Genomic DNA, 288358 nt, shown 5'->3' with positions numbered 1-288358 from the left:
TTTGAAATCAGAAAGTGTGATGTTCTTCTTTCTCAAGATTGCTTTAGCTTCAGAGTTTTTTGTGGTTCCATAGAAATTTTAGGATAGTTTTTCTATTAAAATACCATTGGACTTTTGATAGGGACTGCACTGAATCTGTAGATTGCTTTGGGTAGTAAGGACATTTTAACAATATTAATTCTTTCAATCCATGAGTACAGAATTATCCATTTATTTGTGTTTTCTTCAATTTCTTTTATCAATGTCTTATAGTTTTCCGTGTATAGGTCTTTCACCTCCTTGCTTAAATTCATTCCTAGGTATTTTGTTCTTTTAGATGCCATGGAAATATTTTCTTAATTTCTCTTTCTGGTAATTATTAGTGTATAAAAACATAACTGATTTTTGTATATTGATATCATATCCTGCAACTTTACTGAATTTATTATAGTTCTGAGAGTTATTTAGTGGAGTCTTTCGGGCTTTCTATATACAGAATCATGTCATCTACGAATGTCATGTTACTCTTTCCTTCTTTTACTTGCCTAATTGCTGTGGCTAGGACTATGTTGAATAAAAGTGGTGAGAGTGGGCATCCTGTCTTATTCTTGATCTTAGAGGAAAAGCTTTCAGTTTTTCACTATTGAGTATGATGTTTGCTATGGGTTTGTCATATATGGCCTTTGTTATGTTGTGGTATGTCCCATATATACTCACTTTGTTGAGTGTTTTTGTTATATATGGATGTTAAATTTTGTCAAATGCTTTTTCTGCATCTACTAAGATGATCATATGATTTTTACCCTTCATTTTGTTAATATGATGTATCACATTAATAGATTTTCAGTTTTTGAATCATCTTCACATCCCTGGAATAAATCCTGCTTGATCATGGTATATGATCTTTTTAATGTATTGTGTTCAGTTTGCTAATATATTGTTGAGGATTTTTGCATCTATGTTCATCAGGGATATTGATCTGTAATTTTCTTTTCTTCTAGTGTCTTTGTCTGGTTTTAGCATCAGGGTAATTAATGCTGGCCTTGTAAAAGGAGTTTGGCAATATTCTCCCTATTCTATTTTTTGGAAGAGTTTTTTTTTTTTTTTTTTTTTTAGATTTCATTTATTTATTCCTAAGAGAGAGAAAGAGAGACAGAACAAGAAGCAGGCTCCCCGCTGAGCAGGGAGCCTGATGTGGGACTTGATCCCAGGACCCTGGGATCATGAACCAAGCCAAAGGCAGACGCTTAACCATCTGAGCCACCCAGGCACCCTTGGAAGAGTTTGAGAAGGATTGATCCTAATTCTTTTAAAAATATTTAGTAGAAGTGTCCATCAACTGATAGATGGATAAAGATGTGGTATATGTATACAATGGAATATTACTCAGCTAGACGGGTGATGGGTATGGGGTATTAGGAGGGCACTTGTTATGATGAGCACTGGGTGTTACATGTAAGTGATGAATCACTAAATTCTACTCCTAAAATCAGTATTACACTATATGTCAACTAACTAGAATTTAAATAAAAATTTGGAGAGAAAATAAATAAATAAATAGAAATAAAAAATATTTGGTAGAAATTAACAGTGAAGCCATCAGTCTTGGGCTTTTGTTTGTTGGGAGGTTTTTGATTACTGATTCAATCTCCTTACTAGTAATTGGTTTATTCAGATTTTCTATTTCATGATCAGTATTTGTAGGTTGTCTGCTTCTAGGAATTTCTCCATTTCTTCTAGATTGTCCAATTTGTTGGTGTATAATTGCTTAGTCTCTTATGACCTTTTGTATTTCTGTGTTTTCAGTTGTAACATCTACTCTTTCATTTCTGGTTTTGTTTATTTGAGTCTTTTTCCTTTTTTTCTTGGTGAGTCCAGCTAAAGTTTTGTCTATTTTATTTTTTCAGAAAAACCCATCTCTTATTTTCATTGATCTTTTCTCTTGTCTTTTTAGTCTCTATTTCATTTATTTCCATTCTGATTTTTGTTATTTCCTTCCTTCTACTAACTTTGGGCTTCATTTGTTGTTTTTCTAGTTCCTTGAGGTATAAAGTTATGTTGTTTGAGATCTTCTTTTTTTTTCTCTTAATGTAGGCATTTATCACTTTGAGCTTCCCTCTTAGTACTGCTTTTGCTGCATCCCTTAAGTTTTGGTGTGTTGTATTTCCATTTTCATTTGTTTCAGGGTATTTTTAAAATTTCTTTGATTTCTTTGTTGACCAGTTGGCTGTTCAATAACAGGTTTAATCTCCTCATATTTGTGATTTTTCCAGCTTTCTTCTTGTAATTGATTTCAGGTTTCATACCATTGTGGGTGGAAAAGATGCTTAATATGTTTTCCACCTTAAACTTTTAAAGATGTGTTTTGTGGCCTAACATATGATTTATCCCAGAGAATGTTCCATGTGTACTGTTTCTTTTGGATGAAATGTTCTGGATATGTCTGTTAAGTCCATCTGGTCTAATGTGTCATTTAAGGCCAAATGTTTCCTTATTGATTTTCTGTCTTAATGATCTATCTATTGATGAAAGTGGGGGTATTAAAGTTCCCTAGTATTATTGTATTGCTATCTATTTCTCCCTTTAGGTCTGTTAATATTTGCTTTCTATATTTAGGTGTTCCTATGTTGGGTGCATAAATATTTACAAATGTTATATCTTGTTGTTAGATTGTTCCCTTTATTATTACATAATGTGTTTGTCTCCTATTACAGTCTTTGACTTAAAGTCTATTTTGTCTTATATAAATATAGCTATCCTAGCTTTCTTTTGGATTCCATTTTTATCTAACATTCTTTCCCATCTCTTTACTTGCAGTCCTGTGTATCCTTAAAGCTGAAGAGAGTCTCTTGTAGGTGACATATAGTTGGGTCTTGTTTTTGTTTTAAATCCATTTAGCCATTCAATGTCTTTCGATTGGAGTATTTAGTCCATTTACATTTAAAGTAAGTATTGATAGATTGGACTTTTCGCCACTTTTAAACTTGTTTTCTGGCTGCTTTGTAATTCTTTTGTTTCTTTCTCCTTCTCTTGCTCTCTTCCTCTGTGATTTGATGATCTTCTGTAGTGTTATGCTCATATTCCCTTATGTTCTGTGTAACTACAATAGGCTTTTGCTTTGTGGTTACCATAAGGTTTACATAAAATAGCTTGTAACAGTTTATTTTAAGCTGATAACAACTTGAGTTCCACTGCTATGCTCTGTCCTTTTTCTTATTAGATTGTCTTTTTCTTTTCCTCTTCTTCTTTCTCCTCCTTTTCTTCTTAATCTTCTTTCATAAATTGTTTTATGAGCATTCTTTTTTTATTGTTCTTGCAAATTCTTCTGCTCTGTCATTGGTCTTTTAATTTTGTTTAGTGACCTTTTCACTGTATGAATATTTTAATGTAATCACATATGTTGTAGTCATTGTTAATTCTGCACCTGACCTTGATTTCTTAATTACAAAGGCATTCCCCAACCCAAGATTAGAAACACGAGCCCCTCTGTATATTTATAGTTCTATCTGATCAGATAACATGAGATGGGGAACACTAGATTTTGCTCTTATATAGAAAACCAGTGGTTTCAGCACATTTATTATGGTAAGACACATTAGGGGAGGGGCCTAAGACTGAAGAATTTTCTTAATCTTTTAAAATTGACATGGACACATTTTGTTATACAGTTGATCCTTGAACAAGGTGGGGGTTAGGAGCACCAATCCCCTGCACAGTCAAAATCCACATATAATTTTGACTCCCCCAAAACTTAACTACTAATAGCCTAATATTGACTGGAGGCCTTACTGATAACATAAACAGTTGATTAAAACATATTTTGTATGTTACATGTATTATATAAAGTAAGCTAGAGAGTAATAAACTAGAGAAAAGAAAATGTTAAGAAAATCATAAGGAAGACAAAATACACAGTACTGTACTATATTTATATATTTAAAATGCACATATAAGTGGACCTACACAGTTCAGACCTGTATTGTTCAAGGGTCAACTATATACAATCAGCTAAAAGTATCATAAAATATGGTTCTACACAGTGTAATGTTGTAATACTGTAAGAAATATATATTTGGTCTTTGTCCCTGATTCCTGGCATAGAGCGTCTAATGTAATACAATAAATTAACATTTGGGTTTTGTCCCTGATTCCATAAACAGTCTAGAGAGCTAAAGGTGAAAGGAACATCTTTTGTTATAATATTTGGTTTTTGTCCCCAGTTCCTGAAATAGCTCTGGAATGATAAAGGTGAAAGGATCATCTTTTGTCATTCATAACAAGCCCCTTTCAACTACACTGGAGTTTATGTTAATGAGGTGACTTTTGGAAAGCCCTTAAGGATGGGGTCTGTTTGCCAGGGGAGCCAGCCATGTGATTAGGGGGTTGAAACTTTCAGCCCCATCCCCTGACCTTTGGAGAGGGGAGAGGAGCTGGAGGCTGAGTTAATCAATGATTTAATCAATCATACCTATGTTGTGAAGACTCCATACAAGCCCCAGGACTTGAAAGGATTTGGAGAGCTTCTGGGTTGGTGAATGCACAGAGGTGCTGGGAGGGTGATGCACCCAGGGAGGGCAAGGAAGCTCAGGCCCCCTCTCCCTTACCTTGCCTATGTATCTCTTCTATTTGGCTGCTTATCTCTTTTATTGCATTTTTTCATAATAAACTGGCAATGTAAATATCTTTCCCTGAGTTCCATGAGCTGATATAGCAAATTATTGAAGTTAAGGAAGGGAGAGGTTGTGGGAATCCCCAGTATGTAGCCAAGTCAGTCAGAAGTATAAGTGACACCCTGGGACTTGTGATTGGCATTTGAGGTGGGAACCAGTTTTATGGAATGATCCCTTAATCTGGGATCTGTGCTAACTCCTGGCAGTTAGTGTCAGAATTGAGTTAAATTGTAAGACACCCAGTCAGTATCTATTGAGACTTGAAGAACTGCTTGGTGTGTAAAACCTCATTCATTCAGTGTCAGAATTGGTGTGAGTAGAGGAAACAGAAGTCTCCTTTACAGAGGTAAAGTTTGCTTTACCTCTGTAAAGGAAACTGTTTTGAATGGTACAATATGAGAGTTTTTACTGCTTATAATCCTTTTATCTATGTTGAAAAAACTTCCTGAAATTGTAATAAATATTTTCCCCGTATTTATTCAGCATAGATTTCCTTAAGTTTAAAATGATTTTCGCATTAGATACAACTGAATTTTGATTCTATAATAACACTCTTCCTTGTGGAATAGTGGATAAGAAGAAAATTTTACAGTTTGTTCTAAGAATAATTGTTGATATTTCTCAGCATTTGAGATGTATTATTATTTTCATGAATTTAGATGATTTAGATTAAATTTGTAGTAGTACACTGCAATACAAAATGCAATCTAAACATAGTCATAGTTTTATTATAATTCTATCTGTATTACTTGTAACATACTCCTATTACAGTTATCAAAGATGAAGGTGACATGATAAATTTCTTCTTGCTTTGTTGCTGAGTCCAAAGCTGGTTTAAGTCTCATTTTTTTGATTATCTGGAAATCTGAAATAAATAAATTACAAGATTTAATTTTACATTGAGGCAGAAAGTAAAAACAGTCACTTGAAAGACATTTTGTTTTTTGTAATTTTCAGACATAGCTTAAAAGATGAAAAACACTTAACATTATGTGATATTTAAAAGTAAATCTGAGACTGTTTTTTAGATTGTGTTTCAGTATTATCAAGTACTAGATGAAATTATTCTTCTTGTGTTTGGAGAATCAGTTTATACTTAGACTCTTGCCTACTTTGTATGCAACAGAAACTTTTTACTTGATTTACCATACCTACTACGTTCTTCTTCCAAATTTTCTGGGACTTGATGTAAACTTTCTATTGTGGATTTTCTAGATTCTCCTACAGGAAAAAAGATGTAGAAATTTAATGGTTTATCACAAATGCAATTTACAGTTATGTTGAGCTTGAACCTGGGAATCCCTTTTCAGGGATATCTACCCTTATCATCTGTATGATAGAAGTCTATGTATCACTTATGTCACCAAGGCAGATTATATTGGTCAAAGATGGCCACAATATCTCCCACTTTGCATGTTCCTCAACAGTATGAGCTTGTCACTCCTCCACCCAGAGGTGGAATCTAATTCACCTTCTGTTGAAACTGTGCTAGGCTTAGGACTCTTGTAATCATTAGAATGTGGAGAGTGTGGCTACATGATTTCTGAGGTGAGGTCAGAAAAGGCTGTGCAGCTTCTTACTGGTTTTCTTGGGGTGCTTGTTTTGGAGAGAGCAAGTCACCATATAATAATCCCTACCACCCTGCCATCCTGGAGAGGTCACATAGAAGATGCTCCAGTTGACAGTTCCAGCTGAGTCCAAAGTTCCAGCCATCCCTCTAAGGCTCCAGTCTGTGTGGGAAGCTGTCTTGGATCCTTCAAACTAGCCCATCTGTCAGCTGAGCACCACCACTGGGTGACCTCAACTGGTGTCTAGCCAAACCATGCTTGAATTCCTAACCCACAGAATTCTTGTGATACATAAAATGGTAACAGGAACAGCCACCTTTTGGGGGATAAAATGATTTGTTAAAGCAATACTTGGAAGGAAAATTAATTTAGAGAGCAATATAAAGTGTCCAAATAATTAAATCAGATATGGGAAGTTTATACATATAAATAGGCATGTTAATTTTGTACTTAACTTTTGTATCTGTCCTTTAATTTTTGAGTTGAATCCACTGGGATTAATCTAATAATATGCTCTTTATTCTTGCTTATCACAGGCCTCGGTCTCCAGATCCCCCTTCATTTCCTGTATTTTATTTTCTATAAGGCTCTGTATTTCGTCCCCATCTCCTACCACAAGTCCTGAAACATTTCCACTGTACCCTTATTCCATTTTCCGAAATTCCCATTACTTTCTTGCTCTAACAGAAACGTGGCTGTCCTCAGAGGTAACTGCCAACCCAGCAGCCTTTTTTGTTTTTCTTTTTCTTAGTTTTGCTACCATTGGGCCTGGAGATTATACTCTACTGTTCCCTTTCAGGACACTCACTTTTTTTCCTTCCCTTCCTGAAACTCAGTCATCAGTTTATATAATCAACTATTGTGATTTACCTACAACTGGGATCATTCTCAGTTGATTTTATCATTGGCTCATTGTACCTTACTACTACTTTCTTAATTTAGCAATTTAAATTTACATGCAGAAGAGTCTTCACCCTGGATCTCAATTCCTTGAGCTCTGTTCTTCTAGATCTTGTCCCACACCCTACAGCAACTATTGATTCCCATGGATATACTTAGACCTTGCCATTAGCAATAACTTCAAGCCCCGCTCAAATTCAGTTGCCAACATTCAACTACTTGACTTCTAGCTTTATCTTTCTAGATCACTCCTTCTAGTACCCCAACATCAGCAATTCATCTACTTCCCTGGGACTTCCAGTCCTGCCACATTTTTATTGTTCCTCCCCATTTTGGTCCCTTCTCTCCCTTCTTTATTTAACTTAAATGCTATGGCCATTCTCCCCCTTGCATATAGCCTGACCTCATTACCCTTTTCCCACTTTGTCATACTCACTCGACAAAACTATAACCCTAGATAAATCCAACTGTCTCCTTATTCCTATCCTGTACTATATACCTCAATGTGACTGGAAAAAAAAAAATGTGTAACCAGGCCTCACTTTAAATTCATAGCCATAGACATTAGGTGGCCTTTTAATGCTTTCAGGCCATCCTATTAAACACTGCTGGTCCATTCATTCTTCTCCTCTCCTAGATGGCTATTCAGCTTTTTCTTCTATTTTTCCCAAAATTCTAACCCTGCCCATGGCTCATTGTTTTCAGCTGATGATGTATTTCTGGTTTCATGGAGGAAATAAAAGACAATAGGAAAAACTTCCACATGCTCTGTGTTAACAGTTACTTACCTACTTGTTTTTGTTCTATATGCTCTATCTTACCTATGTTCTCATCTAAGGCTAACCCCAGACTTCACCACTTCTTGCCCACACAAGACATGGCTCCAGTAATTCCTTCTGCCTCCCACTTATCAGAGTTGGTTTTTCCCCCCTCTTTATTAGATCTTCTTATCAGCAAATAAATATTTAGTTGAAACCACATGACTAAATTCTCACCAGTGAATGTAAACGAAGTAATATATACTGCTTTTGGGTCTGAGTGTTAGACACTGGGCATTTATTCCTCCTTAAATTTTCCCTTTTCCTCAATCTTGGACAATAGAGCCATTACCCCATGATTCAGTTTCTAACATGCAGATGATGACAACACCCTAGGCCAGTGGTTCTCAGCTGGCACCGATTTTGCCCCACAGGTGGCTTTTGGAAATCTGGAGACATTTGGTTGTCACAACTTGTAGGTGGAAATATTACTGGCATCCATGGGGTAGAGACCAGGGATGCTGCTACATACCCTACAACGACCATGACAACCATACCCCAGCCCCCTCACCAACAAGAAAATCATCCAGCTCAAAATTTCAATAGTGCAAGATTGAGAAACCCTGCTCCAGGGGATGGTGGAGCAACAGAATGGAAGATCATGGTCCCCTAAATGCCTGTGGAACTACCTTGTGTATGTAGACTGCTCACTTCAAGGTTAAGGAAGAAACAAATTTGTATATTCTTAAGCTACTGTACCTTGGGGACTCTTTGTAATGGGAGCTTAGCCTTTACCTTAACTAACACCATTCTTTTAGGTAAGGAACTACCTTGGATTTCTCAGTTTAGTATTTGTCATTGTATGACAATATATAGAACATCTTAACATCCTAATACCAATTTTGTACTATCTAATGTCTTAAACTCAGCATTCCCTTTGGTTTGGCAGGATGTAACAATATCTTTTAAGCTGGGGAAATCTTTTCTGGATTTTCCAAGTTTAAAATTATGCCTGGTTTGTCTCAAATAACCGTTTTGCATTCATTCCCCAGATGTTGAGGAAAGACGATTTTTATTGGGAATATTTCCCAAGTAGATTCTTTGAGAATAGCTTATCTTTAGCTATTCTTTTACTCAACTTAGGCTACAATTGCTGGTTTAAATAAAAGACATTCACACGCTCTCTGTGCTAGGAAGCCTTAGCAGTGATTAATTTATATAGGGGAACACCTGAACTCATCATTCAGGTGTTCTGATACTTCTATTCATTTGCAACAAGATGAAACAGGATTGTTTGTTCTTGGTTACATTGTTGCAAAAGCACTCATTTTGATTCCTAACCTAGGTTTTGCACTGTGGGTTTGACTTAGAATATGATTTGTGATGTTTGATCTGTAGGACTTCAAGGAAGCTGGAAAATTAGGACCATTACCACTCCAACAAGGAGACCAGAACCAATACAAAGTGGAGAGTATGTTATTTGCTTATACTGTCTACCATTTCAGTAGAAACAGGCACTTCTCTGTTGCTAATAGTAGACTCTCAAATGCTAGATTCCCTCAGGTGGGCAACAACAGGATCTTATTTATACCACCACTTAGCCTATACTGTACCAAAGAGCAATAGAATAAGACAGCAAATGCTGAATTGCAATCAATCTAACATCCCACCCCTTCCCTTGAAAACAATGGCATATAATTCTCATATAATACAGTGCTTTATGCAAATGTAATTTTTAAAATGCTATTGGTAGAGGAATGTGAATTAAAATGGAGGAAACACTGACTAGTAGTTTTGAGAATGAGAAGGTAAATGAGTTTTTATAATTTTGGCATGCAAAACATTTTTAGTGGCCTTATGCTAGAAAAGGGTAAATAATAACTCATACATAAAGGTTGTGTCAGAGTTTATAGACTAGACCCCTCGTAATGGATTCAACCTTTCCACAACAAATCAGAAGTATTGTTGTCTGCTCACATGAATATACAGTAGTCATTACCTTAAATTTAAAACTCACTATAAGCAGCAAGCCCATAGAGCAAGATATGAAGGCTGTATTGTATCAGTGTGGTCTGCAGAGAATTTCTTCCTATGGTTTTTGCCTTGTTGAAATATATGTTGCAGTTCAAAGCTAAAGGGATTACTTCTGAATAGTCATCACAGAAGTTGATTATGTTCATATATCATATTTAGCTGGACCCTGCAGGCTATTATTACATTAGCTATGCTGGTCCTGCTATTGTCAAAAATTTGATCACCTAATGTTAAAAGATTGTGCTTTCTGTTGACCTTATCAAAATGACTCAAAAGGTTTTGTTAAAAAATAAAACTCAGATTGTGTTTTATGGAAGTGATTAAGAATAAATACTATGTATAAAAATGCTCATATCTTATGGGTGATCTTAGCATTATACCATTATTAATGATAAAATTATATTTTGCTTTAGTATTTCAGCATACTTTACCTAAAATCATAGGTTTAACTTTAGTAGAAATAGTTCTTTCTTATTGATAGTAGAGAGTGTCAGAAACTGATTTCTGAAAAAAAATCTGTGTCTCCCTCCCTCCCTGTATTCAAATCATATAAAATTAAAACCATGGAAGTAAGCTCAGTATAGCAGTATTTATACAATAGTACATTTACAATGGCCTAGTTACAACATGGTTTTATAAGACAACAGTACTGAGGAGAGAAGTGTTTTGTTTGGAGGAAATATGTAGAGAAATGGAAAGTCTGTCATTCACACTTGATAGAAAATCACTTCAAGGGGCACCTGGGTGGCTCAGTCGGTTGAGCATCCAACTCTTGATTTCAGCTCAGGTCATGATCTCAGGGTCTTGAGATCGAGCCCCAGATTGGGCTCCACACTGGGCATGGAACTTGCTTAACATTCTCTCTCTCCCTCTCCCTCTGCCTCACTCCTCTGGCTTGCATAAGCACATTCTCTCTCTCTCAAAAAAAGAAAAAAGAAAATCACTTCAAATAATATATATATACTATATATATATATATATATATATATATATATATATATATATATATATGTATGTATTTTAGATTTTATTTGTCAGAGAGAGAGAAAGAGAGAGCGCACAAGCAGAGGGAGGAGCAGGTTCCCCGCTGAGCAAGGAACCTGACATGGGGCTCGATCCCAGGACCCTGGGATCATGACCTGAGCCCAAGGCAGATGCTTAACTGACTTAGGCGCACCTCAAATAATATTTTAACTATTTATTCTTTGAACAACGGTTGTGTAGTTTCACTTATTTACTCATAACAGTTGAAAAATTTTAAAGAAATGAGCTAAATATATATTCTTATAAACCCTGAATCCCATTACCAATATAAGACATATTTCGATAAGCTTTACTTTTTTTTTTAAAGATTTTTATTTATTTATCTGACAGATAGAGAGACAGCGAGAGAGAAAACACAAGCAGGAGGAGTGGGAGAGGGAGAAGCAGGCTTCCCGCTGAGCAGGGAGCCTGATGCGGGGCTCGATCCCATGACCCTGGGATCATGACCCGAGCGGAAGGCAGACACTTAACGACTGAGCCACCCAGGCGCCCGGATAAGCTTGACTTTTAACCTAAGTTATTATGAATTATTTACAGATTAAGTAAGCAAATGAAAGTGTTTCCTTTACGAATATATTGAGAGGTATGGCTTTATGATTTAAAATGCTCCATATAAAATTTTCATTAGAATCACATTACAAAAGCTGTCTTTAGGGAACAAAGGATTTTGAAGCTATCTCAATGAACTGCTAGTTTTTGAAATATGTTCCCAGAAATGGGGAGGGACTGGCATAGAGTCATGTCTCCTTTTTGGCATGGTCTTCCTTGTAACTGATGGTGTGTAAAATGGCTGGTCAGGGATACAGCCTGTAGTCCTAGAGCACAGCCAGACACTAATTTCAGCCTCATTAGCATTGTTCTCTAATCAACTGAAGTTTTCAGCAAGTGGAAGTTTCCTAATATTTCTTGTACTTGCTTGCCTTTAGCCACCCCAGTTGATACAATAGAGAAGGAGAGGGTATCTGTCAGGGGGAAACAGATGGCATGTTCAACTGGGATTTTGAAAAGACTTTAATGAAGGGACTACTGGGAGCTGAGGGCAGGACTAAGGAACTGACAAGGGATGCTGAGGCACCCAGTGCCTCACACACAACAGAGGGACGCCATGCCATTATCTTCCCTGGGGTTGAAAGGCAAAGGGGAAGAGGATGTTGTTATTGCACCCTGAGTAAGAAATGGAGATTTAGAAAAGGGGTCTTCCCATAGAAACTACAAGCAGCAGCTGTAGAGCGTCATAGCTGTCAAGACTGTGCTGAAGTCAGGGACAGAGGAATCCCTGACCTCTCCACCTTCCTAACCTCTGATCTCCTTCTAACCTCTGATGCCCTTTGGATAAATCCAAACCAGGAAGCCAGAGGTAAATGAACCTGTGACATGCAGTCTGAAGTCAGTTTTCTGGGACACAGAACAGACAAAGTGGGAGAATGGATCTTGGGGTGTGTGTGTGAAAGAACACATCTCAGTTTTTGACCTTTAAGAGAATATGCCCAGAGGTGCCTGGGTGGCTCAGTTGGTTAAGTGTCTGCCTTCGGCTCAGGTCATGATCTCAGGGTCCCGGGCTCCTGTTGGGCTTCCTGCTCAGCGGGGAGTCTGCTTGTCACTCTGCCCCCCTCCTGCTTATGTTCTCTATCTCAAATAAATAAATAAATAAAATATTTAAAAAATTAGTTAGTGAAACTGAAGACAGAGTAGTAGAAACTACCCAAAATAAAACAAAGAAAGGCAAAGAATGAAAAGATAAGTAGAATATCATTGAGTTGTAAGACTGCTTCAGGGAGTCTATTCTTATAAATGTTATTGGAGTTCTGGAAGGAGATGGGTAGAAAAATATTTTAAGAAATTATGGTTGAAAATTTTTCTAAACTTGAACACCACAAACCCATAGATCTAAGAAGTTCAACAAACTCTAAGCTCAAAAAACTATAGAGTACTAAAAGAAAAATAACCCATCAAGTCCAGAATTCTATACCTAATAAAAATATGTTTCAACAATGAAGACAAAATGAAGACTTCTAAGACAGACAAGCTGAAGCAATTCCTCAATTGTGCAAATTGCACTGTAGGAAATGATAAAGTCCTTGAGCAGAAGGAAAATGACACCAGATGGAAATTTGGGTCTATGCTAAGTAATGAAGAGTTAGAAATGGCAAGGAAATGGGCATTGAAGATTTTTAAAAATTATTAATTCCTTCAAATGATATTTGACTGAATAAAAATAATAACAATATATTGTGGGATTTACAATATATATAAAAGTACAATATATGTAAAAGTATAATGTATGACAATAGTAAAAAAATAGAAACAAAAGTATGTTATTATAAGGTTCTTATACTATGTGTTAAATGATATACTGTCACCGGAAGGTCTGATGAAGATGTGAGCTGGTCGTTACTATTTTTTTTTTTTTCTGGTTGTGGATTTTTTAAATTGTTCTAATATATACAAAATAAAAATTTTTCATTTAAACCATTTTTAAGTGTGTAATTCAGTGGCATTAAATACATTCACAATGTTGTGAAACCATTACCATTATCCATTTCAAGAATATTTCAACATCCCTAACATAAATTCAGTATCTATTAAACAATTCCCCAACCTCCCCACCCTGCAGATCTTGGTAACCTCTGTTCTACTTTCTGTATATAAATTTGCCTATTCTCAGTACCTCACATAAGTGGAATCAGACAGTGTTTGTCCTTTTTTGGTCTGGCTTATTTTACTTAACATAATGTTCTAAAGATTCATTCATGTTGTAACCTGTATCAGAATCTCATTCTTTTTTTAAGGATGAATAATATGTCATTATATGTATATACTGTATTTTGTTTGTTCTGTTGATGAACATTAGGTTGTTTACAACTTTTGACTATTGTCAATAATGCTATGAACATTGGCATACAAGTATGTGTTTAAGTCCTTGCTTTTAATTTATTTGGCTATATACCTAGAAGTGGAATTTCTGGATCATATGGTAATTCTATGTTTAACTTTTTGAGGAACTACCAAACTGCTTTCACAGGATCTGCACTATTTTTACATATCAACAAACAATGCACAAGAATTCTAATTTCTCCAGGTCCTTGACAACATTTGTTATTTTCTATTATTTTGATAAGTCATCCTAGTGAGTGTGAAGTGATGACTCATTTTGATTTTGATTTGCATTTCTCTAATAAGTGGTGATGTGGAACATCTTTTCATGAGCCATTGGCCATCTGCATATCTTCTTTTGTGAAATGTCTACTGAAGTCCTTTGCCCAATTTTTAATTGGGCTGTTTGTTTTTGTTGATTTATTTTTTATATATTCTGGATATTCAACCTTTATCAGATATATGATTTGCAGATATTTTCTCTGTATTTTTCACTTTTTGATAGTGTCCTTTGATGCACAAAAGTTTAAAATTTTGATGGATTCCAATTTATTGTTTCTTTTTTTTGTCTGTGCTCTTGGGTGTCAAAAACAAGAGATTATTGCCAAATCCAATGTTGTAAAGACTGCCCATTATGTTTTCTTCTAACAGATTTATAGTTTTAGCTCCTATCTTTGATCTAGTTTGTGTTAATTTTTGTATATACAGAAGGTGTATACAAAGGTAGGGGTCCAAGGTGTATACAAAGGTAGGGGTCCAATTCCATTCTTTTCTTTTGCATGTGGACATCTAATTTCCCCAGCCCCATATGTTGAAAAGACTATTCTTTCCCCATTGAATGGTTTTTGTACTCTTGTCCCAAATCAATTTGCCATATACATATGAGGGTTTATTTCTGATTTGTCAGTTCTATCCCATTAGTTTATGTGTCTGACCTTTATGCCAGTACCATCCTGTTTTGATTACTGTAGCTTCAAAGTCAATTTTGAAATAAGGAAGTGTAAATCCTCCAACTTTGTTCTTCTTTTTCAAGATTATTTTGGCTATTCAGGGTCCCTTTCAATTTAATATGAACTTGAAGATTGCTTTTTCCATTTCTGCAGAAAGCCTGTTGGAATTTGATAGGGATTGCACAGAATTTGTAGATCACTCTAGGTAGTACTGCCATGTTAATATTAAGTCTTCCAATCTATGAACTTAGCATGTGTTTCCATTTATTTATGTCTTTTTAAATTTCTTTCATCAATATTTTACAGTTTTCAGTGTATAAGTGTTTCATTTCCTTGTTAAATTTGTTCCTAGGTATTTTATTCTTTTGGATGCTATTGTAAATGGAATTTTTTCTTAATTTCCTCTCAGATTTTTCATTGCTGGTTTCTAGAAACAAAGCAGTATTTATGTGTCGATCTTGGAAGCCTGCAACTTTGCCACATTTGTTTACTAGTTGTAGTTGTTTTTTGGTTTGTTAAAAAATTCTCTGGGATTTTCTATATTTAGAATCATGTCATCTGCAAGTAGGGATAGTTTTGCTTTTTCCTTTCCAATTTAGATATCTTTTTCTTGCCTAATTACTCTGGCTAGAAATTCCAGTCTCATCCCACTTTTACATACCTTGATCAGATTTCAAAGTCCTGTAAGAAAAGATCCAATTTGCCTTATTGAGATTATGTGCCCATCCCCTGGCAAATCCAAAAAATACTGCCAGGACCAATGTCAAGGAGCTTACCATCTATGTTTTCTTCTAGGAGTTTTATGGTTTCTGGTCTTACATTCAAGTCTTTAACCCATTTTGAGTTAATTTTTGTATGGTGTAAGATAGTGGTCCAGTTTCTTTCTTTTGCATGTGGCTGTCCAGTTTTCCCAACACGGTTTATTGAAGAGACAGTTCTTTCCCCATTGTATATCCTTGTCTCCTTTCCAATGAATTAATTGACTATGTATACATAGGTTTATTTTGGGGTTCTCCATTCTATTTCATTGTTCTATGTGTGTGTTTTAATGCCAATACCATATTGTTTTGTTATAGATTTGTAGTATAGTTTGAAATCAGGAAGCCTGATACCTCCAGCTTTGTTCTTTTTTTTTTTTTTAAAGATTTTATTTATTTGAGAGAGAGAGAGAGACTGAGCAAGAGGGCACAGACGGGGTGGGGAAGGGGCAAAGGGAGAGGAAGAAGCAGACTTCCTGCTGAGCAGGAAGCCTGATGTGGGGCTTGATCCCAGGACCCTGCCATCATGACCTGAGCCAAAGGCAGACACTTAACCAACTGAGCCACCCAGGTTCCTGGCTTTGTTCTTTCTGAAGTTTGCTTTGGCTATTTGGGGTCTTTTATAGTTCTATATAAATTTTGTAATTATTTTTTATAGTTCTATGAAAAATGCCATAGAGATTGTATTGAATTTGTAGAATTTTTTGGGCAGTATGGACATTTTAGGAATATTTATTCTTCCAATCTATAAGCAAAGAATATCTTTCCATTTATGTTTCCTTCAATTTCTTTTATCAGTGTTTTATAGTTTTAAGTGTACAGTCTTTCATTTTCTTGGTTAAATCTATTCCTAGGTATTTTATTCTTTTTGATGCCATTGTAAATGGGATTGTTTTTTTAAAATTTAGTTTTCTGATAGTTCATTATTAGGGTATAGAAATATAACTGAATTCTATATATTGATTTTTGTGTCCTAAACTTTACTGAATTCATTTATAGTTCTAACAGTTTTTTGGCAGAGTCTTTAGAGTTATCTGTATACAGAATCATGTCATTTGAAAATAGTGACAGTTTTACTTCTGCCTTTACATTTATTTCTTTTTCTTTCCTACTGGTGTGTTTGAGGCTTCTAGTACTATGTTGAATAAGAATGGAGAGAGTGGGTATCTTTGCCCTGTTCTGATACAGAGGAAAAGATTTCAGCTTTTCACCATTGAGTATGGTGCTTGCTGTGGGTTTGTCATATATAGCCTTTATTATGTTGAAATATGTTCCTCTTATCCCCATTTTGTTGAGTTTTTATCATAAATGGATGTTGAATTTGGCACATATTTTTTCTGCATCTCTTGAGATGATCATATAAGTTTTATCCTTCCTGTTGTTAATGTGCTATATCACAATGATTGATAAGCAGATGTTGAACCATCCCTGCACTCCTAGAATAAATCTCAATTGTTCATGGCGTATAATCCTTTTAATATATTGTTGAATTTGGTTTGCTAATATTTTGTTGAGGATTTTTGCATCTATGTTCATCAGACATACTGGCCTATAATTTTCCTTGTAGTGTCCTTGTCTGGTTTTGGTATCAAGGTAATGCTGGCCTCATAAAATGAGTTTGAAAGTGTTTCCTCCTCTTCAGTTTTTTGGGAGAGCTTGAGAAGGATAAGTATTATATCTTCAAATGTTTGGTAGAATTCATTAGTGAATCTGTCTGCTCTTGGACTTTTGTTTGTTAGGTTTTTGATTACTGATTCAATGTCTTTACTAGTAATTTGTCAATTCAGATTTTCTATTTCTTCATGATTCAGTATTGGCAGGTTGTATGTTTTATAGCAATTTATCCATTTCCTCTATGTTGTCCAGTTTGTTGTCATATAATTATTCATAGTTGTCCCTTATGATCTTTTGTATTTCTGTGGTATCAGTTATAACTTCTCCTCTTTCATTCCTGAATTTATTTGAGCCTTCTTTTTTTCTTAGTGAGTCTAGCTAAAGGTTTGTCAATTTTGTTTATCTTTTCAAAGAAGCACCTTTTAGTTTCATTGATCTTTTATATATTTTTAAAGTTTCTATTTCATTTATTTCTGTTCTGATCTTTATTATTTCTTACCTTCTACTAACTTTGGGCTTTGTTCTTTTTTTTCCTAGTTCCTTTAAGTGTAAAGTATAATATTTTCCCCAGATATTTCTGGGTTTTTTTTTTTAAGGTAGGCCTGTATTGATATGAACTTCCCTGTTAGAACTGCTTTTGCCAAATCTCATAAATTTTGGGTTGCTGTGTTTCCATTTTCATTTGTCTCAAGGTATCTTTTTGATTTCCCTCTTGGTTTCTTTGTTGACCCACTGATTGTGCAGTGGTATGTTATTTAATGTCCACATATTTGTGATTTTTCCAGTTTTCTTTTGTAACTGATTTCTAGTTTCATACCACTGTGGTCAGAAAGATGCTTGATAGGATTTCAATTTTCTTAAATTTATTGAGACTTTTTGTTTCGTGGACTATCCTGAGGAATGTTCCATGTATGCCTGTGAAGAATGTGTATTCTGCTGCTTTTAGATAGATGTTCTGTATATATCTATTAAGTCCATTTGGTCTAATGTGTCACTTAAGGCTTATGTTTCGTTATTGATTTTCTGTCTGGTTGACCTATCCACTGATGTAAGTGGGGTATTAAAGTCCCTTACTATTATTGTATTGTTGTCAGTTTCTTCCCTAGGTCTCTTAATATTTGCTTTATATATTTAGGTACTCCTATGTTGGATGTGTAAATATTTTCAAATGTTATATCCTCTTGTTGGATTGATCCTTTCATCATTATGTAATCCCCTTCTTTGTCTTTTGTTACAGTTTTTGTTTTAAAGTTTATTCTGTCTGATGTAAGTATAGATACCCCAGCTTTCTTTTCATTTCCATTTGCATGGAAACTCTTTTCCATCCCTTCACTTTCTCTCTGTGTGTCTTATAGGCTGAAGTGAGTGTCTTATAGGCAGCAAATAGATAGTTTTGTTTTTTAACCGTTCAGCCACTCTATATCTTTTGGTTAGATGGTGTAGTCCATTTACATTTAAAGTAATTATTGATAGGTATGAACTGATTGCCATTTTGTTAATTTTTTTTCTGGATGTTTTTGTCATTCCTCTCTGTTCCTTTCTTCTCTTGTTCTTTCTTTGTGATTTGATGAATTTCTTTAGTTCAGATACCTTTCTCATTATTTCTTGGGTATCTATTTTAGGTATTTGCTTTGTGGTTATCATGAGATTCATATATAACAACCTCTCTTTCTAGAGCAGTCTATTTTAAGGTGTAGCAACTTAAATTTGAATGTATTCTAACAACTGTACATTCTTATCCTCCCCCTATTTTGTGTTTTTGACTTCATATTTTACATCTTTTATTTCATGTATCCTTTAACTATTATAATTATAGTTAATATTACTACTTTGTCTTTAACCTTCATACTAGCTTTACACATGTTTAACCCAGTATCCTTACTATATATTTACCTTTACCAGTGAGATTTTTACTTTTATATGCTTTCTTATTATGCCTTGGTGTCTTTTCTTTTCAATTTAAAGAAAACCCTTTGACATTTCTTGTAAGGCCTGTTTAGTGATGATGAACTCCTTTAGTTTTTGCCTACCTGGAAACCATTTTAGCTCTCCTTCAATTCTGAATGATAGACTTGCTGGGTAGAGTATTGTTGGTTGGAAGTTCTTTCCTTTTAACACTTTGAATACATCATGCCATTCCCTCCTGTCCTGAAGAGATATTGCTGAAAAATCAGCTTGACTAAGAGTCTTATGGAGATTCCCTTGTATGTACTAAGTTGTTTTTTTCTTGCTGATTTTATGATTCTCTCATCTTTAGCTTTTGACGTTTTAATTATAATGTTTCTTGGCATGGTTCTCTCTGTGCTTTCTGGACCTAGGTGTCTGGTTCTTTCCCCAGGTTAGGGAAGATTTCAGCAATTATTTCTTTAAGTAAGTTTTCTGCCTCTTTCTCTCTGTCTTCTCTTTCTGGGACCCCTATAATCCAAATGCTGTCCCATAGATTTCTTAAGCTATCTTTACTTTTTTAAGATTTTTTTTTCTTTTTGTTGCTCTATTGGGTAAGTTCCACTGCCCTGTATTCTAGGTCACTAGGTCTCCTACTTCATCTAGTCTGCTGTTGAACCCTTCTAGTGTATTTTTCAGTTCAGTTATTGTATTTTTTAGTGTTGTGATTTCTGATTGGCATTTTCTTATATTTGCTGTCTTTGTTGAAGTTCACTGTATTCATCCATTCTTCTCCCAAGTTCAGTGAGCGTCTTTATGACCATTACTTTGAACTCTTTATCAGGTATATTATCTCTTTTTCATTAAGGTCTTTTTTTGAGGGTTTGTCTTGTCTTAGTTTGGAACATATTCCTCTGTCCTGATTTAGCTTGACTCCCTGTGCTGGTTTTTATGTATCTGGTGAAACAGCGACCTCTCCCAGTCTTGAAGGAGTATCCTGATATAGGAGGTAGATCTTATTACTTTGCCTTAATACTTGGTTGTCTCTCACTCTCAAACCTTTGTGATTGTCCAAGTAGCCTAAATTATTCTTAATAGATCTCAGTTGTTGAGGTGTGTCAGGACTTGACAGTGTTCTGAAGGGAGTGTTCTCAGTTAACACCCAGATTCAGGCTGATTGGAAGGCAGATCCTCAGGCAGAAGCTTTTAAAGTATGCAAATATACACAGTACTGTAGGACTGCAATTATAGACCTTGCTGACCTCTACACCAGGATATCTGGAGGCATCCTCTGGGCAACAGTTATAAGAATCAGGGCTTCAGATGAGCAGAGAAGCTCCTTTCTGAGAGGTACCAGCTAGCTGTGGTGAGGCCAAGGGAGATGGTGTCTCCCTGATTGTGTTTCCTAAGAGCACCTCTGTAGCCTTTAAATTTGTGGTAAGCCTGAAGTCTGTCCCTCAAGTTGAAGCTCCAAAAAAATTAAGTGGGCCTTTCTCATGAGCAGACTGGGGATGTGTTTCAGTCTGTGGTCTGTGAAATGCCTGGGGGTGGTATCCTGCCTAGAACTGTCTTTTTGATTGTTACAGTTCTGTGGGGTCCAGAAGTGCAAGTCTCTCTGGCAATAAGAACCAGGCAATAGGAATATGTCCCCTATGTGGACTATACTTGTCCACTGGCTTTAGCTTGGCTGCAGGAGAGTATTGTTGGTGGGGAATGCCTGTGGCTTCAGCGAAGCCTGAGATGAGCACTGGGGGGTGGGAGATACCTGTGGTTTTAGCAGTGCTGGAGAAGAGTGTTGAATGTAGGCATGCCCTCAGTTTTAGTGAGGTTGTGTCTTTTGTGTCTGCCTGCTCTAGCATGGTAGAGGGAGAATGCCAAAAATAGTGCTCTTAGTACCTCCATCCTTGAGGAAAAGCCCAACTACTTCCTGGTCCTCTGTCAGATCCTTTAAGACTAACAACTGAATCACTTTCACATCTAATCCAGTCACCTCTCAAACTGGATGAGTGAATCCACACATGAGCCCCTCAAAAAGAGTAGCTCAGATCCCTACAGTCCCCTGGGTTCCCTGGATAGAAGCCCAGTTGGTTTCCAAAGCCAGATATTTTGGAGGCTTCATATCTCTGGTGCAGGTACCAAGGGTTGGGGTGCCTGGTGTGGGGCACAAACCCCTCACTCTTCAGGGAGAGGCTCTGGGCCTTAAAGACCCCTCCCCATTGTGTGTTGCTGGGTAAGGATAGGTTTTTTGGTAAGACCATATCTTGGCCTCTCCTACCCATCTTGATGTGGCCCTTTTATTCCTTGTTGTGGAGGAAGCAGTTTAGTTAGTTTTCAGTTCTTTCTCAACAGGAATTATTCCATATGTAGTTGTATATTTGGTGTGTCCATAGGAGGAGATGAGTTCATGGTATTCCTATGCTGCCATCTTGGACCATCTCTCTACTTTTGCTTTGACATTTTAGTCTATACTTTTTATTTTAACTATTTTGGTTAAAAAGAGAAAAAATACCCAAGATTTAAAAAACATTCCTCAACTCTGAAAATGAGAAAATCTCTGTCTAAGCATTCATTTGAAAACCTATCCTTTTCATATATTTTTCTAAATTGAAGCTGAAGGACAAGTTAATGAATTAAAAGCAATAACCATTTCATTATCACTTCCAAAGTTTAATTTTTGTTGACCAAATTAGATGAAATATAATATATGTAGTAGGAACCTAAATGCTGATAGATGGATTTGCATTTTTTTTCCTGGTACTTTTGTAGAGATAAAAGAGTTTGGAAAATACACAAACTCCATGTTCTTCTAATGAACAGACTACTTCAGGACAGAGGATTATATAGGGGATGACATCTTTTTTTTTTTTTAATATTTTATTTATTTATTTGACAGAGAGAGACACAGTGAGAGAGGGAACTCAAGCAGGGGGAGGGGGAGAGGGAGAAGCAGGCTTCCTGCTGAGCAGGGAGCCCGATGTGGGGCTCGATCCCAGGACCCTGGGATCATGCCCTTAGCTGAAGGCAGATGCTTAATGACTGAGCCACCCAGGCACTCCAGGGATGACATCTTTAATGACTAATCTAGAGATGTAAAAATTAATGTTTTTGCACAAATTGAATTTTAAAATGTATGCTGAGATTGTCAAACGTAATGCAGGTATCCAATATCCAGTCCAAATATAGTTAGATGAGTAAATATGTACCTTATCAGCAGCAAGGTAGTTCCTAGAAATAAATCTTCCTTGAAAAACAAAACCAATTCCTCCACCAAAACCATATTAAATCCTTATAGATCTCAGATGAGGTAGTCTTCCTTTTTAATTTTTGTAAAAGTGAATGGATTTAAAATAATGACAAAGAAAAAAAATTAAAATAATATCATTTTGCAGGTTATTTATATGTTTCTAGTCTCTCAGTGTGTTCTCCAAGCCAGCAGTATCAGAATTACCAGGAGTTTATTAGAAATGCAGAATCCCAGGCTCAGTATAAGTAGTGGTAGCTGCTTGTCTTTAGTTCAGTAGCAGCATCCAGATCATAAGTAAAAATTAGATTTGTTTCCATGGATTCAGAATGTATTTTGTACTAGGTAATGGGATAAGGTCTTTTTAAAACCTCCAGACCACTCTATGTTCCAGGTATTATTATCCCTGGTGTATAGATAAGGAAACCAAAGATTGAAGAAGATTGCTCAATATCATACAACTGATAACTGAGTGAGTGGAGAGTCACACTCAGGTCAGTTTAGATCCAAAGTGCATGCTCATAACTTCTGCATTCACTCTCACTCCAGTGAATTCAGAAGGAACTTATAACAAAAAAGCCTCTTATGCATCTGTTTTGTGTCAGGCCTGCAGAGGTTGATTTACTCGACTTTGTGCAGAACCACTATGGAAAGCCTACTTATTTTTTAATCGTTGTTTGTCTATTCAATTTCTTGACTTCTAGAGACTGTTTCTAATGCTGCAGTTAAAAAAAACTGCCACATGCCCCAGGGATCTCCTTGCAGACCACTAATCCGACACCTAGGCCAGGACAGCTGAGCTTGGACTAGGGAGAAACCTAATCCAGGGTTTCCATCACATGAGTTGTTGCCTTTTTTTCATTATGCTTTGACTTGACCCCTAATGGATTCAGCTTCATAAAGTCAGAAAAAGAGGGAAAGAAAGCAATTTATTCATGTTTTCACTGGAGCTCACTGCAGACATAAAATTTCTCTAAAAATGCAAATCATTTGGTACAACACAAGTGAAACTCAGTAGCTAAAGCTCTTAGAGGAGAGCGCTTTCCCAGGGCTAATGTTTTTATGCCCAGTGATTGAATAAATCGATCCATTTATTACAACATCTTTGCTTAAGTTTTTTATTCCTGGGTGAATGTGTCTAAGGGTACTGGAGGACTTTTCTTTATCACTAAGAAAATTGATTACACTTGTTAATTTGGCTTTTAATCTTAGATATATCAAAATAAATACCATAAACAAGTGTAGAAGAAATCAATGTAGATCTGTTTGATATCAGATTGATCAAAGGAGGATTTAGTAAGCCTCTAAGATGTAAAGACTAATGTACAAACTAAGCCCTTACTTATGTAATATGACTTTAGACAAGCTCAGTATCTGAAAGAAACTATTTCTGAAAACAGAAATGGTGCGCTTTTGTTGCATTAAAGAAAAATCCCCAGAAGGCCTACCTATCCAAGGTATTTAATGTGAACATTTGTTTTTAAAAGATTTCTTGTCTTTTGTCCAGCCATTCTTGTTAATTCACGGGGCACCATATCACAGATTTTTTTTTATGTTACATAAAGCAATAATTACACTTAACAAGTGTAAGGTTGGTCATAAAAAATAGATAAAACACACTCTTAAAAGCTCAGATATCACAAGGAAAGGCGATCCATCATTCTTTTCACAGGAGGTGAGGACAATGAGAAGTAAAAATATTACACAAAGACCCCTATAATGCTACATAGACCAGCTCTGGGCCACTATGATGTGTTTTGTAGAACCCCAACTAGCAAACCAATTGCTCCAGGGATACTCTTTTGATTAAACGTATTTTTTATTTCACTTGTATAGTAACGAGTGAGACAGAGATTCATGCTACTCCATTCTTAGAATGATACAAATTTTAAACTGCTTTACCAGTAGTGAGTATAGTTTATGATGAACATGCACTGTATCTTTCAACTAGTAAACTCAATTAATTTGTCATTCATTCAACAGAAATTCATTGAGCACCCACCAAATGAGAAACACATTTGTGGGATAGCTGCTGGTGGACAGTTTGACGCAGTGTTCACCTAATGTGATGAATTCAGAATACCTGGCCAAAGGGGCAGCATGGAGCTCAAGTGCAATCATGGCATTAATTCTCTGGAATAGTGCCTGATCTTCAGAGAAGAAATGAGAATTTTATGTACAATTTCTCAAAGCAATTAATTTAGGATAGTCTAGTAGGGGGCACAGAGTTTCAAAATAAATAAGAAGACAATAACAGAATACATATAAATGCATTTAAATGCTTGTCTCTGCAATAATAAGCCTGCTGGGTTTTCCATGGTGGGACTCAGATTCTTCCATAGCTTGATTGGTTGGTCAAAAATTTGAAAAACAGACAATCTCTGTGTTAGAGCATGCCCCTTCAACGTGTGTACATTATATAACTGTGCATATATTTTGACTTAGAGATAATCAGAAGTCATTTTTGTAAAACTTTTTGTGGTTTGAATTTAGGTATAGGATCACCATTTCTTTGCGGTCTTAAAGTTATAGACTTTTCTCTTTTGAAAAGTATTATGTTCATCCCTGTACCTGCAGTATCTTGCATGATGTCTTAGAGACAGTACACGCTTAATGTTTCTGAATTTCTGAATGAATGTTTGTAGCTTATGATTTACTTTTGAAAATATGACATGATAAAATATTGCTTGGCCCATAGTGGATAACTAGTAAATGTCTGTTGAAAGAAAGACAGAATGCATGAATATGTCTGTTCTTAAAAGTTAGCTGAGAACACAAAAGATATATAATTAAGACAAAGCTATTGGTTTGAAGTGCCAGATAATTAAAAAAAATTATTCAGCAAGATCTATGGACAACTCTTTAATGAGTACATAATAAATAGTCCGTTTTTAAGAACTGGTTTTCCTCTTGAATGTACTATGTACTTGCCAGTAAAGTAGCAAAAGTTTAAACTTTAGTCACAATTTCTGAAGTACTTCAGAGAAGAAATGAGATTTTTATGCACAATTGCTTAAAATAATTTAAAACGATTAAGTTTAAAGAAATACTTATTTAATTTTTCCTTACTGTCTTAATGAAAGAAGGTTTCAGCTACACAAATTGTATTAATTTTCATGGATTCAGTATTTTAAGGAGCAAAGAGACTATTGAGTCTACTTTCCTCATTTCAGTTATGGTACTATAGTATGCATGGTTACAGAGGGGAGAAGAGAGAAAAAATAGCAGAATTGGAGGACTGTTTATCTCTACAACACAAATAATCTCTGCTGTTCAAGTATATCTTCTTTGGCTCTTCACTGTGGTTAAGAAAAAATAAAGGTACTATGTCTTAAAACCAGACATATTTTATGTGGAAAGATACTACTTAACTTATGCTTTAATGAATGGGAAGATATGAAAAATAATAATACATACTCAGATAATAAAAGTTACTGGAAAAAGACTACTTTTTTATGGCTAATTCTTTTTGGATAGAGCTACCCTATGACCCAGCAATTGCACTACAGGTATTTACTCCAAAGATACAGATGTAGTGAAAAGAAGGGGCACATACACCCCAATGTTCATAGCAGCAATGTCCACAATAGCCAAACTATGGAAGGAGCAGAGATGCGCTTCAACAGATGAATGGATAAAGAAGATGTGGTTCGTATATACAATGGAATATTACTCAGCCATCAGAAGGGATCAATACCCACCTTTTGCATCAACATGAATGGAACTGGAGGGGATTATACTAAGTGAAATAAGTCAAGCAAAGAAAGACAATTATCATATGGTTTCACTCATACGTGGAACATAAGGAATAGTGCGGAGTACCACAGGGGAAGGGAGGAAAAACTGAATGGGAAGAAATCAGAGAGGGAGACAAACCATGAAAGACTCTGGACTCTGGGAAACAAACTGAGGGTTACAGAAGGGAGGAGGGTGGGGGGATGGGGTAACTAGGTGATGGGTATTAAGGAAGGCAAGTGTGGTGATGAGCACTGGGTGTTATACACAACTAATGAATTGTTGAACATTACATCAAAAACTAATTATGTATTATATGTTGGCTAGTTGAACATAATAAAAAAATATAAAATAAGCTTTTCAGTGATAAGACAATATCAAATTTATACATTTGCATATATTTATATGTGTATATGTGCATATTTATATTTAAACACATAATATATACATATATAAATATAATATAAATGTATTAAAATACATATAAATATAAAATACATTAAAATATATGTTCATTACTCTTGATTTTTTTTTAAATTCTTGCCATTTTTATGTTAACTAGGAAACTGAGAATAAAAAAACAAAACACTAGGGGTGCCTGGGTTGCTCAATGGGTTGAGCAACCCACCCTTGGTTTCGGCTGGGGTCATGATCTCGGGGTAGTGGGATCCAGCCCCTGGTGGGCTCCACGCTCAGCAGGGAGTCACTTGATTCCCTCCCTCTGCCCCTCCCCCCTGCTCATGCTCCCTCTCTCTCTCTCTAAAATAAATAAATAAATCTTAAAAAAACCACAAAACCATGGAGTTTAAAGTTTGTTGATTTGCTCTTGCAACATACAACATTTCATCATACATACTGAGACAGTAAAGTAAATTACATATTAACTTGAATAGAGTCCATTATATCTATACACCTAAACTACCTATTTAATAAATTTCCATGCCGCAGCCTCCGCCCTCCTATCTCAGTTATTTCCTACTCTGGCTGACCTGTTTTCTTATTTAAATACTGTTACATAATTATACTTTTCTCTTTGGTACCTGTTATCCTACCCAGGGTTGAATGATACTTTTCATTTAAGATGGTATACAAACAACATACTTAGAATGACATTAAAGAGAAGTGATATGCTCTATGCATATCACTGTTGACTCATGGAGGCCACTTTTTCTAAACTATAAAAATATAAACTAAGTGTAGTAAAGAGGTTTAAACTTTAGAAAGTAAAGTGAATAGAATATTCTTACTGCGCAGACATTATTACAGAGGAAGAACTTTATTAAATCCTTTGTGAAAGAGTGAAAAAATAATAGGCCCTGATATAGACTGTTTGTGTCTCCCCTGAATTCACGTGTTAAATCCTAGTGCTAAATGTGGAGGTATTTAGAGGTGAGGCCTCATGAACGGGATTAGTGTTCTTATAAAAGAGGCCCCAGGATCTCCCTCACCCTTCCCACCATATGAGGACAGAGGGAAAAGGATGACACACTATATACCAGAAAGTGGGCTCTCACCAGACCCTGAATTTGCCAGTGCCTTGATCTTATCTCCAGAACTGTAAGAAACAAATTCCTGTTTTTATAAGCTACCCAATCTATAGTATTTTTGTTATAGTAGCCCAACAGACTAAAACAAGCTCTAAGAATCCTGTAATTATTCCTTGTTCATCTTTAGTTTAGAAGTTAATTGTTTTTTTGAATGGGTGATATATGCATATGGTACCTCTTTTTTTAAGGTTGGACAGTGAAAAATCTGTCTGAAATCTTTGATCCCCAGGTACTTACTTCCCCTCCCTAGAGGCAATTACTGTTACTATTTCTTGGGTATCCTTTTAGAAGCATTCTGTGCATATGTAAAAGGATAAAAAATATATATATTCACATAGAAATATATAAGACACATTTATGTCTTGTTTATACACAAATGTCACCATACTGCACACCTATTTCTGTACTTTTAAAGGAACAGTATTTATTGGATATCATTCTCTTTATGTTTTTTTTTTTTTAAACATGGACTTTATTTTTTAGAGCAATTTTAGGTTCATAGCAAAACTGAGTGGAAAGTACAGAGTTCCCATATACCCCATGCCCTTACACACACTGCCTCTCCCACTATCAACATATCCCATCAGAGTGGTACAATTGTTATAATCAGTGAGTCTACTTTGACACATCATTATTACCCGGGTCCATAGGTTACATTAGGATTCACTCTTGGTATTGTATATTCTATGGGTTTGGACAAATATATAATGACATGTATCCACCATTGTAATATCATGCAGAATAGTTTCACCTCCCTAAAAATCCCCTGTGCTCTTCCCTCCTTCAACCCTAATCCATGACAAACACTGACTTTTTTTCTTTTTACTGTCTTCATAGTTTTGGCCTTTTCCAGAATGTCATAGAGTTGAAATCATACAGTATGTAACTTTTTCAGATTGGTTTCTTTCACTTAATAATATACATTTAAGGTTTCTCCATATCTTTCGTGGCTTGATGGCTCAAATAAGATGTACGATGGCTGGATGGTATGATAAAACTATGTTTAATTTGTACCATTTTGCATTCCCACCAGCAATAAATGAGAATTCCTATTGCTCCACATTCTTGTCAGCATTTGGTGTCATCATGTTCCAGATTTTGGCCATTCTAATAGGTGTATAGTAGTATCTTATTGTTTTAATTTGCAATTCCCTAATGACATATGATGTGGAGCATTTTTTTATATGCTTATTTGCCACTTGTGTGTCTTTGGTGAAGTGTCTGTCCAGGTCTTTGTTCCATTTTAAAAATCAGGTTGTTTTTGGGTTTTTTTTTTTTTTTCAGGTGGTTTGTGTCCTTGCTGTTGGGTCTTCTTTTTTAAAAGATTTTATTTATTTGACAGAGAGAGAGAGAGAGAGAGAGCACAAGCAGGAGGAGCAGCAGAGGGAGAGGGAGAAGCGGGCTCCCTGCGGAGCCTGACATGGGGCTTGATCCCAAGACCCTGGGATCATGACCTAAGCCGAAGGCAGATGTTTAAGCGACTGAGCCACCCAGGCACCCCTTTAAGAGTTTTTTTTTTTTGTATTTGTTTGATAGCAGTCCTTTATCAAAATTGTCTTTTGCAAATATTTTCTCCCAGTCTGTGACTAGTCTTCTCATTCTCTTGATTATTCTCTTTTAATACCAGTGGAGTTGACTCATTCGTTGATAATAGTGGAATAGTATTCCACATATGGATGTACCACAGTTTAACTCGTCACTAAACGTCTGGTCGGACATTTAAGTTGTTTGCAATCTTTTATTATTACAATGGTATAAATCAACCCTTGAACATTTGTGAGGCTTTTGCATTAGCTTTTCCTTCAGTCTGGATTGTGTCCCCCTGAGAGATGCTTATGGTTCACTCCTTCACTTCATCTAAGTCTCTCTTAAAATGTTACCTCCTCTGAAAGGTCTTCTTTTCCATTCTTCCTAAGGTAGAACTGTTCCATTCCATCTCTCTTTTTCTATATCTATTCTATATCTACATATCTCTATGTAAAATTTATATATGACACATTTTACTACTTTCTATATTACATTATACTATATATATCATGTTATATGTTTATTTTTTTAGCTGTCTAGATTCCCCTCTAGTGAGTAAGATCCATAAAGGCAGAGATTTTGTTTTGTTTGCTGCTGTATATCTAGTGCCCCTGACAATGCTTAGCACAGAGAGATCAGAGAGATATTTAGTAAATAGTTGAGGGAATGAATGAATGAATGAATGAATGACAGTGTTTTTCTATCTGTTGGATAAACATAGAATTACTGGGTCAAAGCTTTGTGCATTTAAAATTTCTATATTGCCAAACTACTCTTCCTAGATGTTGTATCTATTCTTTCATTAGTAATATGTGGGAGATCCTATATCACCACATGCTCACCAACATATTGCATTATCAAACTTGCCAATTTGATAGCTGAAAATTTCTTCTTATAGTTTTAATTCACATTTTCCTTATCATGAATAAATTTCAGCACATCTCACATTAAAATTTACTTTTTAGTAAATTCTCCATATCCTTTTCCCACTAAAATAAAAAATAGGTTATTGGCCTTTTGCCTATTGATTTATGAGATCTTTGTATGTAAAAGAGATGAGCCCTTTATGACATTTGCACATTTTTTTCCAAGTTCATTAAAAAAATTTTTTTTTAAATTTGTTTGTGGTATTTCTGTTATGCAGAAATGTTTTATTTTTATAAAGGCATGTTGTCACTTTTTTCTCTTCTGGTTGTAGAGTTGGGTTGGTTGCCCTGTGATCTTAGGTCCCTTATGGGTTCAAGAAAATTTTGTTTTGTAGATTTTCTAGTTTTTTGTTATTGTTGTTGCAGTAAAGGTAAGAATGACATTCTTTTCAGCTTTCTACATTTAAGCAGAAGCGAGAAGACTACTGATTTTTACATATTAATATTGTACCTAACCATCATATCAAGTCTCTTATTATAAGGTTTTTCATTTGCTTTTCCTTAATTTTTCAATTCAGCAATTTATATCTATGTAAATAAGTGTACACTCTTCTCATCCTTATCCAGTTCTTATATATCTTCTTTCTTTATAATAATGTTAAATGATAGCAGTGATCATGGGACTCCTTGTTTTCTTATTGTCTTTAATAGAATTATTCCTAGCATAAATCATGAATTTATTAGATGTATTATGAGCATCCATTGAGATGATCATGTGATCTTTCTCTTTTCAATTGTCCATTCATTCAACAAATACTTGTTGTGTGCCTATAATGTGTCTATGTTCTAAGCTTTGGGGATACAACACTGGGGAAAGAAAACAAAGAATCCTTTTCTTGTGGAGCATATAATTCTAGTGGTTAAACAGACAGTATTAAAAAAGTAAAACATGGTATTCCGGATAATATGTTATGGAGGAAAGGGCATATATATATAGGGAATGCACATATATGTATGGAAGCTGGTTTGCAACTTTAAAAAGTCTGATATTTGGAGAAAATTCCAAAGGAAGTAAGCCAGGTACTATCTGGAAGAACACAGGCAAAAGGAACAGCAACTACAAAGATTCTGAGGTAGAAGCATGTCTGGTATGTTCCAGGAACAGAAAGAAGACCTGTGTGGGAAGAAGAGTATAAGCAAGGGTAGAGGGGAGGGTAGTAGGAATGACTACCAGAGAGGTAATAGAGGGCCAAGTCATGCAGGGTCTCAAGCCCATTGTGACTGTGTTAGCTTATACTCCATGTGAGATGGGACACCATTTGGAGGGAAATCTCAAGCAGAGAAGTGACATAATCTAACTTGTATTTTAAAAGAATTACTCGGACTATATGGGAATGTAGTTGAGAATAGATGATATGGGAAGCTATTTAAACAGTCCAAGTAAGATATGCAGTGGCTTGGACCATGCTGGTGGTAGTGGAGACAATAAGAGTTTCCATGATACTGTATATATTTTCAAGGACTAGCTGACAAGTTTTGTTGGCAGATTTGATGTGGTGTGTGAAGAGATTAGGGATGACACTCAGCTTTTAAATTTGTGCAAATGGAAGGGTGAAGCAACCATTAATTGAGACATGAAAGCCTGGGGGAGCTCCATTTGGGTCCATTTGAGATGAGTGATGAGAATATGATTCTGGACACCTAAGTCTGAGATGTCTATTAGATATCCAAGTGAAGATGTCACGTAGGAATTTGTGTATATAAGTCTAGAATTCAGGGGAGAGCTCCAGGCTGTAAATACAAATTGAGAATCATTAGTGAATAGGTGATATTTAAGGCCATGAAATTGGTTGAGGTTAATAAAAGAATGAGTACAAATAGGAGAGAGAAGAAAGTGAAGCTTGGGCCATGGGTCACTATAACATTTAAATATCAGGAGGATTAAGTGGAACCAGCAAAGGAGATTGAGAAGGAGCAGCTAGTGACAAAGGAGAAGCCAGTATGGGAAGCCAACTGAAACTAATACTTAAAGGAGAAGACAGTGATCAACTTTGTTCAGTGTTGCTGAGAGGTCAAATAAAAAGAGGAGGATGGGGAAGTTACTACTGGATTTGGAATGTGAAAGTCATTGGGGAGTTTGAGAAGAGCAATCTGAGTAGAAGATGGGACTAGAAACCTGACATGAGTGGGTTCAGGAGAGAATGGGAAGGGAGTAATTAGAAAGAGCTAATATAGATGATTATTATAAAGAGTGTTGCTATGACATGGAGCAGAAAAATGGGACAGTAAATGGTGGGGATTGTGAGGTCAAAAGAAAGTTTTTGAAGATAAGAGAAATTACAGCATAAACTATATGCTGATAAGAATGACCTATAGACCATTTGATGCAGAGGGATAAAGGGGAGAATTGCTGGAGGTAATGGCTTTAATAACATGAGAATGGATGAGCTATATTTTACAGGTGGAGAGACAGTCAATCTTTAGTAACAGGAGACAATGTATATTGAGCAGATATGTAGGTGGGTGGGTGGATGTTGGGATGATACTTTATTGAAGTTCTCTTTTGATTTTTGGTGAAATAGGAAGGAGGGTTATCAATTGAGAGTAAAGATGTGAGAAGAAGTGTTGGAGTTTTGAGTAAAGGGGACAAAATATGAAATAGTTGGCTGGGAGAAGTGAAGGGAGAATAAACAATGGGGATGCAGGGATTGGGGTTAGCATTAAGGACCCACTTCAGCTTAGTGACCATGATCACTTAAAATGGTATCAGTCACCATGGGGATGTATGTTTTTGAAGCAATATTCAGTTGTATGAATGCAAACAGGAAGTAGTTGAATTGAGTGAGTGTTATGGTTTTGGTTTTACCAGGCAAGTATGAAGAAGAAAGAGGGGCAAGAGATGGGCCACAGACTTTAAGCTGCTATAGACAGAGTGGTTTCATGCAGCAATTTCTTCCTGGAATATTTCAGGGAATTTGTATGTTTTACTGAATACTGAATTGCATTATAAGAGATAAGTTGGGAAAACAGATAAAAGTATTATAATTCCCTGGTGAGAATTAAAGCTTAACAATATAAAGATGTTACTGTTTTTTTTGTTTTTTTTTAAAGGAATCCACTAGAACCAAGTTGAAAGCAAGCATAGGAAATGCTGACACTTGGATCAAAGTTAAAGCTGACATTCCTGGAAACTTAAAGCGAACATGTAAGAGAGAAATAGTCATGATCTGGTCCATCTTGCTTTTAGTTATTGCCATCTTATAAGTATGTGTGGCACTGTCTGCTACTGATGATGATTTGTTTTTGCAAATGAAATAAATGTTATTCAGCTTACATGAGTAGTATACTTGATACAAATTCTATGAGTGGTATTCCAAGAAATAAGGTTTTGAAACAAAAAAAATCCTTAAATTCGTATTTTTGATATGTGATTCTGAGTAGCACTATGAAACTGCAAGGAGATTGGAATGTTATGTTATTTGAATACTTACCCAGTAATGTTTGGTTGCATTTTCTGGTGTTTGGATATTCACTATAGGCAGTAATTCTTTGTAAATTTTACTCAACCCAGTATTTCTTTAGATATCTATATTTTTTAGATTATAGACTGTTTTTTTAAGATTTTGTTTATGTATTCATATATTTATTTAGAGAGCGCAAGCAGGGGGAGGGACGGAGGGAGAGGGAGGGAGAGAATCTCAAGCAGACTGCGCACTGAATGTGGAGCCTGATGCGGGGCCTGATCTCATGACCCTGAGGCCATGACCTAGGCTGAAATCAAGAGTGGGACAGATGCTTAACCAACTGAGCCACCGAGGTGCCCCAGGTTATAGACTTCTTAATTTATCAACAATAAGTCAAGAGTATGAAGACTGTGGAAGTATTTTAAGAATAAGTTATGATTTGGGGAATTCCTAGAAATTTTGTTTCTCATTCTTAAGTCCCAACAATTAATGTGTGCTGGGAATTTGGCAACACTAGACAGAAGGATGGACAGGAGGGAATGGAAGGAAAATGAAAAGGTGGTAGGATCAAAGGATGACATAGTTCTTGTTAGAAGCCTGTTTATTATATGAAGCAAACTGGAGGGCCAGGAGATCAGGGGAAGCTTGAAATTGAATTTGTGAAGGGCAGTGCAGTTATTGCTATTGGCAGGTCTAGGTTTAACTATGAGAGGGTAAGATAAAATGGAAGACAAGGCCATTGAAGGAGAAAAGGCCTAGAAGGTGAGAGAGGAAAATATTGGAGGGATTAGTATGTGGATATTGAAATTACCAAAAATGAACAGGCATAGGGATGGATAGACAATGAACCAGGAGCTAAAGGCTTCAAGGGATGAGAGGGGAGACATGGAAATAGACAACTGCAAACCAGAAGAGGTTGAAGAGTACAGTTGCATTACTTGAGATTTACAGGTAGGGTTTTAGCCAGCAAGAAGGGGCAATATGGCCAAGGCTATTTGTCATTTTGTAGGCTCAATGGCCCCCAGGATATGGGTGAGAAAATGGCCATTGCTTGAGAGCACTGCAGAGAAAGCGGTGTCCTTGGGGGATAGCCAGGTTTGGGTTTGCATGAGGCAGCAAAGGGAATATTGGGAGAAAAAGTGGAGGATGTTGCTTTTCTAACCGTGTATTTCTGAGGGCTTACTGAAGGATTTCAGTAGTTGAAGAGGGTTGAGAGATGAGACTGGAAAAAAGTATGTAGAAAACCTTATGGATATGAAAGTCTTGGGAGATCAGGGATTTTTGTCATCACTGCTGTAGACAGTTACAGAGTTAGTGAGATTACTCCTGAGAGCCTCAGGCAGATAGTGGGGGCAAAGCTGGGAGTGATAAGCTGAAGCAAGGGTAGGGGTTCTGCCTGGAGCTCACAGAAATTGAGGTGCCCTCTTTATGCCTGCCAATTTTGATGTGGAGGCAGAGGTGAAGTGACATTTTCCAGAACACCTGGATCTCTCACGGACTAGGAGGAATCTGAGGTCCATCTTAACTCTTGCAGTGGAAAGATAGGCTTATTCCAATTGCAGTGAGTTGTATCAATAGATTAGCTAATATTGGAGTGTCTTTACACTCCTGTTACAAACCTCAATTGGCCATGGTGTGTTATTCTTTTAAATAGTCTACTTGATTCTATTTATTCAAAATTTTCTATCATTGTTTGTGAGATTGGTCTATAATTCTTTTTTAGTGTTTAGTCAAATTTTTGTATTAAAATTTATATTAGTTTCATAAAAACAATTGGATCCTTCCTTTTTTCCCCCCATAATCTTGAAAAGTGTCAACACCACTGGCATTATCTATTCCTTAAAAGTCTGGTAGAACTCAACTGTGAAAGTTTTTTATATATTAAGGATTGAAATGTTTCTATTATTTGTTTTTATTATATCACATTATTGGAAAAGAGGATCCATGGTTTGTCTTTGTAGCCTTAGCACCTAACTAAATGTCTGAAATGGTCAATGTTGTTATCATCAACATTACAAATTGTGATTCATATATCAAAAAGAAAAGTGTAAGTTAAAATATCTTAATATTAGGATTTTTATTAACCATTACTTTGTTTTCAAGGCTTTCACCTTAATTTAGCCTTTATTACCTGACTTACTATAGCAGCCTTTTAACTGGTCTCCCAGGCTTCTTTCTTTCTCTTCTTCAATATCCATCTTGCATTCTGCTCCAAGATTAATCTTATTAAAGGGCTGCTTTTAGCATTTGACTTTTTACATAAAAACCTTGAGAGCCTCCCAATGACTAAAATACAAGCCCAAACTTTTCAGTGCTGTCCACCTTAATGCAGCTCACCTTCATTTCCCACTATTTCCCCCCACAAAATCAGTATTCTCTAGTAAACTATTTTGATATTGGCAAAACTATAAAAAACCTTTTTTTTTTTGCCATTTTCCACAGAATTTTTGAGTTTTTTTTCATTCTGTCCTTTGTTCATTCTGTTCCACTAATCTAGACTTTTTCTTCTATTCCCCTGGCCAAAGAATCCTGCTTATCCTTTAAGTTCAACCCCTCCATGATTCCATCCATAAAGACAGAATTCTCTCTCACTGTCCTTCAAAACACTCATGTGTTCTAACTTAAATTCTAACTTAAAGATCTTTATAATGCTTACAGTATTTAGTCAATAATTAATTTTCAAATAAGCAAATTAAACATATATGAACTGATAATGATTTATTCTAATAATTTACAGTAAATTCCAAACATTCTAATTTAGCATGGATTTTAAATAATATGGAATTTAGCATTACATTTTGATTGACACATGAATGTTTGGATGAAATATTATACATATGTTTTATAAACCTTTGTAAGTATGATATATATCACAACTGTAAACATTCATGAGTTTATGTGAAATAATGGCACTCACAGACCTATTTTCAAACTTGTTCTCTTTGAAAAAAATAATAGATTGATACTTAATAGACTTTAAGATGCACATTTAAAAATATTGTTAGACCTATTATTTAAACAGAATTTATATCCTTATCCTACTTTATGATAGTGTTATCTAGCTATAGAAAGGGGTGACTTACTGTTTAAAATCAACTGGCTTTCATCTTAAGAGTGGCAAATGCCTACCAAAAATCTCTTCCTGAGTGGCTTTATCAACACCTCAAATAAGAGCTTGAGGAAATAAAACTATTAAATGATTTTCAGATAAGTACTGGAGTAAGCCAGGCTGTTATTAGCATGGGAACATAATACTATATCTTTTCAGTGGACCTAGACATTTACTTCTGTCTGGGAGATCCCTAGAGTCTCTTTTTTACCGTATCAGTGAGATAGTTTTAAAAAACCAGATATGAATATTCACAAGACTGTCTAGCTTAAACTGTAGCCCGAACTGCATCTAGTGACTTGCCGTGTTTCTTCATCATTCTAAGGAGAAAACAATAGAACAAGTCTTCCTCTCTAAAAATGGAAATATTAGATAACTGAGAAGAAATGTTAGGCTATTGGCCAAAGGAAAGCTATAACCTTTTAAATCCCAGCATCTCTTTAAGTAAAATGATTGGTCAATTAATGATATTTTTCTTTGATTTCTCTATTATTGATTATTGTATTTCTTCAAAATTAATAATTTTGAACACAATTTTAGCTACAAATTTTTGTTTTGAAATGCTTTAGAAAACACAAACATGTAACTTTCACTTTTCCAGATTTAAGGAAAATAAATGTCAATTTCCAATAATATTTAAAGCCTATTACATTGGCTGGATAACTAGATTATATAAGCTGTTCACTCATATTAGAGGATGAAGATTACAAGAAAATTTGAAAAAGGTGGACATGTCTTAGAATTCAACAAGAAGAGTAGGATCTATTGACTGTTATAGAAGATGATTTTCTGTGTTTACTGAGGACAAAAATAATAAGTAAATTTTAAGGTTTGACTTCACTAGGAATCCCAGATACTGGGAGAAGCCACAAAGTGAAATTTTAGACTATGAACTTTAACTTGATAATGGAGTTTTATTAGTAAAGAATAATCTCAGTGTTATTTGTTGAAATCCAGACAATGGCCTTTCAACTTTTTACCTTGCACATGGTAGGCACACCCAATGAGCATTTGTTTTGCTGTTTGGCTGAATGAGTGTGGTAGGTTTTGATATAAAAGTGTATCACCCCTGGGAATCCTATGCTTTCAAGATTTAATGTTATTAAATAAAGCATTTGAAGATTTGCAGCTCCTCTGATACTATTTGTATTTGTTTTATCAATCCATATTTAGGCTACCATTTATCTGTAGTTTAAAAAGTTTAATGCAATATTCATTTTGATAATGTATAACTCCCTAATCCTCACACACACCTCTTGTTTTCCTGTTTTGATGCCTTTGCTTATGTTGTTTCTTCTGTTGATCTATGTAGGCCAATGTAACCTTCAAGGCCCTGTTCACATGCCCTCTCCATCATGAAGTCATTCCTTATGCTTCCAATTTAAAGTTATCTTTCTGTCTTTTGGAACTCCTGTAGTACTTTCTTCTACAACATATATTATGTTCTACCTTATATTCTGGTTATTTGTGTGCATTATTTTCTTCCAAATTATGACTGTAAAATCCTTGAACTTAAGATTCAAATTTGTATCCTCCATCCCCCAACTCAAATTCTAGCACAGGGTTTTTCATAGAATAAGCACTCAGTAAATATTTATTGAATGATTTTCTAGAACTGCTCAGAAAAAGACTATTGTAGTTTGCTTGGACATTTGGAGTGGGGGGTAATTGATTCTAACATATCATTTAAAAAATCTGTGTAGGCTGACTGTTTCCAGTATTAGAATGAAGAGCAGTTTGTGTTCATATATTCATATTTTTCCATAAAATTCCCACTTTTGACTAATAAATACATTGTACCTCTGTACTCTTTTCCTGTTGTACAGATGGTAGTTGTAGGTAGTGGTGGTGGAAACTGCTAGCTAGTCACTAAATTCTTCTCTCCCCATTTGGGCACACTGCTAGACTACATCTCTCAACCTTCCTTTGCATTTAGGTATAGCTGGGACTAGGTTACATCCAAGAGAATATGAAGAGAAGTGAAGTGTTCCTCTTCTAGACCTGGTCCCATACAAAGCCTCTCAAGAGCTTTCCATCTCAACTGGTTGGGTACAAACAATGATGGGTTCTAGGGGATGATGGAGCTGCAAAATGGAAGGATTTGGTGTCTTTGAATGGTCATGAAGAACAGAGTCTCCACATGCCGACCTGGAACCTCTTTGTCCTGTTAAATAAACAAAGGCTAAATTTCTGTTGTGTGGATCCACTGCATGTTTGCATCTTTTTGTTGCTACAATCTAGCCTACCCTAAATGAACCCAATAGGGAAAATGATGGTGGCTGCAAACTACATTTCACTGGCCTGGAAGAAACATGTCCCTGTGTATAGCAGCCATGCTTTTATTGTAGCTCAAGAGTAACAAAGAGGATGTTTGAAGGAGCTAAAGGAATTGGGTTATTACCATAGGATACAGAAGCCTGAGAGTGAGCTAAATAAGAATCTTTAATTATGTTGGGTCTGTTTTGCCTACCATTGCCCAAGCTCAGAGCCTGGCAGAAACATAAATTTAATGAAAGACTATATTTGAATGAGTAAATATATAGACACCAAGTCTTCATGTTTATTGATAAGAGTGTTCAAAAAACTAGGCTTAAAATTCATTAGAGAAAATTTAAATGATATATTAAACCATCCTATGTCTTAATGATCCCAGACTTTAAGTATAAATTGATCCTTCTGGCACAGAAAAGCCACTCAGTGCTGTGAGCCTTACCTGCCCTCAAGTGAAAGAACCTGTGGTTTGACATTTTGATAAAGAGGCCATGTTAGCACAAACACATGACACATAAATAATATTATTTTAGATAGAGGGTGTGAAACTTTTCCATGACTACACAGAAGCTCATTTTTTTAATACTGAAATAAGAATTGAAGAGTTTTCTGGTTACTTTATTTATCCCTTTTTATCCATGCCTTCCGACGCTGTCACAGTTCAGGTCATCTTCTCTTTCGGGATTATCGCAATAGCCTCAACTGGGCTCCTTGCTTCTGGTCTCTCTTAGTCTCCAGTCCAACCTCTATACCGCCACTGGCGTCCCATGTGTACATTCCCAATAAGTTGCAGCTATCCCTAAAATGTTCTAGTGACCTGTTCAAACCACAATACCTTAAACAAGACATGGTTTCTCACAAGACTTGACCCTTCCTCGGTCATCCTTTCCTTCCAGCTATTGGATGAATTCCTAATCGACATTCAACACAACTCAAAACTTCAAGTCTGTGAAGCCTTCTCTAAATGGGGTGACTCTCCTTCGTTGTTCATGGCACCACATATCTTGATTTTAGATTTTACTGGATTGTGCTAGGAGGCCCAGGGACCTCTAACAATGGTAGTCAGCATTCTGGGAAACTAGTGGGTTCATATGCATTGCCACATTTAATTTATTGGAATAATATGCAGAGGGCCAAAGAGCCCAAGTGACACAACTGGTAAATGATGAGGCCATGATTTGAATCTAGGTTATCTGATCCCAGAAGTGGCACTTTTCATCACCATTCCATTTGCTGAGTGAATCCCTACTCTACAGAGTCTTCTTTACCCATCTCTGTCTTGTCCAGACTCTGCTTGGGGTATCTGAGCATCCAGCCTGTAGTGAATAGTTATTCCTATTTTACTAGTGAAAAAACATTGTGCCTCATATTTGTTTTGGAAAATGCCAAGAAATCAGGGCTTCTACCTGGCCTTTCTGGGTTTGGGAAGCCCCAAGGGGTTCCAGGGTGGCCCTTTTGCTTAAGGGTATAACTGGACATGTTGCTCTTGGGTGGTCAAGGTCTGACTTCTAAGTTATAACCAAGTATATATTTTGTGACACTAGACTCTGCTATAGCCCAAGTACAAGAATTTGTGGCACTTCTAGAATAGCAAGAGGAAGTGTACTGTTGGGGGCCACCGAAGAACTTTTAGAGGGCACACATGAGGATCCTACTTTCAAAGAGATACCTCCTTTACAGTCAGAATGGCATATAAATCAGTTTGTTAAGCAAATATACCTAATAATTATAAATAAAAATACTTTGAAACACTGAAAAACAATTTTGTTTACACACCCAGTTTGAACTAACCTTCCTTCCTCCCTCCCTCCCTCTTTTTCCTTTCTTTTCCTTTCCTCCCTGATCTTCCTCTTTTAAAATAAAACAGTTTATGGTGTAAGAATATGGTTCAGTTTCATTCTTCTATATGTGGCTGTCCAATTTTCCCAGGGTGACGGGCAATAAGGAGAACACATGATGTGATGAACACTGGGTGTTATACGCAACTGATAAATTATTGAACACTGCATCTGAAACTAATGATGTACTATATGTTGGCTAATTGAATTTAAATAAAAAAATAAAACAAAACAGTTGATCTGTGTGCCAGATTAAAGTAAAAGTCTAGATTAGATTAGGCTACATACATACAAGATGCTTTAATGATATCATTTTCTGAAAGAAGAGATTTTAATGAAAATATAAAACAAACAAAGAAAATACAAACACAACGCAAAATAAATTCCTCAGCTAGGACTTTGTTTCAGCAAGAGCATTAGCTAACTTCTCAGGCTGACATCACAAGAGAAATCAGTCCTTAGCCCTGAGCCTTTTACTCTCCACCTACATTAGTCAAAGGCCTTTTGTCTTAGCAGGAAAGGCCAGGCAAGGTCTCTAAATCTCATGTGGGAAATGTTCTCGGGAACATGGGTTTTTAAAAAAGAAAACATACAAAAAACCTTGAAGAGTATCTTCTAATAAGCCTTAGGAGGATGGGAGAATGTAGTTCACAATTAACTTTAAGAAAACAATCAGATTTCATCTGAATAAGTGTTTTAAATGTTCTACTTCGGAAAATTTCTATTACCTCACTCACAGATCACTGAAAATAAGGGCCTGGCCATGCTGTACCCAAGGTACAGTCACTCCGTGTTCAAGCTCAAAACAGATATTGATTTTCATTTCAAACTCTAATGCCAAAATTAGCGGTGTCAGGTTGAATTAGAGGTGGATGCTTTATAGAGTTCAAAACTGAACAAGCAGCATTGCCAGGCTGCACTTTCTTTTATATCTTTTTATAGTTTTCTTTTCCTTTTATATCTTAAAGACAACAGAGCATGGAACACAAGATATCCTCCAGTTTCATGGTGCCCAAAGAAATATTTAGTCCAATCCCACTCCTATGCTTTCAGCACATAGGTTTCCAAGTATCCATTCAGGGGGGAAAACACCTAGTTTCAGGATTATTACAAATTGCTTTGATTTCCTTCTGCTGGGCATTTTGCTTCTTTAGCTTTTGAAAAACAAATTTGTATAGCAGTGTAAACTGACAGAGCGTTTCATCTACATTGTCCAATAAAGGGGACAGACCCACAGTTACTGAATTGCTCCATCAGCAGAGTATGGATCCTTTACATCTGGGATTAACTGAAGGGAAATAACTACAAATTGGGTTTGTGAGAGCTTCCTTCAGATGGAGCAGTTAATCAAAGGAATGGACAGAGCCCTGTTATAGGGACATTTGGGGCATTCATTCACTATGAGGAACAAATGCCCACAAACTGAAGTTACCCAGGCTTGATTTATCAATAAGGAAGAGTGGCTTATTGATAAGTGTGGCTTATTTTTCAATAAGAAAGAGTATTGCCAGAATGGCTTTGGGGGTGGGGAGGGAAAGCAATGAGTATTGATATCCTCTGAGATACCTCTCTGTACAGATAATATCCCAAATATCTGAATGTTGTGTATTCTTACTCTGAATGAAGAAGGTATTCATTAGATGTTTTCCAAGCAGAGATTTGTGTTTGGAGTGTGTGTGTGTGTGTGTGTGTGTGTGTGTGAGAGAGAGAGAGAGAGAGAGAGAGAGACAGAGACAGAGACAGAGAGGCAGACAGAGACAGAGACAGAGAAGAAAGGGAAGGAAAGGCAGAGAGAGATGAAGCTTGAATGGTTGAACAGCAGAGATAGAACCTAGAGATTCCTCAAATACAGATTTCCAGGATGAAAAGAGATTTATGTAATAAATGCCTACAAGTTTCTTCAGCTGTCTTCTCATATACGATTTGTCCCCCAAAGGGCATAGCACAGTTAATGATTTCTCCATGAGCACAGTGTGGAGTACAGTAAGTATCTCTGATGGGCAGGATGGGTGGCAGCCTCTCTGTGCCCTGACAGGTGTTATGTGAGCCCCTCTCATTAACTATCAATGTACGTTGTCACCTGCTTACTTGTCTTTCATGGCAGGGATTGTATTTCATTCATCTTATAATTCCAGGGCATAGGAAATGTTTGGCTTATAGTTTCTACTCAAGTTTGATGAATGAATCACTAGTAGGCTAGATGGCTACATGTAGGGATGTGTGAGTATGAATTAGAGATGGAGAGAGGGAGTGGTCCCCCACCCTACAGTATTTTAGGAGTGAAAATCTGAAAAATTAAGAGGAAAGTGGAGAGGGAATCCCTGTTATTCATCATCAACAGCCGACTTGACCAAGATTCAGAGAGCAAACTATGCTGAACACTGACATCCGGATGCCTGGTGTGGGTATTGGACTGTCACCAACTTGATTAAGCGTATGCCATATTCACAGTTGAGGATATTGGACAAAGGGTCTGAGGAAGACAGTGGAAGAAGTTGCTGGACTGTTGTGTAAGCAGGAGTGGGGAAAGAGTTTAGAGAAAAAAAGCGCCTGGGGCACTCTGAGCCACACGGGAGAAAGTAGAAGAAACTTGTTGGCAAGAACTAAAGCCTCGTGGACATAGGAAGGAAAAATGACATGCTGGCAGTCATGGTTTTTATAAATAAAGTATTTGAGTACTCCTGTGATGGAGCTGGGCCTGGCACGTAATGTGGGATGTTGAGGGAGCCATGGCAGTGTTCTCTGTGGGGTGCAGCAAGTAAAGCCTTGCTGGGCATTAGTGAGACAGGGGATGAAGAACGACTTTTCTTTCCTGTTTTAGCTTTTAAATAAAGTTTAGTGGAAGTCCGAACTATAGACTAGAGTTTAGCTGTTAAGTCCAGTCATGCTTAATATTCGTGGATGGAAGGCTACTTAGACTACAGCTGATAGGAACAATCTTTGTGTCTTTCGAGGTCCCAGGTCTTCTGATACAGAATGCGGTGTCCTTCTGCCCACCTTGCCTTGACTCATGCTGGCCTACTGTTTGCAAAAGCATGATGGAGCTGCAGAGTCACCGTCCCTAGTGCATAAACCCTCGTCAATGTTTTGAAATATATTGATAAGGTTTCTTATTCAGAAGTTGATATAAAGCTGGTAAAAGGTTTTTAAAAACATTTTTTTTCTTTTGCCTTTAATACTGGCCTCTAGCACTCCCACCGCAAGAAAAAGCACAGTTACCCCACAATGTACTTCTCTTTTTGTCTAAATAATGCCACAACAGGAAAACCTATCTGCAAAGAGATGCTTTTGCTTTCTATATTGCAGTTGGGAAGCACGGCTAGTTTTCTCTGTCTAAACTCCCAGCTCAGCGATTGATGTTAAAGAAAGCTCAGTCTCCTAGAGTGAGTGGAGTTTACAGACTAGCCTTCAGCTTGTAGATCCTCTGTACCAGCCCTAAGGGAGGATAGATTTTATAAATAAAATATTTGTGAACAGCAGTAGTCACAGCATTATTACAAACTTTAAAAAAAAGATATCAAAGGGCATGGTTACATGAAGCGAGCAACAAGTCAGTGTTTGCTTCTCTGAACCATCCAGGGCCACAACACCACACAGGACTGATTAGTATGCTCAAAAATGGATAGACCTATTAAAAATTAGAGATGTTAAAACTGTCACAAATTCCAAATATACTTGTTGCCGATTTTCCAGTTGGCCTAGTGTTGTGATGTCAGGTATTTGTATTTGTGAAGCAATTATGTGGTTTGTTGGTGAAACTTACCCTGAGAAATTAAAGTAGTTGTGATTTTTCCCTTTTATTTGATCCTGCTGCAAATATGCGAGCGTACTGAAATAATAGTTTACAAATAATTTTGGTTTAAACAAAAAACACTACTTTCAGGTAATTTGGGGGTATTGTCGGGGATGGGAGCTGTAGTTGCTGTCTCCCCCTGCTTCTCTACTGAGATGAAAGAGAAATGCTGAAGAACAGTTCCTCACTTCTACAGTTCTGTTGGTTGCTCAGGCTTCTGCCCCATTCCAGGCAAGATTGAGATATAAATGTAAGATTCTGCACCACAGGTCCAAAGGTAGCGCAGAGAATGACCCAGAACCAAGTCTAGCCTACGCTAGGAGTTCATTTCTCTCTGGAAGCTTCAATTCAAAAACACTTTTGGTCTTCTTAAAATGAACGTGTATCTCCTGATTCAACATATTATGTATAGTTTACTGAAATTCACATCTCATATTAAACAGAATCAGACCCTGAGGTTTTCTTTGGTAAAGCCTTTAGTGAGGTTTGGATGTCTACTTATTTTATTATGCTCATGTTTCAGAAATCCTATTAAGTGACATTACAGCTATAAAGATTAAAATGATGCATAATATGGATAGCAGTAGCAAAACAATAAAATTAGTTATCTGGTCTAACATAATTTTGTCCACAAAGTATTCTGTGGTTCGACTATCAAAAGTTTTGTTGTTTTTTTTTTTTTAAGAGTTTATTTATTTGACACAGAGAGAGAGAGAGCACAAGCAGGGGGAGCGGCAGGCAGAGGGAGAGAGAGAAGCAGGCTCCCTGCTGAGCAAGAAGCCCAGTGCGGGGCTAGATCCCAGGACCCCAGGATCATGACCTGAGCCGAAGGCAGATGTTTAACCGACTGAGCCACCCAGGCGCCCGTTTCATTGCTTGTTGAGGGAGACATTATCAAGACTAAAGGGATAGCCCTCTAATAGGATTAAGAAAAGTTGCCTCCATATGGACAAGTCCATTTTCAATACAAAACTAACCATCTTCTACACCATTTAATTGCAAATACAATCTTAGATGGTTGGCGGCTATGAGGTGCCTTTATCTCTTTTTATAGTCTAGGAAATAACCCTCAATTACACAAATTAGAGTAGGTCAATTAAAGAACACGAGGGCCTAAAGATTATGGAGAAGATTCTCTTGTGTCACAAATTATGCATGAAAAACAATTCTTCCTCCCTTATTCTTTGGTAATTGGTAATCTTTCTAGAACAAATATATTCAAGTAAGCTTCCAATGCACACTTTGTACATTGCATGCATAATCAATGTTGAAATAAGAGCTGGATGTTGGTGAATGATATTTTTTGAGTCAGGGGGTCAAAGCTGCCTTGTATTCCTCTGGGTAAGATGTGGAAGTTGCAAGGAGATTTTAGTTGAGTATTATCCCTAAACAGATTTTTTTTCATAGACTTGTCTCTGTGCTCCCTTTTACTTACTCTTTCTTTAGTGTGGTGTAATATACATAATTTAAATAACCAGGGAATGTCTCTGGGCTCAAAACCACCTGCTGGCTTATATTAGCTAATTAATGGTGATTTATCTGCGTTACTAATTTGAATGGAGCTGATTGCCTTTAGGAATTTGGGAAACGTTGTAAGAATTCTGATTAAAATTATGGCTTTGTGATGGACAGTCTCCTTAAAAGGCTTAAAAATGTTGCCTGTTAGCAGATTAAAAAAAAGACAAAAACAACTGCCAAATCGGTGACCTTGTGTTGTTTTCTGGGTCAAATCATGTCTTATGGAAGCTCTCCTTCCTTTGCGATTCAATTTTATCTCTGCCAGGCTTCTTCTCATTTGGTCTCTTACATAGGGTTTATTTGCCTTTGCTTGAAAAATAGAACTGATTTCAAATCCATAGAGCTTAATCATTTTCACAAAAGCTAATACACTAGATTCATTTTAGCCAAACTTATGTGTCAGGCTGGCTTGATTCCCAGGGCCTGAATGTATGAATTTAATGGTAATACAATGTCTGAGGTGAGAATATAATAGAAAGCTCTCAGCAGTATATCTATTGGATCAGTGTAATTTCTTTTTTTTTTTTTCCTCTGCTGGTCTCAACGTCTCTTAAGGCAATGTAGTCTGTAGACAACAAAAGCTGGCCATCTCTCTACTGTGATCCCACTGCCGTTAAAATCAACCAAGCTCCATCTCAGATTAAGTGTATAGTAGGGCAACTGTTAAATACACAATGAAGACTCACCGAAACCTTAATTCTGTTAACTATGTTCAATTTTGATTTCAGAAAATGTGCAGTAATGAATACATCATTACTGCTTTGAGACTTTTGGATTTAGGAATAGTTTATCTAACCTAGGCAACCCTCTCATTCCTCCCCCCTGCTCTGCACCCTCCCCCCGCAAAAGTAATTCAAGTAATGATAAAATGCATACAGTGCTTAATGTATAAATATTTTCAGTTTCTACTTATTAACTTCCACAGATCTTTTAAGGAAACAACTATTTTTCACATATGCTTGTTATTATAGTTAAAAAGTTTAACTTTTTTAAATTGAAGTTCAGCTGACATACAATATTATATTAGTTTCAGATGTACAACATAATGATTCAACATTTATATACCTTATGAAATGCTCACCACGATAAGTCTAGTCACTCTCTGTCACCCTACAAAGTTACTACAATATTACTGACGACCTTCCCTATGCTGGACTGATCATCCCTGTGACTTATTTACTTTATAACTGCAAGTTTATACCTCTTAAATCCCCTTCACTTATTTTTGCCCATCCTCCCAACCCTCCCCTCCGGCAACCACCCCAAAATTTAATTACTGAAAAGTAGTCATCAAAGAATTCAGGGCTAAAAAGGAGATGAAATTGAGTTCTTAATGACCCAGGCATAATTTGGCTGGCTTGTCTAATAATGGGTGTAACTGAAATATGATTTGCCACTTTTTCTAACTTCTAAGACACTGCCCCAACACGGAAAAAAAAAAAAAATATATATATATATATACACACAATGCGGTACTGTACATGTACAAAATTAAGAGAGTAGATCTCATGTTAAGTGTTCTTACCATACTATAATAAATTAAAAAAACTTTTTTTAAAGAGAAACAGATGGTAGCTACACTTGTGATGAGCACAGCAGAACGTATAGAGTTGTCAAGTCACTATGTTGTACACTTGAAACTAATGTAACATTGTGTGTCAACTGTACTTTCATTAAAAAATATACAGACAATATATACCTGGATTCTACATCAGTTATCAAATTTGACAACCACACAAAGCTTTGCTATTTCAATTTCGAGGTGCAAATGTTTAGCTAAAGTTATTTCTGGATTTGGGGCTCTCAGTGAGTTCCCTAGGGATGAAGTTTCCATAGCAGTGAATGACCTCTTCAGTTACTTAGAGTTGGGACTTTTGGTGCCCAGAACTCCTCTCATCTCTCTTTATTTCAATTGCGTAACTCAGTTTCTTAGGACCTGCAAGCCTCTTTTGTCGTGCTGAACTCATTTAGCTCTCTTCTCTGTTGCCTGGGTTCTGCTGCTGTTCTCTTTCCCTTCCGAATTACGACTGCTTTAAGTAAGTGAGAAGCTTACTTCTTAATTTCTTTGTGGAGATACGGATGAAAACATTTTCCAATCTCCTCCACTGGATACTCGGTTCTCCTATTTCTGACTTTACCAAGTACGAGGCATTTTTGCTGTTGGCATTTCCAATTCCAAGTCCGGCTCAGTGCTTGGTGGTTACAGAATTCAGGTGTCCCTGCTTTAACCGGAATGCAGTGTAGGGCATGGCAAAACACAACATTTGTCCATATTCGAATTACTGTTGGTATAAGTATTGTAGGACCAAAAAGGGTTTGTTACAGGTGATGAGCAACTGAATTGAAGTTAGTGCTCGTAAGGTAACACAGGGAGCATCTGTGCTTGTCTCATAACTTTCATATAAATTTCGTTCAAGGACACATTTTTTTGAAAAAGGTAAAATCTTTCAGTGGTTAACTGATTGACAGCAGAGAGCATAATGACGTGCTACCAGTTTCTTCATCTTAGTCACCACCTATAGTGAGTTCTGAAAGTCAGTCATAGACTGTGATCTTCAAACTTGCTGCACTTACAGACTTAACCAAAAAAGCCTCTTTTTTTTTTTTTCAATCTGCACCGTATTCCTTTTTCAGAGATTGTGCGTTAATATTTATAGGCTGACTCCATGCAAGTTCTAAACTAGTTCTAGAGAAAAGATCACACTAAATAACAGGGTTGGTTATTGCTCAGCCAGAGGGGAGGACGGTGATGACAGCTACCTGAACTTAATTCGCATATTCCCAGTCTTCTCCCATGGCAAGAGATGTTTCCAGAGCACAGAGTGGAGGATATACCCAAAAAGCAGGTTATTCAAACCATTTTTTGAAAGTTTAACATATAGATCTATAAGTGATTTCTAGCGCTCAGAACTAGCGTGGCATTAAGTATTCAATCAACTTGTGATCCGTTCCATTTCAAGAGTGGTAGAGGGGAGAAAATAGACTCCGAATCATAGCTACTGTCTTGTGCAAGGTTCTTATTAAAAACAGCATATTCCTGTAGCCCAGAGGGCTGACAGCTTCTTCCAAAGCAGAAGCACTGTTCTAAGCTAACCTCAAGGGGCTACTCGAGAGAGAGATGCAGCCTTCATCCCTCTTGCTGGGGGGCTGGGGGCCTGATAGTACCATTGCCTATCACAACTCCAAGCCTCAGTCACCCCAATGAGAAATATTCCTTAAGGCATTACTAGCAGGCAGTTCCCTGGTTAATTGGTTTATAAGTATTTTATAAGAATACTTAATTTTAAAAAGAAAGAAAACACTTTAAAATAGAATCAGCTTAGGGGAGTACATATGCCTAGGCTAATTTAGGTAAGGGATTTTTCTTTTTTTTTTTATCATGTTCAAACATAGATATCATTTGCTTCTATTATATCACTTGTGCTTGACATTTTATCTACAGATGATCAAAATATAATTTGGATCACCTCCAAACTGAGGCTCTTAACAATGTTGAGTAAAGCGATGCTTGGAGACATAGTGCTGAGGAACAGAAATGTACTGAATAAATTCAGTTCAAAAGGATGATCATGTCCTGAGGTACCACTAATGTGTGTTTTTTCTTACTGTCTGCTAAAAGTGACAGCAACTATAAAGAGGTTTTTTTTTCTTTTTTCTCATTTTTTTCTCCATGAAGATCATCAGTTTCCTATTTACAGATTAGACTATTTCACTTCTCATGCATAGGCTTACTGACTTTAAGTTTGGCCATAAGCGTTATGTATGTATTTTTATGTGTTACCAAAAAAAAAAAAAAAAAACCAAACCCAAAAATACTTCATTAATGTTACAAGTCAGACTTTCATGTACTAGTTCATCATTCTATAGATTAAAAAATACAGTTAAAGGTTTGGAAGTATTTTAGGGATTATTTAAAAATAATTAAAGTATAATTGTCTGCTATTTTTAAAATTTAGAACATTACATCATCAAAATAAAAAAAGAGAATTGTATCAAGTCAAAGTCACATGAAAGAGATAAGATTTTCATAGAAAGTAATTCTTTATAAAGTTAAATTATAATTTAAATGTCCCATTGTTTCTTTAAAAGAAACCAAAAATCACAAGTTAATATTTAGGTAAAATGCATTCAGCTTTCCAGGTTTTAATCTTTAAATCAAAGAATGGGCTAAATTTGGAACTAAAACTCTTTTAATTTTTATCTTACCTACAAAAATGAGAGCATTATGTATAATTTCTTTTGGAAGCATTTTTGCATGTAAATATGTGATCCTTCGGTGATAACAAGGTATCACTGTTCCTATTTCAGCGCACTAACACAACTGATTTGGTTTGTAATGTGACCCCAAACCAAGTGAATTGATTAGACAGACAGCCTTCAAAAGATAGGCAGACCTTGGCATCTGCCCAGATTTACCATTTTAAATGATACTGATAGTCTATGGCTGGGGGAAAAAAAAAGAATCTTAGTCAGGAGTGCAAATTCAAAGGATATAAATCAACTGTCAATAACACTGACTGAAATGTTTTTAAAGCTTTAACTCTCTAGAGGGGACCGTTGCTCAGAATATATAGCCTCTGCCATAAACACATATGCGGGTCAGATAGCTGAATTCTCAAGGAGAGCAGAACACGAAGGGCAAGTTGGGGGTTTCAGAAATAGAATAAATCTGGAGAGCAGCGAGATCTTAAGTCAAAAAATTATTTACTCAGACTCAGTGTCTTAGTTCAGCTAGGCTCAGCTAAATGTTAGGAAGCAAGCAACCAGAGTAAGCCAATCAATTCTAATGTATGAATGGCCATAACCTTCTTACACATGTTTGCACTTAAGAACAAATGTTTGTTAACTTAAATCCCTACTTACTGAACCTCAAACAGAGAAGCAAAACATATGTAAGCAAATCATTCTGACATGTGAGGAAAGACGCCTTTTTTTTTTTTTTTTCTTAAGAGAGAACGGGCACATGTGGGTGGCAGGGGAACCAGGGAGGGACAGAGGGAGAGGAAGAATCTTAAGCAGGTTCTATGCCCTGAGCTGAGCCCAGTATGGGGCTCCATCTCTCAACCCTGAGATCATGACCTGAGCCAAAACCAGGAGTCAGATGCTTAACTGACTGAGCCACCAAGGCACTAAGGAAAGCTGCTTTTGATGAGTTCATTATTGTGAGCCTCATCTTTGGGTTGGTATGTACCACAGAAAAATTCCTCCTTTGGCTAGTATTTTCATGGCTGCTTCTCTTTCTCTACTTCTATACCAATAAGGATTCTCGAATATAAAGACAACAATTCTTTTCAAAACATTGTTTTGGCATTGATGGTGGCTGAGAAGCTTCGTTGTTTGGGTGGGATAGGTAGGGCTACATATTTCTAAATAAATAGAAAGTTTTAATAATATATTTATTGCGCATGGACTATCTGTCTGGTAAAAAGAAAATTAACAAGAAAATTGAATTAGTATATTTTTTAAAAGTGGGTTTGTGATAAAGCCATTAGTCTCATTATTGCTAAATTCCATTGCAATGATTTTCAAAACTGGGTTAAATGACATTATGTATAAATATACTTCAGCATTAGGTTTTATGGGATCTTTGGCAGAGGATGAAATCACAAGGTTTAATGAATTGTCAAATAATTTTTCTTCACAATCAATTTATAATCCAAGAAGGAAACAGAGCCTCTAGTTAGATCAGAAGAGATTGTTAGAAGGATTGAGAATTGATAAGAAGCCTTGGTGGGTAAGTTGGTACTATTGGAACTAGACATTTAGAAGTTGTTCAGTTCTTAAATGAATTGTCAAAGGTTAGAAAGATCATTGACAAATTCCAATCAGAGTTCCTTTAGAATCATTCCTGGGATTGTGCTGTAAATAAAACATTTTGTCCAACATTGCTTTAGCAAGTTGGCATCACGGTTCTCCACTGCATCCTTAGATTTCCTTCATAATATGTTTCACCTTCAGCTTCTGACATGAGAAAAGAATGTTCTCTGATGATCTTAGTGCAAAATTTCATCCTATTTATGATACTGTAAATCATTCTCCTGGTAGTTAATCATATCTGGTCTCCGGAATCAGAGAGCCCTGGTTTTAGTCCTACTTATTTCACCCTCTGGGTGGGTCACTGGGGTCAAATTACTTAACCTCTCCAAACCTCCATTTTCTCACTTGTAAAATGGAGCTTCCCATCTTCTCCACTTTCTTTCTGCTATTTTTAACCACTGCCCTTGGTGCCTCACTGTTTGGCTCTAATTGCCAATGCCTTAGATCTTTCTCTACCTTTCTTCTCCCCCAAATGAAAACGTATTGTTTTATCCCATTGCCTCAAGGCCTTGTTAATGTGTTAGCTAACTAATAATTCCCCTCCCAGATAACAAAATGCCTTAATTTAGTGGGAGCAAACATTCCTTCTTAATGATAATGACTTATTATTTGTATAAAGATTTATAGTTTACAGTGCTTACACATATATAATCCAGTTAATTCACAGGGCACCTCTGAAGGAGGGCATTAGTATGTACATTTCGTGGATGAGGAAACCGACACTGATGAGAGGTCAAGTGATTTTTCTCAAGGATATGTGAATACTTTGGGATTCAAGTTCTAGGTCAGCTGGCCCTAAATCGAGAATTTGTTACACTTTACAGCTGTAATCAATGAAGTACTCAAGTAGTATTGAGAAATATGTGAATTTCAGACTCAGGGATGGCTGATACTGAAAAAATAACAATGCAGAGGTTCTAGCAGTCACTCAGCCACGTGTGTTAAGCCTGCCTGGGCCTCAGTTTCCTCAACTTCAAAATTCAAGGGTTGGAAAAAATGAGCTTGGAGCTCTACTTCAGCTTTAATAATCCGTGATTCTATGAACATATGCATTACAGTTGCAATTTCTACGCCAATTTTCATTTTCTTTTCCGTTTATATTAATAGTTTGCACGGAGAATTTGGTTATCAGCAAGTACAACAGTTTTTTCCAAATGTGTTATCATATATCCTATTTTTAAGAGAAGTGAAGAAAAAGCACAGAAAATCGAGTATTAAATTTGAAGATTCAAATAGCAGAGTGTAGCTATCAATTTCTCTGGACAAAACAACTTCAGTGGGACTCTCCTCTGTATCCAAAAGTGTTTAGTTTTAGGAGGGATGTCCATGGAGTAGTGAGGAAGGAAGGTGACACCACTTAGCCATCCCCATCAGCTGGGTCAACTTCAGCCATCAGTAGGGTAAATGCTGTGGAAAGAAGATCCTCAACATGCTCATGGATGAAATTTTAAAAAGTCAGATGCAAAACGGTATTAAGCCATGTAGTCAATACTGATGCTGCCTAAGTTAAATACAATTCTCTATTTATTATTATAAACCGTCCAAGAAAATCTGGCCCGATTTTATAGGACAGGCTAAAAGCAAAATTAAAGAAAAAGATGACATTTTGAAGGTTTTTTCCCCCCCATTAACACAACTAGGCTGGCTGAGCTGTGAAACTGTGATGGAAATATTAGAGCTGTTGTGCCTGAAAAAAATGCAGTGATCATTTCATTCTTCCTGTCTTTTAATGCTCCAGGGTTTTGGAGACGAATAGGAGCAATAAGTTCACTTTGCAGAATTAATGCAGTAATTCTTTATCATAAGAGCAGAGCATTACCTCAATCTGATTTTGCTACAAAATGGTTCAAAGTCTATTTTTAATGATGGCCCTAATTTGTTAACACCTTTTAAATTATTAATCCCCTTTATATTCAAGTAGTTATTGCATGTCATAACAATGTATCTATGCAGGGAAATTTAATAGTATTTTCTAGATGTCAAGAAAAGGCTTGTTCTGCAAAATGCTATTAAAACTGATAATGAGCTAAATATTTGCCATAGCAAACACTGAAATTACTATATCAATCAGCATTGGGCTCTCTTATTCAATAAACAGAAATTAACCTATTAACTATGCCTAACTTTCAGCAACAAGACGGTTGCTTTCAAGCATTTCTCTCCTCTTCAAATCTTTCTTTTTTTAAAACTACATATTAGCCTATAACATCAGAGTTTTGAATCAAATTCTTACTCTCAGTATTAATGGTTGAAATTCTAAGGTACACAAGATAGAATATGAATGTTTTGCTCTGGTGATTACAAATGTTTTTGACTTTCTTTTTAGATGACATCAACTTACACACAATAAAAATTACTGTATCTGATAAAGTCAAATACTCAAGCATTTAGAGCACCTTTAAAATATTTTTCTGATTTTGAGGGTTAAAAAAATGAATTATGGGATTTTACTAAGGCATAACTACAAGAAATATAATAGTGAAAAGTAGTGAAAGTGTCTATCATTGGTGATTTCTAGCTTTTAGATACTTAAAAAAAGAAATATAATAATAATATATAAAGGATGCATTTTTCATGCATGCCCCAAATAAAGATGTTGATCCAAAAGCACTTTACACATCATTAAAATGAAAGTCCCAATTTCTGCTGTGATTTAAGCAGGACAAGACAAAGGTATCTTCATATAGCGGTTATGTCCTAGTTCCAATTACCAACTTAGTTACACTTTGGGCTGATAATTAGTGTCATACAGAAAGGATGCAAAATTGGCTTTCATTTAGACACTCTTCTGTTAATCCTCATATAGTTTAAAGGCTTTTATATCTTCAGTTGCTTTTATAACTTCCAAGTTTCTAAACAAATTCCGTTGCACATTCTAAGTTTTTTTAAAATAAGGCTAATGTTGATGTTCAAATGATGAACTTTAGAGTTTACACTTGCAGTTAAACACAATAAAAATAATAAAAATAATATGCACATTGTGCTTTAAACTTTCTCAAAGCTTTTTGTGTCTGTTTTGTTACAACTCCTCTGAAGGAGAAGGGTATATATTATCTTAGCCGAATAGATCCAAAGGCAAAGTTAACAGAAGTTGTATGATTTGTTCAGCTAGTGGAGGCACTGGGGAAAAGATGTAGACTCGGTCATTTCAGGCTTATAATTCTAGTTCTCAACCCTAGCACCTCCTTGGAAGCACTTGGGGGGTTTTGGGTGCCACCCAGTTATGTCCATTTAAATCCAGATCCCTGGGTGTGGGCTATAATCTACATCAGTTGTTATAAGAAGCTGACAGAGGCAATGATATTGTACTAGTGTCATATGAGGACAAATGGGAGCTACACTTGTGAACATGGCATAAGGTACAGAGTTGTGGAATCACTATGTTGTACTCTGAAACTAACAACTTTATGTCAACTATACTAAAAAAAAAATTATGTATATCTAAAAAAACTGACAGGCAATTCTAAACTGCAGCCAGGGCTGAGAACCCTGAAGATCTTGTTAAACATGCAGATTCTGATCCAGTAGATCTGGGTAGGCCTGAGCTTCTGCATTTCTAAGATTCCCAGGTGATGTCCACATTGCCAAGCACAGACCACATTTTAAGCAGCAAGAGGAACCACACTTCCTCCTTCATATTAGTTTTCTATTACCACCTTGATGGGGAAACATTTTCACTTTTTTAAAAAGAGAATCTCTAATACTTAAGGAGTTAGGGGAAAGGATTTCCTTGAGTCGGTCTGTAATTTCTTTGACTTATGTAAATTGTAACTGCTTGACAGAAATACACTCAGCTGAATTCTGATCTTCAAGAAGTTCAAAATTAAGCATAATCTAATAAGAGATAGCATCCCTCAAATTCAGAAAACTTGGGATCAATGACCAAACCAGGCAAAGGTTGTGACTCAAAGCATGGATTCTTTTTTTTTTTTTAAGATTTTTTATTTATTTATTTGAGACAGAGAGAATGAGAGAGATAGAGCACATGAGAGGGGGGAGGGTCAGAGGGAGAAGCAGGCTCCCTGCCAAGCAGGGAGCCCGATGCGGGACTCGATCCAGGGACTCCAGGATCATGACCTGAGCCGAAAGCAGTCGCTTGCTTAACCAACTGAGCCACCCAGGCGCCCTCAAAGCATGGATTCTGCAATCAAACCTGGGTTTAGATTCCAGCTCTGTCACTCACTAGCACATCTCCTAATCCCCCTAAGCCTCAGTTTTTAATGTCTAAAATGGTCACGATGATATTTGCTCATTTGTTTGATAAATACATTCAAAGCCTACTCAATGCCAGGCACTGCTGTTCAGTGGTGAACAGGATAGACAGCCAAGGTCCCTGCCACCAAGAACCTTACCTGTACCTAACTTGTAATATCTTTGTAGGAATAAAAGGGACACTGCATAGAAATTGCTTAGCATAGGACCTAACATGTAAGGGCTCATAAATGTTAGTCATTATTTTATATTAGCTCTAAAGTCTTAGCAGTTATTATGTCCAATTAGCATATACCATTTTGATATGTTGATAGCCCCAATAAGGACAGAAACCATTGATTAAATATACTAATCATAATTTTGGATACAGAACAGAGCTTACAGGCACATTATGTGAATATGCCCAGGATCAGAGAGCTAAGCCTTCATTATTAAAAGAAATGCGTGGACTTTAGTTCTTAGTTTTATGGTCAATTTTTGGTCAAAGGCTATATGTTGTTTAGATGTTTCTAATAAAACTGATGAGTATACCTATACTTGTAAACGTGAACAATAAATTCAAGTGATGGTGATATTGCAAAAATATTTAAAATGTCCTTGAATGTACATTTATTGATAAAAGCTTTGTATATCTCACTAGCTTAGTATTTTTGGAAATGGTTCATTTAATTATGAAATATTTTCCTTTTGAAGCAGATTTTCCATTTTTTCTATTTTTAAAGAGATATTGTTTTTAAGAGACATAGTTTAAAATCTGAAATTTCTCTCAACTGCAGCTTTAAATGTGGAAAGCATAAAAGGAGGTAATTTTGCTAAAACAGCCTCTAAAGATGGTTGGGTATAAGAAGGGCACAGGATTAAAACACAAAATGTCAATATTCTCCTTTTGTATCAGACTTCAGGCAAGCTGGGCCATTTTCATAAGTCAGACTTCACAGGGGTGAAACACAGAAATACCCCATTCTAACAAATGTAATGACAGATATATTTTATACCAAGCTCCTGGTTTGCAACTTGAAGCACCTACAAGTTTTCCTGGATGAATTATAGATGTAGGGTACTAGGGCCTTCCCTGCTCTGTTCTCCTGGAATCATGGCCCCTCTGAGGAAGAAGATACTTCTGTGACCACACTAAGTTCACCGTCCTCGTTATCGAAAATAAAACTGAAGCACAGAGTTGTAATGCCTCTGCCAACCCACCCACCAGGTGGCAGAGCCAGGACTAGACCCCCAGTTGGTTCTTCATACACCGCCTGACTTTTTTTTTTTTTTAATTAGTAAAGAGGAGTTTATATCATTGTTGTTTATGTGCCTTGGATATTTTTGATTTGAGCAGAGAAGTTCTAAGAAGAGAAAAGATGTGTTTGTTCCAATAACTAAGATGGTATTTGAAAGTATAAATACCCACATAACCTTCCCATTTCCTTCCCATTACTTTACAGTAGGCTGTTTACCCTTCATTTACCTGTTCTTTGCCAACTCTCTCTTCTCTAGCTCCAATTTCCTAAGCTTCTCATTCTTCTCTTGTCTTGCTAGAGTTTGAGTTCTATAACTCCAAATATAGGGTATCTTTGCGATAGAATAGGATAGAATGCATGTGAGGTTTTTCCACTTTAGAGAAGCCCCTGAGCTACCAAAACAGTGAAAGAGCCAATAGGTTTTGTTCACTAACTGGATGTGGGCCATGAGGAAAGAGAAGTCAAGACGACTTCAAGAGTTTTGCCTTGAGAAGCCAGAATAATGGATTTATCATTTAACTTAGAGAAGATTGTTCCAGGAGCAAATCTGGGGGTGTGGGATGAGTGTGTGGGGATGAAAAAAATCATTTGAGATTCAAATGGCGAATAGATATCACTGAAAAGATGTCAAATGGGCAGTTGGCCATACTGACCTAGAGTTCTGGAACTATTTCAGTGGACACACAAACTCAGTTATCAATTACACTTCCCTTTTTATCTTTGTAATCTACTATTTCATTAATTTCTATTCTTTTTTTTACTATTTCCTTTTACTTTCTTTAAATTTATTCTGTTTTTCTAACTTCTTAATTTTTATGTTTAGCTACAAACATATTTTTATGTTTAGTTCATTAATGTATACACTGCCTCTTTCTTTTTTTTTTTTTTTTAAAGATTTTATTTATTTATTCATGAGACACAGAAAGACAGAGAGAGAGAGAGAGAGAGGCAGGCTCCCCATGGAGCAGGGAGCCCGATGCGGGACTCGATCCTAGGACCCCAGGAACATGACCTGAGCTGAAGGCAGACGCTTAACCAACTGAGCTACCCAGGTGCCCTACACTGCCTCTTTTTTAATACAATATCCAAGGTTATAAATTTCCCTTTAAGAGTTGCTTTAGCTCCATCTCATTAATTTTGGTATTTTCAGTTATTCAGTACTAAGAAATTCCTGATTTCCTTTCTGACTTTTTTTTTGAAAATGCTATTTAGAAATTTTTTTGTAATTTTCAAACAAGTTTTTGTTTAAATTATCCTAACTTAATTGTGCTGTGGACAGCAAACATTGTCTGTATGATATCAGTCCTATGGATTCTGTCAAGGTTCATTTCATGGACATTAATTTTTAAAAATTACTTCCCACTATTATAGTTTCATATGTGTTCATTACATCATTTAAAAATTTGTCTGTTTGAATCTTTATTTTTGCAGATGTTTTGGTTTGCTTAATCAGTTACCAAGAAAAAAATGTGAAGGTTTATATTATGATGGTAGAATTGAAATTTCTCCATGTTGATTCTATTTTCATTTTATACATTGACATGCTTTGATATTAGGCAAATTTACATTTAGAATATTATATCTTCCTGGTGAATTGAACCTTTTGTCATTATGTAGTAACTTTCTGTCTCCAGGGCTTTTGCTTTAAAGGCCTATTTTATCTAATAAATAAAAGATACATTGCTTTCTTTAGTATTTGCATGTGTATCTTTTCCTATTCTTTTATTTTTCATCCTTTCTTGTTAATACCATAGAGCTAGATTTGTTTAATTCAGTCTCATTTTTTTTTTAAAGATTTACTTATTTATTTGAGAGAGAGAGAGAGAGGCGATGGTTGGGGGGAAGTGAGGAGCAGAGGGAGAAGGAGAGAGAGACCTAAGCTGACTCTTTGCTGAGAGTGGAGCCCAATAGGGAGCTCCATCCACGTCTCTGAGATTGAGACTTTAGCTGAAACCAAGAGATTGCTTAACTGACTGCCTCACCCAGGTGCCCCTAATCTTTGTCTTTAATAGTGCACAAGATAGTTTAATAATTTAGTAAGTTTTTACTCATTGCTATTATGGGTTTAATTTTAGTATATTATTTAATGCCTTTTATTTGTTCTAATATTCCCTGTGTTTTATTTTTTCCTCTCTTCCCTCTTTTTAGTTTGTTTGGGCTTTTTCACCTCACTGCTTTCTTCCCCTCTACCAATCTATTTCTTTTAGTTATTATTTTAGATATGATATATAATCTAGTTTAAAAAGCTAAAAGTAGGGGCACCGGGGTGGCTCAGTTGGTTGTCTGACTCTTGATCTCAGCTCAAGTCTTGATCTCAGGGTCTTCAAGCCCCACATTGGGCTCCACACTGGGCATGGAGCCTACTTAAAAAATTAAAAAAGATTAAAAAAAGCTGAAAGTAAATTAATTTGTTTAACCTACCTTTCCATCCTGAATTATATGTAATTATTGCTTAGAAATTTTCCATCTTTTTTAAATCCCTCAAATTGATTTTATAATTTTTCTTTTTTAAAAAATGTTTAGTTGTACTTAATGATTTAGATTTACTCATATGTGTATCTTTTTCTCACTTTTCTTTCTGAATCTCAGATCTTCTGAGATTGTTTTCCTTTATTCTTTTTTTATTTTATTTTATTTTATTTTATTTATTTATTTGAGACAGAGAGAATGAGAGACAGAGAGCATGAGAGGGAGGAGGGTCAGAGGGAGAAGCAGACTCCCTGCCGAGCAGAGAGCCCGATGCGGGACTCGATCCCAGGACTCCAGGATCATGACCTGAGCCGAAGGCAGTCGCTTAACCAACTGAGCCACCCAGGCGCCCAGTTTTCCTTTATTCTTTAGTACATACTTTAGGATTTGTTTTAGTATGGTTCTGTGAGCATTGATTGATTGATTGATTTTTTTAATCTGAAAATCTTCTACCTTTGTTCTTGATAGATAGTGTCACTGGATTTATAATTGTAGATTGATTGTGATTTCTCTCATTATATTGAAGATATTATTCCACTGTTTCTTAACTTCCGTTGTTGTTATCTGTAGCTGACTGTGAATCTGTCATTTTCTAAAGATAATACTTTTTTTTCTTTTCTTTTTGGCCACTTTTAAGATCTTTCTTTTAATCTTTGATATTCTGAAGTTTTACTCTTATGTTTCCAAATCATAGATTTCTTCTTATTTACTTTGCTTGGAACATGTACTTCTTATATGTGAGTTCTCATTTCTTGGCAATTCTCAGCCATGATAGCTTTAAGCTGTTGCTTCTCTCCCATTTTCCATTATGTAACTTCAATTATGGACATTTTTACTCTATTTTTTGTGATTCTTAAACACTAGTCTATATTGTCTTTCTCCTTTATCTTTAACATGTTCTATTCTGGTATTTTCTTTAGAACCATTTTTCATTTTATCAACTCTCCATTTAGCTGATATCATCTGATGCTTAGCACATCTATTGCAGGTGTTTTTTTTTTAAGATTTATTTATTTATTTGAGAGAGAAAGAGAGAGAGGGAGAAAGAATGAGTGAGGGGAGGGGCAGAGGGCAAGAATCCCCAAGCAGACTCCCCACTGAGTGCAGAACCCAACATGGCGCTCGATCCGACAACCCATGAGATCATGATCGGAGCTGAAAGCAAGAGTCGGACACTTAACCAACTGGGCCACCCGGTGCTCCTCTATTGCAGTTTTAAAAATATTTTTATTATTTATCATATTAATTGGTCCTTGGCATACACCTTTAATTTTTTCCCTTGACTTTTAAAAAAATTTTGTGTACTTACTTGGTAAACACAACCCTAGGTAAGTCCAACTACCTTCATACTTGGCACCCTGTACCAGAGAATAGCTTAACTTGGTTTGAGAAAACCCCAAAAATGCTGACTGGTCTTTATATTCATGAACATTAACCTCATGTGGTCTACTAGATTTCCCTCAGAATAATCCTGTATTGACCTAGTTCTCAGATTCTTTCATTCTTCAAGAAAATAATTTCATACCTTCTTTTTTATCTTAAACCTCCCAATCTGATCTCTAGATAGTAATGATATTTCTTATTTCATTAAGAAAACTGGGGCAATTAAAAGATAACTTTGATAAACTTCTAGCACATCTACTCATTTAACTTGCTGTGCGCTCACACTCTTGTTTCAATGGGGATGTGTCCATGCTGCCATCAAAGTCCATCCCTACTATTTGTGTAGTAGATCTCATTCCCTCTTGCCTAAACAAGAATATCACTCCAACATGTCTTCCTGTTTTCACCATAATTTCTTCCATTTCTATTGGATCATCTCAACCATGAATTCTGGGACCTCATATCCTATCACTTGTCTTCCCGCTCACCTCTCTTAAAGCCAAAATGACTTCTTTGCTGTTTCTCAAACATAAAAAAGCATGTTATATTTTAGGCCCCTAGGTATTTTCCTTACTTTTTTTTTGCCAGCTTAGTCATTCACTTTTAAGGTCTTTAAAAATTTTGTTCTGCATTTCAATGGAAGTAAAATGTTTCATGGATATATAGTCATCTGTGCTTTTTTCTCCTCTCCACCGTTAGCTGCTCCTCTAGAACCCAACCTTCACTTAGAGAATGAGCCTGGTCTGAGACTTCAGCCATTTTTCCCTTTTCTCTTTATGCTCTCTCAAAGCTATTTTGTGAAATACCACCACTTCAAATGCTATCCATAAGCTATGACTCTCAAATCTGTGTCTGTAGCCCAGTCCTCCCCTCTGAGCTCCAAACTTACATATCCAACTCCTGCTTGAAGTCTGTAGTTGAGAATCTGTCTAATAACATCTTAAACATCTAAAACATAACACATCCCAAAGAGAACCCTTGATTTTTCCCAGTCAAAATCATCTCCACCCAGTTGCTCAAGCCAACAATTTAGGAATCATCCTGAATTTCTCTATTCATCTTCAAATGTAATTTATCACATGCTAGTTCTGTACAAAAATATATCTCAAGTTTCAGAGAGGGACAGAACTACAGTATGCCATTTGCTCTTTCTTTTTATTTGATTTACTTTCAGCGGAAATTAAGTTGGAAAATCTCTTTTCCACTTTGCTTTCTGTATTCTGCATGTTGAGGTTCTTACAAATTCCCTGTTGCAGAAAAGCAGCCGCACAGGTACACACACCCAACGGCAACAACTATATCCACATCCAGGCACAATCATTACCCCATGTTTCCATCTGTACATGTGTGAGTACCCATTTCTACATCAGAAAATAAATAGACTATACATTGAGTTTGTTACTAGAAATGATGGACAACAAAGAATGACTTTGTAAAAAACAGTTTCAAAATGCTGTTCTAAGATTTATAGGCTGGGCAGCAACAACCTTGAACAATGAGAGGAGGAACTTAAGTCTGAAGTGTATTTGGGTCTCGATATAACCTGGTTAGAATCCCTGTAAAGATAAAGTATAAATACAAGAATAAAATAAATGTCTCATCCCAGAATTACTGTGTGAGAACTTTTGAAAAAGATTTTATAATAATCATTTATTGCCAACTTCAGTGAAATATCCTGGTTATAATTGATAGCATTTCCTTTATAATTTGATTCCTTCCAATAAATTTCCAAATTTTCCCCAACAATTTTTAGCAATCCCAGTGTTTAGGTATGGTTTGATATCATAAACAAATAGGAGCAATACATTTTTAAAGGAATTCACTGTAGCTTAGAAAAAGCTTTGAAATAGTATTATAAATTGAATACAAGCAAAATATGTGGTACATTCTTAAGCTACTTTCATTGGTAAACATTATATAATGCTTGATATCTATTAGCAATTAAAATACTGACTTAATTAACTAAATGTTAAAATAAAAGTAATAGATAATGTGATTCTCTGTTTTAATTTTTTGCCATGATAGCCATTATAGTCTGGGATTTTAGAACAGATTAGAATTAGATTAGATTTGGTTTTATCTGGCTCAGTCTGGGCATCACTACATTTACTCCCCAGTCATTGGCTCTCAACTATTGGTGAAACTGCCAAGGGCTCATTTTACTTCCTTTACATTGGTTCTGAATCTCCTCTTAATGGAAGACTACTCTGGAAGCTAATCAAAATAAGATTGAATTTATAGGTTTTCATGTAGAATGGAACCACCCGCTATTTCCACTGCTTTTCGAGCCTCTTATAACTAGATAGCTGAAGCTAGAAAGTGAATCTTAAATTCAACACTACATTCAAATAATCTTTTTGGTGGATAAGATGTTATATTTCACCCCCACCCCATCTTAATAATGACATTTATAGCTACTTGGGATTCTAGACCTGTAGAGGTTCTCAAAAGTTGGAATATTTTACAATTTGAAAGTATTATATATAGTTTTACTTTCTTTGAAGTGTCGAGGATAGTAAACACAATTCTAACTCAAAATTTTAGCTTTAAGAGAAAGCAAAGAACATTTAAATGTGTATCAATTTTCAGTATGGGAGATAAAAGAAAATGTTTAAAGCATAAAGTTACCTACTTCCTTCTAAAATCCTCCCATTTAAAATAAAAGTGACAGTATGCTTTGTAGTAGACTTTCACAATATTTTAATTGAATTTAGTTGTGAAAGGGCAATTCTAGAGAGATAAAATTTTCAGATTTGCTAAAATTGACCTGCTTCCCCCAAATTAAACTTCATGGAATATTCTTTTTTTATTTTTATTTTATTTATTTGAGAGAGAGAGAGAATGAGCATGAGTGGGGTGAGCGGCAGAGGGAGAGGGAGAAGCATGTTCCTCACTGAGCAGGGAGCTCGACATGGGGCTCTATCCCAGGACCCTGGGATCATGAAGCTGAAGGCAGATGCTTAATTGACAGAGCCACCCAGGTGCCCCACTTTGCGGAATAGTCTTTTTAAAAGTACCTTTCAGGAGTCCATTGTGAAGCAACAAAGGGAAACCTTGCCTCATGGGCTGGGACAACCCATTCCACCCCTACTTCGCCACCCATACAAACAGAGCAGACAAAAAGATGGTCTTGTAGGGCTCCTATGGTGGCCCCTGAAGAACCCATGGCTGCTTCTCACTGGGCCACATGAGCATCCTCAACCGCCTGTCCATGTTCTGCTCACAGTGCCTCACTCCTGGGCCAGGTCCCTATGCCAGTAAGGGCCCTCATGCTGTGGTCCCATGGGCCACCTCTCCCAGGTCTGCCGTCCCAAGCAGAGACGCCAGCTCTATGAGGGATCACCTTAGAAATACTTCCTGGTGCTGCAGTAATATGACTCTGCTCTTGCCAAGTTCTTGGCTAGGACAGCATCTGAGTTGTACCAAGACTTGTACCCCAGACCCAAATTCCCCCAGAGCTTTGAGCGCCTCCCCACTTCTCGCCACTTGGGGCTCCACTCCAGAGCCACCTTTTTGGATGAGGTCTTCTCTGCTCTGTCACTGTAGCCAAAGTAACTCCCTGCTCTCCACGACTTCTCCCCATCTCACACCCTGCTTTCATTTCTGCAGAACAACTGCTACTCTCTGAAAGGATCTTCTCTATTTCTTTATTTGCTGGTGTGTGTTCAAATGCATTGAATTTTTAAACACTGTAACCCCTGCACCTAGAAAAGTCTCCCTAGCACATGGCTGGTGCTCAATAAATCTTTGTGGAATGAATGAAAAAAAAAAAAAAAAGGACTTTTCAGTCACAATGCATGGGTGGAGACCACAATGTCTCAGTCATCTCAGTAATACATAGGGTTAGGGATCTTAATGGGTATAGCATGGTCAAATGAATAATTTTCTGAATTAACCTTTCTAAACTTGGTGTGTATGTGTAGGTGGTATGGGGACCTTAATTTTCTGCATTAAAAAGGCACATTCTTATTATTTAAATTGCTTAAACTGTTTAGTAAGAGCAAAAATAAGAAGCATGTTCTGTTGTGCAATCTGTTGAGGTCAGCAGTTTGCAGCTGTCTTCCAGGGATCATGGGTCCCATTTGGGCAAATAAGATGAGACATTCAGGCACGTACATAGTGGGGCAGTATCTGTGGGAATTTCTCTCTAGGACTAAGTGCTCTTTCTTGGGATAGTTTCTGCTTCTACTGTCTGAGGTTTCTCATAGCTCTAGATTTACCTTTTCTGGAGTCTACCTCTTAAAATGCTGAACTAAATATTTATTTAATATCTTATATATTAAATATATGTGTATATCTCACTGCACCAGGTTTTTCACACTCAATTCTTTCCATAGTTCTGTAAAGTTGAAATGATTTCCTCGTATAACAAATTACAAAATGGAAGATCGATAGTAAATGGCTGGGCCTGTATTAGAATCCATTGTCTCATTATAAATAACTTCTTTTGATTGCATCCTGGGGAACTGGACTTTATAGATTTGCATGAGTCTCACAAACAAAATATCCTGACAATCTGGGATTTGAGGATTATAATAGTCAGATAAATTTTGTGTAATTTACTAGTTAGACGTGCATGTGCGATATAAAGTATGCAAGAAAGGTAATGGCTTATAAAAAAAGAAAATGGCAGCAGACATACTTTGTTATAAAAATACATCCTCGGGTGCCTGGGTGGCTCAGTTGGTTAAGCGACTGCCTTCAGCTCAGGTCATGATCCGAGAGTCTTGGGATCGAGCCCCACATGGGGCTCCCCCTGCTCTGCGGGGAGCCTGCTTCTCCCTCTCCCTCTGCCTGTCACTCCCCCTGCTTATGCTCTCTCTCCGTGTCAAATAAATAAATAAAACATTAAAAAATAAAAAAAATAAAAATACATCCTCCCCTTCTTGAAATAATAACATATATTCAGAAATACATTCGACAACATATTGTCTGGAGCAAAACGTGGAATGCAATGAAATATATAACCAGATGTGAGTAGAAAAATTGCTAGGTTGGATAATCCAGTATTAGAGGGCTTGATATTTTTCCAAATCAAAAAATATATATCCCAACCCCCCCCCCAGAGATTACATCATATTGAAATGAATTAACTTTCATTTCAACCTCAAGAAAAGGGATTGTAAGAATCGCGCTCTGAACAGAAGATTCCTTTCCTTTAACACTCCTGAAGCTGAGATTTTGAAGGCACAGTAAAAAATACGGCTGAACTCCAGTATCTCTAAACAGATGATGGTTGAAAACACATGTCATTTTATAGTTTAAGGCTAAAATCTGGAAATGTATATGACACATGGGTACACTGTAAAGTTTGCTTGGCACAGTATTAAGTTAATGTAAGGACTATATAATGAAAGATTTATTCAATAAAGGCAAACATTATATAAAACCCACTCACTATATTGGGGGTTCGGTAGGACTTCATTACAAGCAAGGTTCACTAATGTGTTACTCCAATACTGCATTATCTCAAATTATTCACCTCTGGTATAGGACTACCAGAAAATGAAATTTTATCACAGGAGTATTTTGAAATGTTTTCACTTTGGTATCTTTAGAAAATGAAATCCACCTAGCTGTGTACATGCTGTGCCTCTCTACAGGTCTTTTTATACACGTATAGATTATTAGATAAATTCGACAGAAGAAATTCAATGGTAAGCTAAACGAGAATTCTGATAGCTACAAGAAAATCTTGACTTTTAATTTTTTTAATAAACAAAAAACTAAAATGAGAACCACAAGCAAATTTCCAGACCAGTTGCTACTAGGAAGCAAATAAAATAAAAGACAAAACAGGAACAGCTATTAAACATGCTATTTAGCCAGTAACACATGGTACCTACAATGACATCTTTTTAGATGTAAAACACTTATTCAAAAGAGAATCTGTGGTGCAACTGTCAATTGAAAATTCTACATTTTTATTTTTACTTCTACAAGTTAATTTCTGAAGTTCGGATTTAATACACACAGAAAACACTGAAACTTCTACTGCTTTGTAGCACATTTCTTCACTTCTTTTACACAGTAGTCTTATTTTGTCTCCTAATAGTCCTTTCCCTGCCACCTTTGTGCAGAAAGCGACCACTTCAGAATATTTAGTTCATTATTTTATAGATAATAAATATTTTGTCTTGGCCATTCATATGGGAAATCCTATTTAAAATTAATGGGTTATTGAAAGTGCATTAATTATCAAGAGAAGGGAACAAGTAAAATAAATACCAAGATAAAATGATTGTTAATTACATTCCTATAAAGTTACTTAAGAAGTAAAATATTTATTATGTAACTAGTTTTCTGAGGTTACTGTGTTAGAGAAGTGTACAGAGAAATAAATTAGGGAATACCACACTGGATGCAGCAACCAACTCATTGTTTTGTTTAGTAAGAAATGATAGTGAATGATGATGAAAGCCTTTTCTTTTTTTTTAAATTTTATTATGTTATGTTAGTCACCATACAATAGATCATTAGTTTTTGATGTGGTGATCCACGATCCATTGTTTTTGTGTAACACCCAGTGCTCCATGCAGTATGTGATCTCCTTAATACCCATCACCGGGCTAACCAATCCCCCCTCCCCAAAGCCTTTTTCTTATGTCAGTGTAATCTATTCTATGATATAAAATGCTATCCATCATAGTGTTTTGTTGGTTTTTTGTTTGTTTTTGTTTTTTTAATTTTTTTTATTATGTTATGTTATCACCATACATTACATCATTAGTTTTTGATGTAGTGTTCCATGATTCATTGTTTGCGCATAACACCCAGTGCTCCATTCAATACATGCCCTCTTTAATACCCATCACTAGGCTGACCCATCCCCCCACTCCCCTCCCCTCTAGAACCCTCAGTTTGTTTATGATCTCACTGATATGTTTTGTTGTTTTTAACACAACCCGATAATACCAGGGAAATGTCTAGGAGAACAGAAAATGACAAATCCAAATCAATTTATTTTGTAATTATTACTTCGCTATGAATGACTATTTACTATAGAATACAGAAGCCTGAAGGAAAGGGACTTTGTCTAATTTAAATTGATCCAAGTTTTAATAACCATGGGTATCCAAGTTAACATCAGAAAAAAGAGAGAGAGAGAGAGAAAAAAAAGGAAAAAGTTTTGAATTGAAACAGATAACCTGAAAAGACTTTATAAACCTGGAAACCGGTGTGGTCCATGATTTTGTCCCAGGAGGGGAAAAGGAGTCCAAACAACAAAAGCAGTTGAAGTATAATTCAAATTCTTGCATTTTTCAGGTATCATTTACAGAGATTCATTCATAATCCAACATACCACATCATTGTCTCCCATTTCCTTTTTTGCACTGTTCCTTTACTCTCTCCACACCACCCCACGACTCCATCACACCAACTTTGTCTCCTCTTTCTCTGGCTCAGCATCTTAGTCTCTAGCCCCATTCACCTTCTTCCTTCTCTTATGAGTGACTTAGCCTCTATGCAAAACAACTTAGCCTTTCCCTCAGCCAATGAAAATCCTTTTCCTTTGGGTTAGAGGAGGAGGAGAAGGGAAACTGAGCTTGTAAGAGAATGAAGGAAGATGGTAAACACTCACCCATTAACACTTTTGTTTAAGGCACCATAGGAAGAGGTTTTATTGCAAAATGTAAATTTAAAATAACCTGCTATGCCTTAACATAACCTCACTATCTGTTCTGGAAAAAGATAGTCATTTAAAAGGTGCATTAGTAGAGTCCATGGTTTCAACTGTTCATGATATTTTTGGTGTTTCTCAACTGAGAAAGGAGCTGAATCCCAAGAGAAGAAAGAGCACTGACTGCTTCCCCTCTAAAGTGGTAAGGGGCAGCTTCTTATTTTTAGTATTACAGTAATATCTCTGATATTTGTCTTTTCTATTTGTGCTAAATAATACCATTTGTTTTAGGATACAGCAGGACACATTTTACAAATATCTTAATTACTCTTTCAAGATAAAAAGGGGAAGATAGGATCCACAGTTAATGAAAATATAAGAGCAATTAACCTAGGACCTTACTCTCAAATGGCATTTTTAACTAGCCAGCTAGACTCATTTCTATTCCTAAGCTACCTAAAGACTTGTGAAATCGACTGAAAAATTAACTCAGTAGCTTGAATTCATGATTGAATATAGTATCCCCTCATTTTTCCAACATCTTTTTGGATGGTAGAGGGTAAACTTTTTAAGTAACTTAAATTTACTCCACTAAAGTACCAAAATTGAAAACAAAATAAAAAATAGTGGAATTGTTACAGGCAGTACAGTAAAACGGAAGGAGGGTGAGATGTGCTCATTATAGATATGCATTTAAGTTCTCATCCTACCACTTACTCTGTCTGGCCTGGGGTAGGACATTTCACCTCCCGTGAATTCAAGTTTCTTCATCTGTAAAATGAGAAACTGAACTAAAAATCTTGGGAGTCTTTTATATCACTAGAGTTCTGTTAAAGAAAATTTCCTTAAAATTCCTCTGCATTTCCAAACAGACTAATAATGAATGTAATTTAATCTTTTCTTGGTGGCTGAGGGTCACCAATAGAAAAATTAATTATATGATATAGTTAAAGGCTGTTGAGTTTATAAGATCTCTTGTTCCCACACAAAATGGCCTCAGACTGCTGAGTGCTTATATAAGTGGTTGTGTGTGTGTGTGTGTGAATCCTCTTTTTATTTTCAGCTATTGTTTACTGATGTTTTCACTGTGTCTGTTCATAACATGCTGCTTTGTTTTTAATACATTTATTGAGGGGTAAAATACTCTTCTATAAAGTAGGTTGCAATTGCCTTAAGCAATAGCAGCAAAGTAAATGTTTGGTTTCTTGATGTCACCAAAGTTTGACTAACAGGTGAGGTATTTCTTTTACTCTCAAACAGTAAATCCATTTTCTTTTGTTCTGTCCTCCAAGAAGATGGAGGATAGTCATTACAGTATCCTTTCCTTAATGCCACCTGGTTGAAGACAGTGATTAAGTCATTAGAGAACCTTTCCCCACTGTCCAAACTAGTCTCAACCTTTACTCAGGTGTCACATTTTCCAACTAATTCTTCTTCATTATAATTTGATAAATTGCCCTCAATGCTTTCACGTGTTTCTTAAACTGTCTGATTTCAAAATCAAAACTACAGTTTAATAATAAAAGATTTGCTAATTTCTATTAACATTTCTGCTAATATGTCTTAAAGTTCTTAAAGTGATGTTAACACTTTTGATATTATTTCCATTTTACTAATGATAGATATGACAATACACACATACTCCCAACTGAAATAGTAAATTTGGTTGGCTGGGGAGACTGAAAGAATGTTCCTAATAGTTATTTATAAAGCTTGGTATTAGTAGCTTCAATTCTTCTGAGAAATAAAACTGATGAGTGGGACTGTGTTTTGGAATCAGGTCAGAATTTTACAGCAAGAAGACTCTCCCTCTCCTTCTTCCTCCAGTGTGCTATCTTTAGAAGTCGCCTCTCACCTTATGGGTATGTGTACGGTATAATGCAGGGGTGGTCGCTGTTTGTTCTGCTATAATAGTCTGACAGTACCAGGTAATACTTTGGTAATAATTAAAGCTGTGTTTGAAATACGTGCTTTAAAATAACATATTTGAATCAACTTGTAAAGCTTAATCCATTCTACTTATACTTAATAGAAAGATTATTTGGATCTCACCTCATTTGTTTTAGGCACACAGAAAACCACAGCACCATGCTCTGCCCTTTGGACCAGCAAAATTTCTACTAAATTCTCCCCACTGAAGTCCTACTCAGAAATCCCAATGCAGTAAAAAAAAAAAAAAAAAAAAAAAAAAAAAATCCCAAGGCAGTCTCATATCACCACCTTCGGCACAATGAATTAAACCTCAGTTTCATTTTGAAATCCTATTTGTTTTTCTATTTTGACATAGCATAGGGGAACAATCTGTTTTCCTTTCTATAGTCTACTACTATAACATCTGTAACTATTTGGCTAACATGGTGATCAATGTCCCAGAAACAGTGTATAGGAATTGAAAGAAGTGACTGAATACCAGTGAGAAAATCTGTATAAAATTTAGGAGCTGATATTTAGGTTCAGAAAAAAAAAAAAAAAAACCCAACTATAAGAGTCACATAACTAAAACAAGGAAAAATCACATTTTAGATATGTGGTTTTTATTTAAATATTATTTAAGATAAAATCTGTTTCTGAGAGCCATTGAACTCCCTTATAAAGAGAAGACAGAAAATTGTTCAAAATAATATGAAGGTAATGGTACATGATAAATTTCAGGATAAATTTCCAGTAGTCTGAGTTGTTGGGATAAATTCCCATAAGCTTAAAAGTGGGACCAATGAAAGAATCTTATAAAAATCATGCTCAAACATAACGCAAGATAATTTTATGCACACCTATTATATTTCTCATATGTCATCTTATAAATTTTGTGAGAGTGTGTGTGTGTGTAGAGGGTTGAAATGGTGGTAGTGATAGTGAATTTATTAAGCCAAATATTTGAGCTGTTCTCCCCAAAGGGGGGGGGGAATTGATTTCCATGATTGTTTGCTATTAAGACTCAAATACATCCACCATGCTTAGGTTTTCTCTTATGCTTTTCAATTTTTGACAGCTGTCAGTTTTCAGATATAATTACTTTACCTAAGCATCACAAACACTGCATTAGTATCTTCAGAAAATATACTGTGAAAGTGCAGTTTCACTGTCCCAAATCAATTACTGCATTCTTAAACTTGCAGTATATTCATTTGTGGGTACTGAGGCAGCCAGCGGGAGGGTGGTGATTGGAGTATAATGTCATGTGTAGCAGGAGAGAAAGATGAAAAGTGTTTTCTGCTTAATGGGTTGGTATTAAGTAGGTGGGAATGGCTTCTAATTAGCCAACAATTGCTGTGTTTTCCAGTTTCCCTCCTTTCCCTCCTCCTGTCGGTCACCAGCTGCCAATCTGCCCCCATTTTTTTTTTTTTTTTTTTTATTTGGAGTTCATTGCTTACTGCAGTGAAAGCCTTTGTTTAAGAAAGAGGGCTCCCAGGGTCTCAGCTGCCTGGGTACAGCTTGCTGCCTACGATGAGTAGCAACTGTCAGTTTATTTTACCTCAACCTTTTCATCATTCTGTTGAAACTGATCGACTGAAACCACCTGAGAGACCTGAGGATTCCGTCCCTATAAGTCATTAGCTAGGGCTGCAGTCTCACACCACATAGCAAGTCAACTGAACACTTCCTGAAATACAGTCCACTTTAACCCCATGTTTCCCCATGAACACAGAAGGATTCTGTCCCTTTTTTGTTTTTGAAGCTGAGTCGATGGGAGGCGATTCCTTTGATGTACAGACATAAAAGTCAGGATATTTCACTTTGGCCAAGGGAGGAGGATAATGTCCGGGTGACAGGCTTTGCTACAGGGACACCACTGATACTGGGATGGGGAGCATTGTTTCGTCCACAGCAAAAGTGAATATGGAAATGGAAAACATTTTACAAAGTGACTTTATAACAACGGGGTCTTCAGCCCAATTCTTTACCAACAGCAAATGGGCCAGACTGAAGCCTGATTTTGTATGCGTGTGATCCATACTATAGCTGCTTAGCGGGCTTCCTATTTCACTTTAGAACCTAGGAAAGGAAAATTTCCCACACACTTTAATGATACTTTGAAAACCTTTTTAAAGAGGTGTCATCTAACCTGTTGTATCCAGAATGCATCAAAACAGAAGGACATAATGAGAAATTCCTGGCATGCCACAGTGGAGGATGACGTTTAGTGAAAATCAATGATGTGCAAACCTAGTGAAAAATGATGCTGTTATATGCCACTTAGAATTGGAGCGTTGTGAATAGGTGCTATTTAACCACATTTCAACATGGGTAGCGAGGCTTCTTGGGGAAGTGAAATTTTCAAAACATTTGAGGAGAAGGGAATGGTAACTGAGCAGAGAAAAAGACGATTATTTCTGATAAATGATGTGAAGTAACAAATAACAATTGGGATTACAGAGGAAGAGTTCCAGGTTCGCTTGATTTCAAAATAAATACCTAAAGCCTGTGAAAGGAACAGGTGTACTTATTTATTTATTTATTTATTTTTAAAAGATTTTATTTATTTATTTATTTATTTATTTATTTATTTATTTATTTATTTATTTGAGAGCGAGCGAGAGAGAAACAGCATGAGAGGGGAGAGGGTCAGAGGGAGAAGCAGACTCCCTGCTGAGCTGGGAGCCTGATGTAGGACTCGATCCCAGGACTCCGGGATCATGACCTGAGCCGAAGGCAGGCGCTTAACCAACTAAGCCACCCAGGCACCCCAGGTGTACTGATTTAAAGTGCTTTTCATATTTCATATGTGAATGTAGAATTTTGCTGAGAAATGTTATCTGAAGACCCACTCAGTGGGCTTACAGACATGTGTGAAATATCACATATTCATGCAGAAAAGCTAACCTGGCATTAATGTCACTTTAAAAACTGAAAACACTTTAGAGCAGTGCTCACACGTAAGAATCACCTGGTGAGCTCGTCAAAGGCAGATTCTCAAGCCCCCGCACTGGAGATTCATAAATCTGTGGTAAGGCCTGGAAGATGCATTTATAACAACTCCTCCCACCACCAATCAGGGCAAGTGGTCCTTGAGTTGCACCCTTGAGAAACTGCCTAAGGCTTATCGTGAGGTTTAATTTTCCACAGGTATTTTAAAATATTTGCATCATAATAGAAAATGCAACAAACAGAACAATTTTAATTTCAATGTCATTTTTTCCTCATAATAATCTTTTACTTATAATTGCTTTAAAAATCATGAAAACATGAAATAGACTAAGCTAAACTGCAAAAGAGAAATCCCCAAGAGCTTCATATGTCGTAACTATTGTTTTGTGAAACTCTAGATTCAAATACATATTCTATGTCACAAGGCAACATATATTTCTTACTGTAGGTTTTCGTCAAAAAGGCCACTGCTTTACAACGTAGTCAGAGTCCCAGCCTCAGAACTCAGGGAGAATGTTCTATCACAGCTGGAATCCAAAGTCGTCACTATGACCCGAAGGGCCTAAATTAACTGGGGCCTGCTTGAAACTCAACTCTTCCTTCTCTCCTCCTCACTCAATTTGCTCCCACCATACTGGGCTGCTTCTTGTCACCTGGATGTCTTCTCCAGGCCCTCCTAGAGAGTCACACGCCTTGCTCTGTCACTTCAATCAGGTTTCTCTGCAAACCACGCCTCTTTTGAGGGGCTTCTCTGAAACTTCTCTTTAAAGCAGTACCCCTCTCGCCCAATCACTGTCCTCTTACCCGCTTTATTTTTTCTTCATAGCTCTTAGCACTACTTCTAGTGATTGCCGCCCAGCATCTAAACCTCCTTTCCAATGTTTAAGAAATTCTCTACTTTATAAATTTCAACGGAAACCTGTTCTCAGTCCGGGCACTGAGAAGTCAGCTCGTACTCACTTTCCCAGCTTCCCTTGCATCTGGGCAGAGTCATGTGAGCCAGGCCCCACCAATCAGCTGCATGCACACCAAACTCGGCTTCAGGAGCTGCGGCTTGTTGAGCTGGGCTGCGCAGAATCCAACCCGGCAAGGTGTGGCGTCAGGCAGGATTCTGTATTGTAAAGCTTCCTTAATAGTTCTCATGACAAGAAATTAACTTGCCAACGTGTATGTGCTAGTTAATTTTTTTTCCTAGACATTGGCTTTAGAACAAGCAAATCTGAAAGACTTGCCATATACATTTTTATTCATAGACTAGTATCCCTGTTACCAAGTTTGTGTAAATATTTACGTGTCTCTAGTTACTGAATTAGACTTCAGTTAGATCTATTTGTGAATATAGATCATTGAGTGTCTAGGTATTTAAAATTTGCTTTAATTTTAATATAAGGCTTGATCTTTCTGTTTTACTTCAAATCAATGTGCTAAAGAGAGTAAAAAAGAGATCCTGAAGAAAGAGCAGTAGATAGGTTTTGGTCCACCTATCTTTTACAAATTATATTTTTCTTGGCATGTACAGAGAAAGCTACCCAGTACAAAGCTGATTTATTTTTTTTAAAAAGGAAAATTCCTATGTTAGATATAGAAGGTGACAGTATTATGCATAATTATCTATGCAATTACACTTGCACATGCTTGAAAATTTTTAGCCAGGAATGCTTAATAACATTTGCATGGTTAAATGAGACAGCAGAAACAACTGGAAAGGCCTCAGGGCATGGTCATCTATTTAAGCATCCACTTGGATTTTCAACATAATTAGTCATATAATTGTGTGCCTAAACTTAGTAGATTCATGTAAGTAATTATAAATTATTAAAAAGCTGTGCATGTGTTTTGTTCTCTATTTCCTGCCAATCAAATTACTAAGGAATATACTATGTTCACATTTCATCATATAAATCTCCAAATAAAATTACAATGTAAAGCCTTGAATGAAGGTGAATAAACAAGTGAATCCATTCAGGTGAGATATAGTTAATATAGTTATGTGGACATCCATATTTGTAGAAAGAATTCCTATAATCAAATCACAACAGAAGTCTGTTCATCTATCCCTATTAAGAGTTCTAAGAAAAATGTTTCTTTTGCTTATGTTGTATTCGACACAATGAATTTTTTATGTTTATTAATTTTGTTTTTTAACTTGAATTAATAGCTGAAGGTTGGACATAATAGCTTCCTTTAGTATAGCTGATTTCCTTCTTTTCATAGATCTTTTAGTGGGTAAAGGTAAAAACTTAGGCCAAATAAATCTGAACAGTAAAAAATATTAACCCCCCAATTTTATGATGGTCATTTGATCTAAAGTCTCCCAGTTTTTCTCACCAATTGACTTCCTGACTACTGATTTTGAAGCTTCATTTTATTTCATACTTCTCCATTGCTTTTTTCCCCCATTGTCATTTTAATATCTGGGTTGAAAATGTGGAGATTTGAGGAAAACTGTGTATCCCTTCTCAGGAGCTCATCTAATAAACAAGACTAGAAGACCTCTGAAAGTGTTGAACTAAATTTCCTTTGATAAAAGTGCAAATTACACCTTATTAACTGCTGATACAATGGAACACATAGTCTTAAGATGGAGAAATCAGACTTATTTCACTAAAGGCAAACATTAACCAGCCTTTTTCTCATTTTGGGTACCTGATTCCATGTTAGAAGTCAATAAATGCAAGCCCTTAGAGGCATCACACTTAAATGAGCTAACTTTAGTTTTCCCTCTTGGTTTGACAAAGTCCAACTTTGATTACCTTAAGGGCACGATGAGAGAACCTCTATTTGCTCAGATTTTTTGATTACAGGTTAGAATAAAATGAAAGGAAGAAAATATCCGAGTATATTGTAGTGATAAAGGACTTGGAGATGGTGAATATTGGTAGGTGCTTTTAATATTTATTTCATTGTGACAGTAGGTCAGAGGATTCAGAAAGTAAATGTGTTCAGGTACGTTTGCAGTATTTCAAGGATTCATTTCAGGAAGGTCAAGACACTGGTCAGTATGGACTGACATTAAGATTAAGAAATATGCTAGCATTTCTTCTGATTAGATTCTTGCTCACCATTTCCCGCACTGAGCACGTTGTTCCCATCCCCCGGAGGTAGACATCACCCATGAGAAGTGAAATATACATCCATGCTCTGTTAGTTAAGTGAATCATTATGAAAAGGCATTATAAATAATTTCTAATTTCTAAAAGAACATTTGTCATGAAAAGTATATTTCTATTAATTATGTTAAAGAACCTAGACTATAAAAAAATTCACTCTTATCTGGGAGTTAAAAATATAGGGAAGGCATTCTTTAAAAGAATTTAAAGGAAAGTGAGTCCTGGGACCATGGATATAATTTTTGATTGAAGTTGTGGTTAAAAAAATAAAAATTCATAATAATAAGAAAACAAAGGTGAGAAGTAATTAGAAAAACTCCCACACAGTACCCCAAGTCAGGGAAACTTGGGAAAAAATTAGAAGTTAACAAAATATGTTCCTTCAATATGTTCACGTTTTAAATATTAATGTCAGTTCTTTCAGAAGAAATCGTATGGATTAAGGATCACCTGAATTATCCCAATAGAGCTTTCTTAGAGAAGGCTTAAATACATGTCTGAGAAGATTTTTTTTGCCCCCAAATTCTAGCAATGGTAGGGAAATGTTTACCTAAATTGGCACAGTATTTGGAATAAATGACCACAAGTAAAAGGACATAGATGGAAGCAGGGGTGAGACCCCTCACTGGGAATGAGAAAAATATAAATGGGTGACAATGGAATTCTCTCAGAACTTCAAACCCTAGCCTTGTACTGGTACAGCTCAGGGATTTATTCTGGTTTTGCTGTGGTTTAACCAACCAAAAAAAAACCTTTCATAAGCTGTTCAAACCAGCAATTAGAGATGAAATTGAAACAAAACCAGATTGGAAAAACCCAGTTACATTTTTCTTGGAAGTGGTGAGTTCAGTGTACCTTGGGAAGTTAAAACTGGTGACACCATCAGCTACCAAGAAGTGTGAGCAGAATCTAAAAGAAGTATAGTTTTTGTTTGAGCAATCAAGAATTCTCTTTTATTGAACCAAGGCAGCAGATAGAGAAGGAGGCTCTCAGAAGGGAAAAAAAGGAAAAAGGAAAAAAAAAAAAAGATCTTTCAACCCGAGGGATCTAGAGCTACATTATTATTTCCCAATGAAGTAAGCATTAGTTTGTGAAGGAAGAAATTTGAAAATCGGGTTCAAACTCTGCAGTCTTTTTTATTTAAAAATTTGGCTACAATTAACTATTGATTTTGTCTTCTTCAGCATGTTTCGTCTTGGGAATTATTTTATTATCAGTTGCAGAAGCCATTGAATTCTTAAACACTTTCTTAAAATTTATTAGAAGTATACTTTGATAATCTATCATGATTTAATGAGATTAGTGAAAAGATGCATGTTTTCTTAAGGTTTTTGACAAGAGCATGCAATCTATAAAGAATATATTTTAATGTGTCACTCCCATTTGTCTTATCAAACTTGTTTTCTGGGACTAGAAATGGAAATAAAAAGGATTTTAAGGGTCTGTGCCTTAGAAAAAAGTCATAAGCAGACTCACAACCTATAAACACACAATTTATAAACTATCCTACAGAGAAATGGCTATTCCAGTTCTCCCCCCGGAGCTCCTGCTGCTGCTGTCCAGGGGCTGTCATGGAGAATCCTGAAGCTTGCAGAGTTAGGGCAGGCTAAATGAAGTTGTACTAATAAACAACTCTGCAAATCTCCGTGGTCCACCACAATAAAGGATGACCTGTGTTCACACAAAGTCTGCTGCAGGTCTGAATAGCATTCCAGGACAAATGTTCCACATGTAGAGATTTACTGCATCCATCTTGTTGCCCTATAATTTTTAATAATGCTTCCACTATGATCACTGCAGCAGGGAGAGAATCAGCTGGAGGATCTTGGGCAGGCTCTCCCAAGCTTACACCCTGAAGTAACTTCTGACCATTGACCAGGACTAGTCACAGAGCCCTGCCTAGCTGCCAGGAGATGAAAAATGCAGTCTTCTGTGTGCCCAGAAGAGTAAAGAACCAGATACTGGTAAGCACTTGTAATTTCTACCCCCTTGAGCAATGGTTACTGAACCCTCTGAAAATTACACACAGTAATTGTAGGCTTTTCTGAAAAGAGGAGAGAGACCTTAGCTTTCATCAGATTCTTTAAGGGGATAGTGATCTGTCATCTAAAAGTTCTAATAAGCTTTTTGAAAAGTGTACACATTTATATTGAAGAAAGGAAAGCTTTGAAATTCAGGAAGAGCTTAGAGAAGTCAAATTTAGGGCAAGTTCCCAGACTTTAGAAGACGGGTCCATGTGTTGGCCTCATTATCCACAATTATTTTGCCCCACACTGCCCAAATGATTTCCACTATACACTATATTACAAATGTCCTAAATTCTGGCAATAGGTAATTTTCCAATGTTTAAAAAATTCTTAATTGCTCTGAGTAGGTTAAAGCACTTTGAGTCATTCATTATATGGTGTGAATCAGTTTAATCAGATTGATTTCTTCCTAACAGTGTTCATAATCTTTCTCAAGGATCACTGACCTGCACTGCCTGTTGTCCAATCTCTGCAAACATTTGTTATATATATATATATATATATATATATATATATATATATATATATATAACATATATATATATATATATATAGTTTTTTAACACAGGAGGGTAAATCTTTTCCCTGTTACTCCATCTTGGCCAGAAATAGAGTCCCACTTGTTTCTTTGCACCATGAATATTTTTATCCAGATTTTAATTAAATTGTAATCTTTTTAAATGTTTGACGTGGCTTCTACTAAATATAAAGTGTTATTGTAAAAAAGTGTAACACATGGAAAGAATCCCTGAACTAGAATTCTAGAAAACTAGATTATAGTTCTATTTTGTCTTTCAGATTTTTTCATGACTGCATGTTCCTGGACCTGAGGACATTTGAAAAAAAAAAAAAAAAATGTGGACCAAGTTATTTCTTTGGTACCACACAGCTCAATAATTTCATGATTCCATAAAACTCAAAAAAGTTCAAGAAGATTTTAACTCATTTTCAGAAGACAGAAAGAGGCTGTAGGAGTGGTACCAGATTGAGGAAGGCAGAGACAGACATAAAGAGAACTGCCCGAATAAGGGAGTAATGAATAGAGAACCAGGCATCTTCTTGAATCGGAGGCCCCAGGGCACAGTGGGGAAAAGATAGGGGTTGAGGAAATGCTGAGGGGAAGCATGACAGAGTTGAAAACAGGAGGATGGATTGAAAGTCTGCAGATGAAATTACCCAAAATGCCAGTAGGGTGAGCTTTGATTCAGTCAGATTTTTCACCAGAATCTTCTTTTTATGTGTCATGTTTTTGAACACATTATTAGAGACAGAAGTTTGTTCTGTGACAATAAGACGCTATAAAACCTGCTTGCTGGTTTTAACACAGGAGGGCTAACACTGGAGGTAATTCCAGAACTTTCTCCTCATTGTTAGGGTTTTTTAACTGTAGTAGCTGATCAAAGTATAATAGAACATGAGGCTCACTCATGAATGTGGATTTTTCACATTCATTAAAAGGGCTGAGTTCATGAATAAAAAATACAAGCAAGAACAGGGTAGGAAAACGTGGCTCCACATTGAACTGACAACTCGACATTAAACCCACACAAACCAAGGGTGGAGAGACAAATTTGTGGTCTTGATTGTTTTCTTTTAAGAATATTAAATGATTCGGGATGCCTGAGTGGCTCAGTTGGTTAGGCGTCTGCCTTCGGCTCACGTCAGGATCCCGGGGTCCTGGGATCGAGCCCCACATTGGGCTCCCTGCTCAGCAGGAAGCCTGCTTCTCCCTCTGCCTCTGCCTGCCACTCCCCCTGCTTGTCCTTGCTCTCTGTCTCTCTCTCTCTGACAAATAAATAAATAAAATCTTAAAAAAAAAAAAGAATATTAAATGATACATAAAACCAGAGTGGTATTTCTGGTACTCAAGGAAACCTTGGCATGTCATTTTGTAGAAAACAGTGTCTTTACTGACGAGCCAATGTATTCATCTATTTCCATACTCAGGATATGCATCCTATTTCTCTGATACAATAAGAATGTGCCTTAAAACCATGTTACTGATATTATCAATGAAGTGGTTAACCACGTTGGCACTGAAATGGCTGTAATTACATTTCTAAGTTAACAGTTCTCTTACGTTGCACAAGAAAAGCTTTGCTTCTCTGTCACTGTTCCACATCTGGGTCTATAATCTCCATAAGGCAAGATGAATTAGCTTTTCATTCAAAAATAAATAAATTTCATGATTGGAGACATAATAGTTCTAGCAGAAAAAATAAACTCTTTTCTGGAGAAATCAGCAGAAATTCATAGGCCCTTAATCCTTCCAGAGCCAACCAATTTCTGTTGCTTCAGGCTTGAATAATTTTCTTGAACTGCAGTAAATTTGAATTCCTCCTAAATTCCTAAATTTGGGAGGAGAATCTAGTCTTCATTTACTGTTGGAAAGGAAAGGAGGAAGATGAAATCATTCCAACCATATCTGAGAGTATTAGAATGGTATGAAAGTTCCTATATTTGCTGTGTTCCCTCTGAAAGGTACAAAGAGGAAAGATGATTGCTGGTGAATCACTGTTCTATTTTATCTAGAGACCTGAGTGCTCTCACTGCTCTATTCCCTTAGGGGGTCATGTTCCTCTGCTTAAAAGAATATTGCCTGCTCTGTGAGCTAATGATTTGTTTGGAGGATGTAAGTCTCAGAGGTGAAGATAACTGCACAGCTTTTATAATGTAGCTTTCAAATCTTTGATATGCTTTTTTTGGAATACATGGGACCCCTCAATGGCAAGATTAAAGATGCCTCTTCAGAGAAGAAAGGCAAAATTTGAAAACCTAAAAGCTGCTCAGATTTCCAAATAATATTTCTGCATTTCTTCATTTTGTCAACATCACACTTGGTGTTGTCCTGCATTCGTGTGATAACCGCATGGTAATCAAAACACAGTTTTGGATCATAGTTGTTTTGTTGTTGTTGTTCTTCCAAGGAGGCATGGAACTATGAATCGTGTTTTAAAAAGTGGTTAGTGCAAACTTATTCATGGCTAGGACGTACATACTCATTTTGAATTCTATTTAATTTGACGAATATTTACTTGGTACCTAGCAGATGTTAGGCATTGTGCCTTCTTTTGCAGGAAATACCAAAAATCAGAATCTGTTTTCAAGACACTCATACTCTCACTGGGCAGATAAGGCAATTACAGAAATAGCCATGATGGGATGTAGAATATGACAAGTGAAAAGTGCTTGGAGAGAAATGAATGACATTCAATGTGGGAACAGAGAGAAGAGGCAACAGTCAAATAAGAGGGGGATCAGGGAGGATTTCAACATTTGAGAAGGACCTTGCAAGACCAGTAAGATTTCCCTGGATGGGACTGGAGTTGGAAGTAAGGTGATATTAATGTACGTTGTGTATCTGGGGTGCTAGGATGTAGCCAGGGGAAGGGAGGTGGTCAAAAAACGTTAAGAAGTTTGTATGTAATCTGTAGGCAGTAGGGATCCAGTGGAGGTTTTGAAGGAGAGCAAAGATAGAATAATAAAGAGTTGTAGTTTAAGAAACACTGAAACATTTAAAAAGCACATTTTAGTGTGTTTTGAACTAAAATAAGTCCATGTAAACAAGCGAGGATGTTTGATAATGTCCTACAGGTCTTATTTCCAAATAGAACAACTACCACTAAAAATGTTAAACATGCTGGTAGTAGAAGAATTAACTTCTCATTTATATTTGAATCTGAAAGATTCTTCTTCTTCACTGTTATAACGACATAGCTCATCCATGCATATATTTCTAATCTCGGTCGAATGAATCAGGAAGGGAGTGTACCTTTATAGCGTTTCAGAGAATTTAATCTTCTCCACCATATGCATAGCTGAGTTTTTACTGTCTGAATAATATTTTGAAATGCATTGTTTTGCTTTGCTCCTAAGCCCTTTGGGACACAAAACACCCTCACCAAAAATGAGGATAAAATGTTAAAAGAATAGACAAATAAATAGCTTTATAGAGTGAAGAAAAACAAAAGAGATTTTTGAAAAACACCAAACAGGATTGCAGCAAATAGAAAAACTAGCTTCTCTAGTTTTGAGGACTATTTTTTTTTTTCATGATGATTAGGGTGATGGTTAGAGCTTATCCAAGTAAATCTGAAAAAGTGAGTAGCCCAACTTATTCTCTACCAAACCTTTTATCAGAAGAAGTAATGTAATAGATAGATGGGTCGTATTTCCTCTGCTTTATCTCCTGGGCAGACAAAATGAGGGAGTAAAGGGAAGATAACTCAAAACTACAGAACAAGCTCTCAAATATATGACAACACAACATCCCGAAGTGAGCAAAATACTATCTAAAAGTGGTTAGTTAATAGTTACCTGTAAATATTTGTTAGGCACTTGAGCACATTGAAATTCAACAAGCCACCTGTTTTTTAAGACTTTATCTTGTACATATATTTGGAATGAGACCTTTACTTATTTCATAACTAGAGGACAGACACTGGGAAGTGGTATTCTACTAATGTAAAAGAAGCAATAAAATTCCTTTGTGCCCAATTTACTGTTATTTACTATTTATTCTATGGAGAAAATAAAAGCCAAAGAGCTTTATTGTTTCCTCTAAATGACCTAAGGGGGGAAAAAAAAGAGTTCCAAGCAGGAGATGCTTCTTTACATAACAGAATTTTACCTATGATTCCATTTGTGCTATCCCCAAACATCCCTAAAATATTTTGCTTTAAAAAGTTTGATTTACCAACAATTATGCAACCCAAGGGTCTGTCATAGGCAGTACTGTAAAAAATTTTAAAAATCCTATTCTGAAGTTCTTAACTGACGACGGGAGCCTAGTCAAGTTGACACATAAAAGTGACCCTCACATTACCTCTAGTTATTTGTTTTTAATTGACTATTTTGACTAATTATCACAAGAAAAGGTATATAAGAAAAGAAGTGGAGTTAAGAGAAATTAATATTACATTAATATTACATTTTTCTAAATTAATATTCTAACTTGAATTGATCAAGTAGTAGGAAAATTTACTACCATCAGCAAAGTAAGAGTATAATACTAATTAGCATCTGTGAACTAGCATCTGTGACTTGTTCTTGTCAATAAGGTACAACACTGAACATTTTTTAAAAAACCCATAAACTTATCTCAGATTCCTTACAGCTAGCTGATCAGTGCATGTTGAATATTTAAGGCAACTGAAAAAAAGACAACATGAGGATGGTGATTTGTCAAGTTCAACTAATCATTACCACAGTTTATGCTTTCCTTATCATCAAAGATACAACACAACATGAAGGCACATCCAATATTTATGTAGTAAAGAATAAATAAAATTAAAATTACCAATAAAATCAAAATCACCCATGCAGCCATTAAGAATGACATAAAAACTAAAGTGTTTTCAAAAACCAAAGTCTTACCAATAGTCGGATCACATACAATGCTGCCTCTATTCTCCTTCCATGACAGCAGGTAGTCAAGGCTGGTGAGATCTTCAGACTCGATGTAATTGTTAACGGTCAGCATTATCTGATGAGCTTTTGCTATTCCATAATGAACTTTTGTTTCATCCATTTCACGCAAGTTTGTTAGCTCTGCTGTTGTATCAAAAGCCTGCTGAAAGTATTGTGAAGCTTTGTTGTAGTATCCCTAAAAATGTAAGAGAAACAATTTTTTTCTTAATTTTTGGTTCTATCCTTCCACATATCTGCTCACCTTGGTATGTACCACACTTATCTTTCAATAGTTATAGCATTCTTCTAGAAGAAAGATGGCGAGCAGGGTCTCTATTAGAATAAGGTTCTTTTAAAAAGTTGTGATTACTAACCATACAATATCTTGAAGCTAGAATACTAAAATAGCTTTATCTACTAAGTTGATTTATATGAAACTTAAGGTTTTTTTGGATTAAAAATGGTCAAATGTTAAGTATTTTCAGATGGTTCAACCTGATACATGGTAGCAAAAAGAAGTCTGGGAAAGAGTGATCTAATTCACATTGATTTGGATGTAATTTTCCTACTTGTAGCATTGGATTTACCTAATACAGCATTTTTAACTAGTTGTTTTTAGTCACAGCAAGAGATCATTTTCAGCCAATCTGTTTAATCAGTGGCCACTGAAAATAGATGTATTTATCTGCTGATTTGGTTATCACTTTTGTTTTCCCCATGTGCTTAGGTCTTTCTTGACTAAGAACATTGGAGGTATTCAAGATTCCTGAGAAATAATGATCCCGATGGCACTAGCACAACTCATCTAAATGTTCATTTCTTCTCTAAGTTCTTTGCAACATTTCATTGCAAAAATTCAAGGTGTTTTTTTGTTTTTTGGGTTTTGTGGGCTTTTTTGGTCATACTCTCCTATCCTCCTCCAAGCTATTGTCCACAACAGCTTTCAAAGGGCCAGTACTAAGTACTTCATGTATTATGTCACTAACTTTTGTTAAGTCATTCTGTGAGGAAGTATTATTCTACAAATAATGAAATTGAGCCTCAGAAAAGAAACTATCTTCTGCCACCCTCCAAATTTTCTAAAGATCATCGTGAAAAAGCTTTCCTCAATGGAGGATATCATCTTTAGGATTGAGCCTATACTTTTAAGACTCTAGGGAAAAAAGTTTCCCTTCTTCATTGACTTGTAAGTCTCCTTTCCTCTCCCCCTCCCTCCTCTCTCCTCTCCTTCCTCTCTCTCTTGTTCATACACACGAAAACATGCATGCACACACTTTTGAGAAGAAACCCTTACAAGAGAGAATATTTTATTATACGTTTTCAAATTATTTGTTCACAGCTAGAAGGAACTAGTAATACAAGCACTATTGAAATGGCCTTATACCATATACAAGTACAGGCAAAATGCATACTCAACTCCATGCATCTCTGTATAGTCATAGTGTTCAGACAGCAAACTGATTGGATAAAAAAGTTGCTAGAAGATGAGGAGGGGAGAAATAGGGCTTGTGTGACAGTTATGTTACATACATAAGCAGTATAATACTATGTTATAGGCCCACAAGGAGGGTTTAGTGAACTCTTTACTCAAATTGTTCATTCCAATTAAACTTACTAATTTAAACACAGTCCCTCTATATTTTATCAATAATAATTTGAGTTTGTTGAGGTAAACAATTCTTTCTTTTGTTTCAAAGTGTCAAACATAGAACTTATATGAGAATACGGTTACTTAATTAGAAAAAATAAAATGGTATCAAAGACATTTGTATGACAAGTAAATTATATAATTGAGAAACACTATAAATATTAAAGATGAAAATAAAACTAGTTAATATTTTGGATTATTCTGCTAAACATCAAAGATATAGGACAAAATAAATGAACATATGTGACTAGACCACACATTTCTATTTTTAAAAACAGAGAAGTATAAATATCTAATTAGTGTTCTAATTATACTTCAGAGTAGTAGCTATTTATTGTTTTAGATGAAAATCTTAATTAGGAAATTAGAGACCTTAATAAATGGACATATATTTAAATTTCCAGAATTATTTCATATATTATTATGTTAGAATTAACTTATTCATCAGGCAACTACTAAGTACCAAGCTCCATGCCAGGCAGTGGGGATTCAGCAGTTAACAGAATTTACTGTGCCTAAAATTTATAAAAGATATTTTTTAATAAGTGTTTTCCCCCCTACAATAGGAGCATTATAATTACTCATAATTATTTAATTATAATTATAATTACATATAATTATTCTTCCTGCAAATTGAGCCTAGCATTCAATTGTTAGACACAGACACAACTGCCATAAAACTGGTATTAACCTAAATTTCTCTAGTTTAAAACACTATTAAGGAAATACATTAATTCTTCTCAGATGCAAACATTTTTATACATACCATTTTGGAATGAGATTTCATTAATGTGTGTTGCATTTCTATATTCTAAATTCTTAAAGAATTTAATATCTAAATCTAATCTCTTCTCCAAAGTTTCTGTCCAATGTTCTACAGTTCAATTCTGTTATCAGTTAATCCCTATCCTATTATAAAATGCAGAAGATTCTAGTAATTAATTTTGACAATCTTAAATATGAATTTGAGAATATATAAGTGAATTAATCACTTCATAAATGCATCTTATTGGAAAAGAGAACTTTGTTTAGTGTTATAAATATCACTGGTAAGCATTTAGGAGACAATTTCAGGACAGGATCTTGATGACATCGTAGACCTTAAAACAGAGCTTGCATTATTACACTATAATATAGAATTTTCATGCATTTTCCTGATTCTTACCAGATCCTTCTAAGTTGTCTAAAATGTCACTCTATCCAATGAGCAAGCTCAAAAATAAATGAACATATTCCTAATACTAAGGAAAAACCATTTTTACACATTTTCTTTACTATTTTAGTCCAGAACTATCATTGTTTTACTTTTTTTTTAATTTTTAATTTTTTAAAAATTTTTATTTATTTATTTGAGAGAGAGAGAATTGAGAATGAGCAGGGGAAAGGAACAGAAGGAGAGGGAGAAGCAGACTCCCACTGAGGAGGGAGCCTGATGCGGGGCTCGATCCCAGGACCCTGAGATCATGACCTGAGCCAATTAAGGCAGACGCTTAATTGACTGAGCCACCCAGGCAACCACTATAATTGTTTTAACTATGTGATTATTATCTGATCTTATTAGGGAATAAGAAATCTTGTAAAGGGTTTATATCTAGTTATTTGCCCTAAAGAATTCTCACTTGACTACTTTATATTAATTATATATTTTTATCAAAAGATCACATCAGGAGGGTGGGATGGGTGGCCCATCTTCTATGATTATATGGTAAAAGGTAAACTAATTAGAATAAATGATCTTTTAAAGATGTGCTACCTTTAAATTAACAACACTGTAATAACTAGAGAAAACAGTTAATTCTAATATTTTTTCCAAATACAGTCTTATAATTGTGGTCTTATAATAATATTTCTTAGAAATGATTGTAAAGAATACAATTAGAATACATTGCATGAATAGTATGAAGCCAGAAAAGAGAGGATGAGGGCAGTTTGTAGAGGCCCTGAAAGGTAGACTGACAAGTACCAGGAATATTAGATTTGCTTTTAAAGGTTCAGTTCAAGTTTTCAGAATCATGGTACAAAAGTGAAATAGAAGTTTGGAATTTCTTTTTTTTAATTTTTCTCCATAGTATTTTTTTTTCATTTGATTTATTTATTTTTTAAAATGTTATATTAATCACCATACATTACATCATTAGTTTTTGATGTAGTGTTCCATGATTAATTGTTTACGTATAACACCCAGTGCTCCATGCTGTATGTGCCCTCTTTAATACCCATCACCAGGCTAACCCATCCCCACATGCCCCTCCTCTCTAGAGACCTCCGTTTGTTTCTCAGAGTCCATAGTCTCTCATGGTTCGTCTTCCCCTCCGATTTCCCCCTCTTCAGTCTTCCCTTCCTGCTATATTCTTTTTTTCTTTTTTTTTTTTTTAACATATAATGTATTATTTGTTTCAGAGGTACAGGTCTGTGATTCAACAGTCTTACACAATTCACAGTGCTCACCATAGCACATCCCCTCCCCAGTGTCTATCCCCCAGCCACTCTATCCCTCCCACCCCCCAGCACTCCAGCAACCCTCAGTTTGTTTCCTGAGATTAAGAATTCCTCGTATCAGTGAGGTCATATGATACATGTCTTTCTCTGATTGACTTATTTCGCTCAACATAATACCCTCCAGTTCCATCCACGTCATTGCAAATGACAACATTTCATTCCTTTTGATGGCTGCATAATATTCCACTGTGTGAGTGTGTGTGTGTGTGTGTGTATATCACATCTTTTTTATCCATTCATCTGTCGATGGACATCTTGGCTCTTTCCATAGATTGGCTATTGTGGACATTGCTGCTATAAACATCAGGGTGCATGTACCCCTTCGGATCCCTACATTTGTATCTTTGGGGTAAATACCCAGTAGTGTAATTGCTGTGTCATAGGGTAGCTCTATTTTCAACTTTTTGAGGAACCTCCATACTGTTTTCCAGAGTGGCTGCACCAGCTTGCATTCCCACCAACAGTGTAGGAGGGTTCCCCTTTCTCTGCATCCCCGCCAACATCTGTTGTTTCCTGACTTGTTAATTTTAGCCATTCTGACTGGTGTGAGGTGGTATCTCATTGAGGTTTTGATTTGGATTTTCCTGATGCCGAGTGATGTTGAGCACTTTTTCATGTGTCTGTTGGCCATTTGGATGTCTTCTTTGGAAAAATGTCTGTTCATGTCTTCTGCCCATTTCTTGATTGGATCCTTTGTTCTTTGGGTGTTGAGTTTGATAAGTTCTTTATAGATATTGGATACTAGCCTTTTATCTGATATGTCATTTGCAAATATCTTCTCCCATTCTGTTGGTTGTCTTTGGTTTTGTTGACTGTTTCTTTTGCTGTGCAAAAGCTTTTTATCTTGATGAAGTCCCAATAGTTCATTTTTGCCCTTGCTTCCCTTGCCTTTGGTGATGTTTCTAGGAAGAAGTTGCTGCGGCTGAGGTCGAAGAGGTTGCTGCCTGTGTTCTCCTTTAGGATTTTGATGGACTCCTGTCTCACATTCAGGTCTTTCAACCAGTTTGAGTCTATTTTTGTGTGTGGTGTAAGGAAATGGTCCAGTTTCATTCTTCTGCATGTGGCTGTCCAATTTTTCCAACATCATTTGTTGAAGAGACTGTCTCTTTTCCATTGGACATTCTTCCCTGCTTTGTCGAAGATGAGTTGACCGTAGCGTTGAGGGTCCATTTCTGGGCTCTCTATTCTGTTCCATTGATCTATGTGTCTGTTTTTGTGCCAGTACCATGCTGTCTTGATGATGACAGCTATGTAATAGAGCTTGAAGTCTGGAATTGTGATGCCACCGGCTTTGCTTTTCTTTTTCAATATTCCTCTGGCTATTCAGGGTCTTTTCTGGTTCCATACAAATTTTAGGATTATTTGTTCCATTTCTTTGAAAAAAGTGGAAGGTATTTTGATAGGGATTGCATTAAATGTGTAGATTGCTCTAGGTAGCATTGACATCTTCACAATATTTGTTCTTCCAATCCATGAGCATGGAACATTTTTCCATTTCTTTGTATCTTCCTCAATTTCTTTCATGAGTGTTTTATAGTTTTCTGAGTATAGATTCTGTGCTTCTTTGGTTAGATTTATTCCTAGGTATCTTATGGTTTTGTGTGTGATTGTAAATGCGATCGACTCCTTAATTTCTCTTTCTTCTGTCTTGTTGTTGGTGTATAGGAATGCCACTGATTTCTGTGCATTGATTTTATATCCTGCCACTTTACTGAATTCCTGTATGAGTTCTAGCAGTTTGGGGTGGAGTCTTTTGGGTTTTCCACATGAAGTATCATATCATCTGCCAACAGTGAGAGTTTGACTTCTTCTTTGCTGATTTGGATGCATTTTATTTCTTTTTCTTGTCTGATTGCTGTGGCTAGGACTTCTAATACTATGTTGAATAGCAGTGGTGATAGTGGATATCCCTGCTGTGCTCCTGAACTTAGGGGGAAAGCTCTCAGTTTTTGCCCATTGAGAATGATATTCGCTGTAGGTTTTTCATAGATGGCTTTTATGATATTGAGGTATGTACCCTCTATCCCTATACTCTGAAGAGTTTTGCTCAAGAAAGGATGCTGTACTTTGTCAAAAGCTTTTTCTGCATCTATTATGAAGATCCTATGGTTCTTGTTATTTCTTTTATTAATGTATTGTATCACATTGATTGATTTGTGGATGTTGAACCAACCTTGCAGCCGAGGAATAAATCCCACTTCGTCGTGGTGAATAATCCTTTTAATGTACTGTTGGATCCTATTGGCTAGTATTTTGGTGAGAATTTTTGCATCCATGTTCATCAAGGATATTGGTCTATAATTCTCCTTTTTGATGGCGTCTTTGTCTGATTTTGGGATCAAGGTAATGGTGGCCTCATAAAATGAGTTTGGAAGTTTTCCTTCCATTTCTATTTTTTGGAACAGTTTCAGAAGAATAGGTATTAATTCTTCTTTAAATGTTTGGTAGAATTCCCCTGGGAAGCCATCTGGCCCTGGGCTCTTGTTTGTTGGGAGGTTTCTGATGACTGTTTCCATTCCTTAGTGGTTATAGGTCTCTTCAGGTTTTCTATTTCTTCCTGGTTCAGTTTTGGTAGTTGATACATCTCTAGGAATGCATCCATTTCTTTCGGATTATCTAATTTGTTGGCATATAATTGCTCATAATATGTTCTTATAATTGTTTGTATTTCTTTGGTGTTGGTTGTGATCTCTCCTCTTTCCTTCATGATTTTATTTATTTGGGTCATTTCTCTTTTCTTTTTGATAAGTCTGGCCAGGGGTTTATCAATCTTGTTAATTCTTTCAAAGAACCAGCTCCTAGTTTCATTGATCTTTCTTTTGGTTTCTATTTCATTGATTTCTGCTCTGATCTTTATTATTTCTCTTCTCCTGCTGGGTTTAGGCTTTATTTGCTGTTCTTTCTCCAGCTCCTTTAGGTGTAGGGTTATGTTGTGTACTTGAGACCTTTTTTGTTTCTTGAGAAAGGCTTGTATTGCTACTTACTTTCCTCTTAGGACTGCCTTTGCTGCATCCCAAAGATTTTGAACAGTTGTGTTTTCATTTTCATTGGTTTCCATGAATTTTTTTAATTCTTTAATTTCCTGGTTGACCCATTCATTCTTTAGTAGGATGCTCTTTAGCCTCCATGTATTTGAGTTCTTTCCGACTTTCCTCTTATGATTGAGTTCTAGGTTCAAACACTGTGGTCTGAAAATATGCAGGGAATGATCCCAATCTTTTGGTACTGGTTGAGACCTGATTTGTGACCTAGGATGTGATCGATTCTGGAGAATGTTCCATGGACACTAGAGAAAAATGTGTATTCTGTTGCTTTGGGGTGGAATGTTCTGAATATGTCTGTGAAGTCCATTTGGTCCAGTGTGTCATTTAAAGTCTTTATTTCCTTGTTGATTTTTTGCTTAGATGATCTTTCCATTTCAGTGAGGGGGGTGTTAAAGTCCCCCACTATTATTGTATTGTTGTCAATGTGTTTCTTTGCTTTTGTTATTAATTGCCTTATATAATTGGCTGCTCCCATGTTAGGGTCATAGATATTTACAATTGTTAGATCTTCTTGTTGGATAGACCCTTTATGTAGGATATAGTGTCCTTCCTCATCTCTTATTACAGTCTTTGGTTTAAAATCTAATTTGTCTGATATAAGGATTGCCACCCCAGCTTTCTTTTGGTGTCCATTAGCATGGTAAATGGTTTTCCATGCCCTCACTTTCAATCTGGGGGTGTCTTTGGGTCTAAAATGAGTCTTTTGCAGACAGCATATTGATGGGTCTTGTTTTTTTTTATCCAATCTGATAGCCTGTGTCTTTTGATTGGGGCATTTAGCCCATTTACATTCTGGGTAACTATTGAAAGATATGAATTTAGTGCCATTGTATTGCCCGTAAGGTGACAGTTACTGGATATTGTCTCTGTTCCTTTCTGGTCTATGTTACTTTTAGGCTCTCTCTTTGCTTAGAGGACCCCTTTCAAGATTTCTTGTTGGGCTGGTTTCGTGTTTGCAAATTCCTTTAGTTGTTGTTTGTCCTGGAAGCTTTTTATCTCTCCTTCTATTTTCAATGACAGCCTAGCAGGATATAGTATTCTTGGCTGCATATTTTTCTCATTTAGTGCTCTGAATATATCATGCCAGTCCCTTCTGGCCTGCCAGGCCTCTGTGGATAGGTCTGTTGCCAATCTAATGTTTCTACCATTGTAGGTTACAGAGCTCTTCTCCTGAGCTGCTTTCAGGATTTTCTCTTTGTCCCTGAGACTCGTAAGTTTTACTATTAGATGTCGGGGTGTTAACCTATTTTTATTGTTTTTGAGGGGGGTTCTCTGTGCCTCCTGGATTTTGATACCTGTTTCCTTCCCCAAATTAGGGAAGTTCTCTGCTATAATTTGCTCCAATATACCTTCTGCCCCTCTCTGTCTTTCTTCTTCTTCTGGGATCCCAATTATTCTAATATTGTTTCATCTTATGGTATCACTTATCTCTCGAATTCTGCCCTCGTGATTCAGTAGTTGTTTATCTCTCTTTTTCTCAGCTTCTTTATTTTCCATCATTTGGTCTTCTATATCACTAATTCTCTCTTCTGCCTCATTTATCCTAGCAGCTAGAGCCTCCATTTTTTATTGCACCTCATTAATAACCTTTTTGATTTTGACTTGGTTAGATTTTAATTTTTTTATTTCTCCAGAAAGAATTTCTCTAATATCTTCCATGCTTTTTTCAAGCCCAGCTAGTATCTTTAAAATCGTCATTCTGAACTCTAGTTCCGACATCTTACTAATGTCCGTATTGATTAGGTCCCTGGCAGTTGCTACTGCCTCTCGTTCTTTTTTTTGAGGTGATTTTTTAAATCTTGTCATTTTGTCCAGAGGAGAATAGATGAATGAGAGAACAAAATGCTAACAGGGTAACAATGACCCCAGAAAAATATACACTAAACAAATCAGAAGAGACCTTCCAGAAAGTGGTTGCTTTTCTGTTCAGAGACTTGCTGCTATTCTTTTCTTCAATCTCCTGTTGAGTTCGTAGGTGTTCAGAATGGTTTGATCCCTATCTAGCTGAATTCCTGGACCAGGCAGAATTTAGGTCTCCTACTCCTCTGCCATCTTGCTCCTCCTCTGGACCACATCTTCTTTATCCATTCATCTGTTGAAGGGCATCTCGGCTCTTTCTACAGTTTGGCTATTGCGGACAATCCTGCTATAAACATTGAGGTGCATATGGCCCTTCTTTTCACTACATCTGTGTCTTTGGGGTCAATACCCAGTAGTGCAATTGCTGGGTCATAGGGTAGCTCTATTTTTAACTTTTTGAGGCACCTTCACAATGTTTTCCAAAGTATCTCTACCAACTTGCATTCCAACCAACAGTGTAAGAGGGTTCCCCTTTCTCCACTAACTCTCCAACATTTGTTGTTTCTTGCCTTGTCAATTTTTGCCATTTTAACTGGTGTAAGGTGGTATCTCAATGTGGTTTTGATTTGAATTCCCTGATGAATATTTTTCATGTGTCTCTTAGCCATCTGTATGCCTTCTTTTGAGAAGTGTCTGTTCATGTCTTCTGCCCATTTTTTGACTTGATTATTTGTTTTTTGGGTGTTGAGTTTGAGAAGTTCTTTATAGATCTTGGAAATCAGCGCTTTGTCTGTAGTTCATTTGCAAATATCTTCTCCCATTCTGTGGGTTGCCTCTTTGTTTTGTTGACTCTTTCCTTTGCTGTGCAGAAGCCTTTTATCTTGATGAAGTCCCAAAAGTTCATTTTCGCTTTTGTTTCACTAGCTTTTGGAGATGTATCTTGAAAGAAGTTGCTGTGGCCAATGTCAAAGAGGTTACTGCCTATGTTCTCCTCTAGGATTTTGATGGATTTCTGTCTCACACTGAGGTCTTTCATCCATTTTGAGTTTATCTTTGTGTATGGTTTTAGAGAATGGTCAAGTTTCAGTCTTCTGTATATAGCTGCCCAATTTTCCCAGCACCATTTATTGAAGAGACTGTCTTTTCTCCATTGCATTTTTTTTTTTCCTGCTTTGTTGAAGATTATTTGACCATAGAGTTGAGGGTCCATATCTGGGCTCTCTATTCTGTTCCATTGGTCTATATGTCTGTTTTTGTGCCAGTACCATGCTGTCTTGGTGAACACAGCTCTGTAATATAGCTTGGAATCAGGCAACGTGATGAGCCCAGCTTTATCATTTTCAACATTTCCTTGGTGATTTGGGGTCTTCTCTGATTCCATACAAATTTTAGGAGTGTTTGTTCCAGCACTTTGAAAAATGTCATTGGAATTTTGATCAGGATGGCATTGAAGGTATAGATTGCTCTGGGCAGCATAGATATTTTAACAATGTTTATTCTTCTGATCCATGAGCATGGAATATTTTTCCATCTTTTTGTGTCTTCTTCAATTTCTTTCATGAGTGTTCTGTGTAGTTCCTAGAGTATAGATCCTTTACCTCTTTGGTTAGGTTTAATCCGAGGTATCTTATGGTTTTTGGTGCTATTGTAAATGGAATCGTTTCTCTAATTTCTCTTTCTACAGTTGCATTGTTAGTGTATAAGAAAGCAACTGATTTCTGTGCATTTATTTTGTATCCTGCCACATTACTGAATTGCTGGATGAGTTTTAGTAATTTGGGGGTGGAGTCTTTTGGATTTTCCAATAAAGTATCATGTCCTCTGCGAAGACAGAGAGTTTGACTTCTTTGCCAATTTGAATACCTTTTATTTCTTTTTGTTGTCGGATTGCTGTTGCTAGGACTTCTAGTACTATGTTGAACAACAGTGGCGAGAGTGGGAATCCTTGACGTGTTCCTGATCTTAAGGGAAAGGCTCTCAGCTTTTCTCCATTGAGGATGATATTCGCTGTGGGCTTTTTTATAGATGGATTTTATGAACTTGAGGAATGTTCCCTCTATCCCTATACTCTGAAGAGTTTTAATCAGGAAAGGATGTTGTATTTTGTCAAATGCTTTTTCTGCATCAATTGAGAGGACCATATGGTTCTTCTTGCTCCTCTTATTAATGTGTTCTATCACATTAATTGATTTGCAAATGTTGAACCACCCTTACATCCCAGGGATAAACCCCACTTGGTCATGATGGATGATCCTTTTAATATATTGTTGGATCCTATTAGCTAGGATTTTATTGAGAATTTTAGAATCTATATTCATCAGGGATATCAGTCTGAAATTCTCTCCTTTTTGATGGGGTCTTTGCCTGGTTTGGGGATTAAGGTAATGCTGGCCTCATAGAATGAGTTTGGAAGTTTTCCTTCTGTTTCTATTTGTTGAAACAGCTTCAGTAGAATAGGTATTATTTCTTCTTTGAATGTTTGGTAGAATTCCCCAGGGAATCCATCAGGCCCTGGACTCTTGTTTTTTTGGGACGTTTTTGATAACTGCTTCAATCTTGTTACTGGTTATTGGCTTACTCAGGTTGTCAATTTCTTCCTGTTTCAGTCTTGGTAGTTTATAGGTTTCCAGGAAGGCCACCATTTCAACCAGATTGCTCAGTTTATTGGCATATAGTTGTTGATAATAATTTCTAATAATTGTTTCTATTTCCTTGGTGTTAGTCGTGATCTCTCCCCTTTCATTCATAATTTTATTAATTTGGGTCCTTTCTCGTTTCTTTCGGATAAGTCTGGCAAGTGGTTTATCGATCTTATTAATTCTCTCAAAAAATCAGCTTCTAGTTTCATTGATCTGATCTACTGTGTTTCTGGTTTGTAATTCATTGATCTCTGCTCTAATCTTAATTATTTCTCTTCTAATGTGTGGCCTAGCCATCATTTGTTGCTTTTTCTCCAGTTCTTTTTTTTTTTTTTAAAGATTTTATTTATTTATTTATTTATTTGAGAGAGAGAGAATGAGAGACAGAGAGCATGAGAGGGAGGAGGGTCAGAGGGAGAAGCAGACTCCCTGCCGAGCAGGGAGCCTGATGCGGGACTCGATCCCGGGACTCCAGGATCATGACCTGAGCCGAAGGCAGTCGCTTAACCAACTGAGCCACCCAGGCGCCTGGTTTTTCTCCAGTTCTTTAAGGTGTAAAGTTAGTTGGTGAATTCAGGATTTTTCTATTTTTTTGAGTGAGGCTTGGATGACTATGTATTTCCCCCTTAGGACTGCCTTTGCAGTATCCCATAGGTTTTGGACCGATGTGTTTTCATTCTCATTGGTTTCCATGAATTGTTTAAGTTTTTCTTTGATTTCCTGGTTGACCCAAACATTCTTGAGCAGAGTGGTCTTTAGCTTCCAAGTGTTTGTATTTCTGCCAAAATTTTCTTGTAATTGAGTTCCAGTTTTAAAGCATTTTGGTCTGAGAATGTGCAGGGAATAATCTCAATCTTTTGGTACTGGTTGAGACCTGATTTGTGACCCAGTATGTGGTCTATTCTGGAGGAAGTTTCGTGTGCACTCGAGAAGAATGAGTATTCTGTTGTTTTAGGGTGGAATGTTCTGTATATATCTATGAGGTCCATCTGGTCCAGTGTGTCATTCAAAGCTCTTGTTTCTTTGTTGTTTTTATGTTTAGATGATCTGTCTATTGCTGAGAGTGGAGTATTAAAGTCTCCTACAATTAACATATTATTATCAATATGACTCTTTATTTTGGTTAACAGTTGGCTTATGTAGTTGGTTCCTCCCATGTTGGGGGCATAGATATTTACAATTGTTAGATCTTCTTGTTGGATAGACCCTTTGAGAATGATATAGTGTCCTTCTGTGTCTCCACAGTCTTTAGCTTAAAATCTAATTTGTCTGATATAATAATTGCTACCCCAGCTTTCTTTTGAGGTCTGTTGGCATGGAAGATAGATCTCCATCCCTTTACTTTCAGTCTGGATGTATCTTTAGGTTCAAAATGAGTCTCTTGTAGACAGCATATGGATGGGTTCTGTCTTTTTATCCAATCTTGAACCCTGTGCCGTTTTATGGGAGCACTCGGCCGTTCATGTTGAGAGTGATTATTGAAAGATATGAATTTATTGTCATCAGGTTGCCTGTGAAGTCCTTGTTTCTATAGATTGTCTCCATAAATCTCTGTTCTATATCACTCTTGGGGTCTTTCTTCTTTTATAGAACCCCCCTTAATATTTCTTGCAGGGTGGGCTTAGTGGTCACATATTCTTTCAGTTTCTGCCAGTCTTTGAAGCTCTGCATCTCTCCACCCATTCTCAATGACAGCCTTGCCAGATAAAGTATTCTTGGCTGCATGTTCTTCTCAGTACCCTAAATATGTCTTGCCAGGCCTTTCTGGCTTGCCAGGTCTCTCTGGATAGGTTTGATCTTATTCTGATGTTCCTCCCTCTGTATGTAAGGAATCTCTTCCCCCTTACTGCCCTTAAGATAGTTTCCTTGGTTATAAGATTTGCAAGTTTTACTCTTGTATGCCAGGGCATTGGTCTGTTTTCCTTGATCTTGGGAGGGGTCCTCTCTGCCTCTAGGACACGAATGTTTGTTTCATTCCCCAGATTAGGGAAATTCTCAGCTAGGATTTGCTCAAATATATCTTCTAGTCCTCTCTCTCCCTCCACCCACTCAGGGATCCCAATAATTTTGACATCGGAACGTTTCATGGCATCACTTATTTCTCTAATTCTGTTTTCATGGATTTTAAGCTGTTTCTCCCAGGCCTCCTTTTTTTCCTTCTTTTCTATCAGTTTGTCTTCTAGATCACTGATTCGTTCTTCTTCATTTACCCTAGCTGTTAGAGTATCTAGATTAGATTGGATCTTATTGATAGCATTTTTAAGTTCTGCCAGTTCAGCTTTTATTTCTGCCCTTAGAGACTCTATGTTGTCATTAATCGATTCTCCATTCTAGCTGTCGTCTTCATAACTGTTACCCTGAAGTCCATTTCTGACGTCTTGGTTATATCTATATCCATTTGTAAATCTGTGGCAGAAGTCACAGTCTCTGAGTCTTTTCTATTTTTGGGGATCCTCCTCCTAGTCATTCTGTTGAGGGGTGGTTGAGGGAATGTACAGAGTCCAAGTTACTGACCACAACCCAAGCAAGATACACCTGTTTTACAGGGACCTTAGGGTTGTTGGCTTCTTGTTCTCCCAGCCTGTCTCCTGGGGGTGGGCCCTGCTGTGCTGTTACTAAGGCAAACCTGTTTGGGCAGAGTGGCCCTGACCCCTTTGGGAGGGGATGGGCTCATCAAAAATCGGTTTGGGGGGGCTTTTGTTCTCTGGTAGCTTTCCCTGGCGGCTTTCCACGTCTCTTCCAAGAGTCAGAGCAGAAGAGACCATTTCCAACCCTCTGTCTCAGAACAGAGAGATTTCTGTCTGTTCTTCAGTGAGCTCTCCAAGCCACACTATCTCTGTTTCTGTCTGTGCTGCTAAAAACTGCAGCGTCCTGGGTTTTGTGCCCCTCAGCAGCACTCCCAGTCCTTGCTTCCAGGTCTAGCGATGTCTCTGCCCTTTGTGCTTCTAAAACTGCCAGCTGCCCCCAGTTCGCATGCATGGCCCCACTGCTTCAGGTTTCAGTCCAGGGGGCTGCCCTAAAATCTTTTCCCTGCCGCTACTGGTCTGCGAGTCTGTGCCCTGTCCCCAGAGCGAGAGGCTTTCACAAACCGGCGGTGCAGGATCCCCATGGCTCCCTCCCCCTTCCATTTATCTTCCAATATCTGCCCGTTGAATCATGGCTCCTTGCTTCATACCTCAAAACCAACCACCTGTGATATTCTGTTTGTAGAGATCCAGATATATCTTACATCTCAGGCTGATTTCGTAGGTGTTCAGAGTCGTCTGGTAGATATCCAGTTCAATTCAGGAGACCAGTTGGAATAGGGTCCCCTATTCCTCCACCATCTTTTCCATGCAGTAGATTTTAAATGAGTCTCTATGACATTGAATGTATAGGTTGGTAAAGGAAATGCTTATAATTCCACTGATTCAGTGTCTTCATTTCTAAATAGGGGTAGCTTAATAATTCTTTCCATAGAGGCATCTCTTTCTGAAATTGGTGCAGCCTCCTCACGTCCAGCTGAGCAGTGAACCCAGAGATGATGGGCTGAGACTGCGGGAGCCCTTGGGGTCCCCAGACCACCCCCCAAATGCTGTTATATGCTTTCAATTCACACTCTTGGTCATGATTTAACAATTCAGTCAGCCTGAGAAGTAAGCAGTAGATTTTTTTTACTTGAGGAAGTGTCCACAAAGAATCACAGTAATGCACAAAAATTGAATAGAACATTAATAATTTTAGTAATAACCCAAGTTTTGTTTTGAAGTCTGTGATGTCATAAAATTGTTACAGTATTGTATACTTAAGGGGCATCTGGGTGGCTCAGTCGGTTAAGCATCCAACTCTTGATTTCAGATCAGGTCATGATCTCAGCTCGTGAAATCGAGCCCTCATCAGGCTCTGCACTGAACATGGAGCCTGCTTGAGATTCTCTCTCTCCCTCTCCTTTGCCCCTCCCCCTGTCATGCTCTCTCTCTCTCTAAAAAAAAAAAAAACTATTAAAAAATACTACACTATTTATCAGTAACCTTTTATTACATTAAAATATAAGGAATCACTAAGATATATGAATCAACTTGTGTATTTGAAGGCATATATATTTATAGATAGCATGAATACCTGGAATCCTCCAAATTTTATATTAGAATTGGGACAAAATGGTAAAAAAATAACTTTTGGTAATTGACATAGCTTTTGGATAGTATTCATGTCTCTAGCTTTAGACTCTTCTTTAAGAATTAATAACCAGAGAATACAATACAGACTGATGAGATACAACTCTTGGCAAAAAAGCTCAAAAAACGCAAATATAAAAATTACCCCTTAGAAGGGTTTATTGTTTTATTTTCCTTATGCTTTCTGTAATTAGGAGGATATAGGCTGACACTATATGTTTGTATTATACTAACACACTAAGTTCTAGGTATCGTTTGGTGGGAGGGTAAAGCAATTTGTGTTTTTGGCACTTCTGTTTTGAAGAACAATCCCTTTAAAAAGCATGTATAACTAGGAATACCGATTCTGCTACTCAGAATAAGCTCCCATTAGACTGCCCGCCTCACAAGGACATGAGCTTTGTCTATTTTTCAGCATGTTATCCCAAAAAGGAAACAAAAGTACAAACAAGATCCAGGAGAGAGGAGTCACCAGAGTAGAGTCACACCATAGAGATGAGGCAGCAGAAGGGGCACATGGTGAGAGAGAGAGACCTGGGGTGACAGGTGGGAGAGGCACAAAGAAAGAGGGGGGAAAAAGTTGGGGAGATCAGAGGGAAAGGACCATCAAGGGTGAGAGCAGACCAGAAAAACAGGGGCAGGAAAGAAGAGCAAGACATGTAGGGGAGGAGAAGAGAAGGAGGAGAGTGACAGTCAAGAGAAAAAGGGGATTTAATGATAGTGGATAATAGGAGAGAGGAAGCAAATGAGCCAGGGTGGGTGACAGAGAGGGGTGTAAAAAGAAATCAGATACCCTGTTTGAAAGCATGTTTCCCATAGCAGGAATAAAAGATGGTAGTTTCATTCATTCGGATTAGTTTCAAACTCTATTTCCTTAAAAAAAAAAAAGCCTAAATAATTCTGAAATCATCGGTCAATTATATGGCAAACAAAAGACTGTAGTGGTTTAGAGTGTGTTTAAATACCACTGCCACCTAGAAACGTGGAGGTCTGGGGTAAGTTTCTTAAACCCTCTGAGCCTAGGGAAAAGGGGGATTGTATGATACCTCATAAAGGTGTACAGAATAATAATGGCTTATAGAGCTGGCACTTGCTTCCCCTGCCAAATGCTATTGTAACTGCTTTACATTCATTAACTCAATCCTCACTACCACCTTATGTGGGGAGAAAATTGAGGCACCTAGAAGATAAGTAACTTGTCGTAGGCCACAGATCTTATAAGTGAAAAAAGTAGGCTTTTCACCAAACGCTTTGGTATTAGAATTAGTGCCTTTAATCACTACGTATACAACCTCTCAAAAAAGACTAAGACAAGGTGTAGAAACATAGTTTAAGAATGGAACTGTCCTCAAAAGTGATAGATCCTATTCATTATCCTAACAGCAATTATAGCTAGAGAAAAAAAGCCTCTTTTATACTGTTTCTTAAAGAAAAATCTGGGTAATGAAAGCTGAACTCAGGAGAAATAAATCAAAAGATCAATGCGTTATGACCAATTCATTTCACTAGTAATGGCCTCTTGAATAACATCCTTTTATTTTAGACTTTCTCTTCTTTCTCTTTTCTTTCACATAACCAGTCTGATGCTAGAATTCTGTATTTCCTTCAGAATTGCTCTTGGGATTGTCCTTTCTTCTCCTGAAGGACCTAACAGGGATATCACAGCTGAATTAATGAAATGAGAATTTGGAGCAAGGGAGATGAATGTTAATGTCAGCAGCTAAGAGCAGCCATTATAATGATATTCTTTGAGTTGAAATGTTTTAATTGCTCTTCAAATCCAAAACCACTTAGAATCTTCACTGGCTGTGAAGATATGAACCAGTTTTAGCAGCTCGTGGTGACTGTGCCCAAGATGGCACTCAGGTCCTGGAAGAAGAGGAAGTAAATGCCCAGTGCATTAACCAAACCCTGTGGTCCTGGGGTCGTTCTGCATAACATATTATGGGAAGGTGAGAGTCAAATGGGAATAGAATTTTAAAACTCTGAAAATTTCTTCCTACAAGAAAGAAACACATATACTCACTTTTTCATTGTAGATATCCCCAAGCATTGTACTTGCTCTCACAACATCTAGTCTTTGAAAATTGTTTCTTGCAATTTTCACAACCTTTTTCAAGTATTTAATTGCTTCTGTCATCTCTCCTTGGCTGGAATAAATAAAATAGGAAACTATTGGAGTATCATCTCATTTAATGTCACAGTAAAGAGAAGAGATTTTGTGTCTTTGCTTTAGAAAGTGCAAAATGGTCCAGGATAATGAAATGTGAAATGCAAATTTAAAAAATATGTGGCTTGTCTTTGTTGGAGTATACAGTGAGTTAAAACTTAAACCTTTAAACCCTCATTGTCACTGGTGGGATTGTAAAATGGTGCACCTGCTTTGGAAAACAACTTGGCAGATCCTCAAAAATTTTGATATAGTTACCATATGACTGAACAATTCCACTCCTATATATATGCCCAAGAGAAATAAAACTATTATGTCCACACAAAAACTTGTACACAAATGTTCATAGCAGCATTATTTATAGTAGCCAAGAAGAGGAAACAATCCCAATGTCTATCAATTGAATGAATGAGCAAAATGTGGCCTCTCCATACAATGGAATATTATTCTGCCATAAGAAAGAATGAAGTTTAGTGATACATACCACAACAGGGATAAACCTTGAAAATAAGTTAAATGAAAGAAGCCAGCCACAAAAAAACATATATCGTATGACTCCATTTACATAAAATGTCCAGAATAGGCAAATACATAGAAACAGAAAGTAGGCTAGTGGTTACCAAAGGCTGGTGAGAAGGGGAATGGAGAGCGGTTGCTAAGAAATATGGGGTTTCTTTTTGGAGTGACAAAAATGACCCAACTTAAATTGTGGTGATGGTTGTACAACTCTGTGAATATAACTAAAAACTACTGAACTGTAGACTTTAAAATGGTGAATATATGGTATATGAATTATATCTCAATGAAGGTGTCATTTTTTAAAAAATAAAACCTCTGAAAAGGTGGAAATTTTCTACATTACTTTGCAAATGAAGCCAGTCCTTTTGGGGAGGCAGAACCTGCAGGAGGTATTAGAACAAATAAGATGAAAATGGAGTATTTCAGAATTCTCCCAACCAGGACTCCAAAGAATGAGAGAGAGATACAGCCCCCAGATGGAAAGGCCTGGCTTCTGGAAGGCATGGCACAACCATTGGCAAACCCCAAGAATTTATATAAGGAAGAAATAAGATTTCATTGTGATATGCCACTGAGATTCTAGAGATTGTTACAGCAACTCAAATTACCAAAACTAGCTAAAACAATTTTGGCTATTTTTTTTTTTCTCATAAAGAATTGAGGGCACATCATTTTAAAGATTTCAATGAATTATATTCAGAAACTTCTATTATTTGAATTCTGCTCTCATTTTATAAATCTGAGTCCCAAATACTCATCAGTTTTTCATGATCTGAATGCCACTTCAAGTATATACAAATCTTAGTTTTATATGAATGAGCAAGAGCTAAACAGAAAGAGGGGGGAGGAGTGGAAAGACTCTAAAAATCTCCCTAAAGGAGATAATTATTTGACATTTGAAAGCCAGTCTAAGGAGACAAGCTCTTTTAGGAGCCAGCTGTAGTGATGTCCTGTGTGAAGAATGCTTAGGGGCCCACTGAGAGAGGCACACTCTCATAAAAGTGAACGAGATTAAGAACCAAGATAAAAATATTTGCTCAACCGAAGAGACAGTAATTTTCCAAAAGAGCTATATTCAAGGTATAATATACTATGACTGATTTTGTAGAGGTCGCTGAAGCCAAAGTCCAGCTCAAGGGAAATTTGGCTGCTGATTCAGGGACTTGCCATAAACAATTAAAATGCTATGAACAAAGCAAGAAGTGATTTCAAAATAATGGCTCCAAATAAAGTGTGCTGAAAAAATTCAGTTTTATCCGTTGACTCTCTGGATTTTTAATTTTTTCCCCAACTCCTAACGGAATGGTGAATCTAAGATTATATGAAATTCTATTGTTAAATCATATCAGAACCACTGAAAATTTGTATTAATGTGACAAAATCCAGAATTTAGAGATTTTAAAATAACAGAAAACTTATAATGGTAGTCTTGAATTAACTATAGTAAAGGAAAAACTATTATTTCTGAATGTCTCTGAATCCCTAGAATTTCCCTTTGCTTTCATAGGCCAGCAGTTCCCAGTGAACACCTATGCCATGACTCAATAATTCACAGGATGAAATTCTGAAATGCAGAGGTTGTTTTGCAATTGAGCTGCTCCGTGCATGGGTATTTCTCAATTTATACTGCAAGGATTTACTCATAGGAGCTCCGGAGGGTATGGTAATGAATGTAGCATATACAGAAGCTTTGCTTCAAATTTTTAAATTACTGAAATTACTGGGTGCCTGGGTGGCTCAGGTGGTTAAGCCTCTGCCTTCCACTCGGGTCATGATCCCAGTGTCCTGGGATAGAGCCGCAAGTTGGGCTCTCTGCTTAGCTGGGAGTCTGCTTCTTTCTCTCACCCTCCCTCTCCCTCTCTGTGCTCTCTCTCTCAAATGAATAAATACAATCTTTAAAAAATTATTGCAATTACAGAAAAATTTAGCAATATTAGTACCATATTTCATTGATTCTAAAACACATTTTCCCAGGTTTTTAACATTTCTGAAATGAGGATGTCTTACAACAGGTGGGCATCTTACGATCTTTGTCAGATGGGGAGCAGTCAGGTAGGTCAAAGTTGTTGCTGCAGAAATGGATTAGGTTTATAATCCCGGACATGACCCAACAATTGCAAAACCTTGATATTTCTGTTAAAAACTATTTAAAGATAATTTCAAAAAGGGATAGGAGTACTGGTTGTTTTCTAAAAACCTTCATGAAATCTTCTGAAAGTTAAGAAAATACCAGCTTCAAAATGGGCAAATTGAGTGTCCATGACTTGGAAAAAAATCCTGGAGATGATACTGGAGCACTATTTTAAGAAAGGCTATAGTACCAAAGTTCTTGACGGCATAAAAAATAATATGTTTGGGAAAAAAAATAGTGATAATTCTGATTTAAAAGTGATTCAGAAGAGATGGACTTGGAATGCAAATATGTCTGAGTAGTATAATCAATTTGTATTTTTTTACATGAATGCTTAGGAGTAATAAAAATGTCTGTGTGTAATTGAGCCTAAAATAGCTCTTTTGTTAAGTATAAAATCAAAATTCTAAGCAATAAGAGTTATTATGTTACAGTTTAGTTAGAATATGATTTTTGGTAGTATGTAAGGTGCATCGTCCAATAGAAACAATCTTAGATTCAGTGAAATCTAAAAATAAAGTTACTCCTTCAGTATAATGGGTAGTTCTTTGGCTAGTAAATTTTTGATTAAAACTTTCTAGGAAGTTTAAAATTCACATTGAATTTATGTATACATGATACATAATTAGAACATAATCAGAGTCAAAAACTCTAAAACTGGTCTAATTACTTAATAGTTCTAATAAATCTCTACATGTATCTATTCATTTTATTTAATTTTATGCAAAAACAAATGTACCTAATTTTTTGTGCTTGTGTTTATGTCATATGTGCATAATCATAAAGCAATCATATATTCAACAGCATTCTGTTTATATAGTGGGCATCAAAATATCAACATTTCTAACCTTACAAATTCACTTGCGAAATGGCATTCATTTCCCTGGCTGCAGTTTAAATGGCAAAATTTAATATCAATCTAAAATCTCTGAGCAAATAGAACTCAACACATAATAATTTTTTCCATGAATCTCTACAATAGGTGATTGATGAACTATATTATTACCACATGCAAGAAACAGTTAAGAGGTAATATTTTATTTTCAGTGGCAAGAATTTTTTTATTTTTATTTAAATTCAATTAGCCAACATATAGCACATCATTAGTTTCAGATGTAGAGTTCAATAATTCATCAGTTGTGTATAACACCCAGGGGTTATCACCTCACATGCCCTCCTTAATGCCCATCACCCAATTACCCCATCCCCCACCCACCTCCCCTCTAGCAACCCTGTTTGTTTCCTATAGTTAAGAGTCTCTCATGGTTTTTCTCCCTCTCTGATGACTTCTCATCTATGATTGTCTGTGCTGTTTCTTATATTCTGCATATGAGTGAAACCATATGATAATTGTCTTTCTCTGATTGACTTATTTTGCTCAGCATAATACCCTCCAGTTCTATCCATGTTGATGTAAAGGGTAAGAACGCATCCTTTCTGATGGCTGAGTAATATTCCATTGTATATATATGCCACACCTTCTTTATCCATTCATCTGTCAATGGACATCTCGGCTTTTTCCACAGTTTGGCTATTGTGGACATTGCTGCTATAAACATTGGGATGCAGGTGCCCCTTTGAATCAGTACATTTGTATCTTTGGGGTAAATACCCAGTAGTGCAACTGCTGGGTCGTAGGGTAGCTCTATTTTTAACTTCTTCAGGAACCTCCATACTGTTTTCCAGAGTGGCTATACCAGTTTCCCACCAGCAGTGTAAGAGGGTTCCACTTTCTCAGTGGCAGGAGTTTGAAAATTTTTTTTTTTTTTTTAACATCAGAAATGGTCAGTATAGGGGTGCCTGGGTGGCTCAGATGGTTAAGCGTCTGCCTTCGGCTCAGGTCATGATCCCGGCGTCCTGGGATCGAGCCCCGCATCGGGCTTCCTGCTCAGCGGGGAGCCTGCTTCTCCCTCTCCCTCTGCCTCTCTCCCTGCTCATGCTCTCTCCCTCTCTCTCTCTCTCTATCTCTGTCTCAAATGAATTAAAAAAAAAAATCTTTAAAAAAAAAAAGAAATGGTCAGTATATGGAATAAGTAAGTTCATGCAAAAACATTTTAATAAGTTTAGAATATTCATAAAATAGACCCACGAATGGGTTGAGTGTGTCAGAGTCACTAGCGGGCAAATTAAAAATTATTTGGCTGTTTTACAAAATTAACTAGAGTGGGAAATTATGTGTATAACCAAGCCGAAGAGTTATCTAAGATTAGAACTTATTGAACTTGGAAAAAAATGTCAACCTGCCTTGTTATTTCTATTCTTAGTTATTCTTGGGTATAATTGTCATACAATATTATATTAGTTTCGGGTTTACAACGTGATGATTCAACACTTGTCTACATTGTGAGATGATTACCACAATAAGTCTAGTCACCATCTGTCTCCATAAAAATGTTACAAAATTTTTTTTGCTTTTGATGAGCACTTTCAAGATCTACTCTCCCTCAGCAACCTTCAAGTACGCTCAACACCACTGATTGGAGTTGCTCTGCTGCACACCACATCTCCATGACCTATTCACTTCACACCTGGAAATCTGTCCCTCCCAACCCTGTTCATCCCTTACGCTCAACCCCTAAATCCCCTTCTCCCTGGCAACCGCCAAACTGCTCACATACATGAGTTTCATTTTGCTTTGTTTTGTTTGTTTGTTCAGTTTGTTTTTTAGATTCTGCATATAAGTGGCAGCTTAAGTATTTATCTTTGTCTGCCGGACTTATTTCACTTAGCTTAATACTGTTAAAGTTCACCATGTTGCCCCAAATGGCAAGGTTTTATTCTTTTTTATGGCTGAGTAGAATTCCATTGTGTATATATACTATATCTTACTCATTCATCCATTGATGATACTTAGGTTATTTCCATATCTTGGCTACTGTAAATAATGCTGCAGTGAACACAGGGGTGCATTTACTTTTTCAAGTTAGTGTTTTCATTTCCTTCAAATAATTATCTAGAAGTGGAATTGCTGGATCACATAGTTCTACTTTCAATTTTTTGAGGAACCTCCATACTGTTTTCCATAGTGGCTGTACCAATTTATATTCCCACTAACAGCGCATGAGAGTTCCCCTCTACATGCCCTTGGCAACATTTGTTTTTTATCTTTTTGATAATAGCCATTCAAACAGGTGAGAGGTGATACCTCATTAAGGTTTTGATTTGCATTTCTCTGATGATTAGTGATATTGAGCATGGCCTCTTGGCCATGTATATGTCTTCTTTGGAAAAATGACTGTTCAGATCTTCTGCCCATTTTTTAATTAGATTGTTTGGAGGTTTTTTTGCTATTGAGTTATGTGAGTTCTTTATTTATTTTGGATATTAACTCCTTATCAGATATATGACTTGCAAATATTCTAGTTCAGTAGGTTGCCTTTACATTTTGTTGATAATTTCTTTTGGTGTACAGAAGAAGCTTTTTAGTTTGATGTAGTCCCACTTATTTATTTTTGCTTTTATGCCTTTCTTTTTGGAGTTAGACCCCCCCGCCAAATCACCAAGACATACAACAAAGAGCTTACTGCCTACCTCCTCAGTTTTAGGATTTCAGGTTTTACATTTGTCTTTAATCCATTTGGTGTTAATTTTTTGTGTATGGTGTAAAAAAGTAGTAACTTTTGCATGTGGCTGTCCAGTTCACCTAATACCATCTATAAATAAACTGTCCTTTTCCCATTGTATATTCTTGGCTCTTTTTTGTAAATTAATTGACCATATATATGTGTGGGTTTATTTCTGGACTCTCTGTTCTGTTCTATTGATCTATGTGTCTGTTTCTATGCCAGTACTGTACTGTTTCTGATTGTTTGCTTTTGCTTTTTTTGTTTTGTTTTGTTTCGTTTCAAAGATTTTATTTATTTATTTGACAGAGAGAGCACAAGTAGGCAGAGTGGTAGACAGATGGGGAGGGAGAAGCAGGCTCTGCTGAGCAGAGAGCACAATGTGGGGCTAGATCCCAGGACCGTGGGATCATGACCTGATCTGAAGGCTGAGGCTTAACCGATTGAGCCACCCAGGCACTCTGATTATTATAGATTTATAATACAGTTTGAAATTAGGGAGCATATGACTCCAGCTTTGTTTTTCTTTCTCAAGATTGCTTTGACTATTCAAGATCTTTTGTGGTTCCATATACATTTTACGATTTGTCTATTTCTGGGGAAAATGACACTAGGATTTTGACAGGGATTGCACTAAATATGTAGATTGCATTGGGAAGTATGGACATTTTAACGATATTAATTCTTCCAATCCATGAACACAGAGTATCTTTCCATTTATTTGTGTTTACTTCAATTTATTTCATCAATGTTTTATATTTTTCAGTGTACAGCTCTTTCTACCTCCTTGGTTAAATTTGTTCCTAGATATTTTATTCTTTTTGATGCCATTATAGATGGAATTGTTTTCTTTTTTCTTTTAAAAAGATCTATTTATTTATTGAGTGAGCAAGTGGGGGGAGGGGCAGAAGGAGAGAATCTTTCAAGCAGATGCCCCGTTGAGCGCAGAGCCTGATGCAGCGCTCAATCCCATGGATCCATGAGATCATGACCTGAGCCGAAACTAAGGGTCAGATGCTTAACTGACTGAGCCACCCAGGTGCCCTGGGATTGTTTTTTTAATTACTCTTTCTGATAGATTGTTGTTAGTGTATAGGAATGCAACAAATTTTCATATGTTAATTTTGTGCTCTGAAACTTTACTGAATTCATTTATTAGTTTTAACAGTTTTTTGGTGGAGTCTTTAGGATTTTCTATATATAAAGTCATGTTGTCCACAAATAGTGACAGTTTTACCTCTTTTTTCCATTTTGGATACCTTCATTTCTTTTCCTTGCCCAATTGCTGTGGCTAGGACTTCCAATACTATGTTAAATAAAAGCGGTGAGAATGGGCATTCTTGTCTTATTCCTGATCTTAGAGGAAAAGTTTTCAGCTTTTCACTATTGAGAGTTTTTATCATAAATGGATGTTGAATTTTGTCAAATGCTTTTTTCTGCATCTATTGAGATGATTGTATTATTTTATCCTACATTTGTCAATGTGGTGTATCATGTTGATTTTTCTTTAATTGACCCACTGGTTGTTCAGTAGCATGTTGTTAATCTCTATATTTTTGTGAATTTTCTGTTTTTTTTTTTTTTTCTTGTGATTCATTTCTGGTTTCATACCATTGTAGTCAGAAAAGATGTTTTATTTGATTTCAATCTTCTTAAATTTATTGAGACTTGTTTTGTGCTGTAACATATGATCTGTTGTGAAGAATATTCCCTGTGCTCTTGAGAAGAATGTGTATTCTGTTGCTTTTTATGGAATGTTCTGTATATATCTATTATGTGCAACTGGTCTAATGTGTCATTTAAGGATGATGTTTCCTTATTGATTTTCTGTCTAATGATCTATTTATTGATGTAAGTGGGGTAATAAAATCCCCTATTTTGTTGTAGTGCTGTCAATTTCTCCCTTTAGATCTGTTAATATTTGCTTTAGATATTTAGGTGCTCCTATATTAGATGCATAAATATTTAAAAATGTCATATCCTCTTGTTGGATTGATCCCTTTATCATTATGTAATTCCCTTCTTTGTTTTTATTACAGTCTTTGTTTTTTTTTTGTTTTGTTTTTTTAAAGATTTTATTTATTTATTTGAGAGAGAGAGAATGAGAGACAGAGAGCATGAGAGGGAGGAGGGTCAGAGGGAGAAGCAGACTCCCTGCCGAGCAGGGAGCCCGATGCGGGACTCGATCCAGGGACTCCGGGATCATGACCTGAGCCGAAGGCAGTCGCTTAACCAACTGAGCCACCCAGGTGCCCCTACAGTCTTTGTTTTAAAGCTTATTTTGTCTAATGTCAGTTTAGCTACCCCAGCTTTCTTTTGGTTTACCAATTGTATGAAACATCCTTTTTATCCCTTCACTTTCAGTCTGTGTGTATCCTTACATCTAAAGTGAGTCTCTTATAGGCAGCATATAGATGGGTCTTTATTTTTTTATTATTCATTTAGCCACATTGTGTCTTTTGACTGGAGAATTTAATCCATTTACATCTATGTAATTATTGACAGGTATGTGCTTATTGCCATTTTTTAAACTGTTTTCTGGCTGCTTTGTAGTTCCTCTATATTCCTGTCTTCTTCTTTTGCTTTCTTCCCTTGTGGTTTGATGACTTTCTTTAGTGTTATGCTTAGATTCCTTTCTTATTATCTTTTGTGTATCTACTATAAGTTTTTACTTTGTGGTTACCATGAAGGGCACATATAACAGCTTATATATATAACAGTTTATTTTAAGTTGATAGCAACTTAAGTTTGAATACATTCTAAAACTCTACATTTTTACTGCCTCCCACTCCACCTCTTATGTTTTTGATGTCACATTTTACATTTTTTTATTTTTTGTATTCCTTAACTAATTATTGTAGTTATTTTCACTAGTTTTGTCTTTTAACCTTCATATGAGTTTTATCAGTGACTAACCCATTATCTTTACTATGTATTTACCTTTACCAATGAGATTTATACTTTAATATGTTTGCTTGTTACTAATTAATGCTTTTTTTTTTTTTTTAGCTTAAAGTAGTTCCTTTAACATTTCTTTTAAATCCAGTTTGTGATGATAAACTTCTCTAGCTTTCGCATGTCTGGAAAACTTTTTATCTCTCTTTCAATTCCAAACGATAACCTTGCCGAGTGGAGTATTTTTGGCTGCAACTTTTTTCCTTTCAGCACTTTGAATATATTATTTGCCTCCCTTCTCACTTGCAAAGATTCTGTTGAAAAATCTGCTGATAGTCTTTGGGGTTTCCCTTGTATGTAACAACTTGCTTTTCTCTTGCTCCTTTTAAAATTCTCTCTTTATCTTTAACTTTTGATATTTTAATTGTAATGTATCTTGGTGAGGATCTTTCTGGGTTCATTTTAGTTGAATTTATTTGGGATTCCTGGATATGGATGTCTATTTTTCTCCCATGTTAGGTAAGCTTTCAGCAATTTATTTCTTCAAATGAGTTTTCTCCCCCTTTCTCTCTCTCTGGTCTCTTCTGGGACCCTTAAATTATAAATATTATTCTGTTTGTTGTTGTCTCCAAGGTCTTCTAAGCTATCTTCCCTTTTTAAAATTCTTCTTTCTTTTTGCTGCTCTATTTAGGTGAGTTCCACTGCCCTGTCTTCTAGATCACTGATCCTTTCTTCTGCTTCACCTAGTTTGATGTTGAACCACTCTAGTGTATTTTTCACTTCAGTTATTGTATTCTTCAGCTCTGTGAGTACTGTTTACTTCTGTGCTTTCTTATATTTTCTATCTCTTTGGTGAAGTTCTCACTGTGTTCATCCATTCTTCTCCCAAATCGTTGAGTATCTTAATTATATTACTTTTGACTCTTTATCAGGTAAATTACTTATCTCTATTTCATTAAATTTTTGACTGTGGTTTTATCTTGCTTTTTCATTTGGATCATAATCCTCTGTTTCCTCCCCCCCCTTTTTTTGATTCTCTATGTTTGTTTCTATGTATTAGGTGATACACTACCTCTTCCAGTCTTGAAGGAGTGGACTTGTATAAGAGGTGAATCTTGTTGTTCAACATTGCTCTAACTCTTGGCTGTCTCTTGAACCTTTGTGATTACCTGAGCATCATGATTTATTCTTGATAGGTGCAAGGGGTTGAAGTGTGCCAAGACCTGTCAGCTTTCCAAAGGGAGGGATCTCAGTCAGCACCTACTTTCAGGCTGATTGGAAGCCAGATGCTCAGGCAGCAGCTTTAAAGTATTCAACTATATATAGTCCTGTGGGGCTATAATTGTAAACCCTGCAGACCTTCAGAACAGGTGACCTGAAGGTGTCCCTTGTGTGACAGTTGCAAAATTTGAGGCTTCCAATGAGTGTATAAGCTCCTTTCTGTGAGGTACCAGTGCACTGTAGCAAGGCCTAAAGAATTCAGAAAGATGGCCCCACATGGCCTATATTCCCTGAGAGCACCTTTGCAGCCTTCTAGGTTTGTGGCAAACTTGAAGTTTGCCCTTCAGACTCAAGTCCCAGGATGAGTAAATAGGCCTCTTTCACGGAAAGATTGGGAGTGTGTTTCAGTCTTCATTCTCTGTAGTACTCTGGGGATGGTAACCTGCCAGGAACTGTCTCTCTGTTACAGTCCCATGGGTTCCAGGAATGCAAGCCCCTCTGGCTATCAGAGCCAGGTGACTGAGGAGCATCTCCTATGTAGACTTCATGTGTCCAACAGTTTTAGCAAGGCAGCAGGAGAGCACAGAGCTGGGGCGCACTTGCTTGAGCTATCAAGGTAGAGAGAGTGCAGAAATGGCACCCACCTGTGCCTCAGCCTGGAGAGAGTCCTATAGGCCTCTGCCCCTCTGGCATATGCTTTAAGGTTAGCAAACTTCACATATAGTCTATGTACTTTTCAAATTGTTACTTTTGTGCTGGTCCCTGGGGTAAGTCACTCTGCATACAAGCTCTTTAAGAGAAGTACTCTAGTTCCCTATAGCCCTTTGGGTTTCCTGGATGTCAGCCTTATTGGTTTTCAAAGCCAGACATTTTTGGGGCTTGTCTCTCCATTGCAGGTTGGGGTGGCTGATGTGGGGCATGAATCCCTCATTCCTCAGGGAGAAGTTACAGATTTGTGAAATTACTCCCAATTATGGATTGCTATGTTGCAGGTGGGCTTTTGATAAGAATGCATCTCAGCCTCTCCCACTCATCTAGATGTGGCTCTTTTACTGTTTATTGTAAAGGAACTGTTCAGCTAGTTTTCAGATCTTTTTCAGAAAGAACTATTCTGTATGTAGCTATAGATTCAGTGTGTCTATGGGAGGTGAGTTCAGGATCTTCCAATGCCACCATCTTGGATGCCCTCTCTTAAGCTGCCTTTAAATACTGACTAAAATTAAATATTTTGTCTACATGCTATTTTTCTATGATCTGTATGGAAATAAACACAGCAACTCTGAGGAACGACTGCATGATTATCCCATAGTCTTTGATTTATACTAAAAATTTAATAAAACTAGTCTTCAAATGTCAAAAAAAGAGGGGTGAGTTGTATGGTATATGACTTATATCTCAATAAAGCTGTTTTTTTAAAAAAAACCTTTAAAAAGTTTATAAAAGGTGAATAGTAGTTTGTTCTTGCAAGTGTCCCTTAGCTGTGAAATCTTAGGTCTCACTAAAGTCATCTATACAAGTTGTTATAAACGTACTGGCAAAATGCTTAGAATGACATACAGTTATTACCAGAGTGCTTAGCATATACCAAGCTTCATATATTTTTTAAATAAAGGAATGGCTGGAAATTTGAGAAGGGAAATGCTTATGCATACTCATAAAAATTAAGCTCCCAGGTAAATTGTGAGTGTATCAGTCATTGGATGTTTGGAGTCCATGACTGTCAACTCTTGTCTCCTGGATATTTTGGTAACATCAAGAACATCTTTTTATTTCAGTAACTTCTTTGAGAGACTATCAAATGCCTCACAATGTGCTAGTTGCTGGGGAATATGGTTCCTGACCTTAAAGCCTTTCAGTGTCAACTTGGGGAGATAATTTCTTCTAAGTGATGTCATCTAATGATGAGGCTAATGGCAATTTTGGAATTCCTCTTTAGGAAACTCCTGCATAGTAGAGTGGTGTAAAGCATTCATAAGTAATTTAATGAATTTTGTTTCAAAAATCAGGTTACCCATAGGGATTATTTACTACATTTTCTAAATGTGACTCTAAATTCTTTTGACTGTTTCCAGAGACCAAACCCACCTCTCAAACAATGATGTGCTATTTTGAATATATGTGTGTGTGTGAGTGTGTGTACACACACATACATTTTGATATACATATCAAAAGCATATGCCACAAGCTCAGAAATCATTTCAAAAGAGTTTAATTTTAAACAGGTAGTGTCAGGATTAGAGGTATCAACTTGCATAACCTCCCAAGATTTGACGAGGATAATGTTCATTTTCATAGATAAACTATGATATGTTTGCAAAAATAGGTTAAATTGCTTTACAGATTTATTTATTTTATTTGAGAGAGTGAGTGAGCAAGCACATGTGGGGTGGGGGAGGGGGTAGAGGGAGAAGGAGATAAGTAGACTCCTTGCTGAATGCAGAGCCCCAGGTGGGGCTCAATCCCAGGACCCTGAGATCATGACCTGAGCCGAAATCAAGAGACAGAGGCATAACAGACTGAGCCACCCAGGTGCCCTGCCAAGTGTTACTTTTTGAAAATCTTCCATTATGCAATGAATGAAATGCCATAATGTGAACATACACTCTGCAAGACAGACGGCACGTTAAGTCCTGGTGTCTGGCTTTTAGGGGGCAGGGTCAAAGAACTAACACTTTTTGTTTACTTGAGTGCCAGGTACTATCAGATGCATTCTTTTTTCCTTTTTTATTTGTAAAAGAACGCTCTGTGTATCAGAAGTAGAATGGAATTTCACATCCCTGAAGTTGTGAATATTGCTGTTTGTGATTCTGTTCTCATTTTTTTCATAACAAAATCATGAATAATTTTCTTCCACATTTAGGCATAGCTCAATTCTCCAGAAAAATTATGAATTGTTTGAGGAATATTTCAAATGCAGACATGGAGTAAAGTACCATGAGAGATGCACTTACAAATTTAAATATTTGTTTTGTGGGACAACTAAAATGGTATTGAGAGAGCTAGAGAGTATAAAATTATTAATAAATAAAATAGTCCACTATTTAGAATTTTGAGTAAACTTGTGGATTTCTAGGACTAAAAATGTTTTATCAAATTGATGTGAACTCTCCAAGCTCTTTCTTGGACTGTAATATTCAAGAAAAAAAGTTGATGATATAAGAAAAAAAAAAGTAGAGACTTCTTTGAATATCACTTTAAAACCTCAGGGAAAAATTATTATTGTTGTTTAGCTAAAATGGACTCACTGAAGGTTATTTATTTCATGTTCCTTAAAGCTGATGTATTTTTGATGAAGTACATTTTAGATTAGGCTTGGCAGGCTGAGGATTGTTAAATCACAACATATACAAACAAAAACCGAGTTTGGTGAGCAAGAAATACAAAACAGTATAAACAAAAGTTTTGCTGGCTGAGTCCAGTTGTTTTTCTCCCAAAGCAGCGATAGATTTCCAAAACAACTAAAATTATCTAGAACTTGCTCTAACAAATAATGCTAGAGAAAAAGCCTTTCTAGTATAAATTACATGCTCCACTCAATGAAAGTACAGCTCTATAGCCAGCAAAATTGTTATTACAGCATCTGAAATGTACACATTATGTGTTGCTCAAAGGATTTCCAAATTTCCAAGTTGGCAATAGATTTAGAAGCCAATCTTCCTTTGGAAGGGAAAGAATCAAATATTTTCTTGTAGAAAAGCTACAGATTATTTGTATAAGTTAAAGGATAAGGTTAAAATGTTAGACAAATATCAATTCCAGTTTTCTATATGCAGTGCACAGGTGCAACTTGAACAGCATATTATATGGTATAATCATTAAATTCATTCAACCAGACCTTAGAGAGTTAAAAACATATATTCTGAGGAACAGGACTCCTCGGTCCAAAGGATGAGAATGAAACAGTGCAGAATATTTGTGTATCAAGGTGATTCCAGTTTCCAACTGGGAAAACAGGACTGTTAACACCCACATCCCCTGACAACTGTCCAATTATGTATATCACACTTGGCCTACTGTTTGCAGTAGAAGTAATCAATAAAGGATGTGGTTGAGTGAACATAGATTTTGGTTGAACCAATGCATGAAAACTTAATCATTTACTCAGAGAGAAGAAATCAAATAGAGCAGAGATGAAACAGCCACTAAGGGGATTGTTGATTGTGCCACCAAGTTTGTGGGCCACAGATGAAAGTAATAAGGCAAATGGAATCAGTGACAGGAGAAAATGTAAAAAGCTATTCTTAATTTCATGAATTAATAGAAATGTTTTGATGTATTTTTGGGGGGTCATTTTTAGGAAATTTCGCATCAAAACCCGGATGTTCCATTTTAAAGAATATATGAAAATTACTAGGGCATGTCATTTCTCTCAAGCAAAAAGAAATTAATTTTCAGCTGTAACAGAAAGGTAATTTTCACACTTGAAACTTTGTACTGATTGATTGAAAGATCTCCACTGTGGAAAGTTTTCTAGGAAATAATTTAACCCGAGTTTGCAAGAAAATTTACAATGAGTATGGAATAAACCCAGAGGTAGGCTAGTTGTGACCAATGTGTCTTGACCAATTCTCATTTTGGTGATTTTTTTCCCCTAGATTCTTTTCAAAAGTCATCCTCATTATTTGGAGAGTCTCAGCATTTCAGTAAAATGAGTTATTTCAGTAAATGAAGCAAAAAAAAAAAAAAAATGCCATGAAGAAAACTGAGGAATTTTGCTCTCTCTATTTACTCAAATTGTCTGCCTGTGTTAATAATAATATTTACTTGGTAATTTCTCAACTCACTCTCTCTTTGTTTTATGGACCATAATTCTGGCTTTTATAGCTGTGTTATAGGCAATTTTTATCATTTTAGAATATCAACCCCTCCTTTTTTTCACTAGTATTCCAAGTGGGGTGGGAAAAGACATTGTAATGCTTATTTTCTGTTATGCTCCTTAACCCCTTGTGCAATTAACATTATTCAGAAAAACAGCAAAAATAACAAACACCATTTACTATTAAAACCTTCATCAATAGTAACTCTAATGGCATGGCTGGGTCCAGCATTACCAAATGGACAACTCCGTATTACCAAGTCCTTAGTCTTGAGGGAATATGGTGTGTTTTTCAACTGAAGGCTTAGTATAAATTCTTATAACCATTTTGAAGCTTCTAGCCTTAGAGGTTATTCACCTTTCATGCATGCTCAGCTGATAGCCTTAGATACACACTTATGCTAGACATGGCTATCCTCGTCCATTTCCTTCAAAGAGATAAAATATATTTATAGAGATAGGGCTACCATTAGTGAAACTTGTGCAATTGCACAGGTTAGGAAAAATAGATTTAGAGAAGATGTCAAGCTTCACGGGCCGCTTGATTTATTTCGCCGCCGCCACTCCCATCATTTCCCCTATTTTGGTTGTGCTTCATTTCTTGCATGTTGCTGCTAATCTGAGGGCAGTTTAGGACCATGAAAGGGATGCACGTGTGTGCACGAAAGGTGCCTTAAAGTGAAATTTTTAAAAAATGACCACAAAATTTGTATCAAGGCATTTTGAGTCATCAGTGGATTTGATTTAATACGTCTTTTTAGATAACTAGGGTGTGTTGTCTATCTGAAGAGAGTGTTTGTTTTTGAAACATCCGTCGCTTGAGTTATTTTGCACAAATGGTAAAAGAATATGATGAGGTTTACACTCCCCTGAATGCTACTCCACAACCACCAACAATGCTGCAAAATGGTAGATTTGGATTGGAAAGCTTGCAGTGTCCCTGGGGTACTTCTTCCCTACGGCTCCAGAAGAAGCATCTCCTGTATTCTCTTGTATATTACATAACATTATAAAACTAAGAACCCAGTTCTGCCATACAAATCATTGATGGCTTCACCGGTACTTAGTAGATGGGAATTCTTATAAGTGGAATTTGTTTCATTGGGTATAAAAATGAGGTGGGGATTAATCTTCCTGCCTGTTATATGTTTGCCCCAAGGCAGGTTCCCAGACTGTTGAGATAGAATTTTCCCCATCCCTGCCAAAAACATACCCTACTTTGTGATACATCAAATATAGCTGTATCCTTTTCCACATCTAAGCCCCAAGTAACACTTCAGCAACCAAATTAAAACATTAAATTGTCTATTATTTTTGCCAATATTTACCAGATTGTTCAACTCTCCCCTTAGCTTTTACTGTATAGACCAGGAATTCAGATCCTTGAGTGGAGATTAAAATATTCCAAGAGAGACACTTGTCTTTAACAGGTGAGAATTATTTTAAGATAATCTCATGCATCCAGAAGTTTAAGAAATAAAAACTAACAGTAACCAAAGCTGCATTCCAACCCTTATGACATAGTAAGTGCTCAATATACGTTTATAAGGATTTTATTTATTTATTTGAGAGCGAGAATGAGAGAGAGAGAACATGAGAGGGGGAGGGTCAGAGGGAGAAGCAGACTCCCTGCCGAGCAGGGAGCCCGATGCGGGACTTGATCCAGGGACTCCAGGATCATGACCTGAGCCAAAGGCAGTCGCTTAACCAACTGAGCCACCCAGGCGCCCCTCAATATATGTTTATAAAAGAAAATATTTTCCCCTGGAGTTTTATCTCTTCAGTCATGTTGGAACACATGTCATTTTGTAAATATTATTTTATAAACATGTTAAGGGATGCATTTATTTAACTGTATAGGTGTAGGCCAGGTCTGCTACTATAAAGCAAGACAAATACTCCAACCATTTTCTACTAATTCTGGGCCATGTTAACAACAGAGTCAAGTAATTTAATGATCAAAATGAACTGCACCAAAGGACAAAGAATTGGTGTGTTACAAATAGACATTAAATTGAAAACTTATAAATCTCTTCTTTGTGCTCAAACATCTGTTTCTTTCCAGTTGTTACATGGAAAGTAAACATTTAAGGGATAGCTGGGTTGGTTTTCCACAGGCTAGTTACCGATCTCTACTTGGAAGAACCACAACACTCACAGGTTGCTTGCTTTACCCATGGCTGGCCCCGCCTTCCTGGAGTAAACAGCCATACTTTCCTTAGAGATACATCTGTGTCCCTAACCACTTATCCAGTGATGACTGCATTGTCTTTTATTGGGAATTTTGAAGGGACTTTTCATTCCGTTGGCATGGGTATTTTAATATTTAATTATTTATTTAATTATTAATGATTATTATATTGGCAGTGGTAATTATGTAATGATGATGTACTTTCAGTTCACTAGACATTTAATCTTTTAAATGCCTTTTAAATAACAATTTTATCTTTTAAAAACACTACTTTGTATGTGTTTACAAGCTGAAATACAGGAATTAGAACTTGACATAATCTGTATCTATTCTTTTTCTTCTTCTTACCACTACTAACTACAACTACTACCAGCACCACCATTATTAAAAAGCCATCTCTTGGGTATAAGATAACATACCAAAAACCAAGGCCTTAATTTTGATAACTTTCCTTATTCTACCTTGAATTAAATAATAACATTACAACATAACACAATAATTAAATGGAGTACACAATGATCACAGTATGAGTAAAGGGCAAATCATATGTTTTCCATGGAAAATCTTGCTGTTCAGGTATACTTATATTAAATTTTCTGTTTTAAATGAAATAGAGGGAATATTGTTCTCGCATTCAGTTGTTTATCCAGATATGTACGCTCAAAGGAGAGATGTCTTAATGGAAGAAGCAAGACTGAAGCATAAATGAAAACTTTCCTCCAAGAAGAGCTCCGGAAAGGTTACGCTGAGCCACGGTTACTGAAGCGTACTATATATTTCTGTGCTCTCTGCTTTTTTAACCTGTGAGATGTGACCTGATTTTTCCCTTTCATTCAAGGTCATCACTAAACTTACAGAAAATCAAAAATAAAATAGTACAAAGGAGGAATAGACAAAGGGGAGTTTAGGTGCATATTTTAAAATACCACATTGGTTTAAAATAACTTACGATGAAAGGGTCACTTAAGAAGGGCACTGCTTAAAATTTAAGAAGGCAGTAATGGAAAGCGACAGACCTCAAACAATTTAAGTCTTTCACAGCTGAGTGAATTCACAGTGACAGCAAGACAAGGATGTGCTAACTTACCTCTGCAGGACCTTGGCTATTGCTTCATAGGCTCTCCCCAGGCTGAGATCATCATCCAGGTCTGTGGAGATTTTACTGTAAGTGTTAAGGACCTATCAGGAAAAGAAATACGTATTAAATATACAGCAAGGCCAGATTCACTGATGTTTCATTTCATAACAGAAAAGATGAAAATTAATAGTTGTTTTTAATGTCTCCATAAAATATTTTTTGTTTATTAAAAATTCATGTTGGTTTGGTTTATTTTTATCTATAGCATAACTTGTTTCACAGCAATGTCTTTAAGCCATGACAGTGAGGTCTTACTTTTGTAAAAATAATTCTTTTCTTGCACAATCCCAAATCTTCCAATTTATAGAACTTAGGTGTGAATAAATAATTGAATGGTTCACAACATTATTTTAAAATATGGTACTATTATCTAAGGTAATAGAAGGCAGATTATAATATTCTACTGGGGTAGCATAAATATCACTTTTCTTTCTATAAATAGCTGTTTTGAAAAGCATGAATTTAGGTGCTAGGCAATTTTTAAATCTATCATTTTATTAGAAGCATATCTCATAGTTTGTGCATGGATTCGGTATACACTAAAAATATTTCTTAAAAATGTACTTCATTACCAACAATCTCTTCAATAATCAAAAGATTATGGCTGCCACTGCCAAACATTTGATCTTAATTTAATTTAACACTGACACCGTCTTTATGGTATAATTTCCCTTTTTATTCTTTTTCTCTTTCAGTGGCCAGAAGGAGGAAAATATGTAAAACAAAATTCCTATTCTTTCTTCTGCCTTCATTGTTACTTGACCCAACCTATTACACACATGAGGACACAGGAAATCTCCAAAGACCTCTATGGAAATCCTTTTTGCACATTTTCTAAAACAGAATTAGTGAAAGTCATTTGACAGCGTTCAGAGAGAGAGTCAGGGTGAGGGAGGACGTAAATTCGCGCTGTTTGCTACTGCCTGAATTAGGCAGCTTTGAAGATTTAAGTATTAGAGGCAGTGTTGATATTTGACTTTACTTTCTTAAGGTTAATATTTGGGAAATAATTTCAATGAGGCCATCATGATACCTCATAAAATTTGTTTTTGTTTTTCTTTGTGTGTGTGTGTGTGTGTGTGTGTGTGTGTGTGTGTGGTTTATAAGTGACTGCTTGCTAGAACGCTGGTATTAAAACTTACTGATACATATTGATCCAGGGTTTTAATTCCTGTTAAACCTGCAAAGTTCAAAATTTTGATTCTTATTTTTAAGCCTCTTAATATGCCTTGTATAAACCTGAGAATAGTCTCTTCACTTTGTTTTGCATAACTGACAACACCTACATTAAGTCTGATATAACTTGACATAGACCTTTCTGAGTGAAGGGGCAGAATTCATGAATTTTGTGAATTTATAAGAGACCTTATTGAATCCAAATATCAAAATATTTAGAAAGAGACCTTCTAGGGTCTTTTTTGGTCCATACATCTTTATATGACATTCTAGAACTTCAAGATTGAATATTATTATACTTCTTGCCAAAAAGAATTTGTTCATCCCACAAATATCGTTACTGTGTACCAGGTGCTATGTTAGACCCTAAGAAATCTTAAATAGAGGGGAACAGGCTTGCAGCCCTGACGGCATTTACAGTCTTGTGGCACAGAGGTTTGGTGGACGCACTGTGCGATGACTGGAGGCAGGATTCCCCAGGGCTTATACCAGGCTTATCTTGCATATTCTCCCGTGCCCCTGGCCACCTGGACCGTACAGTAAGTATGCGCAGGCACCCATTATCTTAGGGGTATGACTCTCTACCCTATGGATATGAAGGGTAAGTATCCAAGAAATTACAGGTAAATACTTCAGTGCTGATGACTTCTATCCCACAAAAGTGTGCAGCATTTCCTGGAAGGAGCAGGGGCAAAATCGAGCTCAGTCTGGGCTTTTGCTTTGGGCCTCAGACGTGACTCCATAGAAGCTTCCTCCGGGAGCCAGACGTGGTCTACTGGAATGAACACTAACTTCAGAGGAAGAAGACTTAGATTCAAGTCCTAGTTCTTTCACACATTTGGTCCAGGAAAGCTCCTGGAGAAGCTTTCCTCAGAAATGAAAAAGAAAACCTGCTTCTGAGAGTTGTTGTGAGGCCACGAGGAGGTAATATAGAGTGCTGTGTAAGCCACAGGACAAGATTCTTTGGGAGTCTGTGAACCAGCCATTAGTGAACAGCCCCTCATAGGGGCCTCCCTCCAAAGTAAAGGCAACACATTTTAATTTGTGGCTTGAGAGAGTTCATATGTCACCTCCCACATTTAACCTAAAAGCAGGTACTATACGGGCAGTAGGAAGCATTTAGTTCATTACTGGCCCAGTAAGGAGACAATGAGTGACATGAAGCCCAAAGTGAAGACTTACAAAGTGCCAAAGAGGAGCCCATCTAAATCAGACAGGACCTCTGCTCCTCAGCAGTGTGAGCTCGAGTGGGAGAGAGTAAACGTAAACAGGTGAATCACAAGGAGAACACAAGGCAAAATTCAGCAGATTGGGGAATCCTATAGTCTGATCTATGGGTAGTAGAAAGGACATTGTTAAAATACAAGGGAAAAACTCATAAAAATGGGAAAATAACATGAGATTACTAATTGTGTAGAAAATAAAGATGTTTTATATTGCTCTTATGGTAAGCTACCTTACCTGCTTTTTAATTAAAGTAGGCAGGGTGTAATTTACAAATGAATAAACATTAATCAATTTGAGTCATTAGACAAATAGTGGAATTTTTTTTATAAAGAATACTTCAAGTGAGAAAATACAGTGTGCAATCTGAGGGATCCACTGTACTTGACCGAATATCCCTTGGACAAGCATATGTTGGAAACAAATGCAGGATCTGCAACATTAAATTCTATCATCACAAATCAAAGATAAGAGGAGAGAATAAAGACTCTCAGGTGCAAACTATTTTGATGAATTGGAAATTCATTATGTATCTTTAAACTGTATTGACAATGAACTTATCAACCTTTGTCAAAAGACAAAGGACAACACCAATTAAGCACAATACTAAGTAAATTTCAACGAACACCAAACTGTGCATGATTACAAGGTTATCACAGTTGGAAAAATCAGTTCATATACCTAATAAAAATTGAGTGCTACCTGGCTACTCAAATTTCTCCAATAATTTCAGTGAATAATGGAGATGAAGCTTTGAAAACTATTTTACTTGAAGTTTTAAAGGCAATGGGCTTTATCTTCCCACTACAATAAAACTGATTTACCTGAAAAGGCATTTTCAAATAAAATCCAAGTTCTTAAAATGAGATAATTTCTACTGGTCACCTAAAAACAAAACTAGTAGAATACTTAGCATAAGAAATGAGAATGTGCAAAAGAATAATGCTGGCAATACGTGACAAATTCTTTGAAGAATTGTTTGCTGTGAAATAAAATTTTAAGGATCATTAATTTCTTTTGCTGCAATACCCTTCAAGGGAGCACTGGATTTAAGTCAAGATTGTCACCTGTCAACAAAGTGAATGGCGCGGGGGCGTGGATAAAAAGGGAGGGAGGGGGAAACAGAGAGAGAGAAGAGAGAGATTGAGGAAAAAGGATAGAAGAGTAGCCTTGTCCTCCCAGAAGATTGTAAGAATAAATTTTGTGCCTCAGCTTTGGCACCTTTAAGGGCAGATACAGAGGAAGTCATTATTAGGTTCTATTAATTTCAAACACCCAATTGTTTTCTATCCTTACATGTTGAGGACTTCCAGTGATGAGGGTACATCCACTCTTACAATCCCCTTACTGGAGACAACATTAACACAGAAAAAAAATTCCAGCAATAATGGCCCTTATACTTGTTTTCACAGCTGAAACCTGCTTTAAACCACCATGAAGACTATCACTCCTGGCCTAACTTTCCCAGATTAGATGGAATCATCTCTGTACCCCTCTGCCCAGCCAGCTATTATAAGAAAGCACTATCCTGGTCAATTTGTTTTAAAACCTTTATGTACTTTAGCATTACTGTAGATTCACATGCAATTGTAAGAAATAATACAGAGCACTCTCATTTATCCCTCACTCAGGTAACAGCCTGCCTGACCACAGTACAGTAGCACAACCAGGAAACTGATGTTGACACAATTCACCCACGTCATTCAGATTTCATGAGTTTTACACACACTCGTGTGTGTGTGCCTGTGGGTGTTAATTTAATGTGATTGTATCATATGCATCTATTCATGTAACCACCACCACCACAGTCAAGATACAGAAAAGTTCTATCACTATGGTGATCCCTCATGTTACCCTTTCAGTTGTGGTTATGTTTGCAGCTTGGAAGAGAAAGGTCTGCCTTAGAAAACATTCTGAAATACCTTGGCGTCTGCCCTGTTCCTTTTGGTCCACCTCCCTCACCCTGTGTGTTTGTATTTCACCAGGGAAATTTCCTCAGCTGACTGACAGAAGGACAGTAGTTGATTAAAGTAGTTCATACTTAGGTATGAACGACTCAAAGATCACTAACTTGGCCAGAAGTTGTAGTTTTATTTTTTTTTAAGATTTATTTATTTTTAGAGAGAGAGACAGAGAGAAAGCAAGCAGGGGGAGGGGCAGAAGGAGAGAATCTCAAGCAGACTCCCTGCTGAGTGCAGAGCCTGAAGTGGGGCTCGATCTCAAACCCTGAGATCATGACCTGAGCCGAAACCAAGAGTCAGATGCTTAACTGACTGAACCACCCAGGTGACCTCAGAAGTTACATTTTAAAACAGACGCTTGCTAGCCCCAAATCCCTTTTTCTGGGTGGAGTTTTATGCAGCCTAACAAAATGAAATGAAACAATTCATATAGTGTGTGCAGGATAATTTGAGGCAAGATTATAAAACAACAACAACAAAAGGCCAACCTTCTCTTAAAATTCGGCCTTATGATACGATCCTTTAAGCAGGTACTGATTTTTATAACCTCTTTTTTTGGGTCTTCTTCTATATCTCAGGTTTTCTAGAAGCTTCACACACTTTTCCACAATCTTCTTATCAAAGTGGTATGGAAGAGAATGATAGAAGGAAGAGGGGAACGTCCAGCTGCAGATGTGAACATCAGGTGTTTGTAAGTCACTGATACCTAAAAGGGAACTCCCTCTCATTATTGCTTTCTTCATAATGCTCAACTTTCAGAACCTATGTATTATGCAAAGTACTCTTCTAGTACATTCTATCAGATCATTAGATGCGATAGCAAGATAAAACTACATATATATATTTTATGTACACAGTGTATATTACATATCTGTATATGTAATAAAGCTATATCCCTGCTCTTAAAGGCCTTACTAAAGCAATAAGACTTATAGACATTGATATTATATAGTGCTGTAAGTCTGTATAAAGGGCTAAAAATCTAGTCCAAAGGCACTATTTCACTAAACAAAGACTGAGTGTCTTCTACCGGCCAAGCTGTGTTCTGGATGCTAGACATACAACAGCAAATAAGACAAAATCCCTGCCCCCATGCAGTCTACACTGCATCTAGGGGATGGGGAGAAAATTTGTAATTAAATGTATACATGAGTGAATTTCGGATAGTGTGGGAACAACGAAGATCTGGGAAAGGCTTCCTATAGGAAGAGAAACTCAATCTAAACGAATGACAGGATTGGGTCAGTGGTGAGGAGGGCAGGTTGAACAAACGTGTGGGGAAGGGAAGGAGTGATACAATGAGAAAGAAGCTTTACCAGAGTACACAGAAGCAACAATGTCCAATAGTGAAAGTCTGCTTTAAGAGCCACCATAGTATTAAAGAGGGCACATATTGAATGGAGCACTGGGTGTTATACGCAAACAATGAATCATGGAACACTACATCAAAAACTAATGATGTAACGTATGGTGATTAACATAACATAATAAAATAAAATTAAAAAAAAAGAGTCACCCATAGAATGTTTTGTCTAGTAACATGTACTAAGTAATCACAGTTTTGTTTTTTTAATTTTTTAAAGATTTTATTTATTTATTTTATTATGTTATGTTAGTTACCATACAGTACATCATTAGTTGTTTTTTTTTTTTTTTTAAAGATTTTATTTTTTTATTTGACAGAGAGAGACACAGCGAGAGAGGGAACACAAGCAGGGGGAGTGGGAGAGGGAGAAGCAGGCTTCCTGCTGAGCAGGGAACCGGATGCGGGGCTCAATCCCAGGACCCTGGGATCATGACCTGAGCCCAAGGCAGACGCTTAACTGACTGAGCCACCCAGGCGCCCCATCATTAGTTTTTAATCACAGTTTTAATTGATGGTATGAAGTGATAAACTTTCAAGTTGCAATTTATCTATTTGATTACACGGGAGGAATTTGACAATTGTTTTGAAGGTGAGGTGGGTTATTCACTTTCATTCTTTATTCTGCATGTTCATAAATGTAGTCTTTTGAAGGATTTTTTTATTCATAGTTTTTGTCTTTCTACTTTCTAGGCAGCTCAATGTGTTTGGTTAAAATATGCCACATCCAAGATGGTACACTTGCCTGCCTTGTTTCCCATTATTCAAGTTAAAAAAAAAAAAAAACAACAACAAACTTTTTTTTTAAAGTAGGCTCCACACCCAGAGACCCTGAGATCAAGACCTGAGCTGTGATCAAGAGTCGGACATTTAACCGACCAGTTGCCCCTCAAAAAATTTAATGCCGAGTTGTTTCTGTGTCTAGGGAAATGAGAGGAAATACTCTTCTTTTTCCCTCTGGCATAGCACTGAGCATTCACAACTCAAACTAAGACAGATCAGTGACATGAAGTTTAAATGGGGCTTCATGCTCTGGCTGGTGACCCTATCTATCATTGTTTCTGTAGAAAGACAATTCATGGAAACCACCACATAAAGTAAGTTCTAACATCTAGCCCATTTGGGATGGAAATTTTGTAATTTTGCAAAAATTTCAAAGAGTGATAATCTTACTTTTACTTCATATTTTTGGTATTTTTTTTCTATAGACATTCCTTTCTTTGCTTACCACCCTCTCCCACTGCTCTCTTCCTTAGTTAATTCAATATTTGAAATCAGTAGGGACTTCTCTGAGGGCATAGACCGAGCTTTGGAGGAGCCTTATGGGATAATTAATCAAATTTCCCTCTGGGTGTTCATATTTTCTTCAAATAGCATAGGCTTTCAAGTCACACAATTCTATAACTGAGCTGAGTGACACGTGTCAAGTGACTTACTCTCTCTGAGCCTATTTCCTCAGGTATAAAATGGAAATGAATAAAGTCCACCTTGAAGGGATGTTATAAGGTTCCAATAAGATGAGGTATTAATAATACCTACTAAAGATTTGAATAAAGCAACTGCTTAATTTCCCCATATACTTACCTTATCTAAGTGGTTTTCAAATGGGGGTGATTTTGCCCCCTAGGGGATATTTGGTAATGTCTGGAGATATTTGAGGTTGTCATAATTGGGAGGGTTGCTACTGTCATTTAGCAACTAGAAGCCAAGGACGCTGTTAGATACCCTACAATGCACACGATAGTCCCCCATAACAAAGGATTATCCAGCCCAAAACCTGAATAATGTCAATGTGAAGCAATCCTGATTTAGTCTTTGTTTCAACCATTTCCATGATTGGAAACCACCCCTTGTGGAGCAGCCCACTCTATCACCGAAGAATTACATGAGAAAACTATTGGTTAAGTTAAGCAAAACCTGTAACTTCTACCTGCTCACCTGGTTGTGTTTTGTGGGACAACACAAGATGAGTCCATCCCTCATCCATGTAACAGTCCTTCTAATACTGAAAGATAGCTGTTTTACTTCCTTAAAGCCTCCTAACATATAGAGTCATCCAGGAGACTCTGAAATGAGTGAGAATGTAACCCCAACAGTGTAGCCACATTTGAATGTTTCATTTTTAATTTGTCTGAGTTCTAGAAGAGTTTAAATAAACCCACCTGGACCAAAAAATGTCTGTGAAACCATAAAGAGGCACCCATCAGGTTTGTTTGTAAAGAAGTTATGCTCTATTACCTAAGGTGTATTTTTTACCTTTTCTTCCTTGCCAACCATAAAAAGATAGTACAGCTCATTGGGGAGGGTATGTGCTATGGTGAGCGCTGTGAATTGTGTAAGACTGTTGAATCTCAGATCTGTACCTCTGAAACAAATAATGCAATATATGTTAAGAAAAGAAAAAAGAAGAAGAAGGTAGCAGGAGGGGAAGAATGAAGCGGAGGAAATTGGAGGGGTAGACGAACCACGAGAGACAATGGACTCTGAAAAACAAACTGAGGGTTCTAGAGGGGAGGGGGGTGGGAGGATGGGTTAGCCTGGTGGTGGGCATTGAGGGGGGCACATTCTGCATGGAGCACTGGGTGTTATGCACAAACAATGAATCATGGAACACTACATCTAAAACTAATGATGTAATGTATGGGGATTAACATAAGAATAAAAAAAAAAAGATAGTACAGCTAACTGTTACCCATCTCCTACACAAACCCAAAATTGTGCCATTTCGTAACAAAAGTTTGGCACTGTGCTCAATACCGTGCATTACTTTGAGGAGAAAAAGGCAATGATACAGATTCACTCTTGTGCAATAAGAAATACAGAAATAAAAAAAATCAAGTTTGCCATCTTGAGCTTGACATCAATGTCAAGTCTTATCGGAAATACATTTATTCTGATTTTTGGCAATCTAACCCCGTTAGCCATTTCACAGTTGGTGAGCAGAAAGGATGTTTCTGCCTCATTTACAGTGTCTGAACATGATTCAGACAATCAACTGCAACATTAGTCAAAGAAATCAGTGGCTAATGTTTTCTGACAAGCACTGCAGTAACAGGCTGAGGACCAGACTGGACCACAACAACATTCAGAGCACTTTACTGGAGTCAGTCAGAGATGGCAGAAGATGGTAAAAACGGGGGTAAACAGAACTGTTATCACATCACTTAAAGGCTCTTACACATTTTTTGCATAGTCATAGTATCTGACATGCAGTAAATACAGTAACCCTTTTCTACAAGTATGTTATACTGAGTGAACACTGAGGATAAGCACCTTATTCAGCTCTGTAAACTATAACACACAAAAATAGTTAATATTTTGCATTCTGCTGAAACTATATTCTTAAGTTAGGAGCAGTCTAGCCTTACTATTTATATTGATCATTTGAATCAATGCATTTGATTCCTGAAATGCATTACTCATCATTTGGAGTAACTGTTCCACACTGTTTACATTGCCCAACACATAACACGAAGGCTATGTGTCTAGTGCAGAAAGGATTGAATGTTAAAAGGTACGAGTTCTATATTCTCTTTTGCCATTAGCTCAGAGTGTGATTTTGACAGGTCACTTGGTTACCTTGAGCTTCAGTATCCCAAGTCTGGAAGATAATGGGGTAGGACCAAAGGATCTATAATTCTCCCTTCCAAAAATATTAGTTGGAGTTCAGAACTCTACACTGATATATTTAGTAATTTAAGATAAGCTCTGATTGTTTCAATAATTTGTCCTTGGCTTTAAAGTCCCTGATAAATCTATTTTGTTTTTTCTTTAATTTTTAGAAAACAAAATAAAACAAAATGATAAGTCCTTTCATTCAATTGAAATGTTATTTTCATGCTTCCCCCTCATTTGAAAAATTGCACATACTCTTAATAAATGGCTTTTTAAAGAATGTCCCGGTGGCGCCTGGGTGGCTCAGTCGTTAAGCGTCTGCCTTCGGCTCAGGTCATGATCCTGGGGTCCTGGGATCGAGCCCCGCATCGGGCTCCCTGCTCGGCGGGAAGCCTGCTTCTCCCTCTCCCACTCCCCCTGCTTGTGTTCTCTCTGTCAAATAAATAAACAAAATCTTTAAAAAAAAAAAAAAGAATGTCCCTACACAGGAATAGCTGATAGCATGGAGAGCTGAATCTACAGTGCTTTTGGTTCATATTAAATGGCAATTGCTATAAAGCAATGATCAGTTCTCTTTAAAAATAGCAAATTTTTCTTTTACCACCTAAAATTTTTAAGAATTTGATGAAAATTCAAAGCTATCCTTAAATTATGTAAACTGAATTAGAATTGTTAGTTAATCTCTCACCTGCTAGGAGTTTATATTATATTTTCAAAAAGCTTTTATAAAGGTAGAAATAAATCTCAAAAAAATTCCAAGAATCTTCTTTTACCTTAAAACTGTCTCTCTAGATGTCCAATATACAGAGGACTTTGAAGCCCCAAAATAATGAGATAGAATTTCACTTGCAGCTAAAAATAAAATTTTTCTAAATGGTAAATTGGAACATATTGCTCGAAACTGCCATTTCTAAATCAGTCATTACACTTTTGTAGTATGTTAATGAGAGACATATTCATGAACAATTTCAGTTCTAATTCTCAATTATTTTCTATACTACAAATCAGAAAGCATAAAAATATTTATCCTGTACAACCCAATCATGGTGTGAGTTATATTTTACAGCTCCTTAAAAAGAAATTTTCCCTGCCCTTAAGTTCTTGCTAGGAAAATCCACTGGAGATTTTGTTTTACATTTTGCTAGAAGGTCCTTGACCAAAGGCAGTCCCGGAATCTATGAAGTGGCCTGACATAAAAAGTTCTATTGGTGGAAGACTATAGTGATTAGTTAGTTCTATCACACTCTCTTAGGAAATTCAGACCCATTGAACAGTTGGTAATGGCAGAAGTGAGGAGGTGCTTCAGGATAAATGAACATCAAGAGAGTGATCGAGTTATGTCAATAGAGTGAATCCAACTGACCGCCGTTCTTGTGTTCTAGGGCCTTGTGTTCTAGGGACCCTCCAGTTCCCAAGAATCTTTCAGTCTGTGAGACCCAACCGTCTCCTGATCCCAGGTGTTCATGGGATATGATTCCTCTCATTACCACAGGAATCTCTACAAGTACTTCCCTTACTTGAGGTAATCTGAATGAATCCCTTTCTTGTACCTAAAGAATAAAACAGAAGTATTGAGAGACAAAGGGCTCTCTAGAGTGAAAGTGGCAAATAAATAACTTCAAGGCTTTTTCCCCTCTAAGGTTGCCGGTGAAAGATAGTACAGGATGATACTTTCCATGGCAGTAGGGCAGCAAAAACAGGAATGATTTGAGATTTCATTTCCAGAAAAGATTTTGAATGAAAAAAAGTTTGTGTATTTTTTTAAACTAGGAAATTCTCAAGCTCCACTTGGTTATGTTTATATGAGGATGAAAAGTGATTGTGACAAATGATTCCATTATACCTATGATAACATTACCAGTATTTTCAGTTGTCTGTTATTTATGGAGACTAAAGATGGTGGTGGCAAACCGAATCAAATGAAGTGCCAGTCAAATCTAATTTGACCCAACATGTATTGTCACTCACTTTGCCAGTGTGGAGACACCAACATTTATGTCTTGCTGGAATGTGTGGGACCCTGGGAACCTCTCTCCAGCCACAGAGACCGTTCACTATCAGGAATGAGCCCAGTGCTGTCCACCTCCACATCCTTCTGCCTGCGGTGCTTTCTTATTTCACACCTGACTCTTCCAGGCCCTGTACGCACACACACCACTTCCTTGGGCTAGTCCAGCACTCAACACCGCATCATATGTATCTACTTATTAATACTGGTCTCTCTCCAGTTAGATCATAAGTGCCATGAGGACAGGAACCGTATCTGTTTTGCTCTCCATTATACCCCTAGCTCCTAGTTTTGTGTTAATGCTGAATATTGTTGAATGAATACAGTAGAACCCTTGGAAGGGACTGGTAGTGAAGTACCTGCAGAAACATTAAGGTGGATATAATGAGCTGTTGTATTATAGAATACCCTTATAATTATATTATATTAATAATATACTTATATATTATCTTTATAGTAATATTATATATAACTAATTGGCTTAAAGAAAAATAAGCTCTTACATAAATTAAGTATAACATTAATATATATTGAATATAACATACATCACAGTTTATTTTCAATTATATTTTATTACATTATATTAGATATGTTTTGCAGTATATCTCATTCAATAAAGGAAAAAAATATGACACTTTATAATTATGGTAAATGAAAAATATGGGATATTTTTCAGTTAACAGCCAGTCCAAGAATTCAAGTATCAGCAAACAGGCCAAATTCCTAAAGGAGGACTTAAATGACTTTTCAAAGTGACATAAGAATCCCCTACTAAATGTGTGCTTGTTTCATCTAATCATATTCCCAAATGACTAAGTTTCTCCATTACAAGCCCATTATGCTCAGTGAGGACAAGCAGATCCAAGGCTGAAATTGTTAGATCAGTCATGGTATCTTGAGGAAATAATTCTTCCTCTCTGTGGAGGGAGGATAAAACATTTTCTTCTTTTTCTTTTCTTTTTTTTTTTTAAAGATTTTATTTATTTGACAGAGAGAGACACAGCGAGAGAGGGAACACAAGCAGGGGGAGTGGGAGAGGGAGAAGCAGGCTTCCCGCTGAGCAGGGAGCCCGATGCGGGGCTCGATCACAGAACCCTGCGATCATGACCTGAGCCGAAGGCAGACGCTTAACGACTGAGCCACCCAGGCGCCCCTCTTCTTTTTCTTTTAATCTAGACTGATGACAGACAAATGTGGTTTCCATCTTCACAGGTAACCAGCTAAGACAGATAGGTAAGCAGTGAAAAGTCACTAGCTCAGTGGCAAACCAAGTTCTCCAGCTTCCCCTGAACATTCTTCCATCTGACCACTTTGAACATAATGGTTTCTGGCTCCACAGGAAAGGATCAAAGTGTGTTCCATGTTAGTGTTCTATATTACCTAGGAGGTTTTTTTTTTTTCCTTTAAGATTTTATTTATTTATTTGACAGAGAGAGACACAGCAAGAGAGGGAACACAAGCAGGGGGAGTGGAAGAGGGAGAAGCAGGCTTCCAGCGGAGCAGAGAGCCCGATGCGGGGCTCGATCCCAGGACCCTGGGATCCTGACCTAAGCCGAAGGCAGATGCCCAATGACTGAGCCACCCAGGCGCCCCTACCTAAGAGGTTTTAATAAACACTAATACTGTGAAAATTTCTGTATTTCTGCATGAACCAATTCCCACTAGGAGATTTGTCTTTCCCCTCGGAGGTAGAGCCATCATCTATTCTTAATCCCTCTTACTAGATTTCTCCCTCATTTAAGGCAGGATTCAATAAAATTTCGTTCTGGGTCTCCCTTCTCAGCAATCCATGAAAGCCTTGAAAAACATTTTCAGCATATTCTCTCTGTACAATTTTTTTTTAAAGATTTTATTTATTTATTTGACAGAGAGAGACACAGCGAGAGAGGGAACAGAAGCAGGGGGAGTGGGAGAGGGAGAAGCAGGCTCCCCGCAGAGCAGGGAGCCTGATGCGGGGCTCGATCCCAGGACCCTGGGATCATGACCTGAGCCGAAGGCAGACGCTTAACGACTGAGCCACCCGGGCGCCCCCTCTCTGTACAATTTGATATCCTTCCCACCACAGGCCATTATTCTGGTAAACTCGGTAAACCCTAATTTAGATCCACAATGTAATGCTTTCAGATCAAGCTGGGTGAACACGTTTCTTTTAAAATAAAACATGGTAGGCAAGTCTTCCTCTGAATGCTCGCACACAGAGGAAGCTTCATCTATTACCCTTCCGCCGTGATGGGAGAGGCCAGAAAACAATGTATGAGTCATTTCCATTCTGACAGATGTGACCATGACTGGAAATGCGATGCCTGCCAAGAGCTTTTATCAAATAGGTTATAACAACTAATAATAAGTGTAAATAATAAATGGCTGGAATCTTAGGGGAAACAGTGGCAATACGAAATGATTTTTGGTACTTCTGATGGTTCTCTGCCACTCTTGGAATTCCCTGCCTTCCCAGTAGAGTTTTGGCCTGACAATAAACAACAGTTTAGTACTTTATCTAATCCCAGCCAGGAGGTGAGTTCAACAGCAAGCTTTTGCAGATGTTCACATCCAATAATCTATCCATAATTGATGAAACAGGGAGGTCAGATGTAATGGCTGCTACTATTCCAGCAACAAATAAATGGTTATTGACAAAACAAGCCAGTGTGGCGCAGAGCGCTGAGCAGTGACAGGCATGCGGCGGTGCTGAGCAGAGGCGGGGAGGGCTCCTGGAATCCTCAGCCAGCCGTGTGGCAGGAGGGCCACACTGCCACATAAGCAGATGGAGGTGACTTGGAAAGGAAAAGGGAGGTTGTTGAAGTACAAAAAAAAAAAAAAAAAAAGATGAAGACAGGCTGAGGCAGAGAAGAAAATGATGAGCGAGCCCTGGGCAAGGCTGGGGACCCGGGTGAGTACAAATGTGCGAACAGTTCAGAAATGCCTTTGAATGTGTGCACTGTGATCCAGATGTCTGATTGCTTTTATCACCAGTCTATCTTCACTCATAGAGCTGGCTGTCAACCGCGCAGCCTAGGAGACTCTCACACCAAAGCGAGTGCATGGGATGCTTTGGTGCCCAGACCCTCCCTCCTATGGAGGGACATTCATCGATATTCCATTTAACACTGCAGATACCTTCTTTTCCCTATGTATTTAAAAAAAGTTCTATGAAAATCATGTATGCAGTTTTAACAATATTTTCAGATAGGCCAGAGATGTAGAATTCTGAAGCTAGAAAATTTCTCAAGCCAGGGACTAATCCTGAAATATGTACTGCTTAGAATCAAATTTACTGCAAAGGAATGGGAGTGGAAGGCAAAGTTTTCTTTAATAATAAAAAACAAACACTGCACTCTATTCACCTCAACCTAGGCAAAGAGTATAATAAATGCATTAATCGAGTATACTTTTATTGACTGAATAAAATTCAAGATATTTAAACATAAATAAATAGCCGAAATCCTACACTTCTATTCCAGTGCTAAAAAATAATGTTTTTACACAGTTTACTATGCAATATTGTAAGATGAAGAATGGTAGAATGAAATGGTAGTTATTATTGCTATAGGTAGTCATAAAGAGGCTTGGGACAGAGATGTTTTAAATATTAATATTCCTAAAATCACTTAAATCAATTTAACACTCTTTAGTGGTTTATTTAGAAGTGTGATTTATTTTACACTGTGTAACCAATGCCTTTGATCAGCTCTGAAATAACATATGAGCTGAAAATAAAAAAAACAAAACAAATTGCTGCTAGCATTCTTATAGTAAGCTTTAGTTTTTATATGATAAACTAGAAAATTACCATTATATTTGGAGTTTTCAAATTATTTATCAATACTTAGAAATGGATAATTACAGAGCCCAGAAGCAACTGTGGAGATCATTTCCGTAATAACTTGCTAGTTGCTGTGCTTCCTGAGCCCTGCTGTCCTCAACGCTGGGGTCCTCCCATTTAGCAACTTTGACCGGCCCCAGTCCCCAGGGCCATCCCTGTCCCTAATCTGCTGGGGCAGAAACCTGGCATCACATCAGTCTGCCGCAGATCATATTCTGTTTTGAACTCTATTAAGGTGACCAGGCTCTTTCCATATGCCTTGACACCAAACTCCCAATATGTGCTCCAGTCCCTGGAGCTGCATCCCTATCTTGTTCTTCTTGCCTGAATCTGTCTTGGTACCTGGTTGGGTCCCTACTTACTGCGAGCTTGGAGACCTACCTTGTTGCCTCAATATGCTCTCATCAGGAGTGCCAGTCCTAAGTTTCAGTCCCTGTGGCTTGGGGCTTGTCACTTGCCAATGGCAGTCATTACCATTTATAGAGCAAAAGCTACATATGTGGAGAGTTTTATATTCATGGTACATTTAATGTGCACAGAGCCCTCTGAGATCAATATTAATATGCCCATTATACAAATGAGATAAGTGCAGAGAGGTTGCGTAACTTGCTCTAGCACTCACAGTCCTAGGCTTGGAGAAGAAGAAAAGGTCTGAACTGTGTTTATTGGACTTCAGATCCCTTTATTTTGTTCTTAAGCACTGTGATATGCCTGTTGCTGGATAACCCTGAGCATGATTGTGACTGACCTAGGCTTCACTTACAGCTTACTACCTCCTGGCACCATTCCCAGAAGCTGTTCTCCCCTCGTCTACAGGGGTCCCCACTGCAGCCCCATGTCTGATATTCTGGATGTTAACCTTATGCTTGCCTGGTTACAGCATTGTCTATTACCAGCTGCTATTTTTTCGTCACATGGACTAATTATAATAGCTAATAATCGTTAATACCATTTATTATGTCATTCCTCTGTCTGCAATGACCCCCTTTTGACTCAGAAAAAAAACCACCTTGTTTTATAAGGCCCTCCACAATCCCACTTCTAATCTCTCTGACTTTGGTTCCTATTCCTTTACTCCCCTTTTGCTTCTCCTCAAACCTCACCGGCCCCAACCCTCCAGGTTTAGCCTTGGTACCTTAGAGCTTTGGTCTTGACCTTTTACCTCTGCTTGGCATGTACTTCCATCATCTCTCTCATCTGCCTGCAGTCTTTCCTCAAATGTCAACTTCTCAACAAGGCCTTCTCTGATCACCTGGTGAAAAAGTCTTCTACCCACCACTTGTTGCGGCACTGCCGAGTCATTCCTTTCTAAGTTTTCTTCTCTTTACTGTGCTTATTACTGTCTGACACACTATCTAACTCACTTGTTTATTATGTTTCATCTTCATTGTCTTTCTCCAGAGGAATGGACGCTCCACGAGGACAAAGATCTTCGTTCTGCTGTTGGTATATTCTAAGTGTCTAGAACAGGGCTGGGCAATAAGTGCCCCAAAACTATTTGCTGGATGAATGTGTCACAGATTATTCTTAAGACTACACATATTAACTAACTTACTCTTCCTGACACTCAAGAGTAGGCATTATTATTATCCTTATCTCTTTTTAAAGGTGAGAAAACTGAGGCACATAGAAATGAAGCCAAGAGGCTAAGGTTATCAAGTGGTAAGTGATCAAGAAAGGACTTGAACCCAGGCCATCTGATTCCAAAGACAGCACTCTTATCTGGCCCTTTCTCCCACCTCATTGCCAAGATGCTGCCTGACAATGTCACTGTGCAGGTTAGGTCCCACGTTCTGGCTCCTTTTGGTACCACCTGTCTTATCGTCAATCAAGATTATAACAATGGCATCCTGTAACAATGTTGTGAAGTAAAATGAACTAGATTTAACAGCTTGTCCAAGACCAACGAGTTTGTGACATAACCACAGCCAGAACCCAGAATGTCTGACTCCTAATTTGGTGGTCTTTCTGGTACTTTCAAAACCTATTCTGAAGATTCTAATGATTGCCTGGATAGTACTTCTCTATTTCCATATAATCTATTATAATAAACAATTAAAAAGCAATTTTGGTTTTGCAACCTTGTAACAAATATTAATGATTATTTACATAATAGTTTTAAAGGAAATGTTATTTTGGTAATATCTGTGATATTATAAACATATAAAATGAACATAATAAACAGTCACTCTGCTGTAAGCTAATATAAGCTCATAGGGAAAATGAATATGTTTAATTAAATTTAGGAAAAATGTATAGTTAAATCATTTGCAGTACAATAATAAGGACCAAGAAATTATTATCTTTTTACTATTCCACTGGAATTTTCATCAACAGGCTAGATTAATAAATATCTTCATTTTACAAGGCAGGATGCTAGGTGATTTGTCTATGATCTGGTAAATCAGCGAGGGCAGCAGGGGGTAGCATAATCCCTGCGTGGACACAGCAAATCATACTTCCACTATTCTATAATATTCACCAGCATTTATTGAGGGAGAACAGGATGGCAGACATAGTTCTAAGTACTTTTTGAGTGTTAACCCATTTAATCCTTCCAACCACTCTATGAGTTAGGTGCTAGTGTAATCCTCATGTTGCAGGTGAGGAAACTGAGGCACAAGAGAGGTTAAGTAAGTCACCTAATGTCACAGGATTAGTAGTGGCAGGACCGGCTTTGGAGTTAGGTGATGTGATTCTAGAAGCCGTGCTCTTAATCACCACATCATATTGTGATAATGGTTAAGATGGTAATGGAGAGAATGGAGAGCATGGAAATCTACCAGAAGGACCCTATCTCTTTCCTCCTATTTCATTTTATCCAAGAATTATAGACATTCTGCACTACAGATGTTTCAGCTGAAAACCTAGCAAACAGGATTGTTTATGCTCTTTCCCTTGCATTTACTGAGTTGCTAGTAGATAGCAAATTTACATCAGTAGCAAGAAGAGATACAGGGTTGTAGGAAAAATATGTTGAACACTGCTTTTGGAAAAGAATTGTATTACTTTTTCTTCTTACAGATGTATTAACTCTAGTGCTTCTAGATATTTCATTGTCAGCAAAACATCTAGAGAAAACAGGTAAATTCAACTATGTAGTTAAGTCATAACCAGTGAAGAATCCATGGTACCCCATTATCTATGCCAATGGAGGGTAAGAGAGAGACGGGAGATGGAAATGTGAGGTGAGGATTCCTGACATCTCTTTCTCTGGAGAAGCTACAAAGCAGTGGGTCATTTCTAGCCTGATGCCACTTGCTACTTCTACTTCCTGTGTCCCCGAAATCTGTGCCTATTCTGACCTGGCCTGACAGCAGACGGTGATTCTTTTTTAAGCTTCAAGTGTTATTCAATAATAATTTCTACTGGACAAGAATAACAAAATGTTATTTATGCAAGCCAGTAGTTCATTAAGTGGAACAGATAAGAATGTTATTAAAAATGTATACACATGACCTGTGATGAGACTTAAAACATCTTACTGGGGCACCTGGAAAGCTCAGTCGGTTAATCATTCAACTCTTGATTTTGGCTCAGGTCATGATCCCAGGGTGGTGAGATGGAGCCTGTGTTGGGCTCCATGCTCAGCTCAGAGTCTACTTGAGATTCTCTCTCTCTTCCCTGCCCCTTCCCCTGCTCATGCTCTTTCTCTCAAATAAATAAATACATACATAAATACATAAAATCTTTATGAAAATATCTTACTGACAACTCCACCAGTTGCGACAGAATTAGCACTTAGGAGTGTGACTCCAGCCTTGGCTCTGCATTTGCTAGCTTTGTGACCCTGAACAGGTCATTTAACTAAGTCTCAGCCATCTTCATCTGTGAAATGGGATAAGAGTAAGTAGAAAATACTAATAATATCTGCCCTTAGGGTTCCTGTGAGTATTAAATGAGGTAAAACCTGTAAATAATAAGGTTGGGTAGAGTTGTAGACCCATAGCATACAAAGGCACACTGGTTGTTACTGGTGTTCATGATGATGCTATTCTATCAGTTAGGGCTCATTTGATTTCATGGGACAGAAACCACCCCAATCTAATTTAGGTTCCCCTAGGAACCTAGGGACTCAAATGCCACCAGGATTGGACACTCCATTTCTCATCTTGGTTTCTCTCTGTGTGTGAGCTTTATTCTCTCAGCCATCCTCGCCACCCTCACCAACCTCCATGGTTCTGGAAGCATCCAGGCTAACCCCTCACCAAAGATGACTGGCTTCCATTAAAAAAAAATTATTAGGTAAGCAATCTGATTGGCTGAGCTTGTTGAGAGACCCTCTCCTAGAGATTTGCTTCATAGGGGCAGGAAGTGGTGGTGGTGGTGAGATCTGTAACCCCAAGGTTAGAGACAAGACCAGAGCCAGCATAAAGCTGAAAATGGGAATGGTGCAACCAATGTTCTGGGAAGACGAAGACAATGGATGTCCTCCAAATTGCTATTAAAAATTCTTCTGCTTAGCTGCTTCTCCCTCCGTGATTTTATCTCATTTAACACTACTATCCTACTTTGGATTATTCAAACAAAAAGTTTCAAATTCATCTCTGTCTCCATCCTGTCTCTGTACTTTCATCAACCCAGCTGGAAAACATTGTAAAATTGTAAAATGTCTCTCAAATGTGTCCATTATGAGTTATGCCACCACCACCTGAGTTCAGGGTTCAGTATTCCTCACCTGAAATATTTCAGAAAAGTCCTCCTGGCCCCTCCTGGGCCTTTACTCATGCTCCCTCCTCTCTGCTGAGAGGACAACTCCCATTTATCTCAAAAGGTTCAATTCAAATGTCATCACCTCAATCTCCAAATGAGATGAAGCCTCCCTGTTGCTGCTCCAGCTCTTGGTTCCGATTATAAGTATGACAAGTATGTGTTGGGTGTCTATTTCCCCTATGGATGATGCAGTCTTTCAGCATGGTAAAAATCCACTTGAGCATAAAAAATTGCCCAGACCTATTTTTCAACAATGTGCCCCAAACTGAAGTTTAAAACAAACAAAAGTCCTTCATAAACATAGTTACTACCATTTCTTGCTCATGTGGATTTCGGCCAGATTTACTCAGGATACCAAAAACTCTAGGGCTGTATTTTTCTCCCTATTTTATTGTTTTTGCTTTATAATTCTTTTGATTATTTTTTCATCTTATTAGGTCATCTTTAAATGCTCTTTACTACTTGTTAGCTTTTAATAACTTTCTTTAGTGTTTTAGGTTGAGACGAGCTGCTGAAATGACTAACTCCTATGATCAAGCCTATGCTGAAGGTTTTTACTATGAACCGTCTATATACAACCTACTCAAAACATTCATTAAAGTCTTTAAATTTTTAAAGGAATGGAAAGAAATAGTAGCCATTTTTTTTCATATTACAAAATCAGTATATTTTAACTGTAGAAAATTTGGGGAATATAGATCCATCATTCTCCCAAAAATAAAAAATTAAAGTCCATCCATCCATTATTCCAGCTCCCACAGATAACCACTGAAAACAATTTGGTGTTTCTAGTATCTTCATATATGCCTATGTCTTAAATGTATGTATGTAAACATATGTATGTGTGGTCATAATGTACATTATTTCATACCCTGATTTTTTGCTTAATATATTGATAATACTTTTATTATTATAAAAATACTATTGTGTCATTTTTATTGGCTGCATTATTTTGCATCACAGGATACTCAACAATGTTTAATCAATTTGCTATTGTACATTTACCTTGTTTCTAGATTGTTCACCATTACAAACAGTGCTTATAACATTGTATATACAGGTTGAAGCCAAATCTTTATATCTATTAATAACTATACAAACAATATTGTAGCTAAATATTCATATGTATTAATAACAATTTCCTGCAGATAAATTCTGTAATGAGTAATCCCTGAGTCATGCAAAAAGTGTGAGACTTCTTCAAAGCTACCATTTATTGAATGCTTACTAAGTGCCAAGCACATAACTATTTTATCTCATTTAATCCCAACAGCAACTTTATCCTGCTTATTTTACAGGTGTGGAAAAGGAAGCTTAGAAGTCAAGTGATTTGCACAGGTATAGTCAGGAATGTCAGCGCCCCTCCCATAATCTCTGCAGCCAAGGCTGCTGATGTCAGCCCCTGGAACTTTCTGTCCAGTGGCTGGGATATGGTCAACTGGAACTGACAGTTAGTGTCCCTGGAAGCTGCTCTCTCAACCAATGATGGATGGGAAACAAGGAATAAATGCACCAGCCCCTTTGTCCCTCCACTGGGATAACTGATCCATTTCTATACTGTTTCCTAGAGTGTTCTAGCAAAATTAAGCTCCATTTCCCTATAGTGGCAACACACCTTCCATAGGTTCCTTCTTTTGCCTGACTCTCCGGCTGGCAGAACCTCTCCCAAATAAAGCACCTGTACTCAAATCCATGTCTCAGAGTCTGCTACTGGGGAAACTCAGATAAAAAAACCTCAGGATTGTTAATCTCATGACACAAAAATGTTCACCTATCATGGCCCATGCTTTTACAGAAACTCAAAGAATGCTTTGTGAATTTGCAAAAAAATATCGAAAATGTGTATTTGAGCAAGAACCATAAGGCACATTCAGACTGCAATCAAAGGTATTCTGTGACTAAGTTATTTTATGTTATTTATTTATTTTGAAACTCTAGCACATAGAATCCAGTTAGCCGCATTTTTCACAGCAGGACACACTTTTATTCATCTGTGCATGGCCCCTCAATTGCTTTTTTGTTTTTAATTTTTTTATTGTTTATTATTTTTATTTTTTTTTACCCCCGATTGTTTCTAATACAGTTTTCTCCTTCATCCTCCCTCCCCACTCTTACTCCCTTTCCTCTCATAGGCCCTCTGCCCATGTGTTGCTGGAGATTCTCTGAAGAGAGGGGCTGGGCCTGAATTCAGCACTCGAATCCTTACCCACCCTGGCACTCTCGATACCCACTTCCACTTCTAACCACAGTTCTCGGTGCTCACATCCTTGCCAACCTTCGATACTGTTTGACTTTTTAACTTTTTCCCTCTAAGTCATGATTTTATGTAAGAGAATACTAACCTTCTCCTTTGAAATGCTCACAAACGAAAGCTGTTATACACATCTAAATAATCAACTCTTGATTATTCAGGAATTGAACGTCATTTTGTGGATTGGTTAGTTTCTCTTCTATCTTCCTTCTCTTTCTCTATCCCTGGCCATCATCATTATCATTTAAGAAAAAAAAGGGGGGAGGGTTTTAACAGAAGACATTCATGGGAAAAGTGAAGACTTAAACAAGCCTGTTTTACTAGTTAACTAAGCTTTTAAATGTTTAATGAGGAGAAAGTAGAAATTGCTAGGTAAAATCATTTCTTAAGTGTATGGACTGAATACTGGGAGTATAGAGTTAATGCTATTTTTAAAGTCTGGTATATGTTACTTTTACTGAGCACTACTTATACTGAAGAATTTCTAACGTCAAGATAGGTGTTAACTGAAGATCAAGTAATTGTCTATGCTACACATATGTCTATCTTACAGATATATAACAGGTATCTACTGTTACATAAGTTTTAAGACAAGTTTTAAGATGCTGAGTCACATTTTTCCTCCTGAAGTCACCCCTCTGTACCACAGAGGGAAAGCGAGAATTTGGCTCATGTATAATGACTTAGTATGTTCTCCACACTATTAAGACCTCTGATCCTACGATCGTCTCTGTGTTCTTGCAGGTGTGCCGCCTCTTCTTTCGCAGCCTCTAGATCCACATGTGCTAACAGCTGTGCTACTGTCTCTAGGTCTGTCGCATAGTCTTGTGATGAACGATGCAGGTTGCTGTATTGCTCCAGAGAACATTTTCAGATGCTAGGCCTTGAACTTTAAGGAATATACATACACTATGTTCCATATGTCACTATTCGGTAGAGTTGATGAGGGTACTCAATTTTTGGAGTCTGGAAGTTCATCCCCTTTAGAATGAACCAAATCAAAATAACTATCCTTCTTTCATTTTCTCACAAAACAAGTATCCGAAACTTTTGCACTATTTCTGAAGATGTGAATGACTGGAAACAAAAATTCCTGCAGTTTTGTAAAATGCTACTCAAGCAGCACTTTCTTTTTAGAATGAATAATCAACATCATCATTAAGTTGTGGTTAAAGTGGCATTCTACATCTCAAGGGGATCCAAAATGAGCTTTCACATTTCAAAAACCGCCCCCCCCAAAAAAACAACAAACAAAAACCCAAACAATAAATTTTATGGCTAGAAAATCAGTTTTTATATTAATTTAGGCCATGAACTTTCTTTCTTGACATAAAACATCTCTTCCTTTCCATGACAGTCTATGACTTTAAATTTTTGCCTACAGATTCCCGTTTTAAAAAAAAAAATCAGATTTTCATTTTTTTGAGTATTCTGATTTTCCTATAATGCATTTGTCACTTAAATGACAAATACTATAATCTATATGACAAATACCATAATTCTTCATCATTTAAAAAGAAGAAAAAAGCACACATGTTATTTTCCTAAGCTATAACATTGTAAAGGGAAAGAACGATTAGGAGAATTAAATAGGAAAAATGTTTAAAGAGAGTCCAACTGGGGCGCCTGGGTGGCTCAGTCATTGGGCATCTGCCTTCGGCTCGGGTCATGAAACCAGGGTCCTGGGATCGAGCCCCGCATCGGACTCCTTGCTCTGCGGGGAGCCTGCTTCTCCCTCTCCCCCTCCCCATGCTTGTGTTCCCTCTCTCTCTGGTCTCTCTCTGTCAAATAAATAAATAAAATCTTTAAAAAATAAATAAATAAATAAAGAGAGTCCAACTCCCCTTTAATGAGAAAATTAAAAAAAACATTCAATTTACTAAGATTCTAGTCTGCAATCTTTCCTACAAAAATTTATATTAAATTATTACTGTAAGGTTATCTGCTTTGCTGTTTTAGAAAGGTCATGACTTTAAATACAAAGATAACAGTAGCAAAATTATTAGTAAAACATTTTACATTAGCATAATCTCCAAATTATTAAAATATGTTTTTCATGAACTACTTAACATGCTATTTTCCAAGTAAGGCTAACTGTTCAAAAGGTATAAAATAAGATCAGATATGGAATACATACTTACACCATGCCTCAAATTATTGCTTATAATAATTTTGAGTAATATAATTCGATGCAGTTTGGAAATAAATCTTTTTTTTAAATTAGTAAATATGACTATTTACTTCGATCGTGTTTCTAATCCTATCACTTTTCTATTGCTTGTCAGATAATGGGTATTTTGAGCCTTTCTCTATGAGCAGAATGTATGGAATGAAAGAAAGTGCTATTTGTGTACTGGCAGGGGTGCGTGTGGAGGGGGGGTGATGCTAAACAGGAGATCTGTGTGGCAACAATTGGGGGAAATGGGATCTGTAACAGCTGCTCCTTTTAGATTCCCAAGAAGGAGACTGCCTGAGGTGGGTCATGGGACAAAAGGATAAAGCGGATGAGAACTCTGATGTAAAGCAGGAAAATGACTGCTGAGACCTCTGAGCTTACACCTGAATCGTCTCAAGCTGAGTGGCGAGCCCTCTTTAGCATGCTTCAGAAGCTGGTGATGAACTACACAGTACCAGGAGGCAAACTGGCTGCAAGCAGAATTGTCTGCATGTTTTGTATAATAACCCGTGGTCCTCTGGGGAAAGGAGGCCATGATTTCCTCTGTGCCAGCATCTGAGCTCTCCTCAGATACTGAGGCCATTAAACAAGAACAGAAGGGTCAAATTTAGGTAATGATTTCTAATTGGCAAGTAAAGGCAACTTCTATTTAATGGGCAGTGAATAGCTCTGATCTTTAAATAAAGAAATTACTCAAATTCCTTTTTTGCAGGGATAAATCCCATTTTTTTTCACTCAAGGAAAAGTTATTAATAAATTAATAGGAAGAAGTTTTCTATCCAATGTAGGTTTATTACATTTCCATTGTAAAAATATGTGCCGATACAAAGATAAATTTAAGCACTTTGTAATTTATATATGATAAATTTAGTAAATTACAGTTGAAAACTAGGTATAAAGCAGCACTTGGAATAGATACTCAATAAATGTTACCTACCAGAGAATCATTGCTATCATTACTCAGTGCTAATTATATCATAGCCTGTGGTAATAATATCTTACATTTGAAAACTGTTTCTAGTCTAAAGTGTAAACATACGTTTTTTCCATTTGCTCTTCACAAAGAAAAAGCGAAGCTGCCATTGCCATCCCTATTTTACACATGAAACTGAGCCTCCAAGAAGTTAAGTGACTAAACTAAGGTCAGTAGCTGGTATGTGGCCCACAGGACTAAGATCCATGTCTTCTAGCCCATTTGTTAGAGCACCATAGGCTCTTTCGCTTTCTTTCTTTTTCTTTCTTTTCTTTCTTTCTTTCTTTCCTTCCTTCCTTCCTTCCTTCCTTCCTTCCTTCCTTCCTTCCTTCCTTCCTTCCTTCCTTCCTTCCTTCCTTTCTTTCTTTCAAGTTTTTATTTATTTATCAGAAAGAGACAGACAGAGAGAGAGAGTGTGCATGTGCATGCAAGTGCACAAGGGTGGGGGAAGAGCAGAGGGAGAAGCAGGCTCCCCACTGAACAAAGCGCCTGATGGGGGACTCGATTTCAGGACTCTGGGATCATGACTTGAGTCAAAGACAGACACTTAACCGACTGAACCACCCAGACGCCCCCATAAGCTCTTTCTATACAATAGTTACCTCCCATATAAAGATCGTACATCAAAACCTACTGTCAGCTCAAATATTTGACTGTTTAATGATTAGAGAGCTATTGCTATGTACACTTGAACTATATTACACAAAGGTGCCCTTTATCATGTAATAGAGCTCCTAAATAAACTCCTACTTCAACATCTTTGATGTAGACTTTCGCCTACAATTTTAACATTTTATTCTCTTAACTACGGGTTTGGGAATACTGGAGCCTAGAGCAAAACCCAGAAGTTGTGATTTTATAGATGTTTGACCATTTAGCCCTTTGGAAAATAAGTCTGTTATGCATATTAATGGTGATATAATAGTTATGGTTCTATTTTAGATCCTATACCCACAAACTCTACACACGTTTTCTTACTTAATTCTCACAAAGCTGTTTGAGTTAGAGGGTCGTAGTGTCCCCATTTTATAGATGAAGAAACTAATGCTTCCAAAGGTTAAGTCACTTGTGCAATGTCACATGATGAGGTAGGAGCAAAACTGGCATTCCGTCCTCCATCAGCCTGATTTTAAAGCCCATCATCTTAACTATTTTGTTGCCCTCACACTCCAATGAGTTGTTAAATATACTTTTAAAAGCCTGTTGAGAGTTCCTTATTCAAGAAATGCTACAATTTACTGCCTTTACTTGATGCAAACTTCTAATCAAAGATCTGGTAGCAGATGTGAGCATTTATATCCACCCCAGGCAACTCTAACCAGGTATCATGGTACCGTATTAAACTGGCTCCAAACAGTCCTTTACATGGAGCCTGAAGCAGACAGGAAAGGGCAAACATGCAGATGCACAGAAGCAAATGCTCTTACAGACAAACCCATTCAGCCCACATACATTAGGAGGTATAGTCCAGCAGAAAAATGTATCATAACATCATATTCTGCACATGTACAGAACTCGGCAGAGTTGAAGTATTTGAAATAATGCACAAAGGACCTGACTGCAGACAGAGCCTCAGATAGCCTCTTTCTTGATTTCTCTTTTGCCTTGGCTTCTTTACTTTCTTTCCCTCTCTCTCCTTTTATTATTTTTTCTTTACATTTTTTTTCTTATGACATGTGTTCAAGAATCTGTCACATGAAGTGCAAGAGAATAAGAAATAATTAAGGCAAGAGTATTTGCTTCCTTCCCTTTCCCAGTCTACTCATTCTGGTACAGCCTGCGTTGGTATTTCTTCCTTTCTCCCCCAAACCAGCCCCACTCCTCCTGGGTTTATCATGCAGATCAGAGTTATCATTTGGGGTGGGGAGGGGAGTAGGGATGTAAGAAGTAGAAATGAGCTTGCTGAAAAGAGTCCCGCATTCCTTGATCAGGGAGGAAAAGAGGCAGAAGGACGGCAGAAAAAAGGAGAGGAGCGGTGAACCATGAGTGAGTGGAATACAGGAGGGAACTCTGGGTTAAGGGAATGATGTGAGGATACAGGCTTCAGAATATCTAGAGACAGACAAATTGAAAACCTTTTAAATGGAAGGAGAGAGGATTTTAAAAAATAATGTTATTGGGAGTTAAGAATTTTATCTCTTTTACTGTTCTTTGAGGACAAGTAAGTAGAAATTGAAATTACTTTTCTTTTAGCTTGCTGGATTTTTTTCTTTTAATATGATATACTGAGAGTGAGCTGTGAGGAACTCAGATTTATTTGGGTTATGCAACGGTTTCGGCGGTAGATAAGTCTTTACTTATAAAAGTGACCACAAGGAAAACTTGTTTGATGTACATTACTGTGGAATCTGCCAAGGTATCTGTATGTCAGCTAGACTGTCATTTGGATCAAGATCCCACTGCTATCAAGGATGGGGTGACTTTTAAGGCAGAAGGTAATAAAACTAAATAGAGAAAGGAACAACTGCAAGAATTATCTCCCCCCAAACTTTGGTCAGCTAAACATTATAAATCAAATAAGTCATCCTTTGTTAGAAATGCCTTCTGATATATAATGACTTTCCTTTATTTGTATATATTGAGTTGAAAGAATAAATACAATTTAATTTCAATTACCTAGCGAAACTCTTAAGAATGTATCATTTCACAAATATTATCCATACCCTTTATTGTTAATATTTATCAACAATTTATGAGTTGCTAGAATATTAGTGTAACTATTTTTTTGTGATACATTATTTATTTGCATTTTTCTATGGGATGCTGCTGATAAAGCTAGAGATTTAGGTTAAACATGTATATGTTAGAAACATTCTAAGCTATTATAAAGATGCTGACAAGTATGCAAATATAAAGATGGCTATTGTTTTATATATGAAATAATTAAATAATAGTACATGTGATGAATCTTGTACTATTTGCAAAAGCAAACAAAGTATCGATATGATGAATTTTACTTTCATAGTATAATTTTTGATAGGCTACATTATTGCTAAATAAGAAGCAAATAATTCATTGAATATACTGAAGATTGTTAAAGTTAGTGTTCCTAAAATTATTAAGTGGAATGGAATATTTAGAGAGAAAGAAAATTCATGCATAAAACAGTGCTAAGGGAGGCCCTCCCCTTTTCTTAAATTAACTTTATAGTTGCAATATTTGATTGTGGAAGTGGGTCCAACTTTGCAAAAACCTTGAATGTGACTTTTAGTAAAATATTTTTCTCTTTGAAATTTTAAGACTTCATAAGATACATTTACCTTCTAAAATTCAGAATTTACTCTACTTGTAACATGTGCAGGTCTAAATTGATGATGGCCAAAGGGAATTACTATTTCTTTTCTCGGCACCTGATAAATGCAGGTAGCATTTTCACCTTTAAATGTCAGGGTCTCGATGACCTCCTGCACAGGTTTATTAGAGTAACTATCACTTCTCTTCCCCAAATACCCTTTCTTCTTTAGCAGGGATATCAGCCCTAAATAAATCCATTATTTGGTCTTAGTTTAACCCTATTCTCTCATCCAATAAAGAACGTTTTATTGGCAAGGAATGGATGACCAAACTGTTCATATGCTTGTCAATATATCTTTCTATTACATGTATTAATCATTTATTAATAGATTAAGGCCCTTAAATTAAGATCCATTAGCAAAATTTCAAAAATCCCTTCTGTTTCAGATCGTCAGAACTACTAATCAGTAATATTTACTCGTGACAGGTTTCTCTAAGCCAAGTTTCTTTGAACAAATCACGTAAACATCTTTAAACAGATGAACATTATTGAAAGGGAGAAATTCGTGAGGGAAAGGGGCAAATGTAGAGCAAGTTACTAAAACTTTAAAAAGAGTATATGGACTTGAAGCCAAGAATGAAAGACTGACCATGAAAAGGGGAGGGAAATGCTGAATCTAACTATCTGCTGTCTCTGGCTGGCTCCAACATGACCAAGCTGATTTCAGGGCATTCTTACCCCTCTCCACAGCCACACTGTGACAGCAACACCATCCATGCCTTCAAACAGATGAAGATAGTGTTGGTCATACTGCACAGGGTGGGGAGGTAGGAAAAGAGAGGATTTCAAAAGAAAAAATTTTTTGTATGTTGAATGTTTACTTTGTGATCAGGTAACTGGGCAGATATCTCATCAATCAATGAATTAACCCTATTTATTAATTGATCATGTAATTTTTTATAATATACTCACTAAATCAGGAGTGCTCTGTCCTACTGTGGAGTTTTAGTGCTTTTATCTCTGAAAGGAAGCAGGGAAAGTGGCTAAAGTTAGGTATTAGAAGGAAGGAAAAGACATGACCTTCAATCAGAAATCAAAGCAAGATATCAGGTTTTGTGGAAATCTGTTTCATTTCAGTAGCAAAAACAGGCTGCCCTCTAAAATCAACCTGAGCAAGAAGACCTCCATGGCCCGAATCAGGGCCAACTACTCATGTCCGTTCTCCATCCCAGCCACACCCCAACTCCAGCTTCCTGTTCCTCCGTGATTTCTTGGTACCTGTTCCCCGTCTTCTGTTGTACAGCTGTGAATCTGATGCCTTCTCTACTTTGCTCTCAGCATCTTGTATCCAGATCTGACAACAGATCCTTCGCTGGTCCTGCAGCTCTGCCCATGGACTTGGTCCAAATTTTAAGCTCAGTTCCTGTAAGCCTTCATTTCTGGGCAAGCTGTGTTTCAAAAAGACAGCAATATTCTACTACAAGCAAAAGCTGGGCTCTGACGACAGCTCCTCATTCTTCCCAACTGCAAAGGCTACTCATTACTGTAGCAGTGAGCCTGGGCCCTGGACTATGGTCTGCCGTGTTTCCCAAAGCCTCCACCCTGGATGGAGCATTAAATGACAAGAATTAAGTAACGCTGACTCTAACCAAGGTACATGCTTGGGGGGAGGGGTTGAGTTCTGACAGGATATATCTTCAAGGAGCTCTCATTCCAGCCCAAAACCTGGGATAGGAGGCAGAAGGGGTTTGCATAGTTCTGTCTTTTAGATATGCCCGGTTTCCTTGGCTTGTATATGATCATCTATTCCTGGTTTTCTTCCCACCTCCCTGGATACCCCTGCTTTGTACCCCAACTCCTTCACCCAGCTTGGCCCTAGGCCTTTTTCATTCATCATTATCAACTCTCTCTAGGAAATCTCCACTCCAGTGCTTCAATATGCTGAAGACTTGCATATTTACACGGTATCAAATGTGTATAGTATCTCCAATCTAGACTTCCTCTTGAGCTATAGAGCTACATATACCACTATTTGATCTCTCCTTGGATAACTCCAAACTCCTCAAATTCAACATATTCAAAAGTGAACTCCTAAAAAAAAAAAAAAAAAAAAGTGAACTCCTCCTTTCTCCCTAAGCCTGGGTATCTGTTAGGATTCCCTAGCTTAGTAAATGACCCCAGCATCCATCCAGTTTCACAGCCAGGAACCTAGGGCCATCTGGGCACCTCTGTCTCCCTCACTTTCCATACTTAGTCTATTACCAAGTCCTTCATAACTTCTGAAACCACTTCCCTCCATCTTTGCTACTACTGCTAAAGTCCAGAGACTTAAGTTAGAGTAAAAATAATAAAAGCTAACAATTACCAAAGGTTTATTATATACAAGGCAGGCACTCTTTTAAAACTCTATATAAATGATCTCTCCTAATCACCCTACGTATTAGCTTCCTAGGACTGATGTAACAAATTGCCACAAATTAAATAGCTTAACATAAAAGAAATTGATGCTTTCACAGTTTTGAAGGCTAGAAGTCTGAAATCAAGGTGTCAGCAGAGCTGTGTTCCCTTCAAAAGCTCTGGGGGAAGATCCTCTTGCCTCTTCCAGCTTCTGGCGGCTCCAGGCATTCCTTGACTTCTGGCAGCATGACTCCAATCTCTGCGTCATCTTCATGTGGCTGTCTCCTCCCTATGTGTGTCTTCTTGTCCTTTGTTTCAAATCTCCTTCTGCCTTTTTCTTAGAAGGCCTCTTGTCATTGGATTTAAAGCCCACCCAGATAATCCAAGATGATTGCCTCATCTCGAGGCCCTTAACTTAAGTACATCTGCAAAGACTCTTTTCCCAAATAAGGTAAGAATCACAGACCCCAGGGATTAGGAAGTGGACATTTGTGGCCACCATTCAATCCACTACACCCTCAAAAAAGTAAGTATAGTTATTAGTCCCCTTGGATAGATGAGGCAATCAAGACTTAGAGAGTTTAAGGGACTTGTCCAAGTTCACACAGCTACTATGAACATGAGATTCATGTTTGGTTTATAGTTTCCATACTTTCAGGAGAACAATTTCAATACTTTTCTGAAAGGAGTAACAGTTTCAAGAAATTTGTCCCTTAGATGCCAAATATTGCTTCTTCAATCCATTCATTACTAGACCACACCACTAGTGTTATCTTCTAAAATTATAGATCAGATCCAGTGCCTGGCATGATGTCTGTCATACAGAAGGTACTTAATAAATAGTTGTGAATAAATTAATGTGATCACATCACCAGGCTCATCAAAAATCATTAAAAATCCCACATTGCTTAAAATGAGTTTCACACTCTTCATCAAAGCATTTAAGACCCTCCAACCCCCCATAAAATTAAAAAAATAATAATTTTGGAATGAGGACAGTCTTCCTAAGAACATCCATAAGTCATGGAAAAAGAGATTGATAAATTTGGTCATGGAATTTCAGCATGGAAAAATTTCATAAGTAAGGTCAAAAAACAGTGGTCTGGAAAAACATTCACAACACATATTACACATATGTGCCTAATGTCCAAAGGAAGCAGGTACCTTCATTTATTTTTGTTGGAATGTAAACTGATGAAGCTTCTTTGAAGGGAGGTTTAGAAAAAGAATATAACTTATCTCTCCCCTGACCCAGCATTTCCACCACTAGGAATTTATTCTGTAGATCATCTCTCGCTTTGGCACAAAGCTGTTCACTGCTACAACCTTTGCAATAAAACTTGATTGGAAATAACCTAAATGCCCACCAACAGGAGCTGGTTACATCCATTATGGTACAACTATAACTTGGGACACCATGTGGCCCTTTTAAAATGAGGCATGTCTTTATGCCTCAGTGAGGAAGAAGTTAACTCAAGATGCAGAACACTACTATAAAATGGTACAATTTCATAAACAACAAAAAGAACACATATGTATATGCACTTATATGCTATACATACATATAAATATTTTTGAAGGGATAAACCTGAAACTTGTAACTGCATTTGCCTTTGAGAAAAGAACAGTGAGACTGAATACCAGGGTGGAGGGAAGGTGTATTTTTCAATGTTAACTCTATTGTATTGCTTGAATTTATTTTGCCATGTGTTTGCATTGCCCAGGAGAGATAGAGAAAGGAAGAGAGAGAGAGAGAGAATTTATAAGCTAGTTTTCACCTAATTTTCCATCTTGATTTCATACCTGCACTTGACAATTCATTGCTTCCCAAACATACTGAGTATGTTCATGTTGAGTGTGTTGTGTGTGTGTGTGTGTCTGTCTGTGTCTAATGTCCTATCATTCTTGACTCCCACAATTTCTGTCTGTAGAAATCCTGCTCTTCAAAAGCTCTCCATGCAACCTCCCTGATCGTCAGTGTTGGAATCAACCACTCTTACCTCCGGACTCAGAAAAGCCCTGTTCATCCCGCTTTGAATTATAGTTATGTCCTCAAGTTGGCCATTCTCATTAAATTAGCTCCTAAAGGGAAGTGCTGACTTCTGTGTTCCCTAGAACACAGCATTGCTGAATGTATATCATTAACCAAAAACTATTAAGCAGAAGAGTCATCTAGAAGTCTATTTCCCATGATGACCTAATTTTTTTTAAAGATTTTATTTATTTGATACAGAGAAAGAGCACAAACAGGGGCAGCTGCAGGCAGAGGGAGAGGGAGAAGCAGGCTTCCTGAAGAGCAGAGAGCCTGACGTGGGGCTCGATCCCAGAACCCTGGGATCAAGACCTGAGCCGAAGGCAGACGCTTAACCGACTGAGCCACCCACCCCCCAGTTTTAAGGGTGACAGAGAAAAATATCTAGCCCAAATACAAGAATCCTCCTTGGCATGACTAACCAAAACAGCAAATCAGAAATCCTCAAAACTGAAGATAAAACCAATACTGTATATCAGATAAAATGATTACAAGAGATACATGTGAAATGAAATAGGAAGCTACACTTGAAATATATTAGAGCTAAGAGAAAAATGAAAGAAAAAATGATTTCTGTCATAATACAGAAAAAATAGCTCTTGACATATTTTTGTTTGTTTTTTAGCCAAACACATGAACTCTGGTCATAAAATAGGCACACACTGATTTTTATCATGAAGCAGGCTACTTCTCAGATTGGAACTAACGGTGCTCTCCATCTTTGCTGCCTCCTCCCAGAAAGGTCCATAACAATACAATTCACTCAACTACTTAATAACCACAGTCTTTTTCAAGCAAAATTTCCCAAATCGTAAGTTCACTGTAATTTGGTTGTTTTTCTTTCCTTTTCTTTTCTTTTTACTATTTGCTTTTTGCCATCATTTAAACCCATATCCTCTCATCCTCAATGATATGGGAATGAGTGTAGAGGGTCACATTACTCCATATGTTTAACTTTCATGTATCCTAAAGCACTTCATGGTAATTGATTATACACTGCCTACTATAAGCAATAAAACCAATTTTTTTTCTGCTCCTAGAACAGTTATTCTGCTTTAGTCTCTATATAAATGTAGAGGACCACCCATTTCTGTTGGTTTTATAACAACATACAATAAAGTAAAATAAATACAATAAAGTAAAAATTAAAAATGGCAATGATTAAAAGTTTACTTCAACTTACTGTTAATGCTGTTTCATACTCTCCAGCAGCTAGGTGTGCTAAGCCCAAGTAATAGGAAGCTTCTCCTTCCATCTTTTTGTCACTTCCTAAAGTTGAAAAAGTAAAAAATTGTCATGGCATTAAAGAAACTGATTTACGACAATAAGCAGAATTTTTGCTTTTTAAGACAGTAGAAAGTTGTAACAAAATGTACAGACTTATGAACAATTCCTGAAACCTCACTGTGTACTGATTTTAAAAGGCTGATGTTAATATAAGTTACCCGACTCACAAATGTTAGACTATAGTGCATTAGCCATGTAAGTAAGAGGAGTTTTCTTCTACATACACAGCTCAGTATTATCATTTTGACATTCGTATGTAATTTCTATACTGGTCCACCATGTAAAGACTCATAGTCATCCAGCACAGCTGCTCCTACAGACATGAAATCATTGGTAAAGGGCATCAGCTTTACACATGTACACAGAGAAATGGACATTCAGTTAAGTCTAACAGGGCAGATAATTAGCAAATTAAGGAATTATTGTTTTGATTAAGTTCAATTTAAAAGCTATTGGTTAAAACCTGGGATGAAAATGACTGACAGCTTGCCTTCTTGATACAACATTCCATGGGTATTTTGAAATCCAAACACATTTTTTCTTTGCTAATGACTGGTAATACTTCTCATCACCTTTTCAAAGGAATTGTAGCCTTTCTAATTTCTGTGAATTTGTTTTATTCCAGGAGTTATCAAAATCTTCTTTCCAAAGCAATACGTGTAGTTGTGTAACGTGCTTCAGTAAGACATATATCATACCATCTAATAAATACACAATTTTTTACATTTATATACTAAATATATAAATCAACAGACTTACCAGAACCATTACAGTTTTTCATTTTTAAGAAAGAATACTATTCTCTTTCTACTCTTTGGCTTTTAATGTTACCTAACTCCTGGGTAATACAAATGTTGGCAGCTCCACCCCCCACTCCCCTTTAGATTTCTGAACTCTGTATTCCAGCCATGATGGATTTCAGCAGGAGCTAACAATTCTCCATACTACATTCACTCTCACCACTCACTGAATTACTACTTGTGAAGCAGTGGCTCAACTGAAAGACTACAAGAAAACAGGATGGCAAATGCCAGTGACAGTGTTGTTATGATTATTCTCAAGCAATTTCATTATTGCAGAGAATTATAGCCTCAAGATCCCACTTCAGCAGAGCTGATGGTGCCATTGATCCAGCCTGGGGATTTTTAACTCTTACAGTTTATCTGGGCCTTAACTTCTTATCTGCTATAGGTTTATAAGTGCTAAGGATAAGGATGGACCTAGGAAAGGGAAGGATGGGGTAGGAGGGAGAGGTTATGAGGGGAAGTTGCCTCTTGGATATTTATTTATTTATTTATTTTTTAAAAAGATTTTATTTATTTATTTGAGAGAGAGAGAGAATGAGAGACAGAGAGCATGAGAGGGAGGAGGGTCAGAGGGAGAAGCAGACTCCCTGCCGAGCAGGGAGCCCGATGTGGGACTCGATCCCGGGACTCCAGGATCATGACCTGAGCCGAAGGCAGTCGCTTAACCAACTGAGCCACCCAGGCACCCGCCTCTCGGATATTTAAAAGTTGATTATTTATAAGTTGTACTTGCTCTATTAAATGCTGTAACTATGTTAAAGTAGTATACTTATACTAACAGTGGCATGTGCTGATTTAGTATCACCATTTGCATCCAATTTTATGTAAAGGGTAGCCTAGCAAAGAAAAGAAAAATCGACCCTTGTTGATAGATTTTGAGGCAGCTAATTGAAACAGTTGAGTCACACTAAATATTAGCTTTAAAATAGGATTTAAGCATGAGAACTTTTCCTGCTTACTAATTGCAACAAAATTAAGATAAAGTAAAAGCATAAAATTAGGAGGGAAATGTCAGCATTATTAAAGTTGAATGACACATATACCAAAGGAAAAAGGGGCAAAATACTATTTATATTATTGTGTAGTTTATTTGGGTGGGTTAAATTAGTATTGGCTTTAATGATTCAATAATCATTCATGTTAAAGGAAATATGATGTTTTATGGTCAAGACCTAAATTGTCCATTCTTATACTGGTAAGTCTGTAGAGACTCTAAAGAGGGGGTCATCACAGAGGTCTAATGGATAGAGACAATGTGTTTGGGAGTAACTCAAAAGTTTCATTAAAATGTGTCTTAAAACCTCCATTTGTTATTTGGCTAACATATATTCACTAATTCATTTATTCACTGAATATTTACTGAGGACTTATTCTGTGTCAGGCACAGCTCTAAGCACTTGGAATACACCAGTAAATTAACCAGAAACATTTTCTGTCCTTGGAGAGCTTACATTTTAGAGGAAAGGGACAGAAAGAGATACAAAATAAATAATAAACATAATAAATTTTGTGGTAAATTGTATGGTGATAAGTACTCTTGGAGAAAAAAAATATAGCAGGGCAAGGGGAATTGAGAGTGCTAAATTGGGGGTAAAGAGAAAGAAGCAGGTTTCAATATTAAGTGCGGTGGTCAGGGTAGTAGATCCAACTGAGAAGATGGTATTCACAAGAGAATGAAATTAGGAATTGATAACAAAATATATGGGAGACTCACAAGTATGTGGAAATAAAACACACTCCTAAATAACTAGTGGGTCAAAGAAGAACTCAGAAGGTAATAAACAGGAAAATACTTAGAAATAAATGAAAACAAACAAACAAAAACAACAATGAAAACTAATGGGATCCAGCTATAGCAGTGCATAAAGGGATATGTATAGCTATAAATGCCTATTTTAAAAAATAAGGAACATCTTTTCATCTTCTAAAACTAGAAAAAGAACTAACTAAACCCAAAGCAAACAGAAGGAAGAAAATAATAAAGACTAAAGTGAAAATAAATGAAATAGAAAACAGAAAAACAATAGAGAAAATCAAAACTAAAAATTGTTTCATTGAAAAGTTCAAAATTGACAAACCTTTAAGCTAGACTGAATAAGGAAAAAAGAGAGATGTCTCAAGTTACTTAAATCAGGAATGAAAAAGGGAAGATCACTATAGACCTTAGAGAAATAAAAAGGGTTATAAGGGAATATTATGGACAATTACATACCAACAAATTAGATAAACTAGATGAAATAGACAAATTACTAGAAAGGTATAAACTACCAAAATTGACTCAAGAAGAAACAGAAAATCAGAATAAATCCATAAGTAAAGAAATTGAATTAGTAATCAAACTCTTTTCCACATAGAAAATCCCAGGCCCAGAGGGCCTCACTGGTGAATTCTACCAAATATTTAAAGAATAACCAATACCAATTTTTCACAAACTCTTCCAAAAATTAAGAGAAAACACTCCCCAAATCATTCTATGAAGATATTATTATTTTGACATTAAATCAGATAAAGACATCATAAGAAAACTACAAACCAATATCCCTTGTGAATATAGATAATAAAAGCCTCAACAAAATATTAACAAAGTGAATCCAGCAACATACAAAAAGGATTATGTACCATGATCAAATGGGATTTATCTCAGGAATGCAAGATTGGTTCAACATATGTAAATCAATCAAAATAATATGCCATATTAATAGGAAGGATAAAAACCAAATGCTCATCTTAATAGATGCAGAAAAAGCATTTGACAAAATCCAATCCCTTTGCATGATAAAAATCTTCAACAAACTTAGAATAGAAGGGAACTTAATAATGTTAAGGAGTACCAACAAAAACCCCACAGCTGACATCATTCTTAATGGCAAAAGACTGAGAGCTTTCACCCTAAGCTCAGGAAGAAGACAAAGATGTATTCTGGAACCAATTCTCTTTAACACTGTGCTGGAAGTTCTAGCCAGTGCAATTAGTCAAGAAAAATAATAGGCATTGTAAAGGAGGCAAACTCTAACCACTAAGGGTTTTTTGGCTGGACCTGAGAATTAAATTGACATAAGACAGATTAATAGGAGAAAAAACACACAAATTTACATAAGTTTTAGGCGACATGCGAGCCTTCATAAGGAATGAAGAGCCAAAGAAATTGCAAAATCTACATGCTTTAGTATTGGGTTGAACAAAGGGAGGCAATTGTGGAAAAGTAACTAAGCAATGCAGGGAGGCTAAAGGAAAATAAGGATTATTTTAACAAAGTCTGTTTGTACAGAATTCTCTTGGCTCTGACTCTTCATAGAAGAATGTTTCTTTTCTTGTGGTACAGGGAGGGCATCTTTCACATGGCAGTTTTTAATTTCCTGTTTTCAGGAGGAAAAGGGGAGATTACATACCCTTCTTGTATCTCTGTTGTTTTTCAAGTGATTTTAGCTCAAATGCTCCTTATGCCAAAGTGGTTTTTGGAGTTGTATATTCTGTCACCCTTCAGCATCAAGATCAGAAAGGAGGAAGTAAAGCTATATTTGCAGATAACATAATATTATATATGGAAAAATCCTAAGGAATCCATAAAAAACCATTAAGGCTAATAAACAAGTTTAGCAGGATACAAGATCAACATACAAAAGTTAATTTTATTTCTACCTCCAAGCGATGAAAAATCTGAAAATGAAAGAAAAAAATCCATTTCTAAAAGCATCAGAAAAAAAACATTAGAAATAAATTTAACAAAAAGGCAAGTTGTATACACTAAAAAATTCAAAACATCATTGAAAGAAATGAAATATGTAATAAATGGACAGATAACCCATATTCATGGACTGGAAGACTGAGTGTTAAAATAGCAGTATTTTCCCAATTGCTTGACAGTTTCAATTCAATCCCTATGAAAATTCCATCTGTCCTTTCTGCAGAAATACGCAAGCTAATGCTAAAATTCATGTGGAAATGCAAGTGATGCAGAATAACCAAAGCAATCTTGAAAAAGAATATTGGAAGACTCACATTTCCCAATTTCAAAACTTACTACACAACTACAATAATCAAGAATGTGTAGTAGTGGAATAAGGACAGATACATAGATCACCACAATAGACTTAAAAGTCCAGAAAACATTTATGGGCAGTTAATTTTTGATGAGGGTCCTAAGATAAATTGTTGGAAAAGAATAGTGTGTACAACAAATAGTACTGGGACAACTGGATATCCACATGGAAAACATGAAGTTGGACCTTCCTCATATCCCCCTTCACACACACACTTAAAAATAGACTATAGGCCTAAATATAGGCGTTAAAATTGTACAAAACACTTAGAATAAAATGTAGGAGTAAATCTTCAAGACCTTGGATTTGTGGAAGCCTTCTTAGTTATAATACCAAAAACACAAACAACAAAACAAAAAATAAATTATTTTGGACTTCGCCGAAATAAAAAACTTGTGCTTCAATGGAAAGTGAAAAGGAAACCCATTATTTTCAAGCCATATCTTTGACGAAGGACTTGCACTTAGAATATATAAAGGATACTTAAAACAATTCAATAATAAATTGACAACCCACTTGAAAATGGGCAAAGAATCTGAATAGACATTTCTACAGAGAAGATATACAAATGACCTCTAAGCCCAAAAAAGATGCTCAACATCATTAGCTAACAGGGCAATGTAAATTAAATCCACAGTGAAGTATCATGTTAGACCTACTAAGATGGCTATAAACAAAAAGAAGGACAGCAACAAGTGCTGGTGAGAAAGTTTATGGATGAATTGAAACCTTTACACATTGCTGGGAAGAATGTAAAATGGGACAGCTACTTTGGAAAACTCTAGGTCATCTCCTCCTTAAGTTAAACATAGAGTTATCCTATGGCCCAGCAATTCCACTTCTAGGTCTGGAGACAAAAGGCTTGAAAACTTGTACACAAATGTTGACAAAAGGTGGGAACAACATAAATGTTCATCAAGCAATGAATGGATAAAAAAAATAGGACATAACCATACAATGGAATATTATTCAGCCATAAAAAGGAATGTAGTAGTAATATATGCTACAAGATGGATGAAACTTGAAAACATTATGCTAAGTGAAAGTAGCCAGACACAAAGGACACACATTATATGATTCCATTTATATGAACTTTCCAGAATAGTTAAATCCATAGAGACAGAAGGTAGCTTAATGGTTATTATGAGAGAGGGAAAGTCGAATATGGGGAGTGACTTCTAGTGAGTTTGGCATTAGTGTTTTGGTGGTATAACTTTGTGAATATACTAAAGACCAATGAATGACTGAAAAATGAAAATAATAGAATAATAGAATCATGAGACCACTGCATGGCCAGTGTTATCCTTGTGCATTATACCAAGGTGCCCAAGTAAAGGAGTTGGCCCACAGTGGATGTCAGGACTCCTTAAATATTATGCAAATCAATGTAGGAGGCATGCCTTATAAGGCAGGCAATCATCAGTTTGCTGCTTCAGGCTCCTTAACCAAAGTAGGACATAATAGCAAGAAGAAATGCTTTGTCCCAGGGCCTTCAGCTGTTGTCAGAGCTCTTGTAAGATACTGTGCAATCCCTTAACCTATCTACTTTGTTTTATGGGAAATACAGAGGCAAATATTTATCAGTTTTACAAGATATTTAAAAAATTATTACAGCATAAGATTTCTCCTGTTCTCCTCATCTGTCCTTTGAAAAGTAAGAGATGCTTTTAAAAGGAGACTGCCTGGCAGGCTCCGACTCTGTGAAGAGACCCTCGGAGCCTTCCTTTCTTTGTAAACTAACTTACAACTTAGCAAATGTGAACCTAAAACAAAATACCTTTTCCTAATTGATACATTACTTTCCATGGAAATTCCACATAACTTTCCATGTGACCAAAGTTAGTTGCTGAAATTGATCTAAGAGCTAACTATTTATATCAGTGTTTACCCCTTTGGGGAAAGTACTAGACTACCTGTCATTCAAAAGCAGTTCATTCAGTGGGATACATCTTTCAATGAGGGTGATTTCTTATGAGTATTATAATATCATTAAAAAGAAGTAACGGAGAGAATAAGCTAAGATGTTTACCTTTACTCTTTAGAAAATTAAAATCACAACCAGAAATTCAGTCCTGCTTTTTCCAAGTAAACCATACGTTACTTGATAAACCAATCAATTAAGTATATCCTCGAGCTAATACACTTTAAGGAGCATAGCTTCTTTTTCTCCGTCATGAAAAGTCAACTCTATTGATAAATTATGGTAATAAAATATCTTTGCATTTCACAAAGTAAAAGCTTATGAGTATATGCTCCAAATTTTTTCTTTATATTTTATATATATACAAATGATATAGAATATTAAGGATATGATCAGTTCTCATGAAAGCATTTTTACTGCTGTACGTGTGCATACAAATCACCAGGGGAACTTGCTAACTTGCAGATTCTGAGGCAGTAAGTAGGTCTAGGGTAGAGCTGAGATGCTGCTTTTCTTTTATTTATTTATTTATTTATTTTTAAAATTTTATTATGTTATGTTAATCACCATACATTACATCATTAGTTTTTGATGTAGTGTTCCATGATTCATTATTTGCGTATAACACCCAGTGCTCCATTCAATAGGTGCCCTCTTTAACACCCATCACCAGGCTAACCCATCCCCCCCCGCAGAACCCTCAGTTTGTTTTTCAGAGTCCATAGTCTCTCATGGTTCGTCTCTCCCTCCGATTTCCCCCCCTTCATTCTTCCCTTTCTGCTATCTTCTTCCTTTTTTTTAATATAATGTATTATTTGTTTCAGAGGTACTGCTTTTCTTATGAGCTTCTAGTGATGCTGATGCTGCCAGTGCATAAGGCCACACCTTGACAAGCAAGAGTCTAAAATATAGCAGAGTTCTGGGTGCCTGGGTGGCTCAGCCGTTAAGCATCTGCCTTCGGCTCAGGTCATGGTCCCAGGGTCCTGGGATCGAGCCCCACATCGGGCTCCCTGCTCAGCAGAGAACCTGCTTCTCCCTCTCCCACTCCCCCTGCTTGTGTTCCCTCTCTCACTGTGTCTCTCTCTGTCAAATAAATAAATAAAATCTTTAAAAATATATATATAGCAGAGTTCTATTTTCCTGTTACTCCTAACTAAATATTTATCATTATCTTCCCTATTACCTGACAACAGGGAATTTACAAACAATGAAAGGTCTCTCAGATTGAAAGAAATACATGCCCTCAAACACACACACACACACACACGCACACATGCACACACGCACACACACACACACCCTTAACTTTTGCAAATGACCTTACCTTCTCATTATAGATTCATTGTTTTATAACACTACTCCCAGAGGGTTGTAATTTTGGAGATAAAGCTTTCAGGAAATTAATGGATTTCTTGTTGTCAGCACTAAGGCACCTCTGTTCTACAGTGAAATTTGAAAGTATATTGATAGCATTTGTCTTTGCATTTCATAGGAAATAATCACCCAAACACTTGACGGTTTTTACTTCACTCTTGGGAGAAGCAGTGTCTGCCCATTAAAGGAAGCAATGTGAGAGTGTTCTTTTCCACCCACCTTCTTTGGCTATTTCAGAAGCTTTTATTAGAATTCTGATGGCCTGTTTGTATTCTTTATTTTCCAGCATTTTGTCTGAGAGTAATCTGTAAGTCCTCAGGAGACTCTCACAGGCCAACAAGTTGAGAAAGCGGCCTGTCTCATCCTTCCATACCCGCCCTTGCGTCAATTGATGGAATGCTTCATAATGCTCAGCAGCTTCCAGAAGCTGACCTGAAGAATAAAAGCCATTCATAAATATAAACACAAGCCAGAACATATTTTCAAAAATTTGGTATATATCTTATGTTTTACTATTAAGGGGGGTGGAAACCATGGAATACAGTCAAGAATTTCTAAGGATGAAGAAGATTTAAGCTGGGAGAGGAGTGATCTCAATTTGAACCTCAGATTCAGCAATGATTTTGGATGAACACCTGCTGGATGGATGTATCTCGGCAAGTAGAAATTGGCTAGGATTACACATATTTAGAAATGGTGTGAAAACCCAATAATAATTACTAATAGCAATCCTGTTAGCTAACCTTTATTTGACATTACATAGGCAAATTCATGTGCTACATGCTTTACATGAATTTCTCATTTAATCTTCAAAATACTATTGTGAAATGGGATTGTTATGATTCCATTTTACAGAAGAGAAAGTGAGGTTAAGAATTTTGCCCATGATTGCACGACTAGTGGGTTTGTATATCCAGGCAGTCTGAGTCCAGAACCCATGCTCTCAACCACTATCCTACGCTGCTTTGCAACAGACAGCATCTGTTTCGATCCCAAGAAGAATTCAGGTACCCTGAGAAAGAATGCGTCTGTTACAAATTTCAAATTCAATTATTATACAGGCATTTGTATACTCCGTTTCATTTTTAATAATTAAAATACAACTTGGCTGCCTTTCTGGATTATATTTCATAATACAGTTCAAAATAGATCTTCTCAAAGCCAAAACTCCAAATTAGCTTTCAGTCATTTCACTCCTTGAAATAAGAGCAAGCACATTTCTGGAAGAGGAGTTTGCAGTTCCACACTGTGGACTGTATTTTACGTGTGAATTGCCTTGTGAAAATCCTCGCCATATCCCGGAGTGTAAACACGCTTTCCCGGTATTGGGAGTTACCTACACTGAGATTAACTGGGAAGGCGCTTGTATGTAGGCATTCCAATAGCAGTGGTTAAGAGTGAGCGCCGGCTCCAAGCAGACACCTTGGTTCTTATCCCAGCTTTACCCTTTCCGCTGTTTAGCCTCAGGCTACTTACTACACTTTCTGTGCAGGAGTTTAATTCTTTTACAAAATAAGATGATAGTGTACACTATTCAAGGTGTTATGGTGAGAAATGGATCAATACATGTTCAATACCTGAACGCAGGATTCTCTAAGCATAACTTATGCTTTCCGCGAAAAGCTTTCCGTAGTTGAGTCTTTATAACACTATTGCCATGGCTGATTAAATTAACCTACGCAAGTCTTAATCAGGCTCAGTATATTTTCTCAAATAGGTTTCATTAGATATCACAGGTTAGATAATATAGGGTATGGCAGCCACTGCCATGACTCTTAAATATAATTTCCCCCTATTATTGCCCTGAATTTGCCGTCAAAATTAGTACTGGAGTATTAAAGAATATACACATATATAAGAAGAGCATTCACAAAGAAATACAATAAACAGAGGTGGACAATCAGCTAATGATCTGTAAAAACACTGAGTAGAAGCTTGGCCAGTCCGAGCCCTTGTTGCACCATGCAGAAGGAAGGCATATTCACCAGGACACGCACAGAGAGGGGAATGTATACAACAGAGACACTTAGAAACTTGTCTTATGAAATTTTCACATGATACAAGACTACAGAACCGTAAATATGATACTATAGAAGACTATTTCATTACATGGACAGGTGTTTGTGATAAGTGAAAATATTGGACAACATCAGAAAACATTTACAAAGCATTATCAGTGTTACATGGGTGACTGATGGTTTCTTTTTTCCTTTCTGATTATTGGCATTTTCTAACATTTCTATCATCAAAATATGTTTATTGTGTAATAAAAATATATGATAGAAGCTATTTCAAAAATAATGCCCAATCCTTTTTCATTTTGATGCAAATGCTCAAGGTTGAAGTTCACTGTTCTATCTTCCCATTTAACTCACAATTTTTCTCTTACTTCCCACAACAGCAGGCATACTTTCTCATCTCTCTCCTACTGTAGCACCTCTCACCAGAAACACCTTTCTCTAAATACCCATGACCCTCATTTTTTTAAAAAACTCAAATGGAACACTGACATATATGTGTGTTATGTTTCCTCTGTTAACTATATTTCTGCCTGTAAAGTACAGCTCTGTATTCCTAGAAAGATGTATACCAGAGTTGTGTTTTTTTTTTTTCCATCCAGCATCCATCTACTCATAAAGTACAGGTACATATTTCTCTTTGGCCACGTGAATAGGGAAAGATAGATACAGGGAACTCTGAGTAAACTAGATAGTTCCAGAAAAAGAATTGGGACTGTAAGGAGACTAGGAAGGACCTAATGGCATCTGTGGTTACACACAATAGCCAGATGGAAAGAGGGTCCAAAGGTGTGTTATAAAATAACAGATTCACTCACAATTCCAGGAGGAGAGCCAGGAGGTGAAGCTCTGGATAACCCAACTAATTACAATGAGATGCAAATAGGCAGAAAGATGTAAATAGTATTATGAGAACTGATGGCCATGTCCAAGATCTGATCTACATGGGAGCAGAAAGAAGAGGCAGGGGGAGGGAAGGAAGAGTAGAAAGTAGGGAAAGGAGAGGTGGAGGAAGTAGAGAAAGGGGTGATGGTGAGGAAGAGTGGAGAAAAAGTGGGGATTATGTCTTTGTATTCCCTAACAGCCAGACTCCCCTCTATGTTATGGGCGCTATTCAGCATCTTGGACAGGCTGTCTAAGGAGAAATGAAGTACAGGGGGTTTGGCAGAAATTGGTTTCAGTTGGTTATTATGCCAGGAAACCTTGGAATGTGGTTAAGTTTGATTTTTACTAAAGCTTTGAGGGCTCATATCAGTGTCTTACTTAGCTCATGATTACTGGCCAAGGTTCAGCTCTCAGAAAAGTTAACTTGGGCGCCTGGGTGGCTCAGTCGGTTAAGTGACTGCCTTCGGCTCAGGTCATGGTCCTGGAGTACCGGGATCGAGTCCCGCATTGGGCTCCCTGCTCGGCAGGGAGTCTGCTTCTCCCTCTGACCCTCCCCGCTCTCATGTGCTCTCTCTCATTCTCTCTCTCTCAAATAAATAAATAAAATCTTTAAAAAAAAAAAAAGAAAAGTAAACTTAATGTTTCTCAGGAGGAAGGAGCCTGGTGTAAGATGCTCGGGTGAAAGAGAACAGGTCAATACTCTTTCCTGAAGGCCTACTGGGTGCTCGTCAAGATGGAAGGCTTTCCCTCCATACGTTATTTTACTTAACCTTCCAAAAACTGATAAAGTATATATGATCATTACTTTTACACTAATGAGGAAATTGAGGCTCACAAAGGTTAAATGACTCAAATAGCTAAAGAGTGATGTTTAGAATTTAAAACCATGCCTCTTGGTTCCACCACCCCAGATGCTAGTCAACAAACCAAGCGTCAGAACCTTGGGTGGAGTAAGTTACATTCTCCGGACATAAATTTCTCAAGTTAAAAACAATGTTAGAGCTATATGATTTCTAGTCTCTTCCAGTTCTATAACTCTTATTCAGGCAATTGCAGGTAATTTCTAACATAAAAGCACAGATATTAGCCCCTGATGTGTTTCTGATTGGTCTTTCTGAAGGAGTCTGATGTATAACCAGCTATGCATCCTGCATCTAAATTCCCTACTTTCCCATAAACCATATGGTGACATCCATGGGACTCCTAGAATTCCTAGGTTGCCCCAGACTTAGTCAGCTGTGGCCATATCTAGCTATTCATGGATTCACTTCCCCTTCCTTAGCCACATTGCCACAGATGAGACCACTGGGAATTCTATTTTAAACCGAGGTGCCTAAACAGAGGTGCCTAAACAGTAGAGTTTTCCAGTCCTTCTCAGATGTAAAGATGCATTTCTAAAGTTATTTCATGGCAAACAGACCAGCAAATAAGCCAACAAGATTTTGATCCAAATGATCATAAGCACACAAATGACTTGGCTACACTTTCTAAAGGCTGGTCAGAATTTGAAAGCACATATTATAATATGGTATATTTGATTTTAAAATATTAAAATATAGTCTATACTATGAAGGGAGCATAGTAGTTTAAATATGCAAGTATTTCCCTTTAAGCATGATTAACAATGGAATGATTTCCATTTAATTTATATTTTCAACTGTGAGTAGGATTTCAAAGATTTTCTTACTTTCTGGGTAAAGACTGATAATAATAAGACTAGATATTTATTAAGACATAATGCATCCTGTTTTATTTGAAAAAGTTTAAATATACCTGAGAGAAATATTCTAAAAGGCCATCATTATAGTGGTCATTTTGACAAAGCTAAATGTAAAAATTAATGAAGATCATGAGCCCGTTTTTTGGTTCATAGCATCCCTTTGTAACTTCTTCAAAGTGTTCATATATAGTCTACCCCTTTTTACCAAAGAAACCTTAAAATATCAGAACCGGGTGAGATTTCCAGATCCTACAACCAATCTTATGGAAGGACAAGCGTCTAGACAACTGTCCTTTTCTGGAATTATCAAGTGGTAACATTATTTTCCATTGAAGAAGAGGGCAGAGAGAAGAAGGATTACACCAAGGTACCACAAAAATAAAAGTTAACTGAAAACAAGAGAGAAAAGAGAAGCCCTCAGGAATATTCATCCATGGGAAAGGTCTCCAGGGGCATGTGAGCTTTCTCATATGGCAGCAGGAATTACAAGCAAATCATAATCATCACTATGCATAATAAAGATCGCAGGAGTAACCCCCATAAAGAAGACAACTAGGGCTCAGCTAAGTGCCTGCAATGCATAGTTTTATGCTAAGCAAAATTCCAGAGACTTCACTAATATTTCAAGTGAATCAAGGAAGAAAATGGAGCCAAAATGTTTCATGGGAGGGAATCGAGACGGCCCTCCACCAATACCATCAGTAATCAGTTCATTCAATAATATGAGGTACTATCAGAAAACACTCAGGAGATACACCAAACAAGTGTGTAAAACAAGAGTGTCCAGGTATGGATGGAAGTATCCTAAGACTCAGTTTTGGGCTTTTGTTTGTTTGTCTTAAAAACAATTACATGACATCTACATAAACAATAGGTAGGTTGGTACACATTTATAGTTTTTCACCTAAAGGAAAGTACACTCTCAAAATAAAACTATTACAAAGGAGATTCACTTTACCTAAAGCCCACACATACAAGAAATCCATCCATTTATTTAAAAAATACAAACAAAACCCAAACAATGTGGTAAACTGCAAAATGCTTGGTAGGATGTTAAGACAAACACTATGTAGAGCAAATAAGATTTTATATATTTGGGTATTATCCAAATTGTTGCTTACCCCTCTTCCCTGCACAACATCTCTGAAAGTTTATAGATATTTGTTGTATCACAGCAGATGTCTAGAACAAATATTAAGCAAAAGAGAATGTATATGATCTCTCCCATTTTAGTTTTTTTTTAAAGTAGGAAGATTGACTAGATATTAACACAAATGGGTTTAAATGTGAAGCTGCCATAAAAGCAGGAACATAAATGTAATTCTCCCAGCCGCTATTTTGATGCACATTTTTGATTCCATGAATATTTTATGAAATGGCCCAAACTAAAGCCATATAACATTCCTGCATTACTGATGCTTGCGCCCGTAAGCTACGAACATTAGAGGCATGATTGAGTGCATTAAAATGAACTCATTCAGCAGTGCATTGATTACTTGAAGGGGGAGGGAAAAGAAAAAAGAAAAAAAAAAAAAAGAAGTTGCTACACTTAAGAAAACAGCACACAAATCTAAACTTTGCAATATAATAAGGGTGAAAGCAAGTTTGAATAAAATAATATTTCATAAATAGTGACTCTGTCTAGACCAGACAGTAATTAGGCAAGGTGTTAATTATGTCCAAAGATGGCTGCCAGTATTATTCAGGTAATTTAAAATGTCACAATCTCTAAGATGCACAGACTGGCCTCCTTTAGTTCCATGCATCAGCAATTCTGAAAGTAGCTAATTATTTCCTTTTTCTATCAACTTGTACGTTTGCCAGTAAAAATAATGCTCCAGAAACAATTGCATGAAAATAATTTGACAGGTCCATAAGGCCTATTTCTTCAGCAGCACTGGTATAAGTCTTAAGCATATTTAGTTGTAAACTGTACACATTTGTTGAGGAATTTAGGGAAATATTCCACTTTAGCTTAAAACAACAACCTAAAGAAACAATAAAGCTTTATGTATGTTATATTACATTTTAATCTGGAGCTACTGGACATCTTTGGCATTAAGTTACTATTCCATACAATGTAGACATAAAATCTGCTAGGAGCAATATTGAACAGTAGCAAAAAGAGAAAAATGTTATCGCTCTTTTGTAAAAACAAAAGACATTGCTTTCCATTTCAGTTTAACTTCATGAACAATTTATATTATCTTTAGGTTTTTACATTCAATTATGATAATTATAATGGCACTATACATGCTGAAATAGTTAAAGGCTTGTCACACTTCCCAGTGGAAACTATCACTTGAAAGGGTTTATCTCTTGTCAGAGGAGATTTGTTCTAACTATAACCCACTGCACACCACTGAGAAATGGAATGCTGGAAAACAAAGATTTTGTTCTGTAACTCAACAGCATCCCTAATAAACCAGGAAAAAAAAATGTGCCCATAACTTTTGAGTAGCTACTTTGGGATACTTAGAAGAAATTTAAAATGCTATTTCTAAAAATGGAATCGTTTCTTTATCATTTTGAACAAAGATTTCAAATGGACATTACAAGAATGCTATCACATCCCCTTTAAAAAATACAGGTCACAAAACCAGACAATGAAAAGGATCACAGGAAGACAGGAAGACAGGTATGGGAGAAACTTACCAAGGGTTTATCACTGGTATTGGCAATACTAGTAAGTTAATTTTTTTCTTTTTTTTTTTTTTTAGAGAGGGAAGGGTAGGGGCACAGGGAGAAGGAGAGAGAGAATCTTAAGCAGGCTCCATGCCCAGTACAAAGCCCGATGCGAGGCTCAATGCAGGGCTCCATCTCATGACTCTGAGATCATCACCCGAGCCGAAATCAAGAGCTGGACGCTTAACTCCGACTAAGCCACTCAAGCACCCCACTAGCAAGTTAATTTTTAAAATCCAGAAGATTTGCCTGCACTTCTAAAATATTCTGAAGGAATTGATATTTATTGCTGTTTGTGATTTTAGATAGGTGAATTGTGGTCAGTGATGAAAATGGTATACAAGCTTGACTGCTTTATGCTGTAATATAAAACTCAGATAGTTGGTTCCTATCTAAGCTTTGTAATTTCTAAGGATTAGGCAGCTTTGTTCTCAAATGTTTATAAGTTTCAAAATTACTTGAATAATTTTTAAAAATGTAAAACACTTATATAATGTATAAACAATAGGACTAAATGCTAGCCATTGTAGAGCTTACAGAGTTTACTATTTCCCTCATATAATAAATTGTTTTACTTTAATGGTTGCCACCTCACCTTAAAATACTAAGTAAAAAGTGTTGACAAGCATAAAAGTCTGAGGAGAAATAACGGCAGTATTGACATCCGATCAACTAATGAATTATATTGCGCTGGACTTAATCAATAATGTAATTCTTACTTGAATTAAATATTGTTCACCATTTTAAACAAACCACATTCTGATTATGTGTATATGTTGATATGGGCAAAGAGAAATGTATGGAAGCATATATACCAAAGTACCAGTACTGATTAACTTACAGAGGATGCAGGTGAGTGAGGGGAGTATTAACTTTTCCTCAATCCATCGTTGTTTTGATTGACAATAAGCATGTGCTATTTGGGGTATCACGAAAACCTAACAAACTGAAAATATCCTATTCAGGTGAGTATGGAGGGAGAAAAACAATGTTAGCTGAGCACTCACTGTGCTTCGCACGACAGTGGCTGCTATATATATGTGTGTTAGAATCTATATTCTAGAGATGAGGAAAATGAGCCTCGGTGGTCCTCTTCCTCGGCCCACACACCAAGTAGGTGGCAGACCTAATGCCCACCCAAAGCCCACTCAACTGACCTCACTCCCTCAAGTGACCCCTTTTTAGAAACTGTGTCCAACGTTTGGCTTTAAAGGCAGAGAATAAGTTTTGAACCTGAACACCATGACATAATTGGACCATTCACACCATTTCTTTAAGTGCTCTGAAACAAGAATAATAATGCCAGCCTCAGGTTGTGGTTGCAAAGCACATTAAAACAGCTGGGGCACCATGCAGGGTGCCTGGTATTTCGTAGGCATTCAGAAACTTTTCATGCCCTTTTATCTTTTCGGGGTTTTTTTTTTTGGACTTACCATTTGGAGGGAATCTGGCTGGGCCTGCTATTTGGAATGCTTTAAAACTCAGTTTTAGGGAACACTGTCACTTCTTCAATACGAAGAGCCACTTAAGGCACGAGTGCAACAACACACTTCATCCGACTTTCATCCAGCACCTCTTTTGCCCTAGGTCAGTGGTACCTCGGAAGAGATGTTCCTAGGGCAGTGCCTTGTCTCAGCCACTCAGAGGAAACACTGCCTCTTTTCAGTTTATTCAGTGTGGCAAAGACCTGTAGGCTCAGCGCAGCTCTACAAGACCTCCTTGCAAAGCTCTGAAAGAGAAAAACCCGCTGCAGCTGCAGAGCGCCTCTGAATGAGGCTTCCTCTCTGTGCTACTCGTTAAGCAGTAAATAATTAAAACACCCTGGAAAAGATAGGTAAAATACAGCAGCAATGTCAGTAACACAGACATGAAAGAGAAGGGGAAGAAAATGAATTAAAAAAAAAGGCAATGAAATAATTCATTTGAAGCTCTAATAAAGTTTCATTTGCAGTCTTGTTTAAAGATATATCAGACTTCAGGGATGTAACCTAATTACATTTTTATTCTAAGTTCCATTCAAAGATCTTGGACTTTGATTCTTTAACACAGATCAAACATGGTATAATTTTCTTGTGGCTATCAATACTTAAAAAGGATCTCTTCATTAAATACTATAAGGTCTTATGAACATGTACACATAGTAGATGGAGAATAAACTGACATGCCCTGAAAAGTGACAATTAATTTATATAGAAATAGCAATGCTAATTTGCTTAACTTCTGAAAAAAAAAAACACTTTAATTATTAAATTCACTTTTATTCAAATATAAAGTGACTCAGTTTCTAATATTGATCAAATCAGATGCACCTTTGAAAATGTATCATAGTGCCCATTTTTAAAATCCAATCTTGGAATATACTCCGAAAATGCAGTGGTAGAAGGAGTAAGAGATTGCAACCACGCAGAGATGAACAGAGAAACACTGTCGACAGACATGCAGTGGGGGGAGGGTGTGTTGGGGTGATCAGTGTTCATACACACTTTTTGGATTGGCTTTACTTCATATTGATACTAGGAAACCTGAACAGAATAATGTGTTGCTCTTCCAGAGACTCTTTTTGGAAAAGATTCCTCCCAAGGGACTTTTAAGATGCAAATTTAGAAGAGGTTTAAAAGTAGAGGGAAACGAACAAGTGGGATTTATTTTTTAACTGTTAAGAGGAAAAGGGGCCCCAGTGAACTTGCATAGTTGTACTAAAGGTGTGAGTAGACGGGGAGGGACACTAGGACTTAAAGATCCCCGGGGGAGAACCAACACAGAACTTCGGTGGGTGAATCAGCAGCAGCCACTGGGAAATTTTGCCTGAGTTGTTTTTGTTTGTTTTTTTCCCTTCAAAATATCCACAGTGCCCACCAGTGAATCTGTTTTCAAAGATAAACATTGAATGAGATGCCTTTTGTCACTTCAAGTGCTGTTTTCTCTTACAGCATTCCGTATGTAATAGAGGCATTGTTGTTACGAATTTTAAAATATGATAACAATTTAAATAGAAAATACAAGTCATTTAAAATCCTAAATACTATATTATGCCGGTCAAAATCTATTAATAGCAAATAGCAAAGATGTTATTGTCTCAACTATTGTTTAGTCCATGAATAAAATGCTCGGTTTAGAAAGACAAAAGAAAATTTTAATGTTCACTATTACCTAGGGTGACCAATTCATTCAGGTTTGTCTGGGATTTTACTGGCTCAAGCACTGGAAGTCTCAAGTCCAGGGAACTCCCTCAGTCCCAAGGCAAACTGAGATGCTTAGTGCTCCTAACACTGGCCCAAAATACAAAAGAATGTTGAAAATGTAATTAAAACACAAAAGTGATATTCAGCGAAAGAGACAATGCAATGTAATGCAATATGTGTTTTACTTATTTTAAGGGCAAAAAAATTATATTAGTTTGAATGAAACATTACAATGAAAAATCTGGAAATTTACCAACAATAACAGCATTAATCAATCAAAATGTCTTATTTTAGTCGTTTCATTCTACTCCTTTTCTATATCCATGTATAATTTTGATACAGTGGTAAAGAGATGAATGAAAATTTTCTACTTATCTAAATTATTTTATTACAATTACTTTTTCCATATTACATATTTTCATAATAGCATTTTAAAAGCCTACATAACATTTTTTCGAGGTGGGGATGGATGTATACTTTAATCATCTGCCTAGTGCTCGGATATGTAGATTATTTCTCCATTTCAAATGATATTTTGATTAACACTTTCATGTATTTTCTATCTTTAAATATTTATTTATTTATTTTAAGATTTTATTTATTTACTTGAGAGAGAGAGCACAAGCGGGGTGGAGGGGCAGGGCCAGAGAGAGAAGCAGTCTCTCTGCTGAGCAGGGAGCCTGAGATGGGGCTCAATCCCAGGACCCTGGGATCATGACCTGAGCTGAAGGCAGACGCTTAAACGACTGAGTCACCCAAGTGCCCTTTAAATTTTTTTTAATTTCTAGAAGTGTCATTAATAGATAAAAAGGTATGGAAAATTTCATAGTTGCTATGCATTTGCCATATTATTTTCCAGAACCATTTAAATGATTTACCTTATCACTAGCAATATATATAAATATTACTTTGAAGAATCATGATTTTTTTTTATTTTAAGAAGTGGTGTATATTAAGAAATAGCATTGTTAAATGGTATTTCACAATTATTCAAATTGGTTTTTAGAAAAGCTGGGTATTTTGCTATATATTCATTACATATATTCCTTCTGTGGTAAATTATCTGTTTATATCCTTTTTCCTCTATATTACACTTGTGTTAACATTTTTTTACAAATTGATATATATTTTACATATAATATAGCTACTAATTCTGTTATACATATACTGCATATAAGTCATTTTTTTCTCCTTTTTCCAAATCCTTGCTGTATATTTGAATATTGATGCTGTGTCTCCTATTGTAGTATCTGGAAATCATTTTTCCTTTCCATCTATTCAGCCAACAGAACAACCCACTCTCCTCAAGAGTCTTAATGCATTTCATTTATTTTTTTTATTTTATTAAGTTTTATTTTTTTATTATGTTAATCACCATACATTACATCATTAGTTTTTGATGTAGTGTTCCATGATTCATTGTTTGTGTATAACACCCAGTGCTCCATTCAATACGTGCTCTCTTTAATACCCATCACCAGGCTAACCCATCCCCCCTCCCCCCTCCCCTCTAGAACCCTCAGTTTGTTTCTCAGAGTCCATCATCTCTCATGGTTCATCTCTCCCTCTGATTTCCCCCCTTCATTTTTCCCTTCCTACTATCTTTTCTCTTTTAACATATAATGTATTGTTTCAGAGCTACAGGTCTGTGATTCAATAGTCTTACACAATTCACAGCGCTCACCATAGCACGTCTTAATGCTTTTTAAATATTACCCTGGTTCTAGTTTTCCCCGTTCTAGGTTATCCCACCCACAATTATTATTATTATTATTATTATTTTTTTTTTAAGTAGGCTTCATGCCCATCATGGAGCCCAGTGTGGGGCTTGAACTCATGACCCTGAGATCAAGATCTGAGTTGAGATCAAGAGTTGGATGCTTAACTGACTGAGCCACCCAGGAGCCCTCTCCACCCACAATTATTGAACAGCCTAACACACACATGGATTTCAACCCATGATGAAAAGCCCTGTTATAAAGCCACCCAAACCTGCCTGTTCTGTCAGTTCACTGATTGTTTTCTCTCCCATTTTGTTTTCTATATTTGAAGGCCCTCTCTACGGTATTAACCTACATGAATTTAGATTTTTAGAGAATCATCTTTTACAGGCATAATCTGGATAGGTTAAAATGATAGTGGAGATTAAATCATGGGGGGGTCACGTTACTAGTACCCACTGATGGAATAGGATTCTCACTGAACAAATGAGAATCTTGGGCAAGGTAAGTCTGGGGAAAGGACCATGAAGGCAAATGGTTGGACAAGCTGACATATGGCAGAGGACTTAAAAAAGGAGAAACAATTTTTTTATCCACAATTTTGTCAGAGACAGTTTTATTTCAGAAGTCCTTTCTATTGTAATTTTAATAAATCAAGAAAAAATAAATCCAGAAGGTCAATTTTATGAGGTCTCTGCCAAGCAAACCTTTGTACAGGGAGATAGTGTGGGATAGTGGGAAGAACATTGAACCTAAAATCTAAAGATAGAAGCTCCTGTCTTGGCCCTGACATGCTTTAGTTCTCTTTTAACCTCTCAGAATCCTAGTTTCTGCAAATCAGAAATGAGGGTAATATCACCTATCTCATGCATGAGAAAAAGCACTTCTTACATATCTACTAATACACCTTTCTACCTGTTACTACCAATATGTACATTGTAGATACATTTTATTCAGTCTAAGTGTGTCTAAATGTTGCTGTTAAATCAGTTTGAAGAACCATGCATTACAATGGTAGCTTGTGTGTATTTGTGCTGAGTATGACATAGAGGGGAAAGGGGGAACCGAAACAGATACGGAGCTCTGGATTCAAATCTAGCACCTGTTATTAACAAACTAGGTGGCCACAGCAAAATTACTAATTATTATTATATTACTATTATTTAATTATTCTATCTAGCTTCTTCATCTAGTAAGTTAGGGTCTGGACTAGATGTCTTCTAAGATCCAATATAGCTCTAAAATTCATTCATCTTCAGGAATTGAACAACATAAGTTCTCGGCCCAGTTTTAAACAATTGATTACTATTTACAATTTATGAAAAACATATCCACTTGTTATTCCATAGAAAGCTTTCCTGACCCTTAGTGCCACCCTTATTGCATGTCTTCTTAGACATCAACATTTAGGAATCATAAATGCTTAGGAAAAAGTAATCACCAGAGAACAATTTTGCCCAAGTTACCCTCTTCAGGGCTACCTCATTTGCATACAGTAGCCTGCCTCCAAGTGAAACAACAGGGACAAGCAGGAAAAAGACTTCAAGCTCCTGAGACCAAGGAAACAGGCTCTAAGCATCCACACACAAAAGTGATCCTGCCAGTTGGAAATGCAATGAAGATATTATTAATGGAGCAAGGCCTCCTCTCTCCATATTTGCTTAATGTTCTGAATGAAGAGATAAGAAAATCCTGAACAAAAGTGGAACAGGTGACTTTTGCTTTTTAATAAAAATACAAGCCAAAGAGAATAATTTAAAGAGAAGTTTTCCACAAAAATTGCTTTGTGGTAGATTTGCATCATCCTCTAGGTAGACCTACAGGAGAACATGGAGGACATCAATGGTGGAGCACCAGATGAGAGCACAGAGATAAAATGCATGAAGTGGCAGGAAGGATGAGATGAGATGAAGGAGAGGCCAAGGGGAAGAGAAGAGGACCAGCTGCAAGTTGGAAGAGTTAGACATCACTAGCAGGAACCTTCTCGCTTGGATTGCTCGTGGCTCCTGGGCTGGCACCCACTCAATGAGCACCCTCTCCAGTTTTAACTGGGGATTCCCTGAATTTGCTGCTGGTTGACCTCTGACACTGAGCCTTAACAGTACTGGTAATTATTCCCAGCCTACTTTAAATGATAGGCACACTCTAGGAGTGAGGAGAGAATGTGAAAAGAGAAGCAGCACTTACATAGGCCTATGTGATGTGAAAGCAGAACACCAGGCACTTCACTTATCTCATTTGATCCTCAAAACAATTCTCTGAAGAGCCAGTGTTGATTTTTTTTTTTTAAGATAATGAAGAGTGGCACAACCAGGGTTAACATTAGGCTCCATCTCTGCTTTCCATATACTGACATTTTTCTTTCCCTAATAAGTAAAGAATAAGTAAAGAGTTTTTAAGGACTGATCTTTCAATAGCCATTTCAGCAGACAAAGAAATCAGGGCTGGAAGTGAACTACAAAGAGCATCTGCTCCCATGCCCTTGTTCTAGAGATGAGGAAAGCAAGATCCACAATGATTAAATAATCTACCTAGATTCACACAGTCAACTAGTAAGTGGAAGTGTCAAAAGGGAATCTAAGTTGATTGCTCAATCTAATACTTTCTCCCCTGCTAGACTTCATTCCTAGCCTCATGCTCAAATGCATGTTAGGTTAAGTATTCAGACCAAAACAGTCATTCAACATCTATCAAATATCACTAATTTAACTCCTGTGTATGAATTTTCAGGTTTCCAATTTATATCTTTATTTAAAGCTTTTGTCCCGGGGGCGGAGCAAGATGGCAGAGGAGTAGGAGACCTGGATTTCGTCTCCTCTCAGGAATTCAGCTGGATAGGGATCAAACCATTTTGAACACCTACAAACTCAACAGGAGATTGAAGAAAAGAAGAGCAACAACTTTCTCATCAGAAAAGCGACCAGGGCGCCTGGGTGGCTCAGTCGTTAAGCGTCTGTCTTCGGCTCAGGTCATGATCCCGGGGTCCTGGGATCGAGCCCCGCATCGGGCTCTCTGCTCTGCTGGGAGCCTGCTTCTCCCTCTCCCACTCCCCCTGCTTGTGTTCGCTCTCTCTCTGTGTCTCTCTCTGTCAAATAAATAAAATCTTAAAAAAAAAAAAAAAAAGAAAAGAAAAGCGACCACTTTCTGGAAGGTAGTACGTGCGGAGAAGTGAATCCGCGGCGATATTCGGGAGGATAGACGGCGGGGAAGGGGCCTCTGTTGGCCGCTCCTGGCAAGTGATAGAGCCACGGAGCACAAAATCGGAACTTTTAAGTCTGCTCCGCTGAGGGACGTCACTCCGGTGGCTAAGCGGGGGGTGGAACCCTCCGGGACAGTGTGGTCTCAGGACCCTTGGGGTCACAGAAAGACCGGGGGGTGCCTGAGTGCGGCAGAGCTCCCAGGGATCGGAGCTGGGAAGCCGGCTGCAGAGGCGGAGCCCAGGCGCGGGCTCTCAGCTCGGGGTGGCCATAAACCGGGATCCGTGGCACAGTCGGGCCCCTGCTCCCCCAGCAGGGACCCAACAAGCGGCAGATCCGGGGAGACTCACCTTCCTCCTCCGGGAGGAGCCCCGCGGGAGTGCACCGCAGGGATCTGCTGGGTTTGGAGACTCCACCCGGGGTCGGGTGCCAGAGATACAAACGCGCGGTCACAGGCCGGGTGAGAAAAGAGTGCAGCCGGAGACCAGGGAGACGGGAGTGACTGACGGCTTTTCTCTGGGGGCTCACTGAGGAGCGGGATCTGAGTTTTCAGCTCCTCCGGGGTGGAGATTGGGAGGCCGCCATTTTCACTCTCTGCCTCCAAAGCTGTATGGAGAGCTCGCAGGGAACAAAAGCTCCGGAGAGCAAACCCGAGCAGATTACTTAGCCAGGAGGGGGCAAGGGCAGGGCAATTCCGCCTCCAGCAGAGACATTTGGAAACCACGGCAACAGGCCCCTCCCCAGAAGATCAGTGAGAACAGCCAGCCAAGACCAAGTTTACCGATCAATGAGAATGGCAGAACTCCAGCGCTAGGGGACTACTGCATATAGAATTCACGGCTTTTTTACCATGATTCTTTAGTCTTCTAAAGTTAATTTTTTTTAAACTGTCTTTTTGTCTTTTTATTTCTTTTTGAATTTTTCTTTTTCCCTTTTTCAACCAACATCTTATCAATCCCTTTTTAAAAAAAAAACATTTTTATTTTTCATTTTTAGAGTCATATTCTATCCCTTCATAGTAGTTACCCATATTTTTGGCTTATATATATAAGTTGTTCTCTCTTTAAAATTTTGAGATAGTTTCTTCTAACAGATTAAAATATACCCTAAATCTCTAGTATATGGTGTTTTCTATTCCCCTGCCTGATCACATCCTCTCCCTTTTTTTTCTTTTTCTTTTTTCTTTTTTTAAATCCTCTTCTTTCTTTTTTCAAACAACTTCTTATCAATTCCTTTTATAAAATTTTTTATAATTTCCATTTTTACAGTCATATTCCATCCCTTCATCATATCAACCCTTATTTTTGTACATATATAAGTTTTTCTTTCTTTAGAATTTTGGGAGGCACTTTCTTCTAAAAGACCAAAATACACCCCAAATCTAGTGTGTGGCACTGATCTATATACCATATAGATCATATTTGATCACATTCTGGTTTTTTTTTTGTTGTTGTTGTTGTTGTTGTTTTGTTTTGTTTGTTTTTGTTTTTATCTTTATCTTTTTCTTTTTCTTTTTTTTCTTTTTCTTTTTTCTCTCTTTCCCTTTCTTATCCCACTGCTTCAGGTCTTTTCTGATTTGTTTAGAGTATATTTTCTGGGGACATGGTTACTCTGCTAGCATTTTGTTCTCTCATTAATCTATTCTCCTCTGCACAAAATGACAAGATGGAAAAAATCACCTCAACAAAAAGAACAAGAGGTAGTACCAACTGCCAGGGACCTACTCAATACGGACATTAGTACGATGTCAGATCTAGAGTCCAAAATCATCACTTTAAAGATACTAGCTGGGCTTGAAAAAAATATGGAAGTTATTAGAGAAATGCTTTCTGGAGAAGTAAAAGAGCTAAAATCCACCCAAGTAGAAATCAAAAAGGCTATTAATGAGGTGCAATAAAAAATGGGGGCGCTAAGTGCTAGAATAAATGAGGCAGAAGAGAGAATCAGTCATATAGAAGATGAAATGATGGAAAATAAAGAAGCTGAGAAAAAGAGAGATAAACAACTACTGGATCACGAGGGCAGAATTCGAGAGATAAGCGATACCATAAGACGAAACAACATTAGAATAATTGGGATCCCAGAAGAAGAAAGAGAGAGAGGGCCAGAAGGTATAATGGAACAAATTATAGCAGAGAACTTCCCTAATTTGGGGAAAGAAACAGGCATGAAAATCCAGGAAGCACAGAGAACCCCTCTCAAAATCAATAAAAATAGGTCAACACCCCGACATCTAATAGTAAAACTTACGAGTCTCATAGACAAAGAGAAAATCCTGAAAGCAGCTCGGGAGAAGAGATATGTAACCTACAAGGGTAGAAACATTAGATTGGCAACAGACCTATCCACAGAGAGCTGGCAGGCCAGAAAGGACTGGCAGGATATATTCAGAGCACTAAATGAGAAAAATATGCAGCCAAGAATACTATATCCAGCTAGGCTGTCATTGAAAATTGAAGGAGAGATAAAAAGCTTCCAGGACAAACAAAAACTAAAGGAATTTGCAAACACCAAACCAGCCCTACAGGAAATCTTGAAAGGGGTCCTCTAAGCAAAGAGAGAGCCTAAAAGCAACATAGACCAGAAAGGAACACAGACAATATACGGTAACAGTCACCTTACAGGCAATACAATGGCACTAAATTCCTATCTTTCAATAGTTACCCTGAATGTAAATGGGCTAAATGCCCCAATCAAAAGACACAGGCTAACAGACTGGATTAGAAAACAAGACCCATCGATATGCTGTCTGCAAGAGACTCATTTTAGACCCAAAGACACCCCCAGATTGAAAGTGAGGGCATGGAAAACCATTTACCATGCTAATGGACACCAAAAGAAAGCTGGGGTGGCAATCCTTATATCAGACAAATTAGATTTTAAACCAAAGACTGTAATAAGAGATGAGGAAGGACACTATATCATACTTAAAGGATCTATCCAACAAGAAGATCTAACAATGGTAAATATCTATGCCCCTAACATGGGAGCAGCCAATTATATAAGGCAATTAATAACAAAAGCAAAGAAACACATCAACAACAATACTATAATAGTGGGGGACTTTAACATCCCCCTCACTGAAATGGACAGATCGTCTAAGCAAAAGATCAACAAGGAAATAAAGACTTTAAATGACACACTGGACCAAATGGACTTCACAGATATATTCAGAACATTCCACCCCAAAGCAACGGAATACACATTCTTCTCTAGTGCCCATGGAACATTCTCCAGAATAGATCATATCCTAGGTCATAAATCGGGTCTCAACCGGTACCAAAAGATTGGGATCATTCCCTGCCTATTTTCAGACCACAATGCTTTGAAACTAGAACTCAATCACAAGAGGAAAGTCGGAAAGAACTCAAACATGGAGGCTAAAGAGCATCCTACTGAAGAATGAATGGGTCAACCAGGAAATTAAAGACGATTTAAAAAAATACATGGAAATCAATGAAAATGAAAACACAACTATTCAAAATCTTTGGGATGCAGCAAAGGCAGTCCTAAGAGGAAAGTATATAGCAATACAAGCCTTTCTCAAGAAACAAGAAAGGTCTCAAGTACACAACCTAACTCTACACCTAAAGGAGCTGGAGAAAGAACAGCAAATAAAGCCTAAACCCAGCAGGAGAAGAGAAATAATAAAGATCAGAGCCGAAATCAATGAAATAGAAACTAAAAGAACAGTAGAACAGATCAACGAAACTAGGAGCTGGTTCTTTGAAAGAATTAACAAGATTGATAAACCCCTGGCCAGACTTATCAAAAAGAGAAGAGAAATGACCCAAATCAACAAAATCATGAAGGAAAGAGGAGAGATCACAACCAACACCAAAGAAATACAAACAATTATAAGAACATATTATGAGCAACTTTATGCCAGCAAATTAGATAACCTGGAAGAGGTGGATGCATTCCTAGAGATGTATCAACTACCAAAACTGAACCAGGAAGAAATAGAAAACCTGAACAGACCTATAACCACTAAGGAAATTGAAGCAGTCATCAAAAATCTCCCAAAAAAACAAAAGCCCAGGGCCAGATGGCTTCCCAGGGGAATTCTACCAAAGATTTAAAGAAGAATTAATACCTATTCTTCTGAAACTGTTCCAAAAAATAGAAACGGAAGGAAAACTTCCAAACTCATTTTATGAGGCCAGCATGACCTTGATCCCAAAACCAGACAAAGACGCCATCAAAAAGGAGAATTACAGACCAATATCCCTGATGAACATGGATACAGAAATTCTCACCAAAATACTAGCCAATAGGATCCAACAGTACATTAAAAGGATTATTCACCATGTCCAAGTGGGATTTATCCCTGGGCTGCAAGGTTGGTTCAACATCCGCAAATCAATCAATGTGATACAGTACATTAACAAAAGAAAGAACAAGAATCATATGATCCTCTCAATAGATGCAGAAAAAGCTTTTGACAAAGTACAGCATCCTTTCTTGATCAAAACTCTTCAGAGTATAGGGATAGAGGGTACATACCTCAATATCATAAAAGCCATCTATGAAAAACCTACACCAAATATTATTCTCAATGGGGAAAAACTGAGAGCTTTCCCCCTAAGGTCAGGAATGCAGCAGGGATGTCCACTATCACCACTGCTATTCAACATAGTATTGGAAGTCCTAGCCACAGCAATCAGACAACAAAAAGAAATCAAAGGCATCCAAATTGGCAAAGAAGAAGTCAAACTCTCACTCTTTGCAGATGATATGATACTTTATGTGGAAAACCCAAAAGACTCCACCCCAAAACTGCTAGAACTCATGCAGGAATTCAGTAAAGTGGCAGGATATAAAATCAATGCACAGAAGTCAGTGGCATTCCTATACACCAACAACAAGACAGAAGAAAGAGAAATTAAGGAGTCGATCCCATTTACAATTGCACCCAAAACCATAAGATACCTAGGAATAAATCTAACCAAAGAGGCAAAGGATCTGTACTCAGAAAACTATAAAACACTCATGAAAGAAATTGAGGAAGATACAAAGAAATGGAAAAACGTTCCATGCTCATGGGTTGGAAGAACAAATATTGTGAAGATGTCAATGCTATCTAGAGCAATCTACACATTCAATGCAATCCCCATCAAAATACCATCAACTTTTTTCAAAGAAATGGAACAAATAATCCTAAAATATGTATGGAACCAGAAAAGACCCCGCATAGCCAGAGGAATGTTGAAAAAGAAAAGCAAAGCTGGCGGCATCACAATTCCGGACTTCAAGCTCTATTACAAAGCTGTCATCATCAAGACAGCATGGTACTGGCACAAAAACAGACACATAGATCAATGGAACAGAATAGAGAGCCCAGAAATGGACCCTCAACTCTATGGTCAACTAATCCTCGACAAAGCAGGAAAGAATGTCCAATGGAACAAAGACAGTCTCTTCAACAAATGGTGTTGGGAAAATTGGATAGCCACATGCAGAAGAATGAAACTGGACCATTTCCTTACACCACACACAAAAATAGACTCCAAATGGTTGAAAGACCTCAATGTGAGACAGGAGTCCATCAAAATCCTAAAGGAGAACACAGGCAGCAACCTCTTTGACCTCAGCCGAAGCAACTTCATCCTAGAAACATCGCCAAAGGCAAGGGAAGCAAGGGCAAAAATGAACTATTGGGACTTCATCAAGATAAAAAGCTTTTGCAAAGCAAAGGAAACAGTCAACAAAACCAAAAGACAACTGACAGAATGGGAGAAGATATTTGCAAATGACATATCAGATAAAGGGCTAGTATCCAAAATCTATAAAGAACTCATCAAACTCAACACCCAAAGAACAAAGGATCCAATCAAGAAATGGGCAGAAGACATGAACAGACATTTTTCCAAAGAAGACATCCAAATGGCCAACAGACACTTGAAAAAGTGCTCAATATCGCTCAGCATCAGGGAAATCCAAATCAAAACCTCAATGAGATACCACCTCACACCAGTCAGAATGGCTAAAATTAACAAGTCAGGAAACGACAGATGTTGGCGGGGATGCGGAGAAAGGGGAACTCTCCTACACTGTTGGTGGGAATGCAAGCTGGTGCAGCCACTCTGGAAAACTGTATGGAGGTTCCTCAAAAAGTTGAAAATAGAGCTACCATATGATCCAGCAATTGCACTACTGGGTATTTACCCCAAAGATACAAAAGTAGGGATCCGAAGGGGTACGTGCACCCCGATGTTTATAGCAGCAATGTCCACAATAGCCAAACTGTGGAAAGAGCCAAGATGTCCATCGACAGATGAATGGATAAAGAAGAAGTGGTATATATATACAATGGAATATTATGCAGCCATCAAAAGGAATGAGATCTTGCCATTTGCAACGACGTGGTTGGAACTGGAGGGTATTATGTTGAGTGAAATAAGTCAAACAGAGAAAGACATGTATCATATGATCTCACTGATATGAGGAATCCTTAATCGCAGGAAACAGAGTGTTGTTGGAGTGGGGGGTGGGGTGGGAGGGATGGGGTGACTGGGTGATGGACACTGGGGAGGGTATGTGCTCTAGTAAGCACTGTGAATTGTGCAAGACTGTTGAATCTCAGATCTGTACCTCTGAAACAAATAATGCAATATATGTTAAGAAAAAAAAAAGAAGAAGAAGAAGGTAGCGGGAGGGGAAGAATGAAGTGGGGGAAATCGGAGGGGTAGACGAACCATGAGAGATGGTGGACTCTGAAAAACAAACAGGGTTCTAGAGGGGAGGGGAGTGGGAGGATGGGTTAGCCTGGTGGTGGGTATTGAGGAGGGCACATTCTGCATGGAGCACTGGGTGTTATGCACAAACAATGAATCATGGAACACTTCATCTAAAACTAATGATGTAATGTATGGGGATTAACATAAGAATAAAAAAATAAATAAATAAAGCTTTTGTCCCATATTTCTAATATTACTGTAGATTTGGACTTCCCTTGCGGTCTGAAAACCAGTCAATAATTAACATTTCCTCCTACTTTTCTATTTCATTAGTAATGTGACTGGGTCTATAATAGTTCTTTAATCTTCACCACTATTTTTACCAACTGCAAAAACCTTCTGTCCTTTCCAATACTTTCTAATTCAATGGAATTTTTAAAATCAGCTAGTTTTCCCCCCAATTAAAAAATCACACATGCACAAGGTAGCTGATTCTAATAGTGCAAAAGGGCGTATGATCCAAATAAGTCTGCCTGTCATTCCACATAATCCGTGCCCTTCTCCAGAGGCTGCCTTAGTTGAGATTTTGTATATTTGATGGGTTTTAAATCCTCTCAACAGCGCTTACATCTCTATTAATTTTTAATAAAATGAAAGAGAAAATAAAATACCACACTAAAAACTGATATATCCTTTGCATTTCTTTTAGTTATTAAGGCTGTTTTTCTAATAAACTGGCAAATATTATTCCATGACAAATAAGAAATTACCATGAAATTTCTATCAATTTTGATGTGGTATCTTTGATGATATTAAAACCTTTCATGATATTATTGTATTTTAACCTTTTTTTTGAGAACTGAATACTCTAATAGTAAGTTTCACTTCAAATGTCAAGAATAAAAGTACTCACCAGATGAAGTCATATTTATAATGGAATATAGAATAAGGTAAAAAGCCAAAACTGCAGGAAAAGATTGTTTATATAAGATATTAAGGAGTTTTTAAAAATCTCCTTATATTATTTTAGATAGCGTACAATTGATCACCACCCACTATAATTGTTTTTTTAGAACGGAGTTTAAAATTAAGGAACACTACATTCTTTACATGTCAAGTCATACCGCTCCACCATTGTTTTATTTCTTTTTCCCCCCACTGAAATAACGTCTTTTGTTACCTTAGGAAAATGACTGACACCATATTGAATACTGTATTAATTTCCCAGGGCTGCCATAACAAAGTATCACAAACTGGGTGGTTTAAACAACAGAATATATTCTCTCAAAGTTTGGGAGGCTGAAAGTCGAAATTAAGACGTCACCAGAGTTGCTTCCTTCTGAATGCTATGAGGGAGTCTTTTCCATGCCTCTTTCCTAGCTTTTGGTAGCTTCAGGCATTCCTTGGCTTGTAGATAGTGTCCTACCATGTCTTCACATCATCTTCCCCCTACACATGTCTGTCTCTGTGCCAAATTTCCCTTTTTCATAAGGACACCAGCCATATTACATTAGGGCTTACTCTAATGATCGCATCCTAACTTGATCATCTCCAAAGACCCTGTTTCCAAATAAGGTCACATCCACAGGTATGGAGGTTGAGACTACAACATCTGGAGGTTTAGGTTCAAGATAGCAATGTGAGAAGATCCTGAACTCACCCCCTCTCAGGGACACACTGAGTCTATTGCTACATATGAAAAAATTGCCTCAAAAAACCCTAAAGGCTGGCTGAGTGATGACTACACATCAAGCAAACAAGAAGAAAACCACATCAAAGTGGGTAGGAGAGGCTGGGACACAAACTTGCCATAAACTACACCCCTGCCATGGCAACCAACCTATAACTGGGAGAGAACTCAAAAGCCAGAGTGTCTTCCTTAGGAGCAAAGTGTTCAAACCCCATATTGGGTACCCCAACGTTTAAGATAGGCACTTGAGAGACAAGCTCCCAAACATCTAACTTTGAAAACCAATGGAGCTCTTATCTCAAAACCCACAAGACTAGCAATCTGAGAAGCCACTCCTAAAGAACCTGCAAACTGGAATTCACCCCAGGCCCAGCTCAGAGGCAGCCAATCAGGACCAGACTTAAAGTGAAGGAGGCTTATCTGCTTATATTAGAACATTGCCCTGAGGGGCAGGCATCTAATTTAACACACATCCAGGAGCCTGCTGGAAATACCCTCTGGGGACAGATAGGCAACATCTTCAAGTTCTCCCTCTGCTGTGCTCCAGAGTACCAGGAGCTCTTGGAAGGAAGCTTTTGCACATGTCTGGTGTTCTGAGTTCTGTGGCTGCTGCCTGCCAAGGGGACACCTCTACATCACCTGGCTATGGTGGCCAATGGGGTTTATGCTCATGGGTCCCAAAGGACAATGATCAACAGACAGAGAGTTCTTAGAGAGTTATAACTCCTGGGGCACAGCAAGAGGCAGCAAACCCTGGAGCTCAGTGTTTCTGAGGAGGTTTATTAGCTAATCATCATGACTGTGGCCTGAGGGGCAGACCTCTAATTAAACACCCGTCTAAAGGCTGACTGTAATCCTTTCCAGAGACCTCAGGGGTGGGTGTGTTTTGCAAATTACCCTCTACTGCACTGCAGGGTTCCAGTGTCTCCTGTGTCTGGTGCCCTGGTTTTTATGTCTGGTTCTCCAGTTTTTGTGGCTGTCACCCAAGGGATGCTCCTTGATTTCTTGGCTCTGGTGGCCAGGGAAGCTTGTGTTCCTGGATTCCTTGGGACTACAGCAATTGGAGAGACAATTCGTGGCAGGCTACCACCTCCAGGACACTGTGCAAACAGTGGATTGAGGTACACCCTCCAGTCTTTTCTGTGAAGAAGGCATCTTTGCTTGTCTTGGAGCTTTGGAGCTAAGGGGGAGGCTTCAGGTTTGGCATATACCTAGTGGTCTATGGAGCTGATCTCAAGGAATATAGGCTGTGGACATCATCTTGGTGTTCTCCCTCTGCTTTGCTCTAGCTCACTGGTATTTCCCATAAAAGAGTATATATACTTGTCTGGCACCTTGACTTTTGCAACTGATCCCCAAGGGACACCTCCAGATTGCCTGGCTCTGGGGGCCAGGGGACTTATGCTTGTGGCCCCACAGGACTGTATATATTTGCATACTTTTAAAAGCTGATGCCCGAGGGTCTTGTTTCTGGATAGCCTGAACCTAGGTACTGAGATACTCCTCTTTGGACCACTGACAGGTCTTGGCACATCCTCAAATACTGGGAGCTATTAAGTATAAAATAGGCTGCTTGGACATGCACAAAGGTTTGAGAATCAGCCCAGAGCTGGAGCAGGGTTGAATGACAAGATTCATCTCCTACACAAGGTCACACTTTCAAGACTAAAGAAGTGATTTTAGCTACCATATAAATAATCGAAATATAACACTAAGGAAAGTCGTCAAATCACAGGGGAAAAAAAAAATAGAAGAAAGGAACAGAACAACTGGCCTGAATAGAGTAGCCAAGACATAACAGCAGAGTGCACACAGGACACACCAGAGACACCCCCTGAGGTACCAGACCCTGGACACTACATGACCTCTTCTTCAGAAGGCCATTACTTTCAGGAGCAGGAGACATAACAGGGTTTTCTTTTTTTTTTTTTTTTAAGATTTTATTTATTTGAGAGAGAGAATGAGAGAGAGAGAGAGAGAGAGCATGAGAGGGGGGAGGGTCAGAGGGAGAAGCAGACTCCCTGCCGAGCAGGGAGCCCGATGCGGGACTCGATCCTGGGAGTCCAGGATCATGACCTGAGCCAAAGGCAGTTGCTTAACCAACTGAGCCACCCAGGCGCCCCATAACAGGCTTTTCTAACACAGAGAAGAAGGCAGAGACTTAGACAAAATACCAAGACAGAGGAATTTATCCCAAATGAGAGAACAAGATAAAGCCACAGCCAGAGACCTAAGTGAAACAGATATAAGTAACATGTCTGAGGGAGAATTTAAAGCAACAATCATAACGATACTCACTGGGCTTGAGAAAAGAATAGAAGACATCAGTGAGACCCTTACCACAGGGATGAAAGAGTTAAAAAAGAATCTATCAGAGATGAAGAATGCAATAAACGAGATTGGAAACAGGCTTGATGCAATGAACAGTCGGCTGGAAGAAGTAGAGGAACAAATTAGTGACCTAGAACACAAAATATGAACAAAAGAGACAAAGAAGAATTGGCAACTCGAGAATAGACTTAGGGAACTCAGTGACTCCATCAAACTTAGTAATATTCATATTATAGGAGTCCCAGAAGAAGAGAGAGAAAAGGGGGCAGAAAATGTATTTTAAGAAACAATAGCAGAAAACTTCCCTAATTTGGGGAAGGAAACAGACATCCAGATCCAGGAGGCACAGAGAACTCCCATCAAAATCAACAAAAGCAGGCCAACACCAAGACATATTATAATTAAATTTGCAAAATGTAGTGATAAAAATATCTCAAAAGTACCAAGACAAAAGAAGTTTTTAACTTATGAGGGAAAACCCATAAGGCTAGTTGGAGATTTCTCAACAGAAACTTGGAAAGCTAGAAGAGAGTGGCATGATATATTCAAAGAGCTGAATGGCAAAAATCTGCAGCAAAGAATACTCTATCCAGCAAGGCAATCATTCAGAATAGAAGGAGAAATAGGGTTTTCCTGACAAACAAAAACTAAAGGAGTTCATGACCACTAAACCATCCCTGCAAGAAATATTAAAGGGCACTCTTCGAGTGCAAAGAAGAGACCAAAAGTGACAAAGACAAGAAAGGATCAGAGAAAATCTCCAGAAACAATGACAAAGCAAGTAACACAATGGCAATAAATACATATCTATCAATAATTACTTTGAATGTAAATGGACTAAACACTCCAATCAAAAGACAGAAGGTGTCAGAATGGGGAAAAAAAGCAAACAAGACCCATCTATATGATGCCTACAAGAAACTCATTTTAGACCTAAAGACACCTGCATATTGAAAGTGAGGGGGTGGAGAAATATTTATCATGCAATGGATATCAAAACAAAGTCGGAGTAGCAATACTTATATTGAACAAATTAGACCTTTTTGTTCTTGTATTGTTTTTATCCTGCTTTGGTATAAGGGTAGTACTGGACTCTAGGAATGATTCTGAATGTGTTCCCTCAATTTCATTATTTGTAAGATTTTGATAAATCTTTTTTAATCTTTTAAAAATAATTTTTTTAGAAATGTTTTAAATTAATTTTTTAAATTTTTTCATAGAATTCTCTAATGAAACCATGTAGTCTTCGGCTTTTCTGTGCTGGGAAATTTTTGATTCCTAATTCAATTTTCATTCTCATTATTGGTCTAAGAAGATTTCCTATTTTTTGGATTCAAGATTCAAGATTCAATCTTGGTAATAACTTGTGTGTTTTTAGAAATTATAATTTTTTCCTCCCTAAGTTGTCTGATTTGTTAGTATATAATTGTTTACAGTAATCTATTATCACACTATATATTTCTATGTTTATCTGTTGTTTTCTCTTCTATTTTTTGAGCTTCTCTCTTTTCTTAGTAAATGCAGTGAAAGCATTGCCAATTTTGCTAATTTTTTTTTTTGAAAAATTGGTCATTACTTTTTTTTTTTTTTAATTTTATTATGTTATGTTAGTCACCATACAATACATCATTAGTTTTTGATGTGGTGATCCATGATCCATTGTTTTCGTATAACACCCAGTGCTCCATGCAGTACATGCCCTCCTTAATACCCATCACCAGGCTACCAATCCCCCCTCCCTCCCCTCTAAAGCCCTGTTTGTTCTCAGAGTCCATAGTCTCTCATGGTTCATCTCTCCCTCCAATTCTCCAGCCCTCATTTTTCCCTTCCATCTCCTAGTGTCCTCCATGCTATTCCTTATGCTCCACAAATAAGTGAAACCATATGATAATTGACTTTCTCTGCTTGACTTATTTCACTTAGCATAATCTCCTCCAGTCCCATCCATGTTGATGTAAAAGTTGGGTATTCATCTTTTCTGATGGCTGAGTAATATTCCATTGTATATATGGACCACATCTTCTTTATCCATTCATCTGTTGAAGGGCATCTCAGCTCTTTCTACAGTTTGGCTATTGCAGACATTGTTGCTATGAACATTGGGGTGCATATGGCCCTTCTTTTCACTACATCTGTGTCTTTGGGGTAAATACCCAGTAGTGCAATTGATGGGTCATAGGGTAGCTCTATTTTTAAATTTTTGAGGAATCTCCACACTGTTTTCCAAAGTGGCTGTACCAACTTGAATTCCCACCAACAGTGTAAGAGGGTTCCCCTTTCTCCACAACCTCTCCAACATTTGTTGTTTCTTTCCCTGTCCATTTTTGCCATCCTAACTGGTGTAAGGTGGTATCTCAGTGTGGTTTTGATTTGGATTTCCCTGATGGCTAATGATGAACATTTTTTCATGTGTCTGTTAGCCATTTGTATGTCTTCTTCAGAGAAGTGTCTTTTCATATCTTCTGCCCACTTTTTGACTTGATTATTTGTTTTTTGGCTGTTGAGTTTGAGAAGTTCTTTATAGATCTTGGATACCAGCCCTTTATCTGTAGTGTCATTTGCAAATGTCTTCTCCCATTCTGTGGGTTGCCTCTTTGTTTTGTTGACTGTTTCCTTTGCTGTGCAGAAGCTTTTTCTCTTGATGAAGTCCCAGAAGTTCATTTTTGCTTTTGTTTCACTAGCTTTTGGAGATGTATCTTGAAAAAAGTTGCTGTGGGCGATGTCAAAGAGGTTACTGCCTATGTTCTCCTCTAGGATTTTGATGGATTCCTGTCTCACATTGAGGTCTTTCATCCACTTTGAGTTTATCTTTGTGAATGGTGTTAGAGAATGGTCGAGTTTCATTCTTCTGCATGTGGCTGTCCAATTTTCCCAGCACCATTTACTGAAGAGACTGTCTTTTTTCCATTGCATGTTTTTTCCTGCTTTGTCAAAGATTATTTGACCATAGAGTTGAGGGTCCATATCTGGGTTCTCTATTCTGTTCCATTGGTCTGTATGTCTGTTTTTGTGCCAGTACCATGCTGTCTTGGTGATCACAGCTTTGTAATATAGCTTGAAATCGGGCAACGTGATGCCCCCAGCTTTGTTTTTCTTTTTCAACATTTCCTTGGTGATTTGGGGTCTTTTCCAATTCCATACAAATTTTAGGATTGTTTGTTCCAGCACTTTGAAAAATGTCATTGGAATTTTGATCAGGATGGCATTGAAGGTATAGATTGCTCTGGGTAGCATAGACATTTTAACAATGTTTATTCTTCCGATCCATGAGCATGGAATATTTTTCCACCTTTTTGTGTCTTCTTCAATTTCTTTCATGAGTGTTCTGTGTAGTTCCTAGAGTATAGATCCTTTACCTCTTTGGTTAGGTTTATTCCGAGGTTATCTTATGGTTTTTGGTGCTATTGTAAATGGAATCATTTCTCTAATTTCTCTTTCTACAGTTGCATTGTTAGTGTATAAGAAAGCAAGTGATTTCTGTGCATTTATTTTGTATCCGGCCACGTTACTGAATTGCTGGATGAGTTTTAGTAATTTGGGGGTGGAGTCTTTTGGATTTTCCACAGAAAGTATCATGTCGTCTGCAAAGACAGAGAGTTTGACTTCTTCTTTGCCAATTTGAGTACCTTTTATTTCTTTTTGTTGTCTGATTGCTGTTGCTAGGACTTCTAGTACTATGTTGAACAATAGTGGTGAGAGTTGGCATCCTTGACGTGTTCCTGATCTTAAGGGAAAGGCTCTCAGTTTTTCCCCATTGAGGATGATATTCACTGTGGGTTTTTCATAGGTGGATTTTATGAACTTGAGGAATGTTCCCTCTATCCCTATACTCTGAAGAGTTTTAATCAGGAAAGGATGTTGTATTTTGTCAAATGCTTTTTCTGCATCAATTGAGAGGACCATATGGTTCTTCTCCCTCCTCTTATTAATGTGTTCTATCACATTGATTGATTTGCAAATGTTGAACCACCCTTGCATCCCAGGGATAAATCCCACTTGGTTGTGGTGGATGATCCTTTTAATGTATTGTTGGATCCTATTAGCTAGGATTTTGTTGAGGATTTTGGAATCCATATTCATTAGAGATATCGGTCTGAAATTCTCCTTTTTGATGGGGTCTTTGCCTGGTTTGGGGATTTAAAGGTAATGCTGGCCTCATAGAATGAGTTTGGAAGTTTTCCTTCTGTTTCTATTTTTTGAAACAGCTTCAGTAGAATAGGTATTATTTCTTCTTTGAATGTTTGGTAGAATTCCCCATGGAATCCATCAGGCCCTGGACTCTTGTTTTTTGGGAAGTTTTTGATCACTGCTTCAATCTCGTTACTGGTTATTGGCCTATTCAGGTTGTCAATTTCTTCCTGTTTCAGTCTTGGCAGCTTATAGGTTTCCAGGAAGGCCACCATTTCAACCAGATTGCTCAGTTTATTGGCATATAGTTGTTGATAATAATTTCTAATAATTGTTTCTATTTCCTTGGTGTTAGTCGTGATCTCTCCCATTTCATTCATAATTTTATTAATTTGGGTCCTTTCTCTTTTCTTTGGATAAGTCTGGCAAGTGGTTTATTGATCTTATTAATTCTTTCAAAGAACCAACTTCTAGTTTCGTTGATCTGATTGACTGTGTTTCTGGTTTCTAATTCATTGATCTCTGCTTTAATTTTAATTATTTCTCTTCTAATGCATGGCCTAGGCATTGTTTGTTGCTTTTTCTGTAGTTCTTTAACTCTACACTTAGTTGGTGAATTCGGGACTTTTCTATTTTTTTGAGTGAGGCTTGGATGGCTATGTATTTCCCCCTTAGGACCGCCTTTGCAGTATCCTATAGGTTTTGGACCGATGTGTTTTCGTTCTCATTGATTTCCATGAATTGTTTAAGTTTTTCTTTGATTTCCTGGTTGACCCAAACATTCTTGAGCAGAGTGGTCTTTAGCTTCCAAGTGTTTGAATTTCTGCCAATTTTTTTCTTGTGATTGAGTTAAAGTTTTAAAGCATTGTGGTCTGAGAATATGCAGGGAATAATCTCAGTCTTTTGGTATCAGTTGAGACCTGATTTGTGACTCAGTATATGGTCTATTCTGGAGAAAGTTCCATGTGCACTTGAGAAGAATGAGTATTCTGTTGTTTTAGGGTGGAATGTTCTGTAAATATCTATGACGTCCATCTGGTCCAATGTATCATTCAAAGCTCTTGTGTCCTTGTTGATTTTCTGCTTAGATGATCTGTCCATTGCTGAGAGTGGAGTATGGAGGTCTCCTACAATTAACGTATTGTTATCAATATGACTCTTTATTTTGGTTAACAGTTGGCTTATGTAGATGGCTGCTCCTGTGTTGGGGGCATAGATATTTACAATTGTTAGATCTTCTTGTTGGATAGACCCTTTAAAAATGATATAGTGTCCTTCTGTGTCTCTAATTACAGACTTTAGTTTAAAATCTAATTTGTCTGATATAAGAATTGCTACCCTAGCTTTCTTTTGAGGTCCGCTGGCGTGGAAGATGGATCTCCATCCCTTCACTTTCAGTCTGGATGTATCTTTAGGTTCAAAATGAGTCTCTTGCAGACAGCATATGGATGGATCCTGTCTTTTTATCCAATCTGCAACCCTGTGCCGTTTTATGAGAGCGTTTAGGCCATTCACATTGAGAGTGATTATTGAAAGATATGAATTAATTGTCATCATGTGCCTGTGAAGACGTTGTTTTTATAGATTGTCCTTGTAAATTTCTGTTGTAGATCACTCTTGGGGTCTTTCTCCTTTTATAGAACCCCCCTTAATATTTCTTGCAGGGCCGGCTTAGTGGTCACATATTCTTGCAGTTTCTGCAGGTCGTGGAAGCTCTGCATCTCTCCATCCATTCTAAATGAAAGCCTTGCTGGATTAAGTATTCTTGGCTGCATGTTATTCTCATTTAGTACCCTGAATATGTCTTGCCAGGCCTTTCTGGCTTGCCAGGTCTCTGTGGATAGGTCTGACATTATTCTGATGTTCCTCCCTCTGTACGTAAGGAATCTCTTCCCCCTAACTGCCCTTAAGATCGCTTCCTTTGTTCTAAGATTTGCAAGTTTTACTATTACATGCTGGGGTGTTGGCCTATTTTCCTTGATCTTAGGAGGAATCCTCTCTGCCTCTAGGATGTGAATGTTTGTTTCATTCCCCAGATTAGGGAAGTTCTCAACTACGATTTGCTCAAATACATCTTCTAGTCCTCTCTCTCTTTCCACTCCTTCTGGGATTCCAATTATTCTGACATTGAAACGCTTCATCGTGTCACTTATTTCTGTGATTCTATTTTCATGGATTCTGAGTTGTTTTTCCCTGGCCTCCTCTTTTCCCTTTTTATCTATTATATTTTCTTCCAGGTCGCTTATTTGTTCTTCTGCCTCACTTACCCTAGCTGTTAGATTATCTAGATTGGATTGGATCTCATTGATAGCATTTTTAAGTTCTGCCAGTTCACCTTTTATTTCTGCCCTTAGAGACTCTATGTTGCCATTAATTGATTTCTCCATTCTAGCCATTGTCTTCACAATTGCTAGCCTGAATTCCATCTCCGACATCTTGGTTATATCTGCATCCATTTGTAAATCTGCTGCATAAGTCATAATCTCTGAGTCTTTTCTATTTTGGGGGCTCCTCCTCCCCGTCATTCTGTTGATGGGTGTTTGAGGGAATGTATAGAGTCCAAATTATTGACCAGAACCCAAGCAAGATGCACCTGTTTTCTTGGGACCTTAGGGTTGCTGGCCTCTTGTTTTCCCAGCCTGTCTTCTGTGGGAGGGACCTGCCATGCTGTTACTCAGGCAACCCTGTTTGGGCGGAGTTGCCCTGCACCCCTGTGGTGGGGGATGGGCTCAGTGGGAATAAGTTTTGGGGGCTTGTTCTCTGGCGGCTTTCCCTGGTGGCTTTCTGTGTCTCTTCCGTGAGTCAGTGCAGAAGAGACTGTTTCCAACCCTTTGCCTCAGAGCAGAGAGACCTCAGTCTGTTCTTCAGTGAGCTCTCCAGGCCACACCATCTCCGTTTCTGTCCATGCTGCTATAAGCTGCAGCGTCCTGGGTTGTACACCCCTCCACAGCGCCCCCAGTCCTGCCTCCAGGTCGGGGCACGTCTCTGCCCTTTGTGCTTCTAAAACAACCTGCCGCTCCCAGTTCGCCTGTGTGACCCTGCCGCTCTGGGTTTCCACCCCAGGGGCTGCCCTAAAGTCCTTTCCCCACTGCTACCATTCTGCAAATCTGTGCCCAGTCCCCAGCGCGTGAGGCTGTCGCTCACCAGCAGTGTAGGATCCCCACGACCAGGCACCCTCCCACTGCCATTTATCCACCCATATCTGCCTGTGGAATCACGGCTCCCCACTTCGTACCTCAAAACCAACCCCCCATGATATTCTGCTTGTAGACTTCCAGATCTTCTTACATCTCAGGCAGGTTTCGTGGGTGCTCAGAGTGGCCTGGGATATATCCAGCTCAATTCCGGGGACCAGTTGAAATAGGGTCCCCTACTCCTCTGCCATCTTTCCTTCCCCCAAAAAGGGTCATTACTTTCAGTGTTATCTTACTATTAATTCTGGTCTCTGTTTTATTTATTTCTGATTTTTCTTTGTTATTTTCTTACTCTACTAAATTTTGGCTAAGTTTCTCCTTTTTCTAGTTCCTTGTGATGTAATGTTGTTTATTCGAACTTTTTTCTTTTCTTTTCCTTTCTTTTCTTTTCTTTTTAAAGATTTTATTTATTTATTTGACAGAGAAAGAGAGAGATACAGTGAGAGAGGGAACACAAGCAGGGGCAGAAGGAGAGGGAGAAGCAGGTTTCCCACAGAGGTGAGAGCCCAATGTGGGGCTTGATCCCAGGACCCTGAGATCATGACCTGAGCCATAGACAGATGCTTAACCATCTGAGCCACCCAGGAGCCCTGAACTTTTTTTCTTTTCTTTTCTTTTCTTTTTTTAAGATTTTATTTATTTATTTGAGAGAGAGAATGAGATAGAGAGCATGAGAGGGGGGAGGGCCAGAGAGAGAGGCAGACTCCCTGCTGAGCAGGGAGCCCAATGTGGGACTCGATCCCAGGACTCCAGGGTCATGACCTGAGCCGAAGGCAGTCACTTAACCAACTGAGCCACCCAGGCACTCAACTTTTTTTCTTAATATAAGCATTTATAGAATAAGTTTTACTCTAACATTTGCTTTTGCTGCATCCATAGGTTTTGGAATATTGTGTTTTCTTTTTCTTTTGTTTTGAGACCTATTTTGATTTGCCATTTGATTTTATATTTGGCCCATTGCTTGTGCAATAGTATGTTTTTAATATTTACATATTAAATATTTAATATTTACATTGTAGATTTTCCAGCTTTGTTTTATTGTTGATCTTCAGTTTTGTACTATTGTGGTTGGAAAATATACTTGGTATGATTTCAGTCTTTTAAAATTTATAGTATTTGTTTTATCTCTTTTTATATGATTTAACCAGGGGATTCTTCTGTGTGTACTTGAGGAAAATGTGTATTCTATTTTTCTTGGATGGAATGTTTTATGTATATATCTTTTAGAACCAGGTATTCTGAAGTATGCCTCAAGTAAGAAGTGTTCTTGTTGATTTTGCACCTGGATAATGAAATTAGCTGAAAATAAAGTGTAAAACAAAACAAAACAAAACAAACAAAAAAAAACCCCCAAAACACCAAACTCAGGGAATATGACTCTGTAACCTGTACTCAAACCACTAACCCCCATTGCCTCTATTTTACTGAGGCACATTTTTAATTATTTTTTTCAGGCAGAAATTCAAATAATACCTATTTATTTTACTTCAGAAATAATATCATTAGTCGTCATTCACAAATAGGGAACTAACTCTAAAGTTAGTTTTAGAAATTACATAACGAATAATAGCGCTGTAAGTCTAAGCATAGTTCACAATTGGTTATAATAAATGATATCTCCATCTAATGCAATATGGCACCATAAGATCGACTATTAAATTAAAAACAACAGTTAATATGAATAAGAGTAATGAATGGAAATATGGCTTGAAATTGCCAATGGAATTTTCTCCTGTGAGACTGATCTAAGAATTAGTAGTATATGAACTGAAGTAAAAAGTGAATGACAATCAAAAAAACAAAAAACAAAAACCCAGCTAGAAAATAATTAACAAAATGGCAATAAGCACATAATTATCAACAATTACTTTAAATGTAAATGAAATAAATTCTCCAATCAGAAGACAAAGAGTGGCTGAACAGATAAAAACAAAAAACAAAAAACAAAAAAACCACCATCTATATGCTGTCCATAAGGCTTATTTTAGATGTAAGGATATATAGACTGAAAGCAAACAGATAGAAAAAGATGTTCCATGCAAATGGAAAACAAAAGAAGGTTGAAATAGCTATACTTATAATAGAAAAAATGGGCTTTAAAGCAAAGACTGTAATAAAAGACAAATAAGAGTATTACATAATGATAAAGGGGTCAACTCAACAAATATTTATAAATATTTATGCACCCAACATAGGAGCACCTAAATATATAAAGCAAATATTAACATACTTAAAGAGAGAAATAGACAGCCATACAATAAGAGTAGGGGCTTTAATATGCTGCTTACATCAATTCAGACAGAAAATCAATACGGAAACATTGGCCTTAAATAACACATTACACCAGATGGACTTAACAGATATTTACAGAACATTCCATCCCAAAGCAACAGAATATACATTCTTCTCAAGTGAAAGGACATGAAACATTTTCCAAAATAGATCATATGTTAGGCTGTAAAATGTGTCTCAATAAATTTAAGAGGAATGAAATCATATCAAGCATCTTTTCTGACCATAATGGCATGACACTAAAAATTAATTATATGAAGAAAACTGGAAGATTCACAAATATGTGTAGATTAAACAGCATCTACTGAAAACCTGTGGGTGAAAGAAATCAGAAGAGAAATCAAGTAATACTTTGAGACAAACAAAAATGGAAATGTAGCAACAAAATTTATAGAATGCAATAAAAACAGTTTTTTTTTTTTACAATTAACTAAAAACTTTTTTCCATAAAAAGATTACCCCTTTTAATCAAGGGGTACCTGACTGACTCAGTCAGTAGACCATGTGACTCTTGATCTCAGGGTGGTGAGTTCAAACCCCATGTTGAGAGTAGACTTTACTTTTTTTTTTTTTTGATGTAGTGTTCCATGATTCACTGTTTGCTTATAACACCCAGTGCTCCATTCAATACATGCCCTCCTTAATACCCATCACGGGGTTAACCCATCCCCCCATGCCCCTCCCCTTTAAAACCCTCAGTTTGTTTCTCAGAGTCCATAGTCTCTGATGGTTCATCTCCCCCTCTGATTCCCCCCCCCTTCATTTTTCCCTTCCTATTATTTTTTTTTTTTTAACAAAAACAGTTCTAGGAAGTTCATAGCAATAAATGCCTATCTCAAGAAACAAGAAAAGTCTCAAATAAAAAACCTAACTTTACACCTCAAGGAACTAGAAAAAGAACAAAGTCCAAATTACTAGAAGAAAGGAAATAACAAAGATTAGAGCAGAAATAAATAGACCAAAAAGATAAACGACACTAAGAGCTGGTTCTTTGAAAAGATAAATAAAATTGACAACCCTTTAGGTAGACTCACTAAGAAGAAAAGTTTGACTAACAAGTTTCTGAGACGCTTTTTCTCATTGCCCTCATCAATCTGGTTTTCCTCCCTCTCACTTTCCCTTCAATATGTCTTTATGTGCATTCTATATTTACAAATCAATCATCTGCCAAACCATGAGACCCCATTCTTCATTGGATTGCGCTTCCAGTGTCTTTGTGTAGTAGCACAACTACTGTGCCTGATCTTTTGATGCCTTTGCTCTAACGGTTGGTTCTTTCACATTGTGTTACTGAGTTGGCCTTGAGGGAGTTGCCAAGAGATTCGAGAGAAGGAAATCAGGAATCTAGGATTGAGTCAGAGAGCTTGTTTGAGTAGTGGATCCTAATTCCAAAATCCATGAACAGGTACTGAGTCTGTGCTCCTGACGGAGACACTCCAACACTGGGTCAGCCAAGTGGCCCACTATGTTCTCCTGGGTTCAGTGTTCAATAATGATGATCACGAGATCCTGAAATAGGTTAGGACTCTGTTTAGCAGGCAAAATGCTACTATAGATTTGTGGTGCGGTCAGCTTTAAAAAATTGTATATTTTTATTTTTGGATCATAAATATGTTGCACATTTACTATATTCAAATAGAGAAACACATAATAGAAAAAGTAAAATGCATCTATTTTTTATATATTGAAAAAATAGAAATGGAATTTTTGGAAGACTAAATTATATTGGTAAATTGAGGGATTTATGTATCTTTAAAAATATTAAAATGGAAGTTTTCAGGGAAGCACAAAAACATTAGATATCACATTCCAAAAGAAAGTGTTAGACTATTGTGTGAATTTTTCAAAGAAATTGCCAAAAACCATTCACAGAACTCGTAAAATCCCTCATTCACAATAAGGCCATGTAAGTGTTGGGAGATTGAAGATTGCACATGGTAGTAGCAAATAGACCCTGAAATCCCAGGGGTTTAGACAAAATAATTTTCTTGCTCACATGAAGCCCACTGAGGATTGAGTGACTCTCCAGGGCAGCTCCCCTCCAAATACTCATTCAGGGATCCAGCTTGTTTCGATCCTGTGGTTTCACCATCTTAGCATAAGTCCCCCAAGGTCACCATGGCAAAAATAGATAGCTTGGAAGACTCACATCTGCTCCTCCATGCTTCAGGCTGGAAGTGACTGCTTAGAGTCTACAGGCCAGAGTTAGCATTTTTATAGTGACTGAAACATAGGACTCAAACAATGGTAGCTCTTACCATCATAGTTTTTGGACAAGAGCATTTTGAGTGGCTGGATAAGAGTTCAAGAGGTATAATTATCATTAATTAAAGTGTTACCCTATATTTCCTTTTTTTTTTTTACTATTACAAATAGTATATACAGAAAGACATAATATGTCTTTATGTAAATCTTTGTCTTTGTATCTGATTACTTCCTAGAAGTAGATTAGCAGAGTTAAAGGATATGGACATTTAAAAAACTCTTGATTCATATTTCCAAATTCTTTGCTAGAAATGTCAGACTAATTTATACTATCACCAGCAATGTAAAAACATGCTTAACTTATCAAAATTTCACAAGCAGTAAATGCTACCTTAAACAAATAAATAGGCAACATTGATTCTTGCACATTTGAATTTGGTGCATTTTGTACCTGTCTTATCAGTACATTCACCTGCATAATTGCAATGATCAGAAAATGTAAACCTCAGAATCAAGAGTCCATAAGTATCTTTTCCAGCCATGAATTTCCCATGCTTAGCCCAGTGTCTTGCACATAGTTGGAACATAATAAACATTTGTTATAATATTACAGGTGAAAAGTCTATCTATAGTACTTTAACTTGTGCTTTTTTATTATTGATCTTGGTTTTTTTCATGTTTATTATCCAGTTGAATTTCTTCTTTGACTTTTCTTAGTTCCTTTACCATTTTTGTACTGATGTTATGTGGGTTTTTTTGCCGATTGGTAAATGTTCTTGAAATAATAATGATATTAATCTGTTATCATGTTTTTTCCAAATATATCCCAGATTTATCTTTTAATTATATGAGGTCTTTAATAAACAATTTTTTAAAAGTATGTGTCAAATCTCTCAATATTTGTTTCTAATAGCAGGAATTCTATTCTAGGGGAATAGAATGTTTCCATGAGGAGACTCCCTCTCTCCTTCCCCCTTCACTTCCCATCAAGTGCAGGGTAGAGAAGGACATAAGCTGGTGAAATGCTGAGCTCTCATCCTCTCTGGACCCAATTCTCAAGGAAGTTTGATCACCGAACTCCCCTGAAGCTCACAGGCACAGCTTTTGAACCTGCAGGAAAGTCTCAGCTTGAGCAGTCTGCCAGTGATTAGGTGGTTAAGATGAATTCTGGAAGATAATAGAGTCTGACTTGATGAGATATAAGCTTTGTTCCCCAATAAGCCTTCACAATTATGATCTGATTCCCACGTTTCTTCTGAATCGGTTCTAAACTTGGAGCACAGAGAGAATATAATGGTCCCTCAGTGAACCCCCTCATTTTCACTTGTGCTTTGTTCAATTGTTTGTATGTTCAAAGGTCTTTCCTATCTAAGACTGAATGAATATTTGCTAATGTTTTCCACTCGGATTTTTATAGTTTATTTTTAAATGTTTCTCATAAAATTTAATTTTAAAGTAAGATGCAGAAGTCATTAGCATGACTGCAGAATGTCTGGTAAATATAGAAAATCATTAAGAGAAAAATGAAAACCATACTTAATTTTTATACTGTGTATCTTCTATTTCCAAAATTATTGACATGTATTCTTTTGTAGACTTAACGTTTAATCGGTTTCAGTGTTTTCTGTTAATTCTTTTACATTAGGATTTCCTTCTTCTTGAATTTTTATTTTTGATTTATCTCTTGTTGAATAGAATAGAATATACATGGAATATACCTTCACAGTGTGCTTTCTGGAGCTTGCCTGCGTAAGAGCGTCTCTGTTGCTTCATGTAGGAGCCAGAACTTTGCTCGGTAGCATTGCTCTCAGTTCTCAGCTTCCCAGCATTCTGCTCTTTCCCCTCCCCTCAAGCCCCATGAACTTTCCTTCTTTTTCTTTTGTGGCATTTACTGTTGCAAGGGAGAAAACTGAGTCCTAATTTTTGTTACAATGCAGGCAATCTGTGCCTTTCTCTTTGAACACAGGTAGGAGTCTGCCTTCATTGAAGTCATTCAAAAAATTACCAAGAATTTGTCTAGTTATGGATCTTTCTTACTAATTTATGACTGAAGCATGAAGGGCTATTTCAATCTGCACATTCTGAGGGTTTTCTTAGGGTCTGGAAAGTTTTCTTAAAATGTCTTTGGTTATCGTCTTTGTTTCAGTTACTACTGTGTACTCTTCCTCAGGAACTTCTATATTTACTACTTCTACTTCTCATTGCTTCTATCTCAGTCTTTCCCCTGCACTTTGCAAGTGTTTGAAGCTTGTCCTCAACATCACTGATTCAACTTTCTATTGGGTCAGTCCTGCTCTTTACTTTTTCCACTCCGTATTTTAATTCTACCAACTCATCTTAACGAAAGCATTCCTTACTTCATCTAGGGCTCATTCTCAACTCATTTGGTTCTATCCTTAGGCTTTTCTGTCTTCTACCTGTATCTTTCTGAAGATAACAAGAATTTTCCTAAAATGATCACTTTTACTAGTTTGTTCTTTACCTGAGTCTTCAGATAAATGCCATGTTTTCACTGAATTTCCTATACCCCCCATTTAGGACCAGTCTATTTAGTCTTGGTTTTTATTTTATTTTTATTTTTTTAAAGATTTTATTTATTTCATGAGTGTCAGAGATAAAGGGAGGGGCTGAGGGAGAAGAAGCCTCTGAGGAGCAGGGAGTCCGATGCAGGACTCGATCCCAGGACCCTAGGATCACAACTTGAGCTGAAGGCAGATGCTTAACAGACTGAGCCACCCTAGTCTTGCTTTTTAAAGGTAAGCAGAATGGACAGTCTGCCTTTGCCTTTCTCTGTACTGGCCACTTAGTGCTGGTAGAATCCCCATACTTCCACCTATAGTTGGGGGGCAATCAGTAGGAACAGCACTGCATTCAATTTCAGTGTCTAGCAGGCATTCCCCTAGGACTGAGATTTTATCCACTCTTACTTTAACTCCATGGTTCTCTTCTATTTTGGTCAGTTCTTGAAAACATCTAGTCCTTGGGGTTGGAGCTTCTTTTGAAACTTATCATCTTGCTCATGGTCCTATCTTTGTCCTAGTTATTCGAGGACAGGACTTCTATGCCTAACACTTCTATGACAAGTCTCTTTATGTTAATTTATGTTCTGTTATGCAGAACTTAAAGATTTAAAGTGTAAGGATTTGTTTGCCTAGGACTCATCTTTGCAGGCTAGTTTCCTAGAAAAGAAGATGGACTTCAGCAAAGATGAAACCATTCACCTTAAGTGCTTTTAAGGCAATCAATTCTATCTATTGCAGGGGAGGGATTGGTGATGTCCAACTCTGAATGCCTGTGTGGCCAATCTTGCTATTTTTATGCCATATCCTATGGCTGCAACCATAAGACAGAGACCTCAGCCCCCACCCCTCTTTCTTCTCCCCCTCTGCTAATCATACAGGGGAGGGGCTGTGCTACATCAAATCACGAATGCTGAGCTGGCAGGGTAAATCTTGTATGAAGGCTCTGCCATGTCATGTTGCTATTGTGTCTGTCCCCGGTCACACCAGGGGTGTGATCATACTTCCCTAAATATACAGCATCCAATGAAAGGGCAATGGGCAACCAGCATACCTGCTACTGCTCCTATCTCTGTGAGTTCTCTCAGAGCAGTGCTGCTCCAGCAGGCCTGCTGTGAGTGCTGCTGACCAATTACCTCGTTAGCATGGCAGTTGTCCCAGCAAACTGGGCATCTGTCCAGCTCCATACCATGGCCTTCTGGAAGCAAGTCAGAGTACTGGAAATAAATCAAAGACCAAGATTGGAACGGGAAGAGTCTGCTGGTGGTGTTGTGGCCAGCCTTCAGGAAAGCCAATGCGTGACTATGAAAAATCCTTTGAAAAATCCTAAGTAGTGAGACACCTAGGGGGTTAAGACTCTCAGTAATAGAATTCCTTGTTTCTTTTTGTGTGTGTGATATTGGAGAGAGTTGCCTTGCATGGGGTGGATCTTCATTGAGAGGAAAGCTGAACCACTGTCCCCATTAAAATTCATGCAAAAAAAAAAAAAATGAAAAGGGATGTCTTCTCTGTGATCACTAAAAATGGGTGAAATGTATTAGGGAAAAGTGCTGACCTAATATCAGCAAGACAAGGATAAGTGGGCTCCTGAATTCTAACTCCTTTTCATGAGATCAAGATGGTAAGGGGATGGTCCCTTACAGTGGTATCTGTTGCTAGATCAGGGTATGGCTCCAGAACCCTGTATCAGGGGAGGGTGAAAGCCACTCTAGAGTGTCTTCACACTACCCTGTTCCTGGTGCCTTCTGGCCCCTGGTGAACTGTACTGAGATACACTACCTAAAATCTGTCCATGGAGCTGAGTGTCAACAGTAACTCTGGGACTTGAACTGGGCAAGCTGACCAGGACAACTCCTTTCTTCAGAAGTTCCCCTGTCATTGGGAGAGCTTGGGCTAATGCTGTAGAACTTGGTTAGCCATTACTCAATTCCTGCACTAACATCACAGATGATGGCCTCCTGAACTAGAAAATGTGCATGGCCTAAGCCCTTCCTACACTGGTCTTCCTCTGCCTGTTTTCAGTGACCATGATCAGCACTCCAGGGTTGTCACCCAACATCTATTCCTAATCATCCTCCTGTCTTCCCATAGCAAAGTTTAGACTCAAAGCTCTTATGGGCTGAAAGGGAAAGGGTTGCTGCCAATGAAAGATGATATTTACAAGCCATGCTTGTATTGGAAGTACCAATTCCAATTGGAATTGGAAGAAGAGGAACAGGACAAAGAGGTAGACAGAAATTAAGGGTTAACTTGCTCAAGACTGATCCCTGCAGGCTAGCCCTTCAGAAGAGATTGGCCTTCTGTAAGGCTCTATAGAAACCAGTTAGACTCAGTGCTAAATCCACTAATCTGGTCAAAAGCAAGGCTGGGACCCAGATCCTAAATCACTGGAATTGGGGAAGGGGGAAAATTGTTGGTATTTGCTCAACTATGAATGTTGATGTGGTCAATTCTGTCCGAGTTTGCTATCCCCACCCCAATCCTGATAGAATCACAAATGCAAGGCTTGGTCCCCAGCATGGCCCCAACCACTAATGATGATCTGGCAGAAGAGTACTGAAGGGATGGCTCTGCCATGTCACAATGCCACTGTTGTCCTGGCCCCAATCATCCTAGGGGAGGAGCCAGGGTTTCCCTAATCATGTCTCTCAAGAAACCCTCTCTCCCAGCATCTGACATCTGGCCCTGCTCTAGAATGTATGGGCACATCTCCTACTAACCTAGTGTCTGAGAGCTTTCTGAATGCTTCACAGAAGTGGTGTGAATGCTGCTTGTCCATTTGCCCTTATAAATAGGTCACAATTCTGAAAGAAGATACAGCCGCTGATTTGTTACAAGTATTTGTCATTACATGACTACTCATGCCTGTTACCCCAGATCTAGTCTGAAGATATGTGACATCAAGATTGAGACTGTCAGCCCTTTAGTCAATGAAAATCAGGCCACATTGTGTACTAGGGCCTCATCTTTAACAGTAGTGGGAACTAGAACCTGTGCTCAGCTCTGGTCAGGGGGCTCTGGGTGAGGCTCTAGTCACATATGTGCCAGTGGGCTGCACACTGGCCCTGACTGCACCCAGGTGCCCAGTCCCTGTGACTATGGCTTCTGCCCATGTTCATTTGCTCTATAGTTCCCTGAGGGTTCTGGAGCCATGCCCTGGACTACAGCCTGCTTGGTTGGGTCCTGACAACCTGCCCTTTGCCATCTGCCGGCTGGTATCCTGCTTTAACCTGAATGGGCACCCCTGCCCCTGAGCACAGCTGCTGCCTAGCTGTTGCTGTGGGGCCTCCATTTGCTTGTCTGGACCAATCAGTTCAGATTTGCGGAAGCTACACCTCCATCACCTCAGGGGGAACTCTACAGCCAGGTGAGTTCCCACTGCACTCTAGCCACATATTCTAAGTAGTCCTAGTTTTACCCTCCTCATGACAATTCTACCCAGATTACAAAAACTGCACAGATGCTTTTCACCATTTGCGAAACACATCAACACTCAAAGTCAATGTCTGGAATTTTCAGCAACACCAACTCAGTCATTTTATTCATCAGGCAATCAAAGCATGCCCTTAGGGTCTATGAACTGATTAAGGGCATAGAAAAATATTTTGGACCTGACAAAAAGTGGTCGCAAAACAAAAAATACAATCTAACTAAAAAATAATTTCATAGCCAAAATATTCTATTTGCTGTGAAATATGGGTGCATTTTATCATCTTGTAGAGTGGGCCACAAAAATGGGAGCACACCAAGGACCTGCAAATGTAATCTCACAGCGGCCCCACCCTCACATTTCCCAAACTCAGCCTCGTCCTCAGTCACTGAAATAACATGGGCAACCATGGTACCTGGTCGCTGAGTAAATGAATAGATAAATGAATAAAGAAAGGTAGCAATGAATAAATTCTCCAACAGAAATTCCTTCAGAGATTTTAAAAAATCAGGGGGGGGAAAACTGGGAGTTGTTGTTTAATGGGTATTCAGTTTCAGTTTTGCAAGATGAAAAAGTTCTGAAGACAGATTGCACAACAATGTGAATATAAGAAATACTACTGAACTGTACTCTTAGATGTTCAGATGGCAAACTTTGTTAGGCATTTTTTTTCTGCAATAATTTTTTGAATCAAACTAAATCTTAAAAATCACAATTAAACTTTATAGAAAAATTCAGAATATACCTATGATAGCTATTTGAATCCCACTGGGCCACTCTTACATTTGCATCAATGTAGCCCTGACTTCTTCAGCCTTATTTTCATATATTATTTCTTATTTCTTTGGACCAGTAATGGACAATTCAATTATCTGATTTCTTACTGAAGGTGACAGAAAATTACAGAAATGAAACAAAACAAAAAACAGTTTTTATTCTACTCAATCGGGGGGGATTTCCTAGAGTAGAGAACAAAAAGGTGCTAAATTATGTTCTAATATATAATTTTCATAATTAGCACATCATGAAAGTAAAGCAATCTTTTGTTTGCACAGAGCAGTGACTATAGGCTCTGAAGCTAGCTGACTAGTCAACACAAGCTTTACTACTACCCAGCTTAATCTCTTTGTGACAGTTTTCTCATCCTCAATGTGAAGATAATAATTTTTAAAAGCTTAAACAAGTATCTACCTTACCTATGAAATGAGAATATGTTTTAAAAGCTTAAGCAAGAATTTTACCTTCCTTAAGAATTTATCCCATTTTTTAAAAGACTTATTTATTTATTTGAGAGAGAGAGAGAGAGAGAGCATGAGCATGAGCAGGAGGGGCAAAGGGAGAGAGAACTCAAGCAGACTCCACGCTGAACACAGAACTGGACGTGCGGTTCGATCTTACAACCCTGAAATCACCACCTGAGCTGAAACCAAGAGTAGGATGCTTAACCACCTGCGCCACTGAGGCGCCCAAGAATTTATCCCATTTTTACAAATTGAAAGACAAAACTCTACTTTTAACAATAGGCTAAATGTTTTAACAAATAACTTGTCAAATTATAGTGATATTATCTTTTCCTTACCGTGAATATATAGAAGCTTAAACCCAAACTCTGAATGCTGCCGTGTCCCTATTTTACTTTTCCACTCTGAGTTCTTGCCACTGCTCAGAAACACACTTTCTGCTTTAAAAAGGTTACTCCTCCTACCAGGTCCTCTAATGATGCTTTAGCTTTTATGCTTTAGTAGCTCCCTATGACAGAATATATTCTTGTTTCCTTACCTGCCTAAATTCTACCCATCTTCCAAGTCCCTCACCAGCCCCTGCTGATTCCATTATGCCTTCCTTGAATCTAGTCTGTATGATCTCTCACTTCTCTGAATTTTTCTGGTATTCCTGAAAATGGTCCTCAAGATGGCCCCGGAACCAACCCTCTACCACCTCCTAGCACCTACCATGTTGTAGATTACAATGTTTAATTTCCTGAAGCACAAAAACCTTTTTGTTTGTTTGTTTTCCTTTTTTTTTTTTTACCTTTCTCAAAGCCCTATGAAGTCCTAGCCACGCATTAATAAATATTTTCTAATTTAACTATTTGGCCAAAGTCAAAACTTTTGTGGTAAATGAGACAGTTTTTTGAGAAAAGACATAGCATCCTTCATGCTATCTTTTCATATATTTTCTTTGCATCTTATCTACCCACCATTCCTTCCATAAATAATTTTAATTCTTAAGTTTTTATTTGCATTCTTTAGTAAACCACCACACAAAATATGTTTTTGATGCTATTTGTTGTTGTTTTAGACTTTGGCTTGTCTTAAGGTAACATATCATTATGAAGTTTCTTTTAAAGGACCTTTCCTTCAGAAAGTGCTATAAAATCATGATGGGGTGATATCTAAATTACAGAGATATTTTTGTAGGGGACATAGAGGCACTAGGAAAATCATGAAGTATGCCTTCCTTTTTTCCCATTTTCATACATGACAAATCAAGTTAAAATGAACAGAAGACTGTAAGAAAGAAAAAAAATTCAAAGCTGTACAGCATGTGGCACTGACCGATATGTGTGGAGGGGTACGAGAGGATGCTTTCTCTTTGTGATGATGCTGCTGGGAACTCCAGCCTGAGTGCTTGGGTGGACATATGACTGCAAGGAAACTTACGGGGAGTCCATAAGTCATACACCTTTGCTTTTTAATCTCAATAACTTACATTCTTATTCTAATGCCTCAGGTCTTTTTCTCAATTCCCACGTACTTTCTGGTTGCATGGACTCTGAATCCTCCAGAGCAACCAGGACAGCCTGACAAATGACCACTCACCATCTTCCTCGAAGAGAAGTCCCATGTGTGCATGCGCCTCGGCTTCTTTCTTCCCACCGTCAATTTTGATCAGTTGAGCAATCTTAAAACATCGTTCATAGAAGTAGTTCCTTACCCATTTGTCTTCAGAATTATTGAAGTAACAGGCCAGTGCATACAAGTTATTATAGACACCTTCGAAGTATTCTTCAAAGAAAAACATACACTGCATTAGAAAAATGTTTCACAGCATGTCCCTTCAAATGGCAAACCAACATAGTGACATTTTTTTCCTTAAAAACATGATTAGCTGTTTTTAAAAATGGAATGCAAAATTCAGCTACTGTATTTTAACCACTAAAACACTTACGTTAAAGGATGTGCACACACAAAAAGCAGCAAAAATCTTTTTGAAAACTTAGAACATGTTAGAAATTGACATATTCTTTGGTTGAAACACTAGACTTTATATAAGACTCAAGTCAGGATAATATGTACTAGAACTGTTCTCAGTTCTTGTGGAAGAAATGAGAATGTGTTATCATCAAGTACTTTTCCCATCAAAGATTTGAAGAGATTTAGAGATTCAAGAGAAAGCAATGTTCCTAACCATCGCAAAAAAAAAAAAAAAAAAAAGTTAATGAAGAAAGCAGATAAGATATGAAAATAGCAAAGTATTTTTACCCAGAAGGAAAAACAATCATGAGCTTATCAATATAACAAATAATGGTTGGGATGACCCTATAAGGTCCATATACTTTCTGCAATATTTCCAGTGATACAAGTTACTAGCAATGTTAACAAAGAGTGGGTTTCTATTTTCTGAGTATCCTTTTCTGCAAATGCATTAATACTAGTCATCCTTCTCACTCAGACAGTTATTAGTTTATTGGTTGTTAGTTTTTAAGCCCTCCCTTTTTTCCTAAAGTGGCACCTGACCTATTTGTACACAAAAAGTGCATTAATAAATTGTGAATCAATCTTATAAACCCCACTGCAATCAATCATAAACTTGGACAAAAATGTGTGTGTTAATAAATTGTGCCTCAGTCCTGTAAACTCCACTCTATTGGTGAATAGGAACAAATTAATAATCTTTACATCTTTTTGCATCTGTGCTGAAAGCACAGTTGTAGACACGTGGTAACCTCTGGATTACCCTTCCAAGGCTTTTTTATAACAATCATTATCTATTAGAATTCACTGATACCAATTATTCACTATAATCAGAAGAGTCAACTCAAATATTCCTGAAAGGATTACAATTATGAAAAATATTTATACATTGCCCACTAGTATTCCTGTAAGATTAAAATCAAAAGGCCCAGAAAAAAATGAAACAAGGTTGATACAACAAAAGGCAATTTTCAATAACTGTACATAAGTTACTCTAATGTTTCAAAAGAAATTTCTAAAACTTATGTCATTCCTTTACATCTGCTGCTTCATAATTTCATAGGAAATTAAGATTCATCTCAAAATAAGCATTATACCTAAACATTAAAGAAGGAAAAAAAAAAGGTCTCCCTGTCTCCCTATTTTTGAATATTTTTTGAAGGAGCTGGGGATTCTGGAGAGCCATTCTGCTTTTAAGGTTACTCAAAATAGGCAAGAGCTTAGGTGAAAAGCAGTAAGTAACGGGAGTTATTTACTTAAAACAAATACTCTCAGAACTGACTTCTCTTATGTCTTATCTTTCCATTGTGAACCTTCTACCTAAGGTGAATGGAGCGCTAAAGTCTGTTTTGTAATATTTTATATTCTTTGTCATCTTTAGTGCTTAGGGAGTTATGATTTTTTTAAAGTCTGTAAAGCATTCTATATCTTCCATTTTTAAAAGTTATATAAAGAGCTTCTTTAAAAAAAGTGACCCTAAAATAATTTTTCTGATTTTTAGTAATTATACCTTAATAGAAAAACATTTCCAATATTTCATAAAGTTTTTTTGAGAACAAGTTGTATAAGCTATAAAGATTCCATATTTAAAGACCACTTGTCAGCTAAGCTCTTTTCCACAGAAAAAATGGAGTAATTTTCAGAGTATTAAGTATAAAGGAATATGTCAAGTTTTGAATCTTTGAACAATCCAAATATATGGGCTGTACCCTTTACCTTCTAAGCAGCCTTATCTCTTTGCTTGTAGACCACTTACTTGAATTGTCAGCAGATATTTACAAGACGAAAATCATTTTTGTTGTTGGTTTATTATTTAGATCAGTATTCATTGTGCTATCTAAAAATAAATTATTTCCATGATGAAATAAATTTGGAAAATGCAGTTGCTAATTTCCTTCTTTCAGTGACCACACAATATGCATCAGCATGTTAAAGGCTCTGGTAAGTCCTGCAATCAACCAACCTGCTTAATGTCCATGTTAATTCATCTGGTGTTTCTCAAACTTATTTTACCAGATAATTATTTTTGTTTTGCTTTACATAAAACCTGTAAAGATCCTATGGGACTCTGCTTGCATAGAACATACTTGGTGTATCTTAAATAAATGTTATTAGAAAAAAATTGCTGCTTAACCCTTAACAATAATTTAAAGTCAAGTGTAAATAATGTTTGAATTATCTATTGATTCAATTGCCCATTACCATTATTGCCATCTCTTCTCTAGCCCCATGGGGCACAAGGCCCTAATCATAATATTACAGATGGTACAGAGATGATTTACAACAATGGGTAATATAAAAAATGTTATTAGGGCCCAAAAAACCCCCACCTTAACAAATGGAAAATAATCGAAAAAGAAATGACTGGCTTACTTAAAGTACTTCTTTGCTATAAAACAGCAAGTGATGTTTTGCAGAGTAATTTAAATAACTCTAGGTTCCTGCTCTGTAAGTCTCAAGAGACAGAACTGACCCAAGATGACTATTGTTAGTGCCATAGCTTTGATTAAATGAACTTCATTGTGACCCTAGAGTGATAGTCTTTCCAATGAGAAGCAATGAGAAAGCTCAGAGATACAATACTTCAGGAAAATTTTTCTCAGATTCCGTATGTCTCATGACCATATAGGATGGAATCCTGAGACACGATTAACAAATGTTTATATTCTAGATTAATAGTGTGTGTGTGTGTGTGTGTGTGCATGCATTTTTTAAGATTTAGGATTAATTCAAGTTAGTAAGAGTGAATGTGTTTATCTCATTTTCTGGGATGTTTTTAACCCTTATCACATTTTCTCTTCAATAAAATTCATGTGTTAAATGTGAAACAATTATACAATTTTTTTAAAACACATACAAATATTCACATATACTTCAACTGAAGTATTTCCAACAATGTTTTTTGCAATGATTTTCATTTTCTGTATTTCAACCAGGCAAAAGCCAGTGCATTCTGAAGGAGATAACCTTAAAGAAGAGTTATTCTGAGCAAGAGGTAATTTTATTTCATTTAGCAAATGCAACTTAGTTATGATGAATACATGATAAAGACACCCAGTAAAGAAAATATCTCTTTACATATACCATGTGTATAAAATATTGAGTACTATAAAGTTTGGACTTTGTTAATTTTTTGAATTGGAGAAACAGCTTTATTTAAATGTTTAGTTACTTTTCTTTAATAAAAAATTAAAATGTTTTCTACCTTAAAATAGACTACTTAGCATTTTAGTTTCTTCATAATTACAAAATGCCTTATGACAAGTTTCTCATATTTATGTAACAAGTGATGTATTTAGCTCATATTTATGCTACTCAAATGAAAGCCTCTTTTTAAAACACTTAGTGAATATGATGAATTCAACTTGAAAAAAATGACTAATGGGAAAATTTTATCTTGCTCAATTCTATTTTCAGTGCAAATATCACTTCAGAATTTGGAGCTGAAACTAGAATGTAGATTTTTTACAATAACATTTTTTATTTATAATAGTTAATTTCTTGAGAAATTAGATGTCACATTTCAAAATTTGCCAAAGGATTCTATTTTTAAAGTCAATCCTGCAGTTAAATACTTTTCATAATACAAATATTCACCTCCTTTCTACACACACACACACACACACACACACACTCACTTGTGCTGTTAGGATTTTTGTATATCTCCTGTTTGTAAGCCAGGTGACAACCTGATGGGAAACACGTATTAACACCACTATAGAGGCTGAGAGACTTTTGCTGCCTCTCTAATACAGTTCCATGTCCCCATTAATTTTCCCCACTGTAGCACTGGTTGACAAAAAGTTGTGTAGTATTCTATTTTCCCATAGGAAGCTCTGAAATGAAACATAGGCATTGTTGGGACCCAAGGTTCTCTTTTTGAGCCCTATGGTGTTTTCACACAGAAAGTTGAAGAAAATAATAATTTAAACCACCAAATTTATATGCAAACTTTAGGATTTCCTTTCTTTGATTATATAAAATGACCAATTCCTAATATGTAACTAGGAAAGCCTCATGACAATGATATCAGTACAATTATAGTAGAGATTAAAAATTTTCAATACTTGAAACATTGACTTTCTGGAAAATTTTGGATACAAAAAAAAGGGAATTTATTAGAAATGATGTGATGGAAAATATAAAATTAACAGTTTTATTCATAATTATGATTGCAAGCTTTTCATGTCTTCTCACTATTCACTAATAAAAATTCTCTGATTGAAATCTGTAGGACTTATAGATAAGACCTTCAAATTCCATTATATAAATACTAGAAAATCAGTACAATTTTCAAGTTATAGTACTCTTTGAAAGTATCTCATCAGTAAAAGTCAGTATTCAGATTACATATTTTTAAAACTACGGAAAGATTAGTATTCACGATACAAAAGATTTTGACACATTGGAAAATTCTGGAGATGTGATCAGGTGCTATGCATTGTCTTCCTGGCTTGGAATGACATCAGCAGGATGCCCGTGTGTCTGGGCAGCTTTGTGATGCAGCGGTTCCCTATCACGTATCCCATACAGATGCTTAGATGTCTAGAATGAATGGTGCTCAGGTGTCCTATGTTTTGAATTCATAAATGAGACACTCTGGAATCTTCCCCCAGGCTCACTGTTCCGTTCCTGCAGCACTGCTGCCCCCAGTCCCTCCACTCACCTTTCCTTTCAGCTGCCTCAGCCCTGGTCAGGTAGTGGTAGAAGTGATCCAGCTTATCAGGCTGTTCTTCCAGAGGTCTCTGCAACCACAAAAGGGACCTAACCCTCGCGGTTTCCCGCAGAGCATCCCACTTCTCCATCAGGGCGAAGAGCTCGCTAAAGGACTTGTGATAACCATCTCGCAGCATGTCCACACAAATGTTCTTCTTGTATGAGTTCCGGTAACTGGGAATAAGAGACCCAACGCTCAGAACATTATTTTAATCCTTTAAATCCATGCAGTGTTTTTCTTGTCTAAAAACTCAAGGTTGAATTGTGCTGCCCCCCTTTTACTTTCCTGAGTGAAAGCTGAAAACTCTCTTTGCCCCAAACACTTATAATTGAACAACTTCAGTTTAATGAAAGATGCCAGGAGCTACCCAAATACAGTAATTTTAGTAAAATTACATTATAAATATATCAGTTCCAGAGCTAAGCTCCCTTTAAGGACAGATAAAGAAGTTGACTGATGTCAGTCCATTCTGGCTGCTAGAACAAAATATAGTGACTGAGTGGCTTACAAACATCAGAAATATGTTGCTCACAGCTCTGGAGGCTGGAATTTCAAGGTCAAGGTGCCAGGATGGTCGTCTTCTGGCAAGGGCCCTCTTCCTCGCTCTTGGCTGGATTCTTCTCACAGTATCCTCACATAGTGGAAGGGGCTTAGGGATCTCTCTGGAGATCTTTTTTTTTTATAAGGCACTAATCTCATTCATGAGGGCTCTGCCCTCATGACCTAAGCAACTCCCAAAGACCTCAATTCCTAATACTATCACCTTTGGGAGTTAGGATTTCAACATATGAATTTGGGGGAACACATCCAGACCATAGCAATTACAATATCCAAAAGTACTTGATATACTAGCCTCCCGGTAAAACAAAACAAAACAAAAATATGCCAAGCAAAAATTAAACATGCCATTTAATATTTTAAAAATGCACTCTACATTAAGCAGCTTCATTGTATGTTATGGAAGTTCATTCATTCATTCATTCATGCTTGGATGTTTGGCTCGAAAATGTTTATTAAAATCTATTACTAAGTATATTTGAAAAATATTTTCAATTAGGATTAAGCTAATGATTTGTCAATAATTCACTTCTAATTTAATGATAAATCATATGCAAAGAGATAAAGTGACAAATGACTATTCCATTTATTTATTTAACAAATAGCTATTAAATTTTCTAAGTGGAAGGCACTGTTCTAGACTGAATGGGTTCATTCTCCTTGTGAAGTTTGTATTCTAGTGGGAGAACACAACCATCAAGTGAGTAAGCAAATAATAAATAATTTCAGATGATGAAAAGTACTATACACGAAATAGGGTTATGGGATAACAGCTGTGTGGTGGCTATGATTCCACTTAATCAGCAATCAGAGGCCAAATCAGAGGGCTACTAATTATATTACATTTTTCTAAAATTAGGAGACAATTAAGTATTTAGAACAACTGACATAATGTGATACTACTAGCAATAAAAATTTCAGTGTGGCAGGGAAACAGCCTAGAATTAGTCAGAATACTCAAGGTTTAGCCCAGTTCTACCCAACCTCCTTTGACCTCATTTCATCTCATTGGTAAAATGTGCATATCAATATATGTTTTAACTATATCACAGGATTCTTCTAAGAACAAAATTAAATTACGCATGTGAAAATGCTCTGAGAAATGTACAATCCTGCACTACCGGTTCCCAACTCCTGGCTATGCAATAGATTCATCTATAGAATTAAACAAACAAACAAACAAACCAAAAATGCCCAGATTCCATCCACCAAGAATTTCTTACTCAGTGGATCAGCTTAGGTATGAAACAAAACACATAAAGAGAGGTCAAGAGACGAGTGATGAGAGAAAAGTTTTAAAAGAAAAGATAGGACCTCAAAGCCATGGTAAGAAGTTTGGACTCCAAGATAGGAGCGAGGTAGAGGTAGAACCACTGAAGGGTCTGAGTTAGGGAAATGACTCCGTGAGATTGCAGCTCAGAAAAATCATCTGGAAGGAGTGTCCCAGCTGAATTGTTACCCTCCCCAATCCGGCAGCCAGATGCACGGCCCCTATTGTAATAGGACTCATCCATAAAGAGAATAAGTAAACCACATTCCTAGGCTAAAAGGTCAAAAGCCATCATCCTGCATGAGACCAAAAACATATGATGTGGGGAAAAGAAGTAACAGAATTTTGTTTCTGCCCTCTAGTCAAGGAGAGTATCTCCAAGGAGGAGAGTATGAAGAAGGGGCAGCGAGATGCTGCAAAAGCCATGTCCTCTCATTTCCTTCTTTTCTACCTGCCCCTACACAAGGTATAGCAAAAGTAGAAGAGGACCAGAACCAACCATTATAATTTCCCATAACTCCTGAATGGTATGGGTGAAATGCCGTTAACAGTCTAGTGGGCTCCACGTATGACACAAAAGTTAATGGAAAGAGAGGGCTGGTATATCTGTCATAATGTCACTGGCCACAACAAGGGAGTGTGTGCTAACATGCTCTTGTATGGGCTGCCCACTGGGGATTGAAGAAGGACAAGCTGTAACTCTGAGAATAAGAAGCATCAGGGAACTATCAAAGGAGTCAAATCAGCATATTTCCAGATCTGACAGAAAAGGATGGATTGAGCGCATCAGAGGTGGACACCTGTATAGAACCCCATAGGTTTAGAATGCATTCAACTACAAGTAAGAGAACTTGTTTCATAGTGCCTTTAAAACTAAAGGTTTCCACTTATCACAGCACAAGATGCCTAAAAGTAGGCATCTGCTGGCCTTGGTTCAGTGGCCTGGCAGGTTCAATGCATCTGGGATTATCTTAATTTTTCCCTCATGCTTGTCCCCTGCTGGTCACTGGAGGATTGCTATAACTTCAGATATTGTGCTCACCTTCAAGGCAAGAAGAAAGGGGAGGTGGTGGCACCAGAGGTGTCTTTCCCTGTTATTGGGAAAAACAAAAGCATTCCTATAACTGTTAGTAGATTCTCACTTTGGTCCTATTGGCCGGAACTTTGTCGTATGGCCACCCCGTGCTGCAAAGAAACTGGGAAAAGCAAATATCCTGTTCTTGGACACATTGGTCTCCCAAGCAAAACTAAAGTTATGTTAGCCAAGAAGAATGGAGAAATGAGATACTAGATAGGCAAATTCAGGGTCTATAACAAGGTCCTAGATTAAGATCTGCAAGTAAATACTGACAAACCCCCAGCCCCGGAGTTGCCAGATAAAACTGGGCAGGATGCCCAGTTAAATTTGAAATCAGATAAACAATGAATAATTTTTTTTTAGTATTAGTATGCTCCAAATATTGCATGGGACATATTTATACTAAAAAAGTTTTTTGGGTTTTTGTTTTTTGTTTTTTGTTTTTTTTAAGATTTTATTTATTTATCAGAGAGAGAGAGAGACAGAGGCAGGCAGAGGGAGAAGCAGGCTCCTTGCCGAGCAAGGAGCCCAATGTGGGACTCGATCCCAGGACCCTGGGATCATGACCTGAGCCGAAGGCAGAGGCTTAACCATCTGAGCCACCCAGGTGTCCCAGTTTTTTGGGTTTTTGAAACTCAAATTGGATTGTATATCCTGTATTTTTATTTGCTAAATCTGGCAACTCTCCTCCCCTCCACCCTGCACCAGCACTGTGTTGTTTCTATATAAGAAAATAGGGTGAGGGGAAGAGGTGTCAAAATCTTGAATAATCTGAGAAATCACTGAATTGGACTCACATTACCTGAGAGGGACAAGATTAGATTTTTACATGAGGGAGGATCAAGGCTCAGGGCCAGGAATTAAAATTAAGTTATAAAAAAATAAAGGCTTTCGATTTAGCATCCTTGAGTTTGTGAATCTGAAATTTACACCTGATCCTAGAGAACGGCCAGGAGGAGGGTAGAACTGGGAGCAGGGTGAAGAGATGGTGGTCCTGGGAAGGACAGGCCACAGAGGCTGAACCAAAGAAAAGGTGGAGGGAATGGACAGAAGTAGGTGGATTCAATACATATTTAGGAGATAAAAATATTAATTCCGTAGTGACTGAGTGGGTGTTGGGGGTGGAGGAAAGGGAAGACCTAGGATGACAACCAGGTTTTGAGGTTAGATCACAGGTAATTGGTAATTTGTTAAAGAGAAGAACACAAAAGGATGAAAGCTTTGGGGAAAGATAATGAGTTTGGTTCAGATAACTTGAGTGTGAGGAGGCTGAAGGGACAGCTAAGTGGTACCTCCACAGTGGGGCAGCTTATGGGGGAATATAGGAGAGCGGAGGACAAGGGGCTGAAAATCCAGTCTTGCTTCAAGCAAGCACTGTCATCTTTGTAAGGTTATGCCTTGGAAGAAAAGAAAATTATAAATAAATAAAAATTAGAACATTGACTTTAAGCAATAAAAATAAACACAAGCCAGGAGGCCACCTATGTTCTAATCTCATATCTCTAATCTCAACAGAAATGCAAGAAAATCATTCTGTAAGCCTTATTTCCTTCACCTCGAAGGTGAGGCTGTTTTGATTGGATTTGGTCCACTCAACATCTAGTTCCATTTCCACAAGTGGCAGCACTCCAAAACACTTTTGGAAATGACCATTTTCACACTGTGGGTCATCTTGGTGGGATTTGATCTTAAAGGCTCTCTAAACAACAGGTGGGTCCCCAGTGACCATTAAGGCAACTGGTTCCTCTCCCAGAATTTTGAATCTTGAGGCAAGAAACACAACAAAGGTTTAGCAAGTTGTTGCAGCTCAATCATCTTGGGATGATTCAGCTTGTTACCCAGTATCCTTCCAAAAAATGGTTTCTACTTTATTTAGTCAGAATCAGTTCCTGCTACCTGTGACCAAAGTACAGAATGGATTCAGAAGGGACTGTACTAAAATGGTTTCCAAGACATTTTTCAGCCTCAAAACATCCATGATATGTAACTGCTATCAATTTTTTTAAATTTCTGGTACATTTTTTAAAAAGACCATTCTTTGTGTAAGAGATTTCAAATAGAGATGTATTTTAAAATGCATAAATAACTATGCTGATATCATCTCGATTTTCTATACACATTCATGTGTGCACACATATGCATATGTACATATATGTCATTGTTTGAGCCTCATTACTAATCTGAAAGCCAGAAAGAGCAATTAGTGATTTACTAAATAAGTTCCTATTTAAATCTTCATAGTTAATGCAAATTATTTCTTTTAAAAATTTTATTTATTTATTTGAGACAGAGAGAATGAGAGAGAGAGAGCACATGAGAGGGGGGAGGGTCAGAGGCAGAAGCAGGCTCCCCGCCAAGCAGGGAGCCCGATGCAGGACTCGATCCAGGGACTCCAGGACCATGACCTGAGCCGAAGGCAGTCGCTTAACCAACTGAGACACCCAGGCGCCCGCAAATTATTTCTTTTAAACAAAATAATTTTCTTTTATTAAAATGAACTGACCATCTGGAAAAAAAGTATATCAATTTCCACCATTATGTTTGGATTTCTCAGGTTTTATATTTCATAACAGAATCACAGGCAAAGTTGACTTGCTTTATGGAAAGAAAATTTTTTTAAACACAAATAGAAATATAGATAGGATTCAAATTTATTATTTTGTTATTTCATTTGGAAACAAAGTTACCAGCCTTTGGTTTCATTTGTATATTAAAACCAATATTAGCCAAAATGAAAATATATTCTCTGTAAGTATCAGAAGAAAAATCTCCTTGACCTAAAAAGTCGCTATACTGGGCAGAAATTGAGAATTCTGGTAAAATTTATGTAGATTTGATATTATGGAATTTGAGAAAAGTTTTCCTGACAGAAAATATGCCATTCATAGGAGTAGAAGTTGTGACATTCATGGATATGCTGGACTCTATAAATCTATACCCTGAGGAAGATATCTGTCATTGCAGATACCCAAGGTTGCACCCAAGAGATGTAGCTGGAGAAGAATGAATTTAGGAATGGAATTAAGTGGTCATCCATTCCATATGGATTTTATTACTATTTAGAGGCATTCTTCAAAGGAGATTCTGTACATTTTAAATTTACATAAAAATTGCCCTAAAAGATTCAAAGATTTTTTTTAAAAAAATCTATACATTTACAGAAAGTAAAACTGACCACTTTGACAGAACTTCATAGCAGTTGAATGTGTGGAGATGCTGAGAGATGGGGAGCTCTCTATTAAACAACCATGGAGATTTTATATCATTTTAAAATTCTGCCTTAAAACATTCTGAGCGGCTATTTACAGAATATCTACAATGTGATAGACACTGTGTAGGCATCATTTCTAACATATGATAACTCTACAAAGCAATACTTCCATTTTCACAGATAAAGAAACTATCTCCAGTGAGGTTGTGATTTGCCATGTAAGTGACAAAGCCATACAAACTAATAAGGGTCAGAATTGGAATTCATATCCAGGTTTCTGAGTGAAAATTCTGGGTTTTTTCCACTTTACCACATTGTCTCCTATTACCTCAGATTTGTTGGTTTTTCTTCCCTTTCTCTTCCTCTACACTTTTTTTTTTTTTTTGCTTATTTGCTTTGATTGTTTCGGACTTTGTCATAATTGGACAATTACACGTAACTCTCAAATTTGAAAGCCGTTGCCTTTGTCCATGCTAATCCATGTTTGTGCTGGGTTGGAAAAAGAGATTAGTGTCATTTTGTGACTCTCCTAAAGAATCCCCTTCCTTAAAATGAGGAAGCAGACAGTAGCATCCATGAAAAGCAAATTAAATAGATGTGATTGTCACTCAAGGATATATGAAGTCTAATAAAAGAAAAACACTGAGAAAGACAAACATATGAAAGGATAAAAAGCACACACTTCTACAAATATGAAAAACATGAATAAAGGGAATGAATAGATATGACAGCTTATTTTATTTCTCTGAACTTATAGGTACTTATATTAGCTATTAGATGGATTTCCAAAATCAAAATGAATTATCTACTAGTCAAATAAATGATTAATATATTTAACATATTTTCTTCATAGGACAAACTCAAATACTGTATCAAGGTGAAGCTTCATATTCAGTAAATTATTTCAAAAGCAGTTTAATAAAAAATCATACTTTAAGACAAGATCATAAAATTTTTATTTAATCTGACAAAGACAAACTCAAAAGATATGTAATATCTAATCAAAAGTCAGGATAATACTTTTATTCCATTAAGTTAATATTTATAAGTCACTAGTGGGTTATCTATGTGTCAGTTATAACAGTCTTACATTCATATTGTAGGAATAAATGTTATTGGAATCACCTATGGGATAATTACATCGACTCTTAAATTAATACTTAAATAGCTTCAGTTAATATAATTTCCATGGAATAAAGTGAGTCACTATTCTTACCCATACTTTTCAGTGTAGGTAGATATTACATATAATTAGAATGGGAAAAATATATATTTCTTGAGACACATATTGATAAAGACCATATAAGTAATTTGGGTATGTTTTATAGTTTTTTGTGAAAAGAATAAAATTTTCCCAAAAAGCTAAAACAAAGATACGCCATTCCCCTAGCCATATAATATATATAAAGAAAGAGAAGTTAGAAAGAAAAAATATCAATTATATTTGAAGTGACTGAAAAGCATATAGAATTACAATGAAAACTGAAAGCGTTTTCTTAGTTTTACACGTTTAGGTTTTTAACAATTGTCAGATAATATCGACTAATACTGATTAAGAACTAACACTAATTAAGAAATGCACTATTATCACTCACATATATTTTTGTGTAATAACCATTGGAGAGTTGAGATTTTTAGGACTTTTATTTTCCATGTAGTTCAAAATATAACAAGAAAAAAAAGTTTCATTATGAAAAAGGCTCTTTTTAAATTTAAAGGATTTCCAATAAGTTGACTGGTCTCTGGGGGCATCTACTGGAAATTTAGCAAACTGCAGGCACATCATGCAAATTTAATAACTTTCATTATCCATCTTAATACAGATATTATTTTAATTGATATGTAAATAAGGTGACACTCAAAGAAGATAAATGTAAAGTTATGCATGGTATTCTATCTCATCCATCTGGAAACAGCAAAATAAGTAGCTGTCTATGAGATCAGTTAACAAATACTCAACTGTTAAAAATGTAAATAGGGCAGGTGGCATATTACAGATTAACAGTTTCCAAACCACTCAATTTTCATGTTTGGAAAAATTAGAAATATATTTTAGAGATAAACATACACATTTTTAATTAGGCATTTTTATTAATCCAAATAAAATATATAAAAAGCATTTTTAATATGATGGCTTCTCTAAAACAAATTCATTTTGCATCTCAGTATATCCACCAATATAAATAACTTGATAATCACTGCTTATTTTCTATATGACTTACTTTAATTATTTATATGTTAATGTCTCAAAAAGTAGAATTTGTTATACTTGAAATGAAAAATCTATTTTTTATTATAATTAGTTATTAAAAGTGGAATTAGTCATTAAGATGAACATTGTTATTAATTTCTCTTAAACATTCTAGGTGAACTTCTTAAAGAAAAATGAGCATATAATAAAGAAAATACAATCACTGCAGCTTATGTATTGTTTAGCATATATTTCAATAAAGAAAATAACTCTTGTAAAAATATTCTTGCAGTTTTGACTAATCATGTTATAGGAATTTTAATGTAACAGCTTTTTTAACAATCATGATTTTCTTTGTGAAATTTATGGGTTATATTTGCTTTAACAGAAAATAAAAAACTAATTTTGAAGGTATATCTATTGTTCTATACTTACTATTTTACCATAATATACTTTAGATGTTGCTATAATTTTATATAAAAACTCTCCTAATAGATTGAAATACATAACATTTTACTTTGTTCCAAAGAAACACCACAAATGCATGTATTAGTTTACACTGTTTCTGGAAATCTCAGAATTGCTATCCAAATAAACGTGATACCACCTTTAATTGTATAAATTGAAAAAACCTAATCACCATAAAAATGTTACCAACAAATCAGAACATAAATATTAATACGGCAGGATTTTTGTTTCAGTTTAGATTTAGAATCATTTAGATAGCTGGACTTATTTGGTAACTTAAAAATAAATAAATAAAATCCACCTCCCAAGAGGTTACAGAATAGAATTCTTTTGTGATTTTTCTAAACAATTAGAAGTTTATTAACTTGAAACTGCTACATATGTCAGTGTGCTTCATATTTTCAGAAAGTACACATTTTTATCTATTAATAATCAAAGTTAGAAAGCCTAGTCAGACTGCCAACATTTTGAAAGTACATATGGAAATTGAAAAATGCCATTTGGAAAAAACTATTTAACCTACATTCAACCTTTAACTCTTTTTTAAAAAGTCTAACAATAACTAAGAAATAAAGTTTAGTCTATAATATTTTTTAAGTAGGACTATTACTAATGTAATTATCTCAACAAAAAATAAAATATTTAAAAATATGATCAGCAAAGAATTCTGCTAAGATTACAACAAAAATTCACTTCAACATGGGCGATTTTATTTAAAGATAAATGGAATATTCATGGAGAATGGAACAAAGATTATTTCTCAGATTCAATTAGATAAGAACTGATATTTAGCAAAATGTTAATCAGTCAAATAGTATTTTTGCTGGTGATTGTTACCCGATATCAGAGGAAAGCTGTGGTTATTTAGCAAACAGTACAGACTGCAATGTTACAATAGCTTTAAATAATTCCCTTAATAATATAAAGGCATTTTTTATGTGCATATCCTGTTAAAATTTATTTACTCAAGTGATTTCAAGTCAATCAAGTCTTTGAACCACAGAGATTGTCATCAATCAGGAATGAATAAAACTATTCATCAGTCAATATAAAGTATTACCAAAATATTTACCCATGTAGCTGTAACACACATTTTCTTTACTGAAAGATTTTCTCTACTAGAAAAAGATCTCAAACTTAACCACATTTAAAAAAGTTTTTCTTTACAAGTTTAGTGAAAAGCACTGGAAGAAAGACAGCTCTTTAGATGAGGTTAATTACATAATTTTTAACATGGTCCTATTACTTGCAAACTCCCTTGAGAAACTCAAACTTATTTAAAAATGAAAATGTTAAGCTAAAGACAGGACACGAGAAGGTATGGAATGAGTGTCATCGTTTCAGAAGAATTTTCAGGGAAGGTATTTCCACAGTACCACCATTGAGTCCAAGCACCTTTGGCTAAATGTGGCAGTCATACGGATTTCTGTGTTTTTTTTTTTTTTTTTTTCAGATCACACTGTAACTTTCAACTACAGGAAAAGCAATTAAACATAAGCTGAAAGATAAAGACTGAAAATAATCTTAGGTTTTGGATTGAGGATAATGATAAAAAAAGAAATCTGAGTAATATAATTCTATTATAGTCTGTGTCCTAATACAACAACAATAAACATAAGAAAAAGAGGAGAAAACAAAAGGTAAGCTTTATACTACATGACTACAAACAATTGACTATAAACACCTATAAACATGATCACGCTAGCTCATAGAATCATGTTCTTCTATATTACTATTTATAATTTTTTTATTAATATAAAACCCCATACAATATAAGTCACTATTTTTTGAAACATAATCTTGTGACTGTTCTCCAAAATTTTTAATATTCTATTTTTTAGGAAATTTTGTCTCAAATATTATCATTTAAACTTTTTCCTTCAGCTCTTCATCAATACATCTTTATAAATTAAAGAACTATCAATTTTTCATAGAAGTTGAGTGAAATGTCAACTTTTAATAAAAATGCAAAGCTGGAGAATATAAAGACAAAACTTAGTAAAAACAACAAGTTGCATTAAAAAGAAAACTTCAGCCCACTGTGTTCGTTTTTTACTAAAGTATGTCATACATTTTATCTTTGCAAGAGTTTGACGAGTTTTGCAAGTAAAATTCTGTTTCCTCTACACTTGCTAATAGTCATGAGAATCTGTAGTTTGCACCTTCCCATTAAAAATGTATTGTATTTTTTTGAAATTATTCACCCCGCCTTTTATCCAGATCATGTCTTTGAAAGGAGGAAGTAGATAATAAATGGAATAATTCATGATTTCCCATTAAATATGAAACTTTCTTTTGCAGAGTTTAGAAAATGAAGTTCTACATAATGTACAAAAGTTGATTAGAACTTTTTTAACCTTTTCAAGAAGAAACCTTTCACATTAAACAACTGCATGAGGAGGTTTCTTTGGGAAAAGTAAACCAATCAATTCTTTCCACCTATAGCTTTATCATATATATTCTAATGTTGTTCCTTCCCAACATATATTCCCATATACTACTTACCTAGTTATTAAAATGATGGGAAGAAAAATAGTATACACTGGGCTATAAACATGACAAGTATCTAAAAAAATGTAACTGATGTTTAAATTACAAAGTCATAAATTAAAAATGAAAACAAAACATTATTCATACTCTTTCCAGCAATGTAATGGAAAATAGAGGAAAGGTAAATAATAAAACCTGCATTTAAATTTCTATTATTATTATGACATTTCTTCTAGTGTGGTAATGATATTTCATCATGAGAAGAAAATATATACCTTTATAAAATTTATCTTTACAAATGAGCCATTGGTATTCTGTTAACTACACTATTTTGTCTTTTTTTAATAAAATAAAAAAATATTAAACCAAATGATCGTTAGGCTCATGACTGCTCTATCATTCTATATTTCTTTAATAAGAAATCTGTAGTAAATATAACTGAGGAGAAATGTCAAGTTCTATTTCAGGGCACAGATGACTTCAATTCTTTGTGTTTTTAAGTTTCTATTGTGGAATAGTTTGTTTTTCACTAAACATATTTTAATTTTCCACATTTCAAAAAAATAAAGAATGTATTTTGCCCTTCCAAGATTGAATACTTAAAAGATAACTACCATAATGTAAGCCATATGAAGAACCTTTCATACTGTATGCTCTTTAATTACCATCACAAAGGAGGTTTATAATGTACACATGAACACTGAAGCCAGGATTTCTCACAGGCTTTATGTACACAATGATCAAACGTCCAAAACACACATTTAGTTTTACATTTAGGAAAAACTAAATTAAAAACAAAAGCAAATTGAATAATTTGATGCTCTGGTCAGACCATATCTGCATATAAATATCTTATTTTCCTGAATGTTGTATTAATTTTATGGCAAATATCTCAAACATTTAGAAAATTCTTACTTGTAGTAACTAAGAGCATAGGGTACATCACATCAAATATGTGCATCAATAAGAATATTATAAGAACAAAAAGAAGTATATGTCAAGAGTAAAATAAAAGAGCTTTGAATTCAAACTTAAAAAAAATACAAAATATACATATAGTAGGGATTATAACTTCCTTGAAAGAGAGAACATATCATTTGTTTCTTTTGTATTTTCATATAATAATGTAAATGCTAACAAAGTGAAAGCTTGTATAACATTATTAATATCAAACAAAATAGAATTCAGGTATAAAAAATTAAAGGGGCATATGAATAACAGAGATTCACAGATTGATTTACTGTGAAATAGCGCAATTAGGAAACAATACACCTAATAACATAGCTTCAAAATTAACAGAATAAGGAGAAATTTATCTTAATGCTTTTTTTTTTCAGAAAATTACAAATAAAGTTGAGGAAAAAAAGGATTTGAATAACAATTTTCTAGCTTGATTGAAATAACAGGGTCAATCTATTAGTTTCTGATAGTATTTTCTGTATGGAACTGTCTACCAAGTAAATAGAGAATATTATTTATTTTTCAAACATACAAAGAATATTTATAAAAATTGGCCATGTACTGGCCATACTAGAAATTTTATAAACTGATATCATGTATGGCATATTTACTGAGCACAGGTAAAGATTCATCTCCAATCCTACATCCCTCCTCCCCCCCCCCAACAAAAACACACAAAAAAATTCATCTGCAAATTTACAAATGTATTTCTAATGTATTCACTGCCTAAAGGGAAAACCACCGTAGAAATGTTCATATATGTAGAATTGAAACAAAATAAAAACACTAAATATCAAATCCTGGGGGAAAAATCATCATGGTGTTCAAAAAGAAATTTATAATTTAAATGTACTTGTTAAAATACAAAAGCACAGAAACAAGTGAAGAAGCTAGCTTTCAACTCAGAGCAAGAAAAAAAATCTTAACAAAATGAACAACATGAAGTCAAATAAAAGACAGAAAGGGAAATACTAAAGGTAAAGGCATAAAATAATATAGAACAAAAAAGCTGACCCATAAAATAAAAGAATGGTTACATGATAAGACAAATAAATCTTGGCAAGTATAATCAAGAAAAATAAATATAGGTAAGTCACCAAAATTGTGCCAGGAATGAAAAAGGTAATATAGCTTCTAATTATAATTATAGTAATGGCTAATTTTTATTGTATGCTTAGAATGGACCAATGTTCTCAATATTTTACATCTTTTTAAACTTTACAATATTTATATGAGATAGGTATTATTATTATTATCATCATCTCCATTTTACGGATGAGGAAACTATGGCACAAAGAGGCTTTATTTTTTTCTTTTTATACAGAAGGGGAGGGTCAGAAGGAGATTCTTTTTATTTTTAATATTTTATTTATTCATTTGAAAGGGTGAGAGACAGAGAGAGCACAAGCAGGGGGGAGAGGCAGAGGGAGAAGGAGAAGCTGACTTCCTGCTGAGCTGGAAGCTGGACATGGGGCTCCATCCCAGGACATGGAGATCATGATCTGAGCCGAAGGCAGACAATTAACAGACTGAGCCACCCAGGCGCCCCAGAGAGAGATTTTTTTGGGGGGGTTCCAAAGGATTAGAAAGAATGTGTTACTGTATTTATTTAGTCCTTTCTTTTTTTTCTGCACTTTTTTAAAATTTTATTACGTTATGTTAATCACCATACATTACATCATTAGTTTTTGATGTGGTGTTCCATGATTCATTGTTTGCATATAACACCCAGTGCTCAATTTAGTACATGCCCTCCTTAATACCCATCACCAGGCTAACCCATCCCCCCACACCCCTCCCCTCTAGAACCTTCAGTTTGTTTCTCAGAGTCCATATTCTCTCATGGTTCATCTCCCCCTCCGATATCCCCCCCTTCATTTTTCCCTTCCTGCTATCTTCTTCTTCTTTTTTTTTAAACATATAATAAACAAAATCACAAGGTATACAAAGAAACAGGAAAATATCCCATTCAGGGGGACTAAAATATAAACCAACTGAAACTGTCCCTAAGAAAGACCAGATGATACAGAAAAAGTATTTGACAAAGTTCAATACCATCATGATAAAAACACCTAACAAATAAAAATAGAAGGAAACTACCTCAACATAATAAAAGCCATATATGAAAAACCCACAGCAAACACAATACTCAATTATCAAAGACTGAAAACTACCCTCTTAGATCAGGAATAAGGCAAAGATACCCAATTTTATCACATCTATTCAACATAGTACTGGAAGTCCTAGCCAGAGCAATTAGACAAGAAAAAGAAGTAAAAGGCATCCAAATTGGAAGGAAAGAAGTAAAATGATCTGTTTCTAGTGTTGCAGAAACCCTATTTAGAAAAACCTGAAATTCCACAAAAAAAGCTGCTAGAACTAATAAATTTAGCAAATTAGCAGAATACAAGGTCAACACACAAAATTCAGTAGATACCCATACACTAACAATAAATAATCTGAAAGGGAAATTAAGAAAACAACTTCACTTACAATAGCAACAATATACAAAATAAAATACTTAGGCATTAACTAAGGAGATGAAAGATTTGTACAATGAAAACTGTAAAATATTGTTGAAAAAAGTTAAAGAAGACATATCTAAATGGAAAGACAGACATATAAACCAATGGAATAGAGTCAGAAACAAATCTTCACATGCATGGCCAGATGATTTTTGATAAGGATGCCAAGACTATTCAATGAAGAAAGGACACTTTTCAACAATTGATGGTCAGAAAACAAGATATTCACGTGCAAAAGAATGAGATTAAACCCTTACCTAACACTGTATACATAAATTAAAATGGATCAAAGACCTAAACATAAGAGCTAAATCTATAAAACGTTTAGAAGAAAACTTAGGGCAAAAGTCTTACAACATCGGCTTTGGCAATTATTTCTTGGATGTGACACAAAAGGTACAGGCAATAAAAGACAAAAGAGACAAACAGGACTTCATGAAAATTAAAAAGCTTTGTTATCAAAAGACACTATAAATAGTGAAAAGGCAACCTATGAAATAGAAGAAAATAATTGCAAGTCATATATCTGATAAGGGATTAATATCCACAATATATAGACAACTCCTGAAAGTTCATAATGAAAAACAACTCAATTCAAAAATGGTCAAAAGACTCAAAGACATTTCTCCAAAGAAGATATCCAAATGACCAATAAGCACATGCAAAGATCTCAACATCACTGATCATTAAGGAAATGGAAGTCAAAACCACAATGAGATACCACCTCATACTTAGTATGATGGCTACTATGATAAAAGCAGAAAAAAATAAATGTTGGTGAATATGTGACAAAATTGGAACCCCTGTATGTTGTCAGTGGGAATGTAAAATGGTACAGCCACTCTTGTGGCAGAATGGTGGTTCCTAAAAAAATTTAAAATAAAATTACAAATTATTTGGAAACTCCACTTTTGGGTTTATAATCAAAAGAATTGCAAACAGGGTCTCGAAGAGATATCTGTACACCTATGTTCATAGCAGCATTTTATAGCTAAAACATGGGAGCAACCCAAGTGTCCAACAATGGATGAAATGGTAAGTGAAATATGGCCTATACATACAATGGATTATTATTCAGCCTTAAAAAGGAAGGAAATTCTTATGGATAAACCTTGAGGAAATTGTGCAAAGTGAAATAAGCCAGTCACAAAAAGATAACTGCTGAATGATTTTACTTACATGAAGTATTTATACGAGGGGTCAAAATAATAGAGACAGAAAATAGCACAGTGGTTCCAAGGAGCTGAGGGGTGAGGTATTGTTTATTGGCTGTAGAGCTTCAGTTTTGCAAGATGAAAAGAATTCTGGGGATAGATGGTGGTGATGGTTGCACAACAGTATGAATGTATTTAATGCCATGAACTGTACACTTAAAAACAGTTAAAATGGGGGATGCCTGGGTGGCTCATCCCACTGACAGTTCTGACTGATTCAACCCCTGTGGTACCTGGGTGTTTATCTCCTTTTATCACTCTGTTTCTTGTTCCTGAAAGAGCAATTTCCCAGATGATTTCCAAATAGAGAAGGGCCATTGTGCACTTTCAGGTTTATAAGCTATTATTGGAAGAGCCACGGTCTCTGGCTATATTCCTTATTTTAATTTTATTTTTTTTTAAAGATTTTATTTATTTGACAGAGAGAGACAGCGAGAGAGGAAACACAAGCAAGGGGAGTGGGAGAGGGAGAAGCAGGGTACCCGCTGAGCAGAGAGCCCAATATGGGGCTCGATGCCAGGACCCTGGGATCATGACCTGAGCCGAAGGCAGATGCTTAACCGACTGAACCACCCAGGCACCACTATATTCCTTATTTTAAAGCAATCTTATCATAATAATGGTAAGTTTAAGTGATTTGTAGAAATGTTTTAAGTGTTTGGAATAGCTTAGCAGACTATACAAATTGTGTTGCTTGGTACAGCATAAGTTAGTTTATGAAAAATTTACTGTAAGCTGAAATTTAAAAAAAATTTCTCTTCTTTGTTGGCATTACTAAGTTTGAAATGTATCTTATTAAAAACTCTGAACATGATGAAAATGATACGTAGTAAAAAGCAAAATATGTGACTGTACATATTTATAGAAAAGTGATAAATTAATATTAATACCTAAATCAACACATAAAGTTAATGTGAAATATTTAGGTTATTTATATTCATTAATAAATGCTTTAAAAGCAAAAAAAATCAATGACAGTTAAACAGCTAAAGCGAGGGTTGTCTATATGTGCTTCATACAGAGAATCTCATTTAACTTTCATAAGAATTTCCTGTTATTATTGTGCTTTTGAAATAGTTATGGAAATCAGATATTAGAGAAATCAGGTAACCTGAATAAGACTACACAGGTATTAAGCAGCAAAACCAAATTTCCAACTGAGGAAGAAATTGTCTCCCATAACAGCCAGAGCGGCAATGTCATGATTCCTATGCTTTTGCCTTACACAGAATTTTTTTTAAGTCCAATAGAGCTGCTAAGTTTAAACACCATATATGAAAATAATATTTTAAAGCAAGCTTTTAAAGGACATAAAGACGTAAGTAACCAAGAAATTGGCATTTCTGTGTTCTGTTGACATTTGAAATCTTTCCTCCTTTTTTATTTATTTAGACTTAGTTTTGATGAAAACCTGAGATCCTTTTTGCTAGGAAAGAATTTTTTTTAAAGTTCCTTCCAACTACATTTTTTAAATTCCAAAATTTTAAACCATATTCATATCAATATTCTTTTTTTAAAAAAATTATGGTCAAAAAAAAGTCTTTTCTTTCCTAGTTTCACATCCTAGAGATCTGCTGTGGAAGACAACACTAGAATTTAAATAAGTAAGTAAATAAATGAAAATAAATAAAAAGGAAAGGTACCCCTCCTCTCTTCCTATCACTATTCTTTGCTATTGCTTAATTTTTTTGTATTCGTGAGAAGGTAAGGAATAATCACCTCTCCGTTTCAGAACATCAAAATCCTGTCTCTCTTCCTCAAGTCAGGAAGACCTTGAAACGCAGTCTGCTACCCAGAAGGAAAGAGGGGCAGCTTCCTTTCCCTCTCTTCCCTGCCTGTTTCTCTTAGTCAGGCAAGCATTTATTCGGCAATTGTCCATTTCAGAAAGTTAATCTGCAACCCTCCATATAGAATTTCACTTATTACTTTACAAGAGAGCAAAATGTGTTGAAGAGAAAACAAAATGATTTCACAAAATTATTTAAAAGTAAACAAGATCAATGAAGCAGAAGAACAGCACACCAGAAGGAACCTAAATTCCCATAGGGTTATTGTGAAATATATCCTGAATAAACGTCTTCACCCCCTTATATATACTCTGATTACCTGGCCACTGTACAGATCCAGGTGCTAAATTTGCTTGTAACAAGAGTATCTGTGGTTCCTAAAAGCACCTCTGGAAGACAATTTTGAAATAAACTCAAGATGAAAACTTACATTGGCAAAATGTTTTAACTGCCTAAGTATAAATCAGTTCAAAATAAGGAAGGGGAGAAAGGCTTTAAAAGACATGAAAATAAATGGCTCTTTGTTTCTTTACAACCCAAACTTGTTGAATATGGTAACTGACAGTTCTAATTGCCACTGTGCTGACAAAGTGATGCTTCGCACCCTTCAGCTGATGATGCCGAAAGGTGCTCTGCAAGAAAGCAGTATCTTAAGATGCACACAGTTTTGAACTAAATCTACTCTTCCACATAATAGAACGTGATATCTGAAGCAGAAAATAATACCGAGCAGATTAGCATTCTCTGTCCCTTGATGATTTTGTTTATTTGTATCCTCATATACATAGCTGAAGCTATAAAAACTGCCCCTCAGAAATTTTTATTTGAATCTACAAATGATACTTTCATTACTTAGCTACTCAAAGCAATTACAATATGATAATAAGAGATACTTTCAATCCTTTTAAAAAACACTATATTCTGACAATATAAGACAATAAAAAACAAAGTACAAAACCACAGCAAGATCTTCTTTAGTTGTCAAAAGTCAGTCAAATACTATCGATGACCTATTTGAAGATTTATCTAAGAAAGTCAAATTGTCAGTGTCAATTATATTTTATGTGAGTACAAAATGTGGGGGGAAATGTACCTAGTAGGCACTCAAATAACCCAGTCACTTAAAAAGTAATGAAGAAAACTGAAATTCTTTTGTAAATGTAGGTAATAAAAAACCCAGAAGCCCTTTGCTTTTGAACTACTTTACCCATTCCAAAGTAAAATGATCCCCCATCAATGGATTTGGCCATTCTGGGAACAACTACTCTAGCTTGTCCTGCTCAATTACTCGTTTAAATTTTATACCCCTACTTGTGTACATAAAACACCTTAAGCTGCTTTGATTCAATATTCAAACCAGTCACCTACAACACGGACCTGAAAATACTGTAACCAAAGAATAGTCACAGCAAGAAACCTATTTCATGGTGTCAATCTGACGTTTACGCATTCATTCATTTAACTTGCAGGTGTTGATCTCTGACCACGTGCCAGGGCACACAGGGACATGCTTCTGTTCCTGTGCAGATCCATTCTGCTGGGGATGAAGACAGTCGACTTACAGATGCCCAGTGCAAGAGGGGGGACAAGTTATAGCAGAAATAGAGCCAGATGATTTGGCTGAGAGTAAGCAGAGGTGGGGTGAGGGCTACTGGATTATGAGGTCAGGGAATGGCAGACTGAAGAGGTCACATTCAAGGTGACTGACACCTGCAGGACAAGAAAGTGTCAGCAATAAGGCCACAATGAGAGGAGTGAGTGGTGGGGAAAATGCGAGATAAAGTCAGAGAGGTCAGGAAAGTCCAAATCATGCACAGTAAAGTCCAAACCATGATAAGCCTTGGAGTTTATCATAACAACAATGTGGAAAGCTCTCAGAGGGTTTTAAGCAGGTGAGTGTCATGATCTAATTTTTTTCAAAAGATGACTCTGGAGGCTGAATTTTGGCAGAATTAGAGGGGATATGAGAAGAGCAGTTGGGAAACTCAAGTGATTTTGGCAAGGGATGACGGTGGCTATGCAATGAAGAGAAGTAGATGAACACAGGATATATTTAGGAGTTATATCTGATAGGACATAGTGATGGATTAGATGGGGGAGGATGGTGAAGTCAGGGTGCAACTCAAGGCTGCCTTGGTGCCATTTACTGAGCTGAGGAAAGACTGTGGGGAATTATTTGGTAGGCGAGGTGAGGGAAAATAGGGGTAAATCAAGAGTCCAGTTTGTGGCCAGATTAATTTTAGAATGTCTATTAAGTACCCAAGTAGGTATGTAAAGGAGGCAGTTGGATATAAAAATTGGGAGCTCAATGGACAGCTCAGGGCTGGATTTATAAATGTGACAGTCATCAGGGTATTGCAGTACTTAAGACTGGATCCACGGAGAGTGCTGCTGGAATAGAGGCCCTAAGACTCAGTCCTAGGACAACTCACCATTGAGAGTTTGAAAAGAGAACTTTTCGAAGGAGAGTCTGAAAGGAGACTAAGGTGGCAGAGTCAGAGTCTGGAAGAAAACCACAGGACATGGCATCCTGGAAGCCACAAGTACAGAGTGACCAATGAGAGAGTGCTCAACTCTATCAAATGTTGTGAAGACATCAAGTAAGATGAGGACAGAAACGTGATCACTATATGTGGTAAAAATGGAGGACGTTGGTCACTCTAAACAGAGAGATTTCTGTGACTTCTGGGGCCCGACACCTATTTAGAGTCCATTGATGCAAGAATGGGTGCAAATACTGAGACAGTGCTTCTGTTGCTATGAAGGGTAGAGGAAAATGGGAGAGAACCTGGGGGGGGGGGCAGTGTGTGGGGCAGATAAGAAGTCAAGGGAAATACTAAAGGAGATATGAATGCTAGTGAGATTGGTCCAGTGGAGAGGGAAAAGGATGATGTAGAAGAAGAGTATGTTTAAATGCAGGAGAAAGTCTTGGAACAAGTAAGAGGGGATGGTACCCAGAGCACAAACATCATCCTTAGATTAGAATAGGAACTCTTCACCAATTATGATAGAAGGAAAGTCACAGATTGTGAGTTTACATATAAGTAAATTGGTGTATTTTGGGTTAGATGATGAGGGGTTTGGGGACTAGACAGAGAGCACATACATATTATGGGATAGCAAAGCTAGTGGGTATCAATTATATAATGAATATATATATAACCATCTTACCATCTTAAGAATAAAGCAGTATATAGAGAGACTTAAAGATATATCTTAGATATTGATTCTGTCTGGTTGAAAATTTGATTCATCAATTTATCCCGCTTTTATACTGAGGATCTGTGAAGTACTAGTTTGGTAACTTTATAATGCCACCAAACAGAAAGCCAAACTCAAAATCTGTCTTCCATGGCAGGTTTCATCCTACCACCTTAGTTTTCTCTGATTTCCTCTAGACTCCGAGGCTACACTTCACAATACAATCAGCACTCATTCATTCCATATTTGTTTCCTGTTCGTAAATCTTATTGTCTCAAATTGAGACAAGGATGGGGTCAAATATTACGATAAGATATCACTGTCTCTCCCACTGTGAAAAACCTAGTATTACATATAAAGTAGGCACTTAAATGCTTGCTGACCAATTTATCTTTTTAGAGTTGACTAATAAAAAGTTTTACATAGCAATTCCTTGGTTAACAGAATATGCATAATTCCTCATGGCACCTGCTAAGTACTGCCAAGAGTGCTGAAATTATTCATCAGTTTCTCCTTTACATGCTATTCAATTAGTTTGTCTGTGGCAAAGTCTAGAATATATATCAATCAAAAGCAGAAGAGTGAGCTAAGTACAAGCTATCTTCCTATTAAGGTTTGCATCCACTATCCTAGCTTTGGTCTAAAAAAGTACTCAGCTGCAGGAAACTTTAAGGAGAATGCAATTGTAAGGCTGGAGAATTACCTGGTGCTACTTGTTTTCTGTAGCATATTATGGATTTAAAATCAGTTTGGTAATATCCTTAAAGAAAAAAATATTAAGAGAACACTCATCAGCAAAACCTATTTTGCATTGCTTTAGATCAAAGTTTTCTTCAATGCAAACTGAAAATTTAGCAGATTTTAAGTGCTGTATATGAATTTCTAGCTTGTTAAAATATGTGAAGCCTAAGTTTAATTCCAAATTTAATTCCTAATTGTTAAGCCAATTACAGATATTTGGATATTATTATATTTAAATCAGAATGAAAATATCACTTATATATTTTTTAAGTAATTGTATTATCAAACAATATTAACCTTTAACTTTATCCAACAGGTTACCATGGAAAGTTAATAAATTAACAATCAGAACAGCATTTAACCAAAGCTCCCAGATACTACACATGGCAGTCAATAGTGTTCCAAGGAATACAGTGATTACAGGTATTGTAAAATTTTGTCACTCTATAAAATAAAGTAGGTACTGACAGAATGAACTATTCCATTTTTCCATGTTATATGCAAATTGACAAAGATAATATCTAATAAAATGAAACATATCAAGAGACTTGGAATTTTAGACTCTATGAAAAACCATACCAAAAATATTAAGAAAACTCTTTCAGTGGACTCCCATAGCACTAGACAATACTAATTGAGAGGATGTTTTAAAAACACTTATTGCATAAAATAGTTTAATTGAATCATTTAATGAGTTCCATAAGATGCATCTGTATTTATAATATTTCTGTTTTTCAATGCCTGCATCTAAAGATCTGATGATAACATGGTCACCAACTCTATAGCTAAGAAATATTAAATCTGTTTAGCTATTATTTTAGGCTTTTATTCATTTCTCACTAACCTACACAGATTTTTATAGTTTTTACTTAAACCACAAATTAGTTTCTAACTGATAAAATGGCAAAGTTTATATTGTTCATTGATAAAATAAATCCAGACAATTTAGAATTATTTAAAAAAGCAACCGATAAACTATGATCCAGTCATTCTTTTTTGTGGGTTTTGGAGGGGGGAGGAACATACTTTAGTACAGAATTTTTGTTTTAAATCATGAGGAAAAAAAGATAGGATCTTTCTCTAAAAACTTTTTTCTCCCCCATGGAGGCAATACACCTTAAAATGGAAGTCAATAAGCAATTAATGGCACAGACTTAACTAAAGTATTGCAAATGTGATGGTATAATATCTTGGTAAATATGAGAATTTTGAAAGCCATAAAGTTAAAGACTTTGATATGTGTAAGTTCAATAGACATGACTTATCACTATTTAATATGAGCTTTAATTTTTAAATGCCATGTTCCAATGAAAAAGTGTACTGCACAGGAAAATTGAAATTTCAATAAAGAATCCAGACAAAAGAAACAAACTTTATATTAAAGTACCTTTAAGAGGTTATACTTACGCAGCAACCTCCTCTTTTGACAATCCTTTGAAATTCACCTCCAGGTAATGATCTATGTCATCTTTTTCTTTGATCAACTGAGACCTAAATGAAATGGAAAGAAATAATAAAGCACTGCTTTATCAAGTTGAAAAGCTCCCAAACATATAAAATGCCACCAGGAGAAGAGAAATATTTAAGGTATAATACCATATATAATAAATGTTCTACAATAGCTACAGAGATAGGTTGTTGATTAGTAATTTCCAAATTTTCATTTTCTTGAATGTTAAGAGATAAGGAAGAATCTTAAACTCAGTGTGCAAACAAATAAAACACCAACATATTAAAATAATCAGCATTCTTAAGAAAAATGGAGTTTTCTCCTCAAAGCTTATAAGCTCTTCCATTTTGCTCATGTTGCTTCACATTATAACTTTGCAATACAGAAGTCATATTCTGTTTGGCCCAGGATTTTGAACTAAGAACACCTGCTTGATACAAACATACAAAATATATTTGTTCCAAACATTACCAAATTTTGCTCTGAAATGTTGTTTGAGTGGGTTTTTTAGTCACACACAAAATTCAAGTTATTATTAAAAAAGTGATTTTAAAAAGACTTTACTGAGAAATCTATTACACTGGTAGTGTATTTATTCTCCACCCTCCCTTGCACCTTTAAAAAATAAGCATACCACTAACATCTCCTAACAATGGGAGTATGGGACTAAACAAGCATCTGTTTTTATTCAGAAACTAATGGAAAATCTTGATATAAAACTTTGTCCTAAATGGTTATGAAAAAAGTGGGTTTTTTTCCCAAAAAATTAATATAAGGAATAGTGTTCTTTAAAATCCATATTATTTTAGGGATGTGAGACTGGGCTGCATTTTTGCTGGTGTTGAAAAGAAAATGGAATCTCAAGCATTATAAAAGGCAGAAAGAACAAGTTTTTCAGACTTTATAAATACTCCACATTATTCAAAAGTAAAATTGAAAATAAGAATATTTGTATATCCTGAATTATGCATGTATTAAAAAAATCTGTTTTTCAAATTTTTTGAGAAGAAACTTTTATGCTGTTATAAGGGAACCTCCATGTTGTTTTAACTGTATGCATTTATTTTGGTCCAGGGACTTTGGTCTTTCCCAGAAATACTAAGAATAAAGTATGATCCTTCTCAAAACAAAATAGTCTCATAACTTTGATCATTATGCCTTGTCTGAAGTGAAAATTTTGTATATAAAGAAAATAAACCTACATATGCAAATTATTTATATCAATAAATAATATATGCATCACTATAACTCAATAAAACCATAAATGGCAATTTCTTTTTTTTTTTTTAAGACTTTATTTATTTATTCATGAGAGACAGAGCGAGAGAGAAAGGCAGAGGGAGAAGCAGGCTCCCAAGGAGCAGGGAGCCCAATGCAGGACTCGATCCCAGGACCCTGAGATCATGACCTGAGCCGAAGGCAGAAGCTTAACCATCTGAGCCACCCAGGCGCCCCTTAAATGGCAATTTCTAAGTAAAACAATCCTCATTAATACTTATGACAAAATACACTGTTCTCTTCTATAGTTTCCGGGCGGCAACTCCAGGACCTCAGCAGCTGTTTAGTGTAGCAGTGGAGTGATGATGAATTTTTAGCCCCAGGATCATTTCAGTACCTAAACCTGGCCTGCCAACTTACCCTAGTAGTGAGACCGTGTCCTCCTTCCTCCAAAACAGAAATTAGCACTCTAGACCTTGTGGATTAGAAGCTGTACACCTTTCATTTCTAAAGCCTCTGCTTTCAATTCTCCACTAATGTTTTTAAAAGGAAATATATCTCCAAAGTTTTATAGGACCATGATATAATTAGAATAGGTAATAAAACAATCAAATGAGTACTAGCTTGCTAAATAAATAAATTCTTTATATCTGAATGAGGTTCATTGATCCTTTGGAAATAGCAAATTTGAATATTCTGAATAAAACAATATACTCTTGTCTTTGAACAATTTTGTTTTCTGAGATGTGCTATTGACATTTCTTACTGCAAGAAATTCATTCTGTAGGAAAAGAAATGAAAACCAGGGTCACGTACCTTGGAATTGTGCCAGGGGAACATGGCAGCTTCTGTCTGGCTAAAGATGTAAGCTTTGGGCGTGTCATGGGCAGCGGGGGCAGGGTGGTCATTCTAGACTACAAAAAAAAAATAGAAACAGTATTTTAAAGAATGAATTTTTCAAAGAATCCTTTAAGACATTATTAGAGATCCACAGTCTGTCATCTGAGCTGAGAATACCTGTGTATAGAGCTATAGCTCTATTATTCAGGAATGATACTTAGTGAGTGGATTCTGCAGGTTGCTTCTCATTACTTTCTTCTACCATCTGCCTTTTGGCCAATTTATTACTTGTCTGCATCTCTACCACCAAATGGATAAGGAAAAAATCTGATAAATGAATTGAAGATTCAGATGATCAGGAGCTTTGGTATGAATTTTGTTAACGGACATGGTTGCAATTAAAGAGTGAACATTATTAGGACAGCTTTGGACTTCAAATGCTCATGCTTTGCTTTCCTGTTACAATCAATAATTGAAAACTGCTCATACTTTGCTATTTTCTAAAAACTTGCTTCCTCACAAATAAAGGCTTTTCCTTAGAAGTGATGGATGCTGAGACTGATTCTCAACAAGCAGACAGCTGCCCCAAGAGACACAGAGAGAGCTACCATAGTGTAACAAATCACTTCAAAATATAGAGGTCCAGAAAAGATTGTTTAAAACAACAATCATTTTATTATCTTTCACACTTTTTGCGGGTCAGGAATTAGGACAGGGTACAAGAGGATGGCTTTTCTCTATACCATGATGACTGAGCCTCTTCTGGGAGACTCAGAAGATTGGGGGTAACTCAATGGTGGGGGGGCCAGGAATCATCTGTAAGTGTCTTATCTCATATATCTGATAGTCGATACTATTAGCTGGGAACTTAACTGGGCTGTTTGCTAGAACATTACATGTGGCTACCCATATGGCTTGGGCTTCCTCACAGCATGGCCACCTCAGCTTTCTCATGTGGCAGCTCAGTGCTCCAAAGGCAAATATGCCAAAGAAAAGCCAGGTGGAAACTATCTCCACTTTCAGAGTCTAGCCCTGGAAGTTACATAGCATCCCTTCTACTGTGATAAAAAATCTGTTCATAGTCAAGGCTAATGAACATCGATTCACCTACTGATGGGAGAGCATCAACTTCACATTGTAGGAAGAGAATATGGGATGGGGGATATTGTTGTGGCCATCTTGAGGAAATGCAATGTGTCACATTGGGGAAGGTAACTGTGCAATAATGAAGGTGGGTCTATAAAATCAAATTATCTAGGGGAATTGGTTAAGCATCTGTCTTCAGCTCGGATCATGGTCCCGGGGTCCTGGGATCGAGCCCCACGTCGGGCTCCCTCCTCTGTGGGAAATCTGCTTCTCCCACTGCCTCTGCTCTTCCCCTCTGTTCCTGCTCTCTCTCTTACTCTCTCAGATAAATAAATAAAATCTTATAAAAAATAAAAATAAAATTATCTAAAATTTACCTTAAATAGGAAGAAGTGTGGACATGTCTGTCACATTCTGCAAGGGCTTTCAGATACAAAAGAAAGAACACTTCTACTGTTAGAGAGGCATCAAAAAGGCCAGAGCCTCTTGATTCCACCACCATGTCCACCAGGTTTGACCTCTACCCTTAGCCTCACCAAGCAACTGAAAGGTTTATTTTCGGTTTTAAATCACTTACTTCCAATGTTTACTACCTGTGTGACTCAGGGCAAAGCACTATCAACCTGGGCCTTGAATATATTTAACAGATATTTATTGAAATACTACTTGGTGCCAGGTCCTGGTCTAGGTGCTGAAGATACAGCAGTGAACAAAAAGATGACAATCTCTGATCTCAGAAAATTTACATTACAGGGTTGGATGTGGGGGAAAGACAGATAACACACAAATATGCAAAATATATACAATGTCAGATGATGATAAGATCTACAGTAAAAAATAAAATTACCCAAATGCTCACCAGTAGTGAAGGCATAAATAAGAGCAGAATGAGATAAAGTCAAAGAAGTTAAAGAAAAATTTGGGAGTATTCCAGTGGTGTAGGGTCTTGAAGATAACGGTAAAAACTGATTTTTACTCTGATAAAGCTAAGAATCCACTGGAGGATTTTGAGCATGGGAGTGACATGACCTAACTTGTGCCTTGACAAGTTCACCCTGGTTTCTCTTTTGAGCTTAGACTGTAGGGGAAGGAGGGCAGACAGCAGAGAGGCCAGCTGGGAGGTTGTTACGAAATCTGAGTGAAAGAGGATGGTTGCTTAGATAGAGGTGGAGGTGGACAGGTGTGGTCAGGCCTGAGGTTGAGCCAGCTATGGACAGCCAAGGTACCATATTCCTCTACCAGGCCATGAGGGAGGGGTGTGGAAGAACAATAAGACTCAGGGGAAAACCTTTTGAAATCCAGCATAGAAACAGGCCATCTTGTGTTTCCAAATAAAAGATTATTATGAAAATAATTTTTTACATAATTAAAGAGAAAATGCTAATGCAGATCAGTGTCATGTTTTACACACCATGGAATCCTAATATTACCCAGATTATCAGGGCATGATATGATCCATGAAACAATGTCCACTTATTCTTATATAGTTATAGCTTTAAAGCACACTGTCTGAACAGCAAATGTTAGTCCTCTCCTACTTTGTAACTTCATAATATAGTGACTTCATTTGTAACTAAAAAAAAAAAATCTGTTTTTCTAATCAGATGTCATATTAACTAGTTGAGTTACCTGGAAACCAGAACTTACTAAATGACAACTTTATGCAGAACACATGGTAAGAAGTTACAGAAACGTAAAGATAGATCTCACATACAGGCTTGAAAGGATACCAAAGGCTCTCCCAAACCCACCTCCCATGAGCCTATTTCAGAGAAGCTATGAAGAGTCTATATTCCAGAGTCCTCTGATGTTACAGAGTAAATCTGGGCCATCTCAGTTCTTAACCTCATCTGTCTATCCCTACTGGATTTCTAAACGGATGAAAGAAAACAATGACTATGTTTGCTTCAGTTGGCACATTTCATCCTCTATAAATTAAGACTGTTGGGAGAGCCCCACTTTGCTTACCAAGGGCATTGTGGCAGAGGTGATCTCTACATAATTACAAGGGCCCTTGAAAGGTTTACCAAAGAGCTTCAAAATGAGGACACAGTACTTGTAATTTCTCTAAGTACTAGAAGGACAGGGTACAAGAGGATGGCTTTTCTCTATACCATGATGACTGTAGACAGAAAGAGGGACCAAACCCCAGAGCTCGATCCAGCCAAAAAGGTGTGTAAAAGCACCCCCACAAGTTGGGCTACCGGTATGTGATGTAAAATGTATGCTTTTTGATGTTAACTTGGGTTAGACAATTTTTGCTAGAAAATATAAGCATCTAATGAAATCAAATGCAAATGGAGAGAAACATGTCTTCTTTGTCACACACATGAACTGTGATTTTTTTTCAATATCTGAGTCGTTTCCTACCATTAAAGTTTCAGCTGCCAGTTCCTTCATTTTGCTCTCCTCTGATCTGAGAACATTAGCAGCAGGAGCACCTTTACTCTTAAATTTAGTTTAATGTAAGTATTGCAAGCCCTGCTGGCAAGCCTCAAGGCACAAACTCCGAATGGGGGGTGGTCAGAACTGAATGATAAAGTGGAAAAAAAGTTATTAACTGAATGTTGGAATAAATAGCTCTCAACCAATCTATGTTGGAAAGTTTAAGCTCAGAGTTAGGGTAGAAGTTGAGCAGGCTCCCTCCCTGCTTTAAACCACACATCCTACCTTGCTTATGCCTGCTGGGAAAAGGGATTTTGTCTTTCACAACTGATACATGGCCACCTAAAGGTATTTTGTTTTTACACAATAGGTAATGTGTGAACTGAATTTTATGGCACATAATATTTGAAATGCATCAAATATTTAAAGGGATCTTGCAACAAATTATTATTTTTAATCTAAGTAATCACCATCTCTTATTTATGCTGAATTTTCTTTAAGTAGGAAGTTGGTGCATTCTAGCATACAGAAGCAGCCAAGAGGAAAATAGGTGAGAAAAAAGGCAAGCATGCTTAGGGTCCTGTCATTTTAGGCTTCAATTATACCTGTAAAGAAAGCCTTTTGCTCTTTGTTAATATGAGTTGTATCACTTCCCTGGTGTCGGCCAGGCAGTGTTCCCAGCTCCTAGGTGAACTCCAACATGGGAAATGGGATTAATGCTTTGGGGTGACTGTCCTAGGCCTGAAGCAGAAATGGAACACATCCTCAACAATGGCGCTGCATCAGGGTTCTCCTGGCTCAAGACCATAGAGGAAATCACACAAGATGGGTGCTACTGAAGGAGAAGGGTTCAGAGCCAGGTGAGTGGAGATAGAAAATGAGAGGCACCTCTCTGGCTGGTACCAAAACCAGCTTAGCTCTGGGAGCTGAGTGGGGAGCAGTCTGTGAGGACCCAGACGCAGCTCCCCCAGTACCAGCAAGTGGGCGGAGCTACATGTGGCACGAAGAATGCGGAGCGGGAGATCAAAAGGCTGCCTGAAGCCCTTCCACTGTTGGTATTCAGAAGAGATTTGGTGGATTCTTTGATCTGCTGGTTGGCTCTTGTATCACGGTTTGGCCCCCACATGCAAAGACAAATGAGAATGGAGAAATACAGGATGAAAGGTTTAAGAGTGCTGGGTCAGGCTGAATGTGTCCCATGGTGAGAGTTTAAACTTCTGGCCCCCAAGTAAAATTCTTCAGAGTAATCCTCCCGCCCACTATCCTCAGAGATGCCCTCATCAGGAAACACAGAGGAAGCGGTAGGCCTAGCACTGTGTAGACAGAGGCTACTAGGGGAGTGACTATGTCCGAGGCTGACTACTATCTCTAGAATTCAATCACTGTGGGATGTGAGAAAGCCAATAAACCACAGGAACAAATTTTTTATTTGCATCGAGAGAGCTCAAAATAAATGATTTTACTATCACCAACAAAATCATTTATAAGAATTAGAACTGTTCACATTATCACCATAAGCTCTTTTACTATGGTAGATTAAAGAAAACTACAGAAGAAATATCCATTATGGTCCTGAAAAGAGTAAAAAAAAAAAATCACATAAAAAAGTTTAAAGAGTTGCTAAACGTTTATTCCTTGAATCATAATTTTTGGACCATTTGAGCACACAGTGGTAGGTTAATTAGATAGGTTGTTAAATAAAATAAATAGAAATCATACATTTTCTACTAACTGACATTTATTGATGGTTAAATCAAAATATAAAGCAGGAAAAGTGTTGAAGGCAGGCCCTGGTTCATTTGACTTACTTTTGGAGATTACTGCTGAAGGTCTCTCCAAGGCTTATGGACTTCAGCCTGAAGATCCTAACAATAATAGTAGCAAAGGAGAGAAGAAAAAAGTTAAAAATTAGTTAGTAGAATAACTCCTCTTCCTGTCCCAAATTGTGAAATAAGATTCCTTCATACAAATAATACCAAGTACCTAGTATGTGTTTAAATGTACTTTTTTTCAAAGTCCAAACTGTAATCCCTACAGGAGAAACTAATCACTAATTCAGTGAAATGCCAGTACACCCGAATTATGCATATGTATTGTTATATTCCAATACGAATGTGACCTTAGGGATAACAATCTGATCTCTCCAACTTATGAGACATGAAGTTCTCTTTACCCAAACCAAGGGCATCGCAGTTACCTTTCTGCTCCTACCTAACTCTAGACAGGGCTAATAATTTATCCCTCCGCCTGTTTATTTTCCCACCGCCCTCAGAGGGTCAGGTGACCTGGGAGGCAGGAAAAGCGCCTTTCCCGGCTCCCACTTCTATTCATCTCTTGAGGTAAACGGCGAGGGCCTCTGCTCACGAAGCTTGGGACCGAGTCCACAGACTGACGGAGGCAGATCAGCCGGGGTCGGACGGGACTGCGGGGAAGAACGGCCCGCCTCTCCCAGAAACTGTGAAAGTCCTGCCCCGAGCTTCGCCCCTGCCGTCACGAACCTCGGTGGACTGGCCCGTGGAACAATTCTGGTTTTCCGTTCCGCCGAAGTGTGTCCCCCACCAGTGGCAAAGGGCCGGGCGCCGGTGCTGCCCCCTCCTCCCGGGGTGGTTCGGGGACCTGGCGCCGAGAGAGGGGACGCGGGAGCGTCGTCCGGGTTACTGAGGGGGCGGGGCAGGCCCGGAGGGGCGGGGCTAGGCTAAACCGGGGCTCGCGATTGGGACAGCTCTAGATTCCTCGGGCACGGGGGCGGAGCCTAGCGGGAGCGGAGCCTACTGAGGGCTGAGTGCGGCTCCAGACCTAGAAAGCTTTTCAAACAGGGCAGCTTTCAAAAGTTAGACCGCTTTCAGAAATTAGTTCAACTGAGGGCGCCTGGGTGGCTCAGTCGTTAAGCGTCTGCCTTCAGCTCAGGTCATGATCCCAGGGTCCTGGGATCGAGTCCCCACATCGGGCTCCCTGCCCCGCGGGAAGCCTGCTTCTCCCTCTCACACTCCCCCTGCTTGTGTTCCTGCTCTCGCTGTCTCTCTCTCTGTCAAATAAATAAATAAAATCTTTAAAAAAAAAAAAAAAAGAAATTAGTTCAACTGACCCAAGGGTCTCCAGTTTGCCAACCTGAATCATTTCCTTCATGGCACCGCAGTCTTAATATTTTGCTCCATTTCCCTGTTGTCCACGGGGCTGATGGAAAAGTGCTCAGCTTGGTTTTGTGACCCCAGTGGCTTGATGCCCCTTTATGCAGCTAGAAAAGTCATTCTTTTCCTTCGTCCTCAGCCTCTGTTGCAGTCAGACCCATCTTTTCCCTGCCCTCCATAAATACCTTTCCCAATCCTGTCTCCAGCAGGATAACCCAATTTTGAGTTGTGGGGAGCTAAAAGCTCAAGATCTTTTTCATAGAATCTTCTTGCATCCTGTCTTACTATTACTTTTAAAATTCTTACCTGAAACTCAGTTTTTATATTTACATTGACTAAATGTCAGCCTATTAAAATCTCAACCCATCATTCCATCCCATCTTTCACATGGAAATGCAAAGAAGTGAGCTTTCTGGCCTATTCTCTCATATGTATAAAGGGCAAGAGAGTGAGGATTGTTGTTTATTACTTCTCAAATACAGATGTGCTGGAAAGTGAGGCTTCAGTGCCTAGTGTCACACACTGTAGGAAAGCGAGCCATCAATATTGCTCACACCAGTCGTTCTATTAGCCACAAATTGATTCTATTTGGAGTACAAACATAACCATAACCACACTTTTCATTCCAGCATCTAATTTGCTGCACCAACATATGAAATTATTTCCACCAAGTAAGTTTACATCATACAGGCAACTGACAACCATGACTACCCGTAACTGGGCTCCACATGATCCTCCACAGCAGTAAGTCCTGTTCTAGCCTCATGAATTCAGCTCCCAGTTTTCAAACATCACCTTAACACAGCTCCACTGTGACTTGTGTGAGTTTTGTTCCAGCCCTTGCTGCCTTGTGTGTTTAGAGGTTTGTGAATTCCATGCACCTTCTTTCTTACATGAGGCTCTCCCTAGTTTGGCTTTCTAGGTGGCTTCTTCTTCCCTCTTTGCATTTATTCCTCTGCTTGCTGCTTTTTCACTGGCAGTTCCTTGACTAATTCTTTCTCCTTTGCTTAGTATAGTATTTCTAGAGCTAGGGAATTCAGTTAGAGAAATTTGTTTGCAAGTGACAGAAAACCTCAAATTGGCTTAAGCGAAAAAGGTACCTGATTATTTCCTACAACCAGAGGATGCCAGCTTCAGCTGCCACTTTATCTATACATTCAGGGCCTTCTGAAAACTTTCAGGACTCTAGAGCACCCCACCTTTCAGCACACAGAATTAATCTCTCCCTCTCTCTACAGCTTCCTCTGAGACCAATTTTATGATATGCCTATCACTTTGCATGGATCTTGGTTTATAGGAGTTAATCTCTCCTGAAAGACTGTGAGCTTTTGAAAACAGAGACTGTTTTATTTTTCTCTGAATTCCCTGGAATAGTACAGGGATTAGTATATAGCATATGTTCAAAAATGTTTATCTAATTAACTGAATGAATGTCAGGATGGCTAAAGGCTCCTCAAGCTGATTCTTCCATATGTAATTCTTCTCATTGCTTCCTCTCCCACCTCCACCTAGAATTGGTGAGGTGAGAGAGGATACAGTTATAGCTTGAATGCTAATACTGACCTAATAAGATCCAGAGAGCCCCCTTCTGATCTTTGCTCTGGAGAAAAGGTTTTCAGAATATCTCAGCACACAAAGAAGCAAATGATAATCCTCTAGGGGAAACCAATACATCTTAACTACTTCCCCATAGTTGTTCTCGAAGTGTTTCTGATATCTCAATCATCACTTCAATCATCTCAATTATCACAGTCTTCCACGATGAAAATTACTTTGAATCATTCTTGTTTTACTGAACACATCCCCAAGGAATATCCAAAGAAAGAATATATGAGGTAAAGTTTTTGAGTTCTTTCATGTCTGACAATTTACTTATTTTGCCTGTGGTCATTTGGCAGGGTTGGGCGTTCTAGGATAACAATCATTTCCTCAGTTTAGAAGGTATTGATTTTTTCCCCTAGTATCCAGTGTTAATGGTGAGAAGTCTAATGACAATTTTCATTCTTTTGATGGGATCTTGTGATAAGATCTGTGTCTGCAGTGACAATCCCAGATCTCTGTAACCTAAAAGGACAAAGTTTATCTCCTGATTACAATTGTAACTACCCCCAGTCAGCATTGGGTTTTGCTCCATACTAACTTCAAGAGCAAAACCCGTGCTGAGAGGATTATTACCCCCCAGCCCCCAGCACTGCTGGTTTGTGACAGAGAGAAGAAGAGAGTAAACTGCACAGTAGCTTTTAAAGGCTTCATCCAAAATTATATCGATCATTTCCTCTCCTATGTCATTGGTCACAAGTCACATGGCCATACTCAATTTTAAGGGAATGGGTAACTTTGATCTTACCATGAAAGAAGAACCAGATCTCTGTAAGTGGTCATAATGAATATCCCAGATCTGTTTTTTCTTCAACTTGGGCATTTTTTGGATTTTTTTTTATCCTTTCTGTCCTGACATTTCATGGGGCTCTCTAGTAGAGACTGTCAGCTGAATATTCACATTCTTCCTCTGAGTTAGATAACTGTCTTCTATTTTTAAAACATTATTTCATTTTCTCTTTTCTATGATTCTTGCTTATTAAATGTAGATCTAGATTTGTCCTTTTTATTCCTGTTTTTTTTTTTTTTCACTTTTATTCTCTTTGCTTTTTTGTTCTAAAATCTGGACATTTGGACAGTATTATTTTTTCTGTATTTTATTGATTTTCTTGTGGGTGGGAGAAATCATATTTTTTAGTCTTTGATAGCTCTTATTTTTTTATTTATCCTTTTGTATAAACTCTTTTATGGATGTACTAGGTTTTATGGATGTACAATTATTTCTAAATATATGAATTAGTTTTGTCCTGTTTTCTCTAAATTATTTTTTCCTCCAGAAAATTCTTTTCTTCTGTTAATGTTGATATTTCTCTTTTTGTGGCTATTGTTCTTCATTGCTATATTAGCTAGCATTGTATAATTAGCTGCTAGTAACAGAAAAAATATACAGAGGAAGCAATGAGAATTGGAATGACACTCCACGGTGTAAGATTCTCAGTTCTTTTTGTCTTGTGGCTCCACTGTATATGGATACCATTCCCAAGGTCACTCATTGTCCACAGCGGCCACTTTCTAAGCTTATATCTGTATTTTATCTGAAGGAAGGATGCATAGGGGAATGATGGCATCTTCTTTCCAAAAAAATTGAACACATCCTTTCTTGCTATACATACCACTGGAAAAGACTTTATCACAATCCCACCTTTAGCTTCGAGGGCAGCTGAAAATACGATCTTTATTTTGAGTAGCCATATGATTTGCTAAAAGTCAAGATCCTATAACTATGGAAAATAAGAAAGGGTGGATAATAGGGGACAATCAGCATCAATGCCAAAGACATCAGTTCATAGGTAAGAAAGAAAGACTGGATCTCTTGCGTGAATTTCCTCTATTTTTGTCTAAATGGGACTGTTCTCCAAGTTTCCTCCTTGGGTAAGAATTTTCAAAGCTCTGGACAAGTTGGGCAAGTCTTGTCTCCTAGAGTTTCTTTCAGGGTGACAGAATAGGGAACCAGCTTTTTGGCTGTGCCCTCTATGCCAGAAGTAGCCAGGCCTGAGGGGCCAACCTGTGCACTGGAGCCTAAAACTATCTGTTGAACATTCATTTAATGTCTTTATGAGGGGCGCCTGGGTGACTCAGTGGTTAAGTGTCTGCCTTCAGCTCAGGTCATGATCCCAGTGTTCCTGGGATCGAGCCCGCCTCGGGCTTCCTTCTCAACAGGAGCCTGCTTCTCCGGCTCCCACTCCCCCGCTTGTGTGCTCTCTCGCTGTGTCTCTCTCTCTCTGTCAAATAAATAAATAAAATCTTTAAAGGAAAATAAAGTCTTTATGAAAGAGTTATGGTTTAAAGTATTCCTTCCTGCTCCCTGCTCCCTTTCTAGGGGTGAGGGTGTTAAATAGGGGGTTGAGTGGTTAAATTTATCATGTTCAGATTTTATTGTTTTCCCTATTTTCAGCCAACTTCCTCATTTCCTTGCTCTTCTTTAACCCTGTGGATGGTGAGCAATGACTCCAGGGTTTATTTTGTTTATTTATTTATATTTTTAAAGATTTTATTTATTCAACAGAGAGAGAGACAGCGAGAGAGGCAGGAGGAGTGAGAGAGGGAGAAGCAGGCTTCCCGCGGAGCAGGGAGCCCAATGCAGGGATCAGTCCCAGGACCCTGGGATCAAGACCTGAGCCAAAGACAGACACTTAACAACTAAGCCACCCAGGTGTCCTGACTCCAGGGTTTATACTGGAAGATTGTCCTCGGCTGCTCCAGTGCTGTGGCTTTCTCTGCATGTTTCATCCTTCACCCCCCTCCCTTCCACTTTGTATCTTGAGATCGTTTTTTAACTCTCTCATCCACTGACAACTACTACCTTATTTTCATCAGTTATAAGTATGTTTGTTTGTGGTACTTATACATTTTTATTTCACTGGAATATCAGAGAGGAAGGGAGATAAACATATGTGCTCAGTTTGTCAGCTTCTGAACCTGATTTCTCAGGAATGGATCCTAAAATAAGACAGAGGAAAACTTAAGGGCAGAAAAGAAAGGAAGAGAAATTATAGAACAAAACTAGAAAATGTGATGAAAAGTGACAGGGAGACATCGATTAAATCATAATGGTCAAGTCACCAAACTACCTGTCTTAAATTTGTAATAGATAAATTAACTAATATAATTATCTAAAATTTTGGATCAAATTCACTTATTTGTATATGGGCTGGCTGTTATGCATTAATTTCCTCTTCCTAAAATATATATTTTGAGGGAATAGCAAATTCCATGGGACAGTATTAGGTATCCTTATACTTCTCTAGTCGGGAGAGAAGAATATGACATAAGAAGGTCAATTTCAGGCTTCCACCTTAGAATATGAGTTTTTCTAGATTTCATTTATATGAGAGAGAGCATGCGCTAGAGAGTGGCAGAGGGAGAGGGAGAAACAGGCTCCCTTCTGATCAGTGAGCCAGATGTGGAGCTCGATCCCAGGACCCCGAGATCATGACTTGAACTGAAGGCAAACGTTTGACCGACTGAGCCACCCAGGCACCCCTGGAATATGAATTTTGAGCAACAAGACAAACAGCCTGAAGATGTTTGGCATTTATTCCATACCAGCACTGACCTCCTGCCAAGATAATTCCTGCCAAGAAATCATTGTTGTGGTTTCTGCTTCCTTAGCCTCAGAATCAGCATTGATTCCTGCCAGTTCCCAAGCCCAGCTCTTCAGATCTCTGTCCATTTTCCTTTTGCCTAAATTAAGTACAGTAAAATTCTGTTGCTTGGGATTAAATCCTAACTGACATAAATGTTGGTACCAGAGATTGGATTGTGGGAAAAGGAACTTCAGGGAAGGGTTCTTGGGATTGATTATCTACATGGAGGTGAAAAGCAATGACGTTCCAATTCTTGTTCTTACAAGGAAAGGTAGCAAACCATGACCTCTTTGATAAAAAAAAGTAATTATCAACTGAGATTACTTATAAACAATTTTCCATTGAGGAGAGTAAAACTCTAACAGATCATGGAGGTACCACCACCAAAGATCATCATGAAGCAAACTGGGAGTGTTGGGGGTTGAGCACCTGCTTCTGGTGGCACTTCATAATATAAGCAAGAAAGTGACAAACTCAAAATAATAAGTCCTGTTCTCAAAGCATGGGCTAAAACACTTTATATAACCATCCTGGAGCAAAAAGTCAAGTGACTTAATCACAGCAGGAGCTGATTCTATGGTCTAGGAAGATCTCTGATGTGAATGTTAGGGCATTCATCAGAAAAGAGTGCTACTTTAACAGTGCAAATGGACTTATCTGGGCATATTCAGAAGATTCTGAGTAACCTCAAGTCCAAAGCCCTCTGATATCTTCCACTGAAGCATCTTTGCTTAGGAAATCTCCCTCCTTTGTCTGACAGAGCTATTCTTCCCTTTCTTGAAGATACTGTTACTTCTTTGCCTGAGGTTGTTCCCTTGAAGAAAAAACACTTTCTTACTCAACATCTCATAATATCCAGATCTGTAATTAGATGTAAATCCCATTGTGTAGTGGGGGACAAAAATGAAAAAATGAAACTCTGAGAAGGCTCATGTATACACACACACACACACACAAGCACATACCCATGCACGTGCGTGTGCATGGAATTTGCTAGTTTATGTCAACCAAACTCTATGGACATTGTTTTTCCTCCAGAAAGGATTTTGAAGGTGCTTGAACAAAAAGTGTGGAACCTAATATCAGAAAGAATGAATTTGTCAAGATGGGTATATTTTCCAAAGACTTTAGATTCCATGTGCTATTTTGGGTGATTAGGTATATTTTATTTAATAGTTTCCTAGTTTAGTTAATGAATATCTGGCCAAATGGATAGTAAATTTGTGTTGCAAAAATTCTGGTTTAACTTAAAGGAAGAGATTTAAAATCTTTTTTTTTTTTTAATTTTATTTATTTATTTGACAGAGAGAGAGGCAGCGAGAGAGGGAACACAAGCAGGGGGAGTGGGAGAGGGAGAAGCAGGCTTCCCGCCGAGCAGGGAGCCCGACATGGGGCTCGATCCCAGGACCCTGGGATCATGACCTGAGCCGAAGGCAGACGCTTAACGACTGAGCCCCCCAGGAGCCCCAGAAATGTAAAATCTTTAAGAGATAGGAGTATAGGGTGCATATATCATATAGGGCTCACCTTCTAACTATGTTCCCTAAGAAAGTACTGAAAAAAATGTCTTTTCACCAACAATTTGAGACCTAAAGAGGAAAATGCTAAACCTCTGTAAGTTTTCTACTAACTTATTTCCCTAGGTTGAGTGCTGGTGGGAGGTGTTATAACTGAAAAGAGCACCAAGACTTTAATGGAGATGCAAAGTTCCCAGGGTAAAACAGGTCAGTGGGATTATTAAATCTCAGTGGGAGATTAGGTATATTTACCATTATATTCAGCCATGCCATTGTGTTCATGAGAATAGCCTGATCTACAGAGATCTGTGGCTATGATTAATTGGTCATGACATTACTAGGAATCAAACTAATGGGTAACTTTTTTTAACTTAGAACTTAATTTGTATAAGAAATGAAGAAGAAAGATCTCCTAAATCTGGTAAACAGAAGCCTGGCTTGAGCTACCATAATAGACAGTAGGGAGTACTGAATTTTCATTATATTCCAAGAAGAGAAACATAGCCCCTTGAATGAAACCCTGGGGTCCAGACATAACACCAAAAGTGCACCCTTGGAATCTTTCTCCTTTTTTTCTTTAAAGGTTAACTATATTTATTCACTCAGGTAACTGTACTGGGGAAAGGAGTATACCCAAAACTTCTGGGTTGTTAGATATAATACACTAACTCCAAGTTAATGCTAATGCTAATTTTTAATCCATTATTAATAGATTTAAGGTAAATTAATTGTTTTTTTTTTTTTAATCTAAAACAGGTGGTAAATCCTGGGCCATGCTATGGTTATTCTTCTGATGGCAGGAATTTTTAGTGACCACCTAACCCATAGAATAAAGGTTATTATGGCAGAAGAGAATCAAGAAGAGGAAGCTCTTGAAGTTCTCCATTTATGCAGCAATTACACTGGGTCAGATAATTGAAAAGATCAAAAAAATTTTCTCTGGGCAAAAGGATACACAGAAGCGGAGTCAAGAAAGCAAAATGCAACTTCAGGTTGGTCCTGAATACCCACATACAACTTCTCTTGTCCTCCCTCAGTTGCACTTGATGCCCTTTGTCTCTAGAACAAAAGTGTACCAGGGGATCTTTTATTTATTTTTATATCTAAATCTTAATATATACTTGATTTTTTTTTCTATTTTTTTCCCCTCCTTGTTAAGGAATAATTGAAAAATTGTTGGAAAATAGAACTGCATATATTTAAAATGTACAATATGATGGTTTAATACACATACGTATTGTGAAATGATTACCAAGACCAAAGTAATTAATATATCCATCACCTCATAATTAACTCTTTTGGTGTGTGTGTGCTGAGAACACCTAAGATGTACTCTCAGCAACTTTCAAGTATAGAATGCTGTTTTATTAATTATAGTCACTATGCTGTACATTAGATCCTCAGAACTTATTCAACTTATAGCTAAAAGTTTATACCCTTGGCCTACATCTCCCCATTTCTTCCTCTCCTCATCCCCTGGCAACTACCATTCTATTCTGTTTTTATGAAATTGGCTATTTTTTTTAATTCCATATATAAGTGATACTATACAGTATTTATCTTTCTCTGGCTTATTTCACTTAGCATAATGCCATCTAGGTTCATCTATGCCATTGCAAATGGCAGGATTTTATTCTTTTTTATGGCTAAATAATATTCCAGTGTGTGTGTGTGTGTGTGTGTGTGTGTATCACATCTTTATTTATTCATCCATTGTAGGGCATTAGATTGTTTCCATGCCTTGGCTATTGTGAATAATGCTGCAATGGGACTGCAAGTATCTCTCTGAGATACAGATTTTGTTTTTTCACAATATATACCGATGAGTTAGATTGTTGGATTATATAGTAGCTCTATTTTTAATTTTTTGAGAAACCTCCACATTGTTTTCCATAATGGCTATACCAATTTATATTCCCACAACAGTGTACAAGGATTCCCTTTCCAAAGGGGTCTTTATACTGCCCACTGGTCACATAGCCCAAAGCTCGCTATGTAAGCAGGTAAAATAGGTACAGATTGTCAATTTATATATTTTAATATAAATAGTGTAGACTAGTCCAGAGTGCATTCAGGGGAGTTTCAGATGTTAAACAGCACATTATATGTCACTGGCTAGAAGATTTCATTTGTATGTTGGCCATGGCTCCAGGTATCCCTGGGATCAACTAGCTGCAAGCTAACCCTACACTTACATACCAAAATAATAAGTGAAAAGTCATACGGCATTTGTGAGGGAATTTCACACTTGAAAAATTTTTTGCATACTTCCATTTAATTCCCTGGGTTAGTTGGACAAAATAGATGTATGTTTTGAAGAATAAAGGTGTAATTGTGCCACTGTTCCTGATCGAGCCTTCTTGCTAAAGCAACGTGGTGAGCAGCATATACTCCCTAGCCCCATATTTTGATTCATAGAAAAAACGGAAACAATTTACTTTTACTTAGGAGGACCAGCAGTGCACTTCTATTTTCCAACTTAGTAATCTGTCAACTTTGGCTCTTTGCTGCAAGTTAGTTCACGGGGACTTTAATTATCTTGCCGTCTTGTAGAATATCAGGCTGGATCACAACACTGATAGGTCGTTTAATAGAACCTGGAGAGCAAGAAATAGCAGGCACGCTCTCTGCCTTGGTACTGTAAATACCTGTCAAAAGGGACAATATACATCTTGCGAAAACACAGTTTTCTCACATCAGTGAGGTTTTGGAGGGTTTAAAGGGTGGATACTCCAATGTGAAGGACAATTTGTGGAAATCTGCACATCCAACCAAAATGCTCATTTGCGTATCTTTGGATGTTAGAGGCTGCTGTGAATCACGGCCTCTCATCACATCTGCAGCTGTCACCTGCCTTGAGAGAGTAACTGCAGTTCTTATTTTCTGGCCCCAGGATCTGTCCTCATATCTGTCCTTCCTATGTCTTGTTCACAGCTTCACACTGATTTTGTGAACTTCTGAAATTATTCCAATAAATTAATTTTCTGAAGTTACCCAGAGTTGATTTTTATTACTTACAACTAAAGAATGCTAATTTACACAATAATTAAGAAAGTATAATGAATGAGATAAAATTTAATTAAAAAAACACAAATTAGTAGGTGTTAATTATGGATAATATAAATTATTCACACTGAACATTTTAGAACATTATACATTTTCTAAAGTCATAGTTGAAACTCTAAGATTCTATTAAGAAATTGCATTAAAGATCATATAGAATTATTTTCTATTGTTACATAGAGATTTGATAAAATTAGTTTAAAAAATTGAGGCCGAAATATCCTATTTGTATAGTCAGATGATGATGATGCACATTTTTTAATGTGGCTGAAAATAAGATATTTCCAGGTTTTACAATTTCCTATTTGTAAAATAAATTAGGTGGAAAAGTCTAGTCAATATTTATCGATCTTACATAAACAGTGCACTGCTCTAGATATTCTAAGGTAAAACAAAAAGCCATTTGCTTATTGATGCTTGCAAGTAATAATTTTTATACTGAATTTAGAGTGGAAAACATTTTTATGGATTGTACCAATATGTATAACACTCTTATAATTGCCCTAAGTGTTTTGCAGTTAAAAGAACCTAGAAAAATAACTTTTAAGATTCAATCAAATATAATCAGCGAATAGTTTTTGAACTATGCATTCTCGAATTGTCTCTTTGACAAGATTTTGTAAAATGCAAGAGAGCTGGAAAAGGAGAAGCAGCAGGCTGAAAGCATGGTACCCAGGCATACCAATGTTAGGAAGGCACATTGGAAAGATGAGGGTGTGGGAAATAATTGCCTTAAAATCATCAACACCTAAGAAGGCTGGAAAGCCTTCAGGACCTAGCTTGAAAACCTTTACCTTGCTTGACATCTAATGTGTATTACCTTGGTTTTAAGTCTGGTTTTAGTTGTTGTTTTTTTCCTCAGTGTATGCAAACCACATTTTTTTTTTAATTTCAAAGTATACAAAGAACCAACTTTATTATAAAGTCTTATAAATAGTAGTTGGTACTAAAATTTATTTCCCCATTTTTTCAGCATTTTTATACTTTTGGTTCTTTTGGTGCATTCTGTTTTCTCAGACTGCTAAATCTGCCAACTAAAAAAATACCATTTGAATTTGAACATACTTAATATGCTTTTTGCTAATTTTATTTATTTTGTATCTCCACACACTGGATAAAGCTACAATGGCAATGTTTTCTACAAGTGTAGACAAATTTCCACAGAACAATATGCTTTACTAATTGTCACATCTCTTGAAACCTTAATTATGTGTGTGCATGATAATAAACATACATGTGTACATACATATCTGCTTATATGTATACAAATATCATTATAAGATATTAAGAGACATACCAGTATTTTTCCAATGCAATTCAGAAATGAAATTTTCCATTTTCCAAGGACAAAGATCTAACTGTATATGTAAGGGGAATTCTAAATTCATGAACAAAATTATAGAATATAATGATATTTTTCAAAGACTATTATAAACAAGATGACAAATATCACATTTGGTGAAATTCTACTATAACTTTCAGTTCAGTCTCATAGGAAAACAACTTATTAAATAAAAGTATAAATAAAAGCTGAATTAGACATAACAGGAAAAAAATAAGGAGTAGCAGTGCTAAGCACTAAATTTGAAAGTCTAAATCCATTCATCCAACTATCCAACCAACATCCATCTATCCATCCATCCACTCATCATTTCAATAAGCCAGGTAGTCTGCTAGGGTAAGAATATAGAGATAAATCATGACAGTGAACTCACAGCTAGAAGTCAAGACAGACATGCAAAAAAGACAACTGCTTCTGTGTTTTCAAGCTCTGTGACCCACTGTCTAGCATCAGAAAGACCTGGACTGATGTCCTTCTCTTTTCAATCCCCTAAGTCCTAGCCATCCCATTCTGCTTCCCAGGCTCTTCCTAATTCTCTCTGATCCTGACTCATTTCCTCTATGAGGTCTCCAACCTGGCACTCAGCTCTGACTCTCCTTTGATACTGACCTCAGGACTCCCAGGCATTCATGCTTCTGAGTTACCTGCCTTCACCAGTTTGCCTAACCAAAGTCTAGGATACTTTCATCAAAGCTCTCTCTCTCTCTCTCCTTCATTTGGGATCAGAAATGCATCAGATCTGATGGCTCTCTTAGTCTTCTCCAGCTCCCTCCCTATTTTCTCTCAAGCATTTCCTCAAATAAAAATCCTTGCGTATTATCAACCTCATCTTTATATCAGCTCTTGAGGGACCCTGACCAACACTTCTAAAAAATTTTCCTAAATTCTCTTCAATGTTTTATGTCATGATACACAAGGTCAGAATCTCAGCTGGCCTAACCCTCCCAGTGGGCAGAATATTGAATGGCATATCCTCTTGTCCACTTTACGCAGATGGAGAAAGTGCTTGAGAAAAGAGTCCATGCTGATATATGGGCATTGTCTAATAGTTTTCCTGAATGATCAGAGACCTGGAAGAAGCAATATTGTTGACATGGAAGTCTGGGGAAGAGCTATATGGATAGACTATTTAGAATAGACCCAGAGTGGACAGAAGAGGCTCTTAATAACCAGGTAGATATACTTTCCTGCTCAGTGGAGGTAAATTTATTCTAGTGCTTACTCAGTGATTTATGGGCAATGTGATCATATTGGTAGGAATGGAAGTAACACAGGGATAGGCACAGTAACAAGCATTTTCCCTCCCAAAGGATGACCTGGTCTTTGCTACAGCCGAGAGCCCACTTTGCAAGCAGCAATAAACAGCCCCATGTTCCTAATAGGATACCATGCCTGGAAGGGCTAATCTTCTAGCTAGTAGCAAGTTGGTCATATTCTGTCCCCTCCGTCACAGAGGAGGTGGTGTTTTGTCCTAACTGGAATAGACATATATTCTGTATATAGATTTACCTTCTCAATTGGCTATGCTTCTAATAGCAGCATCACCTCTGAACTTAAAAATGCCTTATTTATGGCTATAATGCAAATGGCTTCTAGGGGATGAAGTAAGGGAGTTTGTTGATAGTCATGGTTTAACTGCTTGTACACATAATCTATTATCCATAAGTACCTGATCTTCTAGAAGGAAATAAATGAAGACTTAGAGTTCCAGCTGACACACACTATTTTCTAGGTTTGGGATGTTGTGCTACAGGAGGCAGGATATACTCTGAACCAGGAATCAGTGTATAGTGCTGTTTCCCAGAGCCAAGATACTTGGGTCCAAGAACCAAGAGGTAGAACAGGGAGTAGAACTGCTTGATATACCTAATATTCCATTTGCAAAAATTCACTTCTCAATAACACAACTCTAGGATGTGTTGAATTAGAGTTCTTGGTACCACAGAGGGAAATGATTCGACCAAGGGACACATTTTGTTTCCATTGAATTAGAGCAGTGGAGACTGATACCTGGTATTTGGTTTCCTCATAGGGCTTATAATATTGATAGGAGAGTTGATCTTGACCACCAAGAAAAAAGAGAAATATGGATGAAACCAAGGGGAACCTTGAAAGGCCTTCCAGAACCTCTGTGTCTAGTATTTAAAGTTATTAGAAGACTAAAACAATCTCATATATTTGGGAACACCAAGGGCTTGTATCCAATAGGAATGCATTTTCACATTATTCCATCACATAAACTGATCAACTACATAGAAAAAATTAAGGAAAATGTACAATGGAGAAGGAAAATTGTACATACTTTTATACAATCATACATGGCAAGTCGTAGAAATAAACAAACTTTCATCTACCCAAAATATTGAGATGAAATCATATCAGAAACTTGAAGGACGATGGATATCACTGAACAATCATGGACTTGGATTTGAATGCTGTGGCAGGTGATATTTTTGGTTGACTCCTTTTGGGTATGGAATGATCATTACTTTGGTTGTGTAAAGGAGAATTGTAGTATGGAAGGTAGTAACTATTCTCTTTAAAATATGTGTTAGTATGGGAATATTGGTGTATGTTGACAGTGGACAGCCAAAGTGGTAGATCATAATGGGAATTTGTCCTTTTTTAGTCACCCAGCATCTGAACCTTCTACTAACATTTTGAAAAACCTTGTACCCTACAAGAAGTCTATACTTCCAGGTATAGAAGTTCAGAAAGTTACTTTCTGAGACTACTTTGTAATGAGAGTATGGACACACTGCCAGTTTCAGACAATTAGACACATCTGCTTCAGACTTTGAACCAGAAGGGAGTCCTGCAAACACATAATGGTCATGCAGAAGATGGCAAGGCTGAGAGTGGCGGTAGTCATCATGTCATTTTCAGAGGTAACACTGTCCAGAGCCCAGGGCCAACACTGATGGATTTAGAAGGCCAAGGTGGGGCATCTGTGCCAACAGACTCCCTCTGACACAAGAGTACTTACAGGACCAGTTATGAGGCAGGATTTGGGGGCATTGTTCAAGGCTTCCTGTTTGGTCTCCAGCTCTGAATATTCTGTGAGGGATCCAATATGATTCTAACAAAATTGTATCTGCTTATATTAGCCAGAGCTAATTTTTCCTCTTTGCAATTATGACCTTGATTAATTCTCTACCTTTTCTGAATGGCTAATTTGAGAAACTTTTGGCTCAGACTGCCCGGACTAGATGGTGTTGCTTTTGCATGCATGCAAGATCAGACCCGATCTGCCAGATATTGACCCTACTGTTTGAATAACTTGTTTCAGTCCGGATTAGGATTAGCTCTGCCTCTAGAGCTTTGTGAAGCTACCCGAAGGTGTGCAGCATGTACTCTGTTTTGTCATATTGCTTCTGTTTTCCCAGCCAATAAGCCGCGGACCTGGGATTTATTTAGATGTTCTGACTTCAAAGTCCTTGCTCCTAATCACTATCTCCTACGGACTTTGATTAGTTATGTCTCACAGATGGGAATGGTACCTTTAAAGGTGAGAGGTCTCCTCAAGACTCTTTCAAATCACATCATTAATATAGTCTCCGTATCATCTGACTGACTACCACTTACTGACAATAGCAATCATTTTGATTAGCAAGTTGTGTTGTTAAAACTTCTAATATCATACACATCAACCATCCTGTACCTTTTACTTCATTGATGTACCTCTCATATCTTAGCACTTGCCCTTCATAAGTGTATCTTTCACTAACTTCCTCTCTCCCAAAAGAACAGCATGGTCCCAGCACCCGGTCCAGCCTGGCTCCCACCACTGGAATCACTGCTGCTTCCCCTTCCTGCCATCTGAAGCTCCCAGTGTGCTGTTCTCATGGCTCAGGTTGGCCCTCCAGCAATCCCAACAACTGTAATAACACAGCACTTTACAGTTCATCTAGAAATGCATGGCTTTAACTTGGGTGGTTGGAGAAGGAAGAATTAGAGAAAGCTTATTGAATTGGAAAAAGATAGTAACTCCAGAATTCCTGACTCTGGAACTTCCTGGGCATTCCAGTCAGTGATTTTTTCATATTTTTTGCAGTCCCACACTTTCCTCTCTTCTGATCCCAGAATTGTTTTTGAAATGGTAGCTGGTTTTATGAAAAGAAGAAACCCTTAAAGGTGCAGAAGGATATCTGACTAGGCTGTTTTAACTGAATAAGAGCTTACCACAAATAAAATGAACTTACTTTATGCACTTAATTTTATATGAAATTCATGGGTTGGAGGCATATTTTTGTAAAAGCAGAACCTTGCTGGGTTGATGAGTCCTACTGGTTTCCTAACAACTACAAAAAAAGGGTGTCTCACTTGAAATACATAATAAACTTTGTAAATTCTCTAAATCATTTCTCTTTTTTTTAAACATTCAGGTTGAAAGATGAGATAGACAGCAGTGCTGTTGAAGATCAAATAGACTACTATTGCAAGCATTCTCAGTAGATAGAGCTCATCCCCAAAGTCATTAAATACATAAATTCTGGAAGAGCACATCAGTGTCATGTTTCATTGCTCCAACAACACATCGAAGAAAGGGTAAAGTATTTTTTAAAAATTTGACACCCAAATTGTTTATTTCAGTGTTTCCATTTTCCCCTTCATTACCTTTTGTTCCAGAGAGAAAAAATTTGAAAATTGTGATAGAAAATTGCAGATGTTTTCCAATAGCTTATTCTTCTAAATATTGATGAAATTCATAACAAAAATATTTTCCATTTTTCCCCGTTAGTGCCACCAAAACTATCTAAGCAGATGATTATTTAATAAAGTAAAGAGCAATGTATATAGTCAGTTCATAGAAGGCTACAGGTACGAAGGAGGATGTGTCAAGGGCATTTGAAAACAATGAGAGGAAGAGGTTGTCAAGTGAAACTTTGAATTGTAAAAATCAACACTCATAAACAGACTAAGCAACTGTAAAAGTAGCCCATTGTGCAAAATGGCTTATAAAAGTGTTGCCTCTGAGACTGAGAACTTGTGGCTATTATGACCTACTTGTATTTTTTGAAAGTTGTGCTTACAATCAATTCTACTGAAATATAAGTTGCCCAGAAGAGATAATATCATGACTGATAAAAACAGCAGAATGGAGTGGATGAGGAAGAATTTGCCAAGCGTCCTATAGCTGTCTCCAGAGAAACTGGGCTTGACTCCAATGGCCAATTTCAGTTATCTAGCCAGAGACTTCCCTAAAGTAATGCAACCCTGCAGGTGGTCAAAGCCTGACAGACCCATCTTTTAAGGACATCTGGCTCCTTTCTTATTCTGTGTTCACCAATAGACTTTCTGATCTACATTTACTTTCTACAGTGAAATGGGAAGTTATGTCCTAAGTAAATGGTCAGGATTTGTTGCCTTGTCAAATACAGATTAGAACATAAATTGGCAATCTGGTGCATAAACTAGTCTTTTAAGATTTTTGGTTTATGTAAATCAATTTCTACATCCTGATTGCTTCTTGGTTCTACTGATACTTGTTTTTTGAATCTATCAAGCTGTAAACTACATGCTGAACTAGTGCTTCCACCAAAGACTGCTTTCTCTTGAAACTCTACAAAGAGGCTGACTTCAACATCTTTTTGTTGCCCCAATGAGGATTATAGCTATTCAATTTGTTTATTTTTTCCAAGCTGGAAAGACACAGGAGTCTAAATTAAGATGAAGTTTACTACTGTAATCTTTACTAATCTTCATACAAAGAAGTATTGTATATTTAGGAATAAAATTATCATTGTAGAAATAAAACATTTTATAAGTCATATCCTTTTCCTTAATAATCCTTTCAAAATAAGAAAGTATAAATAATTACAAATTTTAATTCAGACCTTGGAATTCAAAATAATATATTTTACACTTGGCCACTCACCATAGCAGACTAATATTTAGAATAGGAGTTTGGTAAAAATTTTCTTAAGTTTTTATGTGGGAATCTTATAATTCTTTCAGTTCTTTATCCCATGTAAAATTATGAACTATCAGCTTTTTATTCCAATATTATTTTAAATGTGTACCCAACAATATTAGTTATGCTATTGCATATCACTTCCAAGTGCTAAAAATACAGTGCTAAATGAGTCTCCACTCTAATGAGCATTTGGACATTTCTTTCCAGTGGGGGGAATGGGACACACAGTAAATAATCAAACAAGATGATTTCAGGGCTATGAATAAGATAAAACAGGGTAATATAATCCATATAATCCATGATTGTGTGTGTGTGTTTGTGTGTGTGTAAGTATATTGGGGGATATTTGTTTAGAGTGGATTCCTAGAGAAGGCCTCCATATAAAAGTATCACTTGAATAATGATGGAATGGAAGAGTTGGGCACAGAACTTGGGGTAGGGAGGATGGGGTGGGGGGCATCATAGGTAGATGGAATAGAACAGGCGAATCTCCAGAGGTGGAAGCAGAGTTGACATGTTGCCCTGTGGCAGACTGACAACCCAAGTGACTCCCCATGATTGCCTCTTTCTTGTGTTCACACCTTTGGATAATCCCGTCTCCTTGTGTGTCAGTAGTATCTGTGACTTGCTTCTAACAAATAAAATATGGCAAAAATTATGAGATGTCACTTCCATGATTATTTTATGTAAGACTTTATATCTTGTCATCAGGCTCACTCTAGTGTCTCTCTCTCTCTTTTTCTCATTGGTTTTGAAAAAGCCACAGCCCCAAGAAATCAAATGCTCCCAAAAAACACACCAGTGAGAAAATGGATGCCTCCTTAGTTGAGCCTTCAGATGAGAACTCAGCCCTGGCCAACCCCTTTATTGCAGCCTATGAGACTCTAAGTAGAGGACCCAGGTAAGCCATGCCTGGACTCCTGACCCACAGAAACTATGAGAAAATAGATGTGTTGTTCTAAGTTGTTAAGTCTGTAGTGATTTGTTACAGTGCATAGAAAACTAATACATAGCCCAACAGTCAGAATACACATTTGGCAGGTGGGTAATGCTCTAAGGGGAGAGTGGGTATGTATGAAATAAGATAGAGGGGTGACTACACAGAACTTTTGGCCATGATAAGGAAGTCAGGTTTTATTACAAGTGTGTTAGAAAGTCACTGGAGAGTTTTAAGCAAGAGAGTGGCATGATCTTTTTGACATGTTTAAATGTCTCCTGGCTACTTGTGAAAGACATGCTATAGGAGACCAAGAGTGGACAGGAAGACTTCTCAGTAGGAATCTGCATTCATTAGATTGGTGAGACAATGAGGTGGCTCAAGTTAGGGTAGTAGAAGTGGAGTATGGTGAAAAAGAAGCCAGGGAAATTTTCAGTGCAGCTTCTAAATCCTAGACATTTGGATTCAGCAACTAGAAGGATGGTGATTCCTTTACTGCAATGGAGAAATCTGAAAGAGGCAAAGTTGGGTTTCTCAGGTGGAACAGAGAGAGGGCAAATCCAGGGTGCTATTTTGACATGTTAAATTTAAGAGGTCCATGAGATATTCTGGGGGATGTTTTCAAGGACGCTGTTGAACAAACAGATCTGGAACTCAGTATTAATGATATATATATTTGGATGAAATACTGACTGTAGTCAAAACCAAGAATGGGCTGAAAACCATCAAAGGAGGAAGTGTTAACAGGCTACATAATAAAAAAAGAATTAAATAAATCCATAAACTTTCTTTTGACACCGAATAGAGAATTTTGCTCTGCCAGCATCTAAATCAGTAAGCTACTATCACTATGTTTGACAACATTCACAGAATAATTACTTAATGTGCACTAAGTATTTGCTTGGAATTTGGAGAATGGGAGGAATGTAATAGAGTAAAACCAAGGTTGGCTAAAATCCAACTGCAGCCTTCTGTGTGGCCAGCTCCTACCTGGAGGAAGGCTTTCCACTTCCCTCTCACCACTACCCCCAGTTTCCATTTGAGCCATTGATTCAGCCCCAGTGAGTTGACTCTACTAATGTACCTCCACTCCTTTCTGGTTTTATATGGTCTCTTTGCTTCCAGGCTTCCAGGAATTGGTCATATTTTTTTAAATAGTAATTTTAATTTAGTAGTTAGATGTGATTACTTTTGAAATAAAATTGCCTAATGGATACATTTAAACTATACCCTCTCTTACACCAGCTGTAGTAATGCTAACACACGACAGCCATGGATTATGGTTAAAGAGTCAAATAAATTGATAATAATAAACTAAGGGTCTACAAAGGTGTGATTTGGTTAAAGGAAACAGAGATAATCCCTCACTGGGTTTTTACTGTAGGATTTCTCACTTCTCAAGAGTGACTTATCTTTCTTTCATGAGCTGAAAAAAAACCTGGAGCTTGCAAGTGCCTCAGGCAAGTGAGTTGAAGGTCTTCTTCGAGATTGAATGAAAGATAATAATCAAAATCTAGGTCAAGATACTATTTATCCTATAGAGAATTGTTTAAGCTAATGCTTTAAATTTAAGTCAGAACACATTTTAATATATGATTCATAGCATGCCTATCAGATATTCTTAATGACTGCGCACATTGTAATCTCATTCGGACTATTTTACTTTGAGCAATTTTCTAACATCAAGTAGTACAGCCATTAAATTATCATTACAAAGATATCAAACTTCCTTCATTGCATCTAACTATTTCTCAAGACACAGGTATGCAGTATGAGTCTGAAAGCTTTTGAAACTTCAATATAGTTTTCAGAAAGAGTATGAAAACAAAGAGTTGGAGGTGAAAAAAAAAAGTGAAACAGAATAGAAAAAGTGGCAAGGAAAATGGATCTAGTCTGATGCATGACAAGGAAAGTTTACTTTTGGAGAACTAGGAGGAAGCCACTGCTAGTTATCATCAGCAATAGCACAGGCATATTAAATTTTGTAATCACCATAAAAATATAAGTAAAAAAAGTTTGAGAATGACACAACAAAATTTTATAAAGTCATGAACAATTGGTGAGAGATAAATATAATTATCCATCATAAATACTATTCTATGGGAAAAAATGAAGCTATATTGCATATGCTCTACATTTCAACAAAATCATTCTAGTTTGTACTATATAACAAGTGAACATTTGGCATTTAAGAGTATATAAATGAAAGACATTAAGTACTTTACTCTGAAAGTTTCTTTTATCTTATCAATTCATTCATACAGTTGATTATGAATACTGGTTCCATATGAAGAAATATACATCATACCATGAATGAAATAAAGATAAAGTCAAAGGGAGTCTCAAAAGACAGCCGCCCTGCTAATATCCAGAAAATAAGAAAATAGATCAAAATTGCACTCTCTGGCTAAAGACTCCACAAAGCAACAGGACTATCTGGAAGAAAACAATAAAGTGTTAAAAGAGGTAGAAATAGCATGTTTGAGTTCTGTTAGAGTAAGGGTTAGCACTGGTATGCCCTGAAGTCTATAGCTGCTAAAGAGGTGGATTAGATAGCCAGGGCTCTGAACTGTGGGATGAGGGAGTTATTTACAGTGAAGTTCACACACTCAGCAGTGAACTTGGAAGAGGAGGCCACTTCTGATTAGTCCTTGAAAACAAGGAGAGTGAAGTATGGCAGTAGTAACTGGCTAGAGGTCTATAGGGAGGTTAGATCACATGAAGGATCAAAGGATTAATGAGAACAAGGCCAGGTTTCTGACTCTGTTTTATGACCCAAAAATTTCACTGAACTTCCAATCATCTTTCTCATAAAATGATGACTAATGGTCACAAGGTTAGATGGGTGTAAGGACTCTTAGTTGCTAATGAATTTCCATAACTGCCAGTGGCTCAATGGAAGCTTTCTAGGCAAAGGGAGATCATCTGGTCCAATTACAACTGAGGAATTGAGGTCCAGAGAGATGAAATGATTACCCAGCCAAAAATGAAGGCAGACTAACACAGGCCAACCAACTCTTTAAAAAGTCAGGCCTTTCTTCAATATACTACAATAAAGGCAGCATGTCATCTATCCTTCAGAGACAAGATGGATTATTGAAATTTACAAGTAAGCCCTGAAGTGCCTTTTCAGCTAACACGTCCGACTTTCCTCTAGCTAAATCAGAGTAAATCATAGAGAAATAATAGAACTCAATTGATTTAAGTTTCATCTCCTTTTATTTCCTCTTTTCTTCCTCATGGAGTTGCAAATGAGCAATGAAATGGCCCAAAATCCAAAAGCCCCAATGTAGCTAAGCATTAATACTAACATTTATTTGGTACAGATAAAAAGCCCTCACCGCATTCTAAAATCTCAAAGAACCCAAGTGAATCTGGACCCAGCAGAACAATTTCTCTGGAATATAATGACTTGCCAGCTTCCCTCAGAATTCACTGAAGCTTATTATATGAAACTGAGGCACTACTCCTCTTATCATGAAAGAAACAGTTGTAACAGGAAATATAAATAGCCTACTGGTGAGATGTTCCTGCTCGTGATTCTGTTCACCTTCCCATCTTCTGCACTGGACAAGTGTAGGCAACAAATGATCTTTAGACTGGGGAGAGGAAGAAAGTATTCCTTTCCACTTCCGAGCACGTGCGCATTCACACTCAGGCACACTTCCTGAGGAGTAATCAGCCCATTTCTTTCTGGAGAGTTGTCATTCAATCCACACCAATCTATACCAATGTCAAAGGGGAAGATCTTGGAGACTGTTTTTCTGAGGTGGCTAGGTCACTTTTACCATCTTTCCTGGGCTCACAGCCTCACTCCTGGTGAAAATAAAGCCTCTGTGGCCATTGTTGAGCCCATCTTCTTGGACTTCATTTTAGCTCAGCCCCATCTCCCAGTCCCAGATGATCCCAGTCCCTTAGTCTTTAAAACCAATTCCTCCCAGCCTTCCAAGTGCCTGTCTGTTCCTGTGACCCAGCCTCTACCCAGAGTTATCAGTCATTTTCTCTCACCTTATTTCCCTTGCTAGACATGATCAGGAGAAATTTTCTAATTTTGAGAACAATGGACAGAGGAGCTGAGGAAGAGGAAGACACCTCCAAAAAGGTCTGGCCTGAAGGTGGAACACCTAAAAAATCAGCCCCCATCTCCCTGCAAAGGTGAATCTTCTGGTGCCTCATCATCTGTATTTTTGAGTATCTCCTTCCTGACTGTTTTTGGTGCAGATTTTAGGAAAAATGGGCAGAATACAGAATAGAAAATCGATTATTCCTTCCAAATAATCCGTTAAGTTCTCTTTGTTGAAAAACTTTATGTATCAATCTATTAGGATGGTGTCGTGTAACTTGATATCAACTCCATTAGAAAAAAGAGATACCTGATTGAATTTGCCTAGCTGATACGGTAATGTTAAATACCTTATTCAGACTCCTCAGGAACACGAGCAGAGGTCAAAGATAACACTGTGTGTTTCAGACCTGGCACCAAGGCTCCCAAGTGAAGGAGGTGCAAGGTGGGGGCTGAAACCCAGCCCAGTTCCACTTGCCTGCCTTGGGCCCTAGACAGGGCTGCAATCCTTGGAGGGAGGAGGACTTTTTTGTTTTGTTTTGTTTTACAATTTCTTTCTCTTTTTCTAGTGCCTGAGCCTGGGAAATTACTTTTCTTCTTTTTCTTTTTTCTCTAAAGGAAAAACTAAGTTTGATCGTTTAACAAGTGTACTGTGGATGGAAGGTGCAAGATGAATAATTTAGCTCAGATATTAAGAGTAATGGGGCTGAGTGAAATCAACAGCAAGTTTTTTTATAAAGTCCCTCATCGCCTCAATAGTAATAAACACGGAATGGACGCTCACTGTGAATCAGGTACAGCACCGAGAACTTTATTATGTCCTATGTTGTAATATACCTCCAACAACTTACTGAAACAGCGGCCACTGTTATTTCCTCTTTTAGAGGTGAGATCATCCCGTCCCTGCATTTTACTCCCAAGGTTTTTTGTCCAATCTCAGAAGAGATTATATTTGTTTAAGACTAACACTGTAAGAAATAATATCCTGCTTGCATGAAATGGTGGCACCACAATGAAGATCAAAAAGTCATCATTTATTTTATGATGAGTTGCTCCTTCATGTTTTTAGTAAGTGTCCCATCTTTACCTTGCCGTTTTATGCTTTTCTGGGTGACAACTAAAGTGTACTACATTTGTGTATTTTAGGTGCCATGAGTGTGTATCTATCTAAACATAAAACACACATGACATTCTCAGAATAGAGATGATTCCAGATTGGTTGTCCATTATTACCATTTTCCTTTCAATCCAAATTCCTTCTTCTAGTTCTATGCTGAGAAGTGTGGTACTTAAAAGGGATTTTATCTGTCAAGTATTTATTATATTTTTCATTTCAAGCCTTCTATTTTAAAATAAGTATCCTCGTGTCTTTTTTTCTTGTCCTTTTCAGGGTTCTGATGATTAATTTTATGTGTCAACTTGATTAGGCCACAGTACCCAGATATGTAGTCAAATAGCAGTCAAGCTATTTCTGTGAAGGTATTTTTTTTCAGATAAGAGTAATGTTTAGGGGCACCTGGGTGGCTCAGTCGTTAAGCGTCTGCCTTCGGCTCAGGTCATGATCCCAGGGTCCTGGGATCGAGTCCCACATCGGGCTCCCTGCTCGGCGGGAAGCCTGCTTCTCCCTCTCCCACTCCCCCTGCTTGTGTTCCCTCTCTCGCTGTCTCTCTCTCTCTCTCTCTCTCTCTCTCTCTGTGTTAAATAAATAAATAAAATCTTTAAAAAAAAAAAGAGTAATGTTTAAATCGGTAAACTCTGAGTAAAGCAGATAAATGAAAAGACCGAAGTCCTTGGAGGAAGAAGGAATTCTGCCTACAGTCTGCCTTAGGACTTGACTGCACCATCAACTCTTTCCTGGGTCTCCAGCCTGTTGGCCTGACCTGGGGCATTCGGACTTGCAGCTCCCACAATTGTAGGAGCCAAGAAATCGCCTTAAAATAAGTCTAGATGTCCCTCGGTCTCTCTGTCTTTCTCTGTCTACACACACAAACACATACACACGCACACATGCACGCACATCCTAGGTGTTCTGTTTCTCTGGAGAACCATGACTGATACACAGGTTTTCAATTCTGACCGGCACATAGGCTGTCATGTTATTGCTTACCTTGTTTTCATTAAGAAGACCACTAAATTCCAGTGGAGGCCATGTCCACATTTCTTATAAGTTGTGTGAATATAAGCATCTCTTATTAATTGCTGTTGATTAGCCAAAAGGCAAATATTTAATTAAACCTTGAGAGATAATAAAATTGCACATGAATTATCTATCTAAGAGCACCTAGGTCCGTACATTTCATTAAGATGATTTAACTAATAATCATGTCTCTTATACCCAGTCTTTGTTTGAGCAGGTTGATTCTTTTCTGGTTGCTTTGTTTCGTTTTGTTCTTTTTTTTTTTTCTTTCTGAAGTTCCCTAGAGAGACAGTGTTGTTTTTTTCCTAAAGTCATGTTTGTTGATTTGTATTTACTTTGCTTCATATCTAAGTCCCATTAGAAGCTCTGCTGATCACATCACAGATGAACACTTTTGTTTATTATACTTGAAATTGTACACTCAAGAGAAAACATTGACCGGACTGAATGATAATGAATCCTCAGAAGAGGAAAGATTTAGTTGACAGATAAGGCAAAACTCAGTTTTCCATTGGTTTTCTTACATGCTTCTATTTCTTAGGGTTTTCCTAGGCACATAAGAAATCCACAGGACAAGGGGGTTACTCTGGTATTGGTTGAGTGGGTTTTAAAAGTTTACTTCAAGGACAGACACAGACTTTTATTTGGTTATTTAAAGAAGCAGTAAAAATCCAAACCTCTCCTGTGCACCTGCCCAGGACTGAAAAGAAGCAGCTTCCAGGTCTTCAATACAGGGCGTGGCCGATTGTTCCTGAAAGGACCAGACAGGAGGTTTCCGGGGTGGGTGGTTGCATAGGCTGAGTCACCCACCATGGGGGCCAAACCTTGTGAAAAAGAAAACTAAGGACACTTCCACTTAAAAAGCTGCTGAAATTACGTCTTTCTCTCTCTCTCTTTTTTAAAATAATTAACAGTCCTTTGTTTTATGACAGTGAGAGTTAATAGTAAGCTATATGTGTGATTTTAATGGTCTCGCTTTGTAGTGAAAACTTTGAAGCTCTATGTTGGATCTACTCAGTCTTTTAAAAACTATTTCACAATTTTCTCTCATAAAATCCAAATGCCTGGGAAATGCTGGCCTACATACAAGTGTCTTGCTTCTGTTTGATATTATTAGCTACTCCTCTGATGTTGCAAGAGTGTATTTCTGTGCAAAGAGGGAACGCATGATTGTTGTCATCTTTATGGTGCAGGGCGCTGCTCTCTATGACCAGACGGCACTACCGGAGTGCTTGACCCGAAGTTGTTAAAGATGTTCTCCTCTAATGAAACAGAGCGGGAACAACTCAGGAAACTGCACACACATTTCCCTGGCACCCAGTTGCTTCTCATCTAAATGAGACTGCTAGAAAAACCAAGACTATGCACTACAGATTGGCTGAAAGAGTTGCTTACACAACAAGGGCCAGCCTCTGGGGCTCTGCAAAGTGAGGAGAATTAACCCATTAACCGGGCTGAAAAATACCCTGGTAAGGCTCTGAGGTATTACTCTGAATAAGTGCAGGCATAACCCACTTTGTTCACTGGAGCGAAGAGTTACTTTGTACTGTGTTTCTCTAATTATGAATGCTCCTCCAATTATATTAATAATCAAGAAGGCTTCTTATATAAAGATAGCACAGACATATTTAAAATTATTTTGTGCACAGAATTCAAAGGATTATTAGAATAATGCTCAGGAAAAAAAGACCACCTAAAATTTTTCTAGTTACACAGCTACTGATTTTATTAAAAAAATCATTCACCACAATCAAGTGGAATTTATTCCTGGGTCGCAAGGGTGGTTCAATATTGGCAAATCAATCAGAGTGATACACCATATTAATAAAAGAAAGGATAAGAACCATATGATCATTTCAATAGATGCAGAAAAAGTATTTGACAAAGTACAACATCCATTCATGATAAAAACCCTCAGCAAAGTAGATTTTATTTATTTATTTATTTATTTATTTATTTATTTATTTGACAGAGGGAGAGAGAGCACAAGCCAGGGGAAGCACCACAGGGAGAAGGAGAAGCAAGCTCCCCACTGAGGAGAGAGCCTGATGTGGGGCTCCATCCCAGGACCCTCTGATCATGACCTGAGTTGAAGGCAGATGTTTAACCAACTAAGCCACCCAGGCACTCCAGCAAAGTAGATTTAGAGGTATTTGTCTCTCTCTGACTTATTTTTCTTAGCATAATACTCTCTAGCTCCATCTATGTTCTTGCAAATGTCAAGATTTCATTCTTTTTGATGGATAAGTAATATTCTATCATATACATATTCTTCTTTATCCATTCATCTGTCGATGGGCACTTGGACTGTTTCCATAATTTGGCTGTTGTAGATAATGCTGCTATAAACATCAGGAAACATGTATCCCTTTGAATTAGTATTTTTGTGTGCTTTGGGTAGATACTAGCAGTGCAACTCCTGGATCATAAGGTAGTTCTATTTTTAGCTTTTTGAGGAACCTCCAAATTGTTTTCCAGAGTGGCTACACCAGCTTGCATCCCCAAACAACAGTGCACATCCTCACCAACACCTGTTGTTTCTTGTGTTGTTGATGTTAGCCATTCTAACACATGTGAGGTGACATCTCATTGTAGTTTTCATTTATATTTCCCTGATGATAAGTGATGTTGAGCATTTTTCATTTATCTGTTGTCTTCTTTGGAAAAAAATGTTTGTGCATGTCTTCTGCCCATTTTTTAATTGAGTTATTTGTTTTTTGGGGGGAGTTGAGTTTTATAAGTTTGTTATATTTTGGATACTAGCCCTTTATCAGATCTGTCATTTGCAAATATCTTCTTCCATTCCATAGGATGCCTTTTAGTTTTATTGATTGTTTCCTTCACTGTACAGAAGCTTTTTATTTTGATGAAGTCTCAATATTTTATTCTTGTTTTTGTTTCCCTTACCTCAGGAGGCGTATCTAGAAAGAAGCTACGGCTGATGTCAAAGAGGTTACTGCTGTGTTCTCCTCTATTTTTATGGTTTCAGGTCTCACATTTAGGTCTTTAATCCATTTTGAAATTATTTTTGTGTATGGTGTAGGAGAGTGGTCCAGTTTCATTCTTTTGCATGTTGCTGTCCTGTTTTCCCAACACCATTTGTTGAAGAGACCATCTTTTTCCTACTACATATTCTCTCCTGCTTTGGGGAAGATTAATAGATGATATAGTTGTGGGTTCATTTCTGGGTTTTCTCTTCTGTTCTATTGATCTATGTGTCTGTTTTTGTGCTAGTACCATACTGTCTTGATCACGACAGCTTTGTAATATAACTTGAAGTCTGGAATTGTGATGCCTCCAGCTCTGCTCTTCTTTATCAAGGTTGCTTTGGCTATTTTGGGTCTTTGGTGTTTCCACACAAATTTTAGGATTGTTTTTTCTAGCTCTGTGAAAAATGCTGTTGGCATTTTGATAGGGATTGCATTAAATGTGTAGATTGCTTTGGGTAGTATAGATATTTTAACAATATTTGTTCTTCCAATCCATGAGCATGGAATGTCTTTCCATTTCTTTGTGTCATCTTCAATTTCTTTTATCAGTATTATATAGTTTTCAGAGTACAAGTCTTTCATCTTTTTGGTTAGGTTTATTCCTAGGTATCTTATTGTTTTTGGTGCAATTGTAAATGGGATTGATTCCTTGATTTCTCTTTCTGCTGCTTCATTACTGATGTATAGAAAAACAACAGGCTTCTGTACATTGATTTTGTATCCTGTGACTTTACTGAATTCGTGTATCAGTTCTAGCAGTTTTTTGGTGGAGTCTTTGGGTTTTCTATATAGAGTATCATGCCATCTGCAAATAATGAAAGTTTTGCTTCTTCCTTGCCAATCTGGATGCCTTTTATTTCTTTTTGTTGACTGATTGCCCTAGCTAGGATTTCCAGTACTATATTAAATAACAGTGGTGAAACTGTACACCCTTGCCTTGTTCTTGACCATAGAGGATAAGCTCTGTTTTTCCCCACTGAGGATGATATTAGCTGTGGGTTTTTCATCTATGGCCTTTATTATGTTGAGGTGTGTTCCCTCTAAACCTACTTTGTTGAAGGTTTTTATCATGAATGGATATTGTACTTTGTCAAATGTTTTTTCTGCATCTATTGAAATGATCACATGGTTCTTATCCTTTCTTTTATTAATGTGGTGTATCACATTGATTGACTTGCCAATATTGAACCACCCTTGCAACCCAGGAATATGTGGAGTTTAAGAAACAAAACAAATGAGCAAAGGGAGAGAGAGAGAGAGAGAGAGAGAGAGAGAGAGAGAGAGGGAGGGAGGCAAACCAAGAGAAAGACTCTTAACTATAGACAACAAATTGATGGTTACCAGAAGGGAGGTGGGTGGGGGATGGGTGAAATAGGTGATGGGGACTAAGGAAGGCAGCTTGATGAGCACTGGGTGATGTATGGAAGTGCTGAATCACTATACGGTACACCTGAAACTGATATTACACCATATGTTAACTAACTGGAATTGAAATACTAACTTTTTAAAAAGTACTGAAATTTAAAAAAAAAAACCTACCAATTTTATAGGTTTGTTGTTTATATTGACTACTTCAGATTTACTTTACTAATTTACACTATATAATTAAAATGCATAAGATATTATTTTTATTGTCACAATTGTAACATCTTTGTGATTCACTCACTCATTCATTCATTGTTTCATTCATCATTGAATTTCTTTTATGAGTAAGGCATTGTGCTGGGTACTGGAGACACATAATCAAATAAGTGCAATACAGTAATTAATAAACAGTGGTAAGTTCTATGTCCAGAACAAGCTGGGACACCTTGGAGCTTATATTCATGGCCAGATTGATAATCCACAAAAGGAAACCAACCCTAACGTTACATCATCCTCTTTCTGTTCTTCTCTGCATCTGCTTTTAGGCACACACATCTTTTAGTACTAAGATGATAGTTTTCACTCCTTTATTTCCTGCCTCCTCCAAAACATGGTAAGTTTGAAATCCTGAGAAATTCTGGCTGATTTAAAACATGGGGCTTACTAGAGGAATAGTGATTTATTGGCACTGCTGAAACACTATTCATTGATTTAAGATGTGTAGAGAACCTGCTGCTAAATTATCTGGTTCTTGTTTGAAAGGAAACTCAACACAACCACAGTAGTTGCAAATGTACAAACATGGCAACAGTGGCTTAGCTGGAATTTTGGAGTGAAGGCTGGAGAGAGCTCAATGCAAGAGCTTGGGCAATACCAACAGTGGGCTGAATGCAGAAGAGCGCTGCTTTAAACACATCCCTAAAATTGCTATTGGGAGAGAGGACCAGAGTAAGCCTGAATGAAACCCGCAACCAGCTGAGAGCCTCTCAAGTTCAATGCAGAGACTTTCATTCCTGTGTGCAGTTATTTAGACTGAAAATGGAAACGTGCAACTGTGAGGCAGATCTCATTCATGCATAATTGAAACACCCAAGGGTAAAATAGCGAGGCACAATGGATGACATCTGATAAAAAGAGAGCAAGGAAAGAGAAGAAGTTCAAAACAAGATACAAGACCCTGGGGACCATAGAGAAGAATACCTGACATAGGCCAAATAATCTCAAATAAAAATATCCAAATTACCAGACAATGCAAATATAAAGACAAATGCATGGAAGAGACATGAGGATTGGGTAGGGAAAATGTTTAGAATATGAATCATTCAAGGGATGAGTCACTGGTGACTGAGACTCTTATTCTGACAAAATGCAACCATAATATGTGGTATTCTCATATACCTAGGAACTAAACAGATTTACACTAGCACAAGAATCATTGTCTTTAAAGAAGCTATATTCTAAATGACTATATGTTTATACAGAGAGAACTATGGACCATATGGATGCATAAATATTAAATTTTTCTTAACTTCCTGGAAAAGCAGCGGTACACACCGTGTGTATGTGTATATATCTGTACAGAGTTGGCTTCCTATTTATGAAGGATAAATGCCATTTCATTAGAGAGATTTGCAGAAAAGTATTGTGACAAGTATTTTAAAAATAAAAGTCACAAGTAAGTTGTGACCAGTAGTTTAAATGACTGGCTGGGAAACAATGAACAGGTAATGCAGTTGTCTTGCCCATTTTTCCTGCAAACTCACAGACAGTTTATTGAGTACCTATCATGAGCCAGGCACAGTGTTAGATCCTTTGGACTATTCCGTTAAATCCCCACAGAAGTTTCCTGAAAAGGCATTATTGCTCCCATTTTTGGATGAAGATGCTGAGGTTCAGAGAAATTAAGTCACATAATCTTGTCTGAATATCAACCCAAACTCTTCCCACATTCCTCCATTCCCTTAGAGGGATGAGAAGAAAGGCTGAGCAGGGAAGTTCTCACAGTGCAGCCTTTCTAGTGTTGGGCTCGAAATTCTTATTTGCTCACATGATGTACGTTTTCATTAAACAAAGTGAATACCTCAAAAATACAGCTACGTTTATTTCCTTTTGTTAGAAAAAAAGAAGAGCGCTTAAGTTGCTTAATGATTCTGCAGATTCGGCTCTGCATTTAGGCCCATGTCCTGCTTACATTCTTATCCCTTGCAATGAGAAGAAAACTGAAAGAGGTGTATCCCATACCAATGGGAACATGAGCAAGATGTAGGGAAATGATCCATGCCACATAGCCTATGATTTGACCACATATGTCCTCATTAACTAAGAAAGTAGTAATGAGTCATCTAACTTAAAGACGACTTAAAGTCGTCCAACTTAATAGCTTTCAAAGGCTGTTATATACTCTTATATACCAGGCACTGAGAATTCAGAGAACAGGAAGACACAGTTTCTGCCCTCCAGGCACTCAAAATAAAACTGTGTGTAAATATGTACATATATGTACTTATAAACATGTGTAAGGCAAGTGACAAATGCCTCGGGGGACACATGGGCAATACGAATAATAGGTGTTGGAGAAGACAAAGGTCATCCAAGGCTTGGGTTCATTCAGCTTCCAACATATGTACCTCGAGTTTGTATCCATCTATCAAATGTTGCTACATCTGCTCTTTTCTGATGATTTACAAATGACTTTGTTTTCAAGAATCATGGTCTCAGGGGCTTAGTAGGTTAAACAACTGACTCCTGATTTTGGCTCAGGTCATGATCTCAGGGTCATGGGATCAAGCCCCGTGTTAGGCTCTGTGCTCAGTGCAGAGTCTGCTTGTCCCTCTCCCTCTGCAACCCCCGACTACCTGGCTCACTTTCTCAAATAAATAAACAAAACCTTAAAAAAAAAAGAATCATGGTCTCAGATTCTGGAGGACCTGTTAAGGTACTATAGAAAACTGGTCTAACTCAGTCATAGATGCGGATACTGAGGTTCAAGGGGGCTACATAACTTACTGAAGATAACATGGACAGCTAATTAAAAATATCTCTGAGAGTAAATATGTTACACTGAAAGTCTTGAAGATAAACCTTTTAGTTGGAAATCAAGGCCAGCTCTAAACCAAATAGAAAACACTGAACTAGAGGAATCAGGCAACCATGGTTCTAGTATGATCAATAGTTTTTGCAGCCTGGAACGTGTTGCTTAACCTCACTGGTAGCCAGCAATCTCATCTGTGAAAGGAGGTATATGGAATTAATGATCTCTGTGGTCATTTCTGGCAACAGGATACCAGAATTTAATGACTCTAAATTCATATTCAGCATCTTTCTCTTTCCAATTCCACAACTCTTCTTCCAACCCTTCACTCTTCTTTTTGAGTGGATTTTCTTTGTAGGTGCCTATGTCCCATGTATTTGCCCTGCAACTGGGAGGGCAAAAATCAGTGTAAGGACCCACCACCTTTCCATTTTGCACAGGCTCTTTAAGCAGACTGGAGCAGGAATGAGACTAGAAATGAAGAGTTTAAACATTCCCCTGTTGCTTCCTTTTCCCTGGCAAACATATCTTACCCGACTTTGCCCTATTCATAATCTATTTGGTTAGGATCTGACATCAAAGCTGCCTGGATATCTAATAATTTTCCTACCCCTTTCCCATCCAAAGTGACCTATGCAAATTAACTTCGGCTTCCTGGGGATGAAGTCCTCACACTGGGGTCTGAATTTGTAGAAGTCGCTCTAATGGTAGAAATTCCAGATCAGGTAGAAAGGAAGCTATTGTAATGTCTTCATCTTATGAAACTTGAATTTTCTCATTCTCAAAAGAAAAATGAAGAATGAACTTTTTGCACAGAATACACAGACCCTGCAACGAAGTAAAACCAAAGCAAGATTCAATGCTCTCCCACCTTCTCTCCACCCAGAGAGAGTATCCTCAACCCAAAAGAAATGAAAGGGTTTTTTGATTCCACTCTTCTAGACAGAGTGAAAAACAACTCCAGGACCCTGGAGGGATGGAGTAGGTGTGGTTCTAGCAACTTGAAGAACTCCTAGAACTGGGTTTGCTTTGTCTCATCTAGAAAAAATAGTTATCTCACCAGCTGGACCAGATGTCATGTTCCTTTAGGCTCCTTCTGAGAGAGAACCATGAGATACTTTCTTTTATGAGAATGAAATTATTGCTCACATGGTAAGCAGCCAGACCTTCAGTGGCTGAGCTACCCATGGTCAAGAGTTCTCCCTCACCTCACTCTTGGACTCCTACCAATACAAGGGAGGAGGAGAGGCAAACAAAGATGGATTACTGATTTTTCTCATAAAGAGCTTTGAGCTTTTCACCCAGTGTGGATGACAGCTTCTCTCACTTAAACCAAGTAACCTTTCTGCTTGAGAGATATTGTAAAGGCAAATAGTCTCTATTAAGAATTGGTACATAGCATATCAGTGCTTCTCAACTCTGGATAGATACTCATTGATATATGCATCTGTGTACTGTTTCACCTAAGAGTTGTTTTTATTATTATTTTTTTAAATATGGATGCCCAGGCCCTATCTCAGTAGTATAAATCAAAATATCCAGGGCTGATCCAGGTATCTGTCAACATTCAATTATATGTTCCAAAAGTGTCTTTAATTGATAGATTTTATATTCATTTGGAGCTATCAAATTTAATATGACTAAGATCAAATGATTAATTATGTGTATGTTTATACTTTTGTTACTGGATTAAATTATCTATACTCCCTTATGATTTTTTAAATTCCCTGAATAAAAGTTATTCCTTAAGTTAAGCAACCACTAGATGGAAAAGATTGTCCATTGCTTGTCCACTAATGATCATTTGTGGATATTGGCTTTTTAGGCAATTCTAGCCCTAATAAAAATTCTACACAATTTTTTTTAAATTCTATACAATTTTTAAAAATTGTTAAGTGGATGTCAATTTCTAAAGTAAGGAGATAGCAATGTTGTAAAATAACAGATGCTTGTCCACAGCTTGTGGAGAGTCTACAGTGGTGGAAACACTTGGCCTCTTGTCCCATCCCACCAAAGCCCTTTCAGGCAAACACACCTGGTCTGAGAAGTCTACCCAGGGCCAAGGTAGTCAGACCATCTCTTTTTGGAAATATGCTTTTGGTTAAAATTGTCTAATAAGTCATATCCAAATTTACATATTGAGAGCTCAATCTGCAGTGGGAGAGAGGAAATAGAGGAGATGAAGTGCAGTGAACAGGAAGGGATGGACATTTCTAAGGGCAGCTGAAAAGAGAAGGGGGGAATGGTAGGTTTAAAGGGGTGGCCCAGTCAGTTAAGCATCCGACTCTTTGATTTTGGCTCAGGTCATGATCTCAGGGTTGTGGGACTGAGCCCTGCGTCAGGCCCCACACCTAGCATGGGATTGGGATTCTCCCTCTTCCTGTCCCTCTGCCCCTCCCTGCCACCCCCTAAGAAAAAAGACCACTCTAGGAGTCCACTGATAAACTCTAAACTCTCTTGGATCTATAGGGAATATTATAAACTATAATTGATCGATATGAAATAATATTACATTGCAAAATGATACCACAATAAGTAATAATGACTGTCAAAATTTAATTTTTTTAAAATAAATAAGATGCTGGAGTAAGATTAAAACCTCATCTCATTTAAATAGACAATAGTCTGCTATAGAAATTCTGTAAATTAATAGAAAAAATATTCAGGAAAAGAGGAAATTTCCAAAAGTAACATATAAAATAAAATTATTATACTCTATTTACTTATTCATTGTGAATCAGACTTTATATTTGCTAGCCTTGAGGTTGCTTGGGAGTAGAAATTGCTTGAGTTCTTGATTCAGAAAGAACCAGGGTTGAATCTCACTATATATGTTACTCTGGGTAAGTTGTATAACCTCCCAGAGACTCAGGTAACTATCATAAAATAGTAAATACTCAATAAGTAACTGCCTTCAGGTGTGATTGGCTCTCTTCAGTAATTTGATTATCTGCCTGGCTACAATTTCCTTTTTCTTTGCCTTGTGACCCCCAACTCCTAAGTGCACAGCAGACTGTCCTGACCTATTCGTCATGTAGACAGTGACCTATAATCATCTAACCTGGCATTAATGTGGGCAATGAAAGGGCAAGCATTACTAGAGAGGGACTCTTCCCAAAAAAGAAGAAAGGGCCAGGACTACCGAGAATTTTTTTCCTTCTTTGTAGTAATGTGTGTGTGTGTGTGTGTGTGTGTGCGTGTCTTCAGATAGAGGGGCCAAGTGGATTTTAGGAGTTCCAGAAAGACCTCTCCATGCACTTCGTAGTCTTCTGGAAATCTGGCTTACAGCTGTGGCTCCGGCTACAGCCTAATCTATGTCTTCCACCGGAATTCATAATAATGTAACTTTTTATTGACTCATTTATTTCTCAATTTTATGAAGATTTACTGAGCATGTAGTATATGCCAGACACAGTTATAGGCTTGAAAGGTGGAAGATTTCGTGGGGTAAAGGCCCACAGGCCACTATTTTTACATACGGAGTTGCATGAGGTTGAGAGCCTGCATAAAGAACTTGGGGAATGAGGGAATATACTTGAAAGCTGAGTCTGTTGCTTCAGATGATCCACCTCCAGGGATCTGTATTTGAGCCCTGGGCAAAGAGAACTTGAAGCAAGAAGCTAAAGAGAAGCTATTTTTGTGTGACTCCATGAGACTCAGGCATATGGTGCTACATTGAGGTTAATATGTGATCCAGAGTTAGAAATGAAAACATTATCCTCATTACTGGACAGAATGGCCTTAAATCACTGAAGACCCCAATGACCATGTTCCTAATACTCTCAGGGAGGACCTAGTACTTTTGGTTTGGGTGCCAACATTGTCACGAAGGGCACCAGGAACAATGGTCCTAGTGAGGAGGTTTGCAAATATAATATAAATGAAAAGGGCTTCAGTTGGACAGGAGGACCAGGATGGATGCATTCTAGACTGTAACTAGCTAACTTGTACCCAAGCACATGTAATATGCTCCCTAAGCCTTTGGAAATCATGGAGTGAGATTCTGCAAGAAGATGAGACCATGCATGAACACATAGGGTCAAAGCCAGTGAGATTAGAGTCATCACTGTTAATATGATCCCTTATCTGATGAGGCAGTCATGCCTGGAGAACTGTTTACATCTAATTACAGATTCATCTAAATGAACAATATGTTTCCATTAGGAGAGTTCAAAAGAATCTCATCAGCCATTTCACCTATAGTACAATGTAGCTCGGTCACATTGCTTTCCCAAAGTCAAGCAATGACCCAATCTGCTCTCTGTAGGAATGTGAGTTTTGAATAAGAGCAGAAAAGCAGAAAGAAGATTTTTGTCACTATGATTCTTTGTTTGTTTGTTTGTTTTTGCACAGGACATGGGCCAAATCTACCTAAACTAATAAATTACAAAGATCTGCCCAGGCTTAAAGTAGCAAAATGATGTGGTTTTATCTGGAAGAGGAGAAAGTACATGAATAGACAAAGTTTAAAAAATGCCAAAAGGTAGCTAGAAGGACCTGGACAAACTTTTAAATGTGGACCTGATGAGGGAGAACTTCACAACCTTCCTTGCCTCCTCTCAACTAAGCACACTTTCCTCCTTTCACTTTTCTCAGATGGCCACTTCCTGCCACCCATCCCATGCTCATTATCCCATTAAGCCTGGAGTACCAAAAATACAGCAAATGGTGAGGTAGGAGGGAGACTTGAGTCCTGGAACGTGAGTCTCTGCCCCTCAGTTTTCTTCTATAGATGAATTACAATTGACAAAACCAGCTGGTCCGAGTCTTGTACTGCTTCACAAAGAGTCACTATAATTTACAAAATATATGTCTACTCTTTATAGAGTAGGGAAGCAAAATGCCAACTCAATAGAAATGTATGTTTCTTATAAATACACTCCTTTCCGTTATTAACTACTGTTTGCCCTGTACATGCAGGATACATGCAAAGCACTGTATCGTTGGTTTAAAAGGGCAATTTGGCTTCTACTATGTTAATCCAAATGTTTCAATTAGTTTAGTGATTTCATAATTATGTATAATTCAGTTTGCATTTATGTATGAAATGTTTATTTCCATAATTGCAACAAGCACTTAAATTAATTACATTCTATCCTCTTGATTCTATGGGCCAACTGTTGAGTCTTTTCGTTAATACTTTAAAGTCATGCCTTTTTATTTTTGAATTCCTCCCCACCACCCCCCGTCTTTGATGTGTTGTTCCTTATCCTTGTTTGGAATTCTCCATAGAATATTCTCAGAATAATCTTGCAGTTTTCTTTTATGACTGAAACTTTGCATTTTAACAGTTGTCTGGAGATAGTTCCTTCCTTGTGAAATATCAGTTTTAATAACAGGAAAAGAAAAATGCCATAAATCTGCACTAACCACATAAAGCTGAAGTCTCTGAGAGACTGATTAACATGGAGACTCTACACAGGGTTTTCAATAATTAGAGGCTGTGCTTGCATGGAGCAACGGCTGCCGTGGCCTTGAAGCCATTTCCCAGGGCAGCCAGCAATTATTACAGCCTGGAGTATGTTTCTTATATTCTACGCCTCTAGCTATTGAAGCTGTTTTTAAATAAAGGTCTCTTAATTTCACAAAAAGTTAACATCACCTTGGATGCACAACATTTCTTCACGAATACCTTCGCTACTTAGTTGGGAGAGAGCCCACAGAAGGAAGACAGTTAGAAATTCCTAATTTGTTGTTCATCCACCCATAAAAGGTTAAGAATATTCTGGTCTCTGATTACGTGAACTGAGCAGAGGGCAGATCCAGCGTCCCGCAGTGCCCTAGCTAACTGCTTGCCCTATCAGCAAATGCCGCTGAACATTCTCTTCTGAGCACATGACTGAGTTGGCAGTTTTATTGTGGGTTTGAGTATGTGTGGTTTTTTTTCTCTTTTTGTCTCAATGAATTATAGATAGCATATATAGTATGGAAAGGACTGTCATTTTTCCCTTTGGTACAGTGTTTAGTAAACTATCAGCATGCGGTAAATGCTAAATGTTAAATGCAGTAAATGCTAAATGTGAGCCGTGATGATTTTGGAGAAAAAAATCCATAGGATAGTTCATCGCCTATGACAGCTATGGAGTTCTACTTTTTGATGCAAAGTTGCTTGTAGGGTCTGGATGTAATAATGCAACATTATAAACAATTATGAATAATGTAGCTCACTACGATGTATTATGATTTTATTTCAATGAGTGCTGATGAAATTTTGACTGCATGATAAAACTCACAGGAAGATAAGACTTCTGCCTGATGGGCTTGCTATTAAATAAGCAACATACACTATAAACAACAACAAAAGATTAATCTCATCAGTCAAGGTAATTGACTTGGCATTTGTCTTTCACCTATTCTTCCTGTTCTGCCAATTCAACCATTTAATTTTGCCAAATGGGCACATTGAGTCCAGAACAAAAGTCTCTTGAAGCCAGAGTGGGCTAGGGAATGGATCTACTGAAGAAAGGGAGAGGCAAAGAAAGGAGATGAAAGAAGACTGATAAAGCTAAGCAGACCCAAAGGCTTCCAACCCTTTGGCCGTGCACATGAACAATTCTGATATGAAAGAATCATGACCTGACCTAAAGTTGAGCAAGTTAAATTGATTTGATAAAATATGGTCAGTTCAACTTGCTTCATCTTGTGAATGTGGAAGACATTCAGAAGCATCAATTTTTGGAAATTAAAATAATCCGTCGTGCACTGCATTTCACACCTTGACTATTGATGTCATAAGCCCAACCTCACAAGCAAGTTTTAAGAGGACCGATTCCTGATTTAACTGCATTGTGCGTTTAACCCTAAATGTTGATTTTATTTCGCAATATTTCTTTTTGAAAAACATTGTAGTAATATATGTTTACATGTATATGTCATATAAAACAAGTATCCTCAATGAGCTTGATAACTAATTTTGATGCATATTCCTATAAAGTATTCCATTTTGGGTATGCTACATTGATGATTGAATAGCTTCTCTAAGAAATATGGGCTCTTACTGCAGCTTTATTTGATCTTGGGGAAGTCATTTAACCTCTGTGTGTTTTAATTTCTATGTTTGTAAAATGGGGATAATATTCATTGTTCTGTTTTCTTCTTATAATTGTTAGGAGATTAAGTGCAGTAGTATATGTAAGGGTGTGCTGTGAGCATTCTACAAATGCAAGAAGCCATCATTATAGTCCCATAGAAAACACTTTGCATACACAAAAAGCAGTAAGTCAATATGAATCAAAGAAGGAAAGGGAAGAGAAAATGATACTGATTATAAATGGGTCACAATTTACTGTGTTGGTCTATATTTTTTATTCATTTTTCTCAAGTCCTAATCTTATAGTAAAAGAAACCAATTTTTGAAGTATTTTTGAAGTGAAAGTCTCAGAACCATGGCTCTTAATTCACAAGCTGACCAAAACAACAGCAGTTGTTGGATAAACGTAATCTGCAATTAAAAGTTTTGTCTTTGAGAACAACAGTCTGGGAGTCACCTTGGCCATCACATCCTGCGTAAACATCAAACCTGAGTTATTGAGCAAAGTGGATTACTTACCTACAATTTACCAGCTGTAAAAAATATAACGAAAAATGATTTGGGAATATGACAGGTTCAGTTTATTTCCCAGGATCTATTAAAACTTTGCCTTCACAGATGAACACATTCTAGGTAGAACACAAGCTGTATATTAAACATCAAAACACTTTAAAATATAATCCCCCTGCATCTCCTTTTTAAAACAAACATATTATTAAATAGGTAAACATTAAACTAATTGTGAATTTGTGATTGTTGTTAGTAGATGCAGAAATTTTAAAAGTTCATTAATAGTTACCAAATGGAAGACTCCTAAGGGACGAGATGGTCCTTATCATTTACTTCACTGAAAAAGCTATTCAGTGTTTATAATTATTAGAGATCAGGCCCAGAAAATATTTTATATTTGATAACATTTTCATGGGCACGAGGTGGCAACAGCGTCATGACGGGGAAAGACTGAGTGGAGATTTGAATAAGACAAGAACAGAATTTAGATGGAAGCCACAATTCAAGTTATTTTTCTACAGTTATATCCAGGGGCACTAGTAATTTGAGGGGGACACGGCAAACTCTCCTCCACTATTCTGCCAGTTCTTGATTCTAGGTCTGATTAAATGATCTCACATAGTACTGGACACATAATCTTGAACACCATTGGCTGAACCAGTAATTGATCCTGTCCTTCAAAGGCTTCACATCGTACCTGGAATACCATCTCAAAACCTGGAGTCTGCTACTGTGAGAAGCAGACACCAAGACAGGGCCAACAGGCAGGGATTGTGTTAGGGGAAATGTTTGTGTTAGAAAAAATGGGGTGGAAGTTGAGTTAGACTGGGAGCACATCAGAGGGCCATGCAAGCTTGACCCAGAAGGAAGGAGAGAAGAAAGGTAGTTTGAGTGCTGTGCAATCTAAGCAAGGCCTTTGGAGAGTGCTCAAGTTAAAACTGGCTGACAGAGGATGCCTGTGTCTTTCGGGAATTGGCCTGCTGCAGGATCACTGCCAAGCACATACTGGCTGCAGAAAGCATGCATTTAGCAGAAGTGCACTGGTGGGTTCTAGAATGCAGCAGCTGGGGCCCTTGGTCAAGTGTATGCCCCACAGTTAGAGGTCCACAAGGTACATTCACAGTCTACCCTTCAGCCACATTGATCTACTTCTCCACCGATTCAGAAAGAAGCTTCTCTGTGGTTTCTGTGGCCTTTTCTTCCTGTGGGAGGACTCGGAATAGTTGGGTGAGAGGGGTGAAGTACAGCTTCCACTGCTGCAGTTGGTCTTGGAGCCATAGCTGGGACCTACCCTTCTCCTCCAGTATGCATCTTAATTCCCTTTACACTCAGCTCTTCCCTCAGCAGGTCTTGGTGGTATATCTGCAATGTCTAAATCCTTGAAAAATCATATCCTTTTCACTCTGGGGTTGCTGCAAATGTCCATTCCCAAATTACCCTGGGGAACCAGGTGGCATCCAAGTGGACCACCTGACTTTCACATGCATTCTCCTGCCTCTGTTGTGTAAAACAGCATTGTCTCCTCTGGCTGAGCAGGGTCAATTATTCCTGCCAGTATGGTGACTCTTCTCTTCATCATCTGCTTTCTTGGAAAGACGAGTCTGAGGAATTCTGGTGGTAACCATAACTTGTTGTTCAATGCTGTGTCCTCTTGGGAACCAGGACTTCCAACCCTGAGTAATCCAGAGCTGTAGGAACAGGAAGCACAAAATCACCATTGTATCATCAGGAATCATGTTTAAGTAGGGCTATCCTGTTTCTATCCTTTGATGTCCAGACCTACCTCTCCTTTCCACGAAGAATACAGCACATAGGATCTCTGATTAAATATACTGCGTCTTGGTGGATGGCATCCCACCCTCACAGTGTTTCCATTGAGCTGGTGCTCCAGTTGCATCTTTACAAGGCCATTCCAGTGTTGTCTGATATCAGCTGCCTCTGGGTATTATGATATGTGATATGATCCCATGATCTCAGATGCATTTCATTATGAAGTTGTTCTCATGGTCAGATGCTATGCTATGTGGGATTTTATGCCTGTGGATCAGGCATTCCATAAACCACCAAATAGCAGTGCTGGCTAAGGCCCTAGGACAGAAGAGGCAAACCCATTTCTAGATTAGGTATCCATTCCTATGAACTCCTGACTCCTCCAGGATGGAAGTGGCCCAATGTAATTAACTTGTCACCAAGTGACCAGTTGGTCTTCATGAGGAATACTGCCATACTGGGGATCCAGCTTTGGTCTCTGTTGCTGGGAGGCTGGAACTTCACAGCCAGCCATAGCTAGACCAGACTTGATAAGTGGGAGTCCATGCTTTTGGGCCAAAAGTCACCCCCATCATATGCCCATAATACCATCATGTGCCATAATACCATCATGTGTTGATAATAAAAGCTAGCTAACATTGATTGGCCAAGTCATTTTATCCACTTAATTGTTCAGTGCCTCTTCCATACTCAGTGCTTTCTGGTAGCTATTAATGTGTGGTACAAAAATCTTCATGCTTTGTGTCCACTCCAATATGTCCATCCAAATACTTCTACCCCAGAACTACATTCTTCAGATCTTCCAGTCCTTTTCTTTTGAGGTCTTTGAGGGTTTATTTTAGGCCAATGACCCCTGCTCAGGTGTAGGTAAATGTTCTCACTTTGAGTAACTGCTCCTTCCAAACAAAGTATATGACCAAGTACCTTGCTCACAGCTCAGCCAGTTGGGAAGATTTTCAATCTCTTTGTCTTTCAGGGACATACTGATAGTAGCTGAAATGCAAATGC

The 288358-nt window shown here is 37.1% G+C and overlaps 1 protein-coding gene across 1 annotated transcript; it reads right to left on the bottom strand.

Moving 5' to 3' along the window:
- Positions 1-83801: 83801 nt before the first annotated feature.
- TTC29 (tetratricopeptide repeat domain 29) lies at positions 83802-239961 on the bottom strand. Its single transcript, XM_035023256.1, has 10 exons — positions 239870-239961; positions 237793-237876; positions 214641-214864; positions 209600-209785; positions 163120-163332; positions 154656-154741; positions 120475-120566; positions 101908-102031; positions 84062-84290; positions 83802-83836 (listed from the first exon to the last, which is right to left on the bottom strand). Exons 1-10 carry the CDS (start codon positions 239959-239961, stop codon positions 83802-83804), a joined length of 1365 nt encoding a protein of 454 aa, XP_034879147.1.
- Between the last annotated feature and the right edge of the window lie 48397 nt (positions 239962-288358).

This window comes from Mirounga leonina, unplaced genomic scaffold (assembly GCF_011800145.1).
Source record: "Mirounga leonina isolate KUSES-001 unplaced genomic scaffold, KU_Mleo_1.0 Mir_176, whole genome shotgun sequence".
NCBI classification, from domain to species: Eukaryota; Metazoa; Chordata; class Mammalia; order Carnivora; family Phocidae; genus Mirounga; species Mirounga leonina.
This window is presented reverse-complemented; position numbering and strand designations above follow the sequence as displayed.

Bases quoted from the DNA above. Each gene is read 5' to 3' on its own strand.
- TTC29 (XM_035023256.1), bottom strand. From the start codon at position 239,961: ATGACCACCCTGCCCCCGCTGCCCATGACACGCCCAAAGCTTACATCT. The intron at 237,877-239,869 runs GTACGTGACCCT...CATTTCATTTAG, and splicing joins TCCCCTGGCACAATTCCAAG to GTCTCAGTTGATCAAAGAAA. The intron at 214,865-237,792 runs GTAAGTATAACC...TCTTATTCCCAG, and splicing joins TCAAAAGAGGAGGTTGCTGC to TTACCGGAACTCATACAAGA.